This window comes from Andrographis paniculata, unplaced genomic scaffold, assembly GCF_009805555.1.
Source record: "Andrographis paniculata isolate CXL003 unplaced genomic scaffold, ASM980555v1 Contig22END, whole genome shotgun sequence".
Classification (NCBI taxonomy): Eukaryota; Viridiplantae; Streptophyta; class Magnoliopsida; order Lamiales; family Acanthaceae; genus Andrographis; species Andrographis paniculata.
Window position 1 is genome coordinate 3,982,693 of NW_026137513.1, and position 279,480 is coordinate 4,262,172.

The 279,480-nt window shown below is 32.5% G+C and overlaps 46 protein-coding genes, 3 long non-coding RNA genes and 1 pseudogene across 64 annotated transcripts; 19 read left to right on the forward strand and 31 right to left on the reverse strand.

The window, feature by feature from the left end:
- Positions 1–369: 369 nt before the first annotated feature.
- Positions 370–4,039, reverse strand: LOC127245239 (IAA-amino acid hydrolase ILR1-like 2). Its single transcript, XM_051265989.1, has 6 exons — positions 3,481–4,039; positions 2,606–2,731; positions 2,350–2,468; positions 1,396–1,591; positions 1,195–1,323; positions 370–950 (listed from the first exon to the last, which is right to left on the reverse strand). The coding sequence occupies exons 1-6, from the start codon at positions 3,850–3,852 to the stop codon at positions 561–563; spliced, it is 1,332 nt and encodes a 443-aa protein (XP_051121946.1). The 5' UTR covers positions 3,853–4,039; the 3' UTR covers positions 370–560.
- A 4,701-nt stretch (positions 4,040–8,740) lies between these two features.
- On the reverse strand, positions 8,741–13,444 carry LOC127245623 (chaperone protein dnaJ 16-like). Of its 2 annotated transcripts, XM_051266612.1 has the most exons (12): positions 12,956–13,444; positions 12,227–12,301; positions 11,745–11,868; positions 11,573–11,655; positions 11,345–11,456; positions 11,150–11,254; positions 10,226–10,276; positions 9,854–9,943; positions 9,654–9,762; positions 9,420–9,568; positions 9,278–9,331; positions 8,741–9,204 (listed from the first exon to the last, which is right to left on the reverse strand). In XM_051266612.1, exons 1-12 carry the CDS (start codon positions 13,090–13,092, stop codon positions 8,965–8,967), a joined length of 1,329 nt encoding a protein of 442 aa, XP_051122569.1. In that variant the 5' UTR covers positions 13,093–13,444; the 3' UTR covers positions 8,741–8,964. The 2 variants fall into 2 exon arrangements, with proteins under 2 accessions (XP_051122569.1, XP_051122570.1); XM_051266613.1 differs by lacking the exon at positions 12,227–12,301.
- A 3,179-nt stretch (positions 13,445–16,623) lies between these two features.
- LOC127245362 (uncharacterized) lies at positions 16,624–17,337 on the reverse strand. Its single transcript, XM_051266194.1, has one exon. It carries the CDS (start codon positions 17,335–17,337, stop codon positions 16,624–16,626), a length of 714 nt encoding a protein of 237 aa, XP_051122151.1.
- Positions 17,338–26,197: 8,860 nt separating this feature from the next.
- LOC127245596 (uncharacterized) lies at positions 26,198–26,939 on the reverse strand. The gene is made up of 2 exons (XR_007837454.1): positions 26,609–26,939; positions 26,198–26,498 (listed from the first exon to the last, which is right to left on the reverse strand). It is a non-coding gene; the product is annotated as an uncharacterized LOC127245596 (long non-coding RNA).
- A 1,783-nt stretch (positions 26,940–28,722) lies between these two features.
- Positions 28,723–30,203, reverse strand: LOC127245618 (protein JINGUBANG-like). Its single transcript, XM_051266608.1, has one exon. It carries the CDS (start codon positions 30,108–30,110, stop codon positions 28,845–28,847), a length of 1,266 nt encoding a protein of 421 aa, XP_051122565.1. The 5' UTR covers positions 30,111–30,203; the 3' UTR covers positions 28,723–28,844.
- A 3,652-nt stretch (positions 30,204–33,855) lies between these two features.
- Positions 33,856–35,262, reverse strand: LOC127245619 (metalloendoproteinase 2-MMP-like). The gene has a single exon (XM_051266609.1). It carries the CDS (start codon positions 35,130–35,132, stop codon positions 34,020–34,022), a length of 1,113 nt encoding a protein of 370 aa, XP_051122566.1. The 5' UTR covers positions 35,133–35,262; the 3' UTR covers positions 33,856–34,019.
- Positions 35,263–40,576: 5,314 nt separating this feature from the next.
- On the reverse strand, positions 40,577–43,230 carry LOC127245291 (uncharacterized). Its single transcript, XM_051266078.1, has 7 exons — positions 42,799–43,230; positions 42,298–42,438; positions 41,851–42,216; positions 41,519–41,761; positions 41,318–41,410; positions 40,981–41,181; positions 40,577–40,915 (listed from the first exon to the last, which is right to left on the reverse strand). The coding sequence occupies exons 1-7, from the start codon at positions 43,117–43,119 to the stop codon at positions 40,712–40,714; spliced, it is 1,569 nt and encodes a 522-aa protein (XP_051122035.1). The 5' UTR covers positions 43,120–43,230; the 3' UTR covers positions 40,577–40,711.
- Positions 43,231–44,817: 1,587 nt separating this feature from the next.
- LOC127245292 (uncharacterized) lies at positions 44,818–48,028 on the reverse strand. Of its 4 annotated transcripts, none has more exons than XM_051266079.1 (11): positions 47,844–48,028; positions 47,655–47,771; positions 47,449–47,576; positions 47,294–47,340; positions 47,116–47,216; positions 46,876–46,963; positions 45,960–46,068; positions 45,488–45,656; positions 45,343–45,414; positions 45,148–45,261; positions 44,818–45,067 (listed from the first exon to the last, which is right to left on the reverse strand). In XM_051266079.1, exons 1-11 carry the CDS (start codon positions 47,976–47,978, stop codon positions 44,975–44,977), a joined length of 1,173 nt encoding a protein of 390 aa, XP_051122036.1. In that variant the 5' UTR covers positions 47,979–48,028; the 3' UTR covers positions 44,818–44,974. The 4 variants fall into 4 exon arrangements, with proteins under 4 accessions (XP_051122036.1, XP_051122037.1, XP_051122038.1 ...); XM_051266080.1 differs by having other exon boundaries at positions 47,449–47,570; positions 47,844–48,025; XM_051266081.1 differs by having other exon boundaries at positions 47,467–47,576; positions 47,844–48,022.
- A 300-nt stretch (positions 48,029–48,328) lies between these two features.
- LOC127245294 (two-component response regulator ARR5-like) lies at positions 48,329–50,489 on the forward strand. The gene is made up of 4 exons (XM_051266083.1): positions 48,329–48,751; positions 48,840–49,042; positions 49,162–49,232; positions 50,075–50,489. The coding sequence occupies exons 1-4, from the start codon at positions 48,601–48,603 to the stop codon at positions 50,310–50,312; spliced, it is 663 nt and encodes a 220-aa protein (XP_051122040.1). The 5' UTR covers positions 48,329–48,600; the 3' UTR covers positions 50,313–50,489.
- A 5,335-nt stretch (positions 50,490–55,824) lies between these two features.
- On the forward strand, positions 55,825–58,528 carry LOC127245433 (formin-like protein 4). The gene is made up of 2 exons (XM_051266307.1): positions 55,825–56,942; positions 57,035–58,528. The coding sequence occupies exons 1-2, from the start codon at positions 55,888–55,890 to the stop codon at positions 58,329–58,331; spliced, it is 2,352 nt and encodes a 783-aa protein (XP_051122264.1). The 5' UTR covers positions 55,825–55,887; the 3' UTR covers positions 58,332–58,528.
- On the reverse strand, positions 58,459–62,255 carry LOC127245434 (protein WVD2-like 7). 4 transcript variants are annotated; one of them, XM_051266312.1, is made up of 8 exons: positions 62,085–62,255; positions 60,496–61,224; positions 59,999–60,406; positions 59,817–59,884; positions 59,466–59,534; positions 58,909–59,005; positions 58,764–58,835; positions 58,459–58,686 (listed from the first exon to the last, which is right to left on the reverse strand). In XM_051266312.1, exons 2-8 carry the CDS (start codon positions 61,222–61,224, stop codon positions 58,636–58,638), a joined length of 1,494 nt encoding a protein of 497 aa, XP_051122269.1. In that variant the 5' UTR covers positions 62,085–62,255; the 3' UTR covers positions 58,459–58,635. The 4 variants fall into 4 exon arrangements, with proteins under 4 accessions (XP_051122269.1, XP_051122267.1, XP_051122266.1 ...); XM_051266310.1 differs by having other exon boundaries at positions 59,466–59,540; positions 62,089–62,254; XM_051266309.1 differs by having other exon boundaries at positions 59,466–59,540; positions 62,085–62,254.
- A 3,490-nt stretch (positions 62,256–65,745) lies between these two features.
- Positions 65,746–67,170, reverse strand: LOC127245478 (probable galacturonosyltransferase-like 9). The gene has a single exon (XM_051266390.1). It carries the CDS (start codon positions 67,157–67,159, stop codon positions 65,960–65,962), a length of 1,200 nt encoding a protein of 399 aa, XP_051122347.1. The 5' UTR covers positions 67,160–67,170; the 3' UTR covers positions 65,746–65,959.
- Positions 67,171–70,934: 3,764 nt separating this feature from the next.
- Positions 70,935–73,772, reverse strand: LOC127245477 (pentatricopeptide repeat-containing protein At4g33990). The gene is made up of 2 exons (XM_051266388.1): positions 73,622–73,772; positions 70,935–73,389 (listed from the first exon to the last, which is right to left on the reverse strand). Exons 1-2 carry the CDS (start codon positions 73,627–73,629, stop codon positions 70,938–70,940), a joined length of 2,460 nt encoding a protein of 819 aa, XP_051122345.1. The 5' UTR covers positions 73,630–73,772; the 3' UTR covers positions 70,935–70,937.
- A 1,111-nt stretch (positions 73,773–74,883) lies between these two features.
- On the reverse strand, positions 74,884–78,433 carry LOC127245668 (pyruvate dehydrogenase E1 component subunit alpha, mitochondrial-like). The gene is made up of 8 exons (XM_051266672.1): positions 77,624–78,433; positions 77,256–77,335; positions 76,893–76,970; positions 76,060–76,155; positions 75,906–75,977; positions 75,680–75,733; positions 75,514–75,579; positions 74,884–75,386 (listed from the first exon to the last, which is right to left on the reverse strand). The coding sequence occupies exons 1-8, from the start codon at positions 78,300–78,302 to the stop codon at positions 75,342–75,344; spliced, it is 1,170 nt and encodes a 389-aa protein (XP_051122629.1). The 5' UTR covers positions 78,303–78,433; the 3' UTR covers positions 74,884–75,341.
- Positions 78,434–78,683: 250 nt separating this feature from the next.
- On the reverse strand, positions 78,684–85,637 carry LOC127245667 (paired amphipathic helix protein Sin3-like 5). The gene is made up of 20 exons (XM_051266671.1): positions 84,932–85,637; positions 84,413–84,574; positions 84,133–84,316; positions 83,940–84,038; positions 83,683–83,856; positions 83,430–83,604; positions 83,071–83,207; positions 82,748–82,823; positions 82,393–82,667; positions 82,159–82,313; positions 81,943–82,070; positions 81,603–81,857; positions 80,965–81,516; positions 80,443–80,888; positions 80,255–80,355; positions 80,024–80,162; positions 79,783–79,935; positions 79,559–79,716; positions 79,364–79,475; positions 78,684–79,292 (listed from the first exon to the last, which is right to left on the reverse strand). The coding sequence occupies exons 1-20, from the start codon at positions 85,009–85,011 to the stop codon at positions 79,125–79,127; spliced, it is 3,729 nt and encodes a 1,242-aa protein (XP_051122628.1). The 5' UTR covers positions 85,012–85,637; the 3' UTR covers positions 78,684–79,124.
- An 8,600-nt stretch (positions 85,638–94,237) lies between these two features.
- LOC127245669 (TORTIFOLIA1-like protein 5) lies at positions 94,238–96,825 on the forward strand. The gene is made up of 4 exons (XM_051266674.1): positions 94,238–95,148; positions 95,227–95,323; positions 95,894–96,183; positions 96,272–96,825. The coding sequence occupies exons 1-4, from the start codon at positions 94,354–94,356 to the stop codon at positions 96,569–96,571; spliced, it is 1,482 nt and encodes a 493-aa protein (XP_051122631.1). The 5' UTR covers positions 94,238–94,353; the 3' UTR covers positions 96,572–96,825.
- Positions 96,826–100,078: 3,253 nt separating this feature from the next.
- On the forward strand, positions 100,079–102,297 carry LOC127245708 (glycosyltransferase family 92 protein RCOM_0530710-like). Its single transcript, XM_051266723.1, has one exon. It carries the CDS (start codon positions 100,171–100,173, stop codon positions 102,052–102,054), a length of 1,884 nt encoding a protein of 627 aa, XP_051122680.1. The 5' UTR covers positions 100,079–100,170; the 3' UTR covers positions 102,055–102,297.
- A 901-nt stretch (positions 102,298–103,198) lies between these two features.
- On the forward strand, positions 103,199–105,397 carry LOC127245636 (transcription factor MYB1R1-like). Its single transcript, XM_051266631.1, has 3 exons — positions 103,199–103,583; positions 103,740–103,948; positions 104,517–105,397. Exons 1-3 carry the CDS (start codon positions 103,340–103,342, stop codon positions 104,991–104,993), a joined length of 930 nt encoding a protein of 309 aa, XP_051122588.1. The 5' UTR covers positions 103,199–103,339; the 3' UTR covers positions 104,994–105,397.
- A 1,014-nt stretch (positions 105,398–106,411) lies between these two features.
- On the forward strand, positions 106,412–108,514 carry LOC127245639 (uncharacterized). The gene is made up of 4 exons (XM_051266635.1): positions 106,412–106,707; positions 106,816–106,936; positions 107,516–107,782; positions 108,291–108,514. Exons 1-4 carry the CDS (start codon positions 106,613–106,615, stop codon positions 108,405–108,407), a joined length of 600 nt encoding a protein of 199 aa, XP_051122592.1. The 5' UTR covers positions 106,412–106,612; the 3' UTR covers positions 108,408–108,514.
- A 152-nt stretch (positions 108,515–108,666) lies between these two features.
- On the reverse strand, positions 108,667–112,380 carry LOC127245637 (serine/threonine-protein phosphatase PP2A-2 catalytic subunit-like). The gene is made up of 6 exons (XM_051266632.1): positions 111,715–112,380; positions 110,385–110,499; positions 109,805–109,913; positions 109,648–109,725; positions 109,197–109,388; positions 108,667–109,103 (listed from the first exon to the last, which is right to left on the reverse strand). The coding sequence occupies exons 1-6, from the start codon at positions 111,965–111,967 to the stop codon at positions 108,930–108,932; spliced, it is 921 nt and encodes a 306-aa protein (XP_051122589.1). The 5' UTR covers positions 111,968–112,380; the 3' UTR covers positions 108,667–108,929.
- Positions 112,381–114,625: 2,245 nt separating this feature from the next.
- Positions 114,626–116,765, reverse strand: LOC127245638 (transcription factor BHLH094-like). Its single transcript, XM_051266633.1, has 6 exons — positions 116,185–116,765; positions 115,753–115,935; positions 115,540–115,605; positions 115,383–115,451; positions 115,178–115,243; positions 114,626–115,108 (listed from the first exon to the last, which is right to left on the reverse strand). Exons 1-6 carry the CDS (start codon positions 116,428–116,430, stop codon positions 114,980–114,982), a joined length of 759 nt encoding a protein of 252 aa, XP_051122590.1. The 5' UTR covers positions 116,431–116,765; the 3' UTR covers positions 114,626–114,979.
- A 4,355-nt stretch (positions 116,766–121,120) lies between these two features.
- Positions 121,121–124,448, reverse strand: LOC127245572 (exocyst complex component EXO84A-like). The gene is made up of 7 exons (XM_051266552.1): positions 124,060–124,448; positions 123,866–123,963; positions 122,202–123,741; positions 121,940–122,128; positions 121,732–121,868; positions 121,492–121,653; positions 121,121–121,401 (listed from the first exon to the last, which is right to left on the reverse strand). Exons 1-6 carry the CDS (start codon positions 124,213–124,215, stop codon positions 121,509–121,511), a joined length of 2,265 nt encoding a protein of 754 aa, XP_051122509.1. The 5' UTR covers positions 124,216–124,448; the 3' UTR covers positions 121,121–121,401; positions 121,492–121,508.
- A 271-nt stretch (positions 124,449–124,719) lies between these two features.
- On the forward strand, positions 124,720–128,659 carry LOC127245272 (pentatricopeptide repeat-containing protein At1g05670, mitochondrial). The gene is made up of 3 exons (XM_051266055.1): positions 124,720–124,924; positions 125,018–125,093; positions 125,875–128,659. The coding sequence occupies exon 3, from the start codon at positions 125,954–125,956 to the stop codon at positions 128,198–128,200; it is 2,247 nt and encodes a 748-aa protein (XP_051122012.1). The 5' UTR covers positions 124,720–124,924; positions 125,018–125,093; positions 125,875–125,953; the 3' UTR covers positions 128,201–128,659.
- A 1,068-nt stretch (positions 128,660–129,727) lies between these two features.
- Positions 129,728–132,424, reverse strand: LOC127245273 (HIPL1 protein-like). The gene is made up of 7 exons (XM_051266056.1): positions 132,312–132,424; positions 132,069–132,226; positions 131,181–131,981; positions 130,889–131,105; positions 130,585–130,763; positions 130,201–130,439; positions 129,728–130,115 (listed from the first exon to the last, which is right to left on the reverse strand). The coding sequence occupies exons 1-7, from the start codon at positions 132,400–132,402 to the stop codon at positions 129,728–129,730; spliced, it is 2,073 nt and encodes a 690-aa protein (XP_051122013.1). The 5' UTR covers positions 132,403–132,424.
- Positions 131,918–135,193, forward strand: LOC127245275 (glutathione S-transferase U17-like). Its single transcript, XM_051266058.1, has 4 exons — positions 131,918–132,379; positions 134,071–134,153; positions 134,241–134,679; positions 134,762–135,193. Exons 3-4 carry the CDS (start codon positions 134,362–134,364, stop codon positions 135,125–135,127), a joined length of 684 nt encoding a protein of 227 aa, XP_051122015.1. The 5' UTR covers positions 131,918–132,379; positions 134,071–134,153; positions 134,241–134,361; the 3' UTR covers positions 135,128–135,193.
- Positions 135,194–135,420: 227 nt separating this feature from the next.
- On the reverse strand, positions 135,421–138,611 carry LOC127245274 (pentatricopeptide repeat-containing protein At1g59720, chloroplastic/mitochondrial). The gene has a single exon (XM_051266057.1). The coding sequence runs from the start codon at positions 138,526–138,528 to the stop codon at positions 136,699–136,701; it is 1,830 nt and encodes a 609-aa protein (XP_051122014.1). The 5' UTR covers positions 138,529–138,611; the 3' UTR covers positions 135,421–136,698.
- Positions 135,810–136,566, forward strand: LOC127245363 (glutathione S-transferase U17-like). The gene is made up of 2 exons (XM_051266195.1): positions 135,810–136,127; positions 136,204–136,566. The coding sequence occupies exons 1-2, from the start codon at positions 135,810–135,812 to the stop codon at positions 136,564–136,566; spliced, it is 681 nt and encodes a 226-aa protein (XP_051122152.1).
- Positions 138,612–140,369: 1,758 nt separating the features above from the next.
- Positions 140,370–141,781, reverse strand: LOC127245364 (transcription factor HHO3-like). Its single transcript, XM_051266196.1, has 5 exons — positions 141,673–141,781; positions 141,312–141,598; positions 140,965–141,178; positions 140,767–140,843; positions 140,370–140,606 (listed from the first exon to the last, which is right to left on the reverse strand). Exons 1-5 carry the CDS (start codon positions 141,779–141,781, stop codon positions 140,370–140,372), a joined length of 924 nt encoding a protein of 307 aa, XP_051122153.1.
- Positions 141,782–142,401: 620 nt separating this feature from the next.
- On the forward strand, positions 142,402–143,841 carry LOC127245366 (transcription factor HHO3-like). Its single transcript, XM_051266197.1, has 5 exons — positions 142,402–142,510; positions 142,584–142,870; positions 142,999–143,212; positions 143,317–143,393; positions 143,581–143,841. The coding sequence occupies exons 1-5, from the start codon at positions 142,402–142,404 to the stop codon at positions 143,839–143,841; spliced, it is 948 nt and encodes a 315-aa protein (XP_051122154.1).
- A 4,150-nt stretch (positions 143,842–147,991) lies between these two features.
- LOC127245393 (uncharacterized) lies at positions 147,992–151,160 on the forward strand. Of its 2 annotated transcripts, none has more exons than XM_051266229.1 (14): positions 147,992–148,287; positions 148,471–148,623; positions 148,708–148,806; positions 149,028–149,129; positions 149,262–149,405; positions 149,593–149,687; positions 149,770–149,899; positions 149,995–150,099; positions 150,175–150,281; positions 150,352–150,403; positions 150,486–150,575; positions 150,650–150,734; positions 150,810–150,874; positions 150,965–151,160. In XM_051266229.1, exons 1-14 carry the CDS (start codon positions 148,192–148,194, stop codon positions 151,064–151,066), a joined length of 1,425 nt encoding a protein of 474 aa, XP_051122186.1. In that variant the 5' UTR covers positions 147,992–148,191; the 3' UTR covers positions 151,067–151,160. The 2 variants fall into 2 exon arrangements, with proteins under 2 accessions (XP_051122186.1, XP_051122187.1); XM_051266230.1 differs by having other exon boundaries at positions 147,993–148,287; positions 148,488–148,623.
- LOC127245392 (LEAF RUST 10 DISEASE-RESISTANCE LOCUS RECEPTOR-LIKE PROTEIN KINASE-like 1.5) lies at positions 150,964–153,323 on the reverse strand. The gene has a single exon (XM_051266227.1). The coding sequence runs from the start codon at positions 153,207–153,209 to the stop codon at positions 151,332–151,334; it is 1,878 nt and encodes a 625-aa protein (XP_051122184.1). The 5' UTR covers positions 153,210–153,323; the 3' UTR covers positions 150,964–151,331.
- Positions 153,324–155,523: 2,200 nt separating this feature from the next.
- On the forward strand, positions 155,524–157,042 carry LOC127245288 (uncharacterized). The gene is made up of 3 exons (XM_051266076.1): positions 155,524–156,184; positions 156,340–156,631; positions 156,727–157,042. Exons 1-3 carry the CDS (start codon positions 155,657–155,659, stop codon positions 156,762–156,764), a joined length of 858 nt encoding a protein of 285 aa, XP_051122033.1. The 5' UTR covers positions 155,524–155,656; the 3' UTR covers positions 156,765–157,042.
- Positions 157,043–157,048: 6 nt separating this feature from the next.
- LOC127245290 (uncharacterized) lies at positions 157,049–158,619 on the reverse strand. The gene is made up of 2 exons (XR_007837425.1): positions 158,050–158,619; positions 157,049–157,830 (listed from the first exon to the last, which is right to left on the reverse strand). It is a non-coding gene; the product is annotated as an uncharacterized LOC127245290 (long non-coding RNA).
- A 226-nt stretch (positions 158,620–158,845) lies between these two features.
- Positions 158,846–160,805, forward strand: LOC127245287 (uncharacterized). The gene is made up of 2 exons (XM_051266074.1): positions 158,846–159,505; positions 160,108–160,805. The coding sequence occupies exons 1-2, from the start codon at positions 159,006–159,008 to the stop codon at positions 160,553–160,555; spliced, it is 948 nt and encodes a 315-aa protein (XP_051122031.1). The 5' UTR covers positions 158,846–159,005; the 3' UTR covers positions 160,556–160,805.
- A 240-nt stretch (positions 160,806–161,045) lies between these two features.
- Positions 161,046–162,112, reverse strand: LOC127245289 (thioredoxin H2-like). Its single transcript, XM_051266077.1, has 3 exons — positions 161,745–162,112; positions 161,531–161,653; positions 161,046–161,423 (listed from the first exon to the last, which is right to left on the reverse strand). The coding sequence occupies exons 1-3, from the start codon at positions 161,898–161,900 to the stop codon at positions 161,292–161,294; spliced, it is 411 nt and encodes a 136-aa protein (XP_051122034.1). The 5' UTR covers positions 161,901–162,112; the 3' UTR covers positions 161,046–161,291.
- Positions 162,113–169,312: 7,200 nt separating this feature from the next.
- On the reverse strand, positions 169,313–172,276 carry LOC127245559 (protein NRT1/ PTR FAMILY 2.13). The gene is made up of 4 exons (XM_051266533.1): positions 171,998–172,276; positions 171,299–171,516; positions 170,535–171,100; positions 169,313–170,400 (listed from the first exon to the last, which is right to left on the reverse strand). Exons 1-4 carry the CDS (start codon positions 172,200–172,202, stop codon positions 169,500–169,502), a joined length of 1,890 nt encoding a protein of 629 aa, XP_051122490.1. The 5' UTR covers positions 172,203–172,276; the 3' UTR covers positions 169,313–169,499.
- A 1,259-nt stretch (positions 172,277–173,535) lies between these two features.
- LOC127245590 (uncharacterized) lies at positions 173,536–174,622 on the forward strand. The gene is made up of 2 exons (XR_007837453.1): positions 173,536–174,250; positions 174,391–174,622. It is a non-coding gene; the product is annotated as an uncharacterized LOC127245590 (long non-coding RNA).
- A 1,296-nt stretch (positions 174,623–175,918) lies between these two features.
- Positions 175,919–177,738, forward strand: LOC127245589 (uncharacterized). Its single transcript, XM_051266573.1, has 2 exons — positions 175,919–176,783; positions 177,132–177,738. The coding sequence occupies exons 1-2, from the start codon at positions 176,245–176,247 to the stop codon at positions 177,544–177,546; spliced, it is 954 nt and encodes a 317-aa protein (XP_051122530.1). The 5' UTR covers positions 175,919–176,244; the 3' UTR covers positions 177,547–177,738.
- A 160-nt stretch (positions 177,739–177,898) lies between these two features.
- On the reverse strand, positions 177,899–179,737 carry LOC127245591 (aldehyde oxidase GLOX-like). Its single transcript, XM_051266574.1, has one exon. The coding sequence runs from the start codon at positions 179,695–179,697 to the stop codon at positions 178,039–178,041; it is 1,659 nt and encodes a 552-aa protein (XP_051122531.1). The 5' UTR covers positions 179,698–179,737; the 3' UTR covers positions 177,899–178,038.
- A 2,096-nt stretch (positions 179,738–181,833) lies between these two features.
- On the forward strand, positions 181,834–184,706 carry LOC127245592 (serine/threonine-protein kinase PBL34-like). 4 transcript variants are annotated; one of them, XM_051266578.1, is made up of 8 exons: positions 181,834–182,093; positions 182,166–182,286; positions 182,360–182,756; positions 182,948–183,282; positions 183,357–183,492; positions 183,780–183,916; positions 184,007–184,130; positions 184,195–184,706. In XM_051266578.1, the coding sequence occupies exons 3-8, from the start codon at positions 182,570–182,572 to the stop codon at positions 184,704–184,706; spliced, it is 1,431 nt and encodes a 476-aa protein (XP_051122535.1). In that variant the 5' UTR covers positions 181,834–182,093; positions 182,166–182,286; positions 182,360–182,569. The 4 variants fall into 4 exon arrangements, with proteins under 4 accessions (XP_051122535.1, XP_051122533.1, XP_051122534.1 ...); XM_051266576.1 differs by having other exon boundaries at positions 181,834–182,286; XM_051266577.1 differs by having other exon boundaries at positions 181,834–182,042; positions 182,149–182,756.
- Positions 184,707–184,759: 53 nt separating this feature from the next.
- Positions 184,760–186,869, reverse strand: LOC127245593 (uncharacterized). Of its 2 annotated transcripts, XM_051266580.1 has the most exons (8): positions 186,561–186,869; positions 186,281–186,433; positions 186,003–186,215; positions 185,810–185,931; positions 185,576–185,739; positions 185,342–185,496; positions 185,125–185,271; positions 184,760–184,872 (listed from the first exon to the last, which is right to left on the reverse strand). In XM_051266580.1, the coding sequence occupies exons 1-7, from the start codon at positions 186,783–186,785 to the stop codon at positions 185,173–185,175; spliced, it is 1,131 nt and encodes a 376-aa protein (XP_051122537.1). In that variant the 5' UTR covers positions 186,786–186,869; the 3' UTR covers positions 184,760–184,872; positions 185,125–185,172. The 2 variants fall into 2 exon arrangements, with proteins under 2 accessions (XP_051122537.1, XP_051122536.1); XM_051266579.1 differs by having other exon boundaries at positions 184,760–185,271.
- Positions 186,753–189,039, reverse strand: LOC127245595 (mitochondrial outer membrane protein porin of 36 kDa-like). Of its 2 annotated transcripts, XM_051266581.1 has the most exons (7): positions 188,849–189,039; positions 188,674–188,741; positions 188,182–188,292; positions 187,954–188,040; positions 187,655–187,863; positions 187,266–187,536; positions 186,753–186,869 (listed from the first exon to the last, which is right to left on the reverse strand). In XM_051266581.1, exons 1-7 carry the CDS (start codon positions 188,901–188,903, stop codon positions 186,834–186,836), a joined length of 837 nt encoding a protein of 278 aa, XP_051122538.1. In that variant the 5' UTR covers positions 188,904–189,039; the 3' UTR covers positions 186,753–186,833. The 2 variants fall into 2 exon arrangements, with proteins under 2 accessions (XP_051122538.1, XP_051122539.1); XM_051266582.1 differs by lacking the exon at positions 186,753–186,869 and having other exon boundaries at positions 186,986–187,536; positions 188,849–189,038.
- Positions 189,040–190,636: 1,597 nt separating this feature from the next.
- On the reverse strand, positions 190,637–192,736 carry LOC127245491 (pentatricopeptide repeat-containing protein At2g02750-like). Its single transcript, XM_051266413.1, has one exon. The coding sequence runs from the start codon at positions 192,659–192,661 to the stop codon at positions 190,808–190,810; it is 1,854 nt and encodes a 617-aa protein (XP_051122370.1). The 5' UTR covers positions 192,662–192,736; the 3' UTR covers positions 190,637–190,807.
- Positions 192,737–194,285: 1,549 nt separating this feature from the next.
- On the reverse strand, positions 194,286–197,787 carry LOC127245666 (transcription factor MYB124-like). The gene is made up of 11 exons (XM_051266670.1): positions 196,866–197,787; positions 196,706–196,752; positions 196,546–196,602; positions 196,337–196,409; positions 196,186–196,241; positions 195,923–196,087; positions 195,763–195,827; positions 195,589–195,683; positions 195,346–195,488; positions 195,035–195,269; positions 194,286–194,945 (listed from the first exon to the last, which is right to left on the reverse strand). Exons 1-11 carry the CDS (start codon positions 196,953–196,955, stop codon positions 194,829–194,831), a joined length of 1,143 nt encoding a protein of 380 aa, XP_051122627.1. The 5' UTR covers positions 196,956–197,787; the 3' UTR covers positions 194,286–194,828.
- A 9,010-nt stretch (positions 197,788–206,797) lies between these two features.
- On the reverse strand, positions 206,798–209,056 carry LOC127245717 (homeobox-leucine zipper protein ATHB-13-like). 2 transcript variants are annotated; one of them, XM_051266732.1, is made up of 3 exons: positions 208,592–209,056; positions 207,895–208,283; positions 206,798–207,367 (listed from the first exon to the last, which is right to left on the reverse strand). In XM_051266732.1, exons 1-3 carry the CDS (start codon positions 208,671–208,673, stop codon positions 206,975–206,977), a joined length of 864 nt encoding a protein of 287 aa, XP_051122689.1. In that variant the 5' UTR covers positions 208,674–209,056; the 3' UTR covers positions 206,798–206,974. The 2 variants fall into 2 exon arrangements, with proteins under 2 accessions (XP_051122689.1, XP_051122687.1); XM_051266730.1 differs by having other exon boundaries at positions 208,535–209,050.
- Positions 209,057–211,825: 2,769 nt separating this feature from the next.
- Positions 211,826–217,180, reverse strand: LOC127245624 (sucrose transport protein SUC3-like; annotated as a pseudogene).
- Positions 217,181–219,582: 2,402 nt separating this feature from the next.
- Positions 219,583–220,379, reverse strand: LOC127245569 (transcription factor PRE6-like). 2 transcript variants are annotated; one of them, XM_051266548.1, is made up of 2 exons: positions 219,938–220,379; positions 219,583–219,830 (listed from the first exon to the last, which is right to left on the reverse strand). In XM_051266548.1, the coding sequence occupies exons 1-2, from the start codon at positions 220,094–220,096 to the stop codon at positions 219,678–219,680; spliced, it is 312 nt and encodes a 103-aa protein (XP_051122505.1). In that variant the 5' UTR covers positions 220,097–220,379; the 3' UTR covers positions 219,583–219,677. The 2 variants fall into 2 exon arrangements, with proteins under 2 accessions (XP_051122505.1, XP_051122506.1); XM_051266549.1 differs by having other exon boundaries at positions 219,941–220,368.
- Positions 220,380–230,755: 10,376 nt separating this feature from the next.
- LOC127245367 (lysine histidine transporter-like 5) lies at positions 230,756–232,709 on the forward strand. Its single transcript, XM_051266198.1, has 7 exons — positions 230,756–230,800; positions 230,888–231,078; positions 231,168–231,554; positions 231,621–232,135; positions 232,218–232,309; positions 232,394–232,462; positions 232,611–232,709. The coding sequence occupies exons 1-7, from the start codon at positions 230,756–230,758 to the stop codon at positions 232,707–232,709; spliced, it is 1,398 nt and encodes a 465-aa protein (XP_051122155.1).
- A 9,400-nt stretch (positions 232,710–242,109) lies between these two features.
- On the forward strand, positions 242,110–244,868 carry LOC127245571 (F-box/kelch-repeat protein SKIP11-like). The gene is made up of 2 exons (XM_051266551.1): positions 242,110–242,435; positions 243,135–244,868. Exon 2 carries the CDS (start codon positions 243,222–243,224, stop codon positions 244,524–244,526), a length of 1,305 nt encoding a protein of 434 aa, XP_051122508.1. The 5' UTR covers positions 242,110–242,435; positions 243,135–243,221; the 3' UTR covers positions 244,527–244,868.
- Positions 244,869–261,056: 16,188 nt separating this feature from the next.
- Positions 261,057–261,724, forward strand: LOC127245244 (uncharacterized). Its single transcript, XM_051265997.1, has one exon. The coding sequence runs from the start codon at positions 261,102–261,104 to the stop codon at positions 261,579–261,581; it is 480 nt and encodes a 159-aa protein (XP_051121954.1). The 5' UTR covers positions 261,057–261,101; the 3' UTR covers positions 261,582–261,724.
- Positions 261,725–279,480: the final 17,756 nt, after the last annotated feature.

Sequence of the window (279,480 nt, forward strand, 5' to 3'; positions counted from 1 at the left end):
CTTAAATTTTTTTTTTTTTTTTTTAAAAAAAACACCTCATCTTTATAAAGTGCCTTAGGGATAAGTTGCATTATACTTGTGACGGTAAAATCATAAGTTGAAAAGAAAATAAATTATTGAACTTTATAATTCAACATTATTAAATATTACAAATCTCCTCTCACAATCCAATAATAAAAGTGAAAAAAAAAACTAGTTAAGCATGGACTACTTTTAAACACTCTCTCACTTCTTTAATAATTTATCTATTTTTTCATTTTCTTTCGTCTCATAAAAAAATATTCATTTACTTTTTTTTAAGTAAGTATATTATCTGCCTAACATTACAAATACTCTTTCAATCTATAATATATTACACAAATATTATTATCTTTATATCATCCAATACTACCTAATAAGAGTAATTTAAATTTTTTACCTATGCGATGAAGGAAGTCTTAAAATATACACTTACAAAAGCTGAATACCAATCTTAAATATTAAGACACGTGGCTCATAGACGATAGACCACAACACAAAATCAATTAATCGATTAATTACTATATATAATTAATTATGAATCAGCATCGGTTTTTTTTGTGCAGACGATTTTCTTTGCAGAGGTAAGAAAATGCGAAAATGGCGTGAATGGACGCTCCGATGGGAAGAACATCCTCGTCAATGGTGTAATAAGGGCTATGGGGAGGGTACACAGACCCAATTTCGTCATTTCCCACTCCCAGCAGCACGAACGCCCCCGCAACCCTTTCTAAGTACACTGCGAAATCTTCACTCCCCATGAACGTCGGCGCCACCACCGTCCGCCGCTCGCCCACCACCATCTCCGACACCCGCCGCGCGTGCGAGTACACGCCGCCGTCGTTTATCGTCGGCGGCAGCGTCGGATGCTCTCTCCCCTCGAACTCCACCGTCGCGCCGCACCGGTGCACCGCCGCCTGCGCTTTGATCACCTGCATTAATTAATTTAATTAATTACCTAATTAATTGCATTAATAATTATGGCAGACATTGACAAATGACAGATCACATATATAAACATACGGGAGATTGCATGAAAGAAATAGGTTAGTATGTATAAACAATACAAAAGGAATTAATCTAATTTATAAATAAGATCAAATATAAATATAAATCTGTTAAATTTAAATTTTAATATTTAAAATATTTTAACAAAATTAATTAATTAAATATTACCTCTTGGATTCTGTGTCTTAATGCATAAAAACCGGTTCTTTCAAAAGATCTAAACGTCCCGGCTATGGTAGCTGTCTCAGGTATCGCATTTAATGCGCTTCCACCCTCGACCATCGTCACAGACACCACCTGTAGTAATTTTTAAATTTAATTAATGCAAATATATATATATATACATATATAAACGTAAATATGACGTACCTGGGAATCAAGAGGGTCGGTCTCCCTAGAGACAATATTCTGAAGACTGATAACGGCGGCGGCGGCGGCCAAGATTGGGTCGACGGAGGAGTGCGGCGCGGCGGCGTGGCCGGATTTCCCCCGGAGCACCGCCTTGAAGCTGCCGCAGCCGGCGAGGAACTTCCCCGGTCGGGATGCCACGGTGCCGCTTGGATATCTGGTATAAGAATTAGCACAATTATATATATCTATATATATATTAATAATAAAATTAATGTATATTTACAGAGACAATACAAAACGAGTAAACTCAAAATATTACTTTCTCCTCACACATAAAATATTCATTTTTTTTTTTATTTTAATCAGTTTCATATAATTTATTATTTTGATATTTTAAATTTTATAATTTATAAATTTTATAATTTTAATTAAATTATTTAATTACTTTAATCTTAATTTATAATTATTTTTACTAATATATTTTTTACTTACTCATTAATTATATTTTAACTAAATCTTTGTATCTATAATAATGTATCTACAATAATATGGACAAAATATATGAAATGACGTAAGTATATAATAATAATTATTCACAAGTTTAACACTGTACTGAACAACACGCATATAACTAGCAAATAACACACAATGTTAATAATAACATATCATTTATATTGAAACAATACATTAACTAACAACACACAGATAACTAGCAAACAACACACCATTATAATAAAAACACAACACATGATGTAGTATTATAAAACGTACGCAGTAGTTCATTTAATAATACGACATACATTTGTATAGCACACATAATTATAAATAAACACATATCATTATTACAAACAACACGTACTGTTTTTAGTAAGCTATTTTTGTATTTTACGGTATTGATTTTTTCAAATCAAACACCGTAATATTTCCCGATAATAATATATAGATAATAAAATATAAATATTTGAGGAGTACCTATGGACAGTGTGAAGTCCGAATATTGCAGTGACGTTTTCAAGGACACCCTCCTCCATCATGTCTTTGGCTCCCTCCCCGTTTTCCTCTGCTGGTTGGAATATCAGAATCACACTCCCCTGTATGTATGTACATTAATTACAAAATTAATTACTATAATTAAAGAGCCCTAGCCTAGCTCAATTAATAATCACAATTAACGACTATAAATAACTTGCAATTAATATTAAGGTTGCAATTAATGACTATAAATAACCTGCAAGTGTGTACGGAGGTGCTGTAAGATTCTTGCAGCCCCCAAAAGCATCGCAATGTGGGCGTCGTGTCCACAGGCGTGCATTTTACCTGCCACCTGGCTCTTGTGTTCCCATTCCCTCAGCTCCTACGCACACATAAATATATATATATATTTTCTCATCATTCAACTGTGTGTTTATTTGATCGTGTACGAATTTTTTAAAAATATGTAAAATAAATAAAAAATTTTATTTTCTTTGTAAAAAAAATAGAAAAATGATACTGCCTCCGTCTCAATACAATAGTCTTGTTTACTATGTTTGTCTGTCTCAAAACAATAGTCTTATTTCCATAAATAACCATATCACCATAAAATTATCCCTATTTTTTTGTTTTTATTACACAATTGCCACTACTTTTTACACTAAAACACTCAAAAGGGCAAAAAAGTCTTTTATCTATACTTTTTACCAACTAACAATATAATATCAATATTCCTTAAATCTCGTGTCCAATCCAATTAACACTATAGTTTTGGGACGAATGAAGTATTTTCTTTACTAAAAGAAGAAACAAGAATAAATTTAGATCACAACAAAAAAGTAAAGTGAGAATATATTTGAACAAGAGAGAAAATATATATCAACTTTCTTCACTACGAATGTGTTTCGTTTCGTGAATTTAATATAATATAAAAATAATAAATATATACAGTAAGTTAATTGTTTTGAAAAAAATGTGTATAAAAAAAAAACGCCCAACAAATTTGGAAATTATATTTACCTACAGACATTTCTATAAATAGAAGCCTTCGTCTACGCATTCCAAAAATAGAAACCTTATCGGTTCGTTCATCTGTGTGGTGAAGAATAAAATAAATTATTCAATCATTGCCTGAATCGGGAGGGCGTCCATGTCCGCCCGGAGCGCCACGAACGGCGGCGAACCGGTTCCGACGGTGGCCACGACTCCGGTCCGCGCCACCGGCCAGCGGTACTCGATTCCCATCCGGTCCAACTCGGCCCTGATGAGCGAACTCGTGGCGAACTCCTCGAACGCGAGCTCCGGATTCCGGTGGATCTGCCGCCGCGTCGCCACCATCCACTCCGCCGTCTCCGGCGAGGTCGCCAGAGCCTTCACGATCTCCACCAGAGAAGAGTTGTGGCCATGGAGGAGGAAATTAGGAAAATCTTCAGCGTATCCGAGATTTGATCCAACGGTCACGGATAGAGATATTACAATCAATCCTTGGATAATCACTTCCATGAAATTAATTTAGGGTTTTCTCTCAGAACTGTCGGAACGTACGTACGAACTGCCAAATTTGCTGATAATAATAATAATAATTATTATTATTGTTGAGACGACAGTACGTAGTGTTTTATTGAAGAGAGAAGGAGGAGACGTCGTTGACGAGAGCCAAATAATTGGTTGGTTAAATGGAGAGGAATGAGACAGCAAATCTTCGAGGATATTTATAATAGATTTTTCGAAATTTTATGCTTTTAACTCATCATCTATTCATTTTGTCCTTCTTCTTGTGAGGAATGACTCAGTGGTGCAGCCTCTTAGGTTATTAATTCAAACTCCGACATCTCCAAGTCTTTTCTATTATATATATTTGTGAATATATATTAATATTATCGGATGCAGTATGACTGTTTTGCTTAAAAGCTCCAACTGTTACTGCTATTTGTGGATATATACTTCATGGTTGTATTTTTCTAACGGTTTGAACTTTTAGATGAGATGGTTATTCGACAAATATAATATATGTTCTATTCATCCAAAAAAAATTAACAATTTAATATAAAATATTATTTTTTATATTACCGACACAATTTTTCGTACTTGATATAAAAGAAATATATTAATATAAAAACACAAAATGACCACTCATAATTTATTGCTATATAGTGCACTTCGTCTCCTCTGTCTAACGTAATTTGTCCATTCTTTTTGTCTGTCCATATAATTTGTCATTTTTTTTTGGACATATAATCATATATTTTAATCCTAATTTAAATTTTATAATTTATATGTTTTTTAATAAATGATATGTATATATATCATATACTCCCTCCGTCTTCCAAAAGATGGAGTTTTTTTGTTAGGGACACGTAAGTAGCGTAGGTTATTAAGTTATTAATAATAAGATAAGATAATATTTTATTATTTTTTATATGTGTAGTGTTATTAGTATTTTAAATATTTTTAAAATTATATCTCAATAAAATATATGCAATATTAATATAATTATGTAGACAATAAAATTTTATACAATACAAATGAATAAAAAAATATATTTATTTATTTATCATTACCATAAATTAGTTTTATTAAAAATAAAGAGTTTTATAGGTAGATAAAAATATTTGTTAATTGAGGAAAGAGAAAAAAATTAATGGGTTTTGAGTGGTCCCGTGTAAGATATTATAAGTTTAATTAAATTGATTTATATTTATTTACCAAAAATGGAAAGAAGTTATCTTTTGTGGGACGTACCAAAAAGAAAATGGAGTCATCTGTGGCGGGACGGACATAATATATGATATATAAATAAAATATTAAATATAATACTCTCTCCGTCCCAATACAATAGTTTTATCCACCATTTTTGTCCGTCCTAAAACAATATTCTTATTTTCATAAATAATTATATCACTATAAAACTACTCTTACTCTTTCATTATTATTACACAATTGCCACTACTTTTTACACTACTACACTCACAAGGGCAAAAAAATATTTTAACCATACTTTTTACCCACTATTAATATAATATCAATATTTTTTTAAATTTCGTGTCAAATATAACTCAAACTATAGTTTTGGAACGGAGGGAGTATATATATATATTTATATTGTGTGTATATCCCACATAATTTGTCATTATTTTCTATTTTCGTCCGTCCCACATAATTTGTCCTTTCTATTTTTGAAAATATAATTATACATTTTAATCGCATTTTAAATTTTATAATTTTCTTAATTTAAATTAAATTATTTACTTATTTTAATCTTAATCTATAATTATTTTTACTAATACACTTCTTAATTACTTACTAATTATATTTTACCTAAATTCTCGTGTCTACGGTAATACACCCATATTACATGGGACGGAGGGAGTATATCAGAGGGAACAACGGGGTTTGCAATAAAGGGGCCGAGGGTCCCGTCCCTCGCTATCATTATGTAACATTATGAAAAATAAAATAAGGTTTGGTTGGCTTGGGTGAAGTCAGACGTACATGAACCTGATAAATGCATTCAGTGTGACTGTATATAAATAATCGTACGATTGTGATGTTTATGGTTGTTTATTTATATAATATTTTTAAATGTTGAAAATATTAAAATATTAAAACAATCTAATAATTGAAAAGAAACCACAAGAATCTCATGATAACAATTTACCCTTGCTGGGCTTTGTTTGATTTTGAATTTTACTGTTTTATTTGAATTTTAGCTTACTTAGTACTCCGTCCGTCCAATTTCTATTGTCCTAAAGTATATTTGTACGGTTTTTTAGGTAATTTTGTCTTTTTCTTATGAATTGACAAATTTGCCCTTAAGTGTAGAGTAGAAATTAAAAGTAATAAATGAATAAAGGGTAAAAATGTAAAATTTGTGTTTAAAAAAGGAAATAGGACAATAGTTGTTGGACGTCCAAATAGGAAAGTAGGACATTAGTTTGTGGACGGATTGGGTATTTTAATATAAATATTTATTAAATAAAACAATATATTTTATTAAAAATTTTATAATATGAATAATAGTAGTAATTTAAGGAAGACGTATTCAATTAGAATTTTGATGGATTTTAGTAAATGATTTAGATGGATTTGTACGGATTTGATTGAATTCTTTACGATGGATTTATATGGATTTTGTAGGATTGTAAAATAATTTTTTTATAAATATATAGTAATTATATAAATTTATAGCAAACACTAAATTTTATAAATATAATACATAATTATTAATAAAATAATATTTAATATTAATAAATAATATATAAGTATTAATAATGTAGAAGTATTGTAACATCTGTAATAGTACTATATTCTAGATTATTAATTTTAATTTTATAATTTTAGTATTATATTATCATTCAATATATCAAATTAATTTTATATTTCTTTATTAGTTATTATTATTATTTATATAACCTTTTTACATAAAAAGTAAAAACGAATATAAATAAAATAAAAAATATAATTTACGATTTTTGAAAAAAATATTAAATAACTAAATAAATAAATATAAATTAACAGTTCAACAAAAAATATATATTTAAATATCTATTTCACCGTTATCGTAATGATAATATAGTGTATTCGATAATTACAAAGAAAAGACGACAGTAATACATATTTATTGTGATAATAATATTTTTTAAAATTATACTTATAATATAAAAAAAATATTTTTTTTAAAAAAAAATCATAATAATTTGCTAATATATTTTAGTTTTAAATTATTATTTTTATTAAAAATTATAATAATAGTAATAAATATTCTCATATTATTGATTACATATAAAACAATAACAACAACGACAACAACAATAATAATAATAATAATAATAATAATTTTAAGAATCCATCGAAATCTTTAATGATCAGGAGAAATTCTTTCATATACAAAATTTATACAATTTTCCATTAAAATCTATAGATTTTGAAAATAAGTTTTGAGGTTGATAGCGCGCCTTTTATCGTGACTTTTGCCCCCACAGATGTGTAACACAGATGGGTTGGTCTCACCTCGTCTTCTTTAGCACTTTTCTCACTTCCTCTGTAGGTGCTACCAGCAACTCTACAGCCTAAGGTGAAAGAACCCCTTTTAGTTGAATATTTTAAGATTTTAAAAGAATTTTAAAAGTCATATTGAATACCTCACGATTTTAAAATTTTTTTAAATATTTTGATTAAATACATTAGATTTTAAAAGTCCAACGAAATCCTACCGAATCTATATTGAATACACCGCCTTTAGTTTGAAATTAAAACTAAATTAACCATTTTTTTATTATTTTATTTATTTCTTCTGTGGTATTTGGCAATTGGTTTTTGTTTTGTTGTGCTCTCATCTCATCTTAAGTGCAGGGATTTTGGTGGGATAAACGGTTCATCTTTTTTTCCTACTTAATAATATGATTAAAAAAAAAAACTTATTTTTTAGACAAAAATCATATGCTATTTTTATCAATTTTCATTTATACAAGGTAGCAATTGTGTATATATATATATAGATTCATTTTTTACCATATTCTAGATATGATTACTTATTATTCTCACTATCCATTAAAAATTAAAGTTAGTCTATTTAGCTCTTACACGAAATTTTATGAACATAATATTTTATCAAAAAAGTGAAATAATTGAAGGTACTTTTAAAAATTTATATTAGAAAATAAATTAAATTGAGAGAAAAAATAATAAAGTTAATAATATTTGTTCTAAATAAGTGTTGAATGGAGATTAATAATTAAATATTGATTTATTGACTTTGTCAAAATTAATAATAAAATAAATTTAGGGGACGGATAAAAAGAAAAATAAATAAATGTGACGGACGAAGAGAGTACCATTTGTAGAACCGACAAAAATAGACACAACTCGAAAATCTGATCCGAGTCTGACACAAAAAAAAAAGACCTAAAAAAATAGGCCAGAAAAAATTCGGGCCATGCCTGGCCCGGCACGAGTCTAAACCGGGCCATGCCCGGACCCATCAAACTTGGACCATACCTGGCCCGACATGACTACCAAAGTAAATATATTTTTCAAAAATAATTTAATAAATATATTAACAAATAAATTTACATAAAAAAAAAAAAAAAAAAAAAAAAAACAATTATATAGTTCCATGGTTGAATTTATATTTGACAAAATAATAGGTCATGAGTTCAATTGCTATCTTGGCCATATAAACTTTGATTAGATTGTTTCTCAGTTTGAAATCGGGCCTGAAACTCAAACCCGGCTGAATATGCTGTTGGGCTGGGCCTGCACAAAAAACCGAACCAATCACTAACCATTTATGGATGCAAAAATATCATATTCTACATTTGTCCAAAAACGTGATCATATTAAAAAATAAAAATGCAATATGAAAATTAATTAAAATAAAAAAGAAAAACAGTTGGTAAAAACGTGATCATATTAACAGAGGGGTAAGTGAAACAAACGAATTGTACCTTTGTACTGTTCACAATTCATTCAAGACAGAAAATTTTCTAAGGGTAAACATTTTCAATCACCACAGTGAATTTGATGAGAAGAAACTTTGAATGAATTTGAGACTTTCAATTTACACAATAATGTGTTCTAAGATCAACGCAACGGAACGGGGAGAGAGGCTTAACCTCAGTCCCCGGCACCGCCGCCGCACGTCTTCCGTTTATCGACCTTTAAGTGAAGATTGTACCATCGTTTCTTCTTCGACCTTTCCCTCTCCTTCGACGCTTTCTTCTCCTTCGCCGAACCCTCCTCGTCTTCCTTAAACGCCGCCTTGTTCTTGCTCCGGCTGCTGCCGCTGCGTTTTATCTGCGGCGCGGTTGTGTAGGCCGCGTGTATTTCATTCCTCTGTTTAAGAAGCTCGTCGATCTGCAACTTTTTTCACAGTTAAAAAGTAGAAGTCGAATTGTCGATGGTTTTGGTAAGAAAAGCAGGTACTTACCGCGTGCATTTCTTGTGCGTATCTGTTCGTCATCTCCGTGAACTGAGCTAAAACCTGTCAACAGTAAAAATATGGAAGTAAGCGGGAGCTTTTGACTTGTTCGATGGATGGTAATTTGGTAATTTCGGTTTGTGTTGCGGACCTCTTTGTATTCAGTTTCGAATTTTGAAAGTTCGACTCTTTTTGACAAGATTTGAGCTTCGACTGTTCGGAGACTTTCTTTCCCTTCAGGGAAGGGTTCGGCGCAAAGAATTTCGATCGTGTAACTTACGCTTTTGAAAAAATTGTCACCTGTGGAAAGACATTAGTCCAACAGTCAATGTTAGGCTTCAACAGATTAGAACAATGTGGTAAAGAATTGAGAATTCGGTTATACCATAGACAGCGAAATAGTGGGTGCCAGCTTTCAGTTCAGTTATTTCACAAGGCTGGAATGCATCGAGCTTTTTGAAGAAAGCAGCATCTGGATCTTTTACAGCAGCCATCTGAATTTGGATCAACATTAAATTGGAACACAAAACACATGACCTACGAACTTGGAACAGAAATGTGGGAATGGGAATTGCATCCACTTACAGAACTGTGGGCAGGATCCATCCTGTACACAGGGAATCCGAAAAAATACATTCCGGCAGATGTAACCTTCCCAGTTTTGGCGCTATCCTCCTGCAAGGTAAACAGAAACATATTTTAGGCAATACCAGGCGCCAAAAGAAAAGGCCAATCTCAAGAATCAATTTTAATCGTTCATTTATAATTTGTTCATCCTAATATATGACAGTCATAGTTCACAAATATGGTCCCAGGCAAACAAGTCCATATTCTAAATGCAGCTGGACAGTGACAGATCAAGAAACGAACAAATGTTATAAATAATTGAACCATCGAATTCTTTTAGCTAATACTTGTAAGGAGATTGCCAGAGGAATTCAAATACAAGATGAAAACCTGTAGTGCAAGGTTTAGCCCGCCATTATTTTCCCTGTCAAAGTACAGTAGCTGCATAACCCAAAAGAATTCAAAATATAATTAGTCATGGGACCAAATCCTAACAAAAACAAATCTACAAAATGACTTTCCTAGAAGAAACAAGTGCAACTGTGCGCCGGGAAATATGCCATGGATTTACGATGTCTTCTAAGAATATAATACTTAATTTTCTACTACACAAACATGGACAATTACGAACCAATATGTTAATCTCAAATTCCCAAAAGAATATAAGCAGCTGTTATTCATTTCTTTTTTTTCAAATCAATCCCAAAAGGTAATGTAAGAAAAGTAGGAAGAGTATGTATAGTAGTTTCTAGGTTTGTTTGTTTGGGTCTCGATTAGTTTTTTCAACCTCTAAACAATCACATCAAGCACCTGTGTTTCATCATGAACATTACATTAAGAATTCATATTTCATTAAAAAAAATAATCACATTATTCATCTATATATATCACAACAAAAAAATATTACAGTTCAATTTTTTCTATTCCCGGAAGCACCAAAACTTCCCCCCAAACAAACCCTAGAAACTTTAAGCAATTACCCTGTTAGATAGGAAGCACTAAAAGCTGTTGTGAAGTATCCATAGTCCTAAGTTAATTAGTGAGGTACGGCTGAGAAAATGTCAAGTTTCATAATCTGAAAATATTTAAGAGAAAAGAAAAGGTAACTCCAAGAGCTCAAAATATATAATTCTCATTATAAGAAAGTACTTGTGAAGAAATACGATCTTCGGAAAATCACATCATATATCCGGTCTGGAATACTAAAAGTTAAAATAGTAAAATGTCAGAAAACTCCATATCGCCGACCCAAAGAAAAAATCTAAAGTAGAAACATGATTTCAAACAAAAGAATAGCCACCACAATTTGCATACCTTAAACTTGCTCTTGTCCGACGAAAAAACTCTGCAAACAAGTCCAGCCTGTGCTTCATTTTCTGTTATGTTAACAGAATAAAAGTGTGCACCTTGCTTTTCAACCTATTAAATAGGTAAAAGGAACCGATCAAAAAAATCCCAACGTAAAGACTACAATAGATTAAAGACCCATCAGAGTGCATACACTCATACCTTTTTACATACAGGTTGCCCAAGCTCAAGGGGACGAATCGTTACCTCACCATTCAATGCCTCCTCCAACACACTGGCTGCGACAGTGGTTTTGATCGGAACACCAAGCTTACTGATTGCAGAGACATGGTAAAATATTATTTCGTGTGCAACAAGAACATAACACAATGATGGCACCAATTAAGCCGATAGATATGAAATGGTACCAAATTAATGACATATACTAACCTAAATATTGCAGCAAACATGGTATTGAAAGTTCCTAAGCTTGAAAGATCCAGTTCCAATTCCTGATTTTCCGACTCAACAGCCTGAAGAAAAGGCATAATTTGAAATTGAAAAATATAAAAAATGGCATGAAAGCCAATCATTTTGCAAACTTGATCCATGAAAAATCAACCTCAAAACCAGCCGTGTCATATTTCCGCCTTCTATCTGGATCAGACAATATGTTGTACGAGAATGTGACCTCTTTGAACATATCTGCAGCTTTGGCATCATTTGCATTTTTATCCGGATGGTACCTATAAATTCATAAAGCAAATGAACAACTAGACTTAAAGAACCCGACCTCAAGCACATGAATAATGGCCATCTAAAGTTATCCCAATCATATCAAGATGAGTAAGCTGTCGGATACCACATTCCGAGTTAAATCCTGTTTACGTACATCGATTTTTTTGATGTTCCAACAGTAAATGAACAACTAAACTTAAAGAACCCGACCTCAAGCATATGAGTAATGGCCATCTAAAGTTATCCCAATCGTATCGAGATGAGTAAGCTGTCGGATACCACATTCTGAGTTAAATCCTGGTTAAGTACATCGATATTTTTGGATATTCCAACAGTAAATGAACAACTAAACTTAAAGAACCTGACCTCAAGCATATGAATAATGGCCATCTAAAGTTATCCCAATCGTATCGAGATGAGTAAGCTGTCGGATACCACATTCTGAGTAAAATCCTGGTTAAGTACATCGATTTTTTTGGATATTCCAACAGTAAATGAACAACTAAACTTAAAGAACCCGATTTTTTGGATATTCCAACAGTAAATGAACAACTAAACTTAAAGAACCCGACCTCAAGCACATGAATAATGGCCATCTAAAGTTATCCCAATCATATCAAGATGAGTAAGCTGTCGGATGCCACATTCTGAGTTAAATCCTAGTTATGTACATCGACTTTTTGGATATTCCAAAAGTAAACTACTACTCATTGTCCGTAATGTTCAACAACTTCAAATCCCCCTTTTACTCACTAAATCATACTTGTGTACAATTGGAAGATAAGATGATGCAATAATACATCAGTGTAATGTTATAATCAACAATCTTACATCAAAATATAAAACGAAATCGATAATTGCACATGGCCTTCAATTTCAGAGAAATCTACTTTGTTGGTAATTCCAAATCAACTAATTACGATACTAAAAGGAAAACAACAAGAAACCATAACCACCAACACTCAATCACTCACTCAGTTATGAAACCAGACAATATCTAAAAGCAAATCAAACATAACAATACCTAACTAACAGAAAAAAACGAAAAATAAACACTGAAACCTTCTAGTTCATAATGCAAGCAAAATAACATACTTGAGAGCCAGTTTTCTATAGGCGCTCTTGATTTCATTATCAGTAGAATTTTTACTGACGCCCAAAACCTCGTAGGGGTCTCTTCTCAGCTGTTTCTCCGCATCGCCTTTCTCTGCTTTAGATTTACTCCCCGGCATATTCTATACTTACAAATTTCACCGACGATGGTTTTCACCGGAACAGAACTCAATCAAAGTTCCAATCTTGAAGCGGACTCACAGATTCCATCACTTCCTCACAAATGTGAGACTGGATTTCGAGATTTACAGCGGCAATTCCAAGGAGCAAAAATATGTTGAGGTAAAACAGAAATTAGCGAACAAAAGCTTTTTCAAATCGACGAATTTATCCGAAACAGTTGGGAAACGCGGAAATTCCTGGAGGATTACTCGCGAAAATTTATGAGATTTTGGAAAACCCTAAGCAGATGAGTTCACAAAGCTGAGGGGCAAATTCAGGTTGGCATTTTCTGTTTTGTTCTTGTTTCAATTTATTTATTTTGAAATTATATAATATAGTATTATATATATATATATATATAAATAGTTGATATGTGGTGGCCGTTTAAAATTCGAATTTCATTGCCAGCTTCTGCTATCATGCGCCGCGGGTAAAGCTGTGCGGCTCCCCAGTATCTAGTTGGGTCACGTGCGATACACGTGCGGTGAATATTGGCCACATCCAAACCAGCTAGCGCTATTTTTTGCAAAATAAAATATTTTAGCTTTTGGTTTAGTTGTTAAAGTTGGTAGGATTAAATAAATGAAAAGTTTTAATTTTTAATTCTTCTTTTTTTAAAAAAAAAAAAAAAAGAATTATGAAATAGGGGTTAGTGAATATTACAACATCATAGTAGTAGAGTAGAGGCACAATTATTGATAATAGAAGGTAAGAAATAAAAATCCAAATCATGGGGGTGGGTAGGGTGACCATGAAATTTGACCTTATTTCTTGCTACATGTTTACTTATTAGTGTCTTATTATATTGTAATTAATTTTGGTGCCTATTTGGGTCTTGATAATGTAACAAATCATTAGTTTTTTTTTTTTTTTTTCATTTGTTGTGGCATATAATAGTTCAACATAGTGTAATTTGTAAATAATTTTTCTTTTTTACGTTAAAAATACCTATATAAACAAAATCATAAATTTGTATTTGAATTGACTTCATGGTCACAAGTCCAACCCTGCACCACCAGGCCATCCCTTACGGGACTTATTATTATTATTATTATTATTATTATTATTATTTGGTTTTGTTGTCCAAAAGTGGAGACCCCCACCATTTAGGTGACATTTTAATTCTTAGTATAGTTATTGTAGATGGGATTATTATTGGACGAAAGTGACTCATGACATCCATGAATAATATAAATAAAAATAATTAGTAAGATGAAATTATTCCCATAATTCCTTCTATGTTCATTTAAGTAAATAAATAATTGAGCATTAAGGATTTATTTGGTTTTGGCCGTAAATAAAAAAATAATTAGTATTCAATTGACATCATTTTTAATAAAAATATGTTTTTTTAATTATATATATAATATTATATTAAAATACTATTTAAACTAAAATTTAAATAAAAAATCCACAATCAAGACAATATCAAATATAAATTTAGCATATCTTGTCAAGTTTATCGATTCGCCATTAATTTGAACATGGTATTAAAACTTAATTATACTATTATTATGTCCATCTTCGTTTTATTTAAGATTATAATAATATATAGCATGTAGTATATATATGTAATTAAATAAAATAAAATAATAGTAGTATTATTTATTTTTATATAATGAGAAAATGTAGTAAACCATTAGTCTAAACTCTAAACTCAATTTTTTTAGATAAATTTGTTTATTAATATTTTTGGGTCTATATTATTTTAGATCCAAATATATATATATATATATATATTTGTTAAGTTTGATCAATTTTTCAGATTCAATTTATTTTTGACGACTCTACATGCATGCAATGCAAAATATTCGTCGGTTGCGACAAATTATTATTATTGTTATTATTATTAAATGAAATAATAATTGGGTGCTTGAAGGGCCTATTATTAATTAATTTGAAAGCAAAATTGTCCAACTTTGATCATATTGTGTTTTTATTTTTTATTTTCATATTTTTAATAAAATATATAACATCAAATAATTCTCTTTAAATTTAGAAAATGTTAAAATTAAACAAACAAAATAAAAAGAAAATATAGGTTGTCATTTTTGTGTCAAGAAAAAATTAATTCACACATGTGCTAATATCATATGAAATATAAGTAATAGAATATATTAAATATGTTATATAATACAAATATAATATATGAATTGTCTGTCCTCTAAAAAATACTCCCTCCGTCCCAGATACCATGTCCACGTTGCCGTTTCTGTCCGTCCAACATACCATTTCACTTTCCTTTTTTGGAAAATGATTACACACTTTAATCTCATTTTAAATTGTTAATTTTTTTTAATTTTAACTAAACTAATTAGTTATTTTAATCTTAATTTATAATTATTTTCACTAATACATTCTTAATTATCTACTAATTACACCCCTCCTAAAATACCGTGTCTACAGTGTAGTAGACACATCTGGGACGGAGGGAGTAATTTATTAGTGTGAGGTGAACTTGTAGTGTAATTTTTCTTACTAACATAATTTGCAGATTTATACAACACATACTCCCTATGTCCCATAAATATAGTCTTAATTGAGTTGGATTTAAGGAATATTAATATTATATTGTTAGTTAGTAAAAAGTATGGATAAAAGACTTTTTTGCCATTGTGAGTGCATTAGTGTAAAAAATAGTGGCAATTGTGTAATAAAAATGAAAAAAGTATGAGTAGTTTTACGGTGATATGGTTATTTATAGAAATAAGACTATTATTTTGAGACAGAAAAAAATGATAAATAAGACTTTTGTATTGGGACGGATGAAGTATATAATATGGATTAATATTATATGACAATGGCTCTTGTATAAAGACAAAACACAATATATTGTAAGAATCAATACATTATATATTGAATTCATTCAAATTATATATTGACAATGTATATTTTATGTGTTGTTAGTACAATATTAATTAATTTAAATCAATATAGTAACCAATGTGCAACAATAATCTAGTTTTACAAGAAACTTTTAAGTTATGTTTTCTTTAGATTTTTATTTTTTTATAGTATACAATTTTTCGATAAAAATATATTCATTTCTTTTTTATAAAATATTAAGCATACCCTAATAGTCTTAAATTATGGATGGATTCAAATCCCACATAATCATATGAATAATTAATAAATATATATATCTTAATAAAAGGGAGTATAGTTTATAGAATTTGTTTGCTTTGTATTTTATTTTAATTTTTGAATTAAATAATTATTAAAGATATATATATCACATTAAAAAAAAATGGTATATTTACATAGGAGATTTGAACATATTAGAAAATAAAATAAAATAAAAAGAAATTTGCATTAGTTGGGCCTATGCTAATTCATTATAGTCGCTGGCTTATTAGTTGTACAGGCCCACCAAAATAAATAAATTAATTATAGGGACCTTTTTCTAATTAAAATTTTCTTCTATATAAATTTAATTATATGGTTGTTACAATATCTTAATCGACAAGATTGATTCAAATTGTCGAAATTTAATTTATGCTCAGCCCTAATTGAAGATCTAAATTATTCCTATTACAAATCTTCTTCGTAGTCCCGAGGGGCCGGGACTCGCAATCCCTAGGCCAGTCCAGAACACGGAACCGGCCCGGTTCTCGTCCCCCGTCGTCATACGTAAGCGTCACCGGGCTGTTCACCGCGGCGCAATCCTGACCGTAGGATCCAAAGCTGATCTGCGATTCCTGATAGATCGGAGCGTCGGGAAGGCGCCGTGACGGATCATAGAACCACGCCGGAGCACCGGAGCAAGCGTATTCACAGTTACTCGAAAAACACTCACCTCCGCCACCGCCGCCGCCGCCGTGACGGACGCCATTGCTGCAACTATGAAATGGCTGAATGTAATAATCGAGGGTGGCTCTGGCTGCCTGAAGCTGCATCCTCTTCCTCTTCATCCTCTCCTTTTTGTGTGCATTCTGGTGACCTCCCAATGCCTGAGAATTCCCAAACTTCTTGTAACAGTAACCGCACTCGAATCGGGATCTCTCGCCGCCGGCGGAGTCTGGTTTTTCCGTCACGGTGGAGGACGCCGACGAAGAATTCAGGCTCCGATCATCTCCTTGATCAAGAGAATTATTATTTTTATTATTAATTTGATCGGAATCGAGCTCGATTCCGAACAGCTTGAGCTTTCTTTCAAGGCTGGATTTTGCAGTACTCCATGAAAGGGAATTATTTGCTTCCATGGTTAACCCTAATTGAAATTTGAAATAGGGTTTTGATTATGACCAAATTCTTGGCAAAAATGATGGGGTTATATAGCAAACAAATTAAAGAATCCTATTTATTAATATATATTTAAAAGAATCATATTTTTATTGTTATGGATTATATATTAGTAAAAATGAATGAAAGGGGGAAGAATATTTAATTATAATTTCTATATTAATATTATAATGTTGGAATGGTCAAGAAACAAGCAATGTTTGCTTTCATGTAGTAGATATACCAAAAACCCTATTTTTATTTCTTTGCCCACCAAAGAGGATTCGTTTAATTAGTGCATATGCAATTTTATTTTATTTTATTTGATTTGTTATATTAAATGTAAATGGGGGAAAAAGTCGAAAAGAAAGATGGGGAAGCAATCACCTGGAAGGATATGGTGAGCTAGCTTTGCAACAAACTTCCAACATTTAATCATATATACTACTATAATATTTAATTTTGAAAAAAATAAAATAAAATAAAATTGATTGACCAACAATAGTGTGGATTCATTATTCTCTAACCAAAGTTGATTAATTAATTTAGATAATGGAATAATAAAATATATTTGCATGCTTTCAGGTGTCCATTCCAATCTCCAGCAGTTTAATATATGATTAATTAATTAAATGATAATCCATCATATCCTGTAGATCTCTGATTATTCAGCACATAATGGAAGGTTCCTTGTACTTATAATATAATCTATATGTTGGGGACTCCCGTTTGCGGGATATGTAACTAATGGCTTAGTTTCCTTAACAAGTTCGAGCTTTTAGGTGAGACGGTCATTAGCTTACGACATGGTATCAGAGCCTAGGTTAGGTCTCGAGTTCGAGTCCCGCCCGTCCCCATTTGTGGCACTTGCATGTGCAAGTTTCGCAGACCCACTTGCACCTGAGGGGGCGTGTTGAGGACTCCCGTTTGCGGGATATGTAACTAATGGCTTAGTTTCCCTAACAAGTTTGAGCTTTTAGGTGAGACGGTCATTAGCTTCCGACACTATATATATATATATATAAATATAATCACAAGAGAAATGATAAATTATTTAATTTAATATATATAGTGCAGTGAATTAAGTTCAAGTGCATGCATGTTTATTTATTTAATTTATTTTTGTCTTGACCATTGGGGTGAATAAAATATATGGTTAGGGGGAGTAGTTTGAAAATTAAAAGTGTGGAATTAAGTAATATTATTTTAATTAATAATTAATTATGGTGCGTGTAAGAATATGGGCTGTCTGTTTTTATTGTATACTATATTAATATTTTAATTTTGACATGATGAATTCATAATATATATATATACAGTAATTATTTATTTATTTATTTTAAGTGTGTGTATTAAGGTCTTCGACCAAATCTGGGCATATCTTCTTAGAGCAGGAAAGCTATTTGTTTTATCACCCTAAATTGTACGTATATATATATATATATATATATATTTATTTAATCCATTCATCATTTTATTATTAATCAAATAATTTTGTGTTACAGGTGTTAATATTTGGTCCCACTATTTCTTTGTTTTCTAAGCTTTTTGGGATGTTTCAAACTGATCACATGATTATTTTTTTATTTTTTTATGAGTTTTTTCAATATAAAATTTTTTATTTGAAATATACTGCTCGCTCCGTCTCGTATCTATATATCTATTTGCTTTTTTACAGAATTTTAAAAATATTAGTATTATATTGGAATAAAGTATAAATAAATGTAAAAAGACTAAATTAACCCTATTAGTATTGTATGATATAAACGTAATAATATTTGTGTAATATATTGTAAATTTGAAGGGTATTTGTAATGTTAGGTAGGTAGTACAATTACTAAAACAAAATGAAATAAATATTTTGTTATGGGACATACCAAAATAGAAAAATAGATAGATTGTTAAAGGACGGAGGAAGTGAGTATTACCTTGAGTACAATTTTCTTTTTATATATAAACTTTTTAATATTATTATTACATTAGTTCGTAGTGAAAAAGGACAAAATTATCTTTATTAGTATTGTATGATATAAAAATAATAACATCTGTGTAATAAATTGTAAGTTGTAAAAGTATTTATTATGTTAGATAAGTAGTATAATTACTAAATAAGTAAATAATAATTTTATTTTGAGACAAATAAAAATAAAAAATGATATTTTTTTTATAAAACGGAGGAATATATTAATTTTTTTTTAGTTGTAATAAAAATTATTTCTTTTATAGTAAAAAATAATATATATATTTTTTTATTTACTATAAAAGAGAAAATTTTATATACATTTTTTTTTTTAAATTTGTATCCGGTCAAATAGATATAAATTTAGATGACATGCATAATATAATCTTGTGATTTTAGGTTTTAAAAAAATGTATACGTGATGTTTATTTTTTTAAGAAAAAAAAAATGTAAAATAGAAAACAAGTTGAAAATACAACCTAACACTTTTATTATTCCATTGTCTCGTGTGTGTTATATTGGAGTAAAAAGCTAATGCACTTTCTTATAATAAAATAACAATTAAATAAATAATATTGTAATTCACTTGGTTTATTATTATTATTATTATTATTATTATTATTATTATTTATTAACAAGTTGATGTATAAACCTCTCTTTTGGGTTAGGGTTACGTGTTGGACAAATATTGAAGAGTGATTAAAAAGGAAAAATTAATTTCGTGATTATAACATGTATTTTTGTTCAAATAAAATTTTTTTATTACGTAAGTTTTATATAAATAAAAACGTAAAATATATTAAATATTTTTTTAATAAAATAAATAAATAATTGATTAGTTAATTATTTATATATTTTTTTTTGTAAAAATCAATAATATTTTGTCTTCGAAAATTTATAAAAATTAAGAATTAATCAATTATTTATTTATTTAGAACTTTCACTATTGGTTCATCTTTACAATGAAATATCAATTTTGGACAAAAGAAGCATGCAAAATTTATATTAATACAATATGTAATAAATAAAATAGAGTGTATTTTATGAATTTTTATTGAAAAAATGATATAATCAAACATGATTTCTCGTTGAATTAATTATCTGATCTTTTGAAATCGTGCCTCCCATGAAAAGAATCGAAGTTGTCAGCAATTTATTGATTGGTAATTAAATACTACTATCAATCTTCTGCTCTAAAGTTCTTATTTACTTTTTTGAGTATTAATATTTGAATATTAATTATTATATCAAAAAATAATACAAATTAAAAAAAATATAAAATTACTTTCATTAGTGTCTTATAATACTAATAGAAAAATATTTGTACAAAACTTATACAAATATAAGGATATTTTTAATATTAAGTACAATAAAACAACATGTAAATGTGACCCTGTAGACGAATGAAGTATTATATACTCCCTCCGTCCGCTTACAAAGTTTACGTGTTTCTATTTTGGGACGTCCAATTACAAAGTTTACATTTCATTAAATATCCTATTTTTTTTCACAAATACTCTTACTTTACATCACATCATTACTTTTACACAAAAAAAAATAAAGGCAAAAATATCATTACACTACTTTTAACTACTTACTATAATTAAAATACTATTATTTCTTAAATACCGCACCAAAAGTAAATGTAACTCTTCTAAATGGACGGAGGGAGTACTAAATAATATTTATATATCCCATCTAGTTTACTTCAATTAATCGTGTGTTTGATAATTAGTTAATATTTTTAATTATTAGCAGATTCAACTGTTTGTGTTTGGTAAACAATTATTTAATAATGTATTAATTTTTATATATGTAAAATGACAATTAAATATATGTCTATTTTATCTTTTAAAATATTCATCTGTGATTTTTTAGTTTATAATTTTTAAAAATTTTTGTTAATAGTTATTATTAGAAAATTTGAAAATGTTATAAAATATTTATTTTTATTATTTTTAAATTTAAAAAAAAATAATTAATGATATTTTTATTGAAATACATTAATATTTTTTTATTGGAATTAATGGAATAAAATATAAAATAATAAAAGTTTTCATATATATATATATATTTATTATGTTGATTACTAATTGATTTATTATTTTATTATATTTATAATTTTTAATAATTTATTTTATATTAATTTTTTAATATAAAATTATACATATATATAAATTAATTAATATTTATGTTTTTTATTCTGTTTTAATTTTAATAAATTTATATATTTTACAAATAAAATAAATTATATACTCCCTTCGTCTCAAAAGAGACGTCTTATGTGGAGATCACGGTTATTAAATAAGGAAACAAGACAATTGTTTTGAGACGGAAAAAAATTAAAAAACAAAACAACCTTTTTGGGACAAAGAGAGTATAAAATTTAATTATTTTAAAAATTTATAAAAATAAAATTATAACTTAGTAAATAAAATATAGCATTAAAATAAGAAATAACTAATGCAATATATAATGTACTTATACCTGTGTGAAATAAATAATACTGTAAATTTTTAAGGGTAATAAGAAATAAAAAAAAATTAAAATAAAAAAACTTTTATGAAAAGTTATGTTATACTCCTTCCAAATACAGTGTCTGCTATACTATACTGTAGACACAGTATTTTATTTTAAGAGAAGCGTAATTAGTAGATAATTAAGAATGTATTAGTGAAAATAATTATCCTATAATATAAATAATTATAAATTAAGATTAACATAACTAATTAGTTTAATTAAAATTAAAAAATAAAATTTAAAATTTAAAATGAGATTAAAGTGTGTAATTATTTTTCAAAAAATAAAAATGACATGGTACGTGGGACGAACAGAAACGACGTGGACATGGTATCTGGGACGGAGAGAGTATCATTTTTCAAAAATTACCCTTTTGAATTAAATAAATTATTTGAAAAAATTAATATATCAAACACCTACATTAACTTTGGACTGATTAAACAACTAAAATTGTTTTAAAATTTTGAAAAAATTCTTTGACAAATGCCCTCAAAATTAATTTAAGCATCACATGCTTGCAAATACAAATTGGGTGAGTTTTTTTTTTTTTTTTTTCAACCTTTTATAACTACTATACAATTTATCGTAAAATATTTTATAAAAAATATATTATTCCATCGGCTCGTCTAAATTTGTGTTATCTTTTCTATTTTAGTGTGTGATTTTAAAATATTTGTATTCCTTTTTTAATAAGAAAATATTATATTTTTTATATATTTTTTTACTATAAATAACAACAAAAAAAAATACACATATATTAACACGTGCCTATACACTTAAGCATGTTTTTAGGTGACAGAGGAATTACGAAAAATAGTTCTAAGAAATATATATATATATATATTTTTATGTGAGATATAAAAAATTATGTAAATAATATAAAAATAATATATGTGTAATATATTATTTTTTTAAAAAAAAATATATATATATATTAATTTGTTTTCACAAAAGAAGACATCCTTATTTTATTTTATTTTTAAATATCACTTCCGAAGGCTAATTTTTAATATAAAAAAATATAATAGAAAATGTCAAAAAGTTGCATAATTTCTAATCAATAGGAGAAGATATATTAAAAAAAATAATAAAAACTGAATAAACTATTACAATAATGTTTATTTTATAATAATCTTAATCGCACAATAACCCTATGTTAATTATAAAACGAAACCCAAAATTGACTGATAATTGCGAATTAAAATAATTTTATAATGGTAATTTTCGTTATTGATTTACTTTCAATTATTTTATTTTATATGTAACTGTGTATACACTGGCGATAGTCTTTTGCTCATGATTATTTGGAGAGTTATTGATGTCGATATAAATTTTAAAAAAATTATGATACAGTTTATCTTCAAAACTTTGTAATAAATAATATATTAAAATACAAAATTTACAAATTTCTAATAGTGAATTGGGTTTATATAATTTGTTTAAGTATTTTTTCTATATTTGTAATCCATATAAAAATTAAAAATATTGTGACATTAGCATATAAATTAATCTTTCAATCCACTTGAAAAAGTATACATTTTATTAATTTTATCTATCTAAACACAAATTATATATATATATATATATTTATTAAATTTAACAATACTAAACATTATAAATATATTCAAACTCACAATTATTAATATAAATATCATAAAATCTAATTAAAACATAAAGACAAAAAAATATATATCCATCAAATTATTATTTAAATATAATATTTTTTATTTTTTTGTGTCAAAATAAAATTTATACTTATTAACTGAATGAAATATATATATATATATATATTTAAATTAGACGCGTGAAGTATGTATAAGAGAAAAGGGATCAATTTTGTGTGATGATGACAAGCAAAACCTAAATATTACATTCATCCCAAGTATTAATAATGTGTACAAAAACTTAAGCTACAATACTTGGTTTATATATATATATACTACTTTTTTTATTCGTAAAATTTATTTTCATTTTTTTTTTTTTGTTCATTCATTAAATTTACTTCATTATTATATTTGTAAAAGCAAAAAAATTAATATGTAATTATTATTTTCATTAAAAATTTTATTTACAACAAATGTCGTTAACTTTATTACCTTCATTCCATTTATTCATTCTGTTTAATTACTTCTAAAGGTGCGTTTGACAATTATCTTGACTAGCTGATTCAATTAGCGGTTTGTATTAAAGTGTTTGGTAAAGCAACTGTTCGACATTAGTTGTTTATACATAAAATGACTATTAAGGACATTTATATGTTATTTTTTAAAATATTTAATTTTGTTCGTTTTGGTTTGAAATTTATGAGAATTTTTGTTATTAATTATTGAAAATTATAAAAATATTATAAAATATTTATTTTTATTTTTATTATTTAGATTTAGAAAAATTATTTTTACTAAATAATAATAATTTTTTTATTGAAATTATGTTAAATATAAAATATAAATCTTTCGTAAATATATTTTTATTATGTTCATTATCGTTTTAATATATATATATATAAACAAATTAATAATCTTTAATTTTTTATTTAATTTAGTTTTAAAATTTTATATATTTTACAAATAAAATAATTTATATGTAATAATTAATAATAGTAATTATTTTAAATTTACAAAAATAAAAATATAATTTAATAAATTGGATATATTAAACATTATTAATAACTACTGCTATAAAAATATATTTATATATATATAATAAATAATTAAGTTTTAAAGGTAAATAAAAATAACCAATATTAAAATGAAAAAGCTATTGCAAAAACGCTGGGTAGGGTAGATCAGCTTTTCAGAAATTAGCTTTTTGAGTCCAAAAAGCTCTTTCAAAAAACTAATTTACCAAACACCTAAATTAACTTTTTGACTGATCAAATTCAATAAATTAAAAGCTCTTCGAAAAGCTATTTCTAAACACCTTAATATCAAAATTAAACCCTTGACCTAATATTGGTAAGACAAAAACTAAATCATTAAACTATATTTTCATTTTTAATATATCTTAATTTGTAAATATATTTATAGAATTATTTATTATAAAATATATATTTAATTTTATAAAACCAACCAGGCCAGATACAACCCGATCTTATAGGCTCGAAACCGGCACAGTTCATCAATCATATCAGGTTAGCATAACCCAAATTTTTTTAAATTTATTTTTTTAGGTCCAACCATAACTTGTTCGTGCTAAATTCAAATTAGATTTTTGAATACTACTTATTTTCGCCGCCTCTTAATAAGAATTATAATAAAACTAAGGGTAAACTATTTTTTTAATCTCGTAACTGTACTCCCTTATCATTTTAGTCTCATAAGTGGAGCCTGTCGCAAACTAGTCCCATAAGTGAAAAATTTTCGCTGTTTTAGTCCTCCGGCGCCGGAGATGCTGGTGTGGCTCGCCGGAGGTGACGTGTCCGCCAGGTGTCCTGCCAAGTCAGCGACACCTGGCGGACATGTGGATTTATTTATTTTTTTTATTTATTTTAATTTTTTTTTTAATTGGACCAAATAAAAAAATGCAAATAAAATTAAAAATAAATGAAAAATAAGTTAAAAAAAAACAGTTAAAATTTTTCACTTACAGGATTAAAATGACAAGGCCCTCCAGTTACGGGGCTAAAAAAACAGTTTACCCTAAAAGTAAATATCAAGGGTTGATGTGAATTCTTGATGAGGATGATGATGAATATAGACATTAGTAGTGATTATGTTTTTTTTTTTTTTTTTTTTTTTTTTTTTTTTTTTATAAATAGCAAAAATTTAAAAATGGAGAATTAATTTATAATTAAGATGAGGTAGGAGGCACAATGATTTGATTGCAGAATGTGGGGCACAATTATTCACACCTAAATATAAGTACCATCCTTCAAAAGAACGACAACATTATTCTTTTTTTAAAAAAAAAAGATTTGATTTCAAATATTCATTATAATCTATTACATCATTACATGTTTCTAGAGAATATACAGCCCATCTTAATTTAATTAATAAAAGAATAATTAAATTTTTGATTAAATTACAAGGTGACATTAATAATGTTTGATTAATTTCTTCTTTTATTGCTAATTGAATTAATCTTCATTTATAAAGGATTACATAATCTTAAAATAATTTCAAATGAAAGCCCACTTCAAATTATCAAACTATATATTTATAATATTCAAATTAGTACATAAAGCTAACTACTAATATAGATGAATATGAACACAATCAAATTAATTAAATTAAAGCTAGAAAATTTAATGTATCATATAAAAGAAAATTCACAATCAAAACTAAATTACTCCCAAATTAAAATCAATCAACCAATTAATTAAGAACATTCAAACCCTAAAAGTACTCAATCGATCCAAACTCAAATGGAATTATATATTTATTTAATTGCAACCAAGAAGGATAGAAAACCCTCATACACATTATAAGGAGAAATGAAGATGAAGTGAAAACACACAATTTTTTTTTTTTTTTGGGTAGATATGAAATGAAATTAAAGAAACAAAATTAATTAATTATAAATATGGATGATATATATATATATATATATTCGGACCTTGGGGCTTCAATTCCCGGGAAACAGAAGAAATTAAGAAGAAAACCAGACTTCTGAAATTAGGGTTTCTTCTTTTCATCTTCTTCTTCATCATCATCATCTTCAAAGCTGCAATTATATATATATATATATAGTTTAATTAATATTCTCTAAGGTAGCTAGCTATATTATATATCTCTATAATAGGTAGGTGGGTGGGTGGGTGGGTGGGTAGGTACCTATGGAATTGTGGTGTTTCTTGATCGATCTTTGTATAGTGTATGTGGGATCAATAATATTTTTTGATCTGATCTGATCTGATCCAAATAGCTATAGCTGCTTGTGCTGCTGAAAGTGTGATGTTGAAGCTTGGTTGAATTACAAGAAAATAATGTAAAAGAGCTACGCTCATGTCGACGATGATCCATCATCAAGATCAAGATTGATCAAGAAGAAGATGAAGATGAAGATGAGGATGAGATGGGACTGACTAACAATGATGGTGATGAGAGACCATTCACTACAGTTTAGGACAATGTGTGTATATATATATATATGTGTATATCTTATACAGACACACATGCCCCTCTGTGCCCTTGCCTCTGCTTATATATATATATATATATATATGTATACACATGTATGTATATATTATATAATTACACATTATTTATGTTAATATAATACAAAATATAATACTCCCTCAGTCGCAGAACTATAATTTGGGTTGTGTTTGGCACGGGATTTAAGGAATATTAATATTATATTAGTAATGGGTAAAAAGTACGAGTAAATGACTTTTTTACCATTGTAATAGTATTAGTATAAAAAGTAGTGGCAATTGTGTGATAATAATGAAAAAGTAAGGATAGTTTTATAGTGATATAATTATTTATGAAAATAAGGTTATTGTTTTGAGACGAATAAAAATGGTAAATAAGGCTATTTTATTGGAACGGAGGGAGTACAATAATTAGTACATATACATATGAAGTGTCAGACATACTTTATAGAGTACGGGCATGGATCAGTTTATCCGGTCAAATCAGCATAGTGCTCATTTGATATGATATCAGGATGACTAATATATTTATACATATTTCAGCATATTTATAATATTAACATATGTTATATTATAAATCACCATCATATGTTATCTATAAAATAACATGTGCTAAAATATATATAAATATATGCTGGTCACCCGTATAGCATATGCTGACTTGGCTGGATCAGCACAGATTCTGCAAACATAAAGTACGTGAAATACATAATTCAATATAATACTGATTTTAAAAATGAACAGATATTTCAATCCCCGACTACGAACCATGTGTGACAGATGAACCTGAAAACGTCGAAATTTTGAACCCATAATTTCACAGTCACTAATTCATTTCCCATACCGCTAGGTCATTCTTTACTGATAATATTGCCCTTATTTTCCACATATACAGATTGGTGCTTTAATTAAGCCCGGCCCAGCCGTATTAAACTGGCCTAAATTGTTCAAATTAAATGGGCCCTAAAGATAGCACGTTAAAATGAGTTGGATTAAAGTAGACATTAATAATCACAAGTCCACTACCGATTGGGCATTTATTTATATATTGTTCTTTAAAATAATAATAAAAAAAGTTAATTAAAATGATTTCTATAAAATGCAACTATTTCATCTTAATAATACTCCTTCCTTCTGTTTGGTAAAATTAGCACACGTAGGTCTACAAAGATTAAAAAAACAAAAAAATTATTAAATGTTGATTTTGTCAAAATTAATAATGAAATAAATTTAAAAAATCGACTAAAATAACTAAATTTGATAGACCAAAAGATGATAAAAATACATATATTAATAAATTAACATACAGGGACCAAATGGGACACCCATTCATTCACCCACCGAAATTCTAATTTATTGCCAACAAAAACGTTACCCCTCTCTAATTTAAAAATAATTCTATTTATTGCAAGATCGACACGTCATATTTTAAAAATAAATCAATTAACTAAATTTTATATTGTCCTTTGCCAAATGAGACCCATGATTAGCTTAGCACACAATTATTTAATCAACTAATTAGTTAGTATACTACACTTGTCCTTATCGCCGCAATTAAGATACTTTGACGTGACTAATTTGGACATTATGAAACTAATTAATTAGGCCATTTTATTACAAACTTATCCAGATTTTACTAAACCCATTTTAGTCAAATATATAAATATAATTTATGATCTTGATTGAATTTTGTCGAACTGATTGATTAATATTTATTGTGACTTTCAAAGATGTTAGGTGCACAATCATCATCATGGTCGAGGAATTAATTTGCAATTTTGGACGTATATGTATGTGTTACAATGAAAAATCAAATTAAAAACTATTAGAAAAGTATATTAAAAATAAAAATGTGACACCCAAATAGAAAAAAAGTGTATTACCAAAACCTAATTAGTAGCTAATTATTAAAATTAATTAATTCGAGGGGCATGAATTTGCCAAACCCTAATTTCGCAATCCAACGCACCACTGTAAATTTGGTAATCGTCGCCGTCGCCGTCTCCGCCGGGCTCCGCCGTCAGGCACTTGACCGGAGTGCTGTGACCTTCAAGCGCCGCCACGAATGAGTAATTTCCGCCGTCCGATCTCCGCCATATCCTAACCGTCCGATCGGCGGAGCCGCTGCAGACCAAATCCGACACGGTAGCCAAACACAAAATAGCCTTTGTGTGGCCGCGCAGGGCTCCGGCGACCACCATGTGCGGCGACGCGGCGGAGTCGCCGCCACGTCGCCGCCACACGATGATCGATCTATCGCAGGCGCCGGAGTAGAGGACGGCGCCGTCGGAGCTTAATGCCAATGCGTTCACGGCGGATTTGTGCTTTTCGAGAGTGGAGACGAGGGAGTGTTTCCGGTCGCCGGCGGCGGCGCCGCTGCACCGCCGCCAGACCTTGATCGTTTTGTCGGCGGAGGCGGTGTAGACGAAGCCGTCGGCGGCGGAGAGGACGACGGCGTTGATGGCGTCGGCGTGCGCGTCCTGCACCGATTCGATACACTTGTAGTCGGAAGTCCGCCAGATTTTGAAACTCCGATCCCAAGAGACGGAGTAGAGCAGCGACGATTCCGGCGACAAAGCCAGGCCGGAAACCGCGTCCACGTGATGCACCCACGTGCGGGTCTTGTGCCGCCGGATTCGGACGTACTTTCCGGCGTCGAAGAGGCTCATACAGCTGTCGCTCAATGTCGGCAAAATCGCGACCATTTTATACCTCTGATTCGGCGCCGGCGAGCCGTCGATTCTCCAGACGCGAATTTTCTGGTCCTGGTGGGCGGAGAAGAGCTTGTCGCCGGAAATTATAATTGATTTGACGGCGCTGTATCCTTCTCCGACGACGTTGTCGCGAGGAGAATAATCATTACTGGAATTAGAGAGGGTCCGATCCCAGGCCCGCATTTCTCCGTCGGAAGCGCCGCTGTAGAGGCGGTTTCCGGCGAGAGCCAGGGAGAATACGTAGGAGGAGTGTCCCCGGAGCGTGGCGGAGCAGCTGTAGTGGGCGGCGGCGGTTTGATCGGGAAGCGGCGGAGTGAGGGAAGGAACTGATGGGAGACTTGATTGGGAGGAGAGGGATGAGTTGGAAGAAGAGGATGTCCGGACGACGGTGGGGAGGTGGTCGGAAAGTTGGGGGTTGTCGGAATTCCAGGCGGCGGGGAAGGGGCCGGGCAGAAATCTGCCCATGGTTTTGGGTAGACTGCTGAACAGAGTCTGACTGAGTGACTAAGTGAGAATCTGTGAATTTGGAAGGAAGACTTGAAAATTGGTTGGTTGTAAAGGAGGTGCCATGGGAGGCGCATGTTAGCAGGTTATATATTCCAAAATTAAATGTATTTAATTAGTTATTTTTTAAAGTTTAAAAACAAAATATTCATTTTTTTTTTTTTTTTTTTTGTAAGTATACACCACTATATATTGGCTTATTTATTCTATTTTTTTATATCTTAAATATATTTTATTACTAATTTTGGTAAAATAATTTATTCTATTTTTTTTCCGTTAAATATATATTTGTTTACAATAAATATTATTGTATTTATTATATTTTCTTATATTATTTTTTTAATTACTAATTATTTTTTTAAAAGAAATCTCATTTCTTTTTTTGTTTTATCATTTTTAATAAAATATTATTTTTTTAATAAAAATAAATAAAAATACATACGCTTGTAACCAATTAAGTTTTCAGTGGAAGCAATTTGTTAATGCAATAAAAAAGTATTATATCTAAAGTAAATAAAATATATAATAAAATACTCCCTCCGTCCCGTCCCATATAATATGGGTGTATTACTGTAGACACGAGAATTTAGGTAAAGTATAATTAATATGTAATTAAAAAGTCTATTAGTAAAAATAATTATTATTTAGTAAAAATAATTATAGATTAAGATTAAGATAAGTAAATAATTTAATTAAAATTAAAAAAAATTATAAAATTTAAAATACTATTAAAGTACATAATTATATTTCCAAAAATAGAAATGACAAGTTATATGAAACGGACGAAAATAAAAAATAGGAATAAATTATGTGGGACAAATGAATACTCCAAAAGAAGTATTACTACCAGAAGATATCATCAACTAGTCATTCTTTCCCATGCCTTTTAAGGAGTGGGTACCGTTCGAGGATAGGGCAAGTATGGACAGGCGCAATTTAGCAGACAGGCGTAAATTAGAATGGACGATTGGGGATTAAATACAGTGGCCAAAATGGGTCCATTTAAGAATAATTTATAGAGCCGGTTAAAACTGACCCGAAATGATAATTCGATACGATCTGACACGAAATAATTGGATTTTGGTCAAAAATTTCAACCCAATTATGTATACGGGTTGACACAAACTCGATACAATAATAAACGAATTGGGTTAGGGTTGAGGCTCTCAACTCGAACCCAACACGACAACCCGATTATAATATATTAATATTAATTAATATATTCATTATATATGTAAAATAATCATAATTTAATAATTTTATCATAAATTAATTTAAACTAAGTTCAATTTTAAATAATTCAATCTAATTTACGCTCAAACCAATAAAAACTAACATAACACGACAACACAACAAAAAATTATTTAATTTGAATTAAGAAATTCGACTTAATTATGTATATAGGTCAACACGAGTCAACCCGAATCCGACACGATAATAAACGAGTCGGGTTAAAATTGAGTAATTTAACCCGTTTAAAGTATTCAACCCGGCACCAACCCGACACAAATTGAGCCATTGCCGGCTCTAATAATTTATTAAGAAAAATATCATTTATATATATATATATATATACAATTTTCAATTAATAAATAAACTTAAAAAGTATAAAATAATTGAATATATAGTATTTATATTGAATTAATGGTGTATTATATTGAATGGAATTAGAGTAAAGCAAAGGCAGGGAAATGGGAATACAGTTTAGTTGACAGAATGGTTTCCTCATTTTTCATGCTCTTCCCACAATATTATTTCAGTGTAACTTTTATTTTACGCAAAATTGTCCATACCTCTCTTGATATTTCGAAATTCAGCGTAAATTTCTCTTCTATTTTAAAAATTGCATGACGTCTTATACTTTAAAAAATATTGCATGAAACCACTTTGTGATTTCGAAACTCCGCATAAATCTCTATTTTACTTTAAAAAATTGCATGACGCTTACTTATATTTTCAAAAATATTCCATAAAACCCCATGTCATACAAAACATATAGATAGGAAATCATCTTCTTATCACACGAGGAAAGTTTCATGATGGTGGGGTTTCATGATGGTGGGGTTTCATGAAATATTTTTTAAAGTATAAGGGAGTACCATGCAACTTTTAAAATACATAGAGATTTTACGCTGAATTTTGAAATCACATGCGAATTATAAGCAATTTTACCTTTATTTTATTATTGATACTTTAAAGATGCTTAAGTTAGTGTATATTATAAAGAAATGAAGAATACAGTATAAAGATCGTAATGCACTTTTGTATGAATCCATATAATGTGTTTAAATCAATTATAGATTATATTATTTTATTTTTTTTATTATAAGAAGTTTTTTTGTGGCATGTTTTTAAAATAATATAAATGCAAAATAAAATATTGATTTAATCGAATCAGCATAAGTCATAAAGATAAACAACATCTATGAATATATATAAAAATATATTTATAGTAATCACATGCTATGTTATAATACAATATATGATACTTCCTCCGTCCCAATACAATAGTTTTGTTACTATTTTTGTCCGTCTCAAAATAATAGTCTTATTTCATAAATAATCATATCACCGTAAAACTACCCCTACGTTTTTATTTTTATTACACAATTGCCACTACTTTTTACACTAATACACTCACAAGGGTAAAAAAGTTTTTTATTTATATTTTTTACCAACTATCAATATAATATCAATATTCCTTAAATCTCGTGTCCAACCCAATTAAGACTATATTTCTTGGACGAAGGGAGTATATTGTTGTACAACTTATGTTATATTAAGTTGAAATATTTAGTTTATCCTAAAACAATAGTCTCATTTTGTTATTTTTGTTCGTTCCAAAACAATAGTCTCATTTTCATTTCTAGTAACTAATTCTCTATTTTTTTACAAAAAAAATTCTCATATTTTTATAATAATTACATTTTGATTTTTAGAAACACTTTTAAATTTACAGTCAATATAATACTATTATTCATTAATTTTCATGTCAATTTCAAATATCTCTATTCTTTTGGGATGAAGAGAATATATGTTATTTACCTTTATAACATATTTTGATTCGATCAAATCAACACCATCTGAATTTGATTGTAATCCATTAAATATATTCAAGATTACAGTAATATTTTTTATTTAATACAATACATGCTATAGTAAATAGATAAATGAGTTATTCATGTGTTTTGGAGGTTTGAGTACGAATTTCAATATGGTATTGATTTTTGTATTCATCATCCTAACGGATCAAATAAATAAATATATAAATATATATATATATATATATTAATACATTAATTTCGATCAACTTATAAATAAAAATAGTTGTGTATATATATTTTTATGTTAGTAATACAATAATATTAGTAAATTTATTTATTATTTTAAAAGACTGACGATAAATATATTAATTCAATTGAAACTGAATGAGATGGCAACCAAAATAAATACAAGGTGAGATATGTTATTTAATGGGACCAAATATCAGTTGCACACTGTCCCACTCGATGTCGAAAAAGTGCAATTAAGTTCATGAAATAATTTGTTTAATATAAGTCGTGTAAAATTGTGAAGAAGACATAAATGAACACATCGATGATTTGTCACAGTTTCTTAAATAACTAAAATTGATTGATGTCTTAATATTGTATCGTTTTAGTGTTGGGGACAGTTATATTTCATTTTCTTTGATTTAATTATTTCATTTAATTATCAAGACATTTTAGATCGTCCGTGACCCCAAAATTATTTTTTGCCTCGAAATTTATTTCTAAAAGAATTGATATAGAAAAGTCAATTCCCATGTGTTTACGTACAAATAAAAAATATATATATATTTTTTCAAAAATAAATAAATACATCTAGAATCTAGATCAATGATAATACTAGAGTGGAAAATCCGACGGCCAGCAGGAAGCCATGCTGATGCCACGGATGCAGGACACGTGGCGAGGTATTCGTATCGTTTTCGCCACGGACAGGGTCCGACCCGTTGTAATTTGGGTTGGACCCGTAGAGCTCTTGGATGCCCATAATGTCGTCACGCCCGAGTTCGACTTTTCGGGTGCCCGACGAGATTGTCGGGTACATAATCGCGTTCTCGACGGAGCTATGACCCAACCCGATTAGATGCCCGATTTCGTGGACAGCGACGGACTCGAGATCGAAGGCGGCCGCCGGCGCCGCCTGGAGGGCGGCGAAGTCGAGGACCCAATTCTCGTCGCCGTCGAGGTGGAGGCGGCCGGCCGGCGGCGAGAAAGCGTGGGCCAGGGTGCCCATCGCGCCGTCGAACGGCTCGCCGTCGCCGTGGTCGCCGCTGAAGAACCCGACCCGGATGTCCGCGGATCTAAACGACGTCGTTTCGGTGAACGTCAGCGTCGTGACCGCCGACCACCGGTCGAAGGCTCGGCGGAAGACGGCGCGCACCTCGTCGGAAAGCTGATTTTCCGGCGAGAAAGCGTATTCGAGATTCCTCCTCCCCGCCGGCCACCGCGGGCGGTTCGGGAAGAATGAGTAGTGCGCCACCGTCTGCGCCGCCGCGCCGGAATCCCAAGGCTTCCCCGACCGCATCGTCGAAGTTCCGTTGACGACGTCGGGGTTCCCGCACCGGGGAAGCGCCACATGGCTCAACGTCGGCGAGTCCAATTCGCCGGTGACGTTGAGATTGAAGTTCAGCTGGTAATTTCTGACGGCGGATTCGAGGTTGTCGTCGAAGAAGTCGTCGGAGAAATCGCCGGAGGAATTTGTGATGTAGCCGAAGAGGTGGAAGTATTTCTTGAGCTGCGCCAGGCCGTCGGCGGTGACGCCTTTCCGGCAGCCGGCGAGTGATCGGAAAGTGTCCCAAGTGGTGGTGTTGGGGATAGACGACGGCGGAATCGACGAAACGTTGGGGAAGAAATGGGCAGAAGCTGCAGCGGCGAGATTGATGCAGATTAGGATCGACAGCAACGGCGAACTGGTCGTCGTCGATTTGGGTTCCATTGTCGGAAAGGAATCGAAGAAATGAATGAAAGAATGGAATTTGCAATATGAAATTAAAAGGCATTGAAATTTATATTAGGGTTTGGTAATGAAATTTTGAATTGTATAAACGCGTGTAAGAAATGAAACCTTTGGTCGTAACTGAAGGCTTATCGAGTTAAATAATTGATAATAATAATAATAACGTAATTAAAAAATACTCCATATTGTGATGAACGGAATAATTATGTGATCAGCAATATGTTGATTATAAAAAAAATTTAAAAAAAAAATATATAAAGATAGTATATAAATTATGTTAATTGAAATTATATTTGACAATTGATTTAATAGAACAATTGTTTTGTTTTTAATGTTCAGATTGTATCCTTTCAAGTCAAGAATGAAATTTTAATGCCATTTTTATATAACATATCGTTAAAAAAATTAGTTAATATTTTAATTATTTTCAGGTTGACAATTGTTAGGCCTATGTAAGTCTTACTACTATTTGGTATTTTGGCACTTTTTGCAATTTTATATCTTCAATTTTCAAAATTATATTAGAGTGCTAATTATTAAATTCTTCCATATACAATTTAAAATCTCCATTGTTGGTTAGCAAATTTGACCATAATTTCAAGAACTCATTACCTTGGAAACTTCTAGAGCAAAGAAAATTATTATTATTATTATCATTATTATTACACCAGATTTTATTTTAATTTGTGTGATTAGTCATCAATCTAGAAGATATGCAAACATAATAGGGTGTTAAATTAATGTAATGTAATATAGTAATCATTAATTAAATAAATTTTAAAGCTAATATTATCTAGACAATTATAATACAACTAAAATAATACTCCATCCGTCTCAAATAAGATGCAACATTTGTTTTTGGCACAAGTTTTTAGGTGAGTAGTATTAAGTAGGATAATTTAGAAATTAGGTGATGTGATGGAGAGAGAAATATATATTTTATTTTTTTATTCGGATAATGTGAGGGGATAAAGTGTAGAGTAGATATTAAGTATAATGAATTATTTCCTATTTTGAAAATGTTACAGGGGTTTGGTGGATATACCAAAAAGGAAATGTTGCAGGATGTTTGGGACGGAGGGAGTACTTTCTCCGTCCCTTGACAATCTATCGATTTTTTTATTTTGGTACGTCTCATAACAAAGTATTTATTTCTTTTTTTTAAAGTAATTTTACTATTTACCTAACATTGCAAATACCCTTTCAATTTAAAATATATTACACAAATGTCATTATATTTATATCATACAATACTAATAGGGTTAATTTAGTCTTTTTATATTTATTTCTACTTTATCTCAATGTAATACTAATATTTCTAAAATTTCGTAGAAAAAATAAATGGATATATCGATATGAGCCGGAGGAAATATACATATATATATATATATATATAACATAAAAAGTCTATTAAACTACATATTGTAATCAATAATTTGTGGACTGCATTATTTAACACGTTTTTTTAAATATAATAATAATAATAATAATAATATAATAATATTACATCATCTATACTGTCTCAACACAAGATATACTTTTTATATTTTAGATGATTCAATGCACTGGAATTTCGCAAATCGAACATACCTTAAACAACAAGACTTTATATTCGAAAAAATAAAAATAAAAATAAAAATAAAAATAAAAATAAAAAATAAAAATAAATCGTTGGTGACTTTTCTAGAAAAAAAAAAAAAAAAAAAAAAAAAAAAAGGGGATCTCAACTTTATTTAGTAAAACTGAGGCCACAAATACAATTATTAACATTATCAATATATATATATATATATATGTGCTAATAACACATCTTTGTTCTTATTCTCCAAATAGTGTCCACCAAAATTAGATATTCTTATTTTTCATTTAAAATCATCATAATACTACTTTTATTTATTTATTTTTATTTCACTACACCTTCTGCTTATAAGGACAATGTTATATATTCATTTTAATTATCACATCATTTATATAAGATATATAAAATATTAATATTTTCTAATTTGCTTGCAAAAGATATATAAATGAATTCATAAATATGAAATAGAGGGAATATAAGTGTTTCTTTTGATGGGAATTTTTTTAAAAAATTAATTTAAATTTGATATTAAACTAGTGAATGATAGAATCTATGGTTTAAATGTAATGAAATAGACCCTGAATTTTTCTGCCATCTTCGCCAAAATTAATACTCCCTCCGTCTCACGTACCATGTCACGTTGTCGTTTCTGTCCGTTCCACATTCCATGTTAGTTTCTTTTTTTGGAAATTGATTATACACTTTAATCTCATTTTAAACTTTTTAATTTATTTTTTTAAAATTTTAATTAAACTAATTAGTTATCTTAATCTTAATTTATAATTATTTATATCATAGGATAATTATTTTAACTAATACATTCTTAATTATCTACTAATTACACCCCTCCTTAAATATTATTTACAGCGTAGCAGACACGGTACGTGGAACGGAAAGAATACGATATTTTATAAGAAAGAAACGTTGCAATGAAAATGATGTGTTTAAAACACATACAACAAATTTTATTTTAATAAAATCTCAGGTGAGGTGGCTTAGTGATGTAAGGGTTTGATCATGAGGTTATAATTCAGATTCATTCGACCGAAGTTAAATATTTTTTTTGTTCCATATCTATATATCAATTTACTTTTTATACAGAGTTTTAAAAATATTAGTATTATATTGGGATAAAGTAGAAGTAAAGGTAAAAAGATTAAATTAACTTTATTAGTATTGTATGATATAAAGGTAATGACATTTGTGTAATATACTGTAAATTGAAAGTGCATTTGTAATGTTAGGTAAATAGTACAATTAATAAAAAAAAAAAATATGAAAAAATGGATACATTGTTAAATGACGAAAATATTATATAAATTTATGTTATATATGATTTGTTTAGTATAACTTTGTATTGTCAATTTAATTTAAAGCTATTAGCGAGTTTTCATGTCTCTAATATTAAAAAATAATAAAAAATCTATCCATAATTTTGCTACTCATATTTTAACAAATAACAATAATTTTGTTATTATCTTTTATTATCTTTCTAATAATTTTTTTATAATATTCTTATTTTATTTTATAAAATAAGTGTAATTTATCCACTATTTCAATTTAGGTATGTCCCATGTGTAATTTATTATTTTCTTTTTTAAAAATATAAATTATACATTTAATTATATTTTAAAATTCATAATTTATATATTTTTTAATTTAATTAAATTATTTAATCATCTTAATTTATAATTATTTTTATTATATTATAATTATTTTTACTAATATATTTTATAATTACTTGCTAATTACGTAGTAACTAAAACTTCATTTTTTTTTGTTTTGTTTGTTTCAAATTTACTGTAATATTTCTAAATTTAAAAATAATTAATTATATTTATATATATAAATACATGTATCACTCAAATAAAAAAAATAAATATATATTTTTCTCTCCACTCACATTATCTAATTTTTTAAGTTACCCTACTTAATAGTATTCAGATGAGTTATTGTACAGAACTCAAATGTTGCACTATTTGGCCGAGGAAGTATAATATATTTTCAATAAAATTTATAAACATAAACATAAATTATAACAGCAATAATTATAGACACGTGAGAGAGAGTCTTAGCATCAAAGAAAAGAATATTGGAGTGGTAAGAAGAATTCTTTCAAAAATCTTTTTTTCTAGAAGACCATGTCAAACCACATATTAATAATAATAATCAAAATCCTTTTTGGGTCCTAAACGACAGCGTGGCTAAGGTCATCACCGAGTCCGAGTCCGACTCGACCAACTCAGTGAGTCCGACTCGACAACTCAGTCCAACTCGCCCCTATAAAACCCCAATCCAACCGCAAACAACGCGCAATCGAAATCTCAATAACCCCCAAACAAAACCCTTCCCCTTCCCAGCAGATAGAGAAATCAAAATCTATTCATGGCGCATACCGAAAATCCATGGGGAGGAGGAGGAGCCACGGCGGGGAAGAAGACAGCGCGCCTCGGCGGATCGGCGCCAACGCTCTCGGATAGAGTCGGCGACACGCTCGGAAGGACAAAGGAGGTGGCTTCTGTCGGCTACGAGAAGACTAAGGTCGTAGCTTCCGTCGGCTATGAGAAGAGCAAAGTGGTCGCGAAGAAGGTCAAGGACGGCGCATCCGTCGGATTCCGCTGGATCAAAGTTAAATACAACAAATTCCAGAAGAAATGATGCGAATTATAGCTCCAGATTGAACAGGTTTGTGGTTTTCCGAATCAATTTGACCTAATTAGCTGTGTATACTTGCGAATCTCGTGTTCCTCGTCCTTTTGGGGAAACTCGACTCTGTTTTGGTTTTTACGTAGATTTGTTGATGTTGTTGTTATATTCCATGATTGATTGGTTCTTAGGGATTTTTTAATATAGGAAAAAACTGATACTGGTTTCTTCATCAATTAACATACATACATACAAATGCTCCACACATACACACACAAAATTCTCATCCTCCCTGTTTATTTACATTGACATATTAGAGTTTTCGAACATTTATTATTGCTGATTTGTAGTTATCGCCATGAATTCTGTTTTTAGCCAATTTGATTGGGTGATGACGTGTGCTGTTCTATTTATGTATTCTATTCTGGATCTGATGATTTGGTGATTCATTTCTTACATCATGCGGTGTTGCATCGTGTATGTAAACAGCATGAATTGTGTTGTTGTTCTAATCCTATTAGTGTAATTTCTACACTGTTCTAAGCCGCCTAAGCTGAATGATCTACCAAATATATCTATATATATAAATATAGGATCTATTCTATTCAATGAATGCAATAAAACTTAGGGTTAGAGAAAAATTTTAATTTACTTAATATAGATGCATTAAAAGTATTCCCACAAATTTCTTTTTAATTTATAATTCTTCTAATGTTAAGAGTGTATTAATTTAATCTTTTACAAACATACTTTCATCATTAACAACATTCGTACATCTTTTAGTACAGCTTAGAATTAAGTTCCTAATAAAATTCGCCCACTATTCTTAGAATATCGAAGAATTTCATTCGAATTTTCAAACCATATATATGATCGACGGTTCCATCGAAACCTAAAAGGCTAAACATGATGCACATTGATGCATAATACAGCTATGATCAACATCATTGAAGCAAGTAAGAGATGACCTGGAAATCGATCTATCTTTTTCGTCTAAAGTTCAGATCTAATTCAGATTAGATCTACCCACCTAATAACACCAAACCCTTCAGCAATCATCGTCGCTTCGCTTCCAAATTACTCATTCTTGTTCATCTATTTCACTACCTCATGTAACAGAAACGAAATAGTTCGGATACAGCAAGATGGATTAAGCTACGACGAACCAGAGGATATGTACAGTTGGATAAAACATAAGTAAGTGGTAAATAGATCCGATTATTATGTCTTTTAAGCCTATGTCGAAAGTTGATAATACATGCCACAACCGTAGAAAAAATATATCGATTTTAGAAGGGCCATTTGCGTACCTAGATAATATGCGTCCAAACATTCAGCACCGAATAGGCCTCTCATAAGTCGGAGGCAAAGACGGGCAATTCTCATTCATGTTGGAGTAAGGCTCCAGGGTGTTGTAATATGGCAATTCCATTCGATACTCGCCCAATATTTGGCAGAACGGGAGATCATCATTGCACCAGTTTGGTAAACGTGTCTTGTTGCTTTCGAATATTTTTAGCATGTAGGCATCCCGAATCTGCAGTATTCACCGTAAGCATTAGAAGACGCAATGATAAGGGAGTAATCGTTTGATTTACTCACCGTAAATTCAGTCACTTGAATGTGGTTGGATACGGGACCAAATACACCGGCTGCTTTATACATAGCGAGGATAAACGCAACACATGTTGTTGATTTACCATCGCTGTAAACCCATTCGTCTTGCTCGGGAATAGTAAGCAATTGATCAAAAGTTATGCCCCGTCTCTCCGACTCAGCTAGAATTTCGTACAAGTCCAGACCCTACGAGATCATGAACAATCGATATTTTTGCATTCTTGGTTAGACAAAATCTACGCTATTTACATCGTCATGAATATTTAACATAAAATTTACCGAACAAAAGCTAAACAGAGTTCTCTAGTCTGAAAAACATCACCTCGGTCCCAAGCCGCATATTAAGAGCTTCATTCCACATGTTTGCAGCATACGCAGGCTGCATTCTCGTCCACATGGACATGACAGAGAGGACCTGAAGAAGATCTAGCAAGTTATAAGGTTTCGAAGAAACATAATAGTCGACACATTAAACATGCACGAAACGAACTTCAGGGCATCTCCACCGAGCAGATAAACATACCAAATGAGAATCCAGAGGCGGGGGGTAGTTTTCAGTCACAGTGTCGATCCAGCTGAAGATCATGTTGTGGTAACCGTACGGTTTCCCTGCCATCTGTCGAGCGTATTCCCAGGCTGCAGTATTGTTGAACCTAGAGCGTATATTGGGATGTAATGGCAGCAGAGCTATTTGTGGATTAGAACTATCCTTGAGTGCCAACTCCCACCAGTCGTCCCAAGCGATAATCGCGATAACTTCTTCACCCTGTAAAAGCAGCAAGAAGAAAAGTTAACATCACGAAAACGTCAACAAATCAAACAGCAAAACAATTTTGATTTAACAAGTCCCCACACCTTCTCATTTTCGTGTCCAGATTCACCGACCCAAAGGTTACCCTGTTCATCTTTCAAGCATACAGCAGTGTGTCCGGCGAAAGCACCCGTGACCCATTTCTCGAGTGTCTCAAATCCACCCCACCGACCACGGATCTTAGAAACTGCTAGAAAGTCACCAGAATTTACATCTTCCGGATTGATGGTCGAACGCCAAGGTCCACGGCGCTTTTCAAATGACGCGCCCATGTGCTTCTTCAGGAAGGCTAGATTAGCACTCTGTCCCCAACCAGTGTTGGAAAACAACGGCAAGACGTCAACCATGGAAAGAAGAGTCCCGAGCATTCCTGACGGCATGAGGAAAACTGAAATCCCGTGCTGCTTGACCTGCTCAAGGTTGCACCACAAATTACATTCCACTTCACATTACCATCATCAACCGATTACTAGTTAAAAACCTTTGCTTACATAATCCAATTCAGCAGATTCCTCCCAAGAATCAATCGTCAAGGTATGATCCCGAGAAGCAAAATAATAATCCCATGTAACCCGATATGGAGTTGCGAATACATACAAATCCATACATGTCCAGCTGTGGGGAGCTCCAGTCTAAAAATACAGGACATTAATGGTTAGAAAAACTTGTGGCATATAATCATTTGTCATCTGTAATTTCAAACATCAAATGCTACGTTTGTCCTGGATTTTGCAGAGAAACCTCTCACATGGTGATTGTTAATATCAGAACAACATCTAGAGCAGTTTTTCCATGTTTCCCCTAAATAAATTTATGTAGTGAGGTGGAAAACAACGAGCAATAGCGTATTAGCTTTAGCTCATTTCATCCATAAACAAGGGTTCCGCCATTGAAGACATTCAATGAAACATTCAGCTAAACAACTCATACAATAGATAAACAATTGATTAATTTCAAAATAGCTAACACAGAATAAATAAATAATCGCATACCGAAAGACGAATGATTCCTCCCCCGATTCCTCTGTCGCCGGTGTCGACCAAATTGATCTTCGCCTCGTTCTCGAAGAAACAAGCGCCTTTCCACCTAATTGTGCCGTTATCCGGAGCCAACGATCCGATATACTGCGGCAGTAAATCGACGGCGCTGTGGATATTGTTCATCACAGGCCACGAAACCTGACGCGGAAGCACCGGAAGCATATCCTGCACTTGGAACGGCAGTGTGAACGCATCTCCGGTTTGAAACCCTAATCCTAACCCCAAAACAATCAGTAGCCTCATCAACCACATCCCTCTTCCAGCAGAGTTCATCTTGAATGGTTTGACGTGGAATTGAGGGATTCTGCGTCGATCTTTGATTTGGGATTAGGAGTTGGTTTGATTTTGATCGATCGAGGAGGACCAAGACGACTCTTGGGATCTTACGGTATACAAAATACACGTGCAAATAAAGATAAATATTGATCGTCCGATTATTTATTTTTCAAATTTTAGTAAATTCTTTATCAATAATTTTTTTTTTCTTAAATAAATAAAATTGAATGTAACTTACAATAGATGATATTTGATCAATAATTCAGATAAATTAAAGGAAAAAAAGTAAAATCAGTATAGAATTTAACATGTATATATACATAGACACACGGTGGAAATAGGCCAGACTAGGCTTTGGCTAAATAGGTTTGGTCTGTTTTAAAAATATATAGCAGTCTCAATATTTTAAAAGTCTAAATCTGGCCTTTTTTTTTTAAGTCTGGCCTTTTTAAAAAAAAGATACATAATAATTTTTTATTATATTTTTGTAAATTTAGTATTATAACAAAAAAATTAAAAAAAAAATACAATTATTTACATTATATATAAAAAAAAAATTAAAATTATGTTTCTTCAATGACAAAAATAATAATTTTAGTTTGTCCTATAAAGTTATATAATAGTAATAGTTTGCAAAAATATATATTATAATTCATAAAAAAGAAAAAAATAATAAAAAATTATTATTTAGAATAGCAAGTCTGTATACACCAGTAAGGTAAAAAAAGTTAATAAGGTAAAAAAAGTTGTTTTTTACTTTACTGGTGTATACAAACTTGCAATTCTAAATAATAATTTTTTTACTTTTTTGTCATTAAACTTTTTTTTACTTTACTGATTTTTTCAAATTCCACCATCAGAAGAAGAAACTATGAATATGGAAGAAAAGAAAAAGAAGGAAAAAGACGCGGCAGTTGTGGAAGCAAAGGAAAGGAAATATGTGCAGAAACGGTGCAATGAAAAATTGGGATTAGGGTAAATAAAACAAAGAAATTATGAGGGAAGCAATATGTGTACAACAACAGTTCATATATTGAAATTTTAAATTAGAATAAAAGTGATTTTTATTTTTTATTTTTATAATAAATTTATAATTAATTTTTTTAAAAAAAATATTATTATATTTTTATATATCATTATTAGATATAAAACTATTCTTAATTAATATTACCTCCATCCACGTACTGTTAGACACAGTATTTTATTTTAAGAGGGATATAATTAGTAGATAATTAAAAATATATTTGTGAAAATAATTATTCTCTAATATAAATGATTATAAATTAAGATTAAGATAACAAACTAGTTTAATTAAAATTTTGAAAAAATAAAATTAAAAAATTTAAAATAAGATTAAAGTGTATAATCATTTTCTAAAAATGTAAAACGGCCAGAAACGATAAATAGACATAGTATGTGGGACGGAGGGATAATAATGAGAAATATTTTTTTGTAAACCTAAGTTTATTCTATTTAAATAAAAAAAAAAAAAGCTTTAATAAAAATCTAGACCTGACCTTTTTGATAAATAGATTAAATCAGGTCAGGCTTTATGCAGGCCAGATCGTAGACCCCGACAGACAGTCTGGCCTATTTCCACCCCTACACAGAGATATATATTCTTATGTCCCATGTAAGATTGTTTAATGTTATATATATATTTGTTTAATATATTTGTTTAATGTTAGTAAAAAATTGTTAAACGACGGAGGGATTATCTCATATAAGATTTGTTAACTAGTTGTCTTGTTAGATCTAATTGCAATTAGGACACATATTGGGCAATTAGGACACATCTCGGGCAGCTGAAACCGGAATTCGACAATTTCATGGCTGCAAGAGCTGTCGGGAATCAGAATCCGAAGAGGAAGCAATTGGAGTAGCAAGGGAGACACAATGCTGAATCTTCAATCGGAAAAGGTTGCCGGAAAGGATTCAACTGAATCTGCATAAGCACAATGCCATTTGTGTGTTGTCGCGTACAATAAACGTAGAAGAATCGGTAGAGAGATGAAAGGCGCTTACCGGGAACTTCAGCGCAGTGCCTATCCAAGAGCTTATGCAACGAGTCGCCAGATGAGAAGCTTCTTCGCAGTAATCAGAAAAGATTGCCGGAACTTTGATCTCTTTTATTAGTTTCTGTACAGAATTAGACAAGTCAGGAGAAAAGATATGAGCATTGTTTTATAAATTGTCAACTTTACAGGGATCGAAACTTACTAATGTTGGCAACCAGGTGGTGTAGGCAGCGACGCCAGCATTCGGGGCTATGATTATTTGTGGAGGAAAGTCCTGGAGATTCAAACAATATCAGATTGGAAATAGGTAAACCAATGATAACTTAGAAAATGGGGATACCAATAACCTGTGCTAGTTTGTAAAAATCATGATAACAACCGGCGTGGAGCAGCAAGGTGACTGGCGGCGACTGGGAAGTCATTTTCCCATCTCTACAATTTTCGAAAGAATGCTTACACTGACAATCGATATTGCAACATTGGGGATAGCTGCACAGATCGATTTGCTCACCATTCCTGGAATTAAAAGAAAAATGATGCAACAATTCAAATAAAATGAATAGCAAGTGTATATATGCTAAATCAATATCGCCGAGCAGTATGATAGCAACAACACCAGATGTGCAGTGAAAGGTAATCTTTGTTCTCATTTATTCCACAATCAGGAAGGCCCAAGTAAAAATCGAATTTCTACAGCAGGCTGGTAAACATGTCAATAAGAAGTCACACGAGAATTCAGAAATATCTAAAAACAACCTAGCAAGTGAAAGATCATAAGTGAGAAAGCACTTCGAAAGCGTATCCATAACTACACCTAACCTGTGATTTGGAATTGCAGGTCCAATGAGGTCAATGTGCACCTTCACTCCAGGAAAAAGTGCTTGCAGTTCCCCAAAAACCGCCAACTGAAGAAGCTCTTTTTCTGGTCCTGGAAGAATTTAACATTTCGTATAAACCTTAAGGGTACGTTTGGTACATAGAAATAAAGACTTTCATTCCTCTTGTTTGTTTATTTGAGTCAGAGAAATTAAAATTGAAAATTAAATTATTTATTTTTCTATGTTTTTATTTCTCTTTCTATACATAGAGAAATAAAGGTTTAGAAATGTACAGGTGTATTCATTCGATTATTTTTTTTAATATTCAACTTTCAAAATTCTTCATAAAAATATAGTAATATTTTATCTCACAGAACATTACATTCACATTATTATTCAAATAAACAATCAAAACAAAATTTTAAAAAAAAATTCACAAACTAAACAAAATATAATTTTCCGCGGATGTTCACTCAGTTTAAACTCTCTTACCGATCCATTGTCTCTTTCCTAATTGATTCATTCTCTCTTTTTTCTTTTTCACTCCAATAGAATGCAATATATAATTTCCACTAGATCGAGTTATCCATATTGGTGCATTTCTATGTTATGTTTCTCACTGTTTTACCAATCAGAAAACAATTCTCATCATCTGTTTTCCTTTCTCTATAATTCTATTATGTACTACTATCATTTTTCTACAATTCCATTATTTGTACTAAACACACCCTAAGGAACTAAAGTAGCATTAAGGGCTTAATACAGAACCAGTGGACTTAGGATTTTCAAAATTCCTAAAGCAAATTAGCTATATTTATAAGCTAAACATGCATAACCGAACAAAACAAAATAGGGGAATTTAGAGCGGCTACTCAATTAAAACCCAATCACTCAAGCTAGGGACGAAGATCATATACCTAGGTAATGTATCCTCAGTTTTTCACCGACTTGAGGAAGCAATCTTTCACGAATTGAGAGTTGAACAGCCCAATATACCGTGAGTGGCTGGGAAAAACAGTGGATACTTTAATAGCAATACTCACAATTCAGAGGGATGCCTACAATGCCTTTTCCCATGCTGTGCAAATTAAGGATATGTAATGCATTTCCATTGATATAAGAATACGTCAAATGTACAAAAATACTTAATAACATACCCAATGAAGAAGTAAAGCAGCAGGGGAATAGAAAGGGATGCACCTCCATTGACAATAGTCCTTCCAAGTGGTTAGACATTGTTGTAATGAAGTGGAAGGTTCTGATCAATAATGAGAATCCAAAGGTCGTAAGAAGCACACATTACATGATGACTAAAATTTAAGAGAATTTTGATACCTTTACAGGGGCATAATTCACTTGGAAGATTCCAACAATTAATCAACCTAAACAAAAGTTTACAAGCAATAGCAGGAAACTATTAATTGCAAGAACTACCAGATAAAATTGATTATCTAATAGTATATCTTAGATCAGTTCTATGCAGCACATACATTGAAAATTGGAAGTACCTCGAGTTATCAAAACTAATATCTGATTGACCACAGCTACATTCCCACGTCCACATTCCTACTCGATGAATTCCTTTCCGTATTAAAAAGGAGCACCTTGTCTCCTGAAACTAACTCTAATTTCTATTTAAGAAACTTATAATCAGTTAATCACGCAAAAGAATCAACCAGAAGTAAGGAACTGGAACCTGAATTTCCGCAGTTTCTTGACCAAAAGTGAAAGGAAAATCCTTCAAAACATCAACACGCTTCATTTGCTGCTCTAATCTCGAACACTCTCCCCTATGCACACTCCAGTGCGAAACCTTGAAATCGTCACGCAACAAATTAAGCAACACCGCAAAGAGACCAAAAAAATAAAACAAAATAAAATAAACCTGGTGTCCGACAGAGCAGTACGCAACAGCGCGGCAGCGATGGCAGCGTCTGGTGGCCGGACCGCCGCACGGACTTCGGCTTCCCTTCCCGGCGCATTCCATTTTTACTTCTACCTCATTTTTCACTTCTCCCATTTAATGAATACAATCAAAGTCGCTACTTTTAATTCAGCGACTTCTCCAATTTAAAACCACGACTTTAAAAAAGTTGACTTCAGATGAAAATTTCCGAAAAATCGAACGGATCACGCCAAACGAATCCTCTTGCTGACAATAACATTAAAATAGGTTTCAAAATTGAATAAAATAAATAATATTACAAAAATTAGATTTAAAAAAAAAAAAAAAATCAATTTAAAGTGGATCCCACGAAAAGATTTCTTGGGTCGCCTGAGATCTTCCAAATTCACAATAATAATTCTTTTCTTCACTGTGTGGGATATCATATTTTGACAAACAAGGAGTGGGCTTGGAAATTTGGGGGAAGAAATTACAGAAAATAATAATAATAATAATAAAAATCTGTGGGGATACAGATAACCAACAAAGTGGATTTCAGAATCTCATCAGATTTGATTTCAAGACTCCATTTTTATTATATTATATTCCTCTGAAAAAAAAAAAAAGAAACAAAAAATCATTACAACATACATATATAGAGAGAGTGGAAGACATACTGGTGGGTGAGTCATAATAATTATACATGTCTTGAGAAGGGTTTGTCGAAAAAGCTTTGATTTCATATCTGGAATTAAAAATGGCGATAGATGTGTTGGAGAGGTCAGGTGGTTTTGATGACTCGTCATCTTCATCTTCATCTTCATCTTTGGTTCATGTTCTTGCTGTGGATGACAGTCTTGTCGACAGAACAGTCATCGAGAGGCTGCTCAAGACCACTTCTTGCAGAGGTAATTTAATTTAATTAATAATTTTGTTGTAGTAATCAAGGAATTTAAGATATATATATATATATAATTGATGTGATTTTGGGTGCAGTTACAGCAGTGGAAAGTGGGATGAGAGCTTTGCAGTTTCTGGGATTAATTGGGGAAGATGAAGAAGATGAAGATGAAGATGAAGAAGAAGAAGAAGGAAGGTCTGGTAATGGAGTTAGTGGCGTTGAATTGAAGGTGGATCTGATCATCACAGATTATTGCATGCCTGGAATGACCGGCTACGATCTTCTTAAAAAGATCAAGGTAATTAATTATTAATTAATTAATTTGATGTAGTTTCACAATGGAATTTTTTTTAAAAAAAATAAAAATAAAAAATCCAATGAGCTGAAATTGATGTTGTTGTTCTTGTGTTTAATTAGGGTTCATCGACTTTTAGAGAAATCCCTGTTGTCATCATGTCGTCTGATAACATTTTGGCAAGAGTTCGAAGGTGAATATACATATATATATATATATATATATACATACATAATCCCTTTTTATTTTTTATTTTGTGTTATTCATAGTGTTTTTATATTTTTGTTATTTAAATTATTAGTATATATTATACTCAAAATAATTCTAAAATATATTTAAATGAATCGTAGACTTTTGGATTAGTTAGAGTTTGTAAACACTAATTTGAAAATGATATTTTTGTAAGAGAAATTAGTGAAGTCAGTCATTCAACAACTAAATTTTGTTTCCACAACAACAATAATTTTAGACTTCATTACTATTCTATTTCTTAAAATATATATATATTCCACGTAACATCGTATCAAATACTATATTGGTCCGGCTCTAAGGGTCTGATTTACTTTTTGTATGTTTCATATTTAAATATTAGTTATAATATGAAAATGTAATACAAATTAAAAGAAAATGGTAAAAATACTTTTATTAGTGTCTCATAATACGATTATAATGATATTTGTACAAAAAAATTATACAAATATAAATATATTTTTAATATTAAGTACAATGACGCAAAAAAAATAAATAAAATCCTTAGAGCCGGAAGAAGTGAGTATTAAAATTTTACTATTTCTAAAATTTCAATAAATTTTCGTCTATGTTGAATATAATTTAATGTAATCGGAGCATTGGATTCTTTGTGAACATATATATATATATATATATATGTAGGGTAGAGCAACCATAGCCAAATAATTTTGTGGCAACAACTTTATTACTTGTAGGTCATTTGCTTTTCTCTTTATTACCCATTTTGTCCAAAATTATTCTCATGTGGTCCTAACCTCTCCCCATGAATTTGCCGGATTCGACAAGGTGTCTGGACGAGGGGGCCGAGGACTACATAGTTAAGCCGGTGAAGTTGTCGGATGTTAGAAGATTGAAGACTTCCATGTTCGGGGAAGGACTAGATAAAGAAATTGTTGACAACAAAATCGTGCACAAGGAGAACTCCGAGATTGAAACCTCAAAATCTCCGAAATCCTCGTCTTGTCCTAACAACGTGCCCTCTAGCCTTTCTATGTTAAGTTGCGCTCCCCCTCCTACAAGATGACTCGATTAAACGAGCAACAAGAAGTGAGCGTTAAATGAAAAGCGAAAACTATGTAGTTTTGCGCTTTATCTTGTAATTTTAAAATTTATTGCAGATCAAATGTAAGAGATGATGATCATAGATGTAAGAGAATTCTTTTTTAGCAGTGCCCCATTCAAAATAAACTACGATTTACTATCTAATGGTGTTTGGAAGATTTTCTCCAAAATTTGCTATTTATCAAAAAAAAATTTCCCCAAAAACATTAATCAAACATTTATTTTTTATGTTATATAAAAATAATTTTACATTTAAAATATCACATCATACAACTCTTCTAATTCAAAATTTTTACTATTCAAATTTTAGTTCAAAATTCAAACTTCCAAACAAACACAACCTAAGTATATATATTCTTATGTTTTCATTTATCATATGTATGACGGTAATGATAGTCTTTGTGTTGTTATATAAAAATATTTTAATTTTAAATAAATTATAAATATATTATTGATATTTAAATAAGTTACTACAAGTAAAGTTTATGTATGTGTTGAGAAAAGGAAATTTTAACTTATTACATACTTGTACTCGCAGCTTATAATATTATTATTGTTTAGTCTAATGTAAAAAAAAACAAATGTATATGTTTGTATAGGAGATAGGGTAAATAAACACTTCTCTCCCTCCGTCCCAAATATTATGTCCATATTGCCGTTCTATTCATCCCACATATCATGTCATTTTCTTTTTTAAAAAATGATTACATATTTTAATCTCATTTTAAATTTTTAAATTTTATTTTTTTAATTTTAATTAAACTAATTAGTTATCTTAATCTTAATTTATAATTATTTATATTATAGGATAATTATTTTCACTAATACATTCTTAATTATCTATTAATTACATCCCTCCTAAAATACTGTGTCTACAGTATAGCAGAGACGGGACGGAAGGAGTACTAACGTATATAAAAATAAGAATAAAAGAAATTGAAATAAAAAAATAAAATATATTTTAGAAAAATAAATTCAGAGGTAGCATTCGGCCCAATTTCTTGATGGGCTTAGATCAATTTTGCGAAAATTTTGATTTGGATTAGGATATGGATCTTTGACTTTGTCATGCTGAGGATTGATTACGAGAGATATGGACACGTGTGAGGCTACGAGTGGATGCTCAAGAATCCGACATGTATAAGAAGTTGAGTACAACGGCTAATAACGTGACCATAATCTAAAGAAAAGGTCAACGGGAAAATTTATTAAACTTGTTTATTTTAAATGATTACAATAAAAGAAATAAAATAATGAGCGACATTTATTTTGAGTTAGTCCATATTTGGAAACAAGCTGGAACAAGAAAAGATTAAATTTTCAAATAAATAATACTCTTTCCATATGAAATTATTTGCTGCTCTCTCGTCTCGTAACAGATGATTCAATTTTTATTTTTTTTATGGTATGTCCTACAAAAGATGATTTTTTTAAAAATTTTGATAAATTTATCAATTTTAAACATATTTAATAAATATAAATTAATCTAATTAAACTTTTAACATCTTACACTTAGGATCCACTAAAAAACCCTTTTATTTCTATCACTTTTTTCGATTAACAAATATTTTTATCTACCTTTAAAACTATTTATTTTTTATAAAATTAATTTATGGAAACGATAAATAAATAAATATATTCTTTTATTCATTTGTATTATATAAAATTTTATTGTTTACAAAAATGATATTCATATTGCATATATTTTATTGAGATATAATTTTAAAAATATTTAAAATATCAACAACGCTACACATATAAAAAATAATAAAATATTATAATAATTTATTATTAACATTGTGCTGATTTAAAAATAAAAAAAAATCATTATTATCAAATCAGCATAGCTAAACAAATGTGTAGTATATTTTTTATTTAACAACATACGTTATATGTTCACGTTCATTAATGTGTTTTTTATGACTATTTAACGTATTAAAATTAATTGATCTTTATGTTCTATTTAAAAGTACCTGTTTTATAGTAAAAATAATTATATATTAATACTAAAATATCGTTAATTTTTATTTAAATTTTGAATGTACTATTAGACGTACAATTACTTTATATATAAAGTCAAAAGACAAAAATGTTAAAACTTCTTACACTTTCACTAATTAATAAAATATCATAATTTTTTAATTTATTAAAAATCCTAAAGAGATATATTCAAGCAGCATGTGGAAATATAATTTTTATTAAAAAAAAGAAAAAAAATGAGAAAATTACATGTCAAGTAAAATTAAAAAAAGCATAATAGGAGTATTAATAAAATAAATAAATAAATAAAGATATAATAATAATAATACAAAGTAACAAGATAAATAGAAAATAATAATAAATTAATTATTATTTTTTAAAATAAGAGTGATAAAATTATGAATAAATATAAATTTAACAAAAAACTGAAAAAAAAAAAGAAATAATAATTAAAAAAAAAAAGTAATGATGATAAATATAAAATAGTAACAAATTGATTATATTTATTAAAATAAGAATAATAAAATTAGGAACAAACATAAATTAAAGTAAAAATCAAAAAAGAAAATATTGTATAAATATCCTTCGTCATTCAAATTTATTATCATTTTTTTTTATTATTATCTAAATTTATTTACGTTTTAGTAACAAAATACTATTTTTTTTTTATTTTTTCAAAAAAAGTAAAATTTTTTATTTTTATTTATTTTTCTTAAAATTTATGTCCGATCAAATGAGCAAACAATTAGATTACGAAAAAAAAGTAGTATTTTTCAATAGACATATTTGTGATTTTTTTTTATAAAATAATAGTATAGAATTATAAAATAAAATAGTAAAAAATAAAATAAAATTGAAGACAAATTAAGCTTAATACTTACCAGACTCGTCTCATCAAACCGGGTCTAGGGTGCAATCTCACCAACCAAAAAGATTGGCAACCACAAATACGGTAGTAAAGTCAACGACAAATTTGAAGTTTGAAAGTCAAATAAACAATTCATCTTTTTCCTTCCAAAGTCAAATATTCAAGGAAATTCGATGGCTTGGCAGTTGACCTGTCCCGACCATTGACTTCATTTTTATTTTATTTCTTTTTATAGAAATCTCTTGTAATAAATCAATTAATTGCACTACTACACTACAGGGGGCATAAATTCAGCAATTTGTAGTCAGTCCTTAACCACTTCACAAAACAATAAATAAATAAATAATAATAATAATAATAATAATAATAATAATAATAATAATAATAATAATAAGTGTAATCACTCAATATTTTTTAATGGAACAATTTTTTATAAATATTATTCTGTAAATTCATTTTTTAATGTCCTATTTGATATTTGCAGGCATTTTTAACTAATTAAGATTTTTGTTATAAAATGACAAATTTGCCCTTAATATTGTGTATAAAAAATAAAATGAAATAGTAAATAAAGTAAGGGTAAAAGAGTAAATTTTGTGTATAAAAAATAAAACGAAAGAGAAATAAAGTAAGGGTAAAAAAGTAAGTTTTGTGTATAAAAACAAAAAGATGACAATAATTGTTGGACATTCCAAATAGGAAAGTAGGATGTTAGTTTGTGGACATGGAGAGAGTATTAAAAAATATAAATATACACACATTAATATAATACTTCCTTCATTCCGTTTATTTTTTGCACGGAGTTCTATAAATATTAGTATTATATTGAGATTTATTAGAAATAAAGGTAAAAAAAATTAAACTAATTTTATTAGTATTGTATGATATGAAAGTAATCACATTTATATAATATATTATAAATTGGAAGACTATTTGTAATATTACACAAAAATAACGGAAGAGTATATATCATATTTATTCATAAAAAATTAACTATTCAACACAAAATATTTTTTTATATTATCAACACAATTTATATAATACACATAAAAATTTAATTTATCTAAAAACACTGAATAATAATAATAATAATAATAATGAGCTGCAATTAATGTGGTTAAGTTAAAGCACATCTATCCTTTTCACAACCACCACCTTAAATCTTCTTTCAAACCACAACCACCGCTTTCATTCTATATCTAATTTGTATGTATATTTTGTATCTCTACATTGATTTGGTGTAATATATTATAAAATAAAATAATTTTTTTTTTTTTTTTGGTAGTTAATTTTAACATTTGAAATTATTCACTGTCGATATATATTTATTTCCCGACTTAACAAATAAATACATATATTTCCAACAAATAAAATAGAAAAATTTAATTAATTTATAGAGCCTAGACTCCCCTCCTATACCATACAAATTTTCTATTTTTATTTATTGCAATACAAAGATTAAAAATCATAATAATTACTTGGGCTATGCTGAATTTTATAATTTCTGATTTAGTCAATGCCATAAATGTTCTTCAATTACTCCCTCCGCCATTCAAATCTATGCTCACTTTTTTTTTTGAATTGTCATCGGAAAACTAATCTCATTTTTTTTAAGTAAAAAAATCATTCCATTTTGTACTGTTTTTTTATTATAAAAAAGAAAATTTAACAATTATCACTCATTTTTATTAAAACTCATGTTAGATCAAATGGGCATACATTTGCATGACGAAGGAAGTAATATTATATTTTGCATGTAAAATATATATGTTTTATCCAGATTTCTTCACTTTATATAGTAGGGGGGGAAAAAACTTTAAAAAAATAAATAAAACAGAGCTAAAAATTAGAAAGGGTTATGTATAATTTTCAGGAAATTGAAGAATCGTAAAATGCATTAAGATTATATATTTTATTTTTTACGTAAGATTGAATAATTTATAATAATTGATGAGAAGGAAATGGTCACAAACTTGAGCCAAATAATTTATTTAAAAAGGTTTCGAAATTTCATTAAAAAATATTTTTTGTAGTGGAAATAGTATATTTTAGGTGCAACTAACCAAATAGATATTGTGTGGAAAGTTTCACTTCATAAGCATACAAGAAAAGGTAAGACTGTTTCTTTTAGACCACATCGGACTTCCAAAATTCAATGGATTATTAATTATGACCTATATAATATATGTATATGATTTAATTTTATTAATCATGTGTTACCATGACTTTATCTTGTCCACTACGTGTAATATATCATTGTCACATTTTCTAATCAATGAATACAAAAATGGCCACCAAGCATTGATTTATTTTATTGTCGATAGTTCTAAAATTATTGACAATAAATTGAAATTTAAATGACGATGAAACCCAGAACCTTTCCACTACTATTTTTGTTCCGAAAATAACCCTACATATTTATGTACAAAGGAGATTGGACAAGGGTATTCTTGTCATTTCACTTTACAAAAGCGTGTATGCGTCTAGAGACAACTACCTGCTCACGTTTGACGATTTCAGCGAACCAAACCTCAAAAAATATAATATTAAATTATTTAAAATTAAATATATATATATATATATTTATTAAATTAAATTGGAACAATTTATCGTCGCCGTCGTCTTCGTCGATGATTATCAGAAAGATTTCCAACTCCAAAAGGCTGGAATTCTTCGACGAGGTTCGACAATGGCTGCCAACACAATTCTTTTGTTTCTTATCTGTTTAATTCTTTCTCGAATCCCTAAATTCTTTTGTCAATGGAAATCTCCACAAAATATCCAAACTTTCTACCCATTCTCCACGCCTCCGGTGATCGTTCCCCCGCCACCGGCGCCGCCGACGCCGTTCATCGATCCGCCGGAAATTCCGCAGCCAGTGCCATTCCCGCCGCCTCCACGATCCAAATCGTCCTCCGGCGCGGCGGTGGGGAGAGCAATTGGAGCGACGGCGGCGAGCACCGTCGTCGTGTCAGCGCTCCTCTTCTTCCTCCTCCTCCGGCGCGCCCGCCGGAAACGGGAGAGAGAAAATGGGGCTGCCGCACACGGAGGCGCCGCCTCCGCCGCCGCCGCCGCTTCTGCTCCCCGCGCACAAACCGACGACGATTTCCACCGATTCGGCGGCAACCTGAGAGGCTTGATCGTCGACGAGGACGGCTTGGACGTGCTGTACTGGAGAAGCCTACAAAATGACGGCGGCGAGCGGCGGAGCTTCAAGAAGCAGAATTACAGAAGCCTGAAAGATGAACAGAGACGAGAAATCAAAAGAATGGCGAGTGATAAGAATAAGGAGAATAGCAACAATCCGCCGCCGTCGGAAGCTCCTCTCCTCCGGGGCATGTCGTCGTCTTCCCAAAGCCCTTCCTGGAGCCAAAAACAGAATCCGGCCATAGCTCCAAAAGCTCCGTCAAATTCACCTGCAATTTCCGTTAAGGTTGAGTTGCAGCAGCAAAATTCATCGCCGGCGGTGGTTGAGGCAATTCCGGCACCACCTCCTCCCGCACCGCCACCGCCTCCACTAACGCATAAAACTTCTCCCCCGCCACCGCCTCAACCAAAGCCAAAAACTTCTCTTCCTCCGCCGCCTCAAAAAACAGCAGCGAATAATTCCATCGAAGAAGGATCATCTTCCTCGTCGAGCAATGGCAGCGGGCAAGTGAAATTGAAGCCGCTGCATTGGGACAAAGTGAACACAAACTTGCAGCATTCCATGGTTTGGGACAAAATCGACAAAGGCTCCTTCAGGTAGCTAATAACCAAGCCCTAATTTCATAATTGCATCCATGGCAGAAACCCTACGAAAAAAAAAAAACCAGACTAACCTTTTCCGACTGCAGATTCGACGGCGATCTAATGGAGGCACTCTTCGGCTACGTCGCAACGAACAAGAAATCTCCACGAAGCGAATCAAAAAATCTCGGACAAGACAAGCCCCAATCTCAGATCTTCATCCTCGACACTCGTAAATCCCAAAACACCGCCATTGTCCTCAAATCCCTCGGCGTCGGGCGCCAGGAGATCGTCGACGCCCTAATCGACGGCCATGGATTGAGCTCCGAATCATTAGAAAAGCTAACTCGAATAACTCCAACAGACGAAGAAATCTCCCAAATCCTCGCCTTCAATGGCGACCCTACCAAGCTAGCCGACGCCGAATCCTTCCTCTACAGCCTCCTCAACGCCGTTCCATCCGCCTTTCCTCGATTCAACGCGATGCTCTTCAGACTAAACCACGACATGGAAATTTCAAGCATCAAGGAATCTTTACAATCCCTTGAATCCGCCTGCAACGAGTTAAGAACTCGAGGACTGTTCCTGAAGCTTCTAGAAGCAGTTCTAAAGGCCGGCAACCGGCTGAACGCCGGCACGGCGCGTGGGAATGCACAGGCCTTCAATCTCACAGCTCTAACAAAATTATCAGACGTAAAAAGCTCCGATGGGAAGACAACGCTGCTCCAGTTCGTCGTGCAGGAAGTCGTCCGCGCCGAGGGGCGACGTTGTCTGCTTAACCGCAACCGTAGCCTGAGCAGGACATCGAGCAGCCATGGCAGCAATGCCGCGAGCCAAATCACTGATCAACCGGAGGGAGAAAGAGAATACATGATCCTCGGCTTGCCGGTGATCGGAGGCCTAAGCGCGGAATTTTCGAATGTGAAAAAGGCTGCATCTTTAGACTACGACCTTCTTACCAAAACAAGTTCGTTGTTGGTGTCGCAGCTGGCAAAGATCCGGGAAACTTTGAAGCATTGCGGAGGGGACAGAGGATTCGCACACGAAATGGCCAGTTTCCTCGACGCAGCCGAATCAGAGATGAAGACGATGAAGGAAGAGCAGCGGCGGGTGATGGAGGTCGTGAAGAAAACGACCGATTACTACCAGGCCGGAGCTTCGAAGGGATCGAGCTCGAATCCTCTGCAGCTGTTTGTAATAGTTCGCGATTTCTTGCAGATGGTCGATCAGGTGTGCGTCGACATCGCAAGAAATGTGCAGAAGAGGAAACCGGCAGCGCCGGAATCCGGCTCGACGTCGACCGGATCTCCCCGGGTGTTCAGGTTCCCGAAACTTCCAGCAAATTTCATGTCAGATGATTCCAGGAGTAGTTTGGATGATGATGAAGGCTCAGGAGGAAGATGATGAACATATTTTGTACAGAGAAGTATCGATACCAAGAATGCTGCTGTGATTTGATTTTTCTCGACAGTAAAGATTCATTTTTTTCTTTTCTGGAAAATAATTTCGAAAAATACAACCGCGAACAAAGTTACGGAACAATACCAATAATTCATGGTGTAACCATTGCTCTCATCAATGGAGGCTTAATTTGGAATCAAGTCTGCATCCTTTCGATACAAGAACACAATCTGCTCGCTACGCGACGAATATATAACCTTTCTATAGACAAAAGTTCGATTCTTTTTAATCAGAAGCTGCTCTGTTTTTATCGACTTAATGTAGGGCGTTGTGGATGGATCTCGTTCACAATGTGCACCTGCAGAGACGACAAAATATGATACTGTGGCGCCGGCATTATAAGATCTCAGTAATAAGGATGAACAAACATAATACCTTCGATTTTGCACTATGCTGAGCCTTTTCGACCTCTCTGGCAATTGATTTCGCCTCCAACTGCTTTAGAAACTGCGTAGTATACGGAACAGAACAATACTCAGTTTACGATAGAACCACACAAAGGGCATAGTGCTCGACATACCTCCTTCCGCTTCTCAGCTTTTTCATCGCTTCTCAATGCGGGAGTTGGTGAAATGGCCGTCACGGTTTTCCTATCCGTCACCAAACTTTTATGTAATCTGGTTTTACATTATTAGAGATACAAGTATAAATTACCGTAATTAAAACAAGGGCTAAGAAAATAAAATCGATAAACTGACTGCCACATAACAATGCATCAAAAAATTAATAGAAAGCTGATATGAATCGTATTTAGCTGCATTTCTAAACTAAGCAGAATACGTTGAAAAGAAAATCGATACTCATCTTTTTATGTTGATTGACACAGTTGTATCGGCAATCCCATTATCAAGATGCATTCAGTTTAATTGATTCCATTTCGAAGTAAAAGAAATATTTAACAAATCTCTTGATATATAGCAACGGAACTACTTTTCATGACTTCAAAGAGCTCGTCTAGTTGGTGTACAATTTTTATAAAGATACTCGAAGGAGATTATCACTGTCCATGAGAACAAGAGCCCTACCTACTGATCCAAGATGAATGCAAAATTTAACAAAAAGATCGTAATATCTCACCCTTTGGGCAGAGGATTTGATCTACTTCCAGATTGAATCCTTTGAGTAGCTTGATTTACTGAATCCTTCCTGAGACTAGTATTCGAAGAACAATTTAGACGTATCTATAACAATTTAGCTCACAATGCTTTTTCCGGAAAAAGAAAGATATCAGACATGGAATTATAGTGACTCTAGGCTATGGCAAATTCCTAGTTATGTTGGGGGTTGATCTAAAATTCTCATTTCTCAATGTGGATATAAAAATGAACCGATCATAAGAATGACACAACTTCTCGTGCATACTAGGATTTTAGATAACAACTAGGCTGCACTACAGATTTTCTTGATTAGTGATGAAGTAAGTATTACCCTTCATTCCCTTTAGTCGGTTTGCGAGAAGCAGAGATCCTTGATTGAAATGTAGTAGGCGGCGACATCTGCAGGATATACATTAGAATATCAAATTTAGCTATTTGCATCTTGTGGCAATCGAAGTTTGATAGCATAAATATAATTAAGGGACGAAGAAAGAATAGCTAGTAAATGCATACATCCTTCACCGGGCTTGGTTTTTCACCAAGGGTAGATCCATTAGGACGGTTCTGGAAAGCCTTAAAAGCTCGCTTGACAATGTCCTTATCGCCCATTCTCTCCATTATCAAAGATTTCCTAGTCATCGATACAGAAGACAAAGAATTCGCAGAACTCAAACTAAGAGACATGTGCAGTGCCGGAGGAGGTGTTCTTTTGCTTTGTCCCACAAGATCATTCTTATATTTCGGCAATGGTGACCCATTGACCTGCTTTTTAACAGTCTTGGGCGCGGGCGCAGATACAGGTGTCCTCATCGATGAGGGCTTTGAGTTTTTAGGAGTAGAAGCTTGGGTTGGTTTAACTAAAGGCGATACACTTTTGTTCCCTGTCCCGGCCACAGTTCTCCCCATTTTAGTTTGAGTCACCTAAACACCAGAAATCGACATTTTCATCAATAAATTAAGAAACATATCGACAATTGGAATTTCGCCTTAAAAATTCCTTATACTTTTACCTTTTGAGCTGTACTTTGTGCACCCAATTTCGAAACCCCCTTTTTCGAAGCATGTGATTGTTCTATCCCACTTTTCCTTCTCAAAGGCTTCTCCACATAATGCTTTTGAGGAGTCACTGGCTCCACTATCGTATCATCTTTCCTGATATTTGATCGAGTCTCTTCCACATTGCCATTCAACTCATTCTTCACTTCCGGGATTAAAGAACTTTCACACTTCACAGCATCAACATTAATCTCCTCCAAATGTGCCACTGATGAACCATTCATACAGCTTACCACATCCACATCCACCGTAGGTGATTCAGAACAATCTTCTTCTTCTCCTGCCTCATCAAAAACAGGCCCATTTTCCGAAACAGCTGTGCAGGATTCATTTGCAGCTTCCTCAATCGATCCTTCACCGTTAGAAAAACCAAATTTATCATCAAGCTCAGGTGCATTTGCAGCAGAGTCTTCCTTGCTTGACTCGACTGGACTTGAAACCACAGACTCCATCATCTTTTCCCGTTCCAATTCCGCCTTCCTAGCCGCAATCTTCTTGTAATGAGCTTCAAAATATGCTTTCTTCTGGGCTACAGATCCAGGAGTGGATAAACTTCCAGCTTCCTCCAAATACTTGTTTGGCGAGAAAGACGACCACTTCTCCCAAGAAAGTGCATCATTCTCAAATCTACCAAATGAAACCGACACCTCCAATCTAGCTCCGGATTTCAGAGGCTCATCCATCTGTATCAAAAAACACAAGATCTTATCTCCAACCAGAACCTCAATTAATGCAACTCTAAACAGTTCACAAGTTCAAATAAGGCAACCACGAGAATCTTGCAAATATATGCTGGAATGTGTATATCTCACTTATATGTCAAGACACACAATAGGAACAACAACAATTTGATTGAATGGCCCACTTCTAACACATAAATAAAGCACCTTATTATCTGCTCAGAGATGTTTAAACTAAAGATCATCCATTGATTCCCAAACCCTCAGATAAAGATCAGTGAAGATCGACACTCGGATCGAGCGTGGGACGAGCAAGATGTACCCATCAAGACCACGAACGATGACCTAATCGAGACAAAACGAAGACAAGGAAAATGCAAGCGCTCAAAACAATCCCCCATGTGCAGTGCTTTTCTACCCCCCATAATCATCACCAACATTACAGCGGTTTTTTTTTTTTTTACAGTAACACAAATATCAAGTGTCTCTTTCTGGTCCGTCTAGAAAGGTCTAAACAGCATAAAGCTCCAATCATCAGCATAGAAACACAAACGCAAGCTTATGTAAGAAAAAAACCAAACACAACAAAAAAATGTTTTCACACAATCATCGCATCGGCAAGGACAAGAGATCTGCCTTTTCTCAACAATGCAACTCCTAAAGTGGCCAAATGTACAGAAAAGTTCAATTTCAACCGCTGATCTAAAAATTATCGAACCAAACATTCGGTGTGAAGTTCAAAACCGTAAAATCCCCAAACCAAACTACCCCGCAATTCACCAAACAACAGTTAAAAGTGAACCGCACTACCTAAAAATCAGGAAAAAAAAAAAAAAAAAAAAAAAAAAGAAAAAAGGCTTTACCTACAGATTTTGTTAAAGAAGCAGCAGCTGGGGCAGAGTCTGGATTGGAGATAATGATGATGCTGGTAGATAGAGATGGGTTGCTTCTCTTCAATGTGTCCCACAGCGTTCAGTGCAGAACAGAGCAGAGCAAATGCCAGTGATTGAAGAGAGAAGCAAGAGTCAAGAGACACGGACGTGGCACGTGCCGGACCTCTAGTATCCAGACTCCAATAATAGGCAGTCAATTTGTCAAGCGGGTAGACCCATATCCGTTTAACCCGGCCCGGACATTAATTCCATGATAATATTAATAATAAAACCACAGTGATATTAACATTTTAATCAAACAAGATTTATATAAAAAAATGTTGAATGAAAAGTTATAGTAACAAATTAATAAGCATAAAATATTATATTAAGTATTTTAAATGTATAACAAATGCAAAGAGACAACTCACTATACCATTTATAAAATTATATTAATATAATTATTATAGAAACAAATAATTTATATTTATATATATAACCGGGCCAACCTAGCTTTATTTTGGTGCCTACCAAAATAGGCCATTAATAGGAAATGTTTTGTTTGTACGTTAGAGTTTCTTAATAAAAAAAAATTATTTTATATAAATTATACAGTATTAAAAAATTAAATATAAAAAACAAATGCAAGTCATAATAATAATAATAATAATAATAATAATAATAATAAATGTAAACCTTTTCAATTTCTTAAAATATGACAGAATTAAATCATTTTATGCCAAAATAAGAGAGACAATTCACTTAATATAATTATTGCGATGCAGATGACACACACGTATAACGTATACATAATTTTTTTTAAAAAAAATATTAATCTCACATTCTAGAAGGCCCAAGATTAACTTTGAAGTCTAGTAACAAATTAAAAAATGATGGCCCACGGCCCAATAATAGCCAGCACGTGTCACGTGTGACCTACGGTGAGCCTTCCCTCCGGTTATTTTCATACGGTGCGGTGAAGTTACTCTAGCGTCTTTTAGTGGATGATAGCGCTTTTTTCTTACCATGAAATGCGACATTGTCTTGGTTTAGTATGTATATATAAGGTTTGATTTTGATACAATGTCTTAAAACTAAAATTGCATATATAAAATCTCATCATATAAATATGAAATCCAATCAATTTTTGTGGGTTGTATTTTTTTGGGATTTGTATTTATTTTTTAACATTGGTATGTCCGATCCCGAACCCCGAACCAGTGACAGAACCAGCAGTAAAAGTTCGGAGGGTTCAAAATCGATTTTTTTCTTTTTATATCAATTCAATGTTGTGTTTTTTTTTTTTTTTTTTGTTCATATTACACCTGAAAAAAAATTAAAAAATGAAAAATTGAAATATTCTAGGAAAAAAATTCAATAAAACTATATGAAATTTAATATTGTTTTACTATAAAAAAATAAAATTTAAAAACTACATGTATAAATCATCATATGGATAAAAATTTAATAATTTTTTATATTACAAAATAAAAAATTAGGAGGAACAAATTACTATAAAATACATAATGAATTTTTGATCCATTGAAGAGATAAAAGAGGCAATTTAATTAATTTATTTATTTTAAAAAAAAATTTAATTTTAAATTCAGGACAGAATGCTTATAGATAGAGACTACCTTAACGTGGTATGCTATACTTTGCCAACCCAATCATTAATTACTCAAATCAATTTCCAGATTCTGATTTCTTTCCAATTCCAATATTACATACAAAGCTAATTATTTATTTATTTGTATGGATCTTTAATCATTTTCTGCAATATCTAACTGTGTATTCTACTTTTGAATTTTATATTTTTCAATATTATTTTAAGATAGAAATTACTTGTAATTTTACATTTATGTCAAATCACACCAACATATATATTCAAGATTATATATATATATATTTTAAAAAAAATATTTATATTGATTATATGTAAACATTATTATTTTTATTTATTTGTATTATATAAACTTTAGGTGTGTTTCTTCTGCCCTCGGGGTGCCGCTAAATAAGACAACACATTGCAGGCTGCAGCAGCTTTACGTCTCCTTCTCTGTTTTTTTTCTTTTTTTTTAAAAAAATTTAAAATATATAAATAATACTCCCTCCGTCCCATAAGTAAGTATCTATTTGCTTTTTTCAAATAGTTTTAGAAATATTAGTATTATATTGGGATATAGTATGAATAAAGTATAAATGACTAAAATAACCTTACTAGTACGTGTAATATAAAGGTAATGCCATTTGTGTAATATATTGTAAGTTGTAAGGGTATTTGTAATGTTAGATAAATAGTACAGTTACTAAAAAAAAATGAAATTGATACTTTGTTATGGGACGGACTAAAATGGAAAAATAGATACTTTGCTATGGGACGGATGGAGTAATTTATTTAATATTTATAATAATTATAGGTTAAAAATATATATACAATATATATATATCATTTTATAAAGAATAAAATTTTCTATAATACAAATAAATAAAAATTCTAAAATATATATATTGTATATAATATAAATTCATAATCAAATCATACTACATTAATTTTATCAATTAAATTTAATACACAGTTATATTATTATATTATTATCTATCAAATCAATATATATCAAAACTTTAAAAAACTCAAACACAAAAGAAACAAATAAACTCAAACTTATCCTAAAATTCAAATAAAAATTAAACTCAAACTCAAAATTTCTCAAACCGGCCTAAAGAAACACACCCTTTGATCTTATACAGTATAATATGTATATATTATTAAAATAAATAATATTAATACTATAATTATAACATATACTTATTACTTAAGACCGATTATCCAAATTAAAGTCAAATTCGTTATTGTCAAAATTAAAGCACTTCCAACAAGTAAGAACGTTATTTACTGTCTCGACTACTAATTAATTAATTTATAATACTATTATAATAATTAAATTATATATAGACTTTACTGTACATTATGAATTAATCAGTGCATATATATATATATATATATGTATGTATGGGTTGCCCAACTGATTCCATGGCATGTGATCTTTTAGTAATTTTCAGGTCAAGTCAATGATCATTTATTGGATCCTAACTTACATAATTTTTCAATTAAATTAAATCCAGGCAAGTTTTGTTGTATTAATATTATTGTTATTATGCTACATGGCAACACGATGAAGGGCACTTAAGCTATAGTTGTTAAAAAGTTCCCATTTGCCTATCACAAAATAAATAAATAAGTCATTTTCAAGAAAACCAAATACCAAAACATCAATGTTTCAAGAAATTTCCAGCCCACCTAATGTACATTTTATTTTATTTTTTTGAAATAAAAAATTCAAAAAAATTGAGAGAATGAGACAAGCAACTAACACTCTTTTTGTGGTTCTAAAAAAAATAATGTCATGAGAAACTTGGATGCTAAGTGTTTGGCAGAAAACTTGATGAGATGGGCTTCTCCTAACACTTCCTACTTTATTACATTATCTTGCCTTTAAATCATTGTCACCATTCACATTCATTTCATGATTCTATTTATTTATTTATTTAATGTCTTTTCTTTTTTTTTTTTTTTTTAATGGGGTGGTTAACTTAAATTTTTTTACTTGGGCAATCGAAAAGTTGTGAACTTGAAGCCATGTTACACACAAATTTTTGAATAGATTGTTCAAAATATTGGCAAGTACAATGTGAATCTAATAAGTCCCAAAAATTGGCTCCTCAAATGTATGAAAAAAGAATTGACAAGCTGTCACAATATAATATATATATTTTTTTTGCAATTAATTTTTTAAAAAATACGAATTTTACGCCTCTCTGTGTTTGTTTCCCAAATCTGTACACAGAAAATCAAAGAATTTTGACTAAAAGAAATAACTGGAATAACCAAGCAGGTTATTAGGTGATGAGGCAAGCACGTGTTGTTCCTCGCGCTGTTGGTGTTGTACCTTGCCCTTCCCGGGTGACGTGTACAAATCGTAGGGCTCCCAGAGATGATCCAACGGACACGGTTTCTTCTCGTCTAGCCTTACCCAAGGCTTACCCTTCCCGCTCCAGTGCAGCAGGCTCACTGGACCGGGGTGCAGCGACCTACAGGATCCTGCCACGTTGTCGCCGCCGAGGCCGTGCTGGTTCCACCGGTGATCGATCGGCTCGACATTGCCGGCGAACACCAGAAGAAACGGCGGCAGAGAACCTAGCTCGTATATACGGTTTCTTCTCTGCAGTTCCATCCAGTGCTCGATTTTTCGCCGGAAATGGCCGCCCCGCCATTTCTGTAAATCCATGATCATCACGCCGGTGTTGAAGTAGCAGGGCGCCCGGGATCCGAAAACTCCGGGCAGGGCCGGGTCGGACCAGAAGGCGTCGGTGAAGTATTTGGTGAAATTGGCGTGGCAATATTCCGGAGCTCCGATTATTCGACCCGGGGAGAGGCGGGTTTTCCAGAGCTTGACGATGTCGTCGACGAGGACCAGGTCCGAATCCAGGTAGATGACCCGGTTCACACACGGGTCAAGTATGTCGCCCAGGTAGTTCCGGGCGTAGTTCAGCGGGTTCTCCAGGGCGGAGCGGATCGACGAGGAGATGAGATTGATGACTGTATCTTCCCGGAAAATGTACACTTTGAAATTCAGGGAAGGGAATATGGACCTGACGAGTCGGGTCAGGACCCGCGGGCTGGACGGGTCGAACTCGGCGGCGATGAAGTGGAAGAAGATTTGGTCCGGGCAGGAGGCGTGGCGGAGAACGGAGTGCACCGCCGCCATCGACCCCCGGAGATACTCCGAGTCGAGGGTCATCGCCACGTGGACCAACGACGGGTCGCACGACGTTACTGACGCCGCCGGCGACGCCGATATCGGGCAGTCGGCGCCGTTACGATACTCCGGCGCCTCCGCGAATCCGAAGCGGGTTTTGATCGGGTTTGAATCCGTTAACCCGGTCCCCTCGCTGGGGAGGTATCGGATCCCGAGGCACATCAACGGTGGAAAAACGCCGAGGAGGAGGAGGAGGAAGAATCCGACGGCGGAGATCGGCGATTGACTGAAACTTGAAATTCTCATCTTCTTGGCAAGAAATCAAAACTTCTTGAAAATGAAAACTGTAATGACCTCTGTAAATCGAGTGTGCATATACATATACATATACATATATATGTATATATTGTATATATACACACTCGCAAAAACGAACAGCAGAGCAGAGCAGAACAGAACAGAACTATTGAAGAAGCATTTTTATGTTGCTTCAATGGCGAAACGTTTTGGAGATTTCAAATTCGCAGTCTCTCTGGAGAAGGAAAAGGAAAATACATAAATACGTAAACGCAGCATTTCTGTGCTATATACCCACGGACTGAATTTACGATTTGCAGAAGTAATATTCAAACCAAACACGGCCTTACATAAAAAATGTTTTTTTTTAAAAAAATAATAATTAATTAAAGCAGAAATAATTATTTCCTGCTAAATTTCAGTCAAAGATTGATCAATATACATCACTCAGAGACTTTCTGTAAAAATTAATAATGACAGCCTGTAAATTTGTAATTTAATTTCTTTATTCGTATAAATTAGGTCAATACGTATATAAATTCGAAAATTTAATTAAATAAAACAATATATAAATCTTGTATAAATTCCAAATCTCATTGTGACTGTATTTCACTTTTTATTTGGAGGGAAAGAATATTATTTGCTTCACAATATGAACAAAAATACCAAAATAGTAATAACAAAAATGTTGCGTGACAAATAGAAATAAATATAAAATTAAAATAAAATAAAATTACAGCTCAGATTGCCAGCAAGAAAAAGTTATGATTTGACGGCTGCCCTCAGTCTGTGATTCGCTGGCGCACAGCACTGCTGCCACGTGATCACTTGCTCTCCACCTTTCTATTTTGCACATTTCCCCTTATACTATACTCTATTTACGTTTACACCCCCCCACAAAATATAGATGCTTATTTCATTATTATTATTATTGTTAATTTTACAAAATTAATTTTTCATTATTGTTATTTGATAAATTAAAATCCATTTGAAAATCCAGACAAGTTCATGAACCCTATGCAGGAAATAAAATTGAAGTTATTCATGGTTTGTGTAAATCAAAAGATGAAATTAAGATTCCTGCCACCAACTTGCCAATTTTAATTTAAGATTTCCATGTTTTGGTTTTGTTAAACAAGTACCTACTTGCCCTATTTTAATCAACCAATTAGCCAATTAGGACATTTATTTTGTCACTTAAAAAACCACGTATAACCTGCCCATGAATTTTAATAATGTTATTTATTATTATTATTATTATTATTATTATTGTTTCTAAAGGTGGTTGGATTATAGCAATGCACCTTCATTACTTACTTCAATTTAAAATTATATATAGATATATATATATATATTAAAAAGTACTAGTACAAACTACAAACTAAAAACTACAAACCAACATTCCAATAGCTCACCTAATTTGGTTAAAAAGGACAAAATAGAAAAGGTAAAATTGCTTATATCTCTCATGTGATTTCGAAATTCAGCGTAAAATATTCATGTATTTTAAAAAATTGCATAATATCCCCTTATACTTTAAAAAACGTTGCATGAAACCCTACAGCTATGAAACTTTCCTTGCGTGATAAGAAGATGATTTCCTATCTATATGTTTTTGCATGACAGAGGGGTTTTATGCAATATTTTTGAAATTATAAGTGAACGTTATGCAATTTTTTAAAGTAAAATGAGGATTTATGCTGAGTGTCGAAACCACAAAGTGGTTTATGCAACATCTTTTAAGGTATAAGGGGGCGTCATACAATTTTTAAAGAAGAGGGGAAATTTACGCTAAGTTTCGAAACCACAAGGGAGTTATGGGCAATTTTGCCAATAGAAAATAATAAAGATTTTAGTGTGAATCCTGAATTGAAAACTATTGTATGATTTTTTTTTTAAGCATAATTTCTTCAAATTTTATTATTTGAACTCTCTATTTTTTAAAAATATCCGATCAAATATTATTTTCACATCAAATCAAAATCAATTTTTTTTCAAACTCATATTCCCTCGGTTCCGAAACTATAGTATTTGTTGTGTTGGACACAAGATTTAAGGAATATTGATATTATATTGATAGTGGACAAAAAGTATAGGTAAAAGATATTTTTGTCTTTGTGAGTGTATTAGTGTAAAATGTAGTGACAATTGTGTAATACTCCCTCCGTCCAGTTACAAAGTATATATATTTCTATTTTGGGACGTCCAATTACAAAGTAATCATTGCATTAAATACCCTACTTTTTTTTTTTTCATAAATACCCTTACTTTACATTACATAATTACTTTTTATAAAAAAAAAAATAAGGGCAAAAATCTCATTACACTACTTTTTACCTACACACTATAATTAAAATACTATTATTTCTTAAATTCCGTGCTAAAAAAGTAAATGTATACTTCTTGCTTGGACGGATGAAGTAATAATGAAAGAGTAAGAGTAATTATATAGTAATATAATTATTTATGAAAATAAAAATATTATTTTAAGATAAATAAAAAATAGTAAATAAAATTATTCTATTGGATCGGAAGGATTAAAAAAAACACAACCTATTTATTTGTTCATTTTATTAATATTAAATTAGTGTTAATAATATTTCTCATTATTGGCATATGATTCGTTTTGTATTATAAATATTTAAAATTTAAATATGAGGGGAGTGATGGATGAGAATATTTATTGTGATGTGATTAAATTGGGAAGAGCGACGGTGCAGTGAGTGATGGTGCGGTGCAGTACAGTGCCTTAGGATTCCCTGAACCATAAATATATATAAATTGGCACCAGAATTTCTGCAATATATTAATTAGCCCCCCCAATTCGAACTGTACTACACAGCCCACTTGTGAAAACCAGTCTGTCAGACGGTGTCGTTTTGTCCGCCCACAGGTCTTCATATTCACCGCCCATAAAAGGACCATCACAGATCCTTTTAATAAATAAATAAATATATATATGTAATATGCATGTGCTAAAAAAATTGCAAATTTCTAGATTTTCATAGAATCTATCAATTGGGTTTTTTTGGGTCATTGTTGTTTTTTTGTTGGGTTATTTTTAAAAGGGTTTTTAATTTGAATCTATCCATGTTCGTAATTGTTATGTTGTACTATTTGCTTAATTAGACAAGAAGACAAAATTTGAATTTAATAATATTTCGGCTTAACAACCTATTCAATTTTTTTTTTGTCTGCCCATAATAAATTATCCATTTTTTTAAATAATCTTATCTATCATTACAAATATCTTTACCACTTATAATATATTACACAAATATTATTACTTTTTTATATCACGTAATACTAATAAGATTATTTTAGTTATTTCCACTGCCTATCAATATAATACTAATATACCTTAATCTCTGTGTAATGGATATATAAAAGGGACAGGGAGTAGAAGTTTTAGAAATTTTAAAAATTTTCTACTAGGTTAGTTAAAAAATTTCACCTCGAATCGTTTAACGAATTCATCCTCACACTACTGAACTATATGCCTCATCTATATGCCTCATGGGCCTCAATACTCGATTCATCGTTAACTCTCAACCATTTCAAATGTTCATCGACAAATGTGGTTTCACTATCGTCAAATTTTTCTCAATCTTCCCGCGTAAAATTTCGCAAAATCAATAGATATTTAAACAAATCATCAAGAAAATTGGTACCTCGACTCGAAGCACATGGAACGCGCCACTTTCGAATCTCCAGGTCGATGATCTCCCAAGCTCACAACTTTTGCATTGTCTTAACCAAATCCAATCGAGTCGAAGTAAACATCGAATCACCAATAATCCCCGCAAGAACAAGCCCCGTCGTGGAAACGATGAAACCGATTCGAATCTCTTACTATGATCTCCCTCTCCGTAATCTTCGATATAAACTTCGTCACCGTGTGGCAATCCCCGCATACCCTTAAATTTTTGTAAATTCGAATCATAGTTTTCGGGGGTGTATTCAGAATACCGTACATTATAGCCAATCGCTCGCTGTGACTCGTAAGAATATTTTCTTTCTCGTCATCTTCAACATCTTGTAATACGAAACTATGGTCGGGAAAATACCCGAGGCTCTTCATTTTCGCGGTTAATTTCGCCAGTTCTTTGTAGATCTCCGCACTCTGCGGGTGCGATTGATTTCCCGTAAAGAAGATTTCGACGTTGCTATTAAGCTCGATCGAACTCCATCCGGGCGTCTTCCGGAGGCCTCGGTCCCTCGCCAACAATCTCATCTCATCCGCGCCGTCCCATCTCCCCAAATTCGCGTACAAATTCGACATCAAAACATAGTATCCGACATCACTTGAATCGATTTCAAATAATCGATCGGATGCTTTTCTACCCAATTCGACATTTCCATGGATTCTACAAGCGCCAAGAACCGCACCCCATATCGTAGCGTCGGGTCTCACAGGCATCATCTCGATAAAGTCGATCGCTTTTTGCAGTAGCCCGGCCCTCCCATACAAATCAACCATGCATCCGTAGTGCTTCATGATAGGTTTAATTCCGTAATCTTTCTTCATCGCACGGAAATAACGTTCCCCTAGATCGACAAAACCCGAATGGCTACAACCAGTCAATAGCGACACAAATGTCACATGATCTGGCTCGATCCCTTCACTTAACATCTCATTGAAAAGTCGTACGGATGTCTCGCCGTTTCCGTGAAGCCCGTGACACAATATTACGGCATTCCAAGGCACGGATGTTTCCCTCGACATATTATAAAATAACGACATTGCTTCGTCGAGTCTCCCACATTTTCCATATAGATCGATAAGACAAGTACCTAGAAACGAGTTGGAGTCGAGCCCTTCTTTGACAGCCTGATTATGAATCTTCTTTCCTTCTCTTAGAGCTCCGATATGAGCATACGCCGGTAAAATCGACACCCACGTCTCTAAATTAGGCGCCACATGCTCGCTTTCTTTCATATGGCGAAAAACCTTAATAGCTTCACTAGCGAGACCATTTTGAGCGTAGCCTGCGATCATGGTGTTCCACGCAATTACATCCTTATAGGGAAGTTCGTCAAAAACCTTTTGGGCAGAGTCAGTGACGCCTAATTTTGCGTACATGTCGACAATAGCATTCCCAATAACAGTATCTGCTGTAATCCAACATCTTCTTACGACATATCCATGAACAGAGTATCCAAACAGAAAATTCTTAGTCTGAGCAGCGCTCGAAGCCAAGCTGACTAGTGTGAGCACGTCTGGCTTAACTTTACTAACTCGCATTCGATGAAAGAATCGAAGCGCATCAATTGGACAGTCGTTTTGCTCATACGCCGCAATTATAGAGTTCCACGACACTATATCTCTAACGGCCATATCGTCAAAGACATTTTGCGCGCAAATTAACTCGCCAAATTTTGCGTACATATTTATCAAGGCATTGGATACGAATAAACTGAACTCCATACCTTGTTTTATCGTAAACACATGGATCAGCATCCCGTATAACTTATCGCTCATCAGTGCACAAACCGAGAGAATGGATACAACCGTCACGGAATCCATTCGTATGCCCTCCATTCCCATATTATTCAAGATCCTGAATGCTTCCTTAGCATTACCACATTGGCAAAATCCAGAAATCATCGAGTTCCAACATCCCATATCGCGGTACGGCATTTCCTTGAAGATATTATATGCGCTGCTAGGACGGCTAAAACGACAGTACATATGCACCAAGGAAGCAGCCACAAACAAATCCCATTCAAACCCTAACTTCACAATCCAGCAATGCAGCCTCCTGCCATCATCAAAAGCAGTACAAGCTTTAAGAACAGCAGGAAATGTGTACGAATCAGGTCGAGCATCGGAATTCGACAGCATTTCAAAGGCACATCTAACTGCTTCACCAAAATGACGACTCCGGACATAAGCCGATACCATTGAGTTCCAAGTATAGGCATCTTTTCTTTGTATTCGATTGAAAATTTTTCTCGAAGAGGAGACATCACCAAGATGAGAATACAAATTGACAAGCCTTGTGGCAACAAAACTTCCCCACGCTTTACCCGATACAATTAGAAGTGCATGAACACGCTTTGCAGCCTCCGCTGTAGTGCACGTATCATATAGAAGTTCAAAATCAATCTCTCGGCTCCTTTTACCTGTTCCATTCGACAAACTGCGTATATACCTCAGACGTTGGTAATCCAAGAGGCAATAGCTTCGAGATGACGGCGAATTCAATAAATGCCCACTTCTGCCGATGGGCAGCAACCTGCACATAACAAACATAATCGAACTCTGTAAATAACAACAGAAACGAAGTTTCGGCATCTTTATTCAATCGGCTCCAAAATCCCCTGTCAATTCCTTAATTGTGACCTTAATCATACAGCATTTACACAAACTCCACTTCCAACCATCAAAACAACGACGCCCATAGTACGAAATGTAAACAGAATCAAAACAGCTGAAAAAAACATAAATCAGATGCATGACGACCATACCTGAACATTCCATATAGATTAAACCCACACCCGTTAGTTGCTCCGCCACAAGAATTTGGAATTTCAGGGTTTTAGCCGTTTGGAGGAGACGAAGAGAGATAGACAGTGAAAGAGGGGATGTTGATTAAGCAGTAAGAAGCCCAAAATCTCAACTGGTCCGGCCCAACAAGGTATTTAATTATTTATAGTATAAATTGATTATTCTTTATTTAATGAATTTATATTACTATTACATTTTTAATACTATACACAATTAATTTTTAACAATTTTTTGTGTGCGCGTGTGCAACATTCAGCATGGTAACAACACATATATTTGGCAAATAACGTTTTGAAAAGCTTCCATAATTTTTAGTTGTTTGACCAATAAAAAAATAATTGAGGTGTTTTTAGTAAATTAGGTTTTTGAAATAGTTTTTGGATCCAAAAAGCTAAAAAGCTAACTTACTCAACGTTTTGAAATAACTTTTTCTGTAAAATTTTTTTTATTGTTTATATGCCCTTAAAAATTTATTATGCATTTATAGTTTTACTTTTATAAATTTAAAATAATTAATTTTTATATATAATTATTTTAATTGTAAAATATATAAATTTATTAAAAGCAATATAAAATATAAATATAAATATTAATAATTTATTTTTATATTAAATTATATTATATAAATTTTATACTAAAAATAAATTAAATAAATTAAATTTATTGAAAATTATAAATATAATGAATTAATCGATAACTAACATAATAAATATATACACGAAAAATTTATTTTTTTATATTTTATATCATTTTCAATAGAAAAAACTATTTTTATATTTTAGTAAAAATATATTATTATTTTTAAATCTTACTCTAATAAAAATAAATACTTTTATAACACTTTTACAATTTTCAATAACTAATAACAAAAAAGTTTTAAACATTCTAAACTTAAAAGAACATAATTGAATATATTAGAAACAAAAATAAAATAGAAATGTCTGTATAAACAGCTAATATCAAACAGTTTTTACCAAACATTTTAATACAAACAACTAATCGAATCAGCTAGTCAAACCAGCCAATTGAATCAGCTAACAGCCAAACTCGCCCTAAATAAAATAATATTGTCATCCAATTTTATTTATTTTAAATTTTTTTCTAAATTTATTTTTGATTTTTATTTTTAAATAAAAAATAAAACCTTTTCTACTTTCAAATAAGCACACAATGGGAACAACAGAACAAATAGATATAATATAGAACCGACTGTGAATAGGGATATTGCAAAAATGGTCTTTAAATACATTTGATACATGACAAAGTACAAATCAGAGTCACATATGATGTTCAAATTCACACACTTGCATTTGAGTTCTGCAGAAACCTTATGAATGGCAAGAAAAATAATGGCAGCAGATCCACATATCCTATTACAAGAACCCAAAAATACCCGATGCTTTCTTGCCAGCCACACATAGTTTGTTTAGTGTGACTTGTTTTATCGGGTCTAATTTGCAGAGTATTAGGCTTAGCTATAATTTACCTAGAAAGAACTCGAAAAGTACAGTTTCACATATTTTAAAAATATCCAAAAACTCTGGAAAAAATAAAAGTAGAATAACAAGACCAAGAATTATGAACAGCCAATGTATGTCTAAGCTTTTCTTTCTTTAGATACCGTCCGCTAGTTCCTGGAGGATGAGGCGACTGGCGCCGGTGCCTTTTTGATCTCCCGCTTCAAGGGAGCGTCGCTCTCAATTCTTTCCTGTCAGCTCCGAATGCCTGTCACAATTTGAATTAGATAGATATGAAATGATGATAATCCAAAAAAATCAAATAACAATTGTTGTTTAGCATAAGGTTGGTCCTTATCGAACATTTGAAGAAGGAAAGGGTCTGTCTAACTAACCTCGGTTCCATAGCCTTTAACATATACATTAGTAAAAAGCTCGGAAGGGTCAGGCAAGGGACTCTCCTGTAAAAATCATATTCAGTACGATATAGTTGTGACACAAATCAACAGTCATCAAAACTTCAGATTCCTTCGAAATAAACCATAATTAAGCATTTCTGACCTTGGCTTTTGCAATGGCATCGTCTACCTCCTTTCTTATTTCTTTCTCCCTATCCTGATTTCAAACCAAAACGATGAACCATCTCAGCATATATATATATATATATATATATTTTAAGATGAAATGTTTGACATAACGATTCATTCAGTTGAGGGAGATGCATAATTCCGAAGCCATGATTGAGTACTACATAGAATGAAGAAAGAGAATTATGTAACTATGCTACCTTCAGTTCTTTCTCAGTGGCTATATCATGAGCTAGTAAAAGCTTTCTGATTCTTTCGATAGGATCACGCTCCTGTAGAACAGAAAATTAAGTAGGTGAGTAACCGAGCATTCAGGCACTTTACCTTCAGGGATAATAGTCACAGAATATCCACCTGTCTAACGCCGCTAATTTCATCACGCGTACGATATGTGCTCCCAGGATCAGACATAGAGTGACCGTGATATCTGTAGGTGTCCATTTCGAGAATCTGAGAAGAATTAAGACGGACAGGGTTAATAAATTTAGCAAAAAATGAACACTGGATGTTGTTAAATAAGTGTTTATAGCCATTTGTACCATATGAGATAATCAGAAATAAGTCCAGATTTGCATGCTCAGGTAACAATTTTATCATAGTACAATAGCACCAGAATTTCAACTGGAAATTTACAAATAAGAAATTATTTTATCTATTTTTTCGTAGAGCATTTTTGGAATATAATCTTCTTATCTAACCAAAACAACAAACAATATGCATTTCCATAAAGTTACACGTATTTATTGTGTTACAAATACAATTATTTAACAACATTTTGGTCATTCACATCTGTGACCTCTATAAATGCAAAGGTACTCCCTTAAAACAGCTTCTCACAGATCAAATCTAGTTAATTTGTTCATCAGGTAAAACCTCCGGGCACCATACAGTACACATGATTAGATGGAAAGTTTGAACCATCTCAGCAGTGAAAAGAAGACCTAAAACATAGTTGTTTTTTAAAACGTATCCAAACTATTCATTAAAAAAATAAAATCTGTTCTCTTTTTATAGGTGATCCAATAGAGTATTTCGACTTCCTGCCTCTATTATACGAGCTACATGATATGAATGTTTGTGTATGCCTAAGTATGAGCATGCTTCAGTACAACAGGTCTAATGAATGAAGGATAGTCAACTACACAAGTGCACTAAAAAATAACAGGAAGCCTAATTCATGAACTCACAATCGGTCCATTCTTTAGAACGTGCTCCTTAGCAAATTTGCACGCTTGTTTCACAGCTAAAGCGTCCATACCATCAACCTGAGACAATAAATATTGAACAAGAATAAGGAGAGGCTTCGAAGTAAGTTCTCAATAATGATTGTTTCATCATTGGACTAAAATTTGAGTATGCATAGAGCATAGTTACTATACAATCAGGACAAGGTCACACCAAAGTAGCCCGGAAACATAAGTTATACGACAATTTCATTATTGTTCTTCATAATCTATTCTCCAATCAAATGTGTCCCATAACGCATGTACTCAATTTGAGAAGCATGTCATGCACAAGAAAATAAATAAGAACAAAGAAAACCATCCCACCTTCAACCCTGGAACATAATCACCTCTCTTGTAATAAGCTGGACTCTTGGCTGCCCTCCATTCTGCTGTGCCCATTCCATCTGTAGACCAATGTGATCAAGCAAATGAAACATCCATATGAAGAAAGACAGACTTAATGCACTCATTTCACTTCAATTTAGGGCAATCTGAATTGTAAAATTAACAAAATGAAACCCATAATTCATCCATTCAGAATATCCTATGAACAAAACTAACTTTGAAAAGCAAACCATAGCAGAAACTGTACTTTAATTCATAGTTCATACTCAACAATAAAAGGATCATTCTTCTAACCAATACTTCAAATAGCAGTATAAGAGAAATCGAATTCTAGGATAGCATCTTACAGTGATTGTTCTCGCAGACCAGAATAGCAGGCAGGTCCCAAAGCGCTGCCATATTCAACGCCTCAAACAACTGTCCCTGGTTTGCAGCACCGTCGCCATAGAGCGTAAAAGTCACATTCTCGTCCTTGCTATATTTCTGCGCGAAGGCCAATCCGCAGCCTAACGGAACCTGCGCGCCAACTATTCCATGTCCGCCATAGAAACCTCCATCTTTCTTATAAAAATGCATCGAGCCTCCTTTCCCTTTCGAGCACCCATCTTTCCTTCCCATAAGCTCCGCGAACGATTCCAGAAGCGTTCCGCCGCGCGCCAGGAAGATGCAGTGATCGCGATACGCGGTGATAATGCAGTCCTTTTTCGTGATTGCAGCCTCCATCCCGACGGAGACCGCTTCCTGCCCGTCGTACAGGTGGCAGAAACCTCGAATTAGCTTCGCTTTATAGAGCGAATCGGCAGCGATTTCCATGCGGCGCATAAGAGCCATGTCGTTGAAGAAGGAGAGAAGCTCCTCAGGGCTAGTTTCCACGGAGCGAGAGGGCGGATCGATCTTGTGGCCGGTGAATGGTACGGAGGTCTCGATCGTAAGGGAGGACGTCGATGCGGCCGCGAAGTGGCGCGTGGCGACGGCGACAACTTTCTGTAGGCCGGGGACGGCGGCGCGGCGTGTCACATGAGCCATATCTGCCGTCGATTCGAGATCCGAAGTCGGAAAAAATGTCCGATGGAAGAGCGAGAAGGCAGTTAAGGTGTCGTGTCGAGTTTGGTGTCGCGAACTTGCGAATATATAAAAATTAAAAGAAAAGTCAAATTAGTACAAAGGAATGGAATAAAAAGCTAATGATACCTCCGTCTCCCATAATTTTATTTTACTGTAAACACAATAATTTATAAATATTAATAATAATAATAATAATAATAATAATAATAATAATAATAAATAATTTAAAATAATTATGATATAATAATTTAAATTTAAAACATATTAAAATGTACAACTTTTTTGGCCATGTAATAAAACTAGATAAAAATTATCTTCTCTAGTACAAAGGGATTTGCCAAGTCGAAATCACAAAAAAAACCATGAAATAATTTTGTCATATAATTATTTTATACGTAAAAGTAGAGGTAAAAATATCAAAAATGAAAATTGTACCAAGCAAGTAAAAATAAGTTGAGCGAAAAACTAACAGTAGCTACAAATATAAATTTTCTAATTTTCGTGCAAATTTGAAAATAGTGATATCATTATACTGCAAATTGAAAATATTCGCCAATTGACACCACCACAAAAGAAAGAAAAAAAAGATGAATTAAAGTTATTGAAAAATGATCGACTTGTATAGTGCAAGAATGCATAGCACAGCAGCTTCCCTTCGATAATCCTTTATTGGACAATAAGTGTGTTTCTATCTAAACTTATCATATGACAAAAGCTAGAATCGACACAATCCCATGTTGAAAAACAGAACACAATCAGGCTATATAGATCAGTATAAATTAATTATTGTGCTTCCCTCACAACTGCAAATCGGGTCTTTGCCAGTGATTCCAACAGCTTCAAAAGTTCGTCGCTAAACGTCCGTTTCTGTTTCTTCCTCCGAGCGTCGCCGTCGCACGCCTTCGTCCGACCACGATACAGGAAGTCTTCAGTGTCCAGAACATAAGCCACCTGATACATACGACGTTCGAGTGGCGCGTGAAAGAAATAAATACGATGTCGGGATTAGGTGATGTTCTTACCTTTTTTGTGTTGGTGTTGACTTTCATCTCCACGCCGTTTCGGATTATCAGCCCTTCGAGGGCTTCACAGGCATCGGAATTTTCATCTCCGGTTGAAAATTTGTCCCGGTTTCTGCAATTTAGGACAAGGACGTGAGAACATGTGGGCGAAAAAAATTTTGACATATCGAAGATTTTTTCCCAGACATGATCTACCTCTTTAAGAATACCCCGGGCTTCTTTGTCCGGGCGGGAACAGGCGGTTCGCCGTTCAAATAAGCTGCGACGTCGTGGTCCATACAAACGGAAATCGGCTCGAGTTTATCGGGCTCGTTTCTCATGAGCTGGACGGTCACGTGGATCGGGACATCCGACTGCGACAGAAGTTTGTAAGAATTAACGTCCGGTAGTTTGGTAATCAAAGGGCGAGAAAAACATACGCATTCGATTCGATATAAATCATCTTCCGGAAGATGGAGACGGGCGTTCTTGTAGTAAACTGCATCCGAGGAAGTTTTGGGGTTTCTCGAATTCTCGTACGCGTAGAGTTGGACGAGTTTGTTTTCCATGTCCCCATCAGCAATCTTGTTCAGCTGTAAGAGAAACGTTTTAGTCGCAAAGTACCCAAAAAGCACAAAAAATTAAAACGTAAAACGTAAAACGAGAGCGTTGCGGGAGAACCTGCTCGACAAGTTTACGTATCAGTTTGTCTAATGTGAAGAGGACGTAAGATTGAGCCCCGACAATAGCCCGGCACTCATCCTCAAACCTTGTATTGTCGAACGCCCCTTGCAGCAACTTGTTCAGCGCAACCTTAAACCTGGTACAAACGCCGAGTTTACGTTAAATCACGTCCGAATATAAGGTTCGCCCGCAAAAAAAGTGTCGAGAAACTAGATTAGAACAAACCACCTTTCATATGGCTCGTCCAGATTCGCATTGTTCAAAAACTTCCATTTATTTTCAGGCGATAAAGAATGCAACTTTGCGCTACGCATTCTTTCATACAGTATCTGTCGGATCGAGGCAATGTAACGTATTATCGACGCATAAACGAATCCGAGTTTAAAATTAAAAAATAGGAACAGGATAGTTCTTACCTGGTGCAGCCTGAACAGTGAATAGAAGGATTTGTTTCCATAGAAGACGCGGTAATTCTTGTCGCTGCCATTCGATAGAGTCGAGAATTTTAATGAAATGGGTTTCGCCGACAGTAAGCCATCGGCTTCTCCTTCACTCTCAGCCATTTTGTCGTTCTCATCGTCTTCATCAGGCTCACACTCTTCTTCGTTAACAGACTCACTTGCCGAAACGTCGCCATTTACGGAACCATTCTCGGCGCCCGAGAAACTGTTGGCACTCTCATCTCCATCATCGGCGGCATTGGCGTCAGTTTCTTCTACCGCAATACACATTTCTTCTTTCATGACGGTATTGTTGTCTTCTGCAGATTTTGGATCCTCGAGATTCTTAACCGCGGATTTACTCGCTTCCGGCTGTGATTCTTGAGTAGTAATGGCTTTTAATCCACAATCAGAGTTAGATCCTGACAATGGAGATTAACGGCTACATTAGAAGGGACAAGAACAGTATATAACAAATTCACGACGGCTTTGCATTACCCTTCCTTGCAGCTGAAGCATTTTCATCGCTGGCGCTCTTTTCTCCAGCCGACATCGTAACAGTATCAGTCGGATTAGGCACATTTTGTGAGGTATCGATATTTTCTGCACCAGGCGTAAAATCGTCATTAACCCCAACATCATTGTTTTTGGCAGCCAGATCTCCATTTTCAGCTGTGTCGGGTGATTTTTTCCGGGCTCCTTTGTCGGCAGGACTACCATTCTCTTTACTTTCCAAACTTTCAGCTACACAATTGTTAGCTTCCGAAGGGCCGTTTTTGTCTTCTGCATTTGAAGGATGGGAAGAAATACCAAAGAAAGGGTGAAGAAAGTTCGTCCAAATCTTCATGAATTTGCCATGCTCCTCGGGCGTACAAAGTTTCCCACAAGAATATTTCATGATCTGATATAGATCTTTATGGATATCGGGATCAGGATACTCGAATTCCATGTGAGGTCTTATCGGCTGTCTATAGCCTGCGCTGATAGAGAGGGCTATTTCATCTTCATTCTGATTCTTTTCACTTATTTCTTTGATCTCTGCCAACAATGCTGAATCACAGAAAGCCGTACGTGAAATAGTTAAGAGACAAACAGTTGATATTCAACATCGTTTACAATTAAGTTATCGTGATTACCTTTGGCGCTCAAGTTCCTCTCATCCTGCTGTTTAAAGTAGAAGCTCCTATGATCAAGCGATTTGTGGTAGTTTTTAGCGTAAATTTCGGACCAAACTTTGTTAAATTGAGCACGGCAACTCTCCCACTGCTGTTGCTTCTGCTTCAGCCGGAATAAAAGAACAGGTAGAGAACCAGGAGCATTCTTCTTCACTATATCCAACATGTCAAGCCCGTGATCACCGTACAAACGTTCAATCACCCGCTGATGAAGAGCTGGAACAAGAATGGCACATAAGGTATATGTATATATATATATATATATAAACATATGCACGCATTAATGGAATCATCAAGGCACCTGTCAAGTGATCTTCGAGACAAAATGAACCTTCTGCGCCATCTGCGTGAGAAGTCATAGTGATGGAGAGTTCTTCGATACGCTTTGCTGTCGATTTCACAGCTTCCAGCAACATGTCAAGTTCGAACCTGGTATCGTATTCAGGTCACAAATGCCAATTACAACACAGAAATACAGAATATATTAAAAAAAAAAAGAAAAAATCTTTTTCTTTACCTGTCATCCTCGCACCGAAACAAACTTTCTTCATATTGATTTTTACGCATGTGTTTGAATGAGTAATCCTCACTTCCCGAAGTAACAGACACCCAACGATCATTCAAAACCTGAGCACCAATCTCTGTTCGACAGCTCGCTTGTGGAATCGGGTACTGTTTCATGGACAAGCGCATTCAGCTAGTGGAATGTAAGTGAAGCTCAATTATGAAAAATTTAAGTAAGAAAGCCTACATTTTCAGGAAGAAGTCGATAACTCGGAGTGCAGCTTTCACAGTTAGTGAGATCAAGCTCTTGGATGGGTTTCATCGGGAATTTCTCCCTGCTTGCATAAGGCGACATTTTCTGCGCCACGCTATCTCTGCCATTAAAGTTGAGACCTTTGTCGTGTCTGTACCTTTCTCCATTCTCAGAGTCTCTATGCCTATCTCTATTTGCCCTGTCATGCTCTATCCCATCGACTTCCAATTTCGAAGATCTTGTAACATGTTTATTGCTCCTCGAGCTTCCTGAAATGGGAAAGGTAGATCTTGTAAAATTTTGTAAAATTTAGTAAATTTTACGAAAAGAGCATATGCTATATGATTACCGATCTTCTCAATGTAAGTTATGAAATCTTCGCACGCCGCAAAAAGGTCTTGATGTGTTCCAAATAAACCAGCTAGCTGAAATTTTTTTTTTAAAAAAAAAAATGTACGGTTGAAATTAGTTTCTGGCCATGTAGGAAAAGGAACAAATGAACAAACAGATCGGTGATTATTAAGAGTCAGTTAGGGCAATAAATATTCAAACATCAAGAACAATATGTGAAGCAATAAACACAAACGTTGAGAAACGGAAATTCGATAGAAATAAGCTCAAGTAAGTTGAAGCTAAAGAAAAGAAACGCAAATCTTTGGAGAAAATTTTTACCAGATTTCTAAATTGGCTTGCTGAAAAGAACTTGCTTTTGTAGGAACGGATGCAATCATAAATTTTCTCCAAATTTTCACGATCCTTAATTCTTTCCTTCACCTTCTCGAGGAATGCGGATTCTGGGTCTGGGGTTCCTGGACAAATTGTAATAAATATCATATTAATTTTACATATAATCTAATTATGAATTTGAAACGACTGATAAACAGATACAGTAACGATATTATTGGTTAACACTGATTATACAATAACAGACAAGAATCGATGATTATTAATTTTTTTTATACTAAGCATGTAGTGCTGCAAAATAAAATCCACACAGCACATTATGACAAGAATCTCATTCTCTCTCTTACCTCGTTGAAATCGGTCTGCTCCAGATTCATCCTGATTAGCAAATTTTCTTTTGTGGTCCGCATTATCAGCATGTTCCTTCTCGTATCTGTCCGCAACTTCTCTTTTCTCAGTTACTTTTTCGACATGATTCAACTTATCTGAATTATGATGGTTTGCATATGGAACAGCTAATTTCTGGAACATGTTTGCAAAAACATTACATCGCCACTCTTAATTAGATAACCACACCATTGAATACGAAAGAAAAATTACCTTTTCAACATGCATCGGCCTTGCTGAGGTCATTGGAGAGCTTCGATCATTCCCAAGGCGAGCAGTGTTTCTGCTAGCCGGTTGAAACTCAACAAATGTTGTGTCCGAACCATCAGGCAAGAAATGTGTGAACTCAACAAGTAGGTCATGGTGTTCGCGAAAAAGAACTTCAACCTACAAATGAGCATCACAAACTCCTAACTTTCGAATAATCTTCCTTCTGATAAAAACATCCATGAAATGTGATCATAGCATACCTCCTGATAAACCTCCGATATGGATTTATTATCTCTTCTGTACATATTCAAAATTTCAAGGAATGATTTGTAAATATGATCATGGCCTTGAAATCTAGCCTGCAATTAAAAAATTTGAAGTTTTTTACTCAATTCTGGAGATGTTTTATATACGAATACAGAAATGTAGCAACGAAAGGCTTTGCTGATGTACCTTGATTTTGTTAACAAAATTAATTGCTTCATCGAATTCTACTGGCTTCTTCTTCAGAAATTCATCCTCAGGTGGGAGTGTGATTTCATATCCTTTCGGCAGAAAGGCATTGAACCCCAAAATTAGGTCCCGATTACCTTTAAATAGCTCCTTCACTTTGGCTATGACACCATAGGTGTCGAGTCTGCAAATAACCATGCCAACAAAATGCAACAATTATCTGAGCCTACTGCGAGTGAGGAATTTGTAAATGAATTTAAGAACAAACTTATTCTTCTACCTTTGAGCCTTGAAATCTTTCATGACATCAAGAAATTCGTCGTACTTATCCTTCTTGTCTTGAAAAATTTCCTTCACAGACTTGAGATAAGTTAAGGCATCTGTTGTTGTCAGTTTCGGCATGCTGCTTGCCGTCGAAATCTGGGCAGCCATCGGCAAAGACCTTCATTTCCCCCAAAATACAAATCCATAAGACGAAAAACAAAGATCTTCACAGCAATCAAGAGAATCAATTTCCTTCAACAACTCAAATTGATCACATCATCAAAATCAAACCATGTAATCGTTAGAACAAACTCCATACCCTTCGATTGATTAAATCCCCAATGACCATAAAACTCAAAACTAAGAAGATTGCAGAGATTATTTATCCCTAAGGATGCACGTAGAGACCATAATCAAAAGCGCCAAGCTTCTCAATTTGACGAGTTCATAAACAATGCTAAAACTGGACAGTAGGATCACCAATACACCATCGTTTACAACCCGAAAATTTCTAAATCCAAACATAAAAACTTACGGTTCGACAGGGGGCGGCGGCGACACGGCGGGGCGTTTGTGTTGGGAACCGACGAACCCATCGTCTCTAGACCTCTTCATTTCCAAGTCGCTTCCCCAAATTCGAACCAAGATCACGCTTCAATTCAGTGCAACAGAGAAAAGAAATTTGTTGCCCAACCGCGCCGGGGGAAACCAATCAGCGAAACTCAATTGCACCCAAAAAGGCAACGAAAATTAGATCTACGGACCAGTGAATCACGCCGACCGATTAACCGGAACGCCGAGATCACCTCCCAACAATTCAATCACGAGGCCACAATCATACCAAAGGAAACAAATCGCGAACACTCGAACGAACACACATTACTTGGATTGCATCCAACTCGATTACCCAGACGCGAACAAAAACAAGAAAATCAGAACAAAAGGCAAAAACTGGAGCTTGAGAATTTACACGCCGAGAGGTCTTGTGGGTCTCCTCGTCGAGACGAATCAATGAATTGGCGAGGGAGTGTTTATCTCGTAATGTGGGCGGTGTGTGTATGCATATAATGTACGTATATATATATATAATGTATTCGACGAGACGTTTCTTCTTGAAGGAGATAAAATAAATAAAGATTTATATATATGTATATAACTATATATAAAATATATGGAATTGTAATATTGGGCTATCCAAGAATTGGAGAAGAAAGCAAAAATCCTTCGAGGATCGATAACAGGCCGCCGCTGAAGATGAAGGCGTTGAGATGGCTTTAATATAAATCTTGAATGTTGAGGGGGTAAATGTGAATTCGATTTGTTTTAAGGGACTAGGTTGAAATTTCATGCAAACTTGTTTTAGGGAAACAACATTGTGGGCTGGGGGGATTTCGTCATGGCATAAATTTTATTTAACTGAATTTACAAGGGTTTGAATTTGATTTGAGATGTTAGGGTTAGGAAATATATATATATATATGGTGACAAAATTTGGAATTTTGGAAAGGCCCAATTTCAATTAGGGGAAAATTTGATAATTATTTTGAAATCCCAGCTCATATTTCCACCCTCTCAATTAATAATTAATAAATATGTTTGAATAGTCAATTATCTGTGGCCGTAAATTACAAAGCCCATTATTGGCCCATCAATTTAAGAATATGGGCTTTTATTTGATTGCTACCATACAAATATTTCATTTGTTATTGGGCCCTTAATTATTATTATGGCCCAATATTGCATTTTGTTACTGGTCGTAATTATTACTATTTTGGGCCCAAAACTGAATATTTATTGGGATGAATGGTTACTTCTATGGCCCAGTAGTGCATTTTTTATTTTATATTTTGTAGAAAAAAAAAAAAAGGTTAAACCGCACAAAATTCACCCGTAGTTTCATGAAATTGCACCAAATCCTTCGTATTTCTAAAATTGCATCAAACTCCGCCGTAGTTTCATAAACTTTGTGTCTAACCCCCTCAGCGGTCCTTATTTAACGGTATTTAACCTAGCTCAAACTGCGAATAAATTTTAGAATATCAATTTCTAAATCCCTAAAATTACAAATATATTTATTTTTTTATATTTACGCTCAAAAAATAGTAAATATACTCAAAAATAGTTATTTTTCACATGTTTTAAGAGTTTATTTTTACTATTTTTTTAGGCTAAATATATATATAATAATAAATTTGTAATTTTAGGGCTTTAGAAATTGAGATTCTAAAATTTATTTGCAGTTTGAGCGCATTTAGGTCAAATACCGTTAAATAAGAACCGCTGAGGGGGTTAAAGGCAAAGTTTATGAAACCACGATGGAGTTTGACGCAGTTTTAGAAGTACGGGGGATTTGGTGCAATTTTATGAAATCACGGGCAGATTTTGTGCAATTTAGCAAAAATAAAATAAAATAAAATCATGGGGATGAGTTTGGTTAGGAGTGGAATTGGGATTTTGAGAATAATAAGGTTATTCTTATATATACATTTTTATAGTATCTAAATCACAATTAAGATTAGTTTGGTTAGGAGTTGAAATTGGGGATGAATTTGATAATTTTTTCTAAAATAAAAATAATTGATTATGTGTTGATTGATGATAGTTAGTTGAAGTAGATGCTATTGATTTGAATAAAAAAATAATAATAATGAATTAAAGAGTATCGATTAATTATATATTAATTTATTATTAAACTAAACAAGAGGCGTCGAGGAGTATATTTAAGATTTGATAATTTTATTTTTAAATACGGTCAATGACTTGTAACTACTGAAATAGAAAGGAATGGTGGCACGGTGGGTACAACAGCAATCCGACTCATAGTAAAGATAGAAAAAGAAGAAGGAATCAGGGATACATTAATTTATTTATTTATTTATTTATATATTATGAATTAAGTTGATCGATAAATATAAAATATTAAATTTAGTATCAAAATAAAATCACAGAATAAATTCAAGAAAAAAATGCAAAATTAAATTACAACTTATTATTTTAAGTGCTTATCGTTAACATAAATTAATAATTTTAACTATTGATATTGAAAATTGAGTTTCATATATATATATATATATATAATTACTAGTATATAAATTAGAATAGAAATTTTTTCTATAAATCTAAAATTGATTATTCTATAAAAAGTTTTGTATACAAAACCTCTCCACATCATAAGTATGTCGTATACAAAACCTCTCCACATCATAAGTATGTCGATAAAAATGTTTCTTGCGTTGTGACAACAAATACATTTTTCGTGTAGAAAATTTCACGCAAAATTGTGTCAAGGGAGTCTATGCGTATATACTAAAAGGTCGGATAAATTGAAATATATTTATATATATATTTGGATAAAAAAAAACTTTGAAATAATACAAACGAAAAGATCGATTAAAGTTGTTGGTGTTGTCTGTGTAGCTGAACAAGACACATGCAAATGAAGGTCGATCGACAATGGAAGATCCAATCGAAGAATAAAACTATGGGTGCAAACAAAATAGATAAGAACAGACCAATAGAGACGTATCATGTAATGTAAGGAAATGCAAAGTCCCCCGTCACGTGACCTTCACGTGTTATATAGAAGATTTAAAGATGAGGTTTTGGGTGTTTCTTTTTTTTTTTTAAAGAAAAAAAATATTAGTTTGGATATGATACTATATAGATATATATATATATATATTTATTTATTTATTTATAAGAAAACGCGATGATCTTATAATAAAATAATTGAAATAACTTTTTAAGGAACAAATTATTTATTACTTGAATTTAACATTGGGATTTTACTTACCTCCGTTATAAATTTTGAGGGAAATTAATGAAATTGTCTTGATTATCAAAATAAGAAGCCTGACAATATAAAATAAACTCAACTCTAAGTAATCAAATCTATGGATACGATCAAATCTAGATATAAATCTACTAAATCTAAAATTGAATATGTAAAATATCTCAACAACCTCAATATTATTTAGATAATATTATTTCAAAAAATTTTACAAACCGTGCAATGGACGAGTATCACTGCTAGTTTATTTATATTTGCGGTGCTGTTATTATAAACCGTAAATATTCTTGTCTATATGTATTGTTAGAAAATTTTAATGATGATTTTTATGGCGAAAAAATCAAAATATGAAAATAGATTATAATCAAATTTTGGGTTTATTTTTTTTGTGATTTGAAACTGAAGTCATCGCTATTAATTATATATAATTTTCAATAAAAATATAGTATTATTTTTCATCACAAAATATCATATTAATCAAAATACTGTTCATTCGTTTACATAGAAAATAAACATTTATTTTTGGTGCGATGTTTAAGAAATAATAATATTTTAATTATAGTGGGTAGTTAAAAGTAATGTAATAACATTTTTGTCTTTTTTTATGTAAACGTAATGATGTGATGTAAAGTAAGAATATTTGTGGAAAAAAATATGAGGTATTTAATGAAATATTTAGTTTGTAATTGGACGTCCCAAAAAAAATATATTTTCTAACTAAAAGAAGAAAATATTAAAATAAAAACTCAAATTAACATCTCATTTTAAATTAATTCCAAATCACAGTCAACAAAATATATACACATTAATTACTCCCTCCGTCCAGCTAGAAAGTATACATGTTTCTATTTTGGGACGTCTAATTACAAAGTAACAATTTCATTAAATACCCCATTTTTTTCACAAATACCCCTACTTTATATCACATCATTACTTTTATACCAAAAAAGTAAGGGCAAAAATATCATTTTACTACTTTTATCTACTCACTATAATTAAAATACTATTATTCCTTAATTTTCGTGCCAAAAGTAAATATATACTTATTTAGTGGACGGAGAGTGTATTATATTCATTGTATCGGAAAAAGCAAGAAATGGAGCCATGGGACATAAATAGATTAGATGTGCCATTATTGTCGTAAATAAATTCATTCATTCAATGCATTTATTTGTATTTATATTTATTTATTTATTTATTTATTATTTTATTTTATTTTTTGTAATTAAAATTCCGGCTACCCATGTGGAAAAATGGACCTTCTTACATCTTACAGGAGGCAATATAATTATTAGTATCGAAAATAATGTTCCCTCTATCCCGAATATTTAGGAAGGTATAATTAGTAAATAATTAAAAATATATTAGTAAAAATAATTATTTTATAATAAAAATAATTATATATTAAAATTAAAATAACTGATTAGTATAATTAAAATTAAAAAAAAATATAAATTAAAATTTTTAATATAAGATTAAAGTATAATTTTTTTTTAAAAAAAAATAACAAAATAAATAAAACGAATGAAAATAAAAAAAATATACATAAAAAATGGGACAAACGGAGCAATAAAAATAAAATATTCTTGTCCCATAGTCAATGGCACTTTAGTCCCATCAAAATTAATTTATTAAAATCAGACATCCCATATTGAAATTTTTTGGGTTCTTCTTCCATTCGCATTGCAATTTTGCATTACCTAAGCCCATTTATGGCACTACTGGATTTGGTTCTTCCAATCATTCACTTCTGCATGATTAGGGCAAATCTTGGCCGTTGATTATGTGATGTACGGTGTGGATTTGCATTGGAGCTGTGCTCCAGGGAGTGTCAATAATAATGCTCTACTTAGCTGGGAATGATTGGCTATTAGGATATGTATGTGCGTAATTGTGTATATATACTCTTCCGACATTGATTCATGTCATGTAATAGATATCAATGTCTTTTGAAAAAACTAAAACAATAATAATAATAATAATAATAATAATAATAATAATAATAATAATAATAATAATTTGATTCATGAACAAATTCGAGTGGAATTTAAGAATTAGCATTCCATGTTGTAATTTATTTAATTTGGATCATAAATGGATTTAAATTTTGAAGTCATTTGCCATTATATTTTCACTATCAATTTATATATTATATACACCAATCGATGTCTAACATTCAATGTAAATATAAAACTAAAACATAATAGTCAGATATATAAAATTTTCTCATCACCGTAAGGTCGTGGGTTCAAACTTTTGACGCCTCCAAATTTTGTCTATATATATGATTTGCTTAGTATGACTTGTTTTGTCAGACTTAGTTTGCAAATTATTAAGTTCGATAAAAAAATTTACCCAAACTGTACTAAAAGAATAGCGGCGGCAAAGTTTCTATAATTTTTTAATCTTCGTATCCAGCCAAACAAAGCATAACTTTATAACTTTTGTCGACGAGGGAGTAACATATTTTAGTAATTAAATAAACTTTAAAAATAAATAAAAATGAGTCTAAAGATCTATTCCTTTTTATTTGGGGATATTTTAATCAATCTCCTTTTCCAAATAAATCTTGATTTGATATTAAACCTTTATGGACATTGTGTGAATATTTCAGACTTTCTCCGTCTCATAATTAGATATTCATTTGTTTTTTCACGTAGTTTTAGAAATATTAGTATTATATTGGGATGTAGTAAACATAAAGTTGAAATGATTAAAATAACCTTATTAGTACGTGTGATATAAAGGTAATGACATTTGTGTAATATATTATACGTTGTAAGGGTATTTATAATATTAGGTAGATAGTACAGTTACTAAAAAAGAAAATAAATATTTTGTTATGAGACGGACTAAAATAAAAAAAAATAGATACTTTGTTATAGAACGGAGGAAGTATTATAGAACACGATTGTGCTAAGAAATAATGATACTTCGGAGTTGGTCTGCTAAATCAACTCCCATGTATGGATGAACTAGAGTTGCTATATGAGATTGAATGAAGATTAAATGAATTTATTACATTATTTATTTCAATAATGTGCCTTTTTTTTTTTTTTTCAAAGAACTCGACTTATAAGTCTGTATACAGTCTTGATATGTCTGGCCTGTGTGACTTGTAGGTTGGAGTGTTACAAAAATACTTGCGAAATTTCATATTTTATAACTATGATAAACTTTGCCGGTGTATTTATTTTGTAAGATTTGATTATAATCAATTGTATTATTTTGATCAATAGATTACATAATTACGAGACTAGTTAAATAATATGTGTTTATTTTGGTCATTAAATATATCATATGGAATTCTTTAAATAAATTAATCCCATCTTAGAAAGATTAATTATCATTGATTAGAAAATTATTATTCTAATTTTAAATTAATCTTGACTTTAATCATCTAAGAGAAAAAGAAGTTGCACACCCTTATTATTATTATTATTATTATTATTATTATTATTATTATTATTATTATTATTATTATAATATTAGTTGGTCGGAATCAAATTATTATGCAGAAATTAATTCTATTCATTATTATTATTATTATTATTATTATTATTATTATTATTATTATTATAGTTTTCATTCACAGTTGGAACTCATCCAAAGCAAAAGTGTGTTGAATAAAGACAAAGCCAGCAGGCACAAATCTGGACCAATTGCAGCCATCTTTAAATACAGTTATTTTACACATTCAGCTTAGAAATTAATTTATGGGGTTTTCATCTGTGTTTCAGATCATACTTTTATGTTACTATAATATATTTAAAATAATATATATATATATATATGTATTATAAGAACACACTCATTTTCATTTAAAGACATTCAAGTCCAAAAATACATTCTTAAACTTTTGGACATTGATATTGACTCCATTCTTAGATATTTAACAAAAATTGAAAAATATTTCAAATTATAACAAGAGAAAAATTCCAAAAAAAAAAAAACTTGTTAGAGAATTGTAATTAAGTTAACACCAAAAAAAATAATAAATAAAAAGTAAAATTCAAATTTATATTCCAACTTGATTTTTCTCAACATAAAGATAACTAAAATTCTCTAAGTTCCAATTAAAATACAGATTTACAAGGTAATAAAGTGTGTTCTTTTGCAATTTGATTGTAGATTTTAGTCTAACTTGTAGTCGTAATTTATTTTTTTTTTTAAAAAATAATATATTGTTACTTCCGGCATCATATTTAATAACTATTTTTTCAAATATAAAACTATATTTAGATGGGTGGGTGGGGAGGGGAGGGGGGGTTGTTACGCCTAAACACTCCATAATGCAATTATATATGATGAAAACCAACTTATTGATCAAATTATTATGGACAAAATGTTAATGAACAATTTAAATAAATTAAGAAATTATTGAAATATTTTTTTACAAATCCCATGTTCCCTCATGGGAGAACTTCATTAAACAACAAACTAATCCCATTATTAGAACCAAAAAAACAAAAGATTACTTGTCTCTAGTCACATGGGGATTCTAAAGTAAATCAAATGTCCCAATCCTATTACTACATCAGGGGTGTTTTCGTACATTCACCCCATTGACTGCATGCCCTTCAAATTAGGTCATCTCACATATATAGAAAAATAAATAAATAAAAATTACACAACACATATATTCAATTCTACCCTCCCTTTTTCTTTTGGCTTCTACACAATTGATACAAATTTATCACTAAAATTTTGGTCACGGGCAATTTCTTGAATTTTAATTTTACATAACTTTTTTAAGGGTGTTAGTTAATTTAACGGTAGTTAAAATTGTAGAAATAAAAATAAGAATTTATGGAATCTGAGACAATAAAATTCATCAATGATTGAATGTCCATATGCTCTGTCACGTGATCTTCTGCAACTCGAGAGGTCAAATTCTCTAACAAAAATGTTATCCCATATCCATTCCACATGTCCTCCATTTATATCTTCTTGAATTCATAGCCACTGACAGAGCCCAGAACCCATGAATCCACACCGTTCATGATTCGACCTTGAAAAATCAGCGGTGTGGATTCATTCAGGACTCGAGCTCCATGGACTCCCCAAGAACCACATCTCATCATTTATACATTTTTCACCTTTACATAGCACCACAAGCTTTAGTTATTTGCAATTTTGGTTTAGTTTGCTTTTTTTCATAGAGATTTTTGGAAACTTTTGGAATTTTAAAAGTTTGAAAAAAAATAAAAAATTAGATTTGATTTTATATTTTGTGAGAAAAAAAATGTATTTAATGTGATGCTTTTTAAAAATTAAATAGTACTAAATGAGTGAAGGTATATTGTGTAAATAAAGCCTACATATTTTCCTGTTCTCAATTGCATTGACTCTCGTATGTTTTTCTTTGTATTGTCCACTTTTTTAACAACAATTAATATCCCAACTCTAAAGGGTAAGTTGGTTGGTTATAAATACTTTTCTTGAGGCCATTTTCATATACTTATTTATAGTAGAAAAAAAATATTTTGTTTGTAATAATATAGAGATTGACTCAAATTTATGTCAATTAATTATGTACATCTCACTAGCCACCATGTGACAAAATTCTTCTGTTTTATATTAGCATCTCATGCATGATGCATACTAATATGATCCAACAGGATGGCAATTTTGTCTTTTTAATATTATTGTTAGATAATAATGCTATTTTACAATTATAATTCTATTATTGATGTTAAGCATATTTGTTGATTAATAATCAAATGGTAAGTTATCAAGAACTGGCTTAATTTTTTATTTTTTATTTAATTTTTTTGTCACAAGTATCCAAAATTTCGGCATAGAATGATAGAATCTTCCTTTTAAGTTTTAACCTAATTTAAAATTAATTAATAAAAATCAAAATTTGATTTTCAGTTACATTTTTAGATTTATCCTTTTGTTACATTTCCAGGACCAGGGAGTTGGGGTTCCAAACTACATGCACCGCTGATCGTTTGATTCTAAGGTCAGATTTAGTTCAGGACCTCGGGTCCCGGATCTTGGAATAATCGATCGAGAGGAAACTGTAACAATATATAAACCTTGATAATGTCCTCTCAAACATATATAAATCCATCGTCGCCGGCGAGTGTATCTTCTCGTCTCCGCCTCCTCCGCCGCATGCCACCGCCGTCTGTAATATTGCACAGTTAATTAAGAAAAAAATGGCGATCACGAAGCAGAACTCCGGCGAGCTGAAAACCCGAGTCAACAGCTGTCTGAACAAGCTCTCCGACAGGGACACGCTTTCCATGGCGGCGAACGAGCTCGAAGCCATCGCTAAGACGCTGCCGTCCGATGGCTTCGCGCCTTTTCTGAACTGCCTCTCCGCCACAGACTCGTCGGAGAAGTCTCCGGTGCGGCGGCACAGCGTCCGTCTAATCGGCGTTCTCTCCGCCGCCCACGGCGACTCGCTGTCGCCCCACCTATCTCGGATGATCTCCGCCGTCGTTCGCCGCCTGCGCGACCCCGACTCCGCCGTCCGATCCGCCTGCGCCGACGCGGCGGCGTCGATCGCCGCGCACGTTAGCTCGCTGCCGTTCGCCGCCATCTTGAGGCCGCTGGTGGAGGCGCTCTTCCGCGAACAGGATTCGAATGCCCAGATCGGCGCCGCCCTCTGCCTCTCCGCAGCCGTCTCGGCGGCGCCGGCGCCCGACGCCGCCGAATTGCGGAAGCTCTTGCCCAGGCTTTTGAAATTGCTAAAAATCGATTCTTTCAAAGCCAAGCCCAATTTATTACACTTCATCGGCACAATTGTCGGCACCTCCGGCGGCGCTAAAAGTAAGAATTTGTTGAATTCTGTAATATCGACGTCGATTCAGTTTCTGAGCAGCGAAGATTGGGCGGCGCGGAAAGCCGCCGCCGCCGTTCTCGAAATAGCCGCCGCGTCGGAGCGGAATTTGGCGGCGGAGTTTAAGGCCGCCACCGTGTCTGTTTTAGACAGCAAGAGATTCGATAAGGTATACACCAAAACCTCAATTTAACAATTTTCCACTCCCTGTAATAAGATTCTCTAAAATTTGCAATTTTGGTTACAGGTGAAGGTCGTGAGGGAGACGATGAATCGGGCATTGGAGGCATGGAAAGGTCTGCCTCAGCCAGGTCTATCTTCTGGACACGTGTCATCATCTGAAGGTATCTGTAATCTTCACCTGTCTCTTCCTGAAATTCATAAATGACGAACAACTAACATTCATGAACTCTCTTTAAATTCCTCGACATACAATCCGTTGCCATATCCAACACGATCAGACAAGTACGTTGAAATATTTTAAATATTTAATTTTAAATTTAATAGATTTCAATTTGATTTTATTTATAGGTTAATTTCTTTAAAATTTTTTATATGAGCTTCTCACTTTAATTATCAATCTAATAATAACTTCGTTGGCGGCTCTAAGATTTCATTTATTTTTTAAATTTAATTATTATATTAAAATATAGTATAAATAAAAAAAATATTATCTTAAAGGTGAAGACTCAACCTTTAGAAGCGAACTGAAGGAGTACAATTTTTTAATTTTTATAATTTATTTTCAAATTCTATAAGTAATAATGAATGTAACAACTTGCCGTTCTTCCAGGTTGTAGGAAGGAAACAACCTTTTGGCATCCGAGGCTTCACATTTTTGTATTACCTCTTTAATTTCACGACAATGACTTTAACGTTAACTTTCACTGTTTCTAATAACTAATTATTTTCAGGACATGAATCCCCGAAAACTCCGGCGACGCCGCAAAAAACGGTTACGACCAAGCCAAGTCCCCTGTCTTCCCTCAGCACACCCAAAAACATTACAACAAATGTAGGGATCAAAAACTCTGTTCCCAAGCTAAACTTCCGGTCCCGAATAGTCCCCCTCGACTGTAATGACTCGGGCGACAACGCTGTAATAGAAAATTCCGAGAACCAGGACCTCGAGTACCTGTCCCTTATCCGTAAACAGCTCCAGCAGATCGAAAACCAGCAGTCGAACCTATTAGACCTCCTCCAGGTGCCGCCAATATCCTCGACAAAAATCTCCTATGGTCTTTCGATTATTACAATGAACTTGTTCCTATGTACTAATGTTGTCTCTTCAGAGATTCATCGGGACCTCGCAAAAGGGGATGACCTCGTTGGAGCGGCGCGTGGACGGGCTGGAGAGGGTCCTCGACGAAATGTCGAGGTTTCCGGGACTCGATTGTGGTAATAATAACAACAACAACAACAACAACAATTCATGTTGTATGATACCAGGGGCAGAATTTCTAAGTCCCAAGTTTTGGAGGAGAGGAGAAGGGCAGACATGTAATTCGAGGATGTCTTCTTCCTTAACAAACCTGTCTGTGCACAGAGACGCCATTGGAGAAGCTGCTAAGCTTGCCAGTCCAAGAAACTGATCATATGATCAATTCTTACAGAGTTAGTTATTCTTTTAGTAAGTTAAGGTAGTAGTAATATATATTTATTGAGTTATTATTATATTTGAAGAGAATTACGTACAAATAAAATTAATGTGTATTTTGGTCAAATATATATACAAAATCGGCCCATAATAACAGAATTTGATTAAAAGGCCCAAATCGAGATGTTTGTATTATAGTGCGAGGACAAAAAAAAAAAAAAAAAAAAAAAAAAAAAAAAAAATCTAAAATACATGTGGTATTTTATCCTTTTTTATGGCCCCCTAATACTATTTTGAGATTCCCAATTAATGCACCAACTAATAAAAATAATAATAATGATAATAATAATTGATAATGTGTAGGGTGCAGAGGTGGTGAGGACCATTTGTTGTTTTCCATTCTGTCTGAGTTTTCCTTTTCTGTAGGGATTTGCAAATTTCAAGTTGATAGAATTAATTAATGAAGTCATATACCAATTTTTATATTGGGGATAAAATAACACATGGTTGAGACTTGATGTTAATGAATTATGCTTTTATTTTTTTATTGGAAAATTAATATGAATATTTTGAAAATAAAAGAAAATTGGTTCTGTTTAGGATAAAGTTTAGGGAGGTATTTAGAATTTTGAAAATTTGTAAGATATAATTTTTTTTTTTTGTTTGATGCGATGTTTTATAAGAAAATATATATATATATATTATGTCTGTGCTAAAACTAATAGTCTCATTTTCATAAATAACAATATAATTAACATTACTTTTTCATTATTATTACACAATTGCCACTATTTTTTACACTAATACACTCACGAGGGCAAAAAAAGTCTTTTACTCGTACTTTTTACCTATTACCAATCTAATATCAATATTTCTTAAATTTCGTATCACGCACAACTCAGACTATAATTTTAGGACGGAGGGAGTATATTTGATATAATATTTTAAAAAATAAATAATGTTAAATAAGTAAAATTGGGTAAAGTAAACAAAACTCATTTTTTTCAAGCCTTGGATACTCAACATTCGATGATGATAATTAAAATAGATGACTTGATAGTATAGGGTTAAACTTGTGACGGTGAGTGAGATGATAGATCAAACCCCCGATAATAGATAATAATTTTTTATGCAATATTATTAAAAATGTTTTGTAATAAAAATATAAATCTAGAGTTAAAAATATAGTATATTGATAAACTTTTACTAAAACAAAAATTTCATCTTATTTTTCAGCATACTATATTAACTATGTGCAATTGTAGTATAAAAATACATGTACCAAAATTAGCATACTATATCAATCCGGGATGGTCCGGAGCGGGTTCGGTATAAAATTTTATAATGCAACGGGTTATGAATTTTGAAATTTTTAAGTTTCATTAGATTTTGGGACGAGTTATGCTTTTGATAAAAACAAAAAAAAAATAAAAAAATAAAAAATAAAATTACTCAGAATCCGGCCTATTCAGAATCGATTTAAATTAATAATTATAAAATTTATTACTCCCTCCAAACGGGACAAATTTATTCATTTAAGATTTTATAATAAATTTAAAAATAATAATATTCATTAGCTAGTGAAAGCTTGTAATATAGTTTTGACTATTTTGTCATTTGTACTCTTTGTTCTATGATACATGTAATTTTATATTTGTAATTTATATAAAACGAATATTTTAGGATTAACGTATTATTACTTTCACTATAATAAAAAATAAATACTTTGCAGCAAGACATAAGAAATAAAGTGGAATTTTAGGTAGACCCCAAACCCGACGGATTTTGGAGCAAGATTGAGATGGGACGAGCCAAATTTTGGGGCCTATAATTTTCTGATGGAACGAATTTTCCGGCCTGCAAAATTCGTCTCGTCCGTCGCTATCCCTAATTATATATAATGAAATATGATAGTTTAGAGAGTAGAATGTTATATCATTAAAAGATAATTAAATTTAATATTTTAAAAATTTTAAAGTAAAGAATAAGCTCAAGCATTATTATGAAAATATAAAGTAAGACTATAATATTCACACAGTTCACAAAATTGTGCTAATTTTTTCGTATTTTTAAATTGTTATTTCAAACTTTGCATCTAATCTCCTAAACTATATATTTAATTGCAAATAAATTTTAAAATTTTCAGACTCATAAAATTATAAATATATTTATTCTTCTTATATTTAAACTCAGTGAACAATAAAAGGAAGACAACTGTACTTTATGTAAAAATAAAAGGATGTTTTAGTATTAGAATTCGATTCTTTTTTATTATAATAGAAAAATGATACTTTTGAGTGCGACATACAAAAATGATAAAAAAATATATTTTTGATCGGTATGGATTAAATATTTTATTAATTAATGAAAATGTGTAAGATAATACGATATTTATATCATTACAAGTACAAAGAAAACGTTATACCAAATCAAACACCTATATGTCCATATAAATCAATTGTTACATATGTAACAATACATTTGTGATTTATATAAAAAAATTAGATATATATTGATATTAATTTATAATTATTTTTATTGTAAAATAAAAGAAATACAATTAGATATAATAGACAAAATGATAAAAGTATACTCCCTCCGTCTCGCTATTATGTTCACATTGTCGTTTTTATCCGTAAAATGATTATACATTTTAATCTTATTTTAAAATTTTTAGTTTATAATTTATTTATTTTTAATTAAACTACTTAACTATTTTAATATTTATACATAATTAATTATATAATTTTTTTTTACTAATATATTTTTAATTATTTATTAATTATATTTATTTTAAATTCTGACATATAATATGAAATATGAAATGTAAAAAATATATTGTTACTACTGGTTTAATTTATAGTTTAAAAAGTATGTTTATGATATTTTACTCAAAATTCACGAAACTATCTTCGATGAATCTTTACTGTGATTTTTTTTCCCCAATATTATTATACTTTGATATGTATATTTTGCATTTTTTGTTATTGAAAGTAAAAATTATCTATTTATTTTTGTTGTATAAATAAATTCCACTATATATTAAAAAAAATTATATTTATAATAATTTTATATATAAAAATATCACCCACTACTATTACAATATAACATTTATTAAGTTTTTACAAAATAAATATATACATTAAAAGGCTAATCACAAAAATTGCTATAATTAAAATAGGGTTTTAATTTTTCGAAATTCTTTTAGATGAGGACAAAGGGAGTGAGTATATATAAAATAAATAAAAATAATCTTTATATAATAATTAAAAAAAAGAAAAAGAAAAAAAAAAGTGGAACGGTAAATTCTCTTTCCCTTGACATCTTCCGGATCACCGGGAAGAGCAGCTAAACCTCTAAATTGACAGGACCACAACGCCAGAAAAATCTCTACTGTCCATCCGCCCACGAACGGTGCAGATCTTCTGGATCAGTACTCCAAGGGCGCCCCAAAAAGATGTCCGCTGAAAGCAAAAGTAAGGAAGAAGACAACCTCAACAGCACTGCTCTGTCGGTACATATCCACAGATCTGCAGAAGGAATTTCCCATTCGCGATTCTCATCACACCTTGCAGAGATCCTAATTCCTTACAAATGAGCTCTGCAGATCAACGCCGCAAGAGAAAACGCATTCTCCGACACTACTACTACTACAATTCGGATTCGCCATTGTTGTCTCTTCGCCATCTCTTCTCTGTGAGATCTCTCCTTCTCTGCTTCAGCTTCCTCACCTTAGTTTATATCTTGCCCCACTCAATCCCACTCGCTTCTTCTGCTTTCCACCCCGTTTTAGTAGTTTCGAGCTTATCCCTGTTGTCGTCGTCGTCTTCCAGCTCCACTAGGGCCGAATCAGTCGACGAATTTGGGGGCAATCTTTTGCAGCCCCCAAAAGTAGAATCTAGGGTTTTGTTCCCCGACCATGTCTTACTGTTAATTGGTCGGGAGAAGATTCATGGTAACTACCCTGCTGATGAATTAGAGTGTGTTTATCATCGTCATAACCGAAATATAACCGTTAGAGATTTCAGCGAAGATTTGTCGGTGAAAAACGTTCTGTCTTTCGACGATTACGATGAATTTAGGGCTATTGTGAGATGCCCTCTTCCGCCTGTAAATTATTCCTCAGCTGACGTGATTTTGAAGTGGAAAGATCAAAATCGGGTTTGGATTGGTAATAATCAGACAGGAGTCGATTCTTGTTCTTGGGATAATGTTGTCTATGCTGCTGCGATGGATAAGAACACTGCTGTTGTGTTTGTAAAAGGATTAAATTTGAGGCCTGGTCGGGAGTCGAATCCGAACTTGTTTACTTGCCATTTCGGGTTCGGGAATGGCAAGTATGTGGTTCGGACATCGGCATTAACCGCCGCGCAGGAGGTTGTCCGATGTCCGATCCCGACGGACTTAAGAAGCAGCTCGGGATTGAGTGTGACCGTTGGAGTTAGGCGCGGCCCCCGGGGGCGCACGCTAATGCAGTCTGTGGCGAGAATATTCAATTCGTTGTCTGAAAAGGAGAGGCGAATTGATAACGGGAAATTCGAGCTTTGCGTATGCACGATGGCGTGGAATCAAGCATCCGCGATCCGCGAATGGATAATGTACCATTCGTGGCTCGGGGTTGAGAGATGGTTCGTTTATGACAACAACAGCGAGGACGGGATGGACGAGGTTGTCCGGGCGCTCGACCGCGAGAATTACAACGTCACGCGGCACGTGTGGCCGTGGATCAAGACGCAAGAAGGTGGATTCTCGCATTGTGCCATAAGGGCGCGGGACGAGTGCGAATGGGTCGCGTTCATGGACGTCGACGAGTACTTTTACTTCCCGTACGCGACCCCGAAGCACCTGAGGTTCCGGAAATCGAGCGTCGCGAATAAGCACGCCCTCCGCGATTTGTTAGCGAATATTTCGTCGTCGTCGTTGTCATCGAGGCCTATTGCGGAAATCAGGACTACTTGCCATAGCTTTGGGCCGTCAGGGCTGACCGTGCCGCCCCCTCAGGGGGTCACCGTTGGGTACACGTGTCGTCTACAAAGTCCCGAAAGGCATAAGTCGATCGTGAAACCGGAGGCTTTGGATACAACGCTGCTAAATGTTGTTCACCATTTTTACCTCCGGAAGGGATTCAAGTACATAAACTTGCCGCAGAACACGGCGATCATTAACCATTATAAGTACCAAGTTTGGGAGGTTTTCCGAGCCAAGTTTTATCGTCGCGTCGCGACGTACGTCGCGGATTGGCAGCAGAATCAGAATGAAGGTTCTAGAGACCGAGTCCCCGGGCTAGGGACGGAGGCCATCGAGCCACCTGATTGGCCGCAGAAGTTCTGCGAGGTCTGGGACTCGGGCCTGCGGGACTTCGTTCTCGCCATGCTCCCCGATTCTTCCACAGGTTTGTTGCCGTGGGAGATGACGACAACGATAACAACAACAACAACGACGACGATGATGACAAAGAAGTACCGATCCCGGGAATAGAGATTTCGATACATATTCGTTTATTGTTTTTACGACTATTTGATTTCTGTCTTTTTTGGCGATTGCTCGTAGACGACAGGTTAGAAAGGCAATAGGTTTCGATAGAAGATACATATACATACATATATATATATATATGTATTGTGATTTGTGACCTTGAGAGCTATAGACGTCCTCCCGTCCTCCTTGTATAATCGAACGTTTGCTTCACTGATATGGATATGGAAAATATGGAATTCCAAATGGTTCTTACTTTGGATTAAATTTTATTGTTGTGTTTCAGACTGTTGTAAACGAATTAACTTATAAGTTTGATCTTTTAGATAAGATAGTCGTTTAAGTCTCTAATATGTCGTTTTTATTTGAGACATATATGCATGTTTGAGACATGCATATAGAAATTTTGCATAAATTCTCTGTTAACAGAAAAACATATGTGGTCGTAGACATGAATTGATGGAATTGGAAGTTTTGGGAGAAATGTGATTGCTTTAGTGGGGTCATAATGATATTGGGTGTTGTTATCTATCCTCACAATCGATCACAAAATCCACCCACCAGCAGCCACCATTGGTGATTTTTAAACAAAGGCTATTAAGCAATTTACATGTAAATGCCATGTCATGTAATGTTGCAGAATATGCTCTTTTGACGGCCCATAAACGTTCTTCTTCTCCACCACCCCTTTTTTATTTATATTATTTATTTATATATCTGAGAAATTATTTATTTTACAAATTGGTTTAAGTCTTCCAGGAGGAAGGAGCACCCGGTTCTGGATTTTTGTAACTCGAAACACAAGCACCGTTGATTTACGATACATCGATGGCGTGTGTTTCTTGGGAGTTGAAGTCCAGGGAGCTTGTAGGAAGGAAGGAGGTCAGTGCCACCAACACCAGGTATTTCTCACCCATTACCCTTCATTTAGATAATTAATGATGAGATTAGACACGGACGGGGAACTTATCCTCTGCTTCGCGGATTCTAAATTCTGTGGCAGATGGAACTTGTTAATTGGAGCTTTTGACACGTGTAGGGTTGAGATTTTGTGATTATTTACCATACCGTGTGCCGTCGACGCACCGGATTGTTTCCCTTTGAGAAGGAAATATAGCGCAATCTGATTGGACAATAAAATGACAAAAACCCTCATTTCTACGGAAACTGAAACACTGCGCAAATTTACAGCTCAGAAGTCACGGCTGTCCATAGAAAGTCCGGTGGCGAAGACTAGCTGAGCATCCAATCGTACGGAGGCTCCGGCGGAGTTGCGTCCTTCACCGCCATGTCGGCAGCGCACAGCAACTGTTCGGAGAATTCCGATGGACGGAGCGCCGGCGGCGGGAAAGGATTCATGCTGTTCGGGGTGAGAGTGATGATGGAGGAAGGATCGTTCAGGAAGAGTGCTAGTATGAATAACCTGGCTCAGTACGATCAACAGCCTCAGGACTCCGGCAATGATGTCGCCGCTGGATATGCTTCGGACGACGTCGTTCATCCGTCCGGCAGGAACCGCGAGCGGAAAAGAGGTAATTAGACATGTCTGTGCCCTAGAAATTTGTATCGGATCAATTGAACCGATCGTATCCGTTGATGGTGAATAAGCTTAAGTTGTTATTATTATTTTCATTTTTTAAGCGATTGTTGAATTTTGATTTCGGAGTTTGTCGCGTGACGGTATACAGGCGTTCCGTGGAGTGAGGAGGAGCACAGACTGTTCCTGTTGGGGCTGCACAGAGTCGGTAAGGGAGATTGGCGAGGAATTTCGAGGAACTATGTGAAAACAAGAACACCTACTCAAGTTGCGAGCCATGCTCAGAAGTACTTCCTCCGCCGGAACAACCACAGCAGGCGGCGCCGGAGATCCAGTCTTTTCGACATTACAACTGATACGGTATTATCATCAAAACATTCGTTCTTTCCAATTTCATATTTAGGAAGCTTTCATGTATTTGACTTTTAGCATATGCTAGTATTCAATAGTTATTTGAGCATCCAAACCTAACGGTGATCAAAATTGCATAAATGATGAGTTTCATGATTAGGTCTAGATGGTGATGTCTATTGCTTTGTTTCGTTTATTAGGAATATATATATATATATATATTTATGAATATGGACCACTGGTTGTATGTGTTGCTTTGTGTCAATAATTGCTTGCTTGCCATATCCTGATTGCTTATTAGTGTGGATAAATTCTCACCATCAAGCCTTAGTTTTGGAAAATCTTATATGCAGGTTAGTCAGTAGGTAGTAGAAGTATTAGGTTCTTTACGCCGTTGCACGTGACAGAGTTGAATTAATCGACTGCGTAAAGGATAAAAAAGTTGTATGGTCACAAGGAATTGGTTGTCTTGTGTATCTGGTTCTACTCTCTAGTTTGACAATGATTTCTGGCTTTAAATGCTTCCATGTCTGCATTTTGTATCTTCCTCACTTCCTGTCATTTTGCATTTCAACAGGTGACATCCGCAAGTGAAGATCAGATGCATCAAGAAAACGCACCTCAGCCACCAATAATCCCCCGACAAAACCTTAGTAAGAATCCCGAGAAGTTTCCTGTGTCAAACTTCCCTGCAGCCGTGACACCTCTTTCTATACCTATCCCAATCCCAAGTGAAAGTCCCATGGAAGATCTCACACTCGGACAAGTCAATCAGCTGAACAATTCTCCCCGGCCCATAAGGCCAATCCCCATTTTACCCATCCCTCCATCTTCCAAAATGGCCAATCTCAACCTAAGCAAGACTACAAACCTCGAACCACCATCTCTGTCCCTTAACCTGTCTGTATCGTCACAAACCCCTCCGCCCCCATCTGAGGAACAGCCATCGTCCAATGAGCAGTCGCCGCGTGCACAACATCCACCGCCTTTCAAAGCAATGCCTGCCAGCTTTAATGGAAGTGGTGGGGATAGCAGCATCATTAGTGTTGCTTGATGGTTGGTTGATGATAAATATTGATAGTGATTTATGTGCTGTAAAGGTCGCCGAATCTGCTGTGCTCCTTTTCAAGTAGTAATGCTATATCTTATTTCCACTGTCGAAAAGAAAAAGAAGGAGAAAAAGCTAGAAGATTGGATAAAAATAAAAAGGGGACTCAGGTTTGATTCGCATACCTCTGAAATAGAATATTTCTGGAGATTTAGATTATTATTTGTTTGGATGGATTTATGGATAGATAAATTAAATGTAATAATATATATATCTCTTATTGTACAGTGTAGATTTGGGAGAAATGGTGACACTATGTTTTAGTAGCTTGGAAAATTCCTGTCCTGTTCTAGTCTATTGTAAAATTCTCACTTGTGGAGATAATTTATGATGTTTAGTCTTTTTTAGTATTTGAAAACTTTAATTGATCACTGAGGCTACTGAGTAATCTTCATTTTGATCATTAATGTCTTAATTCTTGCAACATGAGATCTTATATTGATCGAAAGATGAAAACATTAGTTCATGTAACAACAGGTAGCACCAACAATGCAAATCTATTCGACATTTTTTTAAGACAACCTTGGAAGATCACTTTATCCGAGGAGGAAAGCCCTTTGAAGCGCGACTCGGAGAGTCCTCTGCCGTGAGGTCATAATGGTTCTTTCTGTGGACATGTTCGATGTAGTCTGAAAAACTCCGGTCATCAATACCACCATCATCGCCGGCTACATAAATCCTGTCCGGCAACGAAGGGCTATTCATCACCTGGGATGCGGTCTGCGGAGCTTTGTACTGCAAGCTTGACGAAAACCCTGGGAATGGTTCTATAGGAATGATTCTCTTCGCCACCCGACTCGAAGACAAAAACGATGAAGTATATCTACTTACACTGTGCCATGTTGTTGTCTCCATGGACTTCTCAAGCCTTCCCTGTCTGTTTCTTTCAGGCATTGCAGCTAAATGAGGTTATGTAGTGAAAAGGGATTACACAACACATGTATATATATCTGCAGGAAAGTTCGAGAATGATTAATCTTCCCACGTAGACACCAGGAAGAATCAATCTTGCATCACCCAATGACGTCATCAGCCCCAATTGTAGTGATTATTTCCCTCTGTCAACATCAACGAATCAGAATGTTGAATTCAGCAGGATAAGCAAGAAATAGATCGACCAGCAGCTATGTGGCATTTCGTCGAACAGTTTGAATGCAGGTCGAATATTTGATCCTGATATGATGGACGGCTGAGATTTTCGGATGCATATCTGCACTGATTTGGATCGATTCCTTCTCTCCCAAATCAAAGTGATGATCTTTTCATCAAGAAAATTGGGCCATCGATTTTTATGTTATGCCCATATTTTTATGTACGGTCCGATTTTGAGGAAGTTCGAATCTAATAAGGTGGTCTTGTTCTGGACACTCTGTTTCGTTTTCTGCTGTAGCTATGGCGGAAACGGAAGTTTGGTGAGGATGTGTTTGCAATATGAAAGACTTCAGGGGCCAGGTGAAATAAAACATAAATTGGGGGACTGTATGTAATAAAGGACAGATGGAATTGAATTTGAGAGACCTGCGAACTCAATTGCCCTAAGATTAACACGATACGTTACAGAGGAGATGAAGATGCTTTGTTCGGACAGACCGCCATTGATTCAGCTTCTTTTATGTATATTTTCGATTGGCTCCATGCGTCTATCGGTCGCTTACAATTCGTGAGTTGAATTTTCATTTTTTGTAGAAAATTGTTTTGTTTTTGGAGTTAAGTTTGGGAAATATCTTTGTGAGATTGGATTTTGAGTGATTGATGGTCGAAATCGCAGAGAATCGACGGAAATGAAGGGGAGAAGCCTGATGGGGATCAAGGAGACGCCGGAGGGAGGAAACGTTACCTTTGATTGCACGCCTTCGGGGCCGTGCATCCCCTGCTCTCACGCGGAAAAGGTGTTTCTTCTCCCTAAATTTTTAGGGTTTTGAATTCGTGTTGCTTTCGAATTTGTGCTGTTTTCTGTGATCTAGATTCGCTTTAGGTGTTCATTAGGATGACAGTTTAAACACTCTTGTATATATTTGTGGATTCCAATTGATGTGATTCTCGTGGATGTATAAGCTGATTGAAGGTGGAAGAAGCTTGTGCATCTTTTATCTTTATCGTATCATCGCCTTGAGGTTGCATTTGGGGAATGAACTAATGTAGATTAGGCAAGTGCATTAGATGAAAGCTACTGTTTGTGATGGATTGATTGTTAAGGGAAGTGAGAATCCTCATGTAAGAAGCATTTCGATGCTGGGAATTCCTTCGTTGTAGACATTGGTCTGATTCTAATTCTACGAATTCATATTTGCCATCATTTCTGAGGTTTGATGGATTCGAGATTTTGGCTTAATTTGTCTGCTTGATACATTGAAAAAAGATGTTAAGATTTTCCTTTGTTCTATGTATATATATGTATGTATAATTTTTTTCTCTTGTATTTTATCTGTATGTGTGTTCTAAAGCAAGAATAGTTTACTGTTTCTTAGAGTGATGAAAAATACCACTGTGGCGAAACTGGATATCGGATTCGTTTGAAATGTTTACCCACCAGATCAACTTCAAAAGATGAGAAAAGCAAGAAACCGGAGAAGACAAGGTCTACTCTGGAGAGATATTTAGGTGTTTCTTCGACAAACCGAAGAAGATTGGTAACTGATTCATCAAAATCAGGAGGTGGATCAACTGCATATGTCACATACAGAAGCTGCATACCTGCTGTCAATGAAGAAAGATTGTCAGTGCTCGGCTTTGAGGTAAGTTGATCAATGCCTTTTATACACCACTTGTCGTCTTCTTCTAACTGAAGTTTTACTCCGTTTGAGCAATATAAAGACAAGAAAATAAAGAAATATGAGCTTGGAATATGTTCGTGCTCCTATTACAACTCATTGATCAGACAGCTTTGCTTGACCTAGGCAATGTTATAGTTGTCAGACATAATATATATTAGCTGAACAGCGGAGTTCGATGAAAAGGGAGAAAGAAAAACAAGGTTATAATCAATCTCAAAGATGGATCAAGGGAATTTAATGATGGTAGAGTAGAGTTCTTTCTATGGATGCAAACAAGAATTCATTCAATGAATGTTTGTTTTTCTGTTTTTTTCATGACAAGTATATATGGATAGAGCTTTGCATTTTCTTTGTGGACTATATTATCTTCCTCAATTTTGTCGTCTGAACATTCATAACAGATCAAGTAAACAGTGACTTAGACTTGTAATCTGACTCCGGTGTCGTCTCCATTGTTCTCTTCCTGCAGGCACTTATGTTGGCTTTGCTTTTAGGCAGCGGCTCCTTTATATACTTAAGGCGAAAGCGAAGCAGCCTCGCAGCTGGCGGTGTTCCGATGAGAATCCCAACCAGTTCAAGATTTTAATCTCAAACTCATTTTTTGCATACTTGCAATATATTTTTTGTGAAAATTGCTACCAAATGTGACAGCCCAAAACTTGTTTCTATGTAACTTTTGATTTTTTCCTGCAATCAGGAGTTCCTATAACATATATAATATACATATATATAATCTAACAAATGTCTTTTAAAAAAATGATATAGCTACTTCTTCAGGTTCTATCAGATTTTGGGCAAAAGTAAAAATGGGACATGGAGAAACTACTACAAATTGACAACAAAAATTGAGTTTACAGTTTCCACATAATATATTATCCAATTCTTCAGTGCTATTTTCTCTTTTCAAGAAAAAAAAATTAAATATACAAAGACCAAATATACTCTCCCTCCCATCAAATTGTCCCGGGCAGATAAACAAAGTCAGGAGTAGAGCAAACTCCAGATAAAGAATGGTGCAGACATTGAAACCTCAGCAGCAGATTTACTCTTTCTCAAGCAACATCTACAAGAACCAACCAACAGAAAATGCATTCTGACAGCCCTAAGCTCACAAGAAATAATCCGGCGTTTTGCGCGTTGTGTCCGGCTCGATCTGTCGAGGAGCTGGGTCGAACTGAAGGAAGTTTTGCTCCATGTTCTCCCCGATTTCGAGTATTGCAGCCATGTTCCCGCACCGGTAGCAGTAGTTTGGCGCGCTGAAAACTGTCACTACATTCTTGTCCTGGGAATTCGGATGGTATGTAAGAATGTTGAATTGATAATTGTTTTAACTACTTGCAAGAGTTAGGGGGTGTGGTTGGGATTAGGGAAGAACCTGACACCAATTGTAGCCCTCCATGACGAGCTGGTGTGCTCTTGAGATTAGGGTGAGGCCATTGGTGTGGTTGAACTGGCCGGCTATGTCTTGTCCGAAAGTGTAGCCGGCCCCACGGGGGGATATGCCCCAACCGCATCGATCATCTGGATCAGACCATAGGAGATCACACATAGGCCCTTCATGAGGAACCTACGAGTTCACCAAAAAGAAGATAAATAAATGAATCTGGGCAAGAAAAACAAGAAGACAAAACTGAAAACATCTGAGCATATAAACAAGGCTACTAATTAGTTATGATGGAAGGGTCAACAATGGAAATGAATAAGCAAGTGAACTATACAGACGCTTCACATACCATAGAAGAACGCAAAGGATAAGTTAAAGAGGAGAATCCACACAAGATAAAAGATAAGCTGTAAAGCATATTGAAACCCTGGACAGTTAATACCTCCTGTATACGATCCAAAGCTCGAATGTTATCTAAGGTATCAAGTGATGGTGAAAGGCCACCATGCAAACAGAAGACCTGAAACACATCGTCAGAACACCAGAGACGTTCAGATTCAATATTTAAGACGAAGTATCACAGAGAAAATTATCCAAACCTGACTCTCAATAAGTGCTGTCAAAGGCAAGTAGTCGAAAAGATCAGTGAAATACTTCCAGACATTGGCATTGCCATACTTCCTCAAGCATTCATCATAAAAGCCATACCTAGCATAGAAAAAAAACAAAAGATTATTTGTTATCACTTCCTTTGCAGTTAGATGCATCCCGATACATAGTTCCCTGTCCATCCCACCAGATAATCCTAAAGCTAAAGCCGCTCTTTGAAACATTGGGCGTTGCCCATTGAAAGTTATTATACTTAACTTAATAGTTCCGTTCAAAATTTTTCCACTTTTTGCTTTTCTAAGTTTCAATGGAAACTTTAATGAAAGATGCAACTGTTTTAAATTATAATCAAATGGCAGAGTTTTGAAATTAGACATAAACCAAGTACTTCTGTTCTTTGTATTTATATTTCTTTATTTGTATTGGACAATTGTTAGAGAGTAATGAAATGTTTTCTAGATTGCATGCCTCATTTTAATAATGCATCAAAATATAAGCCACGATTAAGTGCACCTTACAAGTTAAATACTTATCTAAACCCCAATATAACAGCATAGGCAGAGTGCTTACACTTGTGTGATTTGTCGGCTTTCATGATTTCCTCTGAGGATTGTGATTCTATCTCTATAACGAACTTTTAGAGCCACTAGAAGTGTGACTGTCTCCACTGAATAGTACCCACGATCTGCAGTAAATAAAAACTAGAATGTCACCGATCAGCAGAAGTAAAGGACATGTTAGACCTCATCAAGCTTCTCAACCCTTCAAAACTAGTACTGCATGACATAATTTGCTTTCCTGATTTAAAAGTCTAGTACTCAATCGTTACCTGTATCTAAAATTTGCTAGTAAATATAGATGTGTTTACACCATAGAATCTAATAAGCATATAATGTGTATAGAATTAAAAACACATACTGCATGCTTCTCAATCGGAAGATTGATGCAATGGTTAATATAACAACATAAGAACCAATCGATAAACAGAATCATACTTTCTTCCGTTTCTTGCGTGCATGGACAAGCCACTTGTTTGTATTCACCAACAAGGCAGCAACCAAACTTGAACTATATATCATAATGAATGGAAAATCTAAAAAAAAAAACAACTTTTTGTCATCAATTTTGTTCGCTTTGAAACCAGTTCCATTGAAAATCCCAGATAATTTGAACGGTGATGACACCTATAAAGGCGTATTTTGTACGCATTTCCGTTGGCGTCATGTATAAAAAGTCTCGGGGAATAAATAGTATGTAAAGACACGTGGCCAGCAAAGGAAGACATATATCCTCAACAACATTACTAGACTCCACCAACATTCGCATTATTGACATCTCAACATTTCAACGCGAATCACTGTCCCAAAAGTGATACCCGATCAGCTTAAATAAAACTACAACCTAAATTCGCGGAGCCACCATACTGATCACTTGATCAAATTACTTAAAACTCGTGAGAGATCTACTTAACCATTATTGGCAAGCTCTTCAGGTACCAATTGAAGCTTAATAATTAAACTCCCATTCTTAATTTGAGGACAACCTAAGATCATGAATTTGCAGAGGAAACAACTTCAATCAATAGATCACCCCCACCCCACCCCATACCCCCATCAAAGAACCAGCAGATTTTAAAACAAAAATTTGAAGACAGAGTGGGCATCAATTCAAGCATCATTCAGAGACTACACAGATAAACATTCAAACCAAATCAAAAATCATTAATCTACCTCCACAACATCCACCAAATCAGCTTCAGTCCAACACCCACAATTAAAACAAGTAACAAACTAACTACTCCAAATATACCCAATATCATATGCATCAACACACATACATATCACACAACAGCTTCGTGCGGTAAATTCACCGAATACCACAAGAAAAAGCGAAAACTTACCGACGTAGTCTCCCATGAAAAGGTAGTTCGTATCCGGAGCGTTGCCGCCGATACGAAAAAGTTCGATCAAATCGTAGAACTGCCCATGGATATCGCCGCACACAGTCACGGGGCACTTAACCGGTTGAACGTTCCACTCCTCCACCAAAATCGCCCGCGCTTGATCGCACAAAACCTTCACCTCCGCCTCCGACAGCGGCTTGCACTCCATCAATTGCTCTATCTGCCTATCCAAATCCCCGTGCCCCGGCATTTTCTCGAAAGGAAAACAAGCTCCCTCCCTGTTTCAGCTCCTTGAATTCTCTTCCAAAATTGAATCGCCAAAAATCAAACCCCCAGAACCAATCAGCCACAGGATCACCTGAGATCTAGCTTTCAAAATCCTTCCACCGCGAAGAAAATCGAAAAACAGGCATAGATCTTTTCGATAGCTTTCAATTGCTGAGATTCGTTTCCATTAGAATCTAGACACAGGAAATAGTTCAAATACTTTTCAACCATTTACGGCGATACATTCCATCATGTATACACAGATCTATATATGTATATACGTTGTATCTATAGATTTGGTTTCTAGTTGGTCTGTGAAGACACTGGAACAAGAAGAAAATGGTTGAATGCCAAATGAGTCCCAAATGAAATGGAAATGAAATGGAAATTCAGTCAGTGCCCGCTACATTTTGTTAAATAAATAAATATACAAAAGAAATAAAAAGAAAGTAGGAACAAATTTCTCGCCTCGGTGGCTGAAAATGAACATTGGTGCGGGACACGTGGCGAGCCGGCGGCTCATATTAGGGTTTCGCTTCGATTCTTTCCTGTCTTTGTTGGGCTTTAAAGCCCAATTAGGTCTTAGCTTTGGATCATAAAATTGGGCTAAAGGCCCAATAAAAATACTAAGAACTTAGTGGATATTAGGCATAGAGATGAAATTGCAAAAGAATGTAAATAGACAATAGAATTATAAAGAAAAATAATTTAAAATTTAATTAATTCAATAAAGAATGAGAATTATGAAAAATATTTTTTTGATTTTTTTAAATAATAAATTAGATATGTAAGATCATTAGTATAATTTTTTAAAAGATGGTAAAAAAATCAATATGTGAAAAATAAATTAAATATGATGTTTTATAAAATTGAAATATATAATTTAAATAATAAAAAAATCAAAATAAAAAATAAAAATAAAAATAAAAATAATACTCAATATACAATATACAATTTTCAACTTTTCTCTATATATGACAAATAAGATCACTTTTATTTATGTGTTTTTAAAACAATGTAAAATTGATTTTTTTTTAGAATAAATATACAAAATAAAAAATAGATGTTTGATTTGATATTTTTTTAAAAAAAAAATTGAATAAATAATTAAAATCTTTACAAATACTTCAAACAACCCTTTAAATTCTAAAATTCTATTGATAATATTACAATAATTTGTAATATTTCCCATACAATTTTATGACAAACAACTTTGATGGGCATGAAGAAATGAGTGATCCTTAGCTTCTCATTGCAAGACATAAATAGGATTTGAACTAATGAGTGACTCTCATCGTCACCATTTCCACTTTATCTGGGGACTAAGATTGAACAAAAAAAAAAAAAGCCTTCGACATTGTTTCAAGACATCATATTTCAAAACTCCCTTACAATTCTCGACATAGGAGTTGTCCATAAACACAAATTTGATCGAATCCTAATCGAGTTTTCGTCTTCCCTCACGACTTTTATCCGCCATGAGCGAAACCAGGCTGCCGTCTCCGGGCCCGAACGGCTACGACAGGCTGAGAATTGTGGAGGTCGAAGAACCTCGAATCGACACCACCACCACCACAGCCGGAGAATCGCCAATCGTGTCCGAATTCAGACGTTACTGCCACGACTTCTGCCATCAGATGGAGACAACCTGCCTGATAATCGATTGGGACCGCGTCTTCATGACAGCCTTTGCGACCGTGGCGATAATCCTCGTTATCTTCGCATTCACGCCGGACCTGCAGAGTCAGATGATCGAAGACCAACAGCTGCAGCACGCGTTCGCAATCAGCTCGATGACAATTTCAGAATTTCAGACAGGACCTGATCAGGTAACCGGGAAATGCGAGGTTAGTTTCAACATAAGCAACCATAGAGACAAGAGTGTGTACCATGAAACCTCAGTACTGTCCGTTTTCTTGGACCATGAACTGCTGTGGGTCGAAAGAACGGCTGATTTCTTTATCGACGACGGCGGCAGCACGACATTTAATGTCAGCATAGACACAACAACGGTGTCTGTCCCGGCCGCCTTTGTTCCAACTGTTCTCAAGACAAGCCATATGCTGCGCAAACCGCTTCTTTTTGAATTGAAGTACGACGGGATGATCAGAGAGGGTCTCGCATCATGGTACGAGGAAAGATCGCACATATATGTTGTCTGTGATCAGGTCCCGATGTGGTTCGTCAATGAAACTGCTCTCATCGGAGGGCCAGCAAACTGTACAATAGGAGATCGATAGCTGTTTTTTGCTACCGTGTTTCAAGAAACGGGACTGTCTGTATCAAGTAACATATAACATATCCGAGGTTGTCCAGAGTCCGGACACATATTACAGTAAGACTACACACCAAATTGAAGGAAAACAGCGAATCGAGACTTGGTAAGATCACAAAGTTCTGCAGCATGCACAAGTATTCGGTTACTTGCGATAAATTATTACTGCAGCAATGTGTGATTGTGGCTTTTAAGGTGGTCCGAATACTTCAGTTTATTCTAAGTTCTTTCAAGCATTAACAGTTTCATTTCTGCCGTTCACTTTCGTCGGCATAAAATGATACTATCAGATAAGTAGAATCAACGACAACACAAATAGCATCGAATTTTAAGTAAACAGAAACGGATCACAGCGATTCACAGGGATATGCACCAACATTTACTTTTATTCAATGAATGATATATTTCATAACTACACAGAAGTTGCAGACAACAATGGAGAAGACAAAACAACAATAGGAAGTTCGTGGCAGGCATTTCACATGTTCATCAACTCAACAAATTTTTTACTCAGGTAATGGTATAGAAAATTCAAAACCTCTATGGAATGAATCCACTTTCCACAATGGATACAGATTTATTACGTAAGCTTCTATCGCAAATCGTGGAGCAATTCCATACCTGGTAGAGGAAAAAGAAACGTGTTTGAGAAAAATATGTATATTCTTGGTTTTACCGGAGGAAGCACAATCTTTTATTGGGTGTTGATGGGAACTTTTCTCATTGAATTCTATCGAAGCCACCGCCAATTTGCATATGTAGCCATTCCGGGGACGAACCCCTCCCAAATTCTCTTGCACTTTCAGAAGTGAATGCAATTCCAGAAGCATCATAAGCTTGCTGAGTAAACTGGAACAAAATATTTAAATTAGTTATTTTGTAAGAAAACGTAGCTGACATTTTGAACTATACACTTACATCTTTTGAAGGATATCCATCTGTGCCAGTTCTTGCATTGACTGCTTCAAGCTTCATTGAAAGAAACTGCAGATCGGGTCAACTAGGATCAGTCGTATTCCAAGTGGGGTTGTAGTAAATAGGATGCATAAGAACAAAGATACACACATACACAGACCGCACACCATGCAATGATAATTGGAGTTTGGGATAGCGATATATCTACCTCAACTTGGTGTTGTAACGATTGGATATAATTGATAATCTCGTCAAGCACTAGCGCTTTGCCAATAATCTGAATCCGAATAACAGCTTCTGAAAGCTTAGCTATTTTGGAATGGAGTAATACAGACAGAAAGCTGAATTATTTCATTAACACTCACTTTATTACAACCGGGAACCAAATCTTGGAGAATCTTCATTCTCTCACTGATCTTTTCGCGCCGAGCCTGCAAAGAGGTATAATCAAGAAAGATCACACAATATACACATATATATATAGGCATCATCATCTAAGATTAATCCATCGACCATTATTAGTTTGAACTCATTAGCATCAAATCATCGAATTATTAGGAATGAATTCGGATCATTACTCTTTCAGCTAAGCTGTGGCTATCGGTAGCTTGGCCCCGTCTCGCGCGGACATGAATGTAGTCTTGCTTTGGTGGATCAGCTGGCTTTTCCGGCTGCTCTATAGCCTTCCCCGAATTTACTTCTTTTGCTGCTTTAGTTTGCTGATGCTCGTTTGATCCCATCTCCTTATTACAACTTCCATTCTGATCCATGCCAACAGTGCCACCATTAGAACAACCTCAGGCAAATTGAAGAAATGTGTATTCATTAATTTTATTGGCGAGTTCTACAATTCTACGAAGCATCAAATCCAGATTGGAATCAGCAACAAATACATCAAACAGATCACAGGAAGTCATTTTGAACTGCATCTAATTCCAATTTGAAAGACGATTAAACTATAAATGCAGAAATTAGAATTGTTGAAAAGGAAGTGAAATTTCGATAATTACTCCGACGACATTATTGTTAATGCAGTTGCTGGTGGAAGCTCCGCCCTTGGCAGCGCCGTCGTCGTCGTCGCGGCGGCGCTTCAAATTGTGGGTGGGGGAGGTGTTGTTCGATCTGTCGTCCATCGCCATTGGATCCAAGGGCATGCCAAACGACGTCGCAGCAGGATTCATCTGAAACCCTTGCCAGATCTCGGCGAAGTTGTATACGCCTCCGTCGTTCATCATCGCCGTCCCTTGCGGATCCATATCGCAATCCTCGAAACAATTCAGGCAGAGCAAACGATGATCGCACCACCATCAACGAATTGAAGTAAAAACCTAATGCAATTTGCAGGCCAGTCGGATCTCCTTGCTTCAATTCAATGGTGCAGGTTGTTGGGTGGGCACAATCCCCACTGCCGTACAATAGTCTCCACCACCACCAGCAGCGCTGCTTCCCTCTGAAGAGAGAGAGAGAGAGAGAGAGAGAGAGAGAGAAGAGAGAGAGACTTTGGAAGTTGAGAAGGAGTGTGACTTCCAGTGAGCTTTTCTCGGAGCGTCTTGCGTTTCGTGTCTTACGGCTACGAAGCTATAATCCTCTACGCCTGGTTCACCTACACCCCAAATAACTAATTATATATATATTAATAGGCGGCGGCTATCTTGTGATTGGCCGTTTGTGTATTCATATAATATAAATATACTTACATAATCTAATAATAATATATCCTATAGTTTTATATAATACAAAAAATAATTAATTGTAGCACACTGTATATTATTATACAATATATTTATAATTATGAACCAATAACATAAATATCACATATAAATATTAATACAACAGTACGCTGTAACTAAGAAACAACATCATCTGTCATTATTGTACATAATATGTACGGTGTATAATAAAACTGTATGATATTTGTATATATTACGGATAATAATTTTTTCAATTTAGCACTCAACCAGTTCCCTAATGTTATTAGCCATTAAACCGGAGATCTTCCCATCAATCATCATAAACAAATCGACCCATCAATCATCATAAACAAATCAACGGTGGGAGATGAATGCACCAGCCAGGGATGGAGAATCCAACGGTTGTTACAGTTTCAATGCAAAAAGATCATTTTTGTGCCTTTTTTTTGTTTTTTAATTTAAATAATAATAATAGTAATAATAAAAAGTGGATTAAGTATCTGATTGTAGAAAGGTTTAGTGATAATGATAGTTCTTAGATTTGGGCATTATTAGTCTTTTTTAGGGTTAGGGTTAAGGTTAGGTTAAGGATATTCTTGTTGATAATGACAGCACCATCATTAATTTTCCTACACTTTTTTATTTTATTTTATTATGGCATTAGACTCTAACGAAACTTTTTTGTGGCAATTTTTTTTCCGTTAGAATTATCAACCTTTAATTAAGAACTGGTTATGGATATGTTTCTTTTACCCTCAAATTTCAATTTTTTACTCCATCCGTTTCCAAATAAGGTGCAATATTTGTTTTTTGCACAGATCTTTATGTGGACAGTATTAAGTACGATAATTTAGAAATTAGATGATACGATGGAGAGAGAAATGTATATTTTATTTTTATATTTGAATGATGTGAAGGGGATAAAGTGTGGGGTAGAGATTAAGTATGGTTAATTATTTTCTATTTTGGAAATGTTGCAGAGGGTTTGAGACATTAAAAAAAGAAATGTTACAAATTGAGAAGAAGGGAATACTATTTAAATTCTGTATATTTTTAAAAATTAATTTTTTTCTCATAAAAATATTTTATTATACATTTTTTTAATATCAAATTCGATTAAAATTTTGCAAATCCTATCAAAAGAAATACATATATATTTTATTTTATATACGTCTTATATTAATAATTTTTGTATTAAAATTAATTGTACTATATATATTACATGTTGTAAGTTTATTTGTTGCATTAATTATATTAAATTAATGTATATTTTATGTTGTTAGTATATACTTGTATTACTAATTTATATATCATGTATTATCCACATATATTATCTATGTAGGCAAAATAACAATAGTCTTTTAAGTAAAGTTACTTTCTTATTGCATTTTGTAGTATTATTAACAATGGAAAATTGAATGGACACATGTAGTAACATTTTAATAATAATAAATGAAATATACCATTCTATTTTATTTATTTGTTTCTATTTTTATTTTTTATTTTTAAAAAAAGGTTTGTAGAGTATTATTACAACATTAAATAATAATGAGGAAAAAAAAAAAAAAAAAAAAAAAAAGGTACCTTCTAAATTGCCATTTCCCCTTATTTACCTTTCCTCCTATCATAATGTTTGTTCAAATATGTTACCTATTTATTGTGAATAAATAAAGACAATTTCTTAGTGGTCATAGTTAACTATTAACCATATGTCTGTTTACACAGTATATTTTTATTCATTTGATACTATTTATTTTTAAAAAAATATCATATCAAATATATTTTTTTTTCTTAAAAAACATCAAATCAAATACTAATTTTTCATTTTTTTCAAACTTTCAAATTTCCAAACATATTTATATTCAATATATATATATATATTAACAGTGGAACTTGTAAAAAAATACAATCATACAATTGTTTGTAAATCTCAAACATAATCATATCAATAATAATAATAATTAACATTGGACAAACACGTAAATTGTTTCTTACTATTAAGGGGTGATTTTATGTTTTTAGATGAAACTGATCAATTCACATAAAAAATAATTTACATATATAACTAAAAAAAATAAATAGATTATCCAAGTGATTAATACATACAGCTTATCAAATTATAAGGTAGACAACAATATCATATATTTAAAGGGCTTTGCCTACTTCACTTTTTTACAAGCATTATTGATTTCATTTTATTATTATTATTTTTATTATTATAATCTAAGAAATGAAAAGTGACTAATAATTGAAAGTTTTAATGTCAAGTAAGGTCACTATTTCATTGTTAATTGAACTTCTATCTATCTATCCATCTATATATATATATATATATATCCTTAATTAATGCAATAAAATTTTCCGATGTGGGATAGGTGGCCATGGCCATTTGCCAACTGCCGTGTTGATAGACGATAGAATTTCGAAGGACCCCGAAACGCTGATAGCCACACCTATTTATTTATATTTCTGCACACACATTATACTGATGATTATAATATTACGTTATATATATATATATTATTTAATGATGTGGAAATTGCACAATATTCGAAAATGAGCACTGATAAATCATAGACGGATCGTAATACTTATAAATTAAGTCTAATAAGACAAGTCACATTAAGTGAATCTATTATATTATATATTTAATATTATATTATGTACCGTTATTTAATGATATTTTTATATTATGTTAATATAATTTAGGTATTGTTTATCTTATATGATATTTGTCCTTATGTATCGTGAGACATGTGTTATCTTTCTATTTATGTTAATATAATTTATGTGTTTTTATCTTTATGTGATGCGTTGTTTATTATTTTTACTGATATTGTATATTGTTTACAGTTAATCTGCAGTAGGTTATTCTTCGAGTATGTTTTGAGTAATTTTGATCGAATCTAATGATATGTAAATTAGCCTGATAAAAATTTATAGGTGTGTTTGTTTGGGGAATTGAATTTTGGATTTGAAATTTCAATAGCAAAAATTTTGAATTAAAATATTTTTATGATATGACATTTTGAATATAATATATAAATAAAAAATAAATATTTAATTTGATATATTTTTTTTAAAAAAAACAGTCGTAAATAGGAAAAGTTTGGGAAATCTCCCCAAACAACACTCTATTTGTGTTTTATTTACGAGGTTTGAATTTTGAGTTGAGATTTAAATAGTAAAATATTTAAATTGAAATAGTTGTATCGATATAAATAGGTATTGATGAAATATTTTGAATGTAAAATTTATTTTTAATATAATATAAAAAATAAAAAATAAGTATTTGATATTATATTTTTTTAAAAAAAAAATGAAATAAATAATTAAAATACTTACAAATCTTCCAAACAAATACACCCTTAATAAATGAATGGATTGGATGGTTGGGGTTTGGGATTTGGAGGATGTGTGTTCGTGGGTTCGTTCTAATCTGGCCGTCGGATCTAATTAATTTCTGATTGATTTGTATTGTATGTCTAATTGTCTACTACCACTCCGGAAAATCGTCCTCCTTACGTACGGTGGTTACGGTGGGGAACAATAATCATTAGATTTTGGCGCTGGGTGGGATCCCCGCCGTTCATTCCATGTATGGCCCAGATATGCTCTGGAACTTTGTTGTATTTTTAGCACTACTATGTGGACGGACTTATATTTCTGCCGGATATTATTTGTTCAATAATGAATACTTCTATAGCCTTATCTAAATGCATGTATTATTCTTTCTAATGTATTAAAAAAACTATAATATATATTATTGGTAAATGTGTGTGGGAAAATTTTGATAAATTTGTCATTTGCAAGTATTTACTAAGTGTGTTCGTTTGTAAGACTATTTATCCCATTTTTTTTTTTCCAAAAATATCAAATCAAACACTTATTTTTTATTTTTTATATTATACTAAAAACATCTGTACCTATTTATATCACATTATACAACTACTCAAATTCAAAATTTTTACTATTCAAATCTCAATTTAAAATTGAAACCCCTAAACAAACACACCCTAAGAGTTTGTTTAAATATTAATAATCAATGTTTTAGTGATAGGAAAAATAGAGAGAAGGAAGAGGGTGTCTTTTGACCTTTTTTTTTTTTTTCTTTTTAATTTTTTTATTTTACTTTAACATACTACTTTACAAACTAGGTTCGATAATGGAAATTACACTAAACAAATCAAAATCATATATGTCAGATAAATTTTAAAGACGTCCGAATTTAAACCTATAATTTCAGGCTCAGGAGTTCAGTTCTTACAAGAATGGGTAAGCAACTTTTTGATTGCTACAATGTTGTGTATGTGTCCATTGGTGTAGGAAAGTGAGAGATTTGCACTCACTTCCAACTATACATAACGCATATACACAAATATATTTGTTAACTTAAAAGGAAAAAAAAAATACCAGAATTGTCATTTGAGACCACAACCAAACAAAACTCGTGTTCGAACTAAACGATCTGTTCTAAAGAATTTGGTCACGTATAGCATCAGACATGGATTTGGAACATTCTTGTGGTGCCCTGCCCTGGATTTGGGATCATCAGATTCAGTTCAGATGCTGTCTCAGGGGAGGTTTGATCTATCTATCTATCTGTAATGGAAAATCATCGAGTACCTGAAATGCGTGATGAACTACATGCTTCCATGAGAATGGACAGACGATACAGACCTCGCCGATGGGCTCATCGTCTCGCCGGCAGCACCGTCGTCATATCCCATCAGCATTCTAATGGCGGTCTGGGCTACCTCAGCAAACCAATCCTCCTCCGGGAGAGTACTGCACTTGCCAAATATATGTACATACATATATATATGATCACACTCATAACAATTAGCAGTGAGGAATGGACTTTACCTGTATGGATCGATGTTGTTCGCCTTCACGGCCTCGATTGCTCGCGATATAACGTTCTTCATCACCGACTGCAGGTTGCGCAAAAGGTACCGCCCTTGCGATGTAAAGAGTATCACGAATTCCATGTCCAAGTAGAACTGCATCCCACAGGCATTATCAGTATGTCGAAAACTATAGTCTTTAACGACTAATTAATGGATTGCGTCACCTGTTGTAGCCCGAACGGGCCTAAAGGCCGTTGTCCGGATTCGATCTCCTCCCAGAAGTTGGGATCTTCGGAAAACCATAGGATCACTGTCTCTGTGAGTCTGTTCAGCAGAAGAGTCGCGAACCTTTCTCGGCCTATGAATATGTCCGATAAGACGCTGGCTATTCGAGTTAGCCTTATAAACAGTTCCTGTCAAGAACAATGTTAGATTCGATGTGAGTTTTTGTAACGGATGATCGAATAGCAAGCTTGTTGTTATAACCTGATATATAGGCGATGGGAACCATTCGGACACGTCTCTGCCATCATCCATGCTCAAGTACATATCCGCGCTCAGGCGGACTCCACCATCTTCGGCGAAAATAAGCTCAAGAGCATGTTGGCGGCAGAAGCTATCTCTTAACTGATCAACCACGCGTTGCAGCCTTCGTTTCAGCTCCCGTTGCTCGGGGGGAGGCCGGTTCTGCTTATCCGAGCCTCTCTGAGGCTGATCGTCGCTTCTTGCAGTTGGACAGATCTTGATTGTCGCGCGCGGGAGGAGCTCATCTGCTAGCAAAACTGCATTGGCCAGCAAACTGACTTGTTGAGTCTCCGTCTCTGCCGGTTGGACAATTCTTCGTCCTGATGTATCCAGGTTTTCGGTCTCTACGGATCCAGGGAACGCGTTGATCATCATGGTCACGTACGAGTTGAATGACTGCAAAACGCCTTCCAAGGCCTGCTCGGATAAGTTTGGGAAGTCGAGGGAGCCAATATCCTCACAAAGCTCCTGCACCATCGAGTTGAATTTGTGGGCACTGCTAGAGAGCTTCAGCTGGGAAGGAGCAGTCCCGCCAGATGCAGCGCCCCAAGAACGGCTAGCAACGGGTGGACATGTGAGAGACCAGTCGTCGGAAGCTGCGAGCGCAGCTGTGCTTAGATCAATTCTCTTTAAGGTCGACCGCAGTGCCTCGTCTAAATATGGCCTGAAGATCTTCAAAAGAGTCGGACAGAGGGCTAATCCGCGATCTTCCAGCAAGAGGCAATGACCCAAGCATATGTTCACGCATTCGGCTACTACCCTCAGGCACCCTGAAGCTGCAGGGACAGATACTACATTTTTCTTGATTAGCCCTGCAAAGGCCTCTGTTTGCTCGACAGCCCAAGCCACAAGCTCGGATGCAAATGCCGGCTCATCATTGAATATAGATAAGGAGTCATTGGCCGCCTGCGCTATCATGGAGAAGACTAGCTGTGAAAGTGAAGTTGTGTACGCCTGTGGAGTGCCTGATGTCGTGAGAGACTGCATGTTCCGATTCAGCTTCTGTTCGTGTGACTTGAGGAGCAATGTGTGCGCTCGGGGGCCGTCTCCGAGGCGTTTCATGGCTCGAACAGATGCACAAAGCTCGAATCCGCTTGTGGATGGCTTACAGGTGGATTCGGCTAATTGATCGGCCAGTTTCTGCCGGTTTTCCATGACGGAGTTTCTCAATGACATCAATGCTGAGGGAGTTGAGGATCCATTGTTGTAAGCATCATCAGCTACTTTATCCCCTTCGTCTAGTGCTGCTAAGGCTTCGTCTACTCGTCTCTCGCCCAGCAGGATATCGAGATTCTCTGCGTATTTGATCAACCACTCGTCGAATTTTGTAAGCTCACGATCTTCAAAGTTAAGAGCATCGCTGTTGGAATGATCCGTACCATCGTTCAGAGACTCAACGCGGACTCCCTCAGCGACTCCATGGATGATATTCGCTCGCGAGGAGAGGAGATTTTTCAAGGAAACTAACTCCCCTTCGAGGTTAGAAATTTCTCGCGATGTTCTGAGGTTAAGACAGAAAATGCCTTTTGCTCATTCCAGAGAGTTTTTCAGCTCATTTTTTTTTAGCAGAAAACTGTTATTTGCAAGAACATAGAACAGGACAATCGATTGAAACAATCACAGACCTGATAAATGACGCGTAATTGGCGTACACACTTTTCCTCATTTCTTCTGCAGATGCCTTCTTCAACGCCACAAGATGCAGGCACAGGTGCCTAATTTCCTGGCAAAATTAGGTCAATTCAATGTTTTGTTTTTCAATTTTCATGCTTCATCAAATCTTACACAATTCGATTTATCAGGATATGCAGAATATTACCTTTTCACTCATTCCACCAGCATGGTGAATGAAATACGCTTGGGGATCAAAAGTGGTGGATTTGAACATCTTGAGCCGGTCATTCAACGGCACCTCGCTCTCGAAATCCGCCGAGTCGCCTTTGCTCGACGAGAGTGACGCCGTCGGCCTATGCATTTTCCCCTCTTTCCTTCAATTCCACCTTCCGCGATCAAAATTACGTGCGATCGGATGGAAAACACTATTATTTCCTAGCAGCAATTCCTAGCTTCATCAGACGCAAAAAATGGGGAAGAACAACCACATTGTTCCAACATAATGCACCAAGGCGTCGTGTCGATGAAGATGAACATCCACGGCAGCAGCGATCTCATCAAAATGCACCCGAAATCAGCATGAATTGCTGCTAATTGTCTCTCTGAAACTTACGTAGAATCGAATTGAATTGCGATGTTAACTACCCCAGGCAGTCCTCCAGATTTGTTCAAACGAACTTATTTATTTATTCATTTTATACTCTGATATTTGCCGTGAAATTCTAAAGTCATAAATGGGCCTTACGGGCCCAACGTTAAAGATCAGGCCCAATAATATCCTTAAAGGCCAATCGAGAAAATATACCGAAGAATTGGAAATGGGCGAAAATTGGGCCTTTGTTAATCGCCTTCTTCAGAACGATCGTCGCCTGCAGCTGCAGGTTTCCTCAGCAACCATTTTGTTGGATTGATGGAAATAAATTGTTATTAGGCAGCGTGTTCATGCAATTTGGTGACCAGGAGTTAGTCTTGTCTCTGTTTGTGTTGAAGTTTCGGGTTTTTGCTTCTTATCCCAAAGTTTTAATCGAGCCTCCCTTGGTCGCCTTTTTCAGAACACTGATTTTCTGCAGGTTTCCCCTGTGAACATTTTTGTTTTCTGAATTAATTGAAATGCATTGCTTTTATTCAATGTGTTATTCTTATCTTTATATTTGGTGTTAAAGCTTCGGTTCTCACTTTTGGTGCCATGGGGAAATAGCGAAATGATGTAAATCGTTCGAAGGTTGAAACATTACCACGGTAAGAGCTCCATTAGCATGTGTTTAGGGTCTCTGTTTTTTTTTTTTTTTAAACTGCAAAATGCAAATCAATCTGATAGCTTGTTTAATTGGTGCTCAACTATTGAAGATAATTGAGTTATTTATATTTTATACCAAGTATTCGCTTGATATTATATGAGTTTCCTGGAATATTCTAGTTTCATTCTCTTATGCTCTGTCGTTCCTGCGTGCTGCTTGCATTCTCTGGGTATGGTAGATTAGCTTCATGTGCTGTTAGTGGCATCAATTTAGTATTTTTTTCTTAATTTTTTTTTTGGTGGCATCAATGTAGTTAATATTGTTTGGTTTAATCTAACGCTGAATGGCAGCATGTGTGCCGGTGTTTTATATGCTATAAAATGTTAAAGGAGCACAGACAAAGCATCCAGAATACTATCCATGGGTTTGCATTAGCTTAGGGGGAATTACGGAACACTTCGGTACTTCTTTTAATATTGACAATAGATTGAGTTTTCTAAAGAGTTTTCTGTAGTGATCTTTGGATAACCTTGATATTTAGTGATTCCTTTGAATCTTTTAAGCTTAACATTAGAAATTCTAAATGACTGAACTGGTGGAGATATATCATTGAGAAATAGTGTTCCTTAGTCTTTTAGCATATGTATCTAATGGCTTGTTTCTCCCTGGTTTGTTTTTATTTATGGTAGTTTGATGTCTGTAGAGGCTATATCTTGTAGTTAACTCTGTCGATGATTTAATGCTATAAATGAGAGTAATGTAGCAATGCTTCTGTGTATTAGGTGGTGCAGTGATTTTACACTTGTTGAGCTCCACAGACATATATTTATGAATATACATTGATGGATCTCTCCCACCAGCATGAAAAGATACCCCATTGTCCTTTCTTCATGCTGTCGTCGAGTATTTTCGCCCTACATATGGTGTAATTCAAGCAAGGGTAATATATCATTTGTTCGGTTTTCAAGTTCTTATGGGTTTGGACTCTCAGGCATCAGGCCCTTTCCTGATTTTTCACCAAAAAAGCCTTCCATAAAAGACTCTGAATTCGTGCACCGTATATCAACTATTATCAAGCAACGGCGCTGTGAACCCTTTCGCCAGATTTTGAGGCCATTTGAATCGAAATTCAGCCCCGACCACCTAGTTTGGGTTCTCATGGATATAAAAAATGATTATGGGTTAGTTGTTGATTTATTTGATTGGTCATGTATCAGAAGGGGTCCATCACTTGAAGCACGCTGCATCCTGATTCACATTTCTGTTGCTGCGAAAGATCTGAAGATGGCTCGGAAACTTGTTCATGATTTCTGGGAAGAACCCAACATTGATGGCAATGCCTCCATCTCACAGTTCCTTCAGAAATTAATTTATACGTACAAGAATTGGGGTTCGAATCCATATGTCTTTGACTTGTTCTTTCAAGTACTTATTGACAACGAATGTCTTGATGATGCAAGAAAGCTCTTTGATAAGATGTTGTGTTATGGTGTGGTTCTCTCTCTTGATTCTTGCAATATGTTTCTTTCTCGACTGTCAAAAGACACTGATGGTCACAAAATGTTGCTAAAGGCGTTCCTGGAATTTTCTGAACTAGGCATTCAGTGGAATACGACATCGTATAATATAGTTATGCACTCCCTTTGTCAGTCAAAGAACATCAGAGAAGCTCATAACCTACTTTTGCAAATGGAATCAAGAGGTTGCATTCCTGATGTTGTCAGTTACAGTACTATAATAAATGGATATTGTTCTCAGGAAGAACTTCATTCAGTGCTAAGAGTCTTTGAACATATGCAACAGAAAGGATTGAAGCCAAATGCATATACCTTCAACAGTATAATTCTTCTTCTTTGCAATATGGGTAAACTTTTAGATGCAGAGAAGGTTTTAAGGGAGATGATTTCTCTAGGTATTTTTCCGGACAACGTAGTCTACACCACACTCATTGATGGATTTAGCAAATTGGAAAATGTTGCTTCTGCATTCAAAATGTATGAAGAAATGCAGAATCAGAACATTTTTCCTGATTTTATTACGTATACTGCTCTAATTTGTAGCCTGTGTCGGAATGGAAAAATAGAAGAAGCAGACAGATTCTTTCATGAAATGCTGAATAATGGTTTAAAACCAGATGAATTTACTTACACGACACTTATTGATGGCTACTGCAAAACTGGTGACATGAAAAAGGCATTTTCACTTCACAACGAGATGATTCATGCGGGATTGGTTCCAAATGTGGTTACATACACTGCTCTGGTTGATGGGCTCTGCAAACAGGGAGAGGTTGATACAGCAAATGAACTTCTTCATGAAATGTGTCGAAAGGGGCTAGTCCTTAATATCTACACATGCAATGCACTTCTTGATGGACTCTGTAAATCTGGGGATGTAGTGAATGCAGTGAAGTTTATGGAAGATATGGAGGAGGCAGGGATATTGCCTGATGTTTTTACCTATACTACTCTTATGGATGCCTATTGCAAATCTGGAGAAATGAATATTGCACACCAGCTGCTTCATGACATGTTACAGAGGGGAATCAAACCAACTGTGGTTACATTCAATGTTTTAATGAGTGGCTTTTGTTCGTCTGGTATGCTAGAAGACGGTCAGAAGCTTCTGAACTGGATGTTGGAGAAGGGCATAATGCCTAATGCCACCACTTACAATTCTCTTATGAAGCAACATTGTATTAGAAATAATATGCGAGCTGCTGCTGAAGTTTACCGGAGCATGTGTAATCAGGGTGTAGTGCCCAATGAAAACACTTATAACATATTGATACGAGGGCATTGCAAAGCAAGAAATATGAAGGAAGCATGGTTTTTACACAAGAAAATGGTTGAGAAGGGATGCAATCTGATGCCTGAGACCTATAATGCACTAATCAAAGGATATATAAAAAGAAAGAAGTATATAGAGGCCCAAGAACTCTTCGAAGAGATGAGAATGAAAGGTTTATCTGCAGATAGAGAACTATTATTCAAGTTTGCAGACATGAACTATGAAGCAGGGGATATTGATCGCACTTTGGTTCTATGTGATGAAGTGGTGGAGAGGTGTCTTGTTAATAGCAAAAATGATCAGACTCAAGTCAAATAGTGGCTTTTTGTCGTCATGTGGATTTCATCTTCACATTTCAGTGTTGAACCACAGGAAACTTGTAGTTAAGGGCTTGGGTAAAGTCTTCCTTTTGAGCTTTTTGTTATTATTATTATTATTTTATAATTATTACTATTATTCTTTTGGTTATAAAGTTTGTTGATGTTCTTTGATAAATGACAATATTCGCTTCACACTGTGATATTACATTACTCGACCATTGGGTGCATTGTACCACTTATCCTAGTTGAAAGGTTGTTTGCTTTCTTGTGCATATTAGATTGCCAGCAGTGTGTTTGTTTAATATATATATATATATATTTTGATCCGTATGTTTGTTTAATATTAGCTGTACAATCTATAGTATAGATGCATTGAGTATGAGGTAATACATGTATAAACCTCTTTGAGATCTATGGTAATGCACTGTTAAATGCCTAATCAGGGTTCTTTGTTGATCATCAGGTTTTAACATTTTGTTTGATTCACAGTCCTCAACTATCAGTTACAGTCAATCAGAAACGTGAAAGTTCCTCCCTTTTTTATGGTCGACTGTTCTCTTCTTCCGTATGCTAAATTTCACCTTCAATTTTCTTTGTCTATATTTTTGTGGTTTTGTTCATTGTTATTTTCTGAAATTTCCACTTTGTTTGATGCTTATCCATGGAAGCTTGAAGTGGAAGAATTTTGACAAACCTCATCATGCTCAAGTCTGCCCCGTACTTGCATTTAAACAAGGTTATTCTTGTATATTGCATTCATTAGAATTCATAATGCCACGCCCTTGCATTTCTCACTCTATTACCAATTTCTACAGGAAATTGGTGAAACTTTTACCTTTCTTGGTAACAATAAGCTCTTTGCCAATGAGGCTGCATGTAAGAAGCTTGCAGATTATCTCTTAAAAACTGAATCAGTTATGATGTCTTATTGGTCAAGAGGACAAACTTGATGTTTCTTTAAAATGCTGTTGGTCAATATATTCCAGGAATACACATGCAGCTGGTATTATATTCAGGCATGAAGTTTGTTGGATTGAATTAATTGTAACTATTGCTGAAGGCCCAGATTAAGCATGCAGATAATTGGGTTCTGTTTGTGAGAACCAAAGTGCTGAGTTCTCATTTCATCTGGAGAATCTTCCATTGTAATAGTAGAGGAATGCTAATCAAATAGCTACTGTAGTGCTTCAGAACAGTTTTGGTGGTCTGCAAAGAGTAAGCATGATGTGGTTAAATGTTCTATGTGGTTAGCATGTGTTGGAAAAATGTCCATTCTGCTGCTAGCAAATTGTACTGGAATTCCATCTGTTGTCTACCCGCTTTATTGCAGGCTTGTAAGCCTATTCTGACATAGAATGGTATCAGACATATATCAACCTTCAATAATATAAATGGTATTACTTTCTTCTACTACTTTGTTTTATATCTGCTGAGTAAGATTAATTGTGGAGCATCTGTGAATATTCAAGGGCAAGATGTTATTATATATTATCATTCTCAGTCTCAGCAGAGGAAACATTGCGTGTTACAAGAAAAGCTCCAGCAAAAGAACTGAAGCAGAAAAAATCATTGAAAGTGATTGCGGATGAGCAGCATAGCTTTGAGATGGAGCAGGGGGAGGAGGATTCCTAGGTGCCACAACTTCCTTTGAACAGGAGTAATTGCATCGGCTTGGACGAACTACTCTGTACACCCCACTTTGTGTTAGAATGTAGACATCTTTTCTGTTATCTTGTCCAAAAGAGAATATGTACTGTAGAGCTGGAAGATTGGTGTTTATCACTAAATCACACTTAATGGGAGAATCAGGAGCGCAGCTGAAAGGAGTATCACTGCTTGTGAAGTTTCCACTATTCTGAGGGGTTTCTGATGCTGCCCAGATATGCCTCGAATACAGATCTCCATACAAATAACTGAACGTATGGATGCAAAAGTATGTTATACGTAATCAAGTAAAAAATTATTCAAAACTGAAACTGACGTTTGTTCTGCTTTTACCTTCCGTAGGTGCATGGATCAGTCTGTGCCCTGTAGATGTATCCACCTGATATTGCTGCGGAACCAAGTCTATTAATCTGGGAATGGCTGTATCCAAGCACTGGAAAGATGGGATCTATGGAATCAATAGAAGTGTTGCCCCCTGGAGTTTTCTGCGGCTGGAAAACAATAGGACCTTCATACACACGCCATCCATAGTTTCCACCTTTATAAATGATGTCAACTTCCTCATAATCATCCTGCAAACAAAGCATAATTCAACCATATGAGACTGCATAATGCTTTGTATTTATCAACCATTGTGAGGGATTTGGAAAAGCGTCACTTAGGCACATGAAATTAAGGGAAAAGGCAAAGAAGGCTATGATTAGCAGCATCCTGAACCTGTCCAATATCTGCACATATGAAGTAAGAATGTCTTTCCGAATCAAAGCTGCAGCGCCATGGATTTCTAAACCCGTAAGCCCATATTTCTGGTTCCATTCCTTTATCTTCTGAGAAAGGGTTATCTTGAGGGACTGAATAATTTCCCCATCTATTGAGCTTAATTATTTCTTCTTCACCTGAGAACCTTGCAGTTGTTAAACAGGTATACAGGATTATCCAAAAACTGAGCTCATAAAGAAAAGAATAGAGCTGATAAGCCACCAGCTTTGAGAGGAAAGCAAAAATCAGTGTTAAGACTAACTTGGGAGATTATCCACATCAACCCTCATAATTTTTCCAAGCAATGATTTCTTATTTTGAGCAAAATTGTAGGGATCGCCTTTGCTTCCGCCATCTCCCATCATGATATACAGATAGCCATCATTTGGACCAAAAAGAATTTGTCCACCATGATTTGCTGTAAAGGGTAGCCCCAATGTGAAGATTCTTCTTACTTCTTGTGGTTTTGCATTTTCTGACTGGAAACCATGAAAACTCAATTAGATGCATTCTAATTTCCTTTTCAATATCATATTTGTGTAGGTAAAGTTTACCAGTGATGGACTTGCAGCGGTTCCATTAGCAGTATACTCAGCAATGACACTGTGGTACTTGCAGACCTCTCCGGTACCCAAAGACCCTAACTGTGAGGGGTCACAATCCACACCTGAGTTGCATGCACATGTCCCACTGCATCCTGCAGACGTTGCTTTATCACAGTTGAAGGATGCAAAGAAACGGCCATTCTTTGCAAAGTTTGGATGAAATGCCATTCCCATCAGCCCCAAGCTTTGCCCCAGGTAAACCTGATCTGTTAAATCAACAAATGGATTGGATTCATCAATTCCCAATTCTTCACCTGAATCTTGATCAGGAATAGTGGCCAGCCAGATTTTGCCTGCCTGGCTGGAGAAGAAGGCACGGTTTGAGCCATCAGGATGAGAAACCATATTGATGTAAGAGCCGGTGCCAATTTTCTCGAGGCATAGTCCATTGGGTGGAGGCAAAGTATCTGTTTTGTTTAGTGAAACAGGTTGACCATTAAAGCACAATGCATTTTCATCAGTGGAACCACCAAATGCATTGCAGAAGTCAGATTCCGACTGCCAGAGGTCCGTTAATTTGGACAAAGTGGCATTTCTTGGAACTGGAGCCTTCGTCCTTAGTGCAGGGGCAAAGGGAGAATTCAAAATCAAGACATCTAGACAAGTGTTCCATACAGTTGAACAGAAGCTATCGTCTGTCTGGCTTGACAAGGATGAGACTGCCGCGCCTGAGCTAGAGTTGCAGAGTATTGGAACTTGACGACTCTCCAAACCAACATTAAATAATTTTGCAGCAAAAGGATCACAGGTCTGATGAAGGAAGGACAAAGCTTTGTAAGGAGTTGATCAAAATGAATGTTTAACTACAACAATTCATACAGATATTTGAAAGCTTACTGCACAAAGGATTGATTTCACAACAGAAGCACAAGCAGAATCAGATATGTTCATGTCCACAAAATGCTTTTGCAGTTGCACATCTTCTGAAGGACTGCAGCACACTTTCCCACTATATGGACAGAAAGCCAGACTGCCATTTGAGGTTGAAGGTGCCCCTGCATACGTTCAACCCAATGAACAATAAATCTAACAGAATTTTGTGCCCAAGATCATGTAAAGACACACACAACACAGGCTCACGTAAGTCAGTGCACAACGGTAGTGATGCAGAAGGTAAAGGCAACGCCAGAAGCAGAGGAACAACCAAGGTAATGATTTCCATAACTCTCATTAGCAGTTGTGAAAGATGGAGTAGGACGATACTTGCATGCAGCAACTACTTAAACAATTTAATTCTTATCTACTATACTTACTTTACTCTATTTTCAATTGTGCAAGTTAGCATCCTATGTCCTTTAAGGTGTGTTTGTTTGGGGGTTTGGATTTTAGCTTGAGATTTGAATAGTAAAAATTTTGAATTGAAATAGTTGTATGATGTGATATAAACAGGTGTTTATGTGATGTTTTGAATGTAAAATTTATTTTTAGTATAATATAAACAATTGAAAATAGGTGTTTGATTTGATATTTTTGGGGGAAAATATTTTGATGAATAGTAAATTTTTGAGAAAATGCTAAACGAACACACAGTAAATGATTTTCAGAAAATCGAAGTTGTTAATATTTTATCCAAATAGATATCTACAAGCTACTGTACTTTTCAATTTAGATATCCCTCAAGACAAGAAACTTTGTCATTAGAACTTGGTGTTAGGGGGCCACCATGGATCAGTGCAGTTGAACCTGAAAGCTAAGTTTGATATTTAAGGAGAATGGACTTAGCACTCAAAATTGTGGCAAATATTCTAGAGCTAGTGTTGACTTCACACTATAATCTCAGTGGATGGAAGTGGTTAAAAAGAAAGCAATAATGTTTGAACTTCGAACTTAATGAATGTGTGGGGATAACATAAAGTTGTGTGACTGTTGGTGACACTAAATGCACTTTCTATCATTTCTTTATCATACTTTGTTAAAGATTCATGAAGGTGGAAAAGCGAAGCATATATTGTCAAAAAGGGCTCTATTGAAAATCTACGCAAGAGTCATTAATGCTGTTTGAATACAATATGCTGCTGTTTCCAAAATTAAGCTAGAGCTCTTAGTTCAGGATTGAATGAAGTCATTTGTCAAAAAAAGACATAGAAGACCGAGCTAGGTTAGGAGAGTTTTGTGTGGAACTTCTGAACACATTTATGAGAGGAGGATATGGTCAATTGTGACAGAGACTTTCTATTATTAGACGTAAGAGAAACCACATAACACAACAACTGGATAATCATCCCATTATTTCTTACCTATCTGAAGAAAAGCACCTGCTTTGGTCAAAATTATTCCAGAAGAATCACCTATAATAATACACTTAGTTCAGCTGTCTCACTCAAGACTTGGGCCTCATCTGTAGGACCATTAATGGCCTAACCCAATAAAACAGCCCATTAGATCTTGAATTCAAGTATGCAACAAGCATCCAGTGTTTGCTGATTAAAAATTTCAATATGTGCATTAGTTACAATTTTGTAAGCAAGGAATTTTCCTCATTATGTTTATGTTGGTGAATTAAGTAAATAGATAATGCATCTGATACAACACCGGTAGCAGCCCATCATCTTAGCATTGCCTATAAACTTGTGTGCAGAATATTTCTGTATCATCTTTGATCTCTTCTTCATCATCATAACTTCTTATCTTTGAAAAATGGTATCAGGAAGGAGGTTGTAGATGCTGAATATAAATAGTTAGAAATATACTGTTTACTGATGTAGCATTTTTAGTTATATGAATATTCATCAAGAATGGTCTCACCTCCACTGCTCCACATATACTTCTGATATAATTCATTTAGTACACATTAGATGATTTATATAAACTACCTTCCTGTAATATTTCTTTGTCGCAGAATGCACTGTGCCGCTGTTGCTGAAGCATAATATTTCCAAATACAAGCTTTTGAGAAAAAAACAAACATTGCAGGACTGTAAGGTATCCTAGACAAAGTCCATTTTGTTCTGTATTTTAATTACCTGTGATATTGAAATCCTTTGATGTATAAACCTGCTGTTTCAACAGTTATCCTTCTGGCCAATGCACTAAGAGACAGCCCTTTGATAAGTACAAGAATCATTTGATCTTCTATATGTATTGATTCCGAAGTCTCTAATGTTTTTATCATCACTTCTTGAGAATTACAATGGCATTGAATGATGTAAAGCTTTTAGGGACATGGGTGTGCCCATACGTCAACCGGGCTCAGCTTGCTCTAAAGCTAAAGTCCATTGATCATGAGTTCATTGACGATATTCATTTCAAGAAAAATGAGATGCTCCTCAAATACAATCCTGTCCACAAAAAGATCCCGGTTCTCGTCCATGGGGACAAGCCGGTTTGTGAGTCCCTAATCATTGTGGAGTATGTTGACAACGCCTGGCCTAACAGTCGATCCATTCTCCCCTCTGATGCCTATGAGCGCGCATTAGCACGTTTTTGGGCTGCCTACATCGATGAAAAGGTACACTTCTATTTCTCCTAATCCATTTCTCATTCTTCATCCAATCATATTCTCACCTAACAAACCTAAACCCGATTATCAGTGGTTTCTGTTAGTTAAAGTTCTTAGAGAAGCTGAAGACATCGAAGAACGAGCATCACTTGCACAGAAAATCTCAGAAGGGCTAGTGGTACTAGAAGAGGCTTTTGTTAGAATAAGCAAAGGGGAGACATACTTCGGAGGCAAAAGTATCGGTTATTTAGACATCATTCTCGGATCATGCTTGGCTTGGCTGCGCGTGACAGAGAAAATTGTCCAAGTAAACCTGCTAGATCAAGCCAAGACTCCCAAACTGGCTAAATGGGCTGATAGCTTCTGCTCAGACGACGATGTTAAGGATATCCTTCCAGACACTCAGAAACTCCTAGAATTCTATAAGCAGGTCCAAGTTTGGATGAAAGCTAAATAGTTTTGTACCAAAGGATGGTGTTTTACTGAATTTACGCGCCTTTATGAAATAAAAGAACTCTTTTTCTTGCAACTGCTTTCTCCGGCTACTTTCGATTTAGTACCTTATATGCTGTCGATTGAATATATACTTTAATATGCAAGCAATGACATCAGTTAAGCTATATTCCAAGATAATGGCATTAGCAAAAATTCTCTGTTAACGTGAGCTAATTGAGGAAATGAATGAAGACGATAACAAGAGGAAAACACAGAACTTGAACGAAGGGTATCGATTAGGCGACTAATAGACAAACCTGTTGTGATCTTCCCAATTCCAGAACCAGATTACTATCTGTAATAAAAGCGATGAAATTTCGTAATGTTTGCGCAAAACCATCCAGTTTAGCGCGTAAATAGGTCGTGACATGATTCGAGTTAACTACGAATGCAAGACAAGACAGTTGTGTGTTAAATGTAGCCTTGTTTAGATCTGCAGTTAGAATACTTCCAAGAAATAAGAAGCTGGAGGAATCAATGGCTTCCGGCCAGTCCTACAGCTAACATAATCAAGCCAAGATTTCGTCGACATTTCCAAAGTTCACTATCTTCATATATATATATATCCCACAAGATCAAGTCTTTCCTTAGAAAACAATCCTATTTTAGAGTAGGTTGATTGCTTGCTTCCACTAACATCAGCCATGGCTGACACTGATGTGAAGGTCTTAGGCTCATGGCTGAGCCCGTATGTCAACCGCGTCGCGATGGCTCTGAAGCTCAAATCCATCAAGTACGAGCTCGTCGAAATGAATCCTCACCAAAAGACTGAACTTCTTGCCAAACACAACCCCATCCACAAGAAAGTCCCTGTCCTAATCCACGCTGATCGTTCAATATGCGAATCGCTCATCATTGTTCAATACATCGACGAATCTTGGCCTAATGGCCCCTCCATCCTCCCCTCCGATCCACACGACCGGTCCGCGGCGCGCTTTTGGGCAGCTTACATAGATGATAAGGTACACTAATTGAATTCTAACAACATATGATCAAGTTAGTTGTTACCTTTGATCAGAACTAAAAATGTTGTCGCAGTGGAGTCCGTTGTTTCGGGAGGTGAAGGAGGCGAAAGACGATGACGAGAAAAGGGTAGTAATGGAGAAAATCCAATCAGGGCTGGTCTTACTGGAGGAGGCTTTTGTAATGTGCAGCAAAGGCAGAGATTTCTTCAATGGAGATGAGGTTGGGTATCTGGACATAGCTCTTGGCAGTTTCTTGGGATGGATTGGAGTGACGGAGACGATGATCGGAATTAAGGTGCTTGATGCAGCCATGGCTCCTAACCTTGTATCCTGGGCTGATAGGCTTTATTGCAGCAGCTCTGTTAAGGATGTCATGCTTCAAACACCAGCCCTCCTAGAAGTTCTCAAGAAGTTGAAAGCTGCTAAGGATGACTGAAGAACAAGTGATTGAATAAAGTATGGTTTATGTTCATGTTTCTTGTTTTGGAAATCTCTGCTTTGATCTTCTGTTTGGTGCAATAATTCTTGCAAGAACAGATGAATTTTTCTTAACATAAAGACTCGATCTTTACCAGAAATCCATACATGAACACTGCCCATTCTTGAAACGATGGAACCGGAGGCGATCTCTCATTATGATCTCCACATCGAAAACTTTAGAGACTAACTTCGAAAAACTGTGGCAATCTTTGCAGACGCGCAGATTCTTGAATACCCGAATAGTATCTCCGTGTTTCGAGTTCAACAAACCGTAGGCAATGGCGAGCCTCTCGCTGTGAAGTCGCAAACACTGCGCTTTACCATCAGCTTCTCCGACGAAAGGTGCCTGCGAGAAGTCGGGAGCATACCCTTCCACCTTCAATTTCTCGTCAATTACATCCAAGAACCGATAAATCTCGTTTGTCCACGGATGAGTCGTGTCCCCTGCGAAAAATTCATGGACAACGCCGTTGATTTCGACTGAACTACAGCCGGGCTCTTTGGCCACGCCCTTCTCTGTCATCAGCCGTCGAACCAACCCGACGTCATCCCACTTATCAGCAGACGCGTATACTCTCGAAAGAAGGACGTATACTCCGCTGTTATTAGCGCCTTCTTCGGATATTATCTTTCTCGCAATTTCCTCGCTCGAGTCCAAGGTGCCGACGCTGTTCCTGCAACTAGCGTCCAGAATACATCTCCAAATGACGGCATCCGGCTTCATGGGCATTCCTGATACAACATCAAGAGCTTCGTCGATTCTCCCGTTGCGCGCCAGAAGATCAATGAGGCAGCCGTAATGCTGCAAAACTGGCTCAATGTTGTATTCGGTCACCATTAAATTAAAATATTGACGGCCATCATTAACCAAGCCACGATGACTGCAAGCGCTCAAGACGCCGACAAATGTAACAGAATTAGGCAATAGTTTCTCCACATCGATCATTCGATTAAAATGTTCGAATACCCTCTCTGCCTCTCCGTACCCGGCCAGCCCCAAAATCATGGCGTTCCAAGAATTCACATCCCTTCTACTCATTCCCTCGAAAACCTGCGCCGCCATTCTCAACGCGCCGCATTTGCAATACATTTCGATTAATGAGTTGCTCACAAGAACATCAAAATTAGTATCGATTATGCAACGCTTCAATATGAAAGCATGTGCCCAAATTCCCATTGACAATGCCCCAATCCCGGTAGAAGCATCGATCACACTTTGCAGTGTGTACCCGTCTGGATGGAAGGAAGATGATTCCATCAGCTCCACAAACCTTTTCAAAGCTTCATCAAACTCCCCAAGCTGCACAAGGGCATCAATAATCGCATTCCATGACACCAGGCTTCTGTCAGGCATTTTGTCGAACACTTTCCGAGCACTCTCAGAGCACCCGCACGAGGCGTAGAAATGAATCAAACTGTTGTTCACGTACACATCGGGGCCAAATCCACGCTTCAGAAATTGGGCGTGTGCTTGCTTCCCTTCAATCAAAGAAAATAAATAAGCACAAGCTTTCAGCACAAACGGGAATGTATGCTTATCAGGGAGCAAATTCTCTTCTTCCAGGAGATTTCGAAAAAGTGGAAAAGCCCTGCTCTTCAGATCCTTGCTATGAGCATAGCCTCTAATCAAAATATTGTACATAAACGTATTAGGGTTAGCGATTTGGCTAAAGATCTTCTCAGCATACCGCACGTCTTGCAACGACGAAAAATGGATTAATCTACTATACAGATAGAACGTATCCGTACAGTCCTCAATCGCCGAACCAGTGCGGAGGATTTGGCCATGGATTTGCTTCAGATGAGGCATCGAAACGCCACGCGATTGAGTCAACACATGGAGAAGACGGCGATGACTGTCGCGGAGTTGCACGGCGGAGACATCCGCCGCCGGTGCGGTTACCAAAACCGCAGCCATTATTCATCCAACGGCATGACCTGAAATCGATAGCATATCTTGTCGGCTGTGCTAACCCATGAGTCGAAAATTTAAGTCCAATTATTTTTTATCGAATGGTCATCTTATCAATTTTTTTAAGGTAGCCCATAACTTTGTGGTTTCAGCGTAAATTTCCTCAAAATTGCATGATACCCTTGTACTTTAAAAAAATATTATATGAAATCATTTTGTGGTTTTGAAACTTAATATAAATCCCCATTTTAAAATATTACCATGCAATTTTTAAAGTAGAGGGGAATTTACGGTGAATTTCGAGTTATGGACAATTTTGCCATTTTTTAAAGGCAAAAAAGCAAAAAACCCCATATGGTTCACCGAATCCGTTAAAAACCCCCCTTGGTTTACCGAATTTGCTAAAAACCTACTCATTGTTGCACATTCGCCCCTCTTTTAAATCACATTGACGGCGTTAAATTTTACCATCATCAGACCGTTATGCCATTGTGGTTCTCTCTCTTCTGTTCTTTCTTTATCTCTTCTTTTCTTCTCCGCAACCTCTTTCTTCCATTTCTTTTCTTCCTCAAATTCTTCTTCACACATCTTCTTCCTCAATTTTTCTCTTCTTCTTCTCCAATTATTTTTCACTCTTCTTCCGTTCTTTCTTTTTCATTTCATTCTTTTCTATTCTCCCCAACTTCTTTGCTCCATCTTTTTTTTTTTTTTTCCCAAATTCTTCTTCACACATTTTTTTCTTCAATTTTTTTTTCTTTTTCTTCATCTCCAATTATTCTTTGAAAAATGAAGAATTGGAAAAGAATAAAAATAGAAAGAAGATGATGAGCAGAAGCGGCTGGAGTAGGGAAGAAGAAATGAAAAAAAAGAAAGAGAAAAAGAAGAGAAGGAAAAGAAGAAAAGGAGGAAGAAGGGCTGAATACCAGTTTTTAGTTTTTTTCCAGTTTTTTTTTTTCTTTTTCTATTGTTTTTTTCTTCTTTATTTTTTCTCTTCAATTCTTCCGTACGCCGTTGCAACCAGAAGCACGTTTTTCTTTCTTCTTTCTCTATCTCTTTTTCCCCAATTTTTTTTTTTTTCTCCCTAATTCTTCCGTACCCCATTTCTTTCTTTTTTCGTAGATTGATTTCAAATCTTGATGTCAAATTGATTTCTTAAATTTTTGGGTTTGCTATTTCTGGGTTTTGTAAAACATAAGAAGAAATATTTCTGGGTTTGGTAAAATAGAAGAAGATCCATGTCCGGTCGATTAATTGTGATAAATTTGAAATCGGTGTCGAATTTGGTTGTATTTAACGGATTTTAAATAAAAAAAAATGAATTGAGAGTAAATTCTGAAAGTATGGATAACAATAAGAAAGAAGAAGAATAAGGAAGAAGAAAGAACGACGGGAGAAGAAGACATAAATATATCACTTTATGGACAAAAAATTGCATTTCAAACTCGTGGTATACAAGGGCATTTTTTGCAACTTTTTACAAACCACGAGTAAATTTTTTTGAATTTTAGGATTACGGGTATTTTCAGCGGTAAACCATATGGGATTTTATTATTGTTTTATTTTTTTAAATAGTTAAGTAAATTAAAAAAAATACGTTTTAATAACAATAATTTAATTTAATTTAAAAATTATAAACTACAAATTTTAAAATATAATGAAAATGTATAATTATATTTTAAAAGAAAAATAAATTAAATAATAAAAAAAGGACAAAATTAAGCAGAATTTTGAAAAATGTATATACCTACATACAACATACGAGACAAAAATCTACTGCTCTCCTCGTGTTTGATATGGATGTGTTTATTATTATTATTTTGTTAATGAATACTTTCGGCAATTCCCAGTTATAGGGTTGGTATGGAGGAATGCTCGCCGGCGCCGCTGCCTCTGTCGCCAGAATTAGTCGACTTGGTTTCTTGTTTCGAAGAAGTCGATGCCTCCGGGATAGTAAAGGAACTGCAGCAATGGGGGCATACAATTGCTTTAGAGGTGGTGGTGGTGGCGGCGGCGGCGGCGGCGGCGGTAGCCATTGCAGTGCGGTGAATGGAAGGTTTCGATTTTTTTATACGCAGTCGATATTTCTGTAATAAATAAATTCCTAAAAAATTAGTAGGCTAATGGAGAGTAGAAATCCCAAAATTAATAATATCCAACAACATTTTGAAGAAGGTGATACAAGAATCTGTTAGAAATCTTGGGAAAAAAAAATGAGATTATCTTATTCATCCTCAAAATATATACCTGCAAATGGCTTCCAACCTGTTGGATGGTGACTTCATTGACATTCATTATTTTCCAAATCTGTTTAGGCGTAGCCGCTGGAATCGACATGCCATTAGTAATTAAGATAATTATTTTTCTGTGAATAAATACATTTGATCTTATTCTATATATACATATATATATACAAACATTTATACGTGTATTTAATATTTATACCTTCTGAGCCACCAAGTTGCTGAATGGCTTCCAAGAATTTGTTGTGCATCTCCGGCGACCAAAGCCGCCGGGTTTTTCTCGCAGGCAACTGCCCCTCTGATCCTGATCCCTTCTCGTCAGCGCCACCGTTCTCCCCCACGGAACTGGTGGATGCACCGCCACTGCCGCCGTTTATCTTCTTCGCCTCCAAGACTGCAACTCTTTCCGGCGAACCCTAAATCCCCAAAGTTGAAAAGAAAAGAAAAGAAAAGATGAGATCAATTCTTTTTAATTTATCAAATCTACTAAACCCCAGATTGGCAATCAATTAATTAAATAACAATCTTAATTAGGGTTTTGGAGGGTACCTGTAGATCGGGTTGGCCTTGATTCCAAAGCTGCACAGATCTAAGCCAGTCTGCTTTCTTGCCAATATTCTGGTTGATATTTGTATCATCATTTCTTGGCTTCTTGGAATCATCATGTTCTTCATCCTCCGAATCCGAACCACAAACAGCTCTCTTGATAGCGATGAACTCCTCCAGAACTGGCGCATCCCTACACTTCTGCTGCCACTTGCACTCCACCAGCTGTTTTAAGAAATTTTGCTCAGTTGGCGTCCCAGACAGCTGCTGCAGCTTGCATGCCTCAATTGCTGCCCAACACCAAAATTATTAAAACACAAAAAATTATATATATATATTATATATTCTGGTAGTCGACCCTTACCCTGCGTGAGGAGTTCGAGAGAAAAAGGGAGCGCGCTTTCACAATCTTGAATCTTGCTACGCTCCGCTTCTAGGGCTTTCACATAATCCTCACACTTCTTCTTCTTCATTCTCTCAATCTGATCGACCAACGATTACTGCTGCCGTTGATCGTTGTAAAGAATTCCTAATGCTAACAAAGATCGGAATCTGGAGATGGGTTGGGGACCAGACGTAAATGGGGGGAGAAATTAAAGCTCCAGTTTCGTCCAACAATGGAAAAGATACCCAGGAGAAAAATGGGAATAAAAGGATCCGAGAAGAATCATCCGATCGATAATAAAGCTTGGCTGCCAAGAAAATACATCCAACTCTCTCTTAACACACACATACATATACATATAGCTGAAAATTTATAGCAATGCCCTTCAAGTTCGCTCAGGCTTAATTTACCACGCTATAAATTTTCAGCTATATATATATATATATGTATGTGTGTGTTAAGAGAGAGTTGGATGTATTTTCTTGGCAGCCAAGCTTTATTATCGATCGGATGATTCTTCTCGGATCCTTTTATTCCCATTTTTCTCCTGGGTATCTTTTCCATTGTTGGACGAAACTGGAGCTTTAATTTCTCCCCCCATTTACGTCTGGTCCCCAACCCATCTCCAGATTCCGATCTTTGTTAGCATTAGGAATTCTTTACAACGATCAACGGCAGCAGTAATCGTTGGTCGATCAGATTGAGAGAATGAAGAAGAAGAAGTGTGAGGATTATGTGAAAGCCCTAGAAGCGGAGCGTAGCAAGATTCAAGATTGTGAAAGTGAGCTCTCTTTTTCTCTCGAACTCCTCACGCAGGGTAAGGGTCGACTACCAGAATATATAATATATATATAATTTTTTTGTGTTTTAATAATTTTGGTGTTGGGCAGCAATTGAGGCATGCAAGCTGCAGCAGCTGTCTGGGACGACAGCTGAGCACAATTTATTAAAACAGCTGGTGGACTGTAATTGGGAGCAGAAGTGTCGGGATGCGCCTGTTCTGGAGGAGTTCATCGCTATCAAGAGAGCTGTTTGTGGTTCGGATTCGGAGGATGAAGAACATGATGATTCCAAGAAGCCAAGAAATGATGATACAAATATCAGCCAGAATATTGGCAAGAAAGCAGACTGGCTTAGATCTGTGCAGCTTTGGAATCAAGGCCAACCCGATCCACAGGTACCCTCCAAAACCCTAATTAAGATTGTTCTTTAATTAATTGATTGCCAATCTGGGGTTTAGTAGATTTGATGAATTATAAAGAAGTGATCTGATTTTTTCTTTTCTTTTCAACTTTGGGGATTTAGGGTTCGCCCAAAAGAGTTACAGTCTTGGAGGCGAAGAAGATAAACGGCGGCAGTGGTGGTGCATCCACCAGTTCCGCGGCGGAGAGCGGCAGCGCTGACAAGAAGGGATCAGGAAAAGAGGGGCAGTTGCATGCGAGAAAAGTCCGGCGGCGTTGGTCGCCGGAGATGCACAACAAATTCTTGCAAGCCATTCAGCAACTAGGTGGCTCAGAAGGTATAAATATTAAATACATGTATATATGTATATGTACAATAAGATTAATTAATTTATTCATAGAAAAATAATTATCTTAATTAATAATGGCATGTCGATTCCAGCAGCTACGCCTACACAGAATAGGAAAATAATGAATGTCTATGGACTCACCCACGATGAGGTTAAAAGCCATTTGCAGGTATATATATATATATGGCTTCTTATAATTTCATCATCTTCTTCAAAATGTTGTTGGATATAATTGATTTTGCGATTTCTGTAATGTAACACAAGATTGTCCTAATCCGAATCCCATCCTAGCTGCTGTAACCAAAATATTTCTACACTCTATTAGCCTACTAATTTTAGGGATTTATTTATTACAGCATTATCGACTGCAAACAAGAAGAAGAAGACCGAACCCTTCCATTCACTGCACTGCAATGGCTACCGCCGCCGGCACCACCACCACCACATCTGCTCAGGAAACCGCCGCCGCCACCACCACCACCACCACCTACACATCTGCAGTTCCTTTATCTATCCCGGAGGCATCGACTTCTTCGAAACAAGAAACCAAGTTGACTAATTCTGGCGACAGAGGAAGCAGCGGCGCCGGCGAGCATTCCTTCACACCAATCCTGTAACTGGAAACTGTCGAAAGTATTCATTAACAAATACTCTTCCTTTCGTCTCAACTAAATTGTTTCCGGAGTGTTAAGTATTATGTAATTAGTAAGCAATAAAATCATATAAAAATAATGATAGATTTAATAAAAATAATTATATATTAAAATTAACATGATTAAATAGTTTAATTAAAATAAAAATATATATAAACTATCAATTTTAAATTGTAATAAAAAATAGAAGAATAGAACAAATTAAATGCAAACACGAGCAGAGCATATGTTGATTTTGTGTTCGTGTATGTTGTGACAGGTTTTTGCCTCCCATCTTTTATACATATATATATATATATATCTAGATAATTTTGAGATTATTTTTTTTTTTAAATTTTTATTTTACAATTTTTTAGTTTTTACTATCGATTTAAAACTATAAAAATAGTAATAAATAATCAAAACTATAAAATTATAAATATAGTAAAACAAATACTTTACTACACAATAAATGACAAAATATCTGCAATATATATACATAATATTAGTAAATAATCAAAACAACAAAATCAAAAAGATGAAATTATTTGTAGATAGTTAAAACACTAAATCAATATTGTAAAATACAAGAAAGTAAATAATTATTTATAGAACAAATGACATATTGGATATCTGAAAAATATATATTTAAAAAATCATATCAAATTATTATTTATGTACATAGAAAGTATAAATAAATATTCAATATCATTCATAATCTATCAAAGTGAAATAGAAACACACTTTGCACATTTTATTTTTCAAATTAGTAAAAAGATAATTTCTTTCAACTTCAAATAACATATTAGGAAATAATAAAAATACCGATTTAAACTCGTAAAACTATTAATAGGTAATTAAAACCTCAAATCAAACTATAAAATTAAATGTAGATGATCAAAATAGTAAATCAAAACTGTGAAATTATAAATTACAATAAAATAAAAGAATTATTTGCTAAACAAATGACCTGTAGAATATATGTTGCACACAAAGAAAAAAAACATGAAGTTAATTAAGTGAGATAGAAACTTCAATTTGCTAGATTCATAAATAAATTTGTTTCAATTTCAAATAGTAGATTGGTAAATAATAAAAATAGTAATATAAAACTGTTGTCGCATAAAATATTTTTTGGTGGTTTGTCGGATGAAGCCTACCGAAAATCAGGTGATTTTTTCGACTTCCTCAAAAAAGGATTTGGAACCGTATTCCCAAAAATAATAAATCAAAGAATAGAGAAAATTTGACAAAGATAAAAGAGAAAAAAAAAAAAAAAAAAGGTTCGAATGGAGCCTGCAGAAAATTGGGTGAGATCTTCGGTTTCCTCCAAAAAGAATCCGAAACGGTATTATCAAATATAATCAATCAAGTACAGCAAAAAATAGACAAAGATAAAAAAAAAAAAAAAAAATCAAGAACAGCAAAAAAATGGACAAAGATTTAAAAAAAAAAAAAAAAAAATTAAAAGAAGGTAGCTAGAAAATAAAGAAAGCACAACCAAAAAATAAAGGAAAGCAAAACAAGAAAAAAAAAAATGAATAAAATTAAAATTTGAAAGTTAAGTAATTTTGGGCATGCATCTATCCCTCTCATAAACCACATAATATATATATTAAATCTCACGGAATCTAACTAACTAGTTAGATATTATTTTATTTGGAATAACAAAAACTATAAAAATATTAGTAAACAATTGAATTATTAAATCAAAATTATAAAATTATTAGTAGATAATTAAAATAACAAATCACAACCGCAAAATTGAAAAATTAAAAAATATACATGTTGATAAAAAAAAAAAATACATATTTAAAATTGTAAATGCATTAATAAATAATCAAAATATTAAATCAAAACAGTAGACCTAAAATATCAATCCAAAACTATGAAATGAAAAAATACAACAAAATAAAAAATATATAAAATAATTGACAAATATCTGCAAAATATTTTAAAAAATACTAGTAAATGATCAAAATTGTAATAAGTACTTTCACCGTATACATTTCAAAAAATAATATCTTCTCCCGTTATCATGTAAAAAATAATTAAGAAAATATATTCCTAAAAAGAAATATTTAAATATTATTCAAAATTATTTAAAAATTATAATATGATAAAATATATATATAACACAAAATAATAAAAAAAATCTATAATATAAGATTTATTTCATCCGTCCCTTAACGATCTATCAATTTTTTAATTTTGATCCGTCTCATAACAAAGTATTAATTTTTCTTTTTAGTAATTGTATCATCTACCCAACGTTACAAATACATTTATAGTTTACAATATATTGCACAAATGTCTTTACTTTTATATCATACAATACTAATAAGGTTAGTTAGTCTTTTTACTTTTATTTCTACTACATTCCAATATAATACTAATATTTCTAAAACTTTGTGTAAAAAGCAAATAAATATATAAATATGAGACGAAAGAAGTATATAATTTTCTCAACAAATTAATACTCCCTCTGTCCCAAACACCCTGCAACATTTTCTTTTTGGTATGTCTCAAACACCCTGCAACATTTCCAAAATAGGAAATAATTAATTATACTTAATCTCTACCTCACACTTTATCCCCTCACACCATCCAAATAAAAAAATAAAATATATATTTTTCTCTCCATCACATCACCTAATTTCTAAATTATCTTACTTAATATTACCCACCTAAAAACTCGTGTTAAAAGCAAATTTAGCACATTGTTTGAGTATATAATGCATCGCAGATATGAGATATATTAATTTATTTATTTGTAATATTAAAATAATTTATAATATTTTTATTTTTTATTAGATAGTTATATATATATATATACTAACTTATTTCATAAATAAATAAATTTCAGTATAATTTTTCCACAAAACATATTTTAAAAATGTAAAAAAAAAAACAAAACTGTAAATAAATTTTTATAAATATATAGTTAACAATATTTACCCAAATATTATAAAATAATTATAATTATAAAAAACAAAATATCTATGTATTTTTTTATGAGACAGAATTAAATTATTTATTTAAATTAGAACACTAAACTAAAATGGAAATTTTGTTTTGAAAATATATTTTTAATTATTTTTTTAAAATAAGTAGATAATTATTTATTTTAATTTTTGTATTACGGATTTAATAAATAAGTAAAAAGAGATTTAAATGCACTAATTATATTTATAATCACTAAAATATCAACAACAATATTATTTGAATTTATTTGTCTCACATAATGCAATTTTTTTTTTAAAATATAATTATACATTTTAATCACATTTTAAATTTTATAATTTATAAATTTTTTATTTAATTAAATTATTTAATCATCTTAATCTTAATATATAATTATTTTTATTATATTATAATTATTTATTAATATATTTTTTAATTAATTACTAATTATAAAATACCTAAACCCTCTACCCAATTAAAATGGACAAATTAATTAGGTAGATGAGCTATAATATTTCACTATATATTGATAAAAAAAAAATCCAATCACCTTACAAGAATATACAAAAATGATAAAAAAAAAAAAAATACATGTATAAATAAAGATATGATATTTTTTTCACTTCCAAAATCAAGAATATGAGGAACGATGATGATAAAAAAAAATAATAATAATAAAAATAATAAAAATAAAAATGCAAACTCAATCACCATTCAATCTAACCATAAAAAAAATAAAAAAAAAATAAAATTAATATTTAAAAAATAAACCTAAAACATTTGTCGGGTTCTATACATTTCTCAACACATTCAATAAAAAATTTCACGATTGGATTGAAAATGCAATGAATTACGAACAGTTTTTGAAACGTGATTGACTTGTTGCCAAACCTGCTATGTATTAGGCAAAAATCTCATTATAATTTTTATTGTGGTTGATTTTAGCTCGATTATTTAATTTAAAATTTAAGTATATATAAATTTACGAAACTTTAATTTTATCCATACTTTAATTAACCTATTTAATAACTTTAATTTTAATTCTAAATTATTCTTATTATATCATAATTACTTTTTTCTAACACTAACTCTAAAAATTCCGTTGCCAGCCAAACTGAACAAATTATTTACTATATATAAATCCCATATATAAATTGTAAAGATAGATGAGACAAAGGGCATGGCCGATTGCAAATCTGATATGAACAGGTAGAGGCGACAAAAGGGCCCCTAAGGATCAGGCTAGATTGCCGAACCTATATTCTCGAACGATTCTGCAGCTGCCAGGTGGGTCTTCTCGTTGCCTGTTAGAAGTAAATCACTTTGGGAAGGAAGAAAGGAAGAAAGAAAGAAAAAAACCCTCTGTTTGCGATGGCGGAGAAGATGGTGAAATCGGACCGATGGGGTTATCAAGTGAGGACTACCTCGGATCGTTGCATATCTTCCATCGATTCTTACTATCACCAGGTAACTTTTCGGGCTCGTCTTCGTTTTGGGGGTTTGGGGTTTCCGAAGAATAATTGAAATGTTCTTGTAATATTAATTTGACTTTGCTAACTGTGGTTTCTGATTTTAATTAATTGCTAGGAATTAATAAACGCGTTTATCTTCTTCTTCTTGTTCTTTTTCTGAATTTGTTTGTGATTTGAGGTTCTGAGTTATGGAAGGAATAGATCAGTTATTCTGGAAGCACCAAAAAGTGATCCACAGTGTGTTCTGGGCAACATTTTGGCTGCCCATTTCCTATCCTCTTCTGATTCTTCTCGTGCTCAGCTTCTCGTCGACGCTGCCAAGTCTCGTCTGGTATGCTTAATTTTGATTGTTCATACCATTTTGGTGTTCTGAAATTCATTCTATCCTGTTTTTTGGTATTCCTTTTGAGAGCAGGAATACGCTACTTCATACGAGAAGGCAGTCTTCGAGGCTGTTATGTGCCTAATTTCTCCCGACGGAGATTACGACGCCGCCGTCGAGCTGCATTCGAAGGTGATGATGTGATCTTGATTTAATGTGAATCATCCATATGTGTATATCTATCTATAATGTTTTCTGAAAGATTGAAGTGTTTTAATGTTATAATCGTTCGCAAGAGCTGCATTCGAAGGTTATATTTTGATTCTTGTTTACTTGTGAATTATAATGTGTTTGATGATAGCTATTAGTCGAGAATGGATTGTTCTTAATTTCTTGAATTGTTCTTATTGCAGCTTTTAAGCGATTTTCCTAAAGATCTTGTATCGTTGAAGAGAGCTCAAGTGCTATGCTTTTATTTGGGCCAGCCGGATGCATCTTTGAAGCTCGTCGAACAGGTATATCCCTTCTTGCTGAAGGATATCGATGGCGCATTAATTAGTACTACTATTTTCAAGAAACTCATGTATCATTTTAGTTGTTCTATTCGTGATTCATAAAACTAATACCATACTGTATATAACCAACAGTCGCTACCAACAAATGAGCACGAGGAATATATATATGGCATGCTTGCATTTCCGTTACTCGAGCTTGGTCGGATGGAAGAAGCAGAAAAAGCTGGGAAAAGGGGCTATGAGATCAGAAGGGACGATGCTTGGTCGCACCACGCTGTGAGTTTGACTTGGTTTATTAGTCGACTTCTAATAATTTCAAAATCTGTCTTGACGAATTAGTGACATTGCATCAGGTTTCGGAATTTCATTACTAACTGTTCTTGTATTTTAAATTTTATATCATAGATGGATTCTTTTATGTGTTTGTTTGTTTTATCCTAAAGAAAAAAGATTCTCTATACAGCTTTGCCATGTTTATCAGTACGAGTGTCGTTTCAAAAAAGCAGTCGAGTTCATGGGCGATTGTGCGAGCTCATGGGGTTCATTGTCGTCTTTCATGTACGTAGTACACATTCGCAGCATAGTATCTGATTACGCCGCCAAATTTATGTTATATCTGACGGGGAGAATTCTTGATTAGGCTTACGCACAACTGGTGGCACGTCGCGCTATGCTATTTGGAAGGCGCTGCTCCTCTGGAAAAAGTGCGAGAAATTTACGACGATTGCATATGGAAAGAGCTGCAAAGAAGTGATGCAATGCCGCCAGAGGTATATTATTGAACACGTTCTCTTGAAACAGCTGTTTTGTTGTTTTTTTCAAAACTATTCGTCATATGTTCTTTTAAGCACGTGTATGTGTGTAGGTGTACTTAAATGCGATTGGTTTATTGTTGCGCGTGTATGTTCGCGGCGGGGAAGAAATTTTCGAGGACCGTTTAGCGAATGTAGCTAAATGCGTCGCAGATGAAGTGAGTGGCAGCATTGTTCTTGTTTTTGCGCTGTCTATAAGTTGGATTTAAGTTGTCGTTAAATTGTGAGTTCAGGCCGTATGGTTTCTCGAATGGCATCTCGATATCTTGATACTGTGGGCCTTATCGGCTGCGGGAGAATTTGAAAAGGCAGAAGATATACTTAAGGGCTTAAAATCGAGGTTCGTTAATCTTCCCGCATCTCCTCAAGTGTTCTAGAATTCATCCCAACGCTCGTTTCTTTTGCTGTAGGATTTCGTCGATGACAAAGAAGAGACAACAGTTGATGCAGAGAGGACTTTCGGTTTGTTTCTAACGTGTTTTATTATTCAATCACTGTCGAGATTTTCCTCAGACGTTTTAGTAACAAACAACCCATATTCTAGCTTGCAGAAGCGATTCATATGTTTGGTAAGGGTGACGACCAAGAGGCGTTAGAACATTTTGGGCACGAATTTGATGCCATCGACTATAAGGTATAACGACTAATCGGTTGGTCGATTTATTTACATTCCGGGTTGAATAATCGGAACGTGCTCTGTCTTGCTAGATGATTGGGGCATCCGATGAGCAACTCGACGTGTTTACTGAAGTTCATATCCTCTTGCTGCTGAATACCGGAGAATCTTCGAGAGGTATTCCCTGAACTTTGCGCCGATATTTTTGGTATTTTTCGATTTTGCAACTGTGAGTTTTGCCGGCAATTGCAGCTATTCAAGCTATCGAAAAACAGATGAAGAAGCGGGAAGGAGCGCCATTCTTATGGCATCTTTTGGTAATCATTTCATCTACAATGTTCGTAAAAAATGTATACATTTATACCTTAGCTTCTTCGAAGAGTAAGATGTGTTGAAATGTCGCGTAGGAAAAGGCATATGCGAGTTCAGGACAAAGAGACGAAGCTGCGCGATGCGGAGAGAAGGCGAGGGCCCTCGAAACTGCGTATTTCACTAAGGTAAATATGTAAACAAACGCGATCTTGTAATAATGTTCGACTATGTATATCAGCACACGCTGTAATGAAAACTTTGTCGTTGAGCAATAATGACGGTTCCTTGTTACTAAGTTCTTCCTTTTACTAAGTTCGACCGAAAATTTATCGGTTGTGCGAGTCTACTTAAAGAAAAAGCATCAAACTTTCCATTTCGAACTAAAAAAGGGCAAAAGCATTTTGACATCTTTTAACGTTAGATTCACCTAAACATAAATACACCTGAGCCGGGAATTCTTGATCAAACGCCGTCGGGAACGACAACATTGCTCGAATTCGAGCTCCGCAAAACGCTGCCGGTGCTGCTCCGGCAGCCCTTTATCCTCCGAAGCTCGGCTACGACGTCCCTAGCATTCGGCCGGTCATCTTTATCGGCTGCAAGGCACTGAAATGCAAGCTCTGCAACAGCGCAAACTCCTTCCATGGCTTCCCGATCGACGGAAAAAACTGGGTCGACGACCTGGTGCAATAGCCCCGTCTGGATCCTCGGCACCACCATGTCCACCAGCGTTATTTCCCGTTTCTCGCGGTTCTGATCGACGGCTCTCATTCCGGTCATCAATTCCAGCAGGACAACTCCGAAGCTGTATACATCGCTCTTTTCGTTCAACATGAATGACCGGTAGTAGTCGGGATCTAAGTATCCCGGCGTGCCCTGTGGCCCTGTCCAGACGCCGTCGGAAGTGTTCTTCGATGATAGCGGCGATTCGGAGCATATCAGAAGCCTCGACAGCCCAAAATCGCCGAGCTTAACTCTCATGTCTTTTTCGACGAAAATGTTTGAGGAAGTTATGTCTCTGTGAACTACAGGGGGTACTAACGAGAAGTGAAGGTACTCAATGGCCATGGCAGTTTGCAGAGCAATGTCGACCCTGGTTTTCCAGGTTAGAGCTCCTTTTCTGTGATTTCCATGGAGGTGATCGGCGAGAGTGCCGTTGGGGACGTAGTCGTACACCAGGAGGAGGCCTCTTGGATCGCTGCAATAGCCATGGAGCTTGACCAGATTTGGATGGTTGATGGAGGACAGTATCAGGATCTCGTTGCAGAATGATTTTTTGGAGAATCCTTTCTCTGCGCCGGCGGCGGCGGAATTGTGCTTCCGGAGGTGTTTCACGGCGACTAATCGGCCGTCGTGGAGATGACCTAAATATACAGAGCCAAATCCGCCGTCCCCAATTTTGCGCTTCAAATCGAAGTGGTTTGTGGAGGCGGCTAATTCTTCGTAGGTGAACACGGCGGCGGCGGAGCGGTGGCGGCGGAGGAATATGGCGGTCGGATCTTCCTCCGTTGGGGTTTTCCGTTTGGAGCGGAAAACGACGACGCTGGAGACGAGAGCGATTAGGAAGAAGACGAAGAAGACGGTTATGAACAAAATTGCGATTCGATTGGGGCTTTTCTGGCGGATTGGAGGTTTGGATGTGAAGCAGACGAATGGCTTTTCAAGGTCTGAGGAATTGAATCCGCAGACGCCATTGACGGCCTGGCAAGATTTGCAGCTGGAGAAATAGCGGTCTTCTTCTTCCCACTCAACTTCAAAACCTAATTTCAAAATGGCGTCCAGATCTCCGAGAACGTCGCGCTGGCAAATAGACTGGTCGTCGTCGCGGCGGCGCGTGGCGGCGCACTCGCGGATAAGATGCGTGGGGGTATTAATTAGGTTACATTCCCAGGAGCACCGCCGGCAGTCGGGGAGATTCGGCGGCGGGCATGGCCGGAGAGCTGAGAGACGGGAGCAGGAAGAATCGGAGATGCGAAATTTCGTGCCGGAGAAGGAGATGGATCCGTTGAGGTAGGAGATGGTGGAGCTCGGAGTACAGTTCCGGTGCGGCGGCGGGGGCGGCGCCACCGCCGCCGGGGAGAGGGTGAGGGAGGTGGAGTTTGGTTCGTACTGAAGGACGGAGAATAAGTGTTCTCCGATGGAAATAGCGGCGCGTGAGGATGGGAGGCAGTGGATTTGGAAGGAGGGGTGGCCGCAGCCGGGGAGGGAGGAGAACGGGAACGGCGGCGGAGAATCGAACGGCGGGCACCCCGCCGGCGGCGATGAGCAGCTGTGAGACGATACGACGGCGGGGAAAAGCGCCGCCAGTAAAATGAGGACGGCGGAGGACGGCGGAGACATGGCGGAGTCAAAATTGGGAAAATTTGGTCATCGATGAATATCTGTAAGATCTAAAATGTGGTCTGTGTTCTTTTTCTAAATTATTAAATATTACAAAAAGCTAAAATAAAAATATTACACAAAGGCTGGTTTTTTGGTGACCCACTAACAAAATTCTTGGGCGCACCTGGGACTCGAGGGCCTGAAAAGAGTCTTCCCACTTCGTTACAAAACGCGGGAGCTACGCACCTGGATCTCTCACGAATCACTGTGAATGGAGGAAAATGTGGGGTGACTCACGTGAAGGGAGTGGGGTGGTCAAGAGTGACTACAAAATAGGATTATTGGAATTTAAAAAAGGTTCAAAATAAACTTGACATTATTATAGCTTTGATTAACACGGCCGTGTTGTGATTCTTGAATTTGTATTTTTACAATCAATCAATCAATTAATCATTTCATATTGCAATGTTATTATATATTTCTAAATAAAAATGATGATGGGGTTACAATTTACATCGACCCATATTAGATTAGATTACATCAAATATGAAATGATATTTAACATTGAAATATGAACTCCATTTACACCTTGCCCTCACGTCACGTAATAATTCATTCAGTATGCTTCGAATTTGTCAAAAGGTCAATGTCAAAATACTCAGCATTGAATTCCTTGCCTACCCTTATTTCACATTTATACTTATATTGTTTTACCAAATTTTTTTAAAATTTTATTATTTTAATTATGCAACTCTCGAAAAAATATATATATTTTATATTATTTTAATATCAAATTTAAATCAATTTTTTTCAAACTCAACCTTAACAAACGGACCCTACCCTAATATGTTCATTTCTTTATTTTGTATTGTGTCTGAATTAATATTCTATCGAGTATTGATTCATTATATATTCCAAACAATTGTTAGCGATTGTATTAATAAATATAGACCAATAATGTAAATGTAAGAATTGGACACAATTCTGTTACACATTTCACTCTAATGGAAATAAACTATATACCCATTCCCTCCACAAAGTATATATTCATATATGAACTAAACATGAATTTTAATAAATATAATATTATATTAATTAATTGATTGTGATATAAAATAAAAATATTTTAAAAAATAAATAAGTGAGCTAATGAAATGAATTTTTTAGATGAATGGAATATATGGAGGTCGTTGTCATATTTATAAATAAATTAAATTGTTGAAAATATAAATTAAAAAATATATAAAAAGTATTTATTACTCCCTCCGTCCCAAATATTTAGCAATATTTTTTTTATATACCTCGAACACTCTGCAATATTTCTAAAATATAAAATAATTAATTATACTTAATCTTTACCTCACGTTTTATCCCATCACATCATTCAAATAAAAAAATAAAATATATATTTTTCTCTCCATTATATCAGTTAATTTCTAAATTGTCATACTTAATACTATCCATTTAAAAACTTATACCAAAAATAAATATTATACCTTATTTGAGACGAAAGACAATATTAATGTATTTTTTTTATAAAAATATATATATATAAATTTAAAGGACAAATAAAGTAAATGATTTATATATAATTTTGCCGTGAGTGAACACGTTTGAAGAGTCAACCGAGTGGTCCAACGCTGCTGCTACTTCTCATTAATTATTGATTGTAATTTTTAATGTCCTATTTATTTATTTGTAGCCATGTTGCATACGTCACTTCACTTTTTCAATATGTATATATTTTGAATTTTATTTAATATATTCCCATTTATATCATTACAGAATCATAGGGTGAAATATCATTTGGCCCATGCTAATTCAAAGAGTCAAGACATACGTGCATATATAATTTAATTTATAAAATTAAAATTATCTATATAATTTATACATTTAAAAAATTATCTATATATAATTCGCAATTACATTTTCAAAAAATTAAAATATAACATAACATATATTGACACATAATACATTATATATATATATATAACCTCCCAAATATGCCAAATCTTATCCCTTAAGTAAACAGTCAATTGTATGCCGAATCGGACTTATCATCCAACTGGATTTACCCACGTGGCATCCCAAACAGAAACTGGCGTATTTATGAAGCTAATCTACCACTCTATGGATTTCAACGCCAGACACAATACACACCATTCATGAAATGAACCCAAGGAAAACGAACGATGTAGATCATTTCAGGAGTAAAGATCCAGGAGTTCCCAATACCACGACGCGTTTGGGAGATACACCCCACTTGTCCCAGTCTTCCGTGCATGGCTGGATTCATCATTCATGGCGTCTCCATCTTCACTGACGAGTTTCCTCTCTGCTTCCATTCATCTATATATATATATATTTCGTGTTGATTCTTCTTAATTATCTGTTTCAAACTCCATTGATTCCTGTAATTTCGAAAAGCCCTTTGATTTTGATTTCTAAAACCCTAATTTCCGGCGATGGATTTGTTCCAGAAAGCGAAAGCCGTCCGCCTGAAGAGCGTTCACGACAAGTACTTGACGGCGGACGAAGACGAGGAGTCCGTCGTCCAGGATCGGGAAGGAACCTCCAAATCCGCCATATGGACCGTCGAATTCGTGGAGAACGCCGACAACATCATTCGCCTCAAGAGCTGCTACGGCAAGTACCTGACGGCGTCAAACCAGCCGTTCCTCCTCGGGATGACCGGCCGGAAAGTTCTGCAGACGCTCCCGAAGCGTCTAGACAGCTCCGTCGAGTGGGAGCCGGTCCGTCAAAACGGCGCCGTTAAGCTGAAGACGAGGTACGGGCAGTTCCTGCGGGCTAACGGCGGTTTGCCGCCGTGGAGGAACTCTGTTACTCACGATATTCCTCACCGGACGGCGACGCAGGAGTGGGTGTTGTGGGAGTTACACGTGGTGGACATCGTCGTCGGGAATCAAGCGCCGCCGCCGCCAACGGTGGCGGGGAGCAATTCTCGAAAATCTTTGAGCTTCAATCGACAAGAGGTAAAAACACAAAAAATTGAAAAGTTAATCGAATCTTTAAAGTTAACGGGATATTCAAAGCAGAAGATTTTAAAACTTTTTAATACAGAGCATTCATTGATTGCTTTCGAATTTCTGATTACATGAATTTGGTGCAAATGCAATAAAATCTGCAGTCAAGAGATTCCTACATTAGCTCCCCACCGAAGAGCAACGATGGAAGGTTGGTTTACTTCAAAATCACCGACGAAAACGGCGAAATCGACGACAGCTTCGGCGAGTTCTGCATTACATTCAAGGGCAGTGAAGTGGACAAGTTGAAGAGTTCTCTAGAAGATGAATTAGGCGTTGAGGGCATTACCGTATGCGCGCGAAGTCCGTTGGACGGGAGGCTCTATCCTCTCCTTTTACAGCTTCCTCCGAATAACGCGACAATGCACGTCGTCGTGGCGCTGCCATCATCGCAAGGTGAGCTGCAGTTTCATCCTTAATTGTTTATTTGATTGATCCGATGATCGATGAAAGAAATCCATAGCTCACACATGATGTTCTTGTTGTTTCAGTTAATGATGATGTAAGGAATTTGGGAGTCTTGCAATAATTTTGTTCGACAAACTGCAGATGCCGAATTGGCGTGATGGATAGGTTTGATCGATTTGTGAGTAAGGTATTTGAAGGAGATATGCATAAGCATTTGTAGATTATGTATTTATATATTCATATGATAGGAAGGTGCAACATATACACATAAGTCATGTAGTTTTCTTGTTTGGCTGTTGCAGAGTATTGTATTTTTTTTTTTCAATTTTTTCATATATGGAGTTTGAAGCATACTGATGAATCGATTACATTGATTGAATAAAGTATGGTTTGTGTTCACGTTCCTAGTTGAGAACGGATTTTGTATTAGAGAATCAAGTAACTTTGATACAAGTGCTAAATATTATTACCATCAAAAGAACATAAAGACTAGATCTTTACCAGAAATCCATACAAGAACACTGCCCATTCTTGAAACAATGGAACCGGAGGCGATCTCTCATGACGATCTCCAAATCGAAAACTTTTGAGACTAACTTTGAAAAACTGTGGCAATCTTTGCAGACGCTCAGATTCTTGAATACATGAATAGTATCACTCTGTTTCGTGCTCAACAAACTGCAGGCGATGGCGAATCTTCTCGCTGACTGCGCCTTACCGTCAGCTTCACCATCGAAGGGCACTTGTGGGAAGTTGGGAGCATACCCTTCCACATTCAGTTTCTTTTCGATTATATCCAAGAACTGATAAATCTCGTTAGTCTGTTGATGAGTTGTGTCCCCTGCAAAAAAATTAATGGATGACGCCATTGATTTCGGACTGAACTACAGCCAGGTTCTTTCGACACGCCATTCTCAGCAGCCGATTAACCAACCCAACGTCATGAAGGACATATACTCCGCAGTTATTAGTGCCTTGGGTTATTATCTTTCTCGCCATTTCCTCAGCTCAAGTCCATGCTGCACAAGGGCATTGATAATCGCATTCCATGATACCAGGCTTCTGTCAGGCATTTTATCGAACACTTTCCGAGCACCCGCAGGAGGCATAGAAATGAATCAAACTGTTGTTCGCGTACACATCAGCGCCAAATCCACGCTTCAAAAACTGGGCATGCGCTTGCTACCCTTCAATCAGAGAAAATAAGTAAGCACAAGCTTTCAGCACAAACGGGAATGTTAATGTATGCTTATCAGGAAGGAGCAAATTCTCTTCTTCCAGGAGACTTCGAAAAAGTGGAAAAGCCTAGCTTTTCATATCCTTTCTATGAGCATAGCCTCTGATCAAAGTATTGTACATAAAACGTATTAGGGTTAGAAATTTGGCTAAATATTGTCTCAGCATACCGCACGTCTTGCAACGACGAAAAATGGATTAATCTACTGTACAGATAAAACGTATCCACAGAGTCCTCAATCGCCGAACCACTGCGGAGGATTTGCGCATGGATTTGCTTCACATGAGGTATCGCAACGCCAGGCGATTGAGGCAACACATGGAGAAGACGGCGATGACTGTCGCGGCGTGGATGGAATCCGATCTAACGACTTAAAAACCGTATGCACTTAATGGGCCCACACAGGGCTCAAGTAGCCCAATAAGGAGATAGAGCCCACTGGGCTGGCCAACAGTATGGCCCAATTATTTGTTAAAAAGGTAAAAACTGTTTGAGACAAAAAAAGCTACGAACAGCAATTAATTACGAGTTGGCAAATCGTTAATAAAAGACATTACATAACCAACGACTCCAGAAAAAAATATCTTCAAATTTCAAGGTATTAATGGGCCCGGAAGGCCTATCTCCAAATGGGCCATCAATATCACATTTATTATATTGGGCCCATAATGAGAACAGAACAGTCCCCACACGATATTAACTCGTTAGAAGTAACTGGGAATGGGCCCAACTTTATCCACAGGTCCAATTTGCAGAATGTCAGACGACGCCGTTTTGTTGTCGGTACGACGTCGTATCCGATTCGCTGTTACGCGCTTCTCTGCACGTTGGTGGTCGCGTGGAGTGAAGTGATCTTCATCGTCCCCCACACCTGTCATTTCAACTACCTCCTTTAAAATATCGCCGCTTCCGCGTACCATTAGCACGATATCCGCCGGAGAATCCAACGTTGACGGCCGACGTAGTCGTCGGGACTCGATTCACTTGTCGTGTCTTTTTTTTTTTTTTTGTGGAATTTTGTAGGTGTGGCGTGTGTGTATATATATATATGCTGGTTTGTACTGTCGTTTGGCAATTTTGTTTGAATTGAATTGAGGGTAGGGTGAGGGGTGTGTGTGGGAGAAAATGGGGGTTGATTACTACAACATATTGAAGGTTTCGAGGAATGCGACGGAGGAGGATTTGAAGAAGTCGTACAAGAGGCTGGCGATGAAGTGGCATCCGGATAAGAATGCGGTGAACACTAAGGAGGCGGAGGCGAAATTCAAGCAGATAAGTGAGGCGTATGATGTGTTGAGTGATTTGGAGAAGAGACAGATCTATGATTTGTACGGGGAAGAAGGGCTCAAGTCTGGGTTGTATCCGCCCCCGAATATGAAGGAGAGAGATGTTGGAGGAGGCCGGGGGTTTAGATTTAGTCCGAGGGATGCTGAGGATATCTTTGAGGAGTTTTTTGGTGGATTTGATATTGACAGGGAAAAAAGTACTGGCGGCGGCCGCGGCGGTGGTCTGAAACTGAAGAAGGCGGAGGCCATGGAGAGTAAGTTGCCGTGTAGCCTGGAGGAGCTGTACAAAGGCACCAGAAGAAAGATGAAGATATCAAGAATTGTTCTGGATGATTCTGGGTATACACATTGAGCTCTCTCTCTCTCTCTTTTTTCCCCAATTATTAGTTATTGTTATTATTATTATTTTTTTTTTTACTTTGTTAGCTTTAATATATGAATGGAGGGGTGTGTGTTGATTTATTATACTTGATTTGCATATATGATTAGGTACTTGCTCTTAGTTTAATAGACGCTTGAAACAGACTATGATGGAACAGGTTGATATGGAACATTGTGATTGAAACAAGCTTCATTTCAAGGGCGAAGTTAAAAATCTTGATTTAGCTTTCTCTCTCTATTTCTTGAATTTTCCTACTTTTCATTTAGTTATTGAACCAAGAGGACATATATGGCTCTGCGTTTTTTATTCATGAGTGAGAAGCACTCTTGATTGATCCCTGTGATTTTAGTGTTCTTAGTGATGCTTTTTCTTGAAGTTTTCCTGTGTGATGATTATCGACCACATAGGTTGAGAGTACCGAGTAAAAGATTATTGTTGGTAGTTGTATTCTCTTTGTTTTCCTGCAGATCTGCTTTGTGTTCTGCGATCATGGCTAAGCTTTGTTTCTATTCTATTATTCATTATTCAGCTTGTATTGACATGCCAACACTTATTGCAGCAAGCCTTGCACTGTTGAAGAGATCTTGTCAATTCATATCAAACCAGGGTGGAAAAAGGGTACTAAGATCACTTTTCCGGAGAAAGGCAACCATGAAGCTGATACTTCCCCTGGGGACCTCATCTTTGTTGTCGATGAAAAACCCCATCGGATTTTTAAGCGGGATGGCAATGATCTAATCATCAACCAGAGAATCTCCCTCCTGGATGCACTCACCGGGAAGACTCTCAACATAACAACATTGGATGGACGAGATCTACCTCTTACACTCTCAGATGTAATCAAACCTGGCCAGGAAGTGGTGATTGAAAATGAAGGAATGCCAATATCTAAAGAACCTGGTAAAAATGGAAACTTGAGAATCAAGTTTGACATCAAGTTTCCTTCAAGGCTTACTGCAGATCAAAAATCTGATTTGAGAAGGGTCTTTGGCAGATCAGCCCAGTAATGATCGGTTCAGCTGAATGATTGGGATTGGCTACCCTCTGTAGTTTTGAAAATGCAACCAAGTGTACATATTTGCCTTCAGACCGTAAAGGATCTTGTGCATAGTAGGAGAAATAGATCCAGGTTTTTCGTTTGCAGACTTTTAGCAATGTTTTATTCCAGCACAAGAGATATTGCAGCTGTAAGACAATAGTGTTTTTAGCCAACTGTAAAATACAATAATCTCTATGGTTGTGATTCCTGTTTATTTCTGTGTGCTGATGTTCGAAGACATTCATATTGTGTTACTTCATTATCTGAATATGCTTATTCACATCTGAACTTAGTTCTTTTATTGAATCGCCGCTCTTCCCTTTTAGTCTCGTGCAGACTTCTTTAGTTCCTTCTATTTGAAATTTTGATAATTTCATCTGTTTTAGCAATGTACTTTCTTTAACTGAAAAAAAGTATGGTTACTTATTTCGGCAGCATTAAAACGAGAAAATATATCATTTATGTGAATACTAATAATGTTGGCATTGAAGGTGTGAGGCATGGCTTTTCTTCGGAACATTCTACAATGGCAATGACAAGAATGGGGAACAGCTGCAATCTACAATCTTATTCTCAAGAAATTCATCACGCCCTGGGCGAACAAGGTATGTCTGGCTACTCGTAATCTATTGAATCTTTTTATTGATGTTGTTGAATTAACAAAAACCAAAAGCCCCTCTTGGAGTCGAAGGTATGAATGCATCTTAGAACCTATGTTTCTCAATCTTCTTCCTCAGTTCATCCTTCTTAGCTCCCACAACCTTATCCACTTCTTTCCCTTTCTTGATGAGTTTGAAAGTCGGCATCACCTCCACTCCAAACTCCTCTGCGATACCCTGTTTCATATCATACATTCCTCATTTCGTCTAATATTATTATCAGTACTGTAAAACTGTTTTTTTAACTATTCCTTTATGCGCAAATCAGGTGCATTCATTCATACATGTAGCTCGTCGACATCAATCTTGATGAAGTCCACATCTGTATATTTCTCAGCAAACTCGTTGACTGCAGGTTGGATGAGCTGACAAGGGCCGCACCAGGAAGCCGTAAAGTCAATCACCATCTTTTCCAGAGAACAAACGTTAGAGAAGACACAACACAAACAAGGTACGAGCAACTAACATAAATTGGAAAAATGAAACTTGCAGATTTACCAATTTTGAAGTTTGCTTGGAGGCTTCATAAAGGTGCTTCCATCTTGCCGATGAGCGGACTGCAATAACTCCACCTTTCCTCGTTGGTGATTGTGCATTAATCGAGTTGGATGGTAATGTTTCAGCCTCGTAAAGAGTTGAACCATTTGCTCCCATTTTTCTTCGATGAAGCTTATTTCCTTTTTCCTTTATTATGTTCTTTGTCTTCCTTTGGAATTTATCTTTTTGTGGTGGGATAAGACTTGGTCGAAATGCTATCGCGCTTTTTATACTGCTTCAAAGATGAATCTTTTGTGCCTTCTCTATTAATGCTTTCTAGAATATGTTCTTATTGGGACAACCTTCCTATGCCCGGGGCAGCCATTAAAATAGGCAAAATGATCTTGTGCTCTTTAGTCATATATTAGTGAAGAGTTAATCATCATCGTCATCATCTGCTGAACATTTTATCACAGAATTTGATCACAGTAGCCAATATTCTTGCAGTTGAATCCTGGAATTTGGTTTCCATTTTCAATTAAAGAGAAAGGCATCAAAACAGCTATGTGGCAATCCTTAGTGCAGGACAGAAGATTTGAAAGTGAAAGATGCATGAAAACATGGTAATATGACATATCAAACTTGTACTAGAATTCCTCAGCATCCTGGTATTTCGAACAACTAGATTTACATTTGACTGAGTTCTGCTTGGCTACTATATTAAGTTTGTTATGTTATGTTATATGATCGAAGACTGGCCATTATGTGCTCTAAAAAGGTATATCTTGTCGACATGAATAGTTTTATCGATATTTTAAAATTCGGGGTATTGCAAAACCAATGTCCCATTTTTTGAGCTACTCTTTATAAAGTAGATGGTTAAGGATGATGTATTTTGCAAGTGGCAACTTGTGGTGGACCTAAATAACATTAATAGGTCTAAATTCAGCTATGGATTCAAAGCCCAATATACTTCTTTAGGACCTAAAATCACTTGGACTCAAGAAAATATCACACAAAATTATAAGTGATTTCTAATGTGATTCAATCATACCAATAATTGACATCCCAATTAATTCAAAATTCGATTTGCATTCTCTACTAATATTGTGACATTCATATTGACAGCAATTGCAATTATATTTCGTGAGATAGCTACGTGAATTTAAATGCGCTCGGACAACAATTGCATTCTCTACTAATTTTTAGAGCAATCTCAATATTGAATTTAATTTAAGGTATATTGGAAATTTTATAAATATAAAAATTTATTAACTTGTTGAATTTTATCAACCTATATAACAAATTAATTACTCCCCCGTCCTTAACTATCTATCCATTTTTCTATTTTAGTCCTTCCTAAAAAAATATACTCCTTCCGTCCAACTAGAAAATATACATATTTCTATTTTGGGACGTCCAATTACAAAGTAAACATTTTATTAAATACCTTATTTTTTTTCCACAAATACCCTTACTTTACATCACATCATTAATTAAAAATAAGAGCAAAAATGTCATTACATTATTTTTAACTACCCACTATAATTAAAATACTATTATTTCTTAAACACCGCGCCAAAAACAATTGTATAGTTTATGAGTGGACGGAAGGAGTATATATTTCTTTTTTAGTAACCCTAATACCTACCTACCATTAAAATTACCCTTAAACTTACACTATATTACAAAATTGTCACTACAATAATTACAACCAAATTACAAAATAAAAAATACTACAATTTTTAATTAATAAATCAAACTAAACTTAATTTACAACACCTATTACCCTCCACCCCCTACTGTTCTCCACCAGATCGATCTAGGGTTTTTGAAATCCTCTCATTCTTCACGCAGTGGCCTTCTTCGTTCCCTCATCGGCGTTCTTTATATGTTCTTTCAAGTTCTACCGACGATGTCGCTTGCCCCTCGGTCTCCGGCGTCGGCTGAAGGGCATTCCCCTATACAGAGGGTTGGATGTCCCTCGAACCTTGATCTGAGTTCTCTAGTTTTAGAATCCGATGGCTTCTTTGGTTCACTGCTCGATTCCGACAAGATCGTCGAAGAGGTGGCCAGATCTACACCGTTAGCCGTCGATTCGGTTGTTCCCCTTGGTTTTGTTCCCGATTAGGAATCGGAGCAGGAACTAGAGAACGAGCTCCGTTTTACGGCTGTTTGTTTACCTCGAATGTTGTTCCGACATTCCTCATGCGTGACCCGTCGTCGAATGGAAGTGGCTTCCTCGAGCTGCTCTTTGACTCGCGAGGTTGTGCTAAATATGCTTAGTATTCTTTTAGTCATTTAACCTGAGGGCATTTTAATTATTTTATTTTTATTTCTATTATATCACCTACAATACTAATATTCTTAAAATCTCATGCATAAAATAAATTGATAAATAGATTCTGGACAGAGGGAGTATTTGACTGTTATAATAATTTTAAATAAAATATATGTTGAATAATACATGGATAAGAATTTGTGATGAAATTGGAGAATGTGGTGTGGATTGTTACGTTGATAGTGGCGAGTGTGTGGCGAATTATTCTAGAAGCACCTTTTTAAAATAAATAAATAAATAAATTCTAAAAGCACTTATCAAAATTTTAATTTATTTGCCATTATTTCAATTTTAACATGTTTCAAATATTTGCTTTTTTTTTTTTTTTTTTCTTTTGTTATTATCAATACACTTAAAATAATTCTTAAAAAAAAAAAAAAAGGTAAAAAGAAGATGAAGAAGTAAAAAACTATCAAAATTATATTACCTTGCATCCTTACACTTAATACAACCTTAGGGTGTGTTTTCTTGTGTTTTTGTTTTGTTTATGAATAATGATTTGATGTGCTATTTTTATTAAAAACATTGTATATTTTTATAAAAATTATGAAGATTATATATTAAACAAATAGGAAAAAAAAAAAAAAAAGGATGACAAGAACAAAGAATTTGCCCACTTTCTTACAATTTTTTAAAAATTAATGAAAACATTGGGCTTGTTTGATTAGATTTTAAATTGTTTTTTATTATTCAGTTAATATTTATATATGTATATTTATAAAACCTCACGTTATTATATTATTTAAATTAAAAAATATATGTATATATATATTAAAAATTCAAATTCAAACTAAACAAAAGTATCACTATCAATACAAGAACCCAAACATAACATATATATATATATATATCCAATAAAAATCTTATACACATTAATAATTGTTTTATTGGAGATATTATATAAATGAATTACGTAGTATTTATATTTAAAATATATAAATAAATAAATAAAATCGCGAATAAACAGCACTTTAAAAGTTACACTACAAGAAAAAATTATTTTTGTAACAAAATATTTTTGTCTCTAAATTTACTTTTTCCGTTACTAATGATATTATAGACGGAATTAGGAATGAAATTACGTTAGCTACTTGACCTTTAGGGACGGAATTCCGTTACAAATATATTATTTTTTTGTAGTGTCGGAGTTCTATTTGATTTTGATTTAATATGATATTTTATAAAAATAAATAATGTAATTTTATTAAAAAAATATATACAAGCTAAATAATAATAATAATAAAATAAATTTTAAATCAATAATCAAACACTTCCTATAAAGTTGAAAACATTTTAATGGAAGTACTATGAAAACGAGAGTTGTAGTGGTGCATGGGGGAATCTTATGGGCTACCTAATAATCCAAATCACAAAAGTACCAAATAATAATCCAAATCACAAAAGTACCAAATATCAACATACTGAATTGACTTTACGATATAAAAAAAAAAAAAAAAAAAAAAAAAAAAAAAAAAGTTCAACTTTAAGCCTCAGGTTAAATTGAAAGTTTTAAAGTTTTGAAATTTTTTAAAAATAGTAACATTTTAATATTTGATAATGCTTCGTCCGGCCAAGGATACCATTTTTTATTTTGGTCCGTATAAAAACAAAGATATCATTTCATATTTTAGTAATTGTACTACATATATGTTTAAAGGGTATGTTTCTTCAACGTGATTTGGGGCAATTCTACTGTAGATTCATTGTAAGTCCGGTTTTGGGCGCGAAACCCCGTCTATGAAAACGATCCGACAAGCCTACGGTACAGGGTCCGGAGAGATTCCCTATGGTCAAGTTTTAACCATTAATTTTATCTTTTTAACTTTTTTTTTTAAAAAAAATAATAATAAAATACAATTTAAGATTTATTATAATTATAGGGAAATATATATATATATACAATATATATGTCATTTTGTAGAAAATAAAACTTTCTAAATAAAAATATAAATATATATATGTTGGGTATAATATAAATTCATAATTAAATTATATACTCCCTCCGTCCAATTGAAAAGTTACCATTTTCCATTTTCGTCCGTCCTAAAACAAGGTTACCATTTCCTAATTTAGTAATTGTACTATCTATCTAAGATAATAAATACTCTGTCAACTTACATTATATTACAAAAATGTCATTACTTTTATCACAATACTAATAGGGGTATTTTCGTTTTTTTCACTATAACTCATTATAATACTAATATTAAAAAATTTACGTGCAAAAAGTAAACGCAATCTTGCATCGGGACGAGGGAGTAATATAAATTTTATCAATTAAATTTAATACACATTTATATTATTTTATTTATTATCTATTAAATCAATACATATCAAAACTCCCCAAACCCCAACCAAACCCAAACACAAAAGAAACAACAAAATTCAAACTCATTACAAAATTCAAATAAAAACCAAACCCAAACCCAAATTTTTCCAAACTCCCCTAAAGAAACACAACCATAATTAATACCTATGACACATACAATATATTATACAAATATTATTAATTTTATATCTTACAATCTAATAAGGGCATATTTGTCTTTTTTACCATAAATCATTACTCCCTCCGTCCATGTATAAAATAAACATTTACTTTTGACGTGGTGTTTAAGAAATAATAGTATTTTAATTATAGTAGATAATTAAAAGTAGTGTAATGATATTTTTATCCTTTTTTTTTTTTTTGTAAACGTAATGATGTGATGTAAAATAAGAGTATTTTTGAAAAAAAGTAAAGTATTTAATTAAATGTTTAAAAATAAAAATATGTATACTTTCTACCTGGACGTATGAAGTAAAATACTAATATTAAAAAATTTCCTTGCAAAAAACAAATATTGCTCCTTTTCCTGAACGAAGATAGTAGTATTTTTTTTCAAAGAAAAAAATATTTAAAAATATCTTTTTATTTATTTTTGTTTTTTTTTAGTAAAAATTACTATTTTTTTTAAAAATTATTTTATATTTTTTTATTATAAAAGATAAAAAATACACATTGTATTAAAATTCGTTCCAAGGGTGTGTTTGTTTGGGGATTGGATTAGATTTCCACTATTTATCCTATTTTTTTTCCTAAAAAACATCAAATCAAATATCTATTTTTCAATTTTTTATATTATACTTAAAAAATCAATTTTACATTCAAAATATCACATCAACACCTATTTATATCACATCATACAACTATTCAAATTCAAAATTTTTACTATTCAAATTCCACCTTAAAATCCAAACCCGGGTGACAAGCAATTTGTACCTCTCTCTCTCTCTCCCTCCCTATGTACATATATATTCAATTATACAGTTGGTCAGACTTAGCTAGGAATGTGGTGGTCACTCATATATCGTAATGTCTTGTCCCAACCCACTAATATACAATCTCATAGTAAGATTTTTGACTTCCATTAATCATAATAATGAGTTTAAATTAATTCGAATTTGAAAAAAAAAAAAAAATAATAATAAAAATTATCGAGCTAAGGAAACCCAAGTTGATCAAATTCGATAAGACTATAAATTTAAAGTATTAATACATAGAGCTCGCTTGCACTTCTCTCAAATTAATTCCATTGATTTTTTTCTAAAATAATAAAAAATTAAATATTTAATACGATGTTTGGAGAAATAATAAAATATTTGTGTGATATTTGTTTTTAATTAAAATTATTATTATTAATAAATAATACAAAAACTTTTGAAAGTATATACATAAATTACCCTTAGAGGTAGTCTTTTTTTTTCCTCTTAATTTACTAAATAGATATTTACTTAAGGACAGTGAGAGTAATATATATTTAAAGTTTGATTTCATTTTTTTCTATAGTAATTTGAATATAATGTTATAAAATAGATAATAATATATTTTTATATGAATTTACAATTTTTGTATAATAATAAAAAAATTAAAAATTAAAAAATATGAATCACGTCGCTATTTTTAATACGATAATTGTATTATATGAAGAGCACAAATACACCACGTTTTGCTAAAATTGTTGATCATTAAATTGATATGTTAGGAGAGCCACACACGAGATGCTGTCAAAAGGTACGATTAATTTAAATAATTATTCGATATAATATAAATATATATTAAATTAATATTTTGAATATAATTTTTTTTTATTATAATATCAAAAAATTGATATAATATATTTTTAGTAATAAAATTAATGAATAATAAACCTAATTCGAAACCCACAAACAAACAAAGTTTAAGGGTGTTTACTTTTATTACTCTCTCCGTCCCATAATAAGGTATCCATTTACCTTTTGCGTCATTGTATTTTAACGTTAAAAATATCCTTATATTTGTATAATTTTTTATACAAATGTCATTATATTAGTATTATAAGACACTAATAGAAATATTTTTGCAATTTTTCATTGATATGTAATACGTTTTGATATAATAATTAATATCCAAATATCAACACTAAAAAAGTAAATGAATATTTAGTTATGGGACAGAGGGAGTATATTTTATCAAATTTTTTCTATTCATAACAAATTTTGCTCTAAAAAATACTCAAAATAAATATCTATTTTTTATTTTTTATATTATATTACCTCGTCCTCCGATTCTAAGGGTCACATTTACTGTTTGCATGTTGATTTTTAAATATTAATTATTAAATCAAAGCATAATAAAAATTTAAAAGAAGACAAAAATATTTTTATTAGTATCTTATAATACTATATAATAATATTTGTACAAAATAAAATATACAAATATAAATATATTTTTAATATTAAGTACAATAACATAAAAAATAAATATAAATCTAAAAGACGGACGGAGGTAGTACTAACAATAAATTTTACATTGAAAATTTCACATTAACACCTATTTATTATTTCAATTTAAAATTTTGAATATTCAAATCGTTAAAAAAAAAAAAAAAAAAAATCTAAATCCCCATACAAACAACGCCTAAATTTTTTTTAAGTTATTGTAACGGCAACTAAAACAAAGGGAATACTAAAATAGTTTAGACACGACATGTGGTTTTGGAAAAGATAGAAAGGAGATTTGTAATATGTGCACTACCATAACTAGTGGAATTCTAGTATCCAACTTGATTTGAAATTGAATTCTTTTTTATCCATTAAAATTAAATATATGTATACATATTTCAACTCCTAAATTTTTATTTTTTTTTGATAGTCAATTTCCAAAAGGATACGAATATGCATATAATTATATATATATATTTTTTGATGATGTGGAACTCGCAGTCGCTACCCAAAAGTGGGTATATAGTGCATATATAATGATATTATTGCAACTATGTATGAGGTACATAGATAACATGCAACAATACTTTGGATTACATGTACTTGTCCTAAAGGCTAAGGATAATACTTTCAATACATACATGTACTTTAAGTAGTTCCACAAAGTTATTACTATATCTCCCATAAAAAGATCATTTCTTGATCCCATTGAGTTCGATATCACAATGCTCATGCTTTTCGACGTCGTCGCCGTCCCCGTCGCCCTCTATCCGAAACTTGCTTTTATATCGATACATCCGAGCGACCCACAAGAAGTATCCCAAGTTCAACACGCCGAAACCCGCGATCAAGAAATACAAATTCTCGATCCTCCCCTTGTTGGTATCCGCCGTTAGCCAATCGGGATGACCATTTTTTCCCGTTGTCTTGTGAATCACATTCACGACGACCACGCTGAAATAATTCCCCGCCGCCATCGTGCAAGAGAACAATGAGTTCGCGAGGCTAGTCAAGTTCTCAGGGAATTCTTTATTGTAAAACTCGATCTGCCCGATAATGTTGAACGCCTCGGCGAATCCCATAAGTATAAGTTGTGGCGATAGCCAAAAGACGGATATCGGAGCGATCCCGTCGGGGCCCGCGTGCAATACCGCGGATGCCCGCCTCATTCGCTCGACTAATCCGGCAACGATCATCGACATAATCGAGAATACAATCCCGATCCCCATACGTTGAAGTTGAGTAATGCCCCCCTCGAGCTTCGTCGTTTTCCTAAGGTACGGCACAAGCACTCGATCGTAGATAGGAAGCCATATTCCTATAGTGATCATCGATATGACGGCAAGCGACCCGGCCGGGACTTTAAAATGTGGACCTAAGCTACGATCCATTTTCAACGCTTGCGATAACATGAACGTGCCTTGTTGCGCCATCGCCGTGCAAAATATGATCCCCGAAGCCCACACTGGGATGATCCTAAATAGGCATTTGGTTTCTTCAACGGTTTGCACGGAGCATAGCCTCCACGGATTCGCGCTTGATCCGTCGGGTAGGACTTCGCCATCCATGATCAGCGCCGCCTTATTGAAAAACCTTAACAACACAAAAATTTCCAGTTACATTATCATCATTTAACATGGTATCAGAACATACACGTGAATAACAACAGTAAGACTTAAATACAGATAAGATGATTATTTAACAGATACAGTTAGCCACTGGTATACCTTAATTGGTCAGTTAAAGGTAGCTTCACGGCGACCGTCCCCTTCAACGGTGGATCATAATACACCCCATCGACATTTTTCCCTTCGGGTATCTTAAGCTTCCGTTTCTTATACGAGGCAACGATCACTTGAACAATTCCCGAGAAAACGCTCCCCTCGGGTTGAACATAAACATACAATCTCATGCCGACGAAAAACAAGACGATCGAGAACAACATAAGCCCCGTGGGCAAGGCGAAACCCAAAACCCAACTCACCGAACTCTGAATATACACGACCAACGTTAACGCGATGATCAAAACCACGGTGAACGTCATATAGTACCAATTAAAGAAGCTCGTGATCCCTCGTCTCCCTTCCTCTGTTTTTGCATCGAACTGATCAACGCCGAACGGAATGCTGCATGGTCGGATTCCGGCGGAGCCGACCGTCAGAAAACCGAGCGCGACGGCCAATAGTCCAAACTGGGCTCCGGTCGGGCCCGCGCATTTGTGGCCGGAAATCTGACTGCACGGGGGAGGGTGCAGCTTAGGAATCCACATTATAACTGTCAGCATCATCATCCCCTGTTCGACAAAAATTGAAAAATTACAGAGGTTACAGCATCGTTTTCAGACATGCCGTGTGAAATGCAGATAAGTTAGAATGCAATCGACTCCCAAGTTGTCTCTATCCCTATCAATACTATATAATATGTAATCATCGATTCATGTTCGAGTCAATTGAAATTTGCAAGAAAAGATCTGAGTTTGATTTTGAATCACCATGAAAGCAGAGATTGTGGCGAAAGCGAGGGTTTTGAATCGACCAAGATAAGAATCAGAGATGAAAGCACCAAGCAAGGGGCTGAAACTCGTGAAACCATTCCATACAGACATCACGTTGGAAGACAAAACCTGGTCCATGTGAAACTGTGTCATCAAGAACACTGAGAAGTTTGCCAACATCCCCACTGTAGCCAGTCTTTCGCAGGTCTCATTTCCTGCAAAAAAGAAAAATAAATAAATTTACTGTTGTAATAGAAGATTAAAACTTTATCCAGTAAAGTACTAATTCCTGGAAAAGATATTTTACTGTGGTAATAAAAGATAAAAACTTTATCCAGTAAAGTACTAATTCCTTCAAAAGTATGCTTTAAATAGTAACTAATTATTAATAATTACTTTTTGGAACAACCTCTCTCTCTCTCTCTCTCTCTCTCTCTCTAAAATTAAATGAAAGGTAATTAGTTGGCCTGGCTGACCTAAGAATTTTATTTATTCACAGAGAAGAATAGAAGAAGAAGATGACGACACAATTGCTAATTCCTATGAAACAACCAACGCTACTGCTGCATGCAGGAAAGATGACTTGGATGATTGCCACGTGTTGGCAAGCCCTCCATGATTTTAGTCTGTACTGTTCTAGAGAGAGAGAGACGAGAAATGAAGAAGAAGAAGAAGAAGAAGAAGAAGAAGAACCACCTAAGATGAAAGGCATGGATTTCCATCCACCGGGCTTTCTTTTCTGCTTCTCAGATACTGCAAATTTTCCTTCATCGCATCCATCCTCCATTGCAGGATTTGAAGAAGAAAGCTTGGCTGGGTGGAAACAGCACTGTAACTTAGCCAGATATGAAGAAGATGAAGATTTCGTCACTCTCTCTCTCTTATCGTTCAATGCCTCCATTTCCTTATTCTTCTCCTCTCTCACACCACATTAATTGGCTTTTTGGCTTATTTTTCTTGTGAATGGCAGTGTGCTTTGTCTGTCTCTATATATAGAGTGAGAGAGAGAGAGAGAGAGAAAGGAGAGTGGGGGGTGTGGGGTGATATTATTGCTTACCTAAGCATTAAATAAAAACACAAAAAACTATAATGATAAACAAAAAAAGTTATAATCATACAAAAATTAAATACTTCCTACGTACCATTTTTTTTTTTGTCATGTTTGTATTTTAAATAAAATTTATTAAAATTTATACAAACTTAACAAATTTAAATCAACGCATTACATAGATTCACTTAAAATTTATTTATTTTTATTTTTTAATAAATAAATATATTTATTTACATTTAAAACTCCACATTTTTCAAAATTAATTTATCTTAATTATAAATAAATATATATTTTTTAATTTATTTTTATTATTTAAAAATTTTATTCTCTGCAAAATAATAAGCATATTGCATATATATTTTATTGAGATATAATATTTAAAATATTTAAACATATATTAATTTTTTTTTATTATATATTAATTATTATTTTAAAACTACCAACAATACTAATATAAAAATATAATAAAATATATACTAACTTACTTGTGTCATAACTAAAATGAGCCTCTGGAGGAAGTATTTTATATTAATATATTTTTTTTAAAAAAAGAAATTATTAATTAATAATGTTAAAAAATGTGAATACAAACCGAGTGTTATATGTTTAGGCCCCATGTCTACATTGGTATTTAATTTTCTTGTCTACATATATTGCAATGTGTTGCAAATTTGTTCTATCATTCCATAGTAATAATTAATGCAGGAATATATATTTATATATATATATATATCCCTAATGAATTATTGTGTATATACTTACTTACAAATGTGAGCCCTTTGCTGTGAAATTTATACACAAACTGAATTGTATTTGATTTTAAGTCTACCAATTAACAATTATTATAAAATTTCAATATCTACACAGTAATTATACAAAATTTGAGAAAATTGATTAAATATCAACTTTCATTTATAACGTGTTCTTATAAATTAAAATTGATTTTTATCACAAAATTGTGTACATAAATTTAAATATGAATTTCTGTAAGTTAACCGAAAAAAGGAAATGGCGACGTGGATTGAAAGAAAGCGATGATCGGGACGTCGTGGATAGATCTACACCGTTGATGTTGCAGGGTCCATAAATCAACGGTGCAGATCAATCTGGCGAGATCCGCTGAATAAAGCCAAGTCGAAAGTGGGAATGCGCAGAGTTTCAGTCGTACAGCTGAGTGGTAAAACGCGGCTCGGCTCGGCTGGCGCTTTCACATATTGGAGCCACACAAATCCTTGAGATTTCTTGTCGTCTTCACTCAATCATTTCATATTTATTTATTTATTTTTACTTTAATCTGCGAAACAATCATTTGGTGATGAGTGATGGAGATAATGGAAAAAAGGGTAAAAAGGTCTGATAAAGTCGCCGGCCAGGCAACAGGTGCCTAAATTGTTTGGTCTTGACTGGTGTGCAAAGATAACATTGAAGATTATTGCCTGTCAGAAATGGGAAGGTACATTTAATGGTAGATATTTTATCATCATTTCGACTGCTCAGCCCAAATTGGTAATGGCTCTATGTGGGCGTATGGCCCATCCAATTCGAGCCCTTCTTCTTGTCGATTTGGACTACTACAGTTGTAAAGTAATGTCAAGATATGGCTGCAAGACGAGGCGCGCAAGGTGTTTGATGAAATGCGTGAATGATTCTATCATTCATTACTGTTGGTGGCGACATTTCGAATTCACCCCATCCCGTGTCATGTTCGTTTTCCATGTTTGGTTTTCGAATGCAATCCCGAGAAGGGGGTTTATTAAAGGAAAGTGGAATATTTGAGCCTGCATTTACGTGGAGAGAATGAGGTAGATAGTGCTGGAAAAGCAATGGATCTTGCTATCTTGCCATTGATGATTTCTTAGGAGCGTCAAGAGTTCTTAAGAAAAGTTGTTCTTCCTACGGTAATTAATAGCAATGAGTCTCTTCCATAGTTAATTCGAATCCTGGAAGTTTTAATCTTTGTTGGTTTGTGCTATTTTGTTCCATTCCTTTAGTATATACATTTTTCAATAATCGACTGTTAAATGTCATTGTTCTTTAGCTTGTTTTGCAGCCCTGGACTGTAGACGTATACAACTACTAATTTAAGTGCAGTGGGCTCTCAATTGAACACCAAAATAAGAACAAACAAAGAAATCACTGTTTCATTGTATATTCTGCAATATGTTGAGTGGCTTTAATTTTTTGAGTGGCTTTAATTCGAATCCTGGAAGTTTAAATCTTTGTTGGTTTGTGCTATTTTGTTCCATTCCTTTAATATATACATTTTTCAATCATCGATTGTTAAATGTCATTGTTCTTTAGCTTGTTTTGCAGTGCTAGACCGTAGACAATATACAACTACTAATTTAAGTGCATTGGGCTCTCAATTGAACACCAAAATAAGAACAAACAAAGAAATCACTGTTTCATTGTATATTCTGCAATATGTTGAGTGGCTTTAATTTTTTGGGGAATAAATGTAGCTTAGAGCTTTTGCTTGTCATGACGACTGTGGCTCACTGGAAGCTAACTAACATTCTTTTCCTTCTAAGAAACTGGTGTTGATGAGGATTTGAGAATATGGGACATTTTGGGATCAATTTAGAGATGATGATAAAGAGGATGGGAGTTTGGATGGTTCAGTTGTGGGTGAGTTTGGTGTGTTCTGACTTTCGAAAGTCCCAACTAGGGACCCTTAAATATATATAAATAATATATTTTTTTGATCAATAATATAATTTAAATATTAATAAAAAATAATAATTTTCGAAAACACACCATTTAATTTTAAATTATATGCTGCCATTGTTGTGACATAACACCAAGAAGCTATTCAGACATGATGGACAGAATAATAACAAGATACTTGTTTTTGTAGAAAGCCTGTATCCACAATATGATCGCTGAAACAGTTATCATAACATTTAGATTAAGGCAAAAAAGAAAGAAAAAAAAAATATGACATCAGTTGTTTATAGTGGACATATGCCAGGTGTAAGGTGTTGAATCCAAAATTACTGTGTCCATAAATTGTTTTCTGGTTTTGCTTGGATTAAACACTCTGCTGGAACACCATCTGCCATGATGGCATCAGATTCATACAAAAGTACTAATGTATCATGTTTGGGAAGATTTTCTTGTTCTTTTTCAATGCAGTTCAAGGTTTATGGATTTGCAAGCTACAATTGTGTATGGTGCATTTGAAATTGTAAAAGCTTGGTCAAGGATAGTCCAAATACTGAGCTAGAATCTTGTGGAGCCGGGACATTCTACTTTTCTAGTTTGACACGGCCGTGTTTGTAGACATTCTACGTTCATTAACAATGTTCTTAAAAAGACATCACATAATCTGGAATTTGAGGTCACCTCAGTTCTGTAATTTTTCTTGTCAATGATTTATACCCAGTAATGCTTTTCGACGAGTACACAGAGGAGATTGTAGAGGAAAAATGGTACCTGCGACAATGTACATTGTCGTCTAATTTTGATCTTACTATTTCTTTGTTAAAACATGTTAGCTACATTATACAAGAATGTGACGGAATCATCGTACTACATAGGTTGTTAGAAATCTTCTTTAAAAGCTGTATCTTTATCCAAACCTAGCTCCAATCCCAACTAAAAAATCGTTCTCATAAAACGTATCGACTTGGGAGGCTCAAGTAAAAAAATCAACCAAAACCCTAATAAAAAATTAAATCCCACATACCCTGTTGCAAAATCCAAATCAAGACTCTACTCAAGAGTCGCAGATAGATACACTGCGACCTCGTTTAATCCTCCTTTTTTGTTTCCCGTTCGTTATGCGCTATAATCTTGTCATGTTCTTCTCGTTTCTGCGCTAATCTTGTTTCTGATTAGGTTATTTAAGCCCAGGTTTAAAATTTCACAGTCGATTGACTAGCAGTCATCAATGGCTTCCATTTTATCGCATTCGGCGACGGTATTAACGGTCTCTCGTGTAAGATATTTTAGGGTTTCTATCTCAGCTCCAAGAATCCGTTTGTCCCCAATTGAATTTCGACCAATCCCCACGACTCTGATTCCTTTTCAATCCCAATCAAGTCAACTGTTGAATCCCCAAATTAGGGCGGTAAGAGCTTCTAGAAACAATCTTGAAATAACTGAGAAGGGTGAGTCGTTGTCGGTGTCTGGAGGGACGCCATTGAAGTACCTGGTATGGGTTCTTGTGTGGGCATCTGTGTCTGTTGGGATTTATGCATTTTCTGGGAATGCTGCTAAAGCGGCGACAGCGATTGGCGGCGCCGATTCAATTAGGGCTTCGGGGTATGGTATAAAGGTAGCAAATGCTCTGCGGGCTTCGGGCTGGCCCGATGGAGCCATTGTCTTTGCCCTGGCTACTCTGCCTGTGATTGAGCTCCGAGGAGCTATTCCTGTGGGCTATTGGCTGCAGCTGAAACCTGTGTGGCTAACAGTCTTGTCTGTTCTTGGGTTCGTCTCACATTTCCATATTTTTACTGAGTCGATTTTCCTAAAATTAGTTTCTGTTGTTGAAGTTGAGAGTTATCATAATTGTGGAGTGATTTTGGCTCATCTTACTGTCTGATCATTACATTTGGTCCTGCAAGAGTATCTAATTTAGTAGTTTTATTTCTTGTTATGATCATTTGTTTTCGGATAACTAATTTGGGGTGGATCGAACTTTTCAGTCTTATGTTAGAGCTGTTTATATGGACCTTAAATTTGATATGCCTCATTGTGACCACACTCACAACATTGCATAGTTTAGGCCTTTTCGGGATTATATCAGTTAGCCTAATGCTTTTAGTGTAATGACAGGAATATGGTCCCGGTGCCATTTATAATCCTGTATCTGAAAAAGTTTGCAACTTTCCTAACGGGGAAGAACAAGACAGCTTCGCGGCTGCTGGACATGTTATTCCAGAGGGCTAAAGACAAGGCAGGTCCTGTGAAAGAATTCCAGTGGCTTGGTTTGATGCTTTTTGTAGCAGTACCATTTCCGGGAACAGGTGCCTGGACAGGAGCCATTATTGCATCCGTCCTCGACATGCCGTTCTGGTCAGGTTTCTCTGCGAATTTTGTTGGTGTAGTTTTGGCTGGCCTTCTAGTTAACTTGCTGGTTAATCTCGGCCTGAAATACGCCGTAATAATTGGTGTAATTCTTTTCGTCGTTTCCACGTTCATGTGGAGCATTCTTCGCGGTCTTAAAAAGTCGATGTCTGCGACAAATTGAGCGATCCATTGGTATAACTTGATGGATTGAATTGGTGTTAATTTTAGTGCTGGCATTGTTGATATTAATGACTCATAGAGCTGTTTTGGATATTAAAGTGACTTCTTGCTCTTGCAGCTGCTGAATAACGACTTTACCTTTACGTTGCTAAATCTAAAACACGACTTATGGACGCTGTGTGTGTGTGCATAAATAAAGGCATTTAATGCCTGCTGCTGCATGTTGGCAGTACTGCAAGAAAATCTGTTCAATGAAATGTCGAAATTTAATGGCTGAGTCCTGAGGCAGATGAAGTTGCAGAGTGCAGTTGGTCTTTTATGACCAACTAACTCTATGCAATAAAATTGTTGGGTCCGAAATTCACATCCAGAGAAAAGCATCTTATTTTACTACACTTGGATTATAATTGATTTGAACAATGGGCAAATAACTGGGATAACGTAATGTAGATCAAAAAATATATATATATTGAAATAATTAAATAAATATTAATTATTTAATTCGAACCCAAGTGCAGTGGCTGGGAACTCCCTGGTGCACAACAGCCACCATGTAATAGCCTGAGGGTGCGATATTGGCTGTGGGGGGTGCATACACCGTGGCGTTGTAAATTGACGCTGATGGGTGTTGTACATCTTCGACGTACAACACTAGAAGCCTCTGGTTCATGGCGAATGAATGCGTGGTAAATGAGGGTGCAGTCATTGTTACGGTGAGGTCGCCCGCAGGTTGGGGCGACTTCATCGAGAAGGAGATTGTGAATTTCTGGCCGTAGGATATGGTGCCTTCTGTGGGCCACCCTACCGACAATATCTTAGGGCGAACTTGGTTGTACCTTGATGCCAGGTATGGTGGGGAGAAGGATTCCAGGCTTAGCTCCGTGGGGTACCTCACGCCTGTGAAGTTGTACTTCTCGTGTGGATTGCTTCCTCCCACTAAGATTCTGCCATCTGGCAGAAGAGTCGCTGATGAGTGGTACATTCTCGGTATTAAGGTGGGATTGAGCACACTGAATCTCTCCCCTTCGCCTGGCCTGTAAAGAACCGGGTTCAAAACCGGTCCGTCCGCCAAGTCCCACCCGGCTGAACCTTTACCAGCTCCGTTGATAATGATAACGTCACCGGTGGGTAACAGTAGCATGTCGGGCATGACCCGACTCATTGGCATTATCTCCATTACCCATTCCGGGTCCGGGTCGGTGACCCGTAACCGCCCACAGGATTCTGAAGCCGCCACGTATACGCCGGCGAAGGCCTTGAAAAAAGCGCCACCCCTAGCGCCGCCGCAGACGAGCACCTCCACTAATGGCAATGTCGATGAAGCGTCTTCTCCGGTGAAATTTAATCTCAGCGGAAGCATCACTGACGATCCTGTCGACGGATACGACCGCTTCCCGCCGGGGATCGGCCGGAATTTTCGCAGAATTTTGTTGTTGGTGTAGTCCAGAACGACGGAGCGCTGATTCGCGAAGACGAAGAGGTTCCCGTCGGGTAAGAGGTGAAGAAATGGATAAAGATTGTTTTCTTCGATAGGGTCGGAGGTTTCTTGCAGGAATGGGAAGTGGAAAACTCGATTCTCCGATTCTTGATTTTTGGGGATGAATTCGTAGCTGAATTCGGCTCTTCCGCCGACGATGATCACACGGCCATCGGGGAGGATATGGTCGGAAGAATACCATCTTGGAACAGTCAAGTTCTGTTGCAGTTCAACCCAGTCGCATTGATCGTCGTCGCAGGGTGAGAAAAGCCTGATTTTGCGATCGCCGGCGTGGAATCCTCCGGTCTGAATTAGGGTTCCGTCGGACATCACGGCGCCGGAGGAGCACCAGAAGTCGGTGTGGACCATAAGCGGACGGTAAGTATTCGAAACGACGTCGTATAGGAGGGAGTGCGCCGTGCAGTCTTTCCGAAGTACGTCGTCGTTGGATCTGCATTTCCCCGGCGGCAGCTTCAGCTTCGATTCGCCGAAGTCCGTACGATCGTAAATTATGACCTTGTTGTTGTGCAGGAGCTGCATATGCATGGCGGAGACCCCCACGGATCTGTGTAGAAGCTTCCATTCTCCGCCGCCGCCGGCCGCCAGAGCAAAGACTGAGAGAGAAACAAGAGTGAGAAACAAGATCAAAGATGCAGCTTTCTTGAAAATCGCCATTAACGACGACAGTACTTTGGGGGTGAGCAATTGTGATGGAGAATTTTGATGGTTAAATAAAGTTAAGAAAATCAATTCAATGGTGGTGTTAATTTTATGCTCAGTACGTACCTGTGACGTTAATGTCAAATTTGACTCATTTACTATCATCTCATTCTTACAATAAATCATCCTTGTAGTCATAAAAAAAAAAAAATAATAGATTGATTCATGTGGTAATTTTGGATCAGAAAAATCAGAATCAATAATCATACCGACAGACATAAATCTATAATTGAAGGAAGAAGGCATTTAAAGTTCACCTCAAAAGAAGCTGTAGATAATGGAAGATGTAAAAGATAGAAGAGAAGATCACAACAAACAAACAAACAAATAAATTTATTACAAAAGGGATAACAATAATGTTATTTCCTTACTAAAAACAGAACATATAAATATATCTTTACAACAACGTAGTACCCGAAATGGCAAGATTCATTCGACATTAAAATTAATTAGGGTAGGGTTAGGGTTAAGGTTCCGAAAATGACATAAAAGGATGCACAAACACAATCATTGTTTAAATATTATATATATATATATTTGAGTAAATTATATAACACTTTATTTTAATAAAAAAAAAAAGTATAGAACTTTTCTTGTTTTATTTGTTTCGTGAATCTTTTTGTTTTATTGTAAAAATTTATACGAAACACTTTTTTTTTTTATATTCAAAACTGATATTTGATTATATAAATGAACTAAATAATGCTAATTTTATACAAATAAAAACTACTATAAAATATTTTAAATAATTTTTTGAATAAAATAAATAAATAATTAATTAATTCTTTATTTTATAATTTTTCAGAGACTAAATGTTATCTGAGTTTTACAAAAACCTATAAAAATAAATAATTAATCAATTATTTATTTATTTATTTTATTAAAAAAAATTATTTAAGATATTTTTACGTTTTTTATTCGTACAAAACTTATATAATTTAGGTCTTTATTTAAGGGTTTCACACAATAAATAAAATACTCCCTCCATCCCGGTGCAATATTGTCGTTTACTTTTTGCAAGTAGATTTTTTAATATTAGTATTATAATAGGTTGTAGTGAAAAAGATAAAAAAATCCATATTAGTACTGTATAATATAAAAGTAATGATATTTGTGTAATACAGTGTAAGTTGGAAGAGTATTTATTATGTTATGTAAGTAGTACAATTACGGAAATGGTAATCTTGTTTTGGGATGAACGAAAATAGAAAATGACAACCTTTCAATGGGATGGAGGTAGTACAAAGTATTTTATATATTTTTATAAAATACGAAGAAGAAAGAGTATTATATAATTTATCCTATATATTTTTGTTTAATAAATATTTTTTACTTTTAGAAAGAAAAAAACCTCACAAACCCAACCTTGTCTCTAGCAAAAGCCCAATATTATTTCGACTCTAGCCCAATTTTTTTGGCCGTTATTCTGACTTTCAATTGAAATTTTTATTTGAACAATAATTCAAAGACACATTGACGGCTGCAAATTTTATAAATAAAAATTATTCAATAATTGTAGCTGTTATTAAATACATTCATTAAGGATTAATTAGTGACAAAAAAAAGTCAAGTAAATATATAATCCAAACGATGATGATGATGATGATGATGATCTGATGCAGAGTTGACATCAACGAACGGGCAGCTCGGGCAGGAGAGATAATAAGAGGCGGGACCCGCCACTATGGTTACGTGTAAAAAATTATTAATATTTGTTAATACTCTACTAATTATATATATATATATATATATAGAAAATAGTTATTCACGGAATTATCCATTCAATTTTCTCTACAAATTTGACTACATGACTCATTATTCGTACTTAAATTATTTTTTTTCTGAAAAAAGAAAAAAAAAAATAAATTAAAGAACTCAATGTACAATCAAATTATTACAATTTGCAAAAAAAGACGAGATTTTATTAATCGTGTCCCTTAATAGTAGCGATATTATAAACTAACGTTTATTAGTAGTATTAATTGCGGTAATAAATTTAATAAAAATCAAGAGCAGGTATTTTTCATTAATTTTAATATCCCATTTTTATGTAATAAATATAAATAGCAATCATAGGTTGGCGGAGTGCGAATAGCCAAACTTCAACGCACATACATACATACATACATACATACAGATATATATACATACACATAAAGTTGTATGTATATACATACCAAGTGTTCTTAATTGGAAATTAATTTGGGAGCAGGAGCATTCGGGGTTGAAGTAGTCGACAGAATTAGGGTTCTGTTTTCTTAATTGAGATTGCGATCTCTGTTGTTTCTTCGAGGCAATATGTAGGGATTTTTGGGGGTGGCGAAGAAATAGTTTTGCTTTTTTAATTTTTGGTGAGTTGGGATTGCTGTTGTTAATATATTTTAATGTTTTGTTAATTGCTTCCAGCTTCGATTGTTGCACAGTTCGCAAAGCTTTTGCTTTGAAGGGGAACCATGGGATCTGCCCTGCGTCGAAATTTCAGCTTTTCATCTGTCTAGGTTTTTAATTGAAGCACTTTGTTGAAGTGAAGATCGTTTCGTGAAGGTTTATTTCTAGCTATTCTGATGGTTAGCGTGATCGTTTGAGTGTTCTTTTAACTTAGGTACTTTTTTTACAGTCCTAATTTTGTAGAATTTTGGGGAAGAGACTTCCTCGTTTCTTGATGGGAAAGTAAATTTATTTTGCCAATCGTTTGGAGAAGAGTGGTTTTAGTTCTTTCAGATGGTTATGTTGGGGGTTTGAGATGAAATTGGAATTGAAGTTAGGGTTTGTTTGAATTGGTAAAGTTGGAGGAAGGTGTGGCTAAAATTTTCAGAATTTGCAGAAGATGGGATTTAGAAATGGTGGATCAAAAATGGAGTCTAGAAATGCTAATCAACCAAAGGGGAAGAAAGTTAAGAATGATAATGGTCCTGCAGCAGAGACTTGGTGCTGTTCTAGGTTAAGATTCATTGGCAGCTGTATAACTTCAAGGTCTAAAGTCGATAGCTCCATCAGTGGTCTCAGCACTCATGGTAATTCTTCCTTCCCCAAAAATGTTGTGTTCGATTAAATAGTGTCTGTATATTACAATTGTTTATGTGAATCTGCAATGTAATCAGTTGTTTAAACTCCAAAATTCAAGCTCTTCTATCAAATGTTTTGTTATATTCTTGGTACGGTAGAATGTGATTTCTGTTTCTGATTGTTGATTGATGTGAAGCAGAAGGCAAACCTGTAAATGATAAGAATAAGGATCGTGTAGATGTTGCTGTAATTCCCTCCACGACCACGAGCAATGCTGAGAGCAATTGCTCCAGCTCGAAACTGGAAGAGGAGCTGAAAGTTTCTTCTCGGCTGAGGAAGTTTGCATTTAATGACCTTAAGTTGGCGACAAGAAATTTTAGACCCGAATCTCTTCTTGGTGAAGGGGGTTTCGGCTGTGTGTTCAAGGGATGGGTTGAAGAGAATGGCACGGCCCCGGTTAAACCAGGCACTGGACTTACTGTTGCTGTAAAAACTCTGAATCCCGATGGAATTCAGGGTCACAAAGAATGGCTGGTTTGATCTTTTACCTGAAACGTTGTTTCTCATATCTGTCTTAGTACTTTTAATCTGAATGTGTTTGACTGCAGGCTGAAGTGAAGTTTCTCGGAGACCTTGTTCATCCTAATCTTGTTAAATTAATTGGTTACTGCATTGAAGATGATCAACGGCTTCTTGTGTATGAGTTCATGCCTAGAGGAAGTTTGGAGAATCATCTATTTAGAAGTATGTACAGTTATCGTTTCACTTTAAGTATTGCACTTAGATTCACGTTTTAGTTGCCTTGATGATGACTAAAGTATTTTGGGCATTTTCTTAGCTATAAGCCTTACGTGATTTTGACAGCACGATGCATTTTATATGGCTAGAGTGAATTTTCAAAATTTAAATGTTTCTTGTGTTGCCAACAATTCATTTTGGATAGATCGGTTGTTTACATATCGACGGCCATATGAAAAATTGTAGAGCATTGTGGGGTAATCCTGTTCGGATTCTAACCATCGTGATTTTAGGATCTCTGCCGCTTCCCTGGTCTGTCAGGATGAAAATAGCTTTAGGTGCTGCAAAGGGACTCGCATTTCTACATGAGGAAGCTGAAAAACTTGTCATATATCGAGATTTTAAGACATCTAACATCCTTTTGGATGCTGTAAGTCTTCACAAATTGCCATTCATACGTGTGTGGTATTATAATACTATTTGCAAGATACTTGCCCGACTGGCTCGACTTATTTCTCAGGAATATAATGCGAAACTTTCTGATTTCGGACTTGCTAAAGATGGGCCCGACGATGGAAAAACTCATGTCTCCACGCGAGTGATGGGCACTTACGGATATGCAGCTCCTGAATATGTCATGACAGGTAAACTGCATTTTGTATTTCTCTAGAAATGAAGCGAAAAGCTTATCCATAATTCCTATTGCAGGCCATCTTACATCAAAGAGTGATGTCTACAGCTTCGGCGTAGTTCTGCTCGAAATGATCACAGGTAGAAGATCGATGGACAAAAACCGGCCAAACGGAGAACACAATCTCGTGGAATGGGCTCGTCCTAACCTCTGCGACAGGAAACGTTTTTACAGTATGATAGACCCTCGACTGGAAGGTCATTTCTCGATTAAAGGTGCGCAAAAGGCTGCACAGTTGGCAGCTCGCTGCCTAAGCCGCGATCCTAAGGCTCGGCCCCAAATGAGCGAGGTTGTCGAAACACTAAAGCCTTTGCCGAACCTTAAGGACATGGCGAGCGCTTCTTACAACCTTAAAACAATGCAAGGCGATCGGGTCAGATCCAGCCCGAGCGGTAGGAACGCGCTAAGGACTCAGCGATCTTTTTCAAGAAACGGACAACCACAGCAGCAAGCAAGAAGCCTCTCGATGCCGAATGGAACTCATGCTTCGCCACATCATCAGTTATCTCGAAACGGTACGCCCTCTTAGAACGCGCTGCTGCTATTTGTGTGTCTAATCCCCTTTCGACTTTTTCGCACAAATTCATCTCCGTGAAATGGAAATACGACGAATGCTTCTGTTGTCCCACACGTAAAAATTTGGTGCATACAGAGAGACTGATTTGAGTGAACATTTACATGTGGTAATCCTCCCCCTGTAACATAGTTTTAGCAAATTCTGAATTGCATTTTCGATCGTCGCAAGTGTTCTAGAAGACGGGTAGGTCTCCGGCGACCCGACCCGTCGGCTTCCTTCGAAAACCCCGTGTAAGGTGGTTGTCCAAGAAACTATGTAATATTTTTCTTGAAAACTACGTAGTAATGATTTTTAGTAGCTAGAAATGGATCTACGGTTTATCAGTTTGTTTATTTATCAGTATAAGATTGCAGAACTGTAAACAGTATACCGAATCAATGGCAATTTTTCGACATCGACGATCATCTTCAACGATGCATCAAGCAACATTCCTGCTGAGTTGATCTTTAGAAGTGCTCTCGAATATCTTATCGGCATTTCCGACCTCAAATCCGTCGCGCCTATGGAACTCCTCAACCTGCATCGATTGCGCCTAAATGTTTAGTTCAATTTCGAAGAATTTGTAGGACGGCGAGAGTGTCGAGTACCTCATTTTCCGGTAAATGTCTGAACTGAGGAAGTACGAGGCGCTCGGCAAACTCGATGTAGCATCGAGGGATGGATTCCGCGACCCCATCAGCGAACCGGAAGGAAGATGAATCCGCAACTGTCGAACTTTGCAGCAACAATCCGTCGGGACTCACTGGTATTGATCAAGAAATCACATTGAGTTACCTGACATTCGAAAGAAAATTAGAAATGGTATGTCGAGCTGAGCTGACCCTTTAAGACGCTGCCTTCGGAGTTCAACTTGAATCCATTCTCCTCGATGAACTCGTTGAGGGATTGAATGTTACGTAGCGATGATTTGAGCCGGTGAGCGGATATGGTGACGTGATTCAGTGCGTATCCGTTGACGAGAGTCCACGCTGCGTATTCGCTCTCCCTGGATAATTCACAAACAATTCGATCAATCGGACTATCTCGATCAGACAGACGAGGTTATGATTACTAACCTCGCCAAGGTTTCGAATTCCGGGTACGATGGTGTCTCCCATGTCAAGCATCCTAATGCACTGGCCAATGCGGCATGCATACTTCCTTTTCCCGACATTTGAGTGTATTTCTTGATTATACTCTGTGATCGGAATCATCGATTTAGTTTGGTTCTGTAAAACAGACAATGAAGAACACGGAATCATCGAAAACCTGAGCTTGAGGAGACAGATGATCGACAAGAAGTTCTGAAATGAATATCCGCGGCAGCGGTCCGTTTACGCCGTCGCCGGAAACTGAACCAGTGCTCGGAGGAGAGTACCAGAAAGCCCTCAGCTTCTTCGCCGGAAATCGCAGCTCTTCTCTTCGGACATAGCCGAAATCGAGGAAGATCTTCGCCATAGACTCGATTCCATGGCCATGGACCTGCAACGAAAAGCAATGGTGAAATTCCAACAGAAGATTGATTCGGATGATTTAGGGCAACTTACCCCAAATGTCCTAAACGCAAAATGATCGTAGCAAATCCGTTCACCGCCGGCGGATTTCCCGACGAGGTCTAAAATAGCTTTGGCTGTGGGGTTCCTGTTCAGATAGACTGTCTCCATACTCGCCAAGACTGTCCTGAAGAACGATTCCCCTCTCTGCAAATCAAAACCATGTTCTTCCTCAATTATCCCCAAATCAATCTCACCAATTAATCGCCGGAGTTAAAAAATAGGACCACCGGAAAAAAAATTGAATTATTTAATCGATGATTGAAATGAATACCTGAACCGAGGAATCTTCGAGATTTCCGCTGCGATCATTGGAAGCTGAAATGGTAGAAAACTTAGGGTTTCCTCCTCCGACGAAGATTGGGGTCCGCCGGCGGCAGGTTTCCGGGAAAGTATAATTCCGGTTGGGCTTAGGCACCCAAATCGACGATCGGAAGGAAAGCGATGGAAGTTTCGAGAAGAGTGGAGAAGAACCACAGAATCTCATCATCGTCTCCATTTTCGTTAATCTCTTGCCCCCGTTTCAATCTTCTTCAGAGCAAGAGGTTTACAGCTTTTTTGAAATTCCACACATATGGGCTGTCTGTAAATTTACAAGACATTTAAAGAATTAATTGAGGTCATCAATGGTGATTGGATCACGATTGCGGACAAGTCTGAATTGTCATCACAGTCAGCAATGTTCATCTTTATCCATAATTCTAACTGAAATTTCAATCACTTTGCTGATACTCAAAATCATTATTTATACAATCCTCGAAACGAATACATCTTTTCCTGCCAAAGGTTTTCCTCCTGTAAGAATTATTTCTTTCAACAACTCAAGAAGAACATACAATTTAAGTACACAACAATGATCCAAGCTCAAAACTTGATGCCAGAATCAAGCCTATAGCTACTTTATTGCCTGCTCGAAATCTTGTAGATGGAAAAACAATGAGTCTAAATTTCACGGTTTAAGAGCTACAGACAGTCCAACCTTGGCAAGATGATCGACGGTCCGGGTGTCGACTTCGCCGGAAATCGTGACAAGAGATTTCGGGCGCCATTCGTGCTGGATAAGAGCGCTCGCTTTGCCGTGGCTGTTCAGCCGCGCTTTAACAGAGGTTCGAGGATCCAGATAATGCTGCGTGCCGAAGGTGAGGACATTTTCGTTGGTCGAAAATCTGTGAGTGAATTCTGCGCCAACTGCCGTCAAGGGGTTCACGGCGTGGTAGTAGGACGAGGAAATGGTGTCGCCTTTCTCGTTCCTATAGAAAAACAGCAGCCGGGAATACGAACAAAAGTATATAAACTAGTTTTTTTGCGACTAAATGATGGATTATAGACTCATTTTTTGTTCATGTTTAGGTTACAAAAATTGCTTACAGTGCGAGCGAAGCAATTAGGTCGTTGGCCGTAATGCTGAGAGAAGTGTTGTATTTTGTAAAACTTCCGGTAGCCGTATCGAAGGAAACCTCAGTTCCAAAAGCAGCTTTTTGATTTCCAGCAACCCCCGAAAAGTTAACAATGGGCTTTGCCGACATTCCAAGACTGGTACTGATTCCGGCGTACTCATGCCAATATTGAAGCTCCACCTGTTGGCGATTTCCCGATTTCAAAAACAATCCCAATGCTAAAACAGGGATTACTTACAATCATTCAGCATATTCGAGAGTAAATTTTACCTTGCCGGACTTTTGGTCAGGAACAACGAAGCTGATGATGGCCTTCACTCCAGGCGCAGGCTCATCGACAGTAAAAGTTGTCATAACCTAAATGAAACAAACATTATAGCTCCCAGACATTTAGAAAATTGCCATGAGATTCGCAAATGCATCAAATAAGTTCATCATAGTAGCCGGCATCGACAACAAATAAATATCACATTTGCCGAAGAATTTGAGACGAATTACCTTGGAGGTGGTATCCACCTTAACATCAGTAGTGATGTTTTTGTTCTTCAACTGTGTGTTGATATCAGCAAGAAGAACATTGCCCTTCTTAATGCCATTAGAGGTAATAACCTTCAATCGAAAACATATCAGTAATCAGAACACCACATACATTCAAGCAAATCAGAATTTCGGCCTTGGGATTTTGCAGCTCCTTATCAAAACATCAAACAAGATAAGTTGTTCGAAGACTATATATTATGTAACTATCGATGCATTTTTGCTATTAGCTTAAAGCAGTTTTTAGGTAAGATAAAGAGCCTATGAACATGGTTTTCATTTGCAAGAACTTCAAATTATAGAAACACACATAACAAACAATCTCAAACTAGAAAGACAATTGCAATGAACTATACTTATAAAATCACCAAAATCAAGAGCAAATGAAATAGATTTCGTTGCCAATTTCGACATAAAAACACGAAACCGAAGCTAAAATACAAAATCACACACCAAACCATCTTCCGTGTTGGTAGTGAGAGTAAACTTTTGATCGGCGAGATAATCCTTGTAAAGAAGATCTGAAGAACAAAAAACACCATCACCATAACCGATTTAACGATTGAAATAACCCAAATCGACAGATAACTATAAATGAATGACGATAAAAGGAATTAGAATCACTGACCTCTGACTTTCTTGCCAATATCAGGATACAGACCCGGGCCTTTCACCAACACCATTTTCGCTTCGAGCTTATGGATTTCTTAGCAGTGGAATTTCGAGAGAGACGAGAGAAGTTCTGAATATCCTCGCTGGCTGGCTTAATGCATTTTGTTCGTTGGAAATGGCAGGAGCGAGGTTTGTAGAGACCCTATTTTATTGCGTCGGATAATCTCGACCGTCCATTGTTAAATAAATAGAACAGCTATCCGAATTGAATGAAGGAAGAATATTCTTTTTAAAATTAATATACAAAACCAATAGATGCTGACTGAGTGACTAATAAATTATAAATACATTGTGGGCCCAGACAACTATTTGGGCTCAGATATTTTCGGCCTTATTAATTGATAACAAATCCATCTAAACTTTCTCACAACAATTGACATTATTTTTATTTTTATTTGTTTAGTAACAATTCACACATTTCTATTTTTGTAAAAATTATTAAATCAAAATATATTTAACAAATATAAATCAACTCAATTAAATACATAATATACAATATCATAAATGAAACGTACGACTCACTTAAAATACCTTTATTTCTACTTCTCTTTTAATAAAATAAATATTTTTATATATATTTAAAACTACACGTGTTTTATAAAATTGATTTATGTTAATTATAAATAAACAAAAATATTTTTTTATTTACTTTTATTACAGAAAATTTTATTCTCTACAAAATAATATACATATTGTATATATTTTTTTAATTGCTATATAATTTTTAAATATTTAAACATATATTTTTAATTTTTTTAATCATATTATCAAATTTACTTTAAAAATATAAATATTATTAATTATAAAAAAAATAATATAATAATATCATAACTAATTATTATTAACTAATTAAGCATCCTCATCTTAAACACCGTGTCCCTAATCAAATGAGTATTGTACATTATTTTTAATAAAAATATATTATTATTTTTTTAAATAAAATATCATATTTAAATACAATTTAAATAAAAATTCAAATAATATTTTGTTTCAAATCAATTTTAAACCACAATCTGTCTTTCATTCTTATAATTTATTTATACCTTAACAAAAAAGCTATATTTATTTATTTATATTAACCTAATTTATCTTTAAGATTAAATATAAATAAAAACATATATAATATACATATGATTTTGTACAAAAATAGTCTGTTTGAAATGCGCATATAATCATATCAATCAACCTATAACAACAATCTCAACTTGCAATAATCTTACAAATAGTACATTTTGGAAAACAAATCTCATGTCACAGCATTAGTCATCTTTTCTTTTCTGGCTCACACACCAATAAACAGAGTCGAAAAACTATGTAGAAGTTAGGGACAGTTACCCCTCAACCTCTAAAATATACAATTTTTTTTTAGTATAAAAAATAATAAAATTATATTTTTTTTATTATTTTGCCCCTCTTATTTTTCAATTTTTTTTTTTAAATTGTACGGTGTAAAAATAATAATTTTTTTATAATTTTGTTGATTTATAATTAGATTTTAATTTTTTTCAGTAAAAATTATTGAATTTTATAAAATTTTCTTAAATATTTTTCTAAAAGTTTAATTTTTAATTATCTTTTCCTTCTTCTTATTTATCCGGTCTGCTTTAGAAAAAATCGAAAAAGACAATATTAAATTAAAAAAAATGGATTGATATTAAAATTTTAAGGTTAAATCCTAAAAAAACAATATTAAAGAAGATGATCCTTCCAACTCCCTATGATGTTTTCATGTCTAAATCCTCAATTTATCCAAAAAACAACAACAAAAAATTGTCAACAAATAAATCCCGATCAAATCTACAAAAATTTCCAGCAAAAGTCGAAACCTTTCTTCGATCATTCATCAATGTTTTGGCCAAAAACATTCAAATCGTATAACTCAAAATCATCAAGTGATAAAATTTCGTGCACCTTTTCAAGCTGCTCCAATGGCGCTAATGGCAGTGAGTTTCTTGAGCCCCTTCTTCTCCATCATCTTCCTAATTCTCTGCACATCTCGCCATTTCTCCTGTCCAGCATATATATTCGATAAAATCACAAACGGAATCGGGTTTCCCGGCTCCAATTCCATAAGCCTCCCGGCGATCTCATCGCCCGTCTTCGAATCCAAAAACTGCTTGCAGGCGCCGAGCAGAGAAGCAAAAGCAGCAGCCGAAGATTCATCCGTTGATCGAAGAACTTCCAATGCTTCATCTAGCCTGCCCGAACGACCGAGCAGATCGATCAAAATGTTCATGTGCTTTGAGGTAGGATTCAAGCCGTATCCTACGGTCATCAATCGAAAAATCCGGAAACCTTCATGGACTTCGCCTGTCTGGCTGCAAACAGTCAAGAGGCAGCTGAAGGTAGCTGAATCCGGCTTAACTTTATTTTCAATCATTTTACCGAACATATCGAACGAAGCTTTGGAATCGCCGTTTCTCCCGTAGCCGGAGATCATGGCATTCCAGAATGGCGCGTCGACTGGCTTTATACGGAATTGGCTGAAAACGGCGTAAGCTAATGAAGGAAGTCCGCATTTCATATACATGTCGATGATTGCCGTAGCTAAGAATTCGTCGTCAATTAACTTCAGTCGCAGAACATACGCGTGAATCTGCCTTCCGTAGCGCTGCTCGGATAGAGACGAACACGCGGCTAACAAGCTTGTCAAGCACCGGACATTCGGCACTTCACCGCAAGACAGCATCTTTCTAAAGAACAAAATCGCGTCGTCGTTTCTTGACAGCTGCTCGAAACCACTGATCATGGAGTTCCATGTCGCCAAGTCAGGCCGCGAAGCTCCTTCGCGTTCTAACTCGAGAAAAAGATCGACGGCGCATTCACTTTGGTCGTTTAACATCATTCCGGCTATCATTGAATTCCACGTTACCAAGCTCCGGTCACTTCCCGTTTCTCTGAAAACACCGTACGCGCATTGCCATAATCCGCATTTTGAATACATATCGACAAGACTGGTGGCGAGCTTCGCGTCCAACTTGAATCCGACTTTAACTATAAAACCGTGCAGCTGCCGACCAAATCTCATGTAATTACCATCTCCACATCCAGACAACACAGACATCATCGTCACGGGATTAGGTCTCGAACAAGACAAGCTCCTCATTTCAATAAACACTCTCAATGCCGATTCGACAGCATCGTTCTGCACCATCCCCGACAAATAAGCATTGTAGCAAATCACATGTTTGTGCTCGATCAATACAAACAACATTTCTGCAGAATCCAACTCCTTCGAATTAAAATACATTGTCATTAACGATGTCGCGGCATCGGCATCCATCTCCACGCCAGTCTTAACAGCAAAACAGTGTAATTGCGCGCCATCAGCAGAATCTCTGCAGGCAGACACCACGCTAGCTACTGTGACAGAATCAAATCGAAGATCGGCAATACCTATCACTTTGAACAGCCTGAAGCCTTCTTCAAAAAGTCCATTCTGCAAAAATCCGGAAATAACGACGTTAAGAAGGGACACGCTCGGTAGAGGAATTTCGTCGAACAGTTTGGTTGCACTCTCGATCAAGCCGAGTTTCATGTACATATTGGTGAGGTCCGTGGTCGTGTGCTTATTGATGTAGCCGGATTTGAATAGAGAGGCGTGCAGCATCTGGCCATGGGTGCTACTCTTGAGCTCGGCGCAGGCTTTGAGGATGTAGGGAAATGTGAAATTGGTTTGAGGGAGAGAAACAGAGTGGCGACGCGTGTAGAGGACAATGGCTTCTTTGTAGAGCCCGTCTTTCACTAGCCTTGCAATTCGGTGCCTCATCGATTTCTCTAACCCACCATTGCAGCAGCAGCCATTGCTGTTCGAAGGCTCGAAGAAATTGCAGTGAAGAAGGGAAATGATAATTAGGGAGGACGGAGAATAAAATATACAAGGCGCGCCAATATACTTAGGGTGTGTTTGTTTGGGATATGGATTTTGAGTTGGGATTTGAATAATAAAAATTTTGAATTTGAATAGTTGTATGATGTGATATAAATAGGGTTTGATGTGATGTTTTGAATGTAAAATTGATTTTTAGTATAATATAAAAAATGAAAAATAGGTGTTTGATTTGATGTTTTTGGGGAAAAAAAATTGGATGAATAGTGGAAATCCACCAAAATCCTTCAAACAAACACACCCTTAATAGATTTTTATTTTATTTTATTTTTTTACAGTAAGGGTGTGTTTGTTTGGGAGTTTGGATTTTGAGTTGGGATTTGAATAGTAAAAATTTTGAATTTGAATAGTTGTATGATGTGATATAAATAGATGTTGATGTGATGTTTTGAATGTAAAATTGATTTTTAGTATAATATAAAAAATGAAAAATAGATGTTTGATTTGATGTTTTTGGGGGGAAAAAATTGGATGAATAGTAGAAATCTTATTAAATCCCCCAAACAAACACACCCAAATTAATTTCTTTTTTAATTATTAGGGTAAACTATTTTTTTTTAGTCCCGGACCCATCATTTTAGTCCAGTAAGTGGAGCCGGTCGCAAACTAGTCTCATAACTGAAAAATTTTTGCTGTTTTAGTCTTCCGGCGCCGGAGATGCCCGCGTGGCTCGCCGGATCGTGGATTTTTTTATTTTTTTATTTTTTTTAATTTTTTTATAACTTATTTTTAATTTATTTTGAATTTTATTTGTATTATTTTTATATTTTTTATTCGGTACAATTAAAAAAATTTTAAAAAAGTTTAAAAAATAAATAAAATAAATTCACTGTCCGTCAGGTGTCGCCGACTTGGCGGACACGTCACCTCCGGCGAGCCACGCAGGCGTCTCCGGCGCCGAAGAACTAAAACAGCAAAAATTTTTAACTTATGGGACTAGTTTGCGACAGGCTCCACTTACAAAACTAAAATGATAAAAGAATCTAATTACGGACCAAAAAACAGTTTAATAGTATTAAATATATATTTAAAAAAAAAAAAGAAAAAAAGATGACATTAAATACGAGTACTATTTGTAATAATATGGTAGTGTTTATTAGACTATTTTTTCAAATTTTAGTGCGTGGACTTTACTTATTTTTCTTTTAATAAAATTAATATTTATATGTTATACTTTATTCAATATTTATTTACTTTTATTATATTCTTTTCTTTTAATTTTTTACTGAATTTCTAAAATAACTTTCAATTATTTTTTTTACTGAATTTTCAAATTTTTTTACTGAACTTTTTAAAATTACCTCTAAATTTATATTATTATTAATTTTGACAAAGTCAATAAAATTAATATTTATATGTCATACTTTATTCAATATTTATTTATCTTTATTATATTTTTTTTTTTAATTTTTAACTAAATTTTCAAAATTATTTTTAATTATTTTTTTATTCTTATCACCTTTAATAAAATATATATTTCTTTAAACTCTATGCCAGAATTAAATATTCTAAATTTACCCAGGAATAATATATTATTCTCTTAAACATTCATGCACACCAACAATCTCTGATATATATATATATATATATATATCTGCACTCCCAATAAGTATATAGTATAACATTAATGTGAAATCAGAGGAAGTTTTCCGGCCACCGGCGAAAAACTTATTGCAACGATTACACTGCACGCTAAAAACACCGCAGCAAAAGAACCCCTTTTGCTCCCCTATCTTCGACTTCTACTCCTACTTGTAATATCTGTAAGTTGTAATCTTGGCGAGGTGCCACCGTATCGTTACGCCTACTAACTAAACTCTGCCTGTACAAAACGATATGGAATGGAACAGCGTAGATGGCCGCATCCGACTGTTCCAAGAAACAAACCAAAAGAATGCCACACTAGAGAAAGCACACGACGAAAAAAAGGTGAGTTTTAGGATGAGAAGATCGAAAAAAAACATCATGGTGCTCCTTACCACCATGGATGTCAAGATAGCTTCAATCCAAGGACTATGAACTCTAAAAAGAATCGAAAATGGGGTATTCATAGACAATGGAGGAGGGAGCGTTTGCACGGTGGAGGTTGAGAGGGGTTGGGGTTGGTGATCGCGCTCGGAGATGGCGATTCCATTCCTAGTGTTTTCATCAAGAAATGCTTTTCCTGCAGAAATAGGGAGTCGGAAAAGTTTAGTGAAAACTGGATATATGGTTTGTGCAGGTTGAAAAATCGAAAAACCTTAGAACTCTTACACTTTCTGAGAATTTTGGGCTTGGAATTGCCGCGGCGAATGCTCTGAACAATGGAGTGACATGGAGCGGGGAGCTGAATTCCATGACAGAATTCTCGCGCGCAGCTACATTATTATCCTCAACATCGTGTAATGAATTTGATAACAGTTCGTTTCCAGCCGGTGGATTGGACAGCAGAGTAGATCCTGTACTGTACTCTGAGCTAGCTGGCGATGAGTCGCAACCACGACCCTCTCTAAACAAGTAATCGTAAGATACTGAAGAGGGTGTCGACACAAGTAAACAATTTAGTATCTGTAAAAATGAATTACCTCCATGACGGGATGCTTCCTTCATTACTGCTCCGCAAATCCTCCACCATCTCCCTGCAGTTCTCGATTTGAAATTCGGCCTCAGAACGATTGAATGTGATGGAATCGCTTCCTTTGTTTTGCTTCCGAAAGTTTTGAAGAGCCTGGATCATGTTCATCTTATAAACTCAGAATTTTGAAGACATGCATTCGATTTCAATAATAAAGCATGACCTGAATAGCTATCGAATAATTCCTACTCACCGCGAGTGAACTGAGCAATTCAGCCTGTTGCATCAGTGCAATTACCTTTGGATCATCCTTCTTAAGAAAGGTTCCTTCGATTTTGTTATTTTCGGCTGCACTTGTAAAAAACGACAATATAAGCTGTCCAAATATCTATATCCTTAACTAATTTTCGGTATTTCTCAAACTCACAACTGTCCATTGATGCCCCCTTAAGGCCGTTTTGAGCTTCTTCTGCCGAATTCGAGATATAAGCCCTGAATCACCAATTAGGCAATGGCATATTATCTCATGATATTATTTCTTATGCGAACATTTTAAAATTACAGGAAGCCGGCGACATCAGACATACCGAATCTTTTTAAGAGGCGCATCAGTTTCAGACCCTGCAGAGAATGCAATCCTTTTGTTGTTTAAGTTGATGTAAGAAGTAGCATTGTTTTCTTTCGATAATGCTTCATGCTTAGCTCTCCTCTTGCAAAGTGTGGTGAATCGATTCTTTACAGCATTATCGGTTCTGAGAGAATTAAGGATACTAAGAAACAACTCTAGCTTTCGACCAACAGCGAAACTGAAACCGGACACATTATAGGCTTCATAGATTCAGCTAATTACCTGCCTGAGACAACCTTTGCAATCTCAGTCCATCTGTTTCCAAATATCTTTTGCGCCTGAGAGCCATTTCTGTGATTAGTTCATTCTATTTTCGTTGAAATCTATTTAGAAACAAAAAGTATTTTGTTCGAATTAACCTTAAATTGAATACCTCACATAAGAGCATGTCTTCCTCAGGTGACCATCCTCCTTTCTTGAAATCAGAATTCAAATAAGTAAACCATCTGCATTTAAGATCATCTAAACTGAATGAGACTGACAACTCAACCTAGAATCGATCAAAGAAATCAATAGGGAGATAAGATATCAGACCAAGTCAAACAAATACAACCATCAGATTTATTTACATTATACACCAACCTTCTGCGGCATTGCCTTGTCGTTTTATCCTTAAATTTCGATGCAATAATTGCCCAACTAATCACAAAAACACAATCATAAGCTTCACTCAAATCCAACATCATTGTACAACAAATAACACATCCTAGAAAAAACTAAAACAATGAATCAACAACTGTACTTTTCAGTCCCATGTGCACTGATCTGCTCCCTCAAAATATCATCCTCCTAAGAACCAAGAAATCCAATTTTTTTAGCAGATAAAAATGGCAAAACCAAACAACCAGAGATCAAAACCAATACATATATATATGAAATATGATTACTAATTGAATCCAAACCTCCTGAGACCAAGAAACAATATGCCTTTCTTTCTGCTTTGCCAGTCCACCATTACTCGAATCAGTGCTGTTAATTACAGTCTTCTTCATACTTTCTGTAACCTATGGACGTCTTCCCCTCTTGCATGCTCGAGGACAACACTTGTTTCTTTTGGGAGTGTTAATTATATAACAAACAATAATCCTTTTCTTTTTTTTTTTTAGGTACAAAAAGAAAATAGGCCCCAGAAAAAGCTCAATCAATCCTTTCCTCTTTACACAAAACGCTTCTCTCCAAAAACAGAACGAATGAGCTATAAGAAAAAACCCAAAACTGTTGGTCTTGCCTAGGATTCGGACCGACCTTTCCTCCTTCCCACTTTGCTCTCTCAGACAAAAAATCAAACACTTTGTAAGCAAGAATCAATCCTCTCAAAAACCATCGGCAACAACAGGATCGATCACACAGCGAGCTGCCTCGAGATTTGAAAACAAAAGTGCCGAAGTTGCAAAGCAACCCAAGACTAAAACTATTATATTTTATATACAAACTATATATATATATTATTTTGAGGGATTCAAAAGATGAGGGTGTGGAAAAGTGGGAGAGCTTCCTCACAAGGAAAAAGAGGCCATGAATGTGGTGCTTGCGTGGTGAGATGGTGATGGATTTTTATTTATTTTTATATGTATACTGTAATTCCAGAAGCATCAACGGATTCCTGCTTTTGGGCGCGGGCACGAAGGCAAAGTTTGAAAAAGAATTAAACTATAAACTATGATAAGAACAATAATGGCGACGAGAAAAGAAGTGAATTAAAAAAATAACGCTGAAACCCATGAGATGAGTCGAGTGCATTATTAATGAATCCAGTAACCCCACACTCCACGCTCACTGTCACACACTGTGTGGGGTGTGTGCGTCTCTGTGATTCTTACACCACCTCATCTATAGAGAGAGAAAGAGAGAATCATTTGGCTGTTTCTTCGTGTCTGCAAATTTTTTGAATCCATCCTAAAGTGCTTGACGATATTCGTGACTCAACTATAACGGTGAATCACAAACACAGTTTGAGAACAGTCCTGGATTTGGATTTTTTTTTTTCCCTGTATTTAATTCTGAGAAAAATGATGAGATCGTAATGTAAATTTGTCTGAAAAAATTATTCTTTTATGTTGCAGTTAGTATTTTATTTTTATTTTTATTTTTTTTTAATTTTTTAATTCAAGAAGACTGTACATTATTTATGTTAAAGCATGCAAAGTGATAATACATTATACTCCCTAATTCAAATGTGTGCCCTAGAAACTTTTATTTTTTTCTATAAAAAAAAGAAAAAAAAAATAAGAATAAATTTTGATGGAAAAAAAAAAGAAATAAATTTAAACGAGAGAGAGAGAGAGAGAGTAATTGTATAATTCAAAATTTATCTTAAAATGCAATCAAGAATAATCTGATGGTATGGAATACCGTAAGTATTTCACATTATAAAAAATAATTATCTTAAAATCAATTGATATTAAATAAAATAGTATTCACCTTATAAATAAAAAAATTCTCATATTTTTCCTATGCCTTTCCATTTACAATTAAAAACAGGGTTAGACTTTAAATTTATGTTAGAATATTATTTTCTTATATAGAACCTATTGAATTGTATAATGGATATATTAAATTATTTAAATATATATATGTAGACTAATATCATTTTTTTATTAACATGACAATTTTCTAAAAGGTCACTTATTTTGTTACTATTCTTACCTGTTAGCTTCAGAATAATGAAGAAATCCTGTATGTTAAATTGTTACAAGGGTAAACTGTTTTTTAGTCTCGTAACTAGACCCTCTTATCATTTTAGTTTCGTAAGTGGAGCCTGTCGCAAACTAGTCACATAAGTGAAAATTTTTTGCTGTTTTAGTCCTCCGGCGCCGGAGATGCCCGCGTAGCTCGCCGGAGGTGACGTGTCCGCCACTTTTTTATTTTTTAATTTTTTTAAAAATTTATTTTAATTTATTTTTAATTTTATTTGTATTTTTTTATTTGGTCCAATTAAAAAAAAATGTAAAAAATGAAAAAAATAAATAAATTTACGTGTCCGCCAAGTGTCGTTGACCTAGCGGGACACCTGGCGGATACGTCACCTCCGGCGAGCCACGCGGGCGTCTCCGGCGCCGGAGGACTAAAACAGCGAAAATTTTTTACTTATGAGACTAGTTTGCGACAGGGTCCACTTATAGGACTAAAATGATAAAATGGTCCAGTTACGGGATTAAAAAAACAGTTTATCCTTATTATAAATTGTGTACTAATGTCAAATATTTGAAGATTAAATCATGTTATAAATATGTTAACTATACTATCAATAAAAATTCAAGAAAATCTAAAATACTAAAAGAATACAAGTATACTCAAATTGAATATAACTACGTTTGGTTTGAATTTGAATTTTTTAAAATAATATTAGTAATATGATTTTATTTTATTTTTTTATAAAAAAATATATTTTATGATAATATGTATAAGTTAAATAGTAGTAATAAATTAAGTTTAAAATATGTATGGTTCAATTACCTTATCCCAATGTATTATGTCTCTCATCTACCGACCAATCACACCCGACATGTATATTTTTAAAATAAAAAATTTAAATACACATGACAGGTGATGATTGATCGGTAAAGAAGAGACACAATACAAGAAGAGACACAATACATTGAGATGGGATAATTGAAGCCATATATATATATATAGATAGATATACTCCATACGTCCAATTTTTATTGTTCTAAAGTATATTTGTACGATTTTTTAGGTGATTGTCTTTTTGTTATGAATTGACAAAGTTGCTCATAATTATATGTTAGAAATTAAAAGTAATAAATAAATGAAGGGTAAAAATGTAAAATTTGTATTTAAAAAAAAAATAGGACAATAGTTATTGGACGGACGTCCCAAATAAGAAAGTACGACATTAGTTCGTGAACGGATGGATAATTAAAACTAAACAGTTTTAAACAAAATATAATCAAATATCTCTTTGACAATGTGAAATGCCATTAAGCATTACTATACCCTACGATAAGGATGTTTTGTATTGTTAATATATTTTATTTTAAAAAATTATAGAATTTCTTGTTTTATATATATATATATATTATTTTATCTTCTACTTTTATTTTTGGTTAATTTAGTCAAGTCTCGTTTCCTTTATATGAATTAATTTTGATTAAATCAAGTAATCAACATAAGAGATGCCATCTAATCATCATTTTTAAAAAATATACATATAATATATTGATAATTAATAATACTAATTCAAAGCACCAACCAATGGTCAAGGAGCTTTCGATCATTTGATTAATACTATTGGGATTAATTAAATTTGTCACGCTTAATAATAATGACAATAGACAATTAAATATAATCTATAGATAAACTAAAAAATTAATAGTATACTTTAAAATAAAAATAAATAAATATATATATAAAGTGGTATACACCTAAACGCGTCTCCATCGAATTGCTAAAATCAAATTATCAACAGTACCTAATTTAATTTGAATATTACATAGGAAATGTGGGGTAGACTATAGCCGTCCAATAAGGAACAAAATTCAAACACAAATAATGAAAGCTAAAGCAATTCAATTTAATTCAATTTTTTTTTTTTAATATTCATATATATATTTTTTTAATTATAAATACTAAAATATATTTAAATTCATTTTATATGAACCAAATTGGCTAATGAATCAAAGAGAGGACTCTCGACAGAAGAAATAATTCCGGATGCACCTGGCGTTACGCGATTGGTCCACGTGGAGTGCGGTCGGCGCCACGTATGGCGGGAATTGAAGAATATGTAGTCTTCTGTTTATTTAATTTTATAATTTAAAAGATATTACATCATTATTTAATTTTAATAAGCAAAATTATAACAATGAAACCAAACAAATACTACACATCGAAAACAAATGTCCCACAAATATATATATATATATATATGTAATTCCCGCCAAAAAAAAAAAAAGAGCATCTTTAAGCTGATAATAATATATAGAAACAAATAAGCAGTAAGAAATGGAGGAACAAAAAATCATGGGGAAAAAAAAGGGGGAAATTTAAAAGCTTAATTAAGTGAGAAGGACATGTGATATATAGCAGCAACCTGCAAAACTTTTCATTTCTATTTGAAGCTTGACAGTACACAATAAATATATATATATATATATATATATTGTCAAGCTTCAAAAAGAAAAACTTGTTAAAAAGGGAACATTTTAGGCTGTGAAAAGTCGAAAGATCAATCGTCAATTATGTCCCACCATTACCAATCCACAAATTTAAACCCTCTATAAATATATATATATATATTTTATAATACGAAAATCCGCTATCTATTTTTGGGTAAATTTTCGGTCGAACTTAATAGCATAAGATTTGAAGATATCGTAGTTTGAACTCATAACCTCGTGATCTCATGCATCCTCGTACTACCAAAATCATCCCTTACTAGATATAAAAATGTCCTAATCAACACATAAAAATGCTATAGGTAGGAGATGATATAACATACAATATAAAGTATTAGTATGTACTGTTAATTTTATTTTTATATATATAATGCAAATTCTTTATATATAATATATTGACATATATTCGGTGTCATTTTATTAAATCTAGCATGGTAACGGTTGACAGTAAATCATAATAAGTGAAATTGTAGTCACGTTGATTAATGTACAACTACATAAATATTTTATTTTAAAACATGCATATAAAGTCAGGTTAATGTACAACTGCCGACAATAAATCATTCTTGGAGACCAGCCATGCGTTCCTGTTGAATATGGAACGATGAGAGTTGGTCCGCCAATTGACTCAGGGCGAGGACCAATGCAAATTGAAGCGAAAGCCAACATATTGTCCTGTAACGTCTAAGCCACTTTGCCACGTTTCGGCGCCTGACACATATGGGTACCCGACTCCCGACGTGCCCAAGTCACTCGGCACCAAACACACGTAGGCATTCGGCATCTGATGTGTCCCCGGCCACCCGGGACACAACAGGTCACGCCAGACCACCGTATTGTTTGTGGCTCAGTCACTTTTAGCTACAATGATCGAGCAGCGACACACGGTAGCCGCCCAATCTCAGCTATCTTCATTTTTATATTTTTTTACGAGTCCATTTTATTTCATTTTTACGATTTTTTTATTATTCAAATATTAAATGCAAAGAAAGGAGAGTTACCATCTTTGATGAAACTAACTTACAAAAACAAAAGACAAATATATTCCCATAAGCATCATTTCAACTTCCACAAAATGGTAGGGCATCAAACATTAAAGTCGACATATATATATATATTTATATATATATATATATTTGTGTGTGATATTATTATTGTGTAAGAAATTTTGTTCACTAGTATGAGTGGAGGAGCAAATGGATGAGTAGGTGAGCCCAAGTTCCAAAAGGGATATATATATATATATAGCTCAATCACTATCATCGTCAATAATTAATCAATTAGAGGTTAATTAAAAAGGGGTAACATTATTAACGAATAGAATTGAGTTGAATTTTTCATTATAATATTTTATTTTCATCCTTATTCACTTTCTCTTTTAGAAGTCTTAGTGATTAATTATTTTAAAAAATAAAACAAAACAACTACTGCTACTATATACGAAAGAATACAAAAATAGCATAAAAGGATATATATGTATGTATATATGACTTTGCTTCTTTTTATTTTTTTTTCCAATTTTTTTTATTATATAATTTCACAATAAGTTAAAAAATCCTATTGAATTGAATAACTTACCTTTTTTATTTTAAGCTTCTTTTCACACATTAACATCTAATAAAATGCAATATATTTGCCAAAATTCAATTTCCATCTAATATATATATGATTATATAAATAGATAAGTTTATCAGTAGACCTGTCAAAACGGGTTAGTGGGGCAGATTGATCCACAATCAATCATAACCCGCAAATAAGCGGGTTTTTTGCGGGCCAACCCGCGGCGGAGTGGATCAAAATTTTATCACCCCAATCCAATCCACAGGCGAGTGACGAGCTAAGCGGGCTAGCTCACGGGCTTTTAAAAAATATTAAAAGAATATTAATATTATAAATATTTTCATAATTAATAGTATTTAAAATAATTTTATTGTAGAATTTAAATAATAAATATTTTAAAAATAAATAACAAATATAAAAATTTCCAATTCTAAATATTATTAGTTGGTATATTTAAAAAATTAATAATAAGAAATACTCCATTTTAAAAATAAATCATAATTAATTTCATAAATTTATAAAATAATAAAATGGAAGATGAACAAAATAAATGATGAAAAATCAAAACAAATAACACTGACATGGATAACAGAGTTATAGAAGAAAAACAAAGTGTGTAGACAATATTGATAATTTATTTAAACTAATGAAAATATAAATTTTATTTTATTCGTCTAAATTTAAAATATTTTAGTAGATTAAGAATAATCATATGTTACTTATTAAATAAAGTGTACAAGATGATTTTGATATTTTTTTACTGTTTGTATGTTATTTATAAATTAATTGTATTTATAATGGTATATTTGTAATTTAAATAAAATTAAAATATATTCTGATATTAATATTTGATTAGTTTTATTATAATTTGTTAGTGTTACAGTAAATGAAAAAATACATTTAGTTAGTACATTATTATATCTATTTGGCCCGCGGACTAACCCAGCTTCAACCAGCAGCCCACGTAGATTGACCGATTTAGGCCCGCATTTTAACAGGCTTAGAAAATCACAATCCAATCCTCCTTAAAAGTAATGCGGGGCGGGCTAATCCGACGGGCTGATCCCATTTTCACGGCTCTAAGTGTACGGGTGGGTGTTAGTGTGTTAAATCTTTGCTATTCAAAAAATAAAATTAAAGAAAATCACATAAATTAAATTTATGGGACCCATAGCTACAACCTACAATACAAAAATCTTGAATTCTAATAATGAAAAAGCAAGAAATTTGGCAAGAAAATTACCCTACACAATTGCCAAAACCACAGTGTTCCATATTGTCCATTTGAATCACTATTATCTAGTCACCTCTATTTACTTTTAGAAAAAATAAAAAATAAAAAAGTACTTATATATGTATATATAATTATAAAACTTTCTATGTCAAATAGTTGTCAAAAATATTAAATTAAATAAACTAATAATAATAATAATAATAATAATAATAATAAATGGAGAATAATAAAAAGAGGGCACGTGGGAGAAATGCATACCTTTCTAAGGTCATAAGTTGTAAGGATTGTTAATCTTCACTTTACATTTCACATTGCTTTCTACACCACTTTCCTATGTTGTATTCATTTCGGAATCCTATGCCTTTCTTGATTGATTTTCCAATAAGCAAAAATTATTTACTTTTAGTGTTCTTGGTTATAAAACTAATGCAAAAATATAATAATAATAATAACACCAAAAGGGTTAAGCAAAATTAATCCCTAATGGGCCTAAAAGTTGCCTTAATGGGCTTATTGGAGCATCCAACATATACTTTTGATCCAAATGTGGGTCAAAATAATTAAACTCTATAGGCCCAAATCATAAAGTGGGCCGTAAGCAATTTGACCTCAAATAATTGTAACTTGGCGTCTTAAAGATGTATATTTTATGTGCACATACACCCAAAAATAGAAATAGTTAAAAACTTAATTCTACCATTTTGTCTCTAAACAACTCTAAAAAGTAAATAAATAAATAAATGAAAAATAGCAAACCTAAATGAGGCAGGCAGTTACGTGCACTAAATACCATTCCCAGATTTTCAGCAAAAGATGACACTCAAATCTTCACTTATTCTGTAATGATTCTTCAATTTAGTAAAATCTACAGTATTTTAGGAAGGGTGTACTGAGTAGATAATTAAGAATGTATTAGTTAAAATAATTAATCTATAATATAAATAATTATAAATTAAGATTAAGATAACTAATTAGTTTAATTAAAATTTTAAAAAAAATAAAATTAAAAAGTTTAAAATGAAATTAAAGTGTATAATCATTTTTCAAAAAAACGAAAGTGACATGATATGTGAGACGGAAAGAAACGGCAATGTGGACATGGTATGCGGGACGGAGGAAGTATATAACATAACATGTTAATATATATATATATATATAGAGAGAGAGAGAGAGAGAGAGAGAGAGAGAGATTCGTTGACATAAACATGCAACAACCACCCCATGATGTTGATCATCAGCATCAGCAGCCATGGATGAAATGATCGAAACAAATATATATATAACGGCAGTTACAATGGTGACTGTAATTAATCAATATATTGTTAATAATAGACAAAATAGAAGTCGAAAATATATTATATATTAATATAATACAAACACAGAAATAGTAATCCACACAATACAATACCATCTCAACACACAAGATATCTTACTACAACGTAAATATAAAACATGATAGAAAGTACATATTAACTGTCGATGCATCACATATTGTACTCCCTCCGTCCCAAAATCATGCTCTTATTCGGATTGGATACGAAATTTAAAGAATATTGATATTATATTGATAGTTGGTAAAAATATATAAATAAATGACTTTTTTCCCATTGTGAGTGTATTATTGTAAAAAATAGTGATATTTATGTAATAATAATGAAAAAGTAAGGATAACTTACGACTTATCATCGGCAGTAGTTAAGTACACAATATATATAATTTACTTAATCCCTGACAATTAGTAGATAAAGCATGTGGCCACTTGAAAAATATATATATATATATATATATAGTTAAGTATTTAAACTGTGTTAGCATAGGCATAGTTAATGATAAGATACCATCTCCAAGGGAAGAGATCTTCGATCCATTTTTAAATGCAAAGTTCACATGATCCCAGATTGATTCTTGATCCCTTTTTAATTAATTAATCATATCTTATCTTATATAGCTGTTTCTGCCCTAATTTAAATTTCCTAGTTTGGGTTAATCAATCAACTTTATATCCATATAAATATTGATGGATCCATTGTCACTTTATTACCATTTTGTGTAGAATGGTAATTAAGAACACTCATCTTAATAAGTCCAAACAAGAAAGTTTTTTTTTTTTTTCTTGAAAAAATATTTTTAAAAAAAGATTTTAGGGTGTGGATGGTATGGAGTGGGTGCAGAAAATCACATGAATTCTTCCCTAAAACAAAATGAAAGAGGATTCAAGTGTTGGGAAAATGGAGCCCATAATTGTTTCGAAATTTGGTGCTTACCTAATATACAATATTTTCTTTTCTTAGATTCCATGACAATGGCATGCATGCCATACCCCATATGCATATTTCATTGTCACTTTCCAGCACAATTAGCAGCAACATAAATAAATAATATTAATAATAATAATAATAAGAAGAAAATTAAAAAGAAAAAAAAAAAAGAAAAGAAAAGAAAGCTTTGGGTAATGTCATTGTATGTCCCCTTCACGAGAATGACCATTTTGCAAGCTCTTTTGTTTTCTTCCTCTTATATGTCTTCGTCTTTTTCTTCATCTTGGGATGTGTGCTTTATTCCTCTTATTATTATTGCAATATATATATATATAATTAATCATATTTATCTTCATTTCTTCTAATGGATTAGGTTTAATTTAGTGGCTGTGAGAAATTTAGAGGAAATACTAAATCTGATCAAAGATATTTTGATACATCCATATCCCTTCTAATTTAAAGTTGTATTGATTTAATTGTGAATCAAAATTTAATCTTGAAATGATAATTGGATAATAATTTTGATTATTCCCTACATGATCAAGAAATGAATTAAATTGCTGTTTTCTCCAAACCCTAGAGCGTCTAGCTACATACATATACATGTGTGTATATATATATATATATGTGTGATTTATGATCCAAGCAAGAAATTCAAGCATAATTGAAACATGGATCGATCGAGATCCACACGTAGGTCGTCCTATATATGTATCATCCATTATCTCAACCTCACTGCATGATAGTAGTAATACATAAGATACGAATTCTGATAAGTAATTAATCAACACAGATCTGATGATAATGAACTAATTAATTAATTAATTGAAATGATGATGGTGCTGCTCGAGCCATGGCCAAAACCCTGTCTGATCATCCATCCCACAGAACATGTTGCACAGACTTTCTTCCTTGACTACGTTTTGATCGACTCTTGGGCACTGCATTTCTGCCCTGGAAGAAGACCCCTGCTGCTGGAAAAGCTGCAGAGATGATGCTGATGAAGACGATGGAAACAGTAGCCTGCTACCAGCTGGAGGGCTATCAATGGCAGCAGTATTATTATTATTATTATTATTATTATTATTATTATTATTGGTGGAAATGTCGAGCTTGATTTCTGAAGTGTCTTCACTCCTGTTGCTGCAAGATCCTTCAGTTTCCTTATTCAGATTTATCGATTCTGTTGGCTCCCTTGTCTTCAGTGCCAATATCTGCACCAAATAATATGTAATAAATATATATATGCACTCTTTCTTGAAAATTTCTTGAAAATGGACATATGAATTAATGGGCTTATAAAAATGCAATCAGGAATATTGCCTATAGTACTATTATATCTCAATTTGGTTAAAAGAGCTTCAAAAATGTATGTCTATCTCTGAATTGAATCCAATCCACCCATAACTCTTCAAAGTACTGAGAAAAAGATAAGATTTTTTTTTTTTTTTTAAATGGCAGTCTTGTTTCAGTGCACTGGTTTCAACAGCACTCTCAAACTTATCGATCAATCCGTGTATATATATATATATATATATATATAATGGTTATGATCAAAGATTCTTCTTCAGAAACTTTTCTTCCATAAAAAACAGCAAATTGTAAGACGACAATGAACATCCCTGAAAACCATGTGATGTTTATTGTTCCAAGAACCAAAAACCCTCCTCGAATATCAAAAAAAAATCTATCGATCAATTCATCAATTAATTAATTAAATTTGTTTAATTAATTAATTTACCTCAGCTTGAAGCTTCTGGTTCTGGGCGAGGAGGTCATCATTCTCAGCCTTCACAGCTTCGAACTGCCTCTTGAGGACATCATAGTCTTTCTCGAGCTGCTTCGTCTTCCACCTCGCCCTCCTGTTCTGAAACCAAATGGCGATCTGTCTGGGCTGCAGCCCGAGGGCCCGGGCCAGCTGCACTTTCCGTTCGGGCTCCAGCTTGTTCCCAAGTTCGAAATTCTTCTCCAGAGTCCTCACCTGCTCCATGTTCAGCCTCCTCTTCTTCTCCCCCAATTGCGATCCATCGTCTGATAATTCGTCCTCGCGGACGACAACGTTGTTGTTCGTGTCTGTCGAGAATGACATCGACGATCTCTTCCCCAGCAGGGAGGAATTATTACCCACTCCTGCAGTTCCAAAATCAATCATTATAATTGCACAAAAATTTCAATAATTCCTTTCGTGATTTTCCTTTTTTACAATTTTCTAAAAGTGGAAGTTAAATTTTCAAGATTCATCGATTTGGTCAAAAAGTTGCCCAACTAAACCCAGAAACCCAAAAAATTCAAAACAAAAAATCACGCAATCATTGTCAATTTTACATCCATCCCAAAAGGAAATAAATAGAATAAAATAATCTTTAATTGATAGTAATTACCATGGAAATCATGGGTGGAGCAATGAGAAGGTGGGAAGAGAGAAGTGGAGAGATTACTGTGATGATCGTCTTCCTGATGGTGATGATGATGATGATGATGGGGAGTTTCGAGCATGAAATTTGAGTGGAAGAAAGCCATTTGAAGAATTGAAATAAAGGATCGATCTTTACTTGACTGGAGATGCAAATTAATTTATTGTGAAGATCGATGGATCATTATAGGGCTCCAAATCCAATCACAGCAACTGTTGCCATTCGCTGCAGATTGATTGCATCTTGTGATGCTGATGATCCACCAACCATCGTCGTCATCATCAACATCGTCGTAAATCAATAACCCTAGAATTCGAGGGATTGAAAATCGAGGTGCTGGCAGAAACCAAGAACAGTTTTGCTCTAGGGATGTTAAACAATGTGCAGCAGACGAAGACGGAGATGGAGATGGAGATGGAAATGGAAAGGGAAAGGGATGCACTCATCAATAGTATTGTGATTGAATATCTGTATATATATATATATATATGTATGTATGTATGTATATATAGCTTTTATTTGTGCAGTGAAAGGTGGCTCTTTTCAATAGTGGGAAAGGTAGAATCACAGACTCATTATTACATTGATTGTTAAAAGTTTGAACAATATATATATATATATATATATATAATATCATAATTTAAATTTAAATTTATGGGGGAGTATGTATTATAAATATTATTCTTGTTGACAGATTCTTTCATTTTATTAGTAGGGGATGAGTTAGAAATTACTTATTTTTTAAAAAATGTACATACTGATCTGCACACTCCACCAACATATATATATATATATATATAGAGAGAGAGAGAGAGAGAGGGAGATTAAACATATGATTGTAATTTGATGGTAAAACATTGATGTCAAGTCAAGCAATCTTCTTCATATTCTTTCATGGATGTTACTATCATACTGGCATGGTGCATAATAGTGAATATATATATATATATATATATAGAGAGAGAGAGAGAGAGGGAGGTGGGGGGTGGGGGCAGGGTGTGCTACCCATCCCACCAGCAGGCATCGTGCAGGAGGGCGAGTTCTTCTTTCCCCCAACAGCCATCTCTTTATCCTCTCATTTCACACATACATACATACATATACATATACATATATAAATGATGATGATGATGATGATGATGAAAAAAAGAAGACTTGTGGAAGGAAGTAGACAAAATACTTTCATTAATTTACCCTACTAAGGGGTAAGGCCGTACGTTGTAGTAATTCTACTTAATTTGTTGTCCTTAATTTCTTTCACTTTCCTAACTTGTTAATTATTGGAATTTTGGATCTTGTAATTATCTCATATCATTAGTCTTTTAAGTAGATTTTATATGAAAATAATAATCCTCTGTGTATTATCCATTGTTGCACTAATAATCTTATATTATTTGCATGTGACAGTCATAGTTTATTTATAGAAAGTGACGACATGTGAATAGTTTATAACTATAAGTGGAAACGCGTTGGTGTGCAAACTAATTAAATTCCATATTAGAAAATAATCCATTCTTTATAAATCTCGCATCTAATTCCATTATTACGAGTTTTTCTGAAAAAATTTTAAAATAAATTCGTACGAACTGAACCCAAAACAAATAATATCATAAATAATTAAGTTAATTCAATCCCAACAACTGGTATTTAGTTAATCTTGTTGTTGAAAATCTACAATAATATAATGCTTTGTGTCGGAAGTCTTTTTAACAGTGGTCGATTAGAAGACGACGGGTTCTTTCGTTGATTAAAAAAGGGTACAAAATGGAAGAATATCATAGAAGAATTATTGAGAAATCATAGAAGATTCACTTAAATGATCAAGATAATGAATAAGAAATGTTACAATCCCCAAACACACATTAAATTAATTAATTAGTCTCATAATATACAACATTAATACAAGATAAATAGGTTATTACCAATCGAGTCAACTTAATAAATATCGAAAATTAAATTATATTGGAATTGTTCTTTAATTTCTATTTAAGTTAAAAAATTAATTTAATTGACTGACAAACCATTTCGTAGACAGTATATATTTAGGTAAGATATGTCACGTGGGGTGAAGATAAAAATAAAAAATAAAAATCAACACCTTTGACATTAACCATCACCTAATGGTTGATATTGAAGCCACATAATATATTCCATCATTTTGTCATTTTTTAATTATAATAATATATCGTACTGATTGATTTTTCTGAATAGGGAAAATGAATTGGCAATGGGCCCCACGACCTTGGAATTGGGTGATAGATAGTCCATTAAAATGGGACCCACATTGATCACTGTATCACATGACTTGATTAAATTTTTTAAATAGTTGCACAACGGCCATATTCTTCGGATTTAAATTAAATTATGTGTCACAAATAAAATCAAATATTATACTGTTTATTTAATTGCAAAGAGAGCCGGTTTTCAATTACCTCGCTCTCGCTCTCGCTCACATTCATAAATTTTGTATTTTCAAATTTTCAGATATGTATATATAAAGTAGATATAAATAGTAGTGTGAATATAAGTTAAAATTTTAGGGAAAAAATTAATTTTGATCAAAATATAAAAAAGTTATCAATTTTAATCCAATTTCAATCGATTCTCGTCTCACTGTTAAAAAACTAACAGAAATTGCTAACATTGATGTAACGGATCGACGTGACGTGACAGCTGACCTGAAAATTTTTACAATTACATAGCCGTGTATAATTGTATATGATCGTATAGTTTTCAAATCAGCTGCCACGTCACCCCCGTTATGTCATCATCGGCATTTTTTTAACTGTGGGACCAAAATTGATTAAAATTGTTTATAATAAAATTAAAATTAATTGAAATTATTTATAATAAAACTAAAATTGAAAATTTTTTTTTATATTGAGACAAAATTGATAAGCTTTTATTCTATATTGGGACCTTCAATTCTTATTTTTATTCACTTTGTATTTTGTAATGACATGATTTCTTATTAATACTTTTAAAAAATATAATATATTTATTCACTTATAAAAAATCAATAATACAAAATAATAATATTTTTTATTATTAATATAATTTTTTTTATAATATAAAAATAAATTCCTCCAAAAATACAAAATAAATACACCCAATAAACATTTCATATAAAAATTGATGCGAGTCCAAAATGATCCATTGAGTGGAAGAAAGAAATTAATCAACCAAACATTCTGGCAAGTGTCCATCCATCCATCAAGTTCATTTTTGAAAAACACCATCACAATAATTCAAGAATCATTACACACAAAACCTGTATATATATACACACACACACGTAAGTAAATGTTACTACAGTAAATCTCAGAAATCAACCCTTGATGCTGCCCTGATAATCTTAAGCGTTAAATCTAATATGATCAAATCACCAAACTAACATGAAAAAATTAGCAAATTATTACACAATATAGGTGCTCGAAAGCTCGGGACGTTTTCGAGCAGCAATAATGGCGGCTGCAAGGGCAGACACCAAAGCAACAGCGAACGCAGGAATATTACCGCCGCCAAATAAAGCATCCCACGGCCCGGCGCCTAAGGAAACCATCATCTAAACCGAGAGCGAATAACCACATCATCAACATAAATTGTCCTAATATACTAAAATTGACGCTAATTTGATAGACGAGAGTATTTTCTGCGCCAAAATAACTTTTACAGGACAGCGAGAATATCACCTGAGGTATAACAATGGCAAGATTCGAAACTCCAACTGCCAATCCTGAAAAAGACATGTAGCATTCGCAGTCGAAGAAACAGAACAAATTGATTTATTACAAGAATTAAAAAGTGCGAATACCTTGACCCCCTCCTGAATCGGCAGTTAACTCAGCAGTAACAGAAAACGGCATGCTGTAAGTGATCCAAGGCAAGTCGAAAGGATCGATCAAAAACGAAATCTTTACGCGCCTTTAAACAGTATATATATATATATAGACACATTCTTACAGCAAGGGGAAGCCCGAGAATAGCGAAGACGAGCAGCGAAGCTGTCCTAATCGATCCACTAGCTCCAACTACATCGGAATTTTGTTGTCTAATCGATAACAAGCTGATAAGCGCCGTGCAGGTCATGCAGACAAACACGACGAAATTGCTGCCGGCCCAAACTAGCCGCGCTCCCATCAACTGGCACATCGGTTCGATTAAGAACGAGCAAATTCCGAGAACAATCTGCAAAACAAAGAACAAAACATACGCTGTCGAAAGGCGACGAAAAGATTCAATCTTGAGACTAGATTACTTCATTTCGGTACGTGACAATAACGAGTTCTTACATAATTCAATAGTAAACCAAATGCACCTTCTCGGACACCTTGGTTATAAGCTTCTACTTCGGCCGGGTCTCCTTTCGGGTCGCCGTGAAATACTTCTCTTCCCATCCAGTCCGTGTCGAAGAGAAAAAACGGGAACCACGACAACTATTTTCTTGAAAACAGTAAACAAAGGCGAAAATCGAAAGAAATCACGGAAGTTGAAACAAAATTGTAAAAATTCATGTACCCAAGTCAAAGCCATGATTATCAACACCGAAAGCATAGCCCGAGGCAAATGGCGCAAGCTCGTCAACAAATTAACCAGAACTGCACCGGGACTGTCGTTAAAGCTGTTGACATTGTCGACAGAGTAGTGACTAATTTGCGATTCGGAATTGTTTGATTCCGAATGGCCCTTCGTCCCATTTAGCCGATGATCGTCTAACAGAGGAGAAGAATGTGCTAAACGGTTAGATTGTATCAACGACAGCGGCACTTCTTTCGCCGAGTAGAGCGGCACGAGCGTACAAAACGTTAGGAAGACCTGCAGGATTCGCGATGCAGAATTAACAAGCAGAGAAATGTACAAAAATGTCGATCGATATCTTACCGCTGCGACTAAAAACGCTGCTTTGAGATCTCCACACAGCTCGCAACAAGATCGAGTCATCAAGAAAGGAAACCATCTGGTTCTGAACATAAGTATAAAATCGGAATGCTATTTTATTCGACATGAGAAATCGAATCCTATAAAAGCAACATTGGTTTTTCCAAAACTAATATAACCTGTGCCAATTCCCACTGGCGCCGGAAGAGAAGCCGAGAATGTTTCCAACGGCTATCCACGAGCAAAATATTGCATTCACCGAATTTTTCTGATCAGGACCTGCAACGTGAGACGAATTTTTTCGTATTACAAATTATACATACTTTGTAATAAAAAAAAAAAAAAAAAAAACAGAGGATGGATGACTCTAAATATAAGCTTATTATTCGCTTGACAAAACTAAGTATTACTTGAATTTTCGTATAAAAACTATTATAATAACTGGTTAATGGCATACTTTATTGATCTATATCGCTTGGCACGATCAAGAGTTGGTTTGTTGAGATTATTAACAATTTTTGCCCTTTTAAAGCGGTGTTTTGGAGCCAGAAAAGCTAAGGCAGACGTCACAAGCGACAGTCATCTCCGCTCGCAAGCGGTGATTCCATCACCCAAAAAACTAAGGCAAGAGAGGCAAGCGGTAGCTTCCACCGCTCACAAGCGGCAGCCTCTCCAGCTCGCAAGCGACGCCCAGCGCTACAGCCATTCCACTGCCAGCCAACACAAGCAAGCCCGCTTAACTGCGCTGATGCCCTCCAGTCATCTGGCAAGCGAGGACGATCTGCGCCCTTATAAACCCATGCAAGCGGTGATTCCATCACCCAAAAAACTAAGGCAAGAGAGGCAAGCGGTAGCTTCCACCGCTCACAAGCGGCAGCCTCTCCAGCTTGCAAGCGACGCCCAGCGCTACAGCCATTCCACTGCCAGCCAACACAAGCAAGCCCGCTTAACTGCGCTGATGCCCTCCAGTCATCTGGCAAGCGAGGACGATCTGCGCCCTTACAAACCCATGCAAGCGGAGCGAGCACACTAGAAGTTATGGCCAACAACTGCTTCAACAGAATAACTGTCATCAACTGCCTAACTGCCTAGCGGTTGAAACCACCTTGTAACTGCTTGTAACCGTTACTTTTACCTGCTATAAATAGGGGGATATCTATACGTAGATATACTTCGACAGGAGTATACTAGCGATTACTTTTCTGTGCATTCTAGCTGTCTTCCTGTTCTCCTAGAGCTCCAACCCTGTAAGGAGTTCTCCACATGAATGGCCAGAGTGGCGATTCCCCTTCTCCCTTGGCCAATACTTTAATGCTTACTTAGCATAGTTTATCGCTTTCGTCTTACAGTTTTGTAGAATTAGAACTTCCAGTTTTAATAGTAAGTAATGAAATATCATTCAGTTCTTCATCTCTACTTCTTCCACACTTTTTCACACTTATATAAATCCTGATTGTAAAGAATTTCACTTCACTGTTTAGAGCACAGAAAAATTGATTATATTTTCAGGATAGTTCAATGTAGTTAAGTACGTGGGAGTCTTATCGACTTGCTAAACTATTGGTTTAAATTCAGTTTTGATTAAAAAGAGGTAACAGAAGGGTAAAGCCACTAATGAGGCAGAATTTGGAATAATTAATGGGCATAGGCGGTGGTCTATTAAGTCGCAGAAATCAGTAGAGTTTCTTTCTTATAATGTTCCGATTCTGGGTGTCATTGAAGTCTTGTTGTAAATCCTTTAAGGTCAAATACCAGTTAAAAAAATCATCTATAATCTGGTTTATATATTTACATCATCTCTTCCCCGCTTTCATATTATACATATATGTCCGCTTAAACACCAACATCGTTCGCTCATTTCATCCAAGAAAACTTAGCCATTAAGTAACGCACAGTGCAGACACAACATTCAGATACAACACCTCTCTCTCACTCTATACCGTCTCACTCTATACCGCTTAAATATATATATATATATACATTGTGCTATCCGCTTATGTCCCCTTCGTTCGACCATCATTGGCACTCCACCGCTCACCTCCGCTCCGATCGCCTTCGCTCACTTTACCACTTCTACTTACAGTTTTTAGTAGAATATAAATTTTGATCCGCTGCAAAACGGATCCCTCTACTGCATTTTCCGCCGCTTTTATAAGATCTGCACTCGATTTGAAATTCGTGACTTAAAATCCCTGTGTTCGACTTGGAAACTCACCCGTTAAAGAGTATAAATAATTATGATAACTATTCAGGGTCTACAACCATCAATGTTACCATCAATGTTTACCATATCTGATCATTTTCCATAATCCACCACGTTATTTTCTTCGAATGAAAATTCTCATGCATATACACTTAACATCAAAAATTTTAGTTATCAATGGCGCACCGGATAAATCAGCCAAGAGGGCTCGAGCTGGACCCTAAAAGGAAATAAAAGAAATCGATCACATCTCCATTACCACATAGTTTCATTACAAGTTAAGGACAAAACCATGCCGCGGATATCACCTGCACGGTGTTATTAGCAAGATCGAGCATCCAAAATCCGATTACAAAGACAAAAGCTGCCCTAACTCGAGTGCCTTTAAATGTGTTGCATCTCATTGAGTCGATTAACCACATTGAAATACAATAATATAATTCAATGCAACACAATATATGTTAGATTTCGAGAAGTTGAAGGACCTGCAATGGTCCTTCGTAGGCCTAAAAGATAACCGATGTCTGCTGAAAATCCGATTATTACAACCTATGTCAAACAACTTAGTGTAGTAGTTGTAAGTATAACACATAGCCGGCCCTCGACAAGTTAGCGCAAACATTAGAACTTATATTACTTACAGAAACAGAGATCATGACCGATCCTAGGAAAATAAATGGTGGTCGTCTACCGTATTTTGAATGGCATTTATCACTCCATATACCTATACATGGTTGAACCTGAATTGTAAAGAAAGCATTATCCAATCAATCTTTACAGTTAGAATCATATGTAATTCACAGATTCCATCCATTGAACAAGTTTTCAAGAACATTCATTCTTACAATTACAAATGCAACGACAAGAAAAACATATCGAACAAACATACCACAAGACCTGTAATGGGGCCACAAAGCCATATAAAAGAAGAGAACTCATGGCCTATTCCAAGGGTCTGCAAAAACACACAAAGAGAATCAGATAGAAATTGAATGAAAATTTCAATTTCTAAATCGATCGAATTGGGTAGAAATTAGGGCACAATTGATTTTGCCTGAATGTAAGGGGTAAGAAGGGAGAGCTGGAGAGCCCAACCGAACTGTACGCCGCCGGCGATCACGGAGCTAAGAATCAGCGTCAATAAGGTGTTTCCGCGGCGGGGCGGAATCACCGGCGGCGGAGGAAGAAGAGCGGCGCCGTTGCTCCGATTCGTCGACGCCCACCAATTCCACTTCCTGCTTCAGGTTTCGGTACGGCAATCGCAGCGAAACTGCATCCATTCTCGACGGGAATCGAGCGAAACCCTAAAAAAACGATCGAGGAATCCCGTAAACGTGATGCGTGTCAGAAAAAATAGAGAATGGTGGGAAAGCATTGGAGACGACGAAGAACAGAGAACTGGGCTGCGATGATCAATTTAGGTATGGAATCAGATGGCCAAAAAAAAAGAAAAAATTTAAAATTAAAATTAATCGAGTCTTTTTCAATGATCTTTATTCAGTTAACGGTAATTGATTAATGAAGAAGGGGGAAAGATTCTGATCATTTTGATAGGTCTTGAATTAGAATTTAAGCTCCATCGAAGATATTTATATTTTAATTTTTAAAACATTTTAATAAATAATATTTTAAGAATAAATAAAAAAAAAAATTCTTTTAGAAATTAATTTTTTGAAACGAATAAACTATTTAAAAATACTTAAATTAATTTTTTAACTGTTCAAATAACTAAAGTTCTTAAATAAATTAAAAATTATTCAAAAATTTCTTTGCCCAAACACTCTTTAAATGAAATCAGTCCACAAGAATCAACCTTTCGATGTAATTAGTGAATTTTTTTTCATCATATTTAATTTAATCACAAAATTAATTTAGAGGCCTTTTTTTAAAAAAAAATTAATAGATATGTAAGGGTAAAAAAAATGATGGTGTGAAATAAAAAGATATGTATTGTTGTAAAGAAAACTACGTGCAATAGTGTATACTATTTTTAACATAAAAAAAAACAATTTTCTTAATAGATTGGTATACTTAAAAATTATTGAATGATGATATTAATATGTTCAATGTTATATTTATATATGTATTAGTTCATTATTTTTATTATTAAATATATATATATTTATTTGTCTAACTATTTTTTATGAGATACAATTCTCAATATATATATATAATATATATTTTTATTATTTTATAAAATATTTAATATAAAATATTAATTTTTATATTAATGATACGATTATTTATAATTCATATAAAAAAAATACATAAAAAAAAAAACACTAGACAAACATTGTCATTAAGGGAAAATGCTAATACTTATTTAAAATCAATGAAAGTATTAACTATATATATATATTTAACGTGTTCTTCTACCATTTTTTTTTTTTATATCTTTCATGATTAATGTTATAAAAAATATAATATATTTATATTTTCACAAAATATATAATATACGTATTTTTTTAATAAAAAACTAAAATATTTAACATAAAAAAATCTATTAATTTTTATATTATTACAAATATATATATATATATTATATTTCATACTAAAATACTCTTTCCATCCTAAAATAATAACTTCATTTGAGTTCGACACAAGATTTAAAAAAGAATAATATTATATTAAAAATGAGTATAAGATAAATAGTAAAAGATTAAAATATCTTTACGACTGTATTTGTGTAAAAAGTAATGACATTTATATAATAATAATAATAATAAATAAGAATAATTTTATTGTGACGGAACAAAAATAGAAAAAATAAAATTATTATTTTAGGAATGATGGGGTATCTCTTCTTAAAGCACAAAACTAGAACACCCATAATTTGCTTATACTATATATATTTAAAAAATAGGATATAATATAATTTAATAAAAAATCGCCTTTAATTTTCACTACAAAAAAATAATATATTTGTAACGGAATTCCGTCCCTAAAGTTCACGTAGCTAACGTAATTCCATTACTAATTCCGTCTCTAATGTCATTAGTAACGGAAAAAGTAGATTTAGAGACAAAAAAGTTTTGTTACAAAAATTATTTTTTTTTGTAGTGTTTTAACTAGATTCAATGATGTTATGTATATATATAAAATAAAATATTTTTTATTACATGTAAAATTTGTTGTAACCTGATATTAGTAAGTAATACTACTTAAATAAATGTTTTTTTTTTTTTCAGCTGCAAACAATAATCCAAGATCATGACATATATATACATATATATATTATTAAATTTATGTCGTTTATTTAATTATTCATTAGCTTGTGGAGTATACGTTTTATAAATGAAGTCGATACCCCATGCATGCATGCAATCGTTATACCCTAATAATAATAATAATAATAATAATAATAATAATAATAATAATAATAAATTGAATAATTAAAGAAATGAAATTATAAATCTTTACGCTCCTGACAAGTTCAAATATTTTAATGCCGAAAAACATAAAATACTTTTAGTTTGTCGAGTAGTCAAACAACATTTTACTTGTTATTAGTGCACACTTGTTGACTTTCTATTTGTATTCTCACATTCATATATATATATATCTTTATCTTCTTCTTTATACATATATATATATATATACATATAACAAGAACAATTGCAATACCCATAAAGTTTGGAACTAAAAAAAAAAAAAAAACCGTAGCTAAGCTAGCTAGGGGGATTGTAATGTGTAAAAGTGTGCAAATACTTTTCATGTATTTTTGTTATTAATTTATAGTGTGAATTAACAAAAAGATGGTGATAATTAATTGTATATAATATATATATATATAGAGAGAGAGAGAGAGAGAGGGATCAGTACATATACATACATGTGTTAAAATGGCAGTATAGTAGCCCATGATCATCGAGCAAGGAAACCCTAGAAATTAAAAAGGAGGACGAGGAGGAGGAGGTAGGAACATGAATGGATATTGATGAACATTAATTATATATATCTTGGAAACAAAATAATACAGCAGTAATTAATTAATTAATTATGATTAATTGAAAATAAAGAATGAATGAATCACATAAGCAAGCTCCTAATAATGGCTGCTTGGGCACTGTCACTGTCAGTGGTCTGGAGCAGGTGGGAGAGGCGTTCGCTGAGGTCGTCCACTTCCCTGTGCAGGTTCCTTATGTAGTTGCACGTCTCCTGCAACACCTTCGAAGCCGACGCCTAATTAAGAAAGAAACAATGAATTAGCATATATATATATATATACATACATACACTAATGGAGTATATATTAGGTATAGAGAGAGAGAGAGAGAGAGAGGGTATACCACCTTGTGGTCGGAGCTGCTGCTGCGGCGGCGGGAGGAGTTGCGGATCTCAGGGATGAGCTGCTGCAGCTTGGAGACGAGATCGGCGATCTGATCGTCGCTTATTCTGGAACTTCCTGCTGCGGCCCTGCTGCTCCTCGATGATCGTCTGCTCGACATTATATTCTTGTTTGTTATAGATATAGAGATAGACAGTGTGATATATGTATGTGGGAAGTAGAATAGGCAGGCCTGTAGGTAGATAATGTGTTGTGTGTATGTATAGGAGCTCACAATGATCGATTTAAGTGAAGTCAAGTGAAGCTAAGCTAGAAAAGTGTGTTCCTTTATATATATATATATATATATTATGTAGGGTAGAGAGAGAGAGAGAGAGAGAGAGAGATTAAAAAGAGAAGAAGGTGGCCGGGGAGCTGAGGGAGTGTTGGAGGTGATGAAGACAAGTGCATGCGACCAAGGATATCCCCTTCCTCTCTCTTTTCTTTTTAATTAATACACACATTCATATATATATATATATAAGAATTGAGCCCATTTCTGATTTTTTTTTTTTTAAATAATGTGAAAATTTGCAATTGTTATTCGACGATTGTATTATGAGTAAATTCACCGTTAAATTTAATATCTTGCAAACGAGGTGTAATCAGACAAATTATACTAAACGAATCATGAGTCGATTCTTGAACATCGATGGTCGAGAGTAGAGTAGTTTGTGTTTGTGGGCCTCTCTTTGTTCCACTCTCTCCACGCACTCCCATGTTACTGCATTTAATTTCTCCCTCTCTCTCTCTCTCTTCAGACACACATTTGTAATAAGTTATTTCCCTCCATTCACAAATTAATTAATTAATTACGTGTATTTTCGTACAAAGTGGGGAATTCATTTAAAACAAAAGGGTTTGTTTCAAAACCCCATATCTCAACCTTTTATTATTTGAATTCTGAGTTTCACAAAATATATATATGTATATATATTTTATCTTATAATTATTTTAACATTAAATTTAAATCAAAAATTTTCAAGCTATATGTGAAAAGAAACATACTCAAAACTATATATCCATGTAGGAACATACCAATGTGGGTAGCTACCTAATTCATTTTAATCGGTAGATAAATCTACACAATCATACCGGGTATTTCATTTATTATTATTATTATTATTATTATTATTATAAGTCGATAAGATTTCACTTAGTTTTTTGCCTTTTGATTAGCTAGTAGTATAGTATGTATACGAGAATAGGAGTCACAATTGTTGACCATAAATTAGATTAGATTAAATTAAATTAGAGGTTAGTGTAGCTGATGATGCATGAGATCATCCTTCCATCTTACACGTGCTCTCACTAATCATACTAAATTAATTAATTAATTTTAGCTAATTAATATCAATATATATATATATATAATATATGCTTCTTAATTAAATTAATAATTTGTTTATTTTATTCACTTCGATCCTCACCAAAGTAGCTAACCTAGCTAGCTACGTATTAAGACAAAATCCAAGCATGATTTAATTTGATTAATAAATTACCAAAGTAAAACAAAGCATTCACGATACACGAGATCTTATTTTGCTTCCTCGTCTCTATCTCTATCTTATAATATATATATTCATGGTATTAATTAATTAATTAATTATTTATTTATTTAAATAATAGTATGTACTAAAAATCACTTTTTAACTAGCACTTAATTAAATTAAATTTAATTTAGAGCATTGGGAGCAGGAGAAGAGAGCGCACGTGACAAGGATATGGTGCAGGTGCAGTATTACCCGGCGAGATTCCTGCCTATGTTTCTAATTTATTTATTAATTTATATATTTTTATTTAATAATTAAATTAAACAGTAAACACAATGGGATATCTATCTATATATTATTTTATTTAATTTTTGCTTTGGAGTTCGAGCAGATAGATGCTTCTTGCCCCCTTCAGTTCTCCTTATTTTGACTACCTTTATTTATTTATTTTTTTTAATTAAATTAAATCAATATTGTTTGTAGAAATTTCGAGTTGAGGTACAAATTACAGCCAGTGTGCCTGCCAATGCCACGTGAAAAGAATATTAGGAACAAATTATGATTTATTTATTTTTAAAAATAAAAATAAAAGACACATAAGTGCTAATATTATATATATATATATATATTTATCAAATAATTCCCGTAGTTAATTGTGCCGAAATACGTGCTTAATCATACCCACGTGCACTTCTAACTCATAATAATACTGTTGCAATCTAATGTCGGTACGTGCCCAAATTCATATACACAAGTAACAACTAATAATAATTATTAATTATTATTTGTTTATAAATATTTGATTTTACATATAAATATATATTTATATTTCTTAACTAATTGAAGTTTGTATTTATGCATATATAAATTAAAATTTAAAAAAAAAAAGAAAAGATTATTGAGATCCGACTCGTTAAAACTATAAGACAAATGGGAATTAGGGAATAATTTTCGATATCTTGGTGACAGCATTTATAATTAACAATTAAAGAATTAGTACAGTAGTATCTTCTTAATTTATTTATTTTTATTTTTTTAAAGCTGCCAAACTTTGTCAGTGTTTTGTAGTAATTAATCTTAATTCGTTGTCGTAATTAAATTGACAAAAAACAAGAAAGCAATAATAGAGCAGTACGGACAGGGGTTAATGAATAATGATCAAGTTGGCATAAGATACCTCTTTGGAGATTAATATAATATATATATATATATATATATTTGGATGTAATAAATCAATTGAGTGAATATATTTAATTTTTGATAATTATTATAAAGTTATAATATACTAATAGTAAATATATTGTGTAGAGACAAATAAAATAAAATAAAATAGAATTTAGGGGAGCACCGTACGTGAAGTCACATGAATAATTTGTCAAATTTATTGTCCCGCAAGTGCCATGAAAATAAATTTTTTTCCGGAGTCACAACATCTAACGTGCATGGAATATCTAGTATAAATTTTGCTACTATTTTTTATATTTCAAGTTTATAAAATTTAAAATAAAAATTAAGTTTAATATTATTAATACAAATATAAAAGATAAATATGATATGCAGTGACAGAACCAATCCTCAGTCGATATTTATACCGATTTGGCATTGTATTTTCCAATTCTCTTTTCCACGATAATAAAAAAACGAAAAAGAAAATTCATTTTGTTCTACTTTATTAGATTAAATTGTTAGTATTTAAATTTATTTATTTGATACTCCGTCCCATCCCACTTCAAAGTATTCATTTCCTATTCTTTAGTAAAAATAATTATACATCAATATCAAAATGAACTACAAGCATACCATTATAAGTGTAATTAATTTTTATTGTAGCAAAAATGTCAAAACCTTCTTACACACTTGACTAATAAAATATTGTTTATTTTTAATCTGCTACAAAATCTGAAAAGACTCTTTCGAGAGGGAATATTGTTTATTTATTAGCTCTAATTTTATTATTAATAACATGCAATTCTCAAATTATACAAAAATATAACAAATACAATCAGTATCCACATGAAAATGTCTGGAAACGATTAATCGATCGATCAATCAATCAAAGTAGAAATCATAAGATAAAAACATAGGAACATAATTGAGGTGCGAGCTTAGCATTCTTCAAATGGGGGCCACGCGCCCGTCACGTGATTGGGAGGAGTGAAGCTGAAACATTAATGTGAAAGTGCTAACACAAAATCTTGCATCTAAGATCAAGAAAACAAACTAATCATCGACATGGTTCTTTTGTTATTTAGCGATGAATGTTCGATGCCGACACAATTGGGGCAGATCTTGCCCAGTTATATATACACAGACAAGGTTAAAAGTTAAAACAAATCACTACACCGCTGCTCAGATCATATCAACAACAATGTACAACCATAAAAGCTCAAACACGGCCCCGATGACCGATCACAGGATAGGACAGGACAGGACACGTTCGGACAAAGTTAAAACGAGATGGAAAGATGGGTTTGAGGTTGATCAGATGCCCATACCTGGCTGGCGATCAGTCGAGGTGAATCCGAATGGCATCACCTGCATATGGTTGTGGATAGACCCAACATCCCATGTAGATGAAAATTACGATAGACAATGTCAAAAAACATGGACCACCCTAAGCCTGCTCGCCCAACCACCCCAGACATAACATACATACATACATACGCCCAAAATCGTCCAGCAGCCTCGACCATGTGATGTGTTCCCACACCACTTTCAGTTTCAGATGCATTCTGCATTCGATTGGGGTTAGGTTCGTCCCCAACTACATCATTTAGTGAGATTTTCTACTGGATTTCACCTTTTTTTGTCGTAAAAAATTGAGTGCCTATCAGATACTCCATAACTCAAGTCAAGAAAAGAGATTCTTCACTAGTAAATTGATTGCATCAGTTCAATCATTGCTGCATTTCTCGAAGGTTTATTTCGAGAAATACATGTCAGTGTTATCTACAAGCATGCCTTTCAATCAAGAACTATGTTCCAATGACCCCAGCCAGGCACCTGAATCTGAAAGACTGAAACTATAAACAGGTAGCCAACGACTCGGGCAAGGATAAAGTGAGGTATAGCACATTGTGTCAGATATCCAGGTTTGGGTCTACATGTAACAGTTTGGAACAAGTCAGATCAGGTTGAATAATTGATGTTTCATTCAGGAACACAAAGATTGTGCATCCATAACAAATGTTTCGACATTAGCAACTTCCAACAAAGCAATTCAATTAACATTTGTAGAATAGTTCATGTAGGTCAGCAAACTTCAAGATTCTTGAATATACTCAATACATGATTGTCTCACCAAAATGTGAGTTGGCTGGCTAATGATTTCATAACAATCGACAACTCAACGAAAAATTCAAGCCAAGAACTTAACTCATTATTGTGAAGAAAAGCGAAGAGCAAGACAATCCAGTTAGAAAGGTATGAGATAATTCAATGGATCTATAAATGCCAAACATGTCACTTAGATTCAATATATTCGAGATATTTCTTCCTCGCAAGCCAGAGGCTTCGACACTGATCGATTCTTTAGCATTAAAACAACAGACTTACACATAGTACCTTGATACAGTTGAAATTAGCCCAATTCAGTACATCTTCCTTCGAGGGAAATGTTAGTAACAAGAAATCAATCAAGGGTTAGTGCAATGACGGTGAGATCAAATATGACTTCTGTAGCTAGTAATTCTGAGGCTCTTAGAACAATATATAATCTTGTACAAAGTTTGTTATCTGCTCGGAAACATCATTTCTACAGTATAAACCCTATTCAAATCCAATCCTAATTACTCATTGCAATCCAATCCGTCCAAACCAACAGAATACCTAATCTTTCTCCAATTCACTTACTAATTCAAATCAAACTTTACAATCTAGAGCATAGATTGAGACTTAAACACGCAGAGCTAAAGATTCAGCGAGCATTAAAGATTCACACTCAAACAATCAAAAAATTGCAAATCTGCATCCGCTATTCCACCATAGAGTAATCCCATACACGCAATCGCGATTACAATCGAAACCCCTTCAGTACCTCTCACCACTTCCATGATTCCATCCACCCTCCGCCAGTCTCCCTTCGGCCGTCGCGACTTAAAATTCATTCGAGCGAGGTACAACATATGCAGCACAGAGAACAACTCTGAATCTCCACACCTTTTCAGTTGGGCCCAATAGAATCGGTCCATACTCCTAAGGCTAAAGCCCATCAATAAATTAATCTTATTTCCCAAATAAAAGTGAAAATAATAAATAACTATAAATGACCAAATAAAATTTAAAATAAGAAACACAATTATGATTATTATTATTATTTTTGTTTATATATATATATATATATGAATTATTTCCGCAGCCATAAAATTTATTTCAGACTTTACAATGATGCTTACTTAAATTTGGTATTATTGGGCTTGTCCAAAAGTTGCATAATTTGCCTTAGCTCGTACGGTGTAGTATTAAATTTTCCCTATGGAGAAAAATAAATAAAGCATGTGTATAAATTGATAGTAGATAACTATCTAATCAAACAATAAATTGATAAATAAAAAAGAAAACAATAAATAAATAAATAATACTCCCTCCGTCTCAGATACCGTGTCTCTGTTACACTGTAGACACCGTATTTTATGAGGGGTATAATTAGTAGATAATTAAGAATGTATTAGTGAAAATAATTATCCTATAATATAAATAATTATAAATTAAGATTAAGATAACTAATTAGTTTAATTAAAATTAAAAAAATAAAATTTAAAATTTTAAAATAAGATTAAAGTGTTTAATCGTTTTTCAAAAATAAAAAATGACATGATACGTGGGACGGACAGAAACGGCAATATGGACATAATATCTGGGACAGAGGGAGTATTATATACATATAATAAAGTGTTCAATATTAATCCACGTAGTGTTAAGGGTTTCCATACATATATAATATACAAAATAAAATAATAATAAAATGCTTAATAGATGGCTTTGTATATACCCAGTGACGGATCTAGGATTTCGAATATGGTGGGTCAATAAATTAATATAATTAAATTAAATTTAAAATAAATAAATACATCAATAAAAATTTACATTAGAAACATACGAAACTTCATATTAACAATCTTATATATAAAAATAGTTAGAAGTGTTCACGACGGCTGGTAATAACATTTGTACTAACTTTCGTAAACACATCTCTTTCTAGAAAAGTAACGAAACAATCTTTTAATAATTACTCTATCGTGTTATTCCGTAATTTTTTCTTAATGATAGTTATAATTGAAAATGATTTTTTTACTATTGCAGTTGCTATTTTTTATTATTTCAACAAGTTTCATAAAATGTTCATTTAGATTTTTCAAAGCCCAAAATATTTCATCACATTGAAAATCAATAATAAATTTACCTAATAATAATTTGAAAATTTTCAATTTTGCTTCTGAAAATTTATATGATATAATTATGCAAGTAGTTGCAGTATCTTTTTATTAAAAGGGGAAAATCGATTAGAGGGAAAAAAAAAAAAAAAAAAAAAAAAGAGGAAGAAATCAATAATTCTTTTAGTGGATCTTGTCGAAAACCGTCACTAATTTATAAAAAAAATAAAACTAATATTTAGAAATATGTTTGTAATTTTAGTGATAATTAGTATTATTTTTAATTTTTTCGTGGGTCAATTAGGAAGTATGAAATATTAAAAAGTAATATTAAAAACAACAAAATTATGAAATAAATTTAATAAACTCTGTGCTGGGGCTTTTTATTTTATTTATTTATTTTATTTATTTATTTTTTATTATTATTATTATTATTATTATTATTATTATTATTAAGAAGTGTACATGAATGGAGGATATTGCAAAAATAGTTACTACTATTAATAAATCAAATTGATGAAGTAGCATATGCTGAATTTATTCTTGTCGACAAGTGAGGATTAATTAATCAATTAATTTAGAATCAATACTAAATTTGTAATGGAAGCCATTGTTTGATTCTTACAATACATGTGTGGTGTTGCATGGGTTTGGTTTTTATTTTAAATTTAAATTATTATATTATTTATTATTTATTTTATTTATAGTTCAATGAATTTCCTATAAATAATTTTTTTTTTAAATAATAATAAAATAAGTGGGAAGATAAATAGGAATAAAAACAAATAAAAGTATTTGAAAATTTGACACATGTTTTCTAGTACCACACGGTACGTGTTGAATGTGGTGTATTTATTAATATATATATATATATGTGTGTGTATTTATAGCTGTAAAGTAAAGGGGTTTCTACGAATAGGACATTTGCCTAACAAAGATCAACCCTAAATTGGATGCCATTTCAATTCAACTTGTCACATTCACAAATCACATATACTTGTACTAATTATTTATGTAATCAAATATCCATTCTAATTTTTTTACATAAAATACCTCAAAATTTTTAAATAAAATCTTAAAATATAATAATAATAATAATAATAAACGCGCAATTAGCCCAATAAACTTTCTCACCGCCCAATAATGATCACGTGGCCACAAGCCATAGAACACCGCATCAAATCTTTTATTTTCATTTCCCCTATTCTCTCTATTTTTTCTAATAAAAGGTTGCCATATGTAACGAGAGAAAAAATGTTATCTATTTTTTTTGTTATTATTTTATGGGAAAAAATCAATTTTTGTAATTCATCAATTTTAGTTCCAATATAAACAATTTCAATCAATTTTGGTCTCATTAGAAATAATTTCAATCAATTTTAGTCTCACCGTTAAAAAACTAACGAAAATTGTTGACATGGACATAACGGAAGTGACGTGACATTGACTTGGAAACTACACGGCCATGTACAATTATACACAGCCATATTGTTACATAGCTATATATATTTTAGTGTATAATTATACATGGTCATGTTGTTACACGACCATGTACAATTTGACACGGCTATGTTGTTACATGATCATGTATATTTCAATATATAATTATACATGACCATGTTATTACACGGCTATGTATAATTCTATACGGCCGTGTACCCTACTGTTTCGGTCTAAAATTTTATTTTTTTTGTTATATTTTTTAAAAAAATTTAGATAGAATTATAGTTAAAAAAGAAATACATAAATTTTATTTACCGTCCTCTCTCATCTATTGAAAAAATTGGTTAGAGCATATACAACGACACATAAATAGAAGGACTTCTCATCTGTCTCGAACCTTTTCTTATTCCCTTCGAAAAATCTCATCCCCACTGATCTAAATTTCAACCATAAAATTTCGATTAAAAATCGAGTCAGTCCTCGTGCAGGCGACGGCATCATCGACGGTAGCGTTTCTCTCTTCTCTCTTCTTTGCCCTTCTCTCTCCCCATCTCTCTTCTTTGCCCTTCTCTCTCCCCCCCAATTGCAGACTTTGGTGTTCTCTTCTCCCCAAACCCTTTTATATTCCCGTCGCCCACCTTCTTCAGATGCAATCGCCGGTTCGATTGGGATGAATCGCCGGTTTGATTGGGACGAAGGGTTTGGCAAAGATTGGGAGATCGATAGGGTACAGGTTCTCCGTCGCCAACTTCCTTCAAACGCCGGCAATCGCAGGTTTGATTGGGATGAATCGCCGGTTGGGATGAAAGATTTGGGGACAATTGGGTGTGAATATTGTGTGCGAGGAATATTGCGAGAAAAAATTACGAAGGACCGAAAAAAAGAGCTACTGTGTTTGTTTGGAAAATGAAAATCGATACATAAAACATTATAATTGACACGTAGGATACACGTAAGCAAATGGAGGGTTTTAACTTTCACACCGGTGTATGTGCTCTTATAGAGGATTTGATGCCATAGAACAGGTGGTTGTTGGAAACATGGCACCAGAGGATTGGTTGTTTAAACCCTTCAAATTAATTAAGAATTTTTAAAGTGGGTACTGCCCGCCATTTTAACGATTAAATATTACTCTCTCCCTATAAATTTATATTTATTTAATTGGACATGAATTTTAAAAAATATAAGTAAAAATAAATTTTTTTATAAAAAAGAAAGTACAAAAAATCGTATTTTTTTACTTAAAAAAAAACGATAATAAATTTGTATTACAATAAAAGAAAAAAAAAATGTGAATAAATTTGGACGACAAATATGAAGTATTTTTTAGTCTCATGTATTATATGAGCATATTTTGATGGTATTTTTTGTTTGTTTAAATGTGTTATTTTTCTAAATCATAACTCAATTCAATTCACTTAATTACGACAATTTTATACTTTATTTTCTGTTCCAGCTTACATTGATCTATATTAGTCGCACAAATAAATAAATATATTTATTGAAAACTCAGTTCTGTTGATCATATAAATAATGCTATCTCCATCACTTCAAAATTATAAAATAGTGAACTTATTTTTACGTGACAAACGCAATATTACATAATTTTTTATCTATAAAATAGAACTCATCAAATATATCTTTTAGATTATCATCAATCAACCTCAATTAAATTTAACTATATAAATATAAATAAATGGAACATAGTACGATATATGTATCTTAAACAAAATATTAAATTTAAATTATTAAAACATGCAAAAGCGAAGAGTTTGTTTATTTTTGACAATTATCGTTACATTATTCCATTTCTATATTTATCTAGAAAAACATATTATTTATATTACAAAATATCATATCTAAATCACTATTTAAATAAATTTACTTTAAAAATATATATATATAATTATATCCACAGGAAGAATTAAAAGTCAGGTATCTAATATATGTGTAGAAAATATATGATAGTAGTACGTACCTGCATGGTTTTGTGTAGAATATTTGAAAGCATTTAATAATAATTTTAAAAAAAAAATAAAAAAAAATTAATATTTATAAATTGTGTGGTGTAAAATGATCGTAAAATAGAAAACCCTAAGTTGGAACAGAAGACAACAGCATCCTAATTCCTAAAACATCGAGAACGTGTTCTAACATGGTAAAAACCTAAATTATAACCTTGCCCGTCTTTGTCGTCTTCCTCATTTTCAGATTCTACTAATCACATGACCCATTCTCTCTCTCACTCTAATTTAGGATCTCTACCGACTTCCCTAAAACCACCCCCCCACCCCCCATGTATATATATATACACACACAAATATTTACCTGAGCAAGATCACTGTGTCTCTGCAACTTCATTGTTTATTTACCCCTCCCTTAATACATACTTACAGCTACTGCCCCCCACTGTATCTCACTGTACATACAGCTTTATATATATATATATATATATATATTTATATACATACAATGTTGACAAACAATGATGGCTCTCCTTCCCCAAATGTACGCACGGTACATTTTCTTTTTTACTTTTTTACTGCTGTCAGTTCATTCTAGAAACCCTAATTTATTGTCTTCTGTAATTCTCCTCCATTTTAGGGCAATGGAAGACAAGACGGAGCTCATCCCCAAACAAATAACAACGAAGACGTGAGTCGATCTCTAGATTCATGGCTACCAATCACAGCCTCCCGCAAGGCCAAATGGTGGTACTCCGCCTTCCACAACGTCACCGCCATGGTCGGCGCCGGCGTCCTCGGCCTCCCCCTCGTCCTCGCCCGCCTCGGATGGTCCGTACAATCAATCATTAAGATCAATCCATTCAAATCCAATTTCCGATTGATTGATTGAATCTGCCATTGATCTTCTGGTTTTTAAGGTACCCTGGAGTTCTGGCGATACTGATATCGTGGCTACTGACATGGTACACGCTGTGGCTGCTGGTTCAGCTCCACGAATCGGCCGAACCGGGGAAGCGGTTCGACCGGTTCAATGAATTAGGGCAGCACGCGTTCGGGGAGCGGCTCGGGAACTGGGCCATCATCCCCCAGCAGCTGGTGGTTCAGGTCGGCTCCAACATCGTCTACATGGTCACCGGCGGCAAGTCCCTCCAGAAATGCTTCGTCTTCCTCGAATCCCACTCCGCCAACATTCGCAAGACTTATTACATCCTCTTCTTCGCCGTCCTCCAGCTCATCCTCTCCCAAGTCCCCAATTTCAACTCCCTCAAATTCATCTCCTTGCTCGCCGCCGTCATGTCCATCGGGTCCGTACACTCTCTCTCTCGCTCTACTGGTAATTAATTAGTTAATTTTTGATTGATTAATGGCAGTTACTCGATGGTGGCGACGGGGGCCTCGTCGGCGGTGGGGATATCGAACCATCTCCACAACAGGCCGGTAAACTACGGGTTTAAGGCGCAGACGACGGCGGCGATGGTTATGGATATTTTCAGCAGCTTAGGGTTGCTAGCCTTTGCGTTCGCCGGTCACAGTGTAGCCCTGGAAATTCAGGCGACAATTCCGTCGACGCCGGAGAATCCATCGAAGAACCCGATGTGGAAGGGCGTCGTCGTAGCCTACATCATCGTCGGCCTCTGCTACTTCCCCGTCGCAATCTCCGGCTACTTGGCTTTCGGCAGCGACGTCGAGGACGACGTTCTGATGTCTCTGGAGCATCCAGGATGGCTGATCAGCCTCGCCAATTTCATGGTCTTCGTCCACGTCCTCGGCAGTTACCAGGTCTTCGCCATGCCTGTTTTCGACAAGATCGAGTGCCTCCTCGTCAAGACCTTCCATTACACCCCCGGCCGGCGCCTCCGCGTCGTCGCCCGCAGCATTTACGTCGGTAAGTTCGAATTAATGAAATTACCAGTTCATCGCATCGATTTGATCATATTAATTGGATTTTCTGTGTCTGGTAATTGCAGCTCTGACTGGATTCGTGGGAATGCTTCTTCCATTCTTTGGGGGATTATTAGGGTTTTTTGGGGGTTTGGCATTCACAATTACATCTTACATTGTAAGTAAAAAGATAGATAATTTAATCGATGTTTTATCAATGATTGATTGATTTAATTAATTAATTAAATGTGTTTGAAAATAGATTCCGAGTGTCATCTGGCTGACACTGAAACGACCTAAACCATGGAGCTTCCATTGGACCGTATGCTGGGTGAGCTATATTTGTGCTGTTAGTTTATGTATTGTATTTATATTATATGAATGTATACGGTGTGCTGCTGCTAGCCGTCGCATATATATATATATATATATTAATTGATTTTTTAAATAAATAATTTATTTATTTATTTTGGATGCAGTTTTCAATTGTACTTGGCACAGGAGTTACATGTGTAGCACCAATTGGAGGGATACATGAGATTGTGATGCAGTGGAAGAGTTTTACAATTTTTTCTTAGTTACAATTCAATCAAAAACCCTAGAGTTCGATGGATCAATCATCAATCTATTTATTTTATCTTTTATATATATATATATATATATATAGATTGACTGTGTACTCAAATAATTTATTTTATTGATTTTTCTTTAGACAGCTAGCTAGCTAGATTGATAGATAGATTATATATATAGTTAGATGGATATATATATATATATTATAAATAGCATGTAAGTAAGTTTGAATGTATCTATATCAAGACTTACTTATATTTATATCATATTAGAACATGAGAATTGCAGTCGATATATATTTCGAGCTTGTGTTAATTTAAATATATATATATATATAACATGTAAGTAAGTTTGAATATATATAAATCACATGAGATTATTGCTCCATGTATAGTAAAAAATACACATTTTCTATTTTGACATATGAGACAAAATTGCGACAGTGTTGTCGAAGTCTTAGATCGAAATCAGAAATAAAAATGACGCATAGATATAGAAAAAAATGCATGTGAAATCACTTTGCTCGGCTCAAAATCAATTTGAATTAAATGTTTGATGACAAATTCGTATGAAGCCGGATGTTTGAAGAAGATAACAAACTTATAAACAGATTTATTCACAGCTAGATTGTTTGTCTGTTGAAGTTATTATTGCGATTTAATTACATCAAAATTCTTCTGTTTGACAAAACGAGTGTAATTAATAAGATCGAGATAATAGTTTGTTAAGTATATTGTTTTCTGTCTTGAGTCGTTGTAAATTTGGTGATATATTTTAATAATTCGCTCCTGGATTGGTATCCTCATAGTACATGTTTTAATATTTGAATTGAGTTGATAAATATCACGTGTTTTACCTACTAAATTATCATAATTTCATTGCTAAGAAATTCGAAAAAATTGGTCTAGTACATCATAATTTTCAATGATCGCGCGTGCACAACGCGAAAATATAAAATAAAATACATGACCAGCCACTTATCAAGCTATTAAAAATTTAAAAATAATAATAATAATAATAATAATAATAATAATAATAATATCCTATCAAAAAATAATAATTATAATAATAATAATTTAATTAAAAATAAAAATAAAAAGTTAGTTAGGTATCTCAAACAATTGTGAATCCCTTCATGGTGTCAATTATTTCACCTAAATGATCCACAAATATTAACATACGTAAATTGTTAAATAAGTAAAACGAGATTATGTAAGCAATGTGTCTAGCTCATAGTATTTAAATTATTAACAATTATAATTATATATATATATATATATATTTCAAATTTTATTTTATTTTTTTTATAACGATGGAAATAAGCAGCCGCTACCCGAAAGTGTGCACTAGTAAACCCCCGACCGAACCTAATACCCTGCAAATTAAATCCGACAGGTAAGTCACACTAGACGAACCATATGTGGCAGGTGATCTGAGGAAACGGTCACGAGTCCAACCCCTCCCCACACCACCGGCCATCCCTTACATGACTAAATTAATTTTGATGATTTAGTTAGATGAAGTCCTACTTTATCATATTCATCTTTTCATTTTTATTTATTCAATTTATTTTGTTATTTTTCTCTTTTTAAAGAAGAATTATACATTTGAATTTTATTTTAAAATTTCTAACTTACAATTTTATTAATCTTAATTATACTAATCAATAATTTTAATCTTAGTCTATAGTTATTTTTATTATAAAATTATTATTTTCATTAATTATATTTTTTAAATTATTTATTAATTATATTTTTTCTAAATTTTCGTAACTCACTGGACCACCGAGGTAGTAAAAATTAGGGGGAATGTACAAGTAAATAATTTCGTTGACCTAAGATGTGAATTACTATTTTTTTCGATTATCCTATTAATTGAATTTTTAAATATATACAAACGCGATGAATTCATGTACTGAAATGAATTTGCTATTTGAGTTGTTTTATAGGTATTTACTTTATTTTGTATTTTGTGTCAACATAATATTTGTATGAATATTAATAAAAAAATATATATATAATATATTCATACAATATAAAATATATATATTCTATTATTTTACAATAAATTAATATTTTAAAATAAAATATTATTTTTTATATTATCGATATAATTTTTCATTTTTTTTTTTAAAAAAAATATTTCAAACTAAAACAGTAAAACTAATCCAAAGTATTTCTTCATTTTTATTTGTTGAAAAACAATCTTACATTTAAAAATAATAATAAATTAAAAAAATATCTCATTAATATTTATTTATATCCAAATAACTATTTTGATTTTGTCACAAAAAAAAAAAACTTTAGATTAATAAAATTAAAAGTAATTTTAACTTGACAAATTTAATAAAAATATATACTATTAAAATAAATTGGTAATATATTTTACTATTACTATCTTTATAATTTATTTTAAAATTTTATGTATTCCTTCCGTCTCAATTTAAAGTATCATTTTTATTATTTTCGTCTATCTCACTTCAAAATATCTATTTTATTTTTTAATAAAAGTAATCATACATTAATATCAAAATAACCTAAACTTTTATTTAAATTACAAATATATCATTACATATCTATTTATTTTTGCATAAAGTCAAAGAAGAAAAGTATCAAAATCTTTTACACACTTCCGCTAATCAATAAAATATTATTATTTTTTTATTTATTACAAAAATTTCAAAAAGTTCATTTCAAAATGTACTGAGAAAGTATTACAGTAAAAAGTTTCAAATCATTTAATTTATATTTCAATGCTATTTTTAAATTTTAATTTAATTTCAATTTAATTGTACTATACATACTAAATGTATTTCACAATAACAAATCAAGGAAAAATATGATTGGAAAAATAGCAAAAGTATTTTTAGTAATGTCTTATAATACTAATATAATAATATTTGTATAAAAAATATATATATAAATATAAGAATATATTTAATATTAAGCACAATGACACAAAATATAAATGTAACTCTAGCAGAATAATGAAATATTAGTTTACATTTTTTATTTGAATATTAATTTAAATGTATTATTTTATAAAATAAAGTATTATTTTGTTTTCCCGTAAAGGATGGATTAATAGTACGAGGATAGATTGTGACCGTAGAATTATAGATCTATCAAACATAATAAGTATTCCTCTTTTATTAATTATTACTATCGTTGTTGTCGTTGAAATTTATTGAGTTTGAAAAAAATAAATAAAAATAAAAATTTGTATAAAAAAAATAATATTTTTAATTGACAAAGAAATAGGCATAATCTTGAATAATAGAATAGGTAGTTTATTACATTTGTACTGCATTTTACTACTTTTAATCAGGCCACCTTTCTTGATTAATGGGTCATCATTTGTAAAGTGCTTTTTATTTTATTTTATTTTATGTTAGATTTTCCGTATGTCGCAACATAGTAGCATTCCTTTTTAAGGTAAAAACGTTAATTTAATTTATTTAACACCCAACTTGTCCACTAGATATGCTGTTGCTGATCAATTTTTTTTGCTTTTATTTATTTATTTATTTATTTTTTTGAGTTATATCGTATTCGTTTATTTACTAAAAAAATATTATTATGAGAAAAAATTGAAAAATATAATGTAACTTCTTTTGATTTTTTATATGAATTTAAAAATAAAAAATAAAAATCAAATTTAGGTATATAGGCTCGTGATTGCGCTAACGATGTGGAACTTGCGAGTCTTTTGGCTTTACAGCAAATTAAATAATTATTTATTTTTAAAAAAATAAGATGAAAAATAAAGAATGATAATGTAATTTTCATTATAAAATATGATTAGTGAAAATTATTTACTTATTTTAATGTAAATGGAAATTAAAGCCGGCGCGGGCGGACGTTCCCACTCGTGTCGTCCAATTTATTTTTTTATTTCTATAATTTTATTTAATTTATAGAAAATTATGAAATTACAGTGACTGCCCTTTACCTAATTATCACAATTAAAATATATTGATAATAAAAACAACTTAATGGAGAAATGCCTTTTTATGGCGCACATGCTCCTCACGTGGCTCGGAGAGAGCGAGAAAATCAATAAATAATCTTACGTTGAAATCCAGCCGTTGATGATATGTGACTGTAAAAACGTCATCACGTGCGGTGCACGAGGTAGCGAATTTAGACACTCCACGACGCCGTACACGCAATCTATGGAGTATTTATTTGCACTGACGTCCCCCAAACACATACAAATTAGGATTAGAGTCTGATTTGATAAATATAAAACTCTTTTAAATACTTCTTTCGTCCAGTTAAAAAGTATACATGTTGGTACGTCCAATTATAAAGTAAATATTTCATTAAATACCTCATTTTTTTCACAAATTACCCTTAATTTACATCACATCATTACTTTTACACCAAAAAAAAACAAGGGCAAAAATGTCATTACACTATTTTTAACTATCCACTGTAATTAAAATACTATTATTTGTTAAACAACGCGCCAAAAGTAAATGTATATTTTATGTATGGACTGAGGGAGGGAATATATTGATCCATAAAAATAAAAGATTGAATTAGAGTTTATAATCAACATTTTATTATTTATTAAATTATAATAAAAAATAAAATGAACTAACACATTTTTATAATTTTATATGCTACTTTTTTATATTGTTATTTTTTATTTGTACAAGATCATTTATATATTTATTTATTAGCAATTTATGTTGGTCTCTTAACTGAAAGAAAATTACATATTATAGTATCTCAAACAATGAAAATTAATTTATTTTTGTTGATACAGTTTACTTTATATTTTTTTTATGATAAATATGTTTCTTATTGCTATATACGAAAAATTGCAAATATAAAAATAATTTTGTATTGAACTTTTGAATTATTGGAAATGTACATATATATATATTGTACTTTTATAATATTTAAAAAAATTATGTCACAAAAAATTATTGGGTTAAACAAACACAATGTTTTTAATTACAAACTCAATTTCATTACAAAAATTTCATTTTATTGACTCTTTCACATATTTTACAAAATATTATATTTATGTCGCAATTAATTAATATTATATTATATTAATTAAAATTTATGTTTTAACTCAAATAAATGTATAATATCACGAACTGGGAGTACGGTTTTTAGTATATAAACTCTATATAAATATTATACTCCATTATTGTTTTCTCTAAAAAGAAAATCAAATTTTATGACTATGTTAGACAATATTTTTAGTATTTTTCTATTTCGATTTTTTTTTTAGAAAAAAATAGCAAATTAAATATATATATATATATTTATAAGATATCGTAAATGTTTGACATTCTTTAATTTTCAAAAGTGTGTTTAATTGTGTGATCTGATGTTGGTTTCATAATTTCAAAAAAAAAAAAAATCAAAAATATGAAATTAAAAATTTATTTTTTATTTAGGAAAAAAATCAACTTTGGTCTCAATATAATTAAAATTAATCAATTTTGGTCCCAATATAAAAAATTCATCAATTTTGGTCTCAATATAAAAAACTCATCAATTTTTGTTCCAATATAAACAATTTCAATCAATTTTGGTCCCAATATAAACAATTTCAATCAATTTTGGTCCCATTATAAACAATTTTTATCAATTTTGGTCACACCGTTAAAAAAACTAACGGAATTGGTTGACGTGGACATGACGGAGGTGATGTGGCAGTTGACCTGGAAAGTACACGGCCATGTATATTTCAGTGTATAATTATACATGGCCATGTTGTTACACGACCATGTACAATTATACACGGCCATGTTGTTACAGGGTCATGTATATTTCAGTGTATAATTATACATTGTCATGTTGTTACACGGCCATATACAATTATACACGGCCGTGTATCTTTCTGTTTCGATCTAAAATTTTAATTTTTTGTTATATATATATTTTATTTATTTTTTTGAATTTAGAATAGTTGATATAGTTAAAATGGAAAAAAATAATAATAATAATCATAATAATCTAAAAAATTATTTATATTTGGACCAAAATTGATGAGTTTTTTATATTTGGACCAAAATTGATAAATTTTGGTTATATTGGGACCAAAATTGATTAATTTTGATTATATTGAGACCAAAATTGATTTTTTCCCTTTTATTTATTACATTACATTAAAATTTAATTTTTTATTCAAAATATTTATTCCAATTCAAATTTATAATAATCAAAACCAATACCTCACAACTAAACACAATTTATACAAAATTTATATTTAAATGAAGCTTAAGTTTGTTTGGTTTTTTTAAAAAAAATTAATTTAAATTTTTATTTAAATATATTTTAATATAATCTTTTATAAAAAAAATAATAAAAAGAATATTTCTTTTGTTTCAAACCTCCAAATTTTTATTATTTGAATTCTAAATTTCACAAAATATTCTATCAATTATCATTTTATACAAAAACACACATCAAATTTTTCTTAAAAAAGAGCTTATGACATCGAAAACAACACCACAATCAAACAAATTTCAGAGATCTTTTCCTAAAGACACAATTAGAAAACTAAAATAATTTGAGTAACGCTGAAATTTATCAAAAGCATAAATTAGGTGTCGGCTTCTGATTGGCTCGATTACAACGCATGAATCGAAAATTAATAATAATAATAATAATAATATTTGGATTCCGTTGAAAACGTTGGTTAATTGTCAATGTCGGAAAACGCGACTTTCATAACAGGAAATAAAATGCGCTTTTAGAAAATGTCAGGCACGACACTGCGTTTACATGATTGTGTCATTTACTAAATATTTAAATTTTATTTATAAATGACGGTACCGACCTATTGATTGATAAATTTCTTAATTAATTTATACATATATATATTATTATTTTATTTAGTGGGGTTGCATTATTTTTTTAATTACTTTAGATCTAGTGTTGATTTTTTATTTTATTTTTTATCTGAATACTATATATCTATACAAATATTCGACATGTATATAATATTAATCGTAAATTATTTATTATTATTAATTGGGTAGTAAAGTGTGATTAATAAATTTAATTTAATTAAATGGGGCGCCTAATAATCCAAGAAAACGTGATCACATCAAGGGCCATTCATTTAATCATACCTATCTTCACAAGTGCTTTTGTACTCTTTTATTGACTAGGAATTTTTATTTAAATAATTTTTTTGAATTAAATTGGACTTGTCACACCATAATTATGACGAGTTAGGCTAATGTTATCATTATCTGTATTGGACTTCAAAGCTTCATTCCAATGTCAAAAAAGGGAAGGAAAAAAAATAATTTATTATATATAAAAAGATGAAGTGTAAATAAACTTGGTTGTCTAACCACTTTTTAAATTTGATTAATTATAATTTATAAAAAATTTATTGATTTCTAGAACATGTCCAAATTATTCAATTTTTGTTCAATTTATTAAATAATTACATGTCGACTAATATTTGGTCATCGTAGTGGCCAAGGATACGTAACATATCTATGTTATTTTATTTTTTAAAAAAAAATAAAATTCAATTTTGATATAAAAAAAGGTTTCTTTTAAGGCCTAAAGCTGTGTTTGTGAAATTGCTAATTAGGCATTGTTGAACTATAACACAATTATTGGATTATAGATATATTAATGGTTATATTTCAATAAATTTATCAATGATTGTGAAAATGTTATATCTGTTACTTCATTCAACACGTTGAGAATACATTGTTCAATGAAACAAATATATGTACATAATTGACTTTTTAATCAATTTAAATTTCAAAATTTATTTTACATTAAATACAACATGGTACTATAAAAATAATACCCTTTATATATATATACTACAAGGAACTTAATTGGTAATAAATATGATAAAGCCTAAAGGGATTTTAATTTTAATTTTAATTTTAATTTATTATTTTTTCTTTTTTTCTTTCTTTTTTTTAGATGGAAAGATTAATGTTTATTTTCTGACGGCGGCCATCGTATATATGTTAATATAATACAAATATAAATACATGAATAAAACATATATACTATAGTTTCAACAATACATAATATTACTAGAGGCAACACACAATATTACTACAAACATTATATTGTATATGTTAATATAATATAAATATAACACATAAACTAACAACGCATGTCATAGTTTCATACAACACACAACAGTTGATTTTAGCACATGACATACTTGTATATAACGCATTTGTTATTATTAAAAAGCAGCACATACATTTATTATACCCAACATATATTATGTGTAATACTAATGTGTGTTGTTTGTATATATATAGCATACCTAAAATCAGCTCAGTAACCATACCGTTATTTCTTCGATGATGAAATTTTTTAAAGAAGAATTTTTTTTAAAAAAAATTATACTACTTCCGTCCGACTCTAATGGTCTCATTTATTTTTTATGTGTCGAATTTTCAAATATTAATTATTATATGAAAAATAGTACGAATTAAGGAAAAATGACAAAAAAACTTATATTAGTGTCTTATAATACTACTATAATAATATTCGTACAAAAAATATATAAATATAAAAATATTTTTAATATTAAATATAATAACGTAAAAGGTAAATGAGACTCTTAAAACCGAACCGAAACAATAATATTTTTATTTTTCTACTAAAAAAATATTTTCACCGGAAACGTGGAGACGCGGGAGAGCCACTTGTCCACGGCCAGGATTTCAAATACACGTGTCGCTACCGACTAATGCCGGTGTCCGGTGGCCCCTCGCCACCAGAGAAGACGCGAACATAAGCTGTAAGTGGGGCCCACATCGCCTCCACAATTTCTAAACTCTAAAAATAAAAATAAATAAATAAATAATATATATATATATATATATTAAATTTTGATTGAGTCAAACTTCAAAAATAGTTTTTGATTTGTATTGATGAATGCCATTAAGAATTGGAAAACGCATTTTACTTTCAATTCCCCAAATTATTTACTTTTTTTGGGTCTTTCCATTCGGTAAGTAACAATATGATTTTTGTTTCCTAATTCTTTTAAATCGCACGTGAATAATAAAATTTTACCATAATTTAAATCAAATTCTTTAGACAAATGTTACTGTATGAAAAAAATTAAAAATTAAAATCATTTATATAAAACATATACAGTATAATGCTTTTCCTTCTCATCCGAGCAGCTGTTTCTTTATTTTTAATTTTATTTACCTGAATATTTAATGCCTTACTGTTTCATAGGGAACTTCTCAAATCCCAACACCAGATCCATCCAACCGTTCATTGGAAGGGGCTATCATACCAACGGTTCAGATTGAACCTGGTGTTGAAATCCCGGCCCCCCTATGAATTATTGATTAAATCCAGAATTTATTTACTGCACTCCAGAAATGCTCTCACAGGGAATAAAATAAGAATATATATATAGTGTGAGAGAGAGAGAGAGATAAAGGGGTCGTCCAAGGGTAATACCCCAAAGCCAAACCTGGCTTTGATTTCCGGGGAGAGTCCGAAGGATTTCTCTTACAGGAACGGGAAGAAATGATGCCTGAATTCATTTCCTTTCGTCATCCTCACAACCATAAATACCGATAGAAATAGGGAAGAAAGGGGGGAGGATTATATGAAATTTACAAAAAAGATTTTCTGAATTTAGATAGTTGCACACATATACCTGTAAAGGAGGGGAGAAAGAAAGGGTGGTTTATTCAGATCAGTTCAATCAAGCTCTCCTTCTCTTCCCTTATCCTACACGTATACGTAAGTACCCTTTTTGTTTTTTCAATTTTGCCCTAACTTTCAAATTTTACTCGTTTTGTATTGTTAATTTTGTTTTTCCTCCAAATCGTGTATAATCAACCGCTGCTGGTTGGTTTGTCGCTTTTGCTAATGGTATTTAACAGTGGGGCGAAGTTTTTTATTCAATAACTGTATCGATAGATCTAATCCAGGTGATTAATTGGTGCTCTTGTTAAGAATGAAGTTTGGTTTTTTTTTTGATTTGATTTGATTTGTTGGTTTGTGAGAAGATTTGTGTTGCTTGATCTGAAATTATATGAGATCTATTACTTAAGCTTTCTGGCTTCCTGCATGCCTGAATTAATCAGAGATATCGAATAGGTCTTTTAATGGCGGTTTTAGGTGCTTGCAAATCTGGGGATTCTCTTATGTCTGCGTTTGTTGAATCGCCTCTTGCCTTACTTTGCTGTGTTCGTTTTTCTATTACATATATTGTTCTTATATCTTCAGAGTTTCCAATCTTGCCTGTAATGATATTGTTATTGGATTTGGATGGATGAGGATTAGTGATAAGCTTTTTCTTTGGATTGAAGGATTGAAGATTTCCATTGTTGATTTTGTGTAGGAAGTTTGATCAGTCTTTTTAGATTTTTTGCATTCTGATTGTCTTCTGTTTATGGCTTATGAATGATTTGAGTTTATGCCCCTCGAATATTGCAGTGATTCGATTCTTGTAAAGTCGAGAAACAACGAAGGCGATATATATATATATATATATTGATTTGTTTAGTTTCGATTGAGAAAGAAATGTTGGAGGATCGGCCTTGCTTGGTTTCAAGGGAATATTCTCGGAGTCTCGATCCTGACAACTGGCATATAAATTACTGCGCTGATAAAGTCGAGGTGCAGCATAACAAGCGGCCATTGGAGACGGATGGAGAAGAAGTTGCAAGAAAGGTACCTAAGCAACAATCGTCTGGTCAGAGTCAGATACAAACTTCGAGCCAAGAAAACGGCGGGGACAATTCCGACTTAAGTTTGTTAATTCCAGCACTTGACTACGACAACTCGATCAGTTGTCTCATTCGCTGCTCCCGGGCTGATTACGGCGCCATTGCATCTCTCAGCCGGAGCTTTCGCTCCATTATCAAAAGCGGGAAGCTTTATGAATTGAGGAGGAAGAGCGGGGTGATCGAGCATTGGGTTTATTTTTCTTGCCAATTGCTCGAATGGGAAGCCTTCGACCCGAATCGCCGCCGTTGGATGCGTTTACCGAGAATGATCCCCAACGACTGCTTCCAGCTCGCCGATAAAGAATCTCTGGCTGTCGGGACCGAGCTTCTCGTTTTCGGGAAGGACTTTATGGCCCACGTCGTTTACCGTTACAGTTTGCTGACGAACGCGTGGACTATGGGAACGTGTATGGACGAGCCCCGATGCTTGTTTGGGTCGGCGAGCTTAGGGGAGATTGCGATTTTGGCCGGCGGTTGTAATTCGCAGGGAAACATTCTTAGTTCGGCCGAAATGTATAATTCCGAGACAGGGCGGTGGAAGACGCTCCCGAGCATGAAAAAGCCGAGGCAAATGTGTTCCGGGTTCTTCATGGATGGGAAGTTTTACGTCATCGGAGGCGTCGGAGGAGTCGATTCGAAGCTTCTCACGTGCGGCGAGGAGTACGATTTGGCTACGGAGACGTGGACCGAAATCCCGAACATGACCCCCGTACGGAGCGTCGTCGAGGATCGGGAAGACGATCAACCGCCTCCCGCTACACCCGAAGCTCCGCCGTTGATCGCAGTTGTAAATAATCAATTATACGCGGCGGATCATGCCAACATGGTGGTTCGAAAGTATAACAAGGTTGATAGGAAATGGCGTACGATAGGAAGATTGCCGGAGCGCGCGGATTCGATGTACGGTTGGGGTTTGGCCTTCCGGGCATGCGGCGATCGTCTCATCGTCGTCGGAGGCCCTCGGAACAATGCCGGCGAGGGTATCATCGAGATTAATTCGTGGGTTCCCGGCGACGGCGAAGACCCTCCGCAATGGGAATTGCTCGGCCAGAAACGATCGGCAAATTTTGTCTATAATTGTGCTGTGATGGGGTGCTAGATCAGCTTCCGGGTTTGTTGTTGTACGCTGGCGATCGATAGGAATTGGTTCCGGCTCCGGCGATGCGCGGCGGCGCCGGAGCCTTGCTAATGGGTAGTTTCCGAATTCTGATTTTATTTTTATTTCGATTTTTTTTCGGGTTTTATGTCCGTTGGAAATTGGTGGATAGGAAAGATGATCAAAATTTATTCAAGATGCAATTGAATGTTTTCTTGAGATATTCTCGAGTACGAAGAAACATGTGTAACGATTCTGATTTCTTTGCCAAAGCTTTGTCGAACAAAATCACTAAAGAATTTAAAAGTATTTTTATATAAATAATAAATTAATATTTTTTTATTATGTAATATATTTTTATTATGTAATATTTTATTTCTTACAAAATGACATGAAAATTGATTATATTTGTATTAATGCATTCATAAATTTGAACTTAATTGATTTTTAATTTAGTATATTAATCTATATCATCAATCACATCATTTATTTTATAATATTTTTTTTAAAAAAAAAAAACTATCCTAAATAATTCTAATTTCAAAAAACTAAAATTTCTTCTAAAACTCCTATCTGCCCTCATCACAAAAAAATAAATTAATAAATAAAAAGTTGTTCCTGTTGAATAACTTGTGTTTGTAATTAATAAATTTTGTTGGGCCATAATATGTGCACATATTTAGAGATGGGCTTCTCAGCAGTCTATTGGGCCATTATTTAAAGAATTATTGAGCCCAAATAATATTATAGTGGTGTGAATTATGAAACTTTGATATATAATAATATGATAGAAAAAAAAATGTAGTGGTTGAGGCACAAGTGTGAAGTGACATTGCAATAATGGCAACCCATCTTCATTTATTGGACTTCTAATTTGGTTTTAAATTTATACACTATAGCTGTCCTTTTTATTATTTTAAATTGTTTTAGATTTTAAACTTTTCTAATAAAAATAATATTGTATATAATAAGAACAGCTTAATTATAAAATACTCATTTCTTCTCAATACAATTGTCTTATTTACTATTTTGTTTTTTTTTAAAACAATAGTCTCATTTTTATAAATAATCATATCATTGTAAAAGTACATTTACGTTTTCATTATTACAAAATTTTCATTACATTTTACATAATATACTCATAAAAACAAAAAGATTTTTCATCCATACTTTTTATCAATTATGAATAATATTATTATTCTTTAAATTTTGTGTCCAACTCAGCTAAATAATAGTTTTGGGACGAATAAAGAGTATATTGTTAAAAAATAAATTGATAATGAAAATAATAATAATAAAGTTTGTGGGTGTGCCAAGCAGAGATGTATAGTAGAAGTAGTTGTCATGTTGGGACAAGAATTCCCATGCAAAGTTGTTGAGGAATATTTATGGGTGTGGGAAGAGAGAGAGGGGGGGGGGGGGGGGGGGTGCGGGGCCGAAATTAATATCTAATTTAATTTAGATGAATTTGCCAATTTATATGTATCATGTCACATGCACCACCACCTCCTCTTTCAATGTTAAGTTTTATTGTAATTCCGAATAGAATGGTCTGATGGTGTCGGATGTATATATAACAATGAGATTATAAGTTCAAATTTTCGACATTTATCACATATGGTACGTCTTGTTAAACTTAATTTATACACTATTAGATTCAGATAAAGATTTGATCAGAATACACTTCAAAAAAATAATAATTACGAATTTTTATGATACAAAAAAATGTTAAAGTTTTAGAGTAATGGGTAAGGAGTGATTAAATTGATGTGGTGATTGGTGACTAGGGTTATTGATTTGAATTTTAATAATACATTTTCTATTGAATTTGTTATTCAAAACTTATTTAAGGTGACTTTCACTAAGTGTCATTAGATTTATTTTGAAAAATATTCCATGTAGTATAAATAAAGGTTATATGAAATTTGTTGAAAAAAATAAAATAGATCATTTATACAACCCTTTAAATAATAAAATAATAATAAAATTATGTATTCACTACGTCTCAATTTAGCTGATATTTTTTGTTTGTGATACGATATTTAAAATTTTGAGATTTAATGAATTAATTATAGTAAATTATGATACTACCTCCGTCCAGCTCTAAGGATCTCATTTATTTTTTTACGTATTGATCTTTAAATATTAATTATTATATCAAAACGTAGTTCAAATTAAAGAAAAACTGCAAAAATACTTTCATTAGTGCCTTATAATACTAATAGAAGAAAATTTGTACAAAAAATTATACAAGTATAAAAATATTTTTAATATAAAGTACAATGACACAAAACGTAAATGTAACTCTTACAGACGGATGGAGAAAATATTAGTTTATTTATTTTTTATTTGAGTAGCGATGTTGATATTTTAAAAATATAAATTTTTATATGTATAATTTTAAGAAATTAGAATATATATATTTTTTAAGTAAAATATATAAGTAAAATATATATAATATAAATAAAATTTTGTATAGAATAAAATTCAATATAATACAATTAAATAAAAAATAATTTTATTTATTTATAATTAATATAAACTATTTTTATACATATAGAAAATTTAAATGTGCCATAACAGCCACGAGCAAGAGGCCTGCTCCAACGCATATAAACAAAATAAAAAAAAAAAAAAAAAAAAAAAAAAAAAAAAAACTAGAGAATAACTTATTTCTTGAAAGAAAAAAATGATATAGGAAAAAATATTTTTAATATTTAACTAAAGAGACTCAAATGATAAACAATAACAATTCAAGAAGATAACTGATGACTTCAAAGAGCATATCCTTAGCTTGACAAAATTATGTATATAAAAACCATCATAATAAACCATTAATGGCATACATTGTTGATCTATATCGCTTGGCATGATCCAGATTTCATTGTTGAGATTATTAGCGTGTTTTGCCCTCTTTAAGCGGTAGTCTGGTGCCAGAAAAGCTAAGGCAGACGCCACAAGCGACAGCCGCCTCCGCTCGCAAGCGCCCAGGATACTTCCTGAAAAATACTAAGGCATGAAAGGCAAGCGGTAGCCTTCACAGCCCACAAGCGACAGCCTCTCCCGCTTGCAAGCGATAACCCAGACGCCTACCGCTGCAGATTATCACCAGATTCCAACTAAGTGTTCCAACTGCAGCGGTACAGCCATTTCGTTTCGGCCAGCACAAGCGAGCCTAGCTGTGCTGATGCCCTCCAGCTCTCCGGAAAGCGAGGAAGATCTGAGTCCTTACAGTTCAATGCAATCAAAGCGAGCGCCTGGGAGTTATGGCCAGCAACTGCTTCAACAGAATAACTACCAGCAACCGCCTAACTGCCCAGCGGTTGGAACCGCCCAGCAACTGTTTGCAACCGCCTCGTTCCGCCTGCTATAAATAAGGCTAGAAATCTTTATATAAAAAAAAGGGATCGATACTTCGATTTAAACACACTGTTAGCAATTACTTTTCGCATGTTGTCTCCGAGAGCTCCAATCCTGTAAGGGAGTTCTCCACGTGAATGGCCAAGGGAGCAGGGGTTCCTTCTCCCTTGCCAAGTTTTACAGCTTTCTTAGAATAGATTACTGCTTTCATTTATAACTTTGTAGCACTAGTCTTTCCCTGCTTTCGTAGTAGATAATGAAATATCATTCAGTTCTTTATGCTCATTTCTTTCACATTTTTTACACACTTATATAAAGTTTGAATTTAGAGAATTTCATTTCACTGATTTAGAGCAAGAGAAGAATTGATTATTTGAGCCTTGTTATGCGCCAAATGCGGTCTCAAGGTAGTTCAATGTAGTTAAGTACGCGGGAGCCTTGTCGACCTGCTTAACTACTATTCTGAATTCAATTTTGATTAAAAAGACGTACAGAAGGGTAAAGCCACTAACGAGGCAGATATTGAGAAAATTAACGGGTATAGGCGGTGGTCTATTAGGTCGCAGAGATTCCTAGTGACAGTAGGGTTTTTTTCTTATAATGTCTCGATTCCGGGTGTCATTAAAGTCTTGTTGTAAATCCCCTAAGGTCAAAATTCCAGTGTTATGAATTCTTTATATTTCAATTTATATAATTACATCACCCGCTTCTAACTGCTTCCGTAATATATATATATTTCTGATAACACATTTACATCACTCGCTCACTACATCCAGGGAATTCTATCCATTTAATAACGCACAGATCAAACACAACACCTCTCGCCCCACTCTCTGTCGCTCATGTATATACATATACATATATACGATGTGCCGCTCGCTCATGTCCCGTTCACTCGGTAACCGCCATTCATCCACGTCCCGTCCATCTAGTTCCTACTTCCGCTCATGTCCCGATCTTCTGGTTACCGCTGGCACTTCACCTTTCGCCCTCGCTTCGCTCACTTCCACTCACTTCATTTTTACCGCTTTACTTACTGCTTTCTATAGCCTAGCTTTTGGATCCGCTGCACGCGGATCCCTTCCTGCATTTTTCGTCGCTTTTTCAAGATTTTCACCGTTGAAATTTATGACTTAAAATCATTGTGCTCGACCTGAAAACTCACCAGTAAAAAGAGTATAAATAATTGTGATAACTACTTAGGGTCTACAACCACAACAAATTATTATATCCGATCGTTTTTCTATAAACTTCCACTCACTGATTTTCGAATATAAATTTCCTGTGGATTTGTATAAATTTAAATAATACAAATTTTGGTTATCATAATTTGGCGCCGTTGCCGGGGGTTTTAAACTCATGAAAAGTATCTTGGTTAAGGATCTTTTGAAGCGCTATAATTTACTCCTAATTCTATGTAATCGTAACTTTTGTGTTTTTACTAATTTTGCTAACTTTTACTTTGGTGTAGCTATCATTATGTAGGGGTTCGAACCGTTTTCAGCGTTCCACGAGTCCTACTCCTTCCGCTCGATCACAGAGACGTCTGTTCAGAGAGCAAGTGCGAGAAAAACTTATAGCAAACCGAACTAGGAGCCTGCTCCAACGCATATAAACAACAAACCTTCACATAAGATTAAAAAAAAAACAAACAAACAAAAAAGAGAATAACTTATATAAACTCCTGAAAGAAAAAAAAATGATATAGGAAAAAGTATTTTTAATATTTAACTAAAGAGTACACCAATGATAAACAATAACAATTCAAGAAGATAACAAATAATAGTAAATCGAGCAACTGGAACAAAAATATTTTTATAATCGATTTCATATTTCTGAGCCTTTGTAGCGCTCATTAGTAGAACGGTCAAATTTTATTTATTTATTTAGTTTTGAAAAATCATTTGCACTCGATGAAAGTGTATAAAATCATTTTGATATATTGCAATAGCGTGTGTTTTTTAGTTTCAAGGCAAAAATTTTATTATTTATCTCGTACGATTCTTACTAAAAGTATATTATTTTTATTTATGAATGAATAATATATATATATATATGTGATATAATTATACTAATATGTGTTATTATATTTTTTTATATCAAACAAAAATATTGAGTAAACAAGTCATCTGTTTACCATATTATCTAAAAAACAATAATGTACATAAAAAATATTATGTTAAAAAATAATTGTTTATTTAAGATATTATTTCATTTTTTCTATTAAAATAGTATGTCCAATACATATTTAACTCTTACAAAAACATAATTAAATACAACCTCAATCAAGTAATGAATCTTTTATTATTTTTTTCCCATATCCTTACATAAACCATTGAAATTAGAAATTTAAATTTATGTGAAAATGACATGGTCTATATATTAAGTTTGAAGATATTTGCATCCACTTGTGACACTAATTTTTGAAATAATATAAATGTATTTTGAATTTAATTATTAAATGAAAATATTTTAAATAATTTATATAATGAAAAATATGTTTGAATAAAATAAACATGCGTATATAAGTGGAAGACGGAACAAAATTAATTATAATAGACATATGATATTTTCTTTTATGTTATTAATATTTTAAATAAAACAATTATTTGAATATATAATAGTTTATATAAAAGTAAATATTAAAAAAAAAAAAAAAAAAAAAAAAAAAAAGAATGAAGAAACGACACGTGACTTGATTCTAAACTTGATCTATTTTCTAAAAATATCTATAAATTATATTTTCAAAATTATTACCAAAAAAATAAAATTGATAGAAAAATCTCAATTCCAGCTAAAAATTCAAGTGTAACTTGTCACGCCTTCGGAACTTTTCAAATACGTGAAATGACTTTCAGGTTTAGAAATAAAAAAATTAAAAAATATATATATATTTATTAAATAGATTTTCAAAAAAAAAATTATTTAATAAATAATGTGAGATTGACTCAAAATTCTCTTTATTTCTATCTATTTCCTAAAAAATAAATAATTTTATCTATATTTAAAATTTCACATATTATAAAATTAGTTAATATTAATTATAAAAAAATAAAAGTATTTTTTTTATTTACTTTGCATTATAGAATATTTATTCTATAAAATATATCAATATTACATATATTTTTTATTATAATATAATTTTTGAAATATTTTTCTCTAAATATTTTAATTATTTATATTAAAATTAGTTTAAAACTATTATTATTATTATTATTATTATTATTATTATTTATTAATTAATTAAATATTATTAACTTAAATATCGTGTTACTAAAAATGGGTCTATTGGCCTTTACGGAAGGAGTATAAGTAAAAATTTTATTAGAAAAAGTGAGATATCCCATGTTTGTTCGCGGCTTTGAAAGTTAGAATTTAAAGTTTTGAATTGTAAATTCTTTAATTGATAAATTTATTTTATTTGCTATGAGTAAATATTAAATATTCCCTCCGTCCCACATAATTTTTTCCTATTTTTTATTTTCGTCAATCCCACATAATTTATCTTTTTTTATTTTTGGAAATATAACTATACACTTTAATAGCATTTTAAATTTTATAATTTTCTTAATTTTAATTAAATTATTTATTTATCTTAATCTTAATCTATAATTATTTTTATTAATACACTTTTTAATTACTTACTAATTATATTTTGCCTAAATTCTCGTGTCTACAGTAATACACCCATATTACATAGGACGGAGGGAGTATGATATTTTAAAAATATGTTAAATTTTTGTATATAATACTCACTGCATTCCGTCGTGATTCATTTTGTTTTGTTGTCCCATTAAAAATAATATATTTCTATTTTTCTAAGTTTATCAATCTTTAATATAGTTAACAAATAAAAATCTATCTAATTAAATACATAATATGTTACAACATGTAGAATTAATTTAAAATCTTTTTACTTTTTATCTATCTACTCAATTATTAAAATTTTTTTATCAATTTTTAAAACTTCTATTTAAAAAAAAAATAAAATTATAGTAATATAATATTTATTTATTTATATTATATAAAATTTTATTTTTACAAAATAATATTCATATTATATATATTATTGAAATATAATATTAAAAATATTTAAATGCATACTTGAATTTTCTTTAATCAATATATAATACTTGATTCTGTTTCACAAGAAGAGTTTCATTTTAAAAACAAGTGTACCATTTTTCACTTTAATAATTGTCTTAACTTCCTAATATTATTTACAATATATTACGCAAATATTATTTACAATAATTTTGAAATTTACAATATATTACGCAAATGTTATTATTTTTATATTAAACAATACTAACAGGAGTATTTTTATCTTTTTTTTACTATAACTAAATATAATACTAATATTAAAAAATTACTTGCAAAAGTAAACTCTTTCTCTCTGTCGGGCTAGCAAAAATTAACTCGACCCGAACCTTACCTGAAACAGTTGGATTTGGGTTGAGATTTTTTTACCCAATTAATAATTGGGTCAAACCCATTTAACTCGTTTAATTAAATGAATCAGGTTAAGGTCTACATTTTCGACCTGAAAATAACCCGTCTAACCTGTTTAATTAATATTATTTTAAATTTAAATATATTTTCTAAAATTTATTAATATAATTCAATATTTATGGCCAATTTTATAAAAATAAAGGATTGTACTGTATACATATTATGTAGTGTTTGTTAATTCTATTATTCAATATCGGTTTTATGATATGAATAAATATTTTTTTGCTTTAATATGTATATATATTATGCATTTGAAAATTTTGATAATAGAAATTGTAATTTTAAAATAGTTATATAAATCAGATTCAGGTTGACCAAACTAATCAAAACTCAAGTTAAAGTTGTAAATATCAACTCATTTAATTAAATAGATCAGATTTAGGTCAAATATTTTTTAACCCATTTAAAATTGATCTAAACCTGAATCTGACCCGACATGATCCGTTTGTCAATCCTATCTATGTGGGACAGGAGGAAAATATTTTTATTATAATCCAAACAAATATCTTTAATATTTTATTTTTTATATAAAAAATTAATTTAAATAATTACTTCAAATACAAATGAAAATAAACAATATCTTGTATGTCCACTTTGTTGGGTATTAAAAAAATACATTGATTCAATTAAATAACAAAAATAATTATATTCAATAAAAAAAAAATTGAATGGCGGATCTATCCAAACGGGTCACTGTCAACAAACAAAATCAACGGTGCTGAGATGCAAAGGACAGAAAGGTGAAGGACGTGAGTGCAAATTAGGCCATAGGATTCTTTCCTTGGAAAATTTAAAGGAAAGGGCCCTTTCCCACTTCCCCATATATCAATGGTCACAATCTGCCCTACTGTAACAACCAATCGTAGCCGCACATTCAAATCACAACCACTCCTCGAGCCAATCCTGACCGTCCATTAATTAATTCCTCCCAGACAAAGACCTGCTCTTTTTCAGTCAATTAAAATTTAAATATTTAGATGTAAATCCAAAACTATTTTCCCAACATTTCCCAGTAAGCTTTCAGACAGCCTTTTATTTAATTATTTTATTTATTTATTATTTTTATTTACTTTTGTCCTTTTCACACCATTCTCCGTAGCTTTGCCTTTGGCCTGCCTCAGGACTGAAATATTTTTATTTAGATATAATAAAAATAAAATTAAAAAGACTAAAATATTTTTTATTAGTATTGTATGATATATAAGTAATGATATTTATATAATATATTGTAAATTGAAAAGATATTTGTAATAATAGGCAGATAGTACAGTTAGTTAAGAAAAATGAATACCTTGTTATAAGATGAATCAAAATTAAAAAATAAATATAATTAAGAGACGGAGTATATTATTTCTTCGTGTCTTAATTCAAATTATTTTTCACAGTTTTTATTTGTTTTACTGAAAAATAATTGTTCCATTTTTTTAAAAAAATAACTATATATTCCCTCCATCTCATTGAAATGTTATTGTTTTTTATTTTTGTCCGTTTAAACAAGGTTATCATTTTCTAATTTAGTAATTGTACTACTTACCTAACATAATAAATATCTTTTCAATTTACAATATATTACACAAATATCATTACTTTTATGTTACACTATACTAATAGGGATATTTTTGTTTTTTTTACTACAAATATAATACTAATAGTAAAAAATCTACATCCAAAAAACAAACGACATTCTTTCACCGAGACGGAGGGAGTATTAATATTAAAATATTTTTTTTTTATTTAAATTACAAATATATCATTATATTATAAATAAAGTCAAAAGATAAAAAATTAAAATATCTTTTATACTTTTACTAATTAATAAAATAATATTATTTTTTTTTAATATATTACAAAATTCTGAAGACCTCTTTCGATTGAGACGTAATGAATAAAAAAAATATATTACAAAATTCTAAAGACCTCTTTCGATTGAGACGTAATGAATAGTATTTAACAATATTACATTCCTCTTATTATAATTTACACATTTTGTGGTGGATACTGCATTTAAAGTATTGTTTCAATTAATAATAGTGATTATTATATTATTATATTAATTTTACATATTATTAATGCTATTTGTAGTTTTAAAATAAATTTAATGTATAATAAAAAATTATAATATGTTTTTAAGTATTTTAAAAAATATATACAATATTAATATTATTTTGTAAAAAATAAATTTTTTATATAATACAAGTAAATAAAAAAATTATTTATTTATTTATAATTAATATAAATTAATTTATTAAAAGTGATGGTATTTTAAATGTATAATTTTTTTACTTTTTAATTTTGAAAAAATGTTAAACTTAATACCTCAAGGTCATAAGTTCATTCTCACACCATATATTATACTCCCTCGGTCCCGCGATTGATGAACTTTTTTATTAGGGATGCAGGTTTTTAAGTAATGTAAATTACTAAGTTATTAATAATAAGTTATGATATTAGTTTATTATTTTTTATATGAATAATATTATTGGTATTTTAAAAAATTTTAAGATTATATCTCGAAAAAATATATGCAATATGAATATCATTTTGTAGAGAATAAAATTTTATGTAATACAAATAAATAAATAAAAAATATCATTACCATAAATTAGTTTTATAAAAAATTGAAGAGTTTTAAATATAGATAAAAAAAATTATTTTAATTGAGGAAATAGATATAAATAAAAAGGGTTTTGAGTGGGTCATACGGGTAAAATGTTAAAAGTTTAATTAAATTGATTTATATTTGTTAAGTACGATTATAATTGATATAGTTATCAAAAATAGAAAAATTGTCATTTTTTAGGGAATGTATTAAAAAAAAAAATTAGTCATCTGTGACGGGACGGAGTAGATTTTTTTGTTTTATAAATTATTTAGTTTGTACTTGTGTTCAAATAATAGCTTAAAGTAATTAGTTTACCATAAAAAAACCTCTAATTGCTAAGTTGATTATTGCATTATGTAATATGACTTTTAAGAAGTCAAACTAATAGCCTCTAGTCTATCTATACACTATACTCCCTTCTGTCAGCTTGAAATATAACTATTTTTTTTTTTTTAAATCTTATTATTACAGTAATTTGTAGGCAAAAATATTATTTTATTTGTAAATATTACTAGCAACAACTATTAAAAAATATATTTGTGTTTATCGAATTTCGATACAATTTTAATATATAATATATTTTAATGAATATATTTTATTGAGAAAAAAAAAAGTGATTAGAGGGACTTTTAAAAATTTAATTAAAAATTTAAAATAATTAATAGAAAATTTAATTGAAGTGATATTTATTATAAATAAATAAATATTGAATAAAAAATTAATAATTAAATATTGATTTTTTTAACCTTGTAAAATATAATAATAAGTAAATTTAATGGACAAAAAAAAAAATGTGATAATTAATTTGGTAGGCAGATGAAATATATACTATGGGTGTGTTTGTTTGGAGGATTGGATTTTGAGTTGGGATTTGAATAGTAAAAATTTTGAATTTGAATAGTTTTATGATGTGATATAAATAGGTGTTGATGTGATGTTTTGAATGTAAAATTGATTTTTAGTATAATATAAAAAATGAAAAATAGACGTTTGATTTGATGTTTTTGGGGGGGAAAAATTGGATGAATAGTAAAAAAAAAATCCAATCCCTCAAACAAACACATTCATTTACAAAAAATAACATTCAACATTAAATATTATTTTTATATTATTAACACAAAATTCTAAGATTCACATAAAAAAACTCGATACTAAATTACTAAAGAAACATACTCGTAATATATGTTAAGGGTGTGTTTGTTTGGGGGTTTGGATTTTAAATTAAGATTTGAATAGTAAAAATTTTGAATTTGAATAATTGTATGATGTGATATAAATAGGTGTTGATGTGATATTTTGAATGTAAAATTGATTTTTAGTATAATATAAAAAATAAAAAATAGGTGTTTGATTTAATATTTTTGGGAAAAAAATGAGATGAATAATGGAAATCTAATCCAATCCCCCAAACAAACATATCTTCACATGATATTTTGAATGAAACAATGTTCAATGCATATTATTTTTTAAAAAAATTAATATACATACATTAATAATATACTCCCTCCGTCCCAGAAATAAGTATTCATTTGTTTTTTGAACGTAGTTTTAAAAATATTAGTATTATATTGGGATATAGTAGAAATAAAGTAGAAATGATCAAAATAACCTTATTAGTATGTGTGATATAAAGGTAATGGCATTTGTGTAATATATTGTAAGTTGTAAGGGTATTTGTAATTTTAGGTAGATAATACAATTATTAAAATAAGAAATGGATACTTTGTTATGGGACGGACTAAAATGAAAAAATAGATACTTTGTTATGGGACGGAGGGAGTATATTTTATTTATTCATAAAATTAACAATTTAATAAAAAAAATATTTTATATATATTATCAATATAATTATTTATGACTAACATAAAAGTTATATTCATAAATTATCTTTATTTTTTTATATATTTCACATAAGTCGTTGTGATATCCATTATTATAAGTTTATTTATTCGTTTATTTATTTTATTTAGTTTAGAATTTTGATTTGATTTGTAATTAAAATACAAATTGAACACATTCTTGATTTTAACATTTTATAATCCTTCCATTTCAGAACTATAGTTTATGTTGAATTTGACACTGTGTAAAAAATACTGGTAAAATATTTTTTTTTTTCCTTCTGAGTAATATATTCATTAATTTGTCCACGGATGTTACAGTATTTATTTGCCCTCGGTAGTTGATTGTGATGTAAGATATAGTACTATATATTTTGAAAAGTATACCATTGAGTTAATAAAATCAAAAAAAAAAATAATGCATAATTTATCCATTTTTATTTTCATTCATTTCATATAATTTGTTAATTTTTTAAAATGTTATTATACATTTTAATCAAATTTTAAAATTTATAAATTTTTATTTTAATTAAATTATTTAATCATTTTATTTTTAATATATAATTATTTTTACTAATATATTTTTAAATTACTTAAACAAATTAGCTTAAAGAGAGTAAGTAGTATAAAGAAATAAAAAAAAAAAAAAGATGTACAAGTGTTGGTTTATTATAAATATGAAGTATATATTTTTATGGATAAAAACAAATAAATAAAGATATATTTAATTAATAGATTGATGGAGTAATATATAATATATTTTTTATTTTTCTAAACTAAAAATACAGACTATAAAAATTACATATAATTATTTTTGTTTTTCCAGAAGTTTATATACAAAAAACCAATAGCATAAAACAATTTACTTGTAGTTTTTAAATAGTTTATCATCCTAAGTAAAAATATGGCAAAATAGCAAAAAACACATATGTGGTTTTTCAAATTGCTGAAAACCCCATGTGGTTCTAAACCTCTAAAAAATTTATTTGTGGTTTTCAAAATGTTGCAAAAAATCCCCCATCCCTTTGGATTTAAGGGCAATTGTATATCACGCTCTTCAAATGCGATTTTTGGTCCATATAGGGATATATTTATGTGTAAAATTACTAAAATACCATAATGACTTCTTCTTCCTTATTCTTCTTCTTTTTTATTGTTATACATACTTTCGAAATTTACTCTCAATTCATTTTTTTTATTTAAAATCCGCTAAACACAACCAAATTTGAAATCGATCCCAAATTTATCACAATTAATCGATCGGACATGGATCTTATTCTATTTTACCAAACTCAGAAATATTTCTTCTTGTGTTTTACAAAACCCAAAAATTTAAGAAATCCATTTGACATCAAAATTTAAAATCAATCTAAGAAGAAAGAAAGAAAGAAACGGCGTACGGAAGAATTAGTGGGAAAAAATTAGAAAGAAAGAAAATTGGGGAAAATGAGATAGAGAAAGAAGAAAGAAAAACATATTTGCTTCTGGTTGCAACTCCGAAGAATTAGAGAGAAAAAATAAAGAAGAAAGAAAATTGGGGAAAAAGAAATAGAAGAAGAAAAAAAAATTGGGAGAAAAAGAAGAAAAAAAAGAATCGGGTAGAACTGCTACGACGTGAAAAAGAATTAGAGAAGAAAAAAAATTGAGGAAAAAGATGTGTGAAGAGAATTTGGGAAAGAAAAAAAAGATGGAAGAAAGAAGTTGGGAGAAGAGAAAAAAATTAACCTAAGAAGAAATAATAGAAGAATAGAGAAAAATAAATTAAAAAATATATAAGTAAGGGTATAACTGTCAAATTTGATAAAATTTCTGAATGTGCAACATTTTGAAAAGCACAAGTAGGTTTTCAACGAATTCGTAAAACCACAGAGAAATTTTTTGCTATTTTGTTTAAAAATATATATCTTTCATCCCGCCGATCGAATTCGAATTACTATAAATATGATAATTTTTAAAATATATAATTAAAAATATATTAATAAAAAAATTACTTTGTAATATAAATTATAATTAAAAATTTATAAATTATAAAATTTAAAATAAAATTAAAATAAATAATTAATTTCTGAAAAAATAATAGACATGAAATATGAAAATGTCATAAATAGCAATATAGACACCATAGATAGAATGAATGGAGTATTATATTTTATTTAAATTATTATGAGAATAACTACTTTTATCTAAAAATATATATCAAAACTTCTCGTGACAAAGCTAGACATAGGTAAACAAAAGTTTGTTTAGTGATATTAATTTGATTTTTTTAAAAAAATAAAATAAAATTATTAGATAAAAAAATAAAATTGTATTAATAATATAAAAAATTTAAAATTTTATAATATTAATTAGCGAATTTGTTTTTGTTTTTTTAATTAGCGAATTTGTTTTGGGGTGAAACAATTGCAATATTTTAAAACTAGCCTACCGACCTAAGATTGAGTTTATTCTTTTGTGTTTTTTTTTTTTTGGATGTATGTTTATTTTGATTTCTGAATGAAATAATTATTTCTTCCATCTGGGCTAGGTATGCGACAATGTTCGATGTAAAATTTTTAAAAATAATAATATTTTAATATAAAAATAAAACAAGTATAAATTAAAGTGAAAGTATTATATAAAATTTATTAAAGAGTTAAACAAAAAAGAGGCAAATTGGTTATTATTTGTTAGAATAGTGCAATAAAAATATTTATTATAAACATATTATGCATAAATTTAGCAAATATAAAAATAAAAAAAAACATAATTATTCGGGACGGTATTATGTATGAAAATACTTCTATATTTATTATTATTATTATGTTATTTAAAAAATAAAAATGTCAATAATAGAAGTTTAATTATGGCAAGAATTGGGTTGCGTGTGAAGCAAAAACACACCTAAAATTTCACACATTTAAATGTTGAAATCCGAAGCTGATGTACGATCTCTCGTGAATTAAATAAATGCATTTCAAGCTAATAAATAAATAAATAAAAATCAAACATGTGGAATTTATTTATTTAATATAAGGGGAGAAATGTAGGGTGCACTTTCCAGAGTAGATAGTAGATACAAATCATCGTAGCGGTTTTTGAATCTACGGCAGAGATTTATGGGCCCTCATCTTGATTAAATCTAGCCGTTGCATTATCAAAAGTGTCCACCACTACATGTACATTCAATTATTGCACGATCCCAGGAGTTCAACTCCTGGAAAACCATACTGTTCCAGCTTCAGTCCCAATCCCATGATATTTTAAGCGGTAGTCCCGGGACCACGCAAGAAATATCCCACCAAATTAAAAGTAGCCAGTGCATAACTATAACAAAATAAAGCCACCTCCCACCCCCCTTCCCTACCCTCCCACCCCACCCCCACACACACTAGGGCCAAGAGTAAAACTTTTACACATCACTTTATTACATACACATATACATACATATTTATATGTGCCCCATATGTATACTTTATAGCCTATTTTAGAGAGTACAATATTTATTTTAGACCGAGTAAATTAAAAAGCTATTAATAATAATATTTTATTAATATTTTTAGTAGTATATTTTAATAATATATATAATATATATTATTTTGTATATAATAAAATTTTATATAATAATCGTTATTATAAATTAATTTTATAAAAATAAATATTTTTAAAGATAATATATATATTTGTTAATTGAATAGATATATAGAAATAATGTATTTTGAATGAATCATACAAGTAAAAAATTATAAATTTAATTAAATTAATTTATATTTATTAAATATATTTAAAATCACTAAATTTACCAAATAAAGAGAAATAGTGAAATCGAAAAAAATATTGTCATACTGCATATTATGAATTTACATTGAGATTAATTATTATACACGGACAATATAGATTGTTACATGTCTTTTCAATACAGTGGTAATTATATTAAATCAACAAAAATTAACACTTTTATCTCGTATAATTAATATTAATATACTTACAATAGACACATCACATAACCTATTTCTCTTTTTTCTTTTTTCGATTAAAAAAAAAAAAAACCCTTTATTTATATATATATATATTTTTTTTTATTGTCAATGCTTCTCACACACACAAATAAAGTAAAAATAAATTTAATAAATGCAATAAAAATAATTTATCACTCAGCCCACTTTACTCAATTTGACCGGAACTACCATTCTCCCTCCTCTCTATATAAACCTTTCCACCCCCTTCTCTCTCCTCACCCCTTTCTCTCTCTACCTGCAATTCTCAATACCCTAATTTAATTTAAAAATGGCAGAAACTCAGCCAAAGCGCCCCAGAGAAGAACCCCTCCAAGATTCACCCAACCTAACAAATTCCGGCGACTCCAAACGCCATAAACTTTCCGACGACAACAGCAAAGCCGACATTCTCAACTTTCTCGACGAGGACGAAGACGACGCCGGCCCCAGCCACGACCTGACGGCCATATTCACAACCTTGCAGCAGGAGCTCGACGCCGGCGGCAGCCTCCGGTCGCCGCCTCCGGCGGCCGATATTGACGCCGGAGATGAATATGAGGCTGCGAAATCCGTCATCAGACACCTCCTCGAAGCCTCCGACGATGAGCTCGGAATTCCTAACCGGAGGGAGGATGATAGTAACTTTGATTTGATAAATTCCGGCGAATCTTTGCCGTATAATTTTTCCGACGACGGCGGGCTCTGGGAGCTCGAAGACGAGAATGCTAACTATTACTATACTGTGTTGCAGTCGGAGCTTTTCATGTAGGAATTTGACTTGGACCCTTTTTGGGGTTGGAAATGAGAATTAGGAAAATGTTAGGGATGTAAATGGTGAAAAACAGAAGGTTAGGGGCAAAACCGTGAAAGGTAATAGAGGACATTTCAAACCAGTCCCTTATCTTTTGAGAATTCAGATCTTACATAGAATATTTTAAATTGATTTTTCTTTTTTATTTTTTAAAATATAGTAGTACTATATAATAAAGAAAAAGTAAAGTAAAAGAAAGAGACTCTTTACGTTCAATTTGTACATACGATAATTTACCGTTAATAAATAATAAAAAATGTAATTATAAAATAAGTTTAAAATTTAAAATAATTTAATTAAAATTTTAAAATTATAAATTATTAAATTAATAAATAATTAAAGTGTATAATTATATATATTTTTTAAAAATATAATAATAAATTATATAGGACATATTAAATAAAATATATGAATATTTTATGTTAGAAATTAGCCGTATTTTTATTGAGTTTGAGAAATTTTTGTTTGAATTTGGTATTAAAAAAATTTATTATAATTTTTGTCCGTTCAAAAATAAAAGTATTATTTGCTGATTTAGTAATTATATTATCTATTTAAATTAATAAATACTCTTACTATTAAGAATATATTACATAAAAGTTGTTATTTTTTTATTATACCATACTAATAGTGATATTTTTGTCTTTTTTACTATAACCTAATATTTTAAAATCTACGTGTAAAAAACAAATAATACTCTTGTTGCGGAACAAATATAGTATTTTTGTCTTTGGGGGGTTTGAATTTGAGTTATGATTTGAATAGTAAAAATTTTGAATTTGAATACTTATGTAATGTGATATAAATAGGTATTGATGTGGTGTTTTGAATGTAAAATTATTTTTAATAAAATATAAAAAAATAAAAAATGTGTATTTGATTTAATGTTTTAGGTGAATTTTTTTTTAATTAATAGTAAAAATTCTAACAGGTTAGCCAAACACACACCCTTAATGTGTAGAGTTTTGATTAAATTCTTTCTGTATTAAAAAATACAGTAGTAATATAAAAATTTCATAAGAAATAAAATTTCACTCCGTCTCACTTAACATGTCTATTATTTCATTTTCGTTTTTTTCACTTATTATGTTATTTTCTTTGAAAAAAAATTATATACTTTAACTTTATTTTAATTTTTAAAATTTATATATTTTTAAATTTTAATTAGATTAATTAGTTATTTTAATTTTAATATATAATTATTTTTATTAGACAATAATTATTTTTATTAATATATTTTTAATTATTTGCTAATTATACCTATTTTAAATTCTCGTGTCTATCGTAAAATGAACATTATGTTAGCCGAGACGGAGTGAGTAGTATTTCTTATTATTTTTAAATTTATAAACTCTATTTTTATTTGTGAGATTTTGATTTTAGTTTTATTATTTAAATTTTTTTCTTTTCAAAATTATCAAATTTAATATTTATTTTTTATTTGTTATATTTTATAAAAGTTATGTTATGTGACTTTACCATGATGATAAGGTGAGAACTTAGGATGTGTTTATTTTGATTTGTTTTGAAAATTTTGATTTGAGATTAATATAAAAATAATATATATTTTTTGTTCCGGCTCAATTGATATTTTTTATTTGTGACATGATATTTTGTTAGAAAAAAAATATTTTTGTTTGAAAATAGATAGTTCAAATCGGAAATTTTTTGAATTTGAGGTGTAAAGAAGCACAATATTACTTACTAAGGGTGTGTTTGTTTGGATATTTGAATTTTGAGCTATGATTTGAATTGTAAAAATTGTAAATTGTAATAGTTGTATGACGTGATATAAACAGGTGTAGATGTGATGTTTTGAATGTAAAATTAATTTTTAGTATTATATAAAAAATACGAAAATATGTGTTTAATTTAATGTTTTGGAAGATAAAAAATTGTTGAATAGTACGCCCTCCGTGCCAGCTAATTTGTCTACTTTTACTAGGCATAGAATTTTAGGTATTATGTAATTAATAAGTAATTAATAAATGTATTAGTAAAAATAATTATAAATTAAAATGAGTGTCATATACTCCCTCCGTCCTTTGACAATCTATCTATTTTTTTATTTTTTTTTGTTCCATAACAAAATATCTATTTCTTTTTTAGTAATTGTACTATTTACCTAACATTACAAATACCCTTCTAATTTACAATATATTACACAAATGTCATTACCTTTATATCATACAATACTAATAAAGACATTTTAGTCTTTTTATTTTTACTTCTACTGCATTTTAATAATATTAATATTCTTAAAACTTCGTGTAAAAAGTAAAATAGATATATAGATACGAGACGGAAGGAGTATTATATTATTTTTTTTTTACTTTAGAAAAATATAATATTTTTTAATTATATTTTAAATTTTATAATTCCTAATTTTTAAAAATTTTATTAGACTATTTTTAATATATAATTATTTATATCATATTATAATTAATTTTTAATACATTTTTAATTAATTTTTATTTATATATATTTTAAATTCTCGCGTCTAACGTATATATAATATTATATTAACGACCGAGGAATAATCAACAAGCGAATGCGTATACGGTAACGATACTACACCGTAGAGTGTAACGGGCTATTATGATGTACACATTTGTTCATTTATGTATGAATTAATTAATATAATTACTTTTCCACTTAATTACAATGAAATATTAATTAAAGATGCGACAATATTTATTGATGTGTTTGTTTGGAAAATTTTACCTCAAATTTACTATTCATTTAAATTTATTTTTATTTTTTATATTGTATTAAAAATTAATTTTACATTCAAAATATCACGTCAACACCTATTTATATTACATCATACTAATTTTTTCAATTCAAAATTCTTATTATTTAAATCTGAATTCAAAATTCAAACTCCCAAACAATTTTACGCAATTTTATTATTATTATTATTATTAGTTATTTAAATATTTTTATTGGGTGAAATGATAGTATTGCTTTCTCACACAAAGGCCTGGTTAGATTATACTACTGTCTACTAGTGTCGGTAACGTCTTTTTTTTTTTTAAATAAATTATATTATTATTTATACATATATAGAATCCTTTTTATTATATAGATATATGTATATTTAAACGTTTTTATTTTATACTGCATGTCCTACAAGTAAATCTCTTTTATTTACTTATTTATTTATTATTTTTATTTCCGTTTACGTGTTTTTAACTAAAGGTGCGTTTACTTGACTGTGTTTTGGAATTTATATTTATTTATTTATTTATTTTTATTTACATAATGATTTAATTTGATATTCTATTTAAACAAATATATGCAGTTGTAAAATATCCGCCAAGATTGTAGAGTAAACAAATTGTGAGAAAAAAAACTTAGGGTATATTTCTTTTGCTTGAGTTTGAAAAAATTTAATTTGAGTTTGATATTAAAATAATATTTGGTAAAATATTTTATGAGAAAAAAAAAATATTTTTTTTGGAAAAACGTATGGTCCAAATAGTAAAATTTGTCAAAATAAAATACTCTGCATAGATGTTTTTAAAAGAAATTATGGGTTTGAATATTTGAATAAAATAACTATTGCTATTTGAAATGAGACATATATATATATATATATCATTTTAATTAAACATGTGCTAAATAGATAATATTTTCATTTTTTCAAGATTGATATTATTTTCTACGAATTTCCCGTAAATATATGATATATTTTTACAAAATATTACATACAAATAACTATTTTAACAAATTTAAACTCTAAACGAAAACAATCAACATATTTTTTTTTTACGTAAAAGGATATTTTTTACACAAAAAATTGGATTTCATTAAATTAAAATAATATTTTTAGTTAAAATATAGTGCAATATAATACGATAAATAATAAAGATTTATTCATATTGTATTTTTCAATGACAAAATTCCTTTATAAATATATTTAAAAAAATACTTCATCCGTCCACAAACTAATGTTCTACTTTTCTATTTGGGACGTCCAACAACTATTGTCCTATTTCTTTTTTTAAACACAAATTTTACATTGTTCATTCATTTTTTACTTTTAATCTCTACTATACACTTAAGGGCAAATTTGTTTATTCATAAAAGAAAAGACAATCATCTAAAAAATCGTGTAAATATACTTTAGGATAATAGAAAATAGACGGAGGAAGTATAAATATATATACATAGTAACACAATATATACTAATATATGCACTTCACGGGTGTATTTGTTTGTGAGTTTTAATTTTTGAATTTAGATTTTAGAATATTAAAAAGTTGAATTTGAATAATTTATTTGATGTGATATAAATAAAGGTTGATATTATGTTTTAAATATAAAATAAATTTATAATATAACAAAAAAATATATATATATTTAATACGATATTTTTAAAAAATAAAATTTAAATAATAAAATTCTGTAGTTAACATTATAAACAAATTCATACAAAAAAAAATTGACCATCCCCAAATAATAATTAAAAGTGAATTAAAATTTATTAAGACAAGTGAGCAGGTGGGGCCCTAATATAGTACCCGACGAACAGGATGGGTTGTCTGCCATGTCTTTGTATTTTCATAACACATCTTTCTTTTTATTTTCATTTGATAATTTCTTTTTTTGATTTAATAATTATTTTAATATTTTTATAAAATATTCTTTCTCTCATTTATTTATATAAATATATTTTATTTTAAAATTATTAATATTATTAATTAAATAAAAATAATAAAATATATCATAATATATTATTATTAAATAATTAAATATATATATTTTTAAATAATGTAACACCAATAAAAAGTATCAATTATTATGAAATAGAGAATACGTATTTATATTTAAAAAATCTCAATATAATGTTTGCAGGATTTCGTTTTTTTTTTTTTTTTCATGCTATTTTTATAATGTTTGCAGGATTTTGTTTTGTTTTTTTTTTTTTTTCATGCTATTTTTCCTCTTTGTTTTATTGTTATTATTATTACAATATCATATTTAAACAATAAATTAAAACTAAAACAGGACCGCAAAATTTAATACTCTCTCCGTTCAAATACAATAATCTTATTTATTATTTTTGTCCGTCTTAAAACAATAGTCTTATTTTCAGAAATAAGTATATCACTATAAAATTACCCTTATTTTTTCTTTATTATTACACAATTGTCATTATTTTTTACACTAATACACTCAAAAGGACAAAAAAGTCTTTTACATTTACTTTTTATCTATTACTAATATAATATCAATATTTTTTAAATCCCGTGTCAAATACAACCAAAACTATAATTTTGAGACGGATAAAGTACTCAAAAAAAGCAAATTCATAATTAACCATGCTACGTAAGAAGAATTAACTTTATTTTGAAATACTCCTTAATCCATACAATATATGTTCATTTGAGTCTGACGAGAATTTTGACGAATATAATACTTCATTCGTGTTAGTGCAAGGTTGTCATTTAATTTTTGTATTGTCATACTTAATATTAAAAATATCTTTATATTTAAATTAATTATTTTATAAATGTCATTGTATTTGTATTATAACAGACTAATAAATATATGTTTGTCTTTTTCTTTTAATTTATACTACATATTGATATAATAATTAATATTTAAAAAATCAATAACAATCTTCTTGTGAGACGGAGAAAATATTATTAAGTAATTATAACGTAAAATTAAACAAGAGTATTTTGAAAAATACATAAGTGAATTAATAAGATAGAAAAATTATTTTTAATAGGATAAACTGATTGTTTTAATATAGTAATTAGATCATTTATCATTTTAGTTTTGTAACTAAAACATGTCGCAAACTAGCATTGTAAGTAGGAAATTTTTGCATTTTTAGCCCTCTGGCGCCAAAGATGTTTACGTGGTACTCGCATAGCTCATTGGAGGACACGTGTCCGCCAAGTCAGAGACACATGATAGGCGTGTGAATTTTTATTTTTGATTTTTAAAATTTTTTGATCTACAAAGTTTTTTTGAAAATTTCAAATTTTTACAAAAAAACAATAAATAAATTAATTTTCAATTTTTTTTTTTAAAAAAATTACTTGTCCGCGAGGTGTCGTTGACCTGGTGACACGTATCCTCCTGTTAACTACGCAGGTGTCACGTAGGCACCTTCGGTCCCAGAGGACTAAAAATACAAAAAATTTTCATTTAAAAGATTAGTTTGTGATAAGCTCAAATTATAAGACTAAAATAATTTTTAAAAAATCCAACTATGAGATAACATCCTTTTTAATAAATTAAATGTGTAAGTAGTTACGATATATTTGTAAATAAATATAATACTGTTAAAAAGATATAAATTAAAAAGTAGATAAGAAATGTTATAAATTAATAAAAGAATAGTTCCAATTAATATATATTTAGATGATAATAATATTAGGGGGAGATAATGCCAAACCAATTTAATAAGTAATTAAAGTGCCATATAGAGTTAGTTGATAGAGATGTTTTTCAATCCTTTTGTGAAGCACGCATGCATCCATACATACATACATACATACATGTATGTACGTTGTGACGATGAATAAATCAACTACTTGATTTTTATATCTTATGTCAATATAAGTATAAAATAATTATTCGATAAGATGACTTGAACAAAAAGTAAATATAAATATAACTCTTTAAAAGAAAATAATACTTTAGAATCATGTAAAAATAATATTAAAAATAAAAAAGTTAAATTGCACAAAATTTACCAGTATTTTATGAAAAATTGCATCAAATTTTTTATATTTCTAAAATTGCGTCAAGCTTCCTCGTAGTTTCATAAACTCTCCGTCTAACTCCTTTGGCGGTCCTTATTTAACGGTATTTGACCTAAATGTTCCCAAATTGCGAATAAATCTTAGAATCTCAATTTCTGAATCCCTAAAATTACAAATATATTCATTTTTCTTATATTTAACCTTAAAAAAATAGTAAATATACTAAAAAATGTTTTTTAAAGCTAAATATAAGAAAAACAGATATATTTTTAATTTTAGGGGTTTAGAAATTGAGATTTTAAAATTTATTCGCAGTTTTGGCGTATTTAAGTCAAATACCTTTAAATAAGGACCACCGAGGGGTTAAGACGCAGAATTTATAAAACAATGAGAAAATTTGATGTAATTTTAGAAATATAAAAAATTTGGTTCAATTTCGTAAAACCACACGTTCATTTTGTAAAATTTAACCAAAATAAAAGTAATCACATGTATATGTGTTCATATATTAAAGGAAAATAAAACATTTAAATTAACACAGTTTACATACTATGGGATAATATTTTATATAAAAGTATCTTTAAATATTATATATTTTTTTAAAAAATATTCAAGCATAAATTATATTTTATTTGTTTCGCTCTAAAGTATTTTTTAAAATTTTATATTTTATTATTTCACATAAATTGTTCATATTTTTTATTTTCGTCAGTTTTACATACTTTGTCATTTTTTTAAAAAAAGTATAATTATACATTTTAATTATATTTTAAATTTTATAATTTATAAATTTTTTAATCTTAATTAAATTATCTAGTTATCTTAATTTTAATTATATAATTCTTTTTATTTGTATATTTTTTAATTATTTATTAATTATATTTGATCCATATTCTCGTATGTCCCTTAGGGTGTGTTTGTTCGGAGGTTTGAAATTTGAGTTAAAATTTAAATAGTTGTATTATGTGATATAAATAGATGTTGATATGATGTTTTAAATGTAAAATTAATTTTTAATATAATTAAAAAGTAAAAAATAAATATTTAGTTTGATATTTTTTTAAAATAAAATAAAATAAATTATTTATTTAAAATCCAATCCCCCAAACAACCACACCCTTAAGAAGAAAGCAACAAACAAACACATCCATCATGAATGGGGTAGGGGTTTCAAATAAATATATAAATAAATAAAAAGCAGTGATACCCAAATAATTGAGATATGCCTACCACTTGTGCGTGTATATATATATATATATATCTGTATGTATTTATTTATGTATTCTCCCCCAAAGTCATGGTGTATATATAATTCTTATTTCTCCAGCCCTTTGTAACTTTTACTTTTTTTTCACTATTTATTATAGAATTCCTTTCAAAAAAAAAAAAAAACATTAAATAGATTCTTTTATATTATTAAAATTAAAATTAATTTTATCAATATTTATTTATATCATATTAAATAATTATTTTAAATCAAAGTTTTATCATTTAAAATTTAAATCCAAAATTAAAATTCCAAAAACAAACGAAACCTTTATTATTATATAAACTATATAATTTATATGTATAAATATCAAGATATTTTTTTTCTATTAAAAATTATAATTTTAATAAAAATACATATTTATTTATTTTTATCAAAACTATTATATCAAACTCACCCTAATTAGGAATTTTCTTATATTCTTACACCTAATTGAGTTAGAGGGTGTTTGGGAAACAAGGTTTTGAAGAGTTTTTAGCTTATTTAATAGCTTTTAGCTGTTTGACCAATCAAAAAGCTAATTTAGGTACTTGATTAATTAGCTTTTTGAAAGAGCTTTTTGGACCAAAAAGCTAATTTCTAAAAAGCTTATCTACCCAGCGTTTTAAAAATTTTTTTTTTTTCATTTTAATTTTAATTATTCCTTATTTACCCTTAAAATTTAATTATTTATTTATATATATAAATATATTTTTATAGTAGTATTTATTAATTATTTTTAATATATTTAATTTATTAAATTATATTTTTATTTTTTTAAATTTAAAATAATTACTATTATTAATTATTACATATAAATTATTTTATTTGTAAAATATATAAATTTTTAAAACTAAATCAAATAGAAAAAACAAAAGTTATTAATTTATTTATGTATATTAAAACAATAATTAATATAATAAAAATATATATACACGAAAGATTTATTATTTTATATTTTACATAATTTCAATAAAAAAATTATTATTTTTTAGTAAAAACAATTTTATCAGATCTAAATAATAAAAATAAAAATAAATATTTTTATAATATTTTTATAATTTTCAATAATTAATAACAAAAACTATCATAAATTTCAAATCAAAATGAACAAAATTAAATATTTTAAAAAATAACGTATCAATATCTTTAATAGTCATTTATGTATAAACAGCTAATGCCAAACGGTTAGTTTACCAAACATTTTAATATAAACTGCTAATTGAATCAGCTAGTTAAACAAACTAATTAAATCAGCTAACAACTAAAAACTATCAACTAATTGTTAAAGGCAGCGTTATCTTCTCTCATTTTTCCTACCCTCTATATACTTACCAATTAAAAAATAACACGTGTAATTTATTTTTAGTAATTAATTTTTAATTTGCAATTTAATCCATATTATATTAAGTAGCTTATTATATTAACCAGTACGTTGCTCCGTTGCCGTCGTTTGACGTCGTTCTATAGAAAAAGAAGAAATAACGTGTATTTTTTATGTAGTTTATTTTAATTATTAAAAATACTTGTTAATATAGTAGTTTGTTTACTATAATATGGATTAAATTCAAAATTAAGAACTAATTTACAAATATATTTAATTATTTAATAAAAATAAAAAATAAATTACACACGTTAATTTTTAATTGATGGGTATAGAGAGAGTAGGCTAACCCAACCCTCTTACACCATTCTAAATAAATAAAAAAAAATGTTATTCATATATTTTATATAAAATATTGTTTAATAATAATAATAAAATTACTCTACAACAACACCACAATTACTCAAAACTATTCTCATAAATTTCAATAAATATCAGCGAAAATTCTAAAAATTCTAAAATACTCCCTCCGTCTCAGAAAAAATGTCTTATTAAGAGTGAACACGATAATTAAAAAATAAAATAGAAGGTAAAAGACTAAAATACTTATGTTTGTTGAATGATTTTAAAAAGTATGTTAGAGTAATAATTAAGGGTAGTTTGAAAAAGTATGAATAATTTTGTTATAAAGTGGGGACCACGATTACTAAATAAGGAAACAAGACAATTGTTTTGGGACGAAAAAAAATGATAAAACAAGACAACTCTATTGGAATGGAACGAGTAGTGTACAACTTAAGTAAACATATCCTAATTTCCATACATGTCTTTTGTTAAGAAATATGAACTCTATTCGTTCGCGGGTTTCTAACTTTAATTGTGCGTGCTATTCATTATTATTATTATATTTATTTCATAAAATATAAATTAAATATTTATTTTTTATTTTTTTATAATACACTTAAAGTAAATTATATATTCAAAATATTATATCCTGCCAAACATCTATTAAGATATTAAATTTTACTATTATTCTAATTTTCAAACTCAATTCCTAACCGCCAAACAAATACACACATCATTTTAAATGAAGTTTGTTAATTTATATTTTTGATCTAATTGTTGTATTATAAAACACATTATTATTTATTACTCCCTCCGTCCAGATACCATGTCCACGTTGCCGTTTCTGTTCGTCCCACATACTATGTTATTTTCCTTTTTTGAAAAATGATTACACACTTTAATCTCATTTAAAATTTTTTAATTTTATTTATTTTTTTAATTTTAATTAAACTAATTAGTTATCTTAATCTTAATTTATAATTATTTATATTATAGGATAATTATTTTCACTAATACATTCTTAATTATCTACTAATTATACCCCTCCTAAAATACGTGTCTACGGTGTAGCAGACACGGTATCTGCGACGGAGGGAGTACTAATTTTTCTCTACATTCAATCAAACTATGTATTAGAAACAATATATTTAGCAATTATTTTATTTTAAAATTATTAAAATCCTCAAATATCAATACACCCATGACTTTAAGTTAAAATATCAAATATAAAATGTATTTTTATTTAAAAAAATTCAAGTATAAACAACTTTAAAATACAATCAAATTGACCATCATTATCATGCTATCAATTAGTCCAACCCCACCATAATAAATATTACCAATATTTTTCACTAAAAAAATTAAAAATAAAAAAACCCTTGGCTGTGTTTGGATTGGGGTTAGACTCTATTCTCGATTGATTATTATTATTTAAAATTGTCAAATAAAATATGATTTTTATTTAAAATATTACATTAAATACTATTTCAATTCCAATCTTCATTATTTTAAAATACCAAACCCAAATTCAAATCTAGTTATATTAGGAGCAATCATTTTTTTATTTAATAGATTATAGATATATATATATATACAATTTTTTATTTAAAAGGTCACGTTAAACACTTATTTATATATCATACTACCTTATTCCGACTCTAAGGATCTCATTTATTTTTTGCGTGTTGATATTTGAATATTAATCATTATATGAAAACTAAATACTACAAATTAAGGAAAAATGATAAAAATACTTTTATTAATGTCTTATAGTACTATTTCAATGACATTTGTACAAAAAATTATACAAATATAAAAATATTTTTAACCTTAAATATAATGACGCAAAATGTAAATGAAACCCTTAGAACCGGACGAAGAGAGTATTAAATACTATTTAAATTTAAATTTTTATTATCCCCAAGCACAACCTTTATATTAGCAGCAATTATGTATAATTACATTATATAACGGCAAGTCACAATTGTTCAAATAAACAAAAAAAAAAAAAAAGTTTTAATTCAACTAAAATACACAATATATAATACGTGGAAAATTATAACTTTAGCTTCATATATAGAACAATTTATTATGTGTGTTTATCCGTGAGATTTTGATTTTTAGTTTTAGTTTTGAATAATAAAATTTTGAATTGAACTAATTGTTTAATTTGATATAAATATATATTGATGTTATGTTTTGAATGTAAAATTAAATTTTAATGTAATATAATAAATAAAAAATAAGTGTTTGATTTGATATTTTTTTGCGCAAGTAAACACGCTATGTTATTTGATGTAAATATTTTGGCTGTGTTTGCTTGTTTATCTAATTTTTACTACTTTGATATATATATATATATATAATATATAATATATTAAATCAATTACCTATTTTAATTTTTTTTTTTTAATATTAGACTAAAATTTAATTTTAAGATTACATCAACATATTTTTATTTTAAACAAAACAACTATTTAAATTAAAAAAAATAAAAATTATATTCAAAAGTTAAACTCCAAATCTAGGATTTGTATGTTTAGTATTTTTTTATTTATTTAAGGTATAAAGAATTATGTCAATAATATAAATAATATTATGTATTAAAATATTGATTTTTTTGTGAGATGATAAAATATACTCCCTCCGTCCCAGATACTGCTACACCGTAGACACGGTATTTTAGGAGGGATGTAATTAGTAGATAATTAAGAATGTATTAGTGAAAATAATTATCCTATAATATAAATAATTATAAATTAAGATTGAGATAATTAATTAGTTTAATTAAAATTAAAAAAAATTAAAAAATTTAAAATAAGATTAAAGTGTGTAATCATTATCCAAAAAAGGAAAATGACATGGTATGTGGGACGGACAGAGACGGCAACGTGGACATGATATCTGAACGGAGGGAGTATTATTTATATTATATAGATGTGTGTATATATTGTTTTTTTTATAGTAATATTTATAAAAAAAAAAAAAAGAAAAATTGTGGTAGAAAAATTTTGTTTAGTGACCAGACAAATATATCAACAAACAAACCCATATTTCAGTTTTTTTTATATAAAAAAAATAAAAAATACACTTCTATTATGTAAACGTAATTTATAAATTTAATTCCTTATAATACAATGATACAAAATAATATAACTAAAATTTGTAATTATATTTATATTGAATGCAAATTACAATTTACCCTTAAAAAATGGACCTTGAATTTAAGCCTCTTTGCATACTGCAAATTAAAAAATTTCTGGAAGGTCTCAATTGCAATTTATACAAGTAAAAAACCATATGGTAAAAAAAAATGTCGATTTAAATTATTGAAGTGCCCAAAAATATATATTTTTTTAAAAAAAATATAGGGTTATCGGAGATGAAATAATCAAATTTAGCGCGTGACTCAATAAACTTTCTACGTTGTACAAAGTCGATTCTTGAGAAAATAAACGATACAAATATATTGAAATATAATTAAAATTCTGTGTCATACTTAGCCAAGAAAATATAAAAAAACAAACGATTTTCTTGTTGTACCAACTAACCACCTATTCGATATATATATATACACGATTAAATATTTTCTTTTGTATTAATTAATGTAGAAAAACATTAACATATAAATTAAGAAAATTACTAAGTGTTAAAAACCCTAAAAGTTTCTTATTAAGTTAGTTGGAAGGATGAGATCATTATAAGATAATTACATACACATAATTCCACTCTAAGGTAGGTTATACCTACCAATCAATTACTTTGTTATAAATATAATTGTTTATATAATTTATTATTGAAGAAAAATAATGTATAAATTAAATTTCTTTAATTACATGTTCATGGTTTCTAGCTAGCTTCCTTAACTAGGTTAATTACGTATCATAAAATGGTAATCGAGCAACTTCATTTCATCTACTCCTTTTTATTTATATATATCTTTAAATTGAATATTTGGATGTGACGTCTATGTTCGAAGTCTTTAATATTTAACATTTAAAAAAATATATTACTATTTGTTTAAAAATCTTAAATGAAAATATATTTTAATTGAAAATATATCCTTAATTATTAAAAAATGTTATGCTTTTTCTATTCACTATATTACGTGTTAATTGTATATTATTATTATTACACAAATAATTAAATAAATTGTACAAATCTCTGATTACTTATACAGAGTTTTCTTTAGCTAATTAATTTATTTAACCAACCAAGTCAAATTTATTTCTTGAACGTGTAAACTCTCTAAACACAATTTATATAAAAAAAAAAGTAAAAATAAAAATAAAAGTTCGTTTTATTTAAATTAATTAATTATTATCTTCAGGTTGAAGCAATAATTCAGGATATGTTGACAAGATTTTCCATTATATATCAGACATGAAAACCCTTTAATTAAATTACAGGGAAAAGAATCAAAGTTTAATCATGGCAACCTTAATTCATAATGACCTAAAAAATCACACTGCTGTTTGTATCTTTATCTATTTATTTTCAAAGGATGATAACGAATATAAAAAAAATAAAGGCCAAAAAGAAAAAGAAAAAGAAAATAATAAAAACAGCCATGGATGACTGTACATATGAAAGTGAAAGCCACACAGAATATATATATATATATATATAATTCAAAATAGCTGTAAAGACATAAGAATAGATTGCCCATTAAACATTCCAAATGTTGTCATGTCATTACACATAATCGCATTCTTCATGGGATTAATTCCTTACATAGAGAGATTTTATGATACATACATATAATTAATTAGATATATAGGCGGTTAATTAGACCAATAATATTAATACTTCATCCGTCTCATATTTATATATCTATTTGCTTTTTGCACAGAGTTTTAGAAATATTAGTATTATATTGAGATAAAGTAGAAATAAAGGTAAAAAAACTAAATTAACAATATTAATATTGTATGATATAAATGTAATGTCATTAGTGCAATATATTATAAATTGGAAGGGTATTTGTAATGTTAGGTAGATAGTACAATTACTAAAAAAAAAATTGATACTTTGTTATGGGACGGATTAAAATGAAAAAATAAATAAATTATTAAGGGACATATAAAATACAATATATAAATTAGGATATGATAATAGTCAACATAATATATGTCATATTTAATCTCAACATATCGTATATTAGCAAAAAACAAAATAAACAACACAATTTATTTTAATATAATACAATACAAATATAAACTAGCAATACATAAATAATAGTTCACTCAACATATTTCGTCATTAATCTCAACACATATCATATGTTAACACATCACAATATATAATATATGGGAAAAGTTACAAAAACAATACAAGTTTTTATTAAAAATAGCACGTGTTGTTTGTAATAATGACATGTATTGTTGTTTATAATTATACTCGTGATGTACAAGTGTATGCCATGTGCTGAAATGGACTGTTGTATGTGCCGTGTGAAACTATATATGTTGTTTGTATTATATGAATATAAACGATGTGTTGTCACTAACATTACCGTGTGCTATCTATCTGTATGTTGTTAGTTCATATGTTGTGCTCGTATTATATTAATATAAATGATATGTTGTGACTTATACGACCATGTGCTATTTCCTACCTATCTGTGTGTTGTATTTGCATAGTAGTCGCGCCGTAATATATAATTATCATCACATGCTAATGATATAAATATGTCTTTCAACAAGAATTATGTACTCCCTTCGTTCCAAATACTCTGCAACATTTCTTTTTTTGTTTGTCCCAAACTCACTGTAATATTTCTAAATTTAAAAATAAATAATAATATTTACATACATATATTAATAAAACTTCACTTTATCTAATCACATCACTCAAATAAAAAACCAAATAATCATTTCTCTCTCCAATCACATCACTTAATATCCAAATTATCTCAAATTACCATACTTAATACTTCTCACCTAAATTCTCGTACCAAATACAAATATTGCACGGTGTTTGGGACGGAGGGAGTACTATATATATTATTAACGTCAATTGATCAGAGCTAATCATACGACATTTCATCTGTCTCACATATTATGTCATAATTTCTATTTTTATCGGTCTTACACCTCATTTCATTTTTCTTTTTTTTTAAAAAAAAATAAAAATTACACACTTTAAATATTAAATTATTTTAATTATACTAATTACTGCATCTGTCCCACATACCATGTCCACGTTGTCGTTTCTGTCCGTCCCACATACCATGTCACTTTCTTTTTTGGAAAATGATTACACACTTTTTTAAAAATTTTAATTAAACTAATTAATTATCTTAATTTAAATTTATAATTATTTATATTATGAAATAATTATTTTCACTAATACATTCTTAATTATCTACTAATTATACCCCTGCTAAAATACTGGTTCTACAGTGTAGCAGACACGGTATGTGGGACGAAGATAGTTATTTTTTTAAAAATAATTATTTTTATTATATAATTTTTTTATTAATATATTATTAATGATTTACTAATTATATATATTTAAAATTTTCTATTTAAATTACCGGCTATATATATATATAATATATATTGTGTTTCAAATGGCAACATCTCATGATTTTTCAAATCTTCCACCATTGATTAAAAATAAATATATAACTGCTCAACTGATAATAATAATAATAATAATAATAATAATAATAATAATAATAATAGTAATAATAAAATAATAATGGTGTATGGAGAGTGACCTGAGGACTAAGCATCACCAGACAAGACAAGATAAGAAAACCTTATTTATTTAAAAAAAAAAAAAAAAAAGACAAAAGAAAAAGAAAAAGAATATGTATAGATAGAGATAAAGATGCTTTTATTTATTTTATACTGTGTATTATATACCATCTCCATTCAAACCCTTAAATTTGCTTCTTACTTCATTCTTTGAATATGTCAAATATAATGTTGTTAGAGATCCCTTAGGGTGTGTTTGATTGTGCATACAATAATCATTCTTTATATTTTCAAATATTATGGTTTTTTTTTTTTAGATTTTTTTTTGAAAAAAAAAAAAAAAGTCTAGCAGTGGTGCTTCTATATTAAATACTCATTTCGTTCAATTTTTAATGTCCTAAAGTATATTTGTACGATTTTTTAGGTAATTGTCTTTTTGTTATGAATTGACAAATTTGCCCTTAATTGTATAGTAGATCTTAAAAGTAATAAATTAATAAAGTGTAAAAATATAAAATTTATATTTAAATAATAAAATATGATAATAGTTGTTGAACGTCCAAATAGAAAAGTAGGATATTAGTTTGTGTATGCCTTTAATTGTACCGTAGATCTTAAAAGTAATAAATTAATGAAGGGTTAAAATGTACAATTTGTATTTAAAAAAGAAAATAAAGTAATAGTTGTTGGATGTTTCAAATAAAAAAAATAGCATATTTATTTGTATACAGAGAGAGAAAAAAAAAATAGACACCCCCCATTTGAGGGCTTCAATCTGGACGTATGTAAATGTATGTGGGATAATAATAATAATAATAAAATTAAAATATAGAAAATATGATGGATTCTAAAGATTTATTTTAGTCCAACGTAAAATCGATTCACATTAAGCTCAAATAAATTAAAACAATTATATTACTTAAAGATTAATTATATAATTACTCTTTTTTTTATATATATATAAATTACAAACATATTATAATAAAATTAATTATATATTAATAGTAAAATATTATTTAATTTTTATATAAATTACAAACATATTATTACATATATAATAAATTTATATTTAAATATATTCCGATAAAAAAAAAAATTATACATGAATTAAAAGCAAAAATATCAAAATTAATTTACACACTTTCAATAACTAATAAAATATTACTCCCTCTATCGAGCTAAAAAATATATATTTATTTTTAGCGCAAAGTTTAAGAAATACTAGTATTATTTTAATTATATTAGATAGTTAAAAATAGTGTAAGAATAATCTTGCCCTTACTTTTTTGGGTTTAAAAGTAATAATGTGATAGTAAAATAATATTCCATCCGTCTAATTTCTATTGTCCTAAAGTATATTTGCACGGTTTTTTAGGTGATTGTGTTTTCGTTATGAATTGACAAATTTACTTTGTATGGTAGAGATTAAAAATAATAAATGAACGAAGAGTAAAAATATAAAATTTGTGTTTAAAAAAAAAATAGGACAATAGTTGTTGGATGTCCCAAATAA

What these genes read in the sequence shown, in the direction of transcription:
- LOC127245239 (XM_051265989.1), bottom strand. Translation starts at nt 3,852, where the DNA reads ATGGAAGTGATTATCCAAGGATTGATTGTAATATCTCTATCCGTGACC. An exon ending in ACCTCCGTACACACTTGCAG is followed by an intron (nt 2,469 to 2,605) that starts GTTATTTATAGT and finishes ACATACATACAG; the next exon opens with GGGAGTGTGATTCTGATATT. An exon ending in GGACTTCACACTGTCCATAG is followed by an intron (nt 1,592 to 2,349) that starts GTACTCCTCAAA and finishes TTCTTATACCAG; the next exon opens with ATATCCAAGCGGCACCGTGG.
- LOC127245623 (XM_051266612.1), bottom strand. Translation starts at nt 13,092, where the DNA reads ATGCCGGGGAGTAAATCTAAAGCAGAGAAAGGCGATGCGGAGAAACAG. An exon ending in GGCTAAACCTTGCACTACAG is followed by an intron (nt 9,944 to 10,225) that starts GTTTTCATCTTG and finishes TTTACCTTGCAG; the next exon opens with GAGGATAGCGCCAAAACTGG. An exon ending in CCACTATTTCGCTGTCTATG is followed by an intron (nt 9,569 to 9,653) that starts GTATAACCGAAT and finishes GTCTTTCCACAG; the next exon opens with GTGACAATTTTTTCAAAAGC.
- LOC127245362 (XM_051266194.1), bottom strand. Translation starts at nt 17,337, where the DNA reads ATGGAAGCAAATAATTCCCTTTCATGGAGTACTGCAAAATCCAGCCTT.
- LOC127245618 (XM_051266608.1), bottom strand. Translation starts at nt 30,110, where the DNA reads ATGGGCAGATTTCTGCCCGGCCCCTTCCCCGCCGCCTGGAATTCCGAC.
- LOC127245619 (XM_051266609.1), bottom strand. Translation starts at nt 35,132, where the DNA reads ATGGAACCCAAATCGACGACGACCAGTTCGCCGTTGCTGTCGATCCTA.
- LOC127245291 (XM_051266078.1), bottom strand. Translation starts at nt 43,119, where the DNA reads ATGAACTCTGCTGGAAGAGGGATGTGGTTGATGAGGCTACTGATTGTT. An exon ending in AATCTGCTGAATTGGATTAT is followed by an intron (nt 42,217 to 42,297) that starts GTAAGCAAAGGT and finishes AACCTTGAGCAG; the next exon opens with GTCAAGCAGCACGGGATTTC. An exon ending in CGCCTCTGGATTCTCATTTG is followed by an intron (nt 41,411 to 41,518) that starts GTATGTTTATCT and finishes GATCTTCTTCAG; the next exon opens with GTCCTCTCTGTCATGTCCAT.
- LOC127245292 (XM_051266079.1), bottom strand. Translation starts at nt 47,978, where the DNA reads ATGGGAGAAGTGAAAAATGAGGTAGAAGTAAAAATGGAATGCGCCGGG. An exon ending in AGGTACTTCCAATTTTCAAT is followed by an intron (nt 47,341 to 47,448) that starts GTATGTGCTGCA and finishes ACTTTTGTTTAG; the next exon opens with GTTGATTAATTGTTGGAATC. An exon ending in CCACCTGGTTGCCAACATTA is followed by an intron (nt 45,262 to 45,342) that starts GTAAGTTTCGAT and finishes AATTCTGTACAG; the next exon opens with AAACTAATAAAAGAGATCAA.
- LOC127245294 (XM_051266083.1), top strand. Translation starts at nt 48,601, where the DNA reads ATGGCGATAGATGTGTTGGAGAGGTCAGGTGGTTTTGATGACTCGTCA. An exon ending in CAAGACCACTTCTTGCAGAG is followed by an intron (nt 48,752 to 48,839) that starts GTAATTTAATTT and finishes TTTTGGGTGCAG; the next exon opens with TTACAGCAGTGGAAAGTGGG. An exon ending in ATTTTGGCAAGAGTTCGAAG is followed by an intron (nt 49,233 to 50,074) that starts GTGAATATACAT and finishes GGATTCGACAAG; the next exon opens with GTGTCTGGACGAGGGGGCCG.
- LOC127245433 (XM_051266307.1), top strand. Translation starts at nt 55,888, where the DNA reads ATGGCTGCCAACACAATTCTTTTGTTTCTTATCTGTTTAATTCTTTCT. An exon ending in ATCGACAAAGGCTCCTTCAG is followed by an intron (nt 56,943 to 57,034) that starts GTAGCTAATAAC and finishes TTCCGACTGCAG; the next exon opens with ATTCGACGGCGATCTAATGG.
- LOC127245434 (XM_051266310.1), bottom strand. Translation starts at nt 61,224, where the DNA reads ATGGATGAGCCTCTGAAATCCGGAGCTAGATTGGAGGTGTCGGTTTCA. An exon ending in TCAAATCCTCTGCCCAAAGG is followed by an intron (nt 59,006 to 59,465) that starts GTGAGATATTAC and finishes ATGTAAAACCAG; the next exon opens with ATTACATAAAAGTTTGGTGA. An exon ending in AAGCTGAGAAGCGGAAGGAG is followed by an intron (nt 58,836 to 58,908) that starts GTATGTCGAGCA and finishes TATACTACGCAG; the next exon opens with TTTCTAAAGCAGTTGGAGGC.
- LOC127245478 (XM_051266390.1), bottom strand. Translation starts at nt 67,159, where the DNA reads ATGAGAATTTCAAGTTTCAGTCAATCGCCGATCTCCGCCGTCGGATTC.
- LOC127245668 (XM_051266672.1), bottom strand. Translation starts at nt 78,302, where the DNA reads ATGGCTCATGTGACACGCCGCGCCGCCGTCCCCGGCCTACAGAAAGTT. An exon ending in TTCTAAAGAATGGACCGATT is followed by an intron (nt 76,156 to 76,892) that starts GTGAGTTCATGA and finishes AATTCTTCTCAG; the next exon opens with ATTCTCGAAATGGACACCTA. An exon ending in TTAAAGGCTATGGAACCGAG is followed by an intron (nt 75,387 to 75,513) that starts GTTAGTTAGACA and finishes AAATTGTGACAG; the next exon opens with GCATTCGGAGCTGACAGGAA.
- LOC127245667 (XM_051266671.1), bottom strand. Translation starts at nt 85,011, where the DNA reads ATGAAGAGGTCTAGAGACGATGGGTTCGTCGGTTCCCAACACAAACGC. An exon ending in AGCAGACCGATTTCAACGAG is followed by an intron (nt 83,208 to 83,429) that starts GTAAGAGAGAGA and finishes CAATTTGTCCAG; the next exon opens with GAACCCCAGACCCAGAATCC. An exon ending in ATTTATATCGAATCGAATGC is followed by an intron (nt 79,717 to 79,782) that starts GTATGTTTTTCT and finishes CTTCTGTCGCAG; the next exon opens with TCGGATGTCCCGATCCACGT.
- LOC127245669 (XM_051266674.1), top strand. Translation starts at nt 94,354, where the DNA reads ATGGCGATCACGAAGCAGAACTCCGGCGAGCTGAAAACCCGAGTCAAC. An exon ending in ACAGCAAGAGATTCGATAAG is followed by an intron (nt 95,149 to 95,226) that starts GTATACACCAAA and finishes TTTTGGTTACAG; the next exon opens with GTGAAGGTCGTGAGGGAGAC. An exon ending in ACACGTGTCATCATCTGAAG is followed by an intron (nt 95,324 to 95,893) that starts GTATCTGTAATC and finishes AATTATTTTCAG; the next exon opens with GACATGAATCCCCGAAAACT.
- LOC127245708 (XM_051266723.1), top strand. Translation starts at nt 100,171, where the DNA reads ATGAGCTCTGCAGATCAACGCCGCAAGAGAAAACGCATTCTCCGACAC.
- LOC127245636 (XM_051266631.1), top strand. Translation starts at nt 103,340, where the DNA reads ATGTCGGCAGCGCACAGCAACTGTTCGGAGAATTCCGATGGACGGAGC. An exon ending in GAACCGCGAGCGGAAAAGAG is followed by an intron (nt 103,584 to 103,739) that starts GTAATTAGACAT and finishes GACGGTATACAG; the next exon opens with GCGTTCCGTGGAGTGAGGAG. An exon ending in TCGACATTACAACTGATACG is followed by an intron (nt 103,949 to 104,516) that starts GTATTATCATCA and finishes GCATTTCAACAG; the next exon opens with GTGACATCCGCAAGTGAAGA.
- LOC127245639 (XM_051266635.1), top strand. Translation starts at nt 106,613, where the DNA reads ATGAAGATGCTTTGTTCGGACAGACCGCCATTGATTCAGCTTCTTTTA. An exon ending in CTATCGGTCGCTTACAATTC is followed by an intron (nt 106,708 to 106,815) that starts GTGAGTTGAATT and finishes TCGAAATCGCAG; the next exon opens with AGAATCGACGGAAATGAAGG. An exon ending in TGTCAGTGCTCGGCTTTGAG is followed by an intron (nt 107,783 to 108,290) that starts GTAAGTTGATCA and finishes CTCTTCCTGCAG; the next exon opens with GCACTTATGTTGGCTTTGCT.
- LOC127245637 (XM_051266632.1), bottom strand. Translation starts at nt 111,967, where the DNA reads ATGCCGGGGCACGGGGATTTGGATAGGCAGATAGAGCAATTGATGGAG. An exon ending in CAGCACTTATTGAGAGTCAG is followed by an intron (nt 109,726 to 109,804) that starts GTTTGGATAATT and finishes GATGTGTTTCAG; the next exon opens with GTCTTCTGTTTGCATGGTGG. An exon ending in CTTTGGATCGTATACAGGAG is followed by an intron (nt 109,389 to 109,647) that starts GTATTAACTGTC and finishes GTGAACTCGTAG; the next exon opens with GTTCCTCATGAAGGGCCTAT.
- LOC127245638 (XM_051266633.1), bottom strand. Translation starts at nt 116,430, where the DNA reads ATGGATCCGCAAGGGACGGCGATGATGAACGACGGAGGCGTATACAAC. An exon ending in GCCACAGCTTAGCTGAAAGA is followed by an intron (nt 115,606 to 115,752) that starts GTAATGATCCGA and finishes ACCTCTTTGCAG; the next exon opens with GCTCGGCGCGAAAAGATCAG. An exon ending in CGTTACAACACCAAGTTGAG is followed by an intron (nt 115,244 to 115,382) that starts GTAGATATATCG and finishes CCCGATCTGCAG; the next exon opens with TTTCTTTCAATGAAGCTTGA.
- LOC127245572 (XM_051266552.1), bottom strand. Translation starts at nt 124,215, where the DNA reads ATGCATAGGCCGACGGCGTCACTCTCGTCGAGCAAAGGCGACTCGGCG. An exon ending in AATTACGCGTCATTTATCAG is followed by an intron (nt 123,742 to 123,865) that starts GTCTGTGATTGT and finishes TCTTAACCTCAG; the next exon opens with AACATCGCGAGAAATTTCTA. An exon ending in AACAACATCGATCCATACAG is followed by an intron (nt 121,654 to 121,731) that starts GTAAAGTCCATT and finishes TGGCAAGTGCAG; the next exon opens with TACTCTCCCGGAGGAGGATT.
- LOC127245272 (XM_051266055.1), top strand. Translation starts at nt 125,954, where the DNA reads ATGAAAAGATACCCCATTGTCCTTTCTTCATGCTGTCGTCGAGTATTT.
- LOC127245273 (XM_051266056.1), bottom strand. Translation starts at nt 132,402, where the DNA reads ATGAGAGTTATGGAAATCATTACCTTGGTTGTTCCTCTGCTTCTGGCG. An exon ending in ACCGTTGTGCACTGACTTAC is followed by an intron (nt 132,227 to 132,311) that starts GTGAGCCTGTGT and finishes GAACGTATGCAG; the next exon opens with GGGCACCTTCAACCTCAAAT. An exon ending in CCGCTGCAAGTCCATCACTG is followed by an intron (nt 131,106 to 131,180) that starts GTAAACTTTACC and finishes CATGGTTTCCAG; the next exon opens with TCAGAAAATGCAAAACCACA.
- LOC127245275 (XM_051266058.1), top strand. Translation starts at nt 134,362, where the DNA reads ATGGCATTGAATGATGTAAAGCTTTTAGGGACATGGGTGTGCCCATAC. An exon ending in CTGCCTACATCGATGAAAAG is followed by an intron (nt 134,680 to 134,761) that starts GTACACTTCTAT and finishes CCCGATTATCAG; the next exon opens with TGGTTTCTGTTAGTTAAAGT.
- LOC127245363 (XM_051266195.1), top strand. Translation starts at nt 135,810, where the DNA reads ATGGCTGACACTGATGTGAAGGTCTTAGGCTCATGGCTGAGCCCGTAT. An exon ending in CAGCTTACATAGATGATAAG is followed by an intron (nt 136,128 to 136,203) that starts GTACACTAATTG and finishes ATGTTGTCGCAG; the next exon opens with TGGAGTCCGTTGTTTCGGGA.
- LOC127245274 (XM_051266057.1), bottom strand. Translation starts at nt 138,528, where the DNA reads ATGGCTGCGGTTTTGGTAACCGCACCGGCGGCGGATGTCTCCGCCGTG.
- LOC127245364 (XM_051266196.1), bottom strand. Translation starts at nt 141,781, where the DNA reads ATGAAGAAGAAGAAGTGTGAGGATTATGTGAAAGCCCTAGAAGCGGAG. An exon ending in AAGGCCAACCCGATCTACAG is followed by an intron (nt 141,179 to 141,311) that starts GTACCCTCCAAA and finishes TTGGGGATTTAG; the next exon opens with GGTTCGCCGGAAAGAGTTGC. An exon ending in GCAACTTGGTGGCTCAGAAG is followed by an intron (nt 140,844 to 140,964) that starts GTATAAATATTA and finishes TGTCGATTCCAG; the next exon opens with CGGCTACGCCTAAACAGATT.
- LOC127245366 (XM_051266197.1), top strand. Translation starts at nt 142,402, where the DNA reads ATGAAGAAGAAGAAGTGTGAGGATTATGTGAAAGCCCTAGAAGCGGAG. An exon ending in TCTCGAACTCCTCACGCAGG is followed by an intron (nt 142,511 to 142,583) that starts GTAAGGGTCGAC and finishes GGTGTTGGGCAG; the next exon opens with CAATTGAGGCATGCAAGCTG. An exon ending in AAGGCCAACCCGATCCACAG is followed by an intron (nt 142,871 to 142,998) that starts GTACCCTCCAAA and finishes TTGGGGATTTAG; the next exon opens with GGTTCGCCCAAAAGAGTTAC.
- LOC127245393 (XM_051266229.1), top strand. Translation starts at nt 148,192, where the DNA reads ATGGCGGAGAAGATGGTGAAATCGGACCGATGGGGTTATCAAGTGAGG. An exon ending in ACGCTGCCAAGTCTCGTCTG is followed by an intron (nt 148,624 to 148,707) that starts GTATGCTTAATT and finishes TTTTGAGAGCAG; the next exon opens with GAATACGCTACTTCATACGA. An exon ending in CTTAAGGGCTTAAAATCGAG is followed by an intron (nt 150,282 to 150,351) that starts GTTCGTTAATCT and finishes CTTTTGCTGTAG; the next exon opens with GATTTCGTCGATGACAAAGA.
- LOC127245392 (XM_051266227.1), bottom strand. Translation starts at nt 153,209, where the DNA reads ATGTCTCCGCCGTCCTCCGCCGTCCTCATTTTACTGGCGGCGCTTTTC.
- LOC127245288 (XM_051266076.1), top strand. Translation starts at nt 155,657, where the DNA reads ATGGATTTGTTCCAGAAAGCGAAAGCCGTCCGCCTGAAGAGCGTTCAC. An exon ending in TGAGCTTCAATCGACAAGAG is followed by an intron (nt 156,185 to 156,339) that starts GTAAAAACACAA and finishes TAAAATCTGCAG; the next exon opens with TCAAGAGATTCCTACATTAG. An exon ending in GGCGCTGCCATCATCGCAAG is followed by an intron (nt 156,632 to 156,726) that starts GTGAGCTGCAGT and finishes TTGTTGTTTCAG; the next exon opens with TTAATGATGATGTAAGGAAT.
- LOC127245287 (XM_051266074.1), top strand. Translation starts at nt 159,006, where the DNA reads ATGGGGGTTGATTACTACAACATATTGAAGGTTTCGAGGAATGCGACG. An exon ending in ATTGTTCTGGATGATTCTGG is followed by an intron (nt 159,506 to 160,107) that starts GTATACACATTG and finishes CACTTATTGCAG; the next exon opens with CAAGCCTTGCACTGTTGAAG.
- LOC127245289 (XM_051266077.1), bottom strand. Translation starts at nt 161,900, where the DNA reads ATGGGAGCAAATGGTTCAACTCTTTACGAGGCTGAAACATTACCATCC. An exon ending in CCAAGCAAACTTCAAAATTG is followed by an intron (nt 161,654 to 161,744) that starts GTAAATCTGCAA and finishes TCTCTGGAAAAG; the next exon opens with ATGGTGATTGACTTTACGGC. An exon ending in TTGATGTCGACGAGCTACAT is followed by an intron (nt 161,424 to 161,530) that starts GTATGAATGAAT and finishes GATATGAAACAG; the next exon opens with GGTATCGCAGAGGAGTTTGG.
- LOC127245559 (XM_051266533.1), bottom strand. Translation starts at nt 172,202, where the DNA reads ATGGAGGCATTGAACGATAAGAGAGAGAGAGTGACGAAATCTTCATCT. An exon ending in ATCCATGCCTTTCATCTTAG is followed by an intron (nt 171,517 to 171,997) that starts GTGGTTCTTCTT and finishes TCTTTTTTGCAG; the next exon opens with GAAATGAGACCTGCGAAAGA. An exon ending in CCTTTAACTGACCAATTAAG is followed by an intron (nt 170,401 to 170,534) that starts GTATACCAGTGG and finishes TGTGTTGTTAAG; the next exon opens with GTTTTTCAATAAGGCGGCGC.
- LOC127245589 (XM_051266573.1), top strand. Translation starts at nt 176,245, where the DNA reads ATGGCTTCCATTTTATCGCATTCGGCGACGGTATTAACGGTCTCTCGT. An exon ending in ACAGTCTTGTCTGTTCTTGG is followed by an intron (nt 176,784 to 177,131) that starts GTTCGTCTCACA and finishes GTGTAATGACAG; the next exon opens with GAATATGGTCCCGGTGCCAT.
- LOC127245591 (XM_051266574.1), bottom strand. Translation starts at nt 179,697, where the DNA reads ATGGCGATTTTCAAGAAAGCTGCATCTTTGATCTTGTTTCTCACTCTT.
- LOC127245592 (XM_051266575.1), top strand. Translation starts at nt 182,570, where the DNA reads ATGGGATTTAGAAATGGTGGATCAAAAATGGAGTCTAGAAATGCTAAT. An exon ending in CAGTGGTCTCAGCACTCATG is followed by an intron (nt 182,757 to 182,947) that starts GTAATTCTTCCT and finishes GATGTGAAGCAG; the next exon opens with AAGGCAAACCTGTAAATGAT. An exon ending in TCCTGAATATGTCATGACAG is followed by an intron (nt 184,131 to 184,194) that starts GTAAACTGCATT and finishes TTCCTATTGCAG; the next exon opens with GCCATCTTACATCAAAGAGT.
- LOC127245593 (XM_051266580.1), bottom strand. Translation starts at nt 186,785, where the DNA reads ATGGAGACGATGATGAGATTCTGTGGTTCTTCTCCACTCTTCTCGAAA. An exon ending in GAATTCGAAACCTTGGCGAG is followed by an intron (nt 185,740 to 185,809) that starts GTTAGTAATCAT and finishes TGAATTATCCAG; the next exon opens with GGAGAGCGAATACGCAGCGT. An exon ending in GACATTTACCGGAAAATGAG is followed by an intron (nt 185,272 to 185,341) that starts GTACTCGACACT and finishes CAATCGATGCAG; the next exon opens with GTTGAGGAGTTCCATAGGCG.
- LOC127245595 (XM_051266581.1), bottom strand. Translation starts at nt 188,903, where the DNA reads ATGGTGTTGGTGAAAGGCCCGGGTCTGTATCCTGATATTGGCAAGAAA. An exon ending in AGGTGGATACCACCTCCAAG is followed by an intron (nt 188,041 to 188,181) that starts GTAATTCGTCTC and finishes TGTTTCATTTAG; the next exon opens with GTTATGACAACTTTTACTGT. An exon ending in CTAATTGCTTCGCTCGCACT is followed by an intron (nt 187,537 to 187,654) that starts GTAAGCAATTTT and finishes GTTTTTCTATAG; the next exon opens with GAACGAGAAAGGCGACACCA.
- LOC127245491 (XM_051266413.1), bottom strand. Translation starts at nt 192,661, where the DNA reads ATGAGGCACCGAATTGCAAGGCTAGTGAAAGACGGGCTCTACAAAGAA.
- LOC127245666 (XM_051266670.1), bottom strand. Translation starts at nt 196,955, where the DNA reads ATGAAGAAGACTGTAATTAACAGCACTGATTCGAGTAATGGTGGACTG. An exon ending in TTGTTTCTTGGTCTCAGGAG is followed by an intron (nt 196,753 to 196,865) that starts GTTTGGATTCAA and finishes CTTGGTTCTTAG; the next exon opens with GAGGATGATATTTTGAGGGA. An exon ending in AATTGCTCAGTTCACTCGCG is followed by an intron (nt 195,489 to 195,588) that starts GTGAGTAGGAAT and finishes AACATGATCCAG; the next exon opens with GCTCTTCAAAACTTTCGGAA.
- LOC127245717 (XM_051266730.1), bottom strand. Translation starts at nt 208,673, where the DNA reads ATGGCTTTCTTCCACTCAAATTTCATGCTCGAAACTCCCCATCATCAT. An exon ending in CTCCACCCATGATTTCCATG is followed by an intron (nt 208,284 to 208,534) that starts GTAATTACTATC and finishes TTGGAACTGCAG; the next exon opens with GAGTGGGTAATAATTCCTCC. An exon ending in ACCAGAAGCTTCAAGCTGAG is followed by an intron (nt 207,368 to 207,894) that starts GTAAATTAATTA and finishes TATTTGGTGCAG; the next exon opens with ATATTGGCACTGAAGACAAG.
- LOC127245569 (XM_051266548.1), bottom strand. Translation starts at nt 220,096, where the DNA reads ATGTCGAGCAGACGATCATCGAGGAGCAGCAGGGCCGCAGCAGGAAGT. An exon ending in GCAGCTCCGACCACAAGGTG is followed by an intron (nt 219,831 to 219,937) that starts GTATACCCTCTC and finishes TTTCTTAATTAG; the next exon opens with GCGTCGGCTTCGAAGGTGTT.
- LOC127245367 (XM_051266198.1), top strand. Translation starts at nt 230,756, where the DNA reads ATGTTGACAAACAATGATGGCTCTCCTTCCCCAAATGTACGCACG. An exon ending in TCACAATTACATCTTACATT is followed by an intron (nt 232,310 to 232,393) that starts GTAAGTAAAAAG and finishes GTTTGAAAATAG; the next exon opens with ATTCCGAGTGTCATCTGGCT. An exon ending in TCCATTGGACCGTATGCTGG is followed by an intron (nt 232,463 to 232,610) that starts GTGAGCTATATT and finishes TTTTGGATGCAG; the next exon opens with TTTTCAATTGTACTTGGCAC.
- LOC127245571 (XM_051266551.1), top strand. Translation starts at nt 243,222, where the DNA reads ATGTTGGAGGATCGGCCTTGCTTGGTTTCAAGGGAATATTCTCGGAGT.
- LOC127245244 (XM_051265997.1), top strand. Translation starts at nt 261,102, where the DNA reads ATGGCAGAAACTCAGCCAAAGCGCCCCAGAGAAGAACCCCTCCAAGAT.